Source organism: Sceloporus occidentalis, unplaced genomic scaffold (assembly GCF_023333645.1).
Source record: "Sceloporus occidentalis isolate IW3139 unplaced genomic scaffold, rSceOcc1.0.p SCAF_5, whole genome shotgun sequence".
Taxonomy (NCBI): Eukaryota; Metazoa; Chordata; class Lepidosauria; order Squamata; family Phrynosomatidae; genus Sceloporus; species Sceloporus occidentalis.
This window is the reverse complement of record NW_028316985.1, coordinates 92,744,710-93,033,067: the sequence shown is the minus strand read 5'-3', so window position 1 is coordinate 93,033,067 and position 288,358 is coordinate 92,744,710. Positions and strand designations below refer to the sequence as shown.

The window sequence follows — 288,358 nt, the reverse complement described above, 5'->3', positions numbered from 1 at the left end:
CTGCATGCAGCCTTATTTCTGTAAGAACTTTGTGAAATATAAGACGCAGAACATTGGTGTCATTATTGCTATGTACGCTCAAGTTGTTTCCAACTTATGGCAACTTCAAGGCAAACCTATCATGGGGTTTTGTTGGCAAAAAAAGTTTATGTGTGCATGTACATTTGGTTGTACAATATTTCAGTTCATAAGCAAGCAACCTGTACAACGGTCATATAGTGTTACACTCCCTCTCTTCTGCAGTTACCTTACTTGTACCTTTAGTGTGTACTTTTTAAATTGCTGCCCGTCTTATTTTCTTTACAGTAGGCATAAATATAAATAGTCCACAGCAGAAGGGATGAAAACTTTTTGGTTCACGTTTGTGCTTCACTGAACCTAATATCCAGTGATTACATAAAAGTCCCATTGGAGTATAGTGTGTCCTGAATGGTCAGATATACATGTCTGTCTGTTAAGCAGAAAATGAATGATAAAGATAATTATTGCTCTTCTTTTCTCAATTTCTCAGGGCCACCACTTACTATCTACCGGATCACCATTACGATATGCTGCCTGCCATCTTGGGTGCCAATTTGTGCTCTCTTCTCGGAAGTGTTGACAGGTGAGCGCATACGTTTGATCTGTGTCTAAGGCTCATATGGTCTTGTGCTTTCCTCCAGCACTTAAGTCTTTAGGAAGCAGATTTGTACATAACCTTTTGTGGTATTCAAAGAAAATGGAGCTCTGCACCTTTGAACTGGCTATAAGTAAAATTCACCAACTATAATCTGGTTAGTGCAATATTCCAGAGAGGTGCATTACTAAGAATACAAGTAGGTTTTGTCTGGCTGATATCTATAGCCCTGTATGTATCACAGAAGCAGTATTAAGCGAATGAAACAGTCTGACTGTGTGGGTTTCTCTTATGTTCAAAATACTCTAGCAGTTGCACCCAGTGAAAAGTTTATTTGCTTACTAAACAGTGATGATGTGTGTTCTCAAGGTATGCCATGAGTGTCATGTGGGAGCTCGACAAAACTTCCTACGAAATTAAACAAGTCTGGTACAACAGGACCATCATTCGCTCTTCCTACAAACTCTTCTACGAGGCTGCACAGGCTTTGCTAGAAGGAGACTTGACTGCTGCAGATGAAATTCCAGAGCTCAAAGACACAGATGATGAGACAAGAAAACCGAAGTTGGAGGAGCTGGTCTGGGCCATAGGAAAGCTGACCGATGTTGCCTGGCACATCAGAGCTAAACGGGACAATTGTGGGGCACTGGAATTGGAAGGGGTTGAGGTCAGAATTCAACTGGATGACAAAAAGAACATAGATGACCTTGTCCCCCAGCAGCCCCTGGAAGTTCATGAGACTATCGCTGAGTGTATGATCCCTGCAAATCACTGGGTGGCAAAGAAGATCTGGGAGAGTTTCCTGCATCAAGCTCTCCCGCACCAACACCCGCTGCCACGGCAGGAATTTTTTTCTGAGCTCTGAGAATGTGCAAGTGCCAAAGATTTCACCATAGACACCCGCTAAGTTGAATGGGAAATGCTTCAAAGGCCTTGACTGCACAATATTTTTGTTTGCATTTCTAGACCACAAGTACAGCCAATCTAAAGAAAGAATAATAATCTCTAAAAGATTATTAAGGAACTGAAGACCTTTTTTATGGTAACATTTATCCAAAACACATTTATCCTCTCAGCTCATACATTTTTTCCACAGCAAATGAATAAATATTCAACCTATAGAGGGAGAAAGAGAGAGACAAACACACCCATATACATAGGATATATATATAAACATATTCATACATACAAACATATACATTGAAGCCTTCAGGATAACAAATGCATGAAGCAGGCCTGACTCTCCTCTTCTGCCCCATTAACTAGGGCCGAGTTGGGACATCGGAAGTTTATGTTAAAGGGGCCAAACCCAGTGCTGTAACTGGAGCCGCCTGGTGCTACTGTGTGACTGTGTTTAGAAATAAAGTGTTAGTTCTTCTTTTGGCAAAGTTACAGCAGTTCTAGTGTTTGTTTGTAACAATCCCGCACTACACATGGAGCAAGTCCCAGGTGCGACACCCCGGAGAACACCGGCCCCGCCCACACCGTGTTTTTCTTTAGTTCTAGTAGATGTATGGTTATTTTGTATATAGTGTTTTCATGTACTGTTTTAATAATAAAATAATAAAATATTTAAAAAGAAAAAAAGAAACTGGAGGCCCCACTTCCAGTCGGAAAGGCCAAGAAAAGCTGAGGCGGCGGAAGGAGTTAAAAAGGCACCAAGGGGAAAACCCCAGAACGCACATGCGCAGAGCCCCGGCGGGGCCTCGGAGACTTCGTCTGAGGCCTCAAAGCGGAAGTGCCTGGCTGTTATAGCCGCTGCGCATGCGCGTTGGAAAGCTTTCGGCGGCCTCTCTCTCACACGCGAGTTTGGCGCCTCAGTTGTTGAGGTTTTGAAAGCCGGAACCATGTAATCTCGCAACAATACAGAAAGGGCAGAATGCTGGAGCCGTGTAATCTTGCAAGAACGACATCTCCTAGACTACATAAAATATAGCCGTGGCATATGATTGGAAAGCAGAAGTGGTGTAATCTCGTGAGAACACATAGAGGAAAAACATAGTGTTTTTGTTATTTGCAGTTTTTCCACATTCATGGGTGTCTTGTGTCCCTAACCACAGCGAATGTGGAGGGACAAGTGTACTCAGATTAGCCACTGCTGACCATGTATAAAAATAACACAGTAGTCTGACTACACATCTGATTCCTGTTCAGTCAGAGTTGGGTTCCAAACTGCAGCAATCAAATTTAAAGCCTTTAATATTCATTTACACTCATATCCACCATAAACAATAGATCTGAAAATATGCACAAAAAACCCCAAACCACCATACTTTGCACTTGCACTTCTAATACCTCCTCAAATTATACTTACTCCACCTAGTCTGAATTGGATATGAACCCCTGCTGCAGCATCTAAGTATTCTGCCTGTAATTAAGGGGAAAGTAGGATGCCTTTTGACATTAGGTTCTAGGAAAACAGACATGCCAAAACCCTCTTTGGAGTCTAGACTACCGTTTTTTTATTTATCCCTTTTAAATCTTGATTACTGCTTTGACATGTATTGTTCTAGTCCCAAGAATGGCTAGTTTTAAACTTGTATAAAATAATTTCTTCACAGACATCTCAATACTGTGGCTAGCAATAAAGGGCAGAAGAATGGAGGATAGACGGGCAAGCAAGCAAGCATCATAGTGCAATGCTTGAACCACTATATCACAATGGCTCTCCTACAGCACATTAAAATGTATTAAATGGCTTCCCTGGGTTAAAGCTTGGAGTTTTGTGAAACAGGTTTAGTTAATACTAGCATGATCTCTAATAAATTGTGGTGAAACAAAACAAAAATCTCATCATCATTTTGAATCTTTACCTCTCTGGGATCAATGTATTTCATCAGGCAAGCAGGTTCTCCAAATTGCTTAAATCCTATTAGTTCTTTATAGTAGTCAAACACTCCCATATCCTGGCCAAAACAGGTAAACAAAGTTGCTGTATATATAATCATGTTTAAGTCTATACATTTTGGTCAAAAAATTGACCCATAAAACCTAAGTTGACTTATCCATGGGTCCATATAAGTACTGTACTTTTAATCATAAAAATGAACCACCCCTGGTGAAAGCTATGGAATGACCTACCAGAGGAGATCCACCACATTTCTACTCTTACAGCCTTTAAGAAGGCTCTTAAGACAGATCTCTTCCGGCAGGCCTTCCCTACCTAGTTCCTCTCCCCTTTTACTGTGACTTAAGTCGCTCTGTCCACCAATTTTTCTCTTAAATTTAATGAGAAGAATTGAATTAAAATTAATTAAAATAAAATTCTTCCCTCAAGAAGAAGAACCCTCCCTCCGTACCTATTTTCATAATCAGACTTGGGAGGGAGTGAAAAAGACAGGCCCAATTCCATCATGTCTAACGGTGAATTGTGTAACTCGTGCCGCTCTCTTTTATTTTATTGTATTTTATTTATTTTTTGTATTTTATTTTATTGTATTATCTGTATTTTTATTGCTGTAGCCCGCCTGGATTCTTTGTGATTGGACAAGCTATAAATATATTATTGTTGTTATTGTTGTTGTTAAAGACAAAAGTATAATCTGTTTCGAACCACTGACCTCTCCTCTACTCTCTTATCCATCCAGCCTTTATGGTGGGCATAAACAGTTATGCCTGATGGAATTTTGTGCTTTGGCATTGTTTTCTTTTACTTCATCCTTTACATTCTAGCAGGATGGTTTTATGGAGCAGGTGGGTTTTTAGTCTGTTTTTAAACAGGAGTATATTTTATGTGATTTTATATACAGATATTTTAATTGTTTGAATTTTATAATAATTTTATAGTTTTTATCTGTGCGCCACCTTGAGTCGCTATGGAGAGAAAGGCGGGATATAAATGATTTTTTTAAAAAAAATCTTTGTTACATGTTCCTAAATTTTACCCTGGACTTATCCACGGGTCATATCAAAATCCTTGCCCTCGACTTATACATAAGGTAGACATATATTCGAGTATATACAGTAGGATATTGCAATTACGTTTCTTCTGTCATATATCAGGTTGAAGAAATATCATAAAGTCCGTGTTTCTATCAGGACAAAGGGTAATGCAGGTGAAAGAAGCTTATTCAGTATAAAGAGAAAAGAATGGGCACTGAAGATTTAGATCAGGGGCCAGCAACCTCCGGCCCGCGGGCACCTTTCCGCCGGCCCTCGGTCCCTCCCGCCGCCGAAATCGCCGCCGATTTTGGCGGCTTCAGCCGCCATTTTGCCATTCAAAATGGCGGCGCCCATTAAGAGGCCCGCTGCGGCCTCCGGAGCCCCGAAACGGGGCTCCAGCAGCCACAATGGGCCTCTGGGAAGCCCGTTGCCGTCGCTGGGGCCCTCCAGGAGGGCTCCTGTGACGGCAGCGGGCCCCTGGGAGGCCAGTTGCCGTCGCTGGGGCCCTTCAGGAGGGCTCCTGTGATGGCAGCGGGCCCCTGGGAGGCCAGTTGCCGCCGCTGGGGCCCTCCAGGAGGGCTCCTGTGACGGCAGCGGGCCCCTGGGAGGCCAGTTGCCGTCGCTGGGGCCCTTCAGGAGGGCTCCTGTGACGGCAGCGGGCCCCTGGGAGGCCAGTTGCCGCCGCTGGGGCCCTCCAGGAGGGCTCCTGTGATGGCAGCGGGCCCCTGGGAGGCCAGTTGCCGTCGCTGGGGCCCTCCAGGAGGGCTCCGCCGGTGGCAGTGGGCCCCTGGGAGGCCAGTTGCTATCCCTTGGGCCCTCCAGGAGGGCTCCTGCGATGGCAGTGGGCCTCCCAGAGGCCCGTTGCCTTCACCGGGGTCCTCCAGGAGGGCTCCAACGGCAGCAGCGGGCCCTTGGGAGACCCGTTGCCGTAGCAGAGTCCCTCCAGGAGGGTTCCAGCGGCAGCAGCGGGCCCCTGGGAGGCCAGTTGCTGTCCCTTGGGCCCTCCTGGAGGACCCCAGCGAAGGCAACGGGCCTCTGGGAGGCCCGCTGCCGTCACAGGAGCCCTCCTGGATGGCCCAAGGGACAGCAACTGGCCTCCCAGGGGCCCGCTGGGAGGCCAGTTGCCGTCACAGGGGCCCTCCAGGAGGGCTCCGATGGCGGCAGCGGGGCCCTGGTGTCAGGGGCCAGCAAAGACGGGGAGGCCTCCAGCGCTGGCAGTCCCCGCCGGCTCTTTCCTGGCCTCTGACAGGGCCTGGGGCCCCGTCAGGGGCCGGCAAAGAGGAGGTGGCATGGCCCTTGGGGGTGGAAGCTCCACCCCGGCATGCGCCCCCGCCCCCGGGGGTGGAAGCTCCACCCCCGGCTTCGGCCCCCCAGTTGTCTGAGGGACACCAACCCGGCCCCCGGCTCAAAAATGTTGCCTACCCCTGGTTTAGGCCCTCTGTTCACTTTTATGAACAGGTGATATGATAGCTTTTAAATATTTGAAAGGATGGCAAATTGAGGCTAGAAAAAAGCTTGTTTCCTGCTGCTCCAGAGAATAGGACCTGGAGCAATGGATTCACACTACAGAAACGAGATTCTACTTCAACATTGGGAAGAACTTCCTGACAGTAAGAGCAGTTCAACAGTGGAACACACTCCCTCAGATTGTGATGGAGTCTCCTTATTTGGAGATTTTTAAACAGAGGCTGGATGATAATTTGTCAAGCATACTCAAAGATGTTCAGCACATAATTGGTAGCAACAGCAGCAGTAGGTCCTACCAAGACCTTTGGAGGTTTTTAAGCAGAGGCTGGTTGGGCATCTGTTGGTGGTACTTTGATCCTGTGTTTCTGCATAACAATGGGTTGACTTGACGGCCCTTGTAATCTCTTCCAAATCTATGATTCTATAATTCTATGAGTATACCAATGAGGTCAGGATGGATGTATGGTGAAGTGGAGCTGTCCACAACCTTAAAATGTTGTCCTTCCCTGAATTACCTGGGTGTTTTGTGTGATCCACCAAGACGTTTTTCATGTTTTTCTGCTTTATAGTCCTGTCTGTAATACATTTATTAAGTAACATAGGCAGAACTCCCAAGGTATGGTTCACTCATAAGCATTATGAACTTTCGGTCTTACCTGTACCACCTATAGCAGAAAATGTTTCACATATGTTTGGTTTATGCATAGGTTAAACTAGAATTACAGCATGTTAAATTCTGTCTCTGAAGATAACTGTATTTATCATGCAGTGTTGTGGACCCTCTTACAGTTGTCCATTAATGAATCTGAAAAGAGAAAAATCATACGAAATTGTGAGATAACTTTTTAAAGCAGCGCCATGTGTAGTGCATTTAAATGCTTGAGGGAAAGAAGTTGTTGATAAAAGTGGCAGAATGAATGGACTCATTTAAATAAAAATAACTCTACTGGTGTTTCTATTTGTAGATGTTCATATTTGCACCCATGCATATAAATCAGTATATTTAGCTTTTATGCAAAATGGCAGTCTTTCATCCTCTCTTCTGCTAATGCATTTATTTTTTCCCTTTTTCTTTTCTTCTAAAGTGTAAGTAATGTGTAATTTTCTCTCAGCCATTGAATCCCACTGGGTGACCTTGGGCAAGTCACACTCTCTCAGCCTCAGAGGAAAGAAATGACAAACACTCTCCTGAATAAATTTTGCTAAGAAAAAACCCATGATAGGTTTGACCTGAAGACACACAAAAACATGTTGGTAGCCAGCCTACCATAGATCACTAGTAGAGTCTGTGTTAAGTCTCTGGAATCTCTCGTATAAAAGGAATCAGATAATGGAGAGGAAGAATCCTGATCTAAGACTCTGGATAACAGTATCCAGCTATTCTAAACAGTGCTGGGATAAAAAGACTAATTGTCTGATCTTGTATAAGGCAGCTTCCTTATTTTGTAAAACCAAATGTGGGTAATGATTATTGATGAAGTGAAAAGAACACTAAAAAAGAAAAGGAAATGACATCTCAAATTGGACACTTTCCTTGCAGTTGAAAAGAGATTGCATCCAGGCACACTTTGAATGGGGGAAGCCCTTGGATTAGCAGCAAGGATTTGAAAAGTGATCTCTGGTGCTGGCATCATTCCCTTCACAACAGGAGGCTGGGTTTTGCTGGCCTCAATCCCCTCTGGATTTTAGACTTTAATTTGCTTTTAGTAATACTTTCTGGGCTGCTAACGGTTAAGGGGTTAAAATAAATCTGATAAATGCAGTAACTCACAATGCTTACAGTGATGACTTTAGCAGAGGTGCCAAAATTTCGATAAACACATTCTCCCTCTCTTTCTCTCATATACACCCCAGTACCGTCTCCCACAGTATATATATATGCAGTTTCCTATTTCTTCCCCTGACATCTCTGTGTAAGAAGCAGTAAGGATGCCTCTGACCAGAAATATTTTGTGCACCGCAATGTAAAGCTCGAGAACGTTACCTTTTTGGACAACAGTTTCTGCTGGCCAACTTGGCTGGGGGATTCTGGGTGCTGTACTCCACTCCACCCAACTTTTCTAACTACTGGTTCAATGTATGCTGTTTCAGGATCTCTGTTTCTTCCACACGTGTGCATGTTCTCCTGAGCATGGTTTCACAAAAACATTATGATTATATAATAATATATAATGTATTGTTAACCATGCTATGTCCTTGCATGCCTGCATGCCTGCAGACTATTGTATTAATTGATTTGTTCCCCCCCCCTTTTTTTTCTAGCCTTACAAAATTGACTAACAAAACATCTTGCTTTTTCTGCTTAAAATAGTTATTTTATGTCTTGTTCCTCATCAGTACCATTTGCCCTCTTGTTGCCTGGCCACATCCCTTTGGACCACACTCCGATGCTCTTCAGTTGCAAGTGTCCAAGTGTATGATGAAAATTATCCTGGTAGAATGTGAGTAGAATTTGATCAGTTCATATACTATCTGAATGCATTAATGTTTTTTGGGAGCCCCCTCAAAAGCAGGTCCTCAAAAGTTTTCATCAGTAAAAGTTTGGTCTGCTTTACTACTTTAAATTCTTTGCTTTAACTGATTGTTTCAATTAATTTTATTAATTGATATACATAGATTTTATTTGTGTTCAATTTTATAAGGTTTATACTGTATAAGTAGGGGGCTTTTTATTGGGGACGTTTTATTTATTTTTTAAACTTTTGGTTGTATTGGAAATGATTTTAATGTATTTTGTAAGGTGATTTTAATTGTTTTAAAATCTTATTGTAAACGTTTTTAATTTACTATTTCTGGATGCCACCTTGGGTCCCACTGTGTGAGAAAGGTAACATATAAATGTAATAAATAATAATAAGAAATATTATTAGTTATAGATCTTTAGGCTTCAGTTTAGGAAACTAACCCCTATATGGTTAGACAGATAGACAGATAGGCAAATAAACAATGAGAACCTGGAAATGAGAAGGGGAACAAGGTAAAATAGACAGCCTTTCCATTTATTCTCCTGATGGTTTCCTCATCATAGGTCTTTCTCTAATTTAAAATTGTTAATTATTTTATCCTTTAGCCTCCAGAGTATCCACTATCAAAAAAGAGGAGAAGTTATAAATAGCCAATTACACTAATAGTACAATCGTCTAATATCTACGATATCTAAGCAGGTTCAGAAAAAAAAATCTGCCTGCCAATTAACTTCAACTTTCATATTTCCTGCAGTCTCAGTTGATGGGTATAATAAATCCTTTGGATCACAATTGCCAAATGATTTAATTGGTTTTCATTTAAGAAGGGTCAGAGAAAGTGCAAGGATTCCAGAAGTCTAGCTTAATGAAGAGTGGACTACATTAAAGGAATGTCCATTTTGCCCATCAGCATTAATGGTAAGTAAGAAGGTCAGCTTCACCTTGCTGCTGTACATATGACAACAAACACTGATATTTGCAGGCAGTGCAAATATGGGACATCACAATCACCCCTTTTTTAAAAAAATGATAAAAGTTATTGGTATATAAACAAAAAATATGCAAAACATTTTGAAAAGCAGCAGTCTCCTTTAATTTTTCACAGTCTATACCACCACCTTCTTATTTATGTTTCCAGATTCCCCAAGGCTTGTGGAGACAACAACAATGGAGCCCGAGAGATTAAGGATGGCACATGATAGAGCCTGATGAGAGAGCTCACTGGTGCTCCGGTGGCATCACTAGATTAAGTGTCAGCCCAATGTCACTCATGGTGTTACCTCCATGGCTGCACCCCTCATCAGCCAGTGGTCAGGGGCAGCTGTCATGGATATTGGAAAGCCCACAATGTGCAATGCCATACAACCCACCCTACTACCAATACTCAGCTTCACCTGCAAAAGTGTGTCTCAGCCTCAGAGTAGTCCCCCTGAAAAGAAAATCATCCTCCACATTCTTGGCTTGCTGGGGTGCTGCTATTCACTGGGAGGTTCACAGCTGGCCTAGTCCTTTTTCTCTTCTTCCTCCTCCTCTTCTTCCTTTCCCTGAGCAAGAACAGTTGTATTGGGAGCTGACAGGACAAAAGCAGTGAAGGGTAGTGCAGAGGCACTTTGGCCCTTATTGCTGGCCCACACTGCTGGCCCAACGGGGAGTGATCAGGGTTGGAATGGGAGCTGGAGGATGAGAGTGCATTTGTGATGGTGCAAGGGAGAACTTTTTCATTTCTGACACTGAACCCGGGACGGGAAACTTTCTGTCTTGATATCCAGAATAAGTCTCTAGTTTCTATACTACGGTGCTGTCTTGGTTATTGAGGACAGGGTCTCCGATCCTGACCTCCCCTCTGATGGGTATCAGCTGGCATGGTGCATACCCACTGCATTCTGCTAGTGATGCCACTGTGGTGCTATGTTGGAATACACTGTCTGAAAGGTAGACTAGGAGATAAGACTGGCTTTTTGTGTGATATCTCCAAGTTGAATGTAATGGATGTGGTGGTGGACAGGCAAAGGCAACACAGTAGAAAACCTTACTGAAATTAAGCACAAAAGAAAATACTCTGCCCTTCGGAATCTGGTTTGTTGCCTTGAGATTGTGTTTCTTCACTGGAGATCTGATAAGGAGATCAGGTCAAGGTTTGAGCTGGGATATGTCTATTGTGGGAGAATATGGGAGACAGTAGTGTTTCTCACCAATAGAGTAATTAGTATTTGCAAGAAGATGTTCAGCAACAACTAGTCCTACCCCACCCAGGGTCTACCATAAAAAAAATAAAGCCGGCTTAGTCCCATCCACTTTATGTATACCCTACTTTTTCCCCTGTCTGAGACTCAAAGTGGCTTACAAATGTGTCTTACAAATACAGCTTTAAAACAGATACTGTACAAAAATTAAAAGTATAATTACACTAACAATACAATTAAAAGCAGTTACTTTCTCCCAGATTGGCAATCAAGGCAGCTTCCAAAAAGGAAGAACATATAATTGAACACATACAGTTAAAAACATAGAAAAATAAGATTAAAATAGTATTAAATAACAACAGAATTAAAACCAATCAACATCTTGCTTTAAAACAGAGATTAAAAACAATACAACACCATTAAAGCCCTTTCTTTTTTCTAAAGGCTTGCTAGAAAAGAAAGGTATTAACCTGTTGCTGAAAGGGAAACAAAGAAGGAGCCATCCTAACTTCTTAAGGGAGGATGTTCCAAAGTGTGGGAGCAGCCAGGAAGTAGGCTTTCTCCTGTATTGCCATCAACCATGCATGTGAAGACCATGTGAAGTTAACGTTTGGGCAGGGAAGATATGGTCCTTCAGATAGCCTGGGCCTGAGCTGTATAGGGCTTTATAGGCCATAACAAGCACTTTGATTTGTATCTGGAACAGTGGCATCACTAGTGGGTGCAGGGTGTGTGGATTGCACCAGGTGACACCCTAAGGGTGGGTGTCACCATTGCAACTCAAACTTTTGTTTTGGAGCAGAAATGGGCTGTGGCATTCATCTGTGTCCCTTTAAATGGCTGAAGAGATGGTGTGAATGGGATGAGGCTCAGGAAGAGAAAGGAGAGGACCAAGGTTTCTTTAAAATTTTAAAATTTTATTTTTTAGAACTGAGACTCCTTGGAAAAATATATGAAGCAGCTTTACTTAGAACAACTAAAGTTTTCATAACATCTGATGGTGAGAGGTTCTGCAACATGTGCTCTTCAAACATGGAGAAGAGAAAAAACTGCAGACTATAAAATGGAAGTACAAATTCAGACTAACTGAAGACTGAGAGGATGTGGCTAACATCAACCAACAGGAAATTTGCAGTTTGCAAAGTGATATAAGAAAAAAGTGTATAAGAATCTACTGAGTATAGCCAAACTCTTGGGTGTATTTACATACTTTCTCTGGATTGTGGTTGATACATGAGACTGGGATTGCAGGGCCCATGTAGGGAAAGCTCAGCAGTACAGCCATAGTTGCAGCAGTGCCAGGAATCAAAAGATCATAGCAGTACATGGAAGCCATTTATTGTTTACATAATTAGCATTAATACTGGATTTAATCCATCTTTGGATCAACCTTTATTTTGGAAAAATATTATTAAAAGTTAAGATTGCATATGAAGAACATGTAACTGTTTCAAATATAATTTACACCCATGTTGATTGACAGGGATTAGGTTTATTAATTCAAGATTTGGGAATGGGAGGGTGGAAGAGAGAGACAACTATGGTAGATATCTAAGTTGAAAGGAAATTATTTTATATATTATGATCATCATTGTTATTGTCATTACTACATATTAAAAATAGGAGAAAAACAATCACAGCAACATCATGACTACCAGATATGTAGTACATAATCATAATTATAACTGAATTAAGGAGTAAGCAATCATTACCATCAGCTATGTTAACTGGTCAGTCACATAGTTCACTGTTGTTCACCACCCTCAAGTTGATCCCTACTCATGGTGACCCTATGAATGAGATATCTCCAAGACTCCCTCTCCGCCACTACTCTGCTTAGGTCCTGTAAATTCATACTTGTGACCTCCTTAATGGAGTCCATCCATCTAGCATGTGGCCTTCCTCTTCTACATCCCTCCACCTTTTCAAGCATTATTGTGTTTTTTTCCCCAGTGAATCATGCCTTCTTATGATGTGGCCAAAGTATGACAGCCTCAACTTAATCATCTTGGCTTCCAGGGAGATTTCAGCTTGATCTCTTCAAAGACTCATTTTTTGTCTTTTTGGCTGTACACGATATTCTCAGCACTCTTCTCCAGTACCATATCTTAAATGAATTGATTTTCTTCTTATCTGCTTTCCTCACTGTCTAGCTCTTGCATCCATACATGGTAATGGAGAATAAAATAGCTTGTACGATTCTAATCTTTGTGCCCACTTGTATATCTTGACTTTTTAGGATCATTTCTAGTTCTTTCATAGCTGCCTTCCCAGTCTTGTTCTGATTTCTTGACTGCAGTCCCCAATTTGATCTATGTTTGATCCAGGGCACAGGAACTGTTATACTATTTCTATTTCCTAGGTTGAATTTGTGTAGGTTCTCTGTGGTCATTATTTATATTTCCTTTATTTTCAGTAGTAAAATAATAATAATAATAATAATAATAATAGTAATAATTTTAATTTATATTTTCCCACCTCTCCCAGATGGATCAAGGCGGGATTACAAACCAATAAACATACATACAAAACACATCAATAAAATATAATAACTATAATAATTCCATTAAAAATTAACTCATCATCAAATAACAATAGCAGTAAAATTTTACACTGGTCAGAGAAGTGGAGATATTGTCTACACAAAGTCAGGTGGGTAAACTTGCCGGAAGAGATCCATCTTAAGTGCCCTCTTAAATGCCTCCAAGGAGGTAATAAGGCGGATCTCTTCTGGAAGACTTTTGCATAAATTCGGAGCAGCTACAGTAAAAGCTCTTTGGGAAGTCAATACAAGTCTAGTTAACTGATATTCTAGCAGATTCTTCCCAGTTGTTCTGAGAGTGCGGGGCAGATGATGTAGGGAGAGGCATTCCCGCAAGTAACTCGGGCTTTAAAGGTACTAACCAACACATTGTACTGGAAGCTAATCGGCAGCCAAGGGAGAGACTTCAAAACAGATGTTATTTGGTCAGACCTGGAAGAACCAATGACTGATCTGGCTGCCGCATTTTGAATCAACTGGAGCTTCTGAACTTGATAGAAGGGTAGCCCCATGGAGAGCGCATTACAGAAATCAAGACAAGAGATTATTAGTGCATGTACCACTGCCTCAAGGTCCCTCTGGTCCAGATAGGGGCACAGCTGGCATATCAACCAGAGTTGGTACCAAGCACTCCTGGTCGTCGCATCCACTTGAGATGATAACTGTAGTGACGAATCCAGGAGTACTCCCAAACTGTGAACTTCGTCCTTTAGGGGAAGTGGGACCCCATCCAGGACTGGTTGACAAATCTCCTTCCCGGGACCAGGGGTACCTATTGCAAGTACCTCCGTTTTCTCTGGATTCAGTTTGAGTTTCTTTTCCCTCATCTAGCCCATTACCAACCTGACGCAGGCATCCAGAGGAGAGATGCCATCCTTAGTCACTGCAGCAGTCAGAGACATAGAGAACCACCTTTGGTTGTCATCAGCATACTGTGTAATTTGCACTTTCTTCCTTGATCTTCCTTAATAGTTGTTCCAGATCTGTGATGTTTTCTGCTGGTAGTATGAAGATTCACTAGTATACTTTAAAAAAAATACTTCTCCTAAACTATGTTTCTAGGATCCCTAAGGTGATGGTCAATAGGATTTTCTGATTGGGCCATCTTTTCACAGCATTTATTCATTGGCATTGATCTTTCCTTGAAACAAATAGCCATACTGCAGAAAAAACTGGCACATTTTGGGATATATTCTTGTTTTGAATGAGAAAATAATGAGATTGAAAGTGAACCTCAGAACAAAAGCAACCAGCCTCTATAACAGAAAGTGTTTTCTTGACAATAAAATCAGTATGAAAAGGATTCCATAAGAACAGAAGTTTGAAAACCACAGGATTAATGGTTGCTAAAAGGCTGATGTCTTATTATATACAATTTTAAAAAATCCTCTCACAACTCTATGTATGGACTCTCCTGGATATGAATTAAGCTACGTGGTGGGAGACTCGACATTCTCTTCAATATAAAGCAGTGTCTTCTTTTTACTGGTAACACAAATGCAATATGACAGCAGATGCTGGAGATGTTCCTTCCTATTACCTTTAAAAAAAAATAATTGTGTCAGTTCATTAATTCACCAAACCCCTCTAAGAAATGTCTCTATGCATGAGAATATAAGGTAATCCTCTCTGTGCTAGATAGGCGAGACCAAGTTAGTCCAGCAGCATGTGCTTTGCCACTGCCTTCTCTTTCTTCAGCATTATTTTAAATTGCATTTTGCAGGTTCTAAGATAGTTGCTACCTGCCACAAATCAGAATCAAGTATAGTATCTCTGTCCTACATTAAGTGATGCTGGTGGCAGAAAACTGAAGTATTAGATGGAGACCCTGACAGGCCAAGCATCAGGGGACACAGAGTATAGGAGGAATAGTTAATACTCCAGAGGACAGGACCAACATTCAAAATGATCTGAATAGACTAAAAAGCTGGGCCAAAGCTAACAAAATGAAATTCAACACAGAGAAATGTAAGGTACTGCACTTAGGGCAGAAAAATGAAATGCACAGATATAGGATAGGAGACACATTGCTGAATGAAAGTACATGTGAAAGAGATCTAGGAGTCCAAGTAGACCATAAGTTGAACATGAGTCAACAGTGTGATGCGGCAGCTAAAAAGGCCAATGCAATTCTAGGCTGCATCAATAAAAGTATAGTGTCTAGATCAAGAGAAGTAATAGTGTCACTGTATTCTGCTCTGGTCAGGCCCCACCTGGAATATTATGTCCAGTTCTGGGCACCACAATTCAAAAAGGACATTGAGAAACTGGAGCGTGTCCAGAGGAGAGCGACTAAAATGGTGAAAGGTCTGGAAACCTTGCCCTATGAGGAACGACTTAAGGAGCTGGGGATGTTTAGCCTTGAGAAGAGAAGGTTAAGAGGTGATATGATAGCCCTGTTTAAATATTTGAAAGGATGTCACATTGAGGAGGGAGCAAGCTTGTTTTCTGCTGCTCCAGAGAACAGGACCCGGAACAATGGATGCAAGCTACAGGAAAAGAGATTCCACCTCAACATTAGGAAGAACTTCCTGACAGTAAGGGCTGTTCGACAGTGGAACAAACTCCCCCGGAGTGTAGTGGAGTCTCCTTCCTTGGAGGTCTTTAAGCAGAGGCTAGATGGCCATCTGTTGGGGATGCTTTGATTTGGATTTCCTGCATGGCAGGGGGTTGGACTGGATGGCCCTTGTGGTCTCTTCCAACTCTATGATTCTATGATTCTATGGGTGAACAGGTATGTATCAGATGATGCTCATGAACAGCAACATGCCAACTAAAATCTGGTCAACTAAAATCTGGGCCTTTTCATCAACAGTTGCTTCCATTCTAGAGGACTTTTATAATGCTAAGACACTGCCACTCCGCTGTTTATTGAAATTATAGCTGTGGTTTTTCCACACAGCATTTAATATAGACTGTATTTCCCTAAAATGCATTGGGATAGAAAGGCTTGCCTTGTTCATATTGTGGGATATTTGTTCAACCCCAATGAGAATCCCAGTGTATTATGGAATATAAAAATGCCCCTGACTAAAGAAATGTTTATGTGTGCAGATGTGGAATCAAATGTATTTCAACCAACACACAGAGCTAGAAAAAACAAGATGGAATAAAAGTGAGATAAAACAAAATTAAATAAAATTTACACTTCTTGTCTAGAGCATTTTAAAACCTCAATGTATTCCTATGTGTCCCCTGTGGAACCCATATTATAGGGTTCCACTGTGGCTCTAGATGGTTTTCTGTTTACAGAAAGAAAAGTAGTTACTATTTTATTTTCTTATAACTATGACAACGATGGTACATATCTAGGCTGAAAGGAAATGATTTTATATATTATATCCCTTTCTCCCAACATAAAGAATCAAAGTGGCTAACAGCAAATTTAAAAAACAATACAATTTGAAAACAGCACATTAAAATGTATAAATATAAAACATTAAAAAACAATGAAACAATTTTAAAAGTTAAAACAGTTATGAATTAAAATGTAACATGTTAAAAATGCAATCCTTAAAATTTAAAACACACAACATTTGAACCCCAGCCCTTAGCAGCTTGAAAAGGCCTGACAGCATAAGAATGTCTATGTGCTGCTGAAAGGATAGCAGGGATGGAGCTATCTTGTCCCTCCTAGGGAGAGAGTTCCAAAGCTTGGGAGCAGCCACCAAGAAGGCCCTCTCTCTTGTTCCTGCCAAACGATCCTGAGAGGGTGGTGGGACAGAGAGAAGGGCCTCTCCAGATGATCTCAACATCCTAGTGGGCTTGTAAAGGAGGATACAGTCCTTCAAATAGCCTGGATCCAAGGTATATAGGGTTTTATAGGTCAAAACCAGCACATTGAATTGTGTCTGGAAATGGACTGGCAGCCAACAGAGCTATTGCAACAAGGGACACATAAATGACATGTGGCTGAAATTTGGGGACATTGTTTGCTATCATGCAGGTGTCACAGTGTCCTGGAGGTCCACATTTTAGGTTTACATCTGCGTACATTCTGCAAGACAAGTGTATGTTTTGGGATATTAAAAACAAACCAGTGTATGGCATGATGTAAAATCTGTGGTCTGGTTCCTATGGCAAAGCAAAAATAAGCAAAAAATCAATTGCTTCTCAAGTAATGTAGAAGGGATCAGACATGTAATGTACAGTATCTAATTGTGTGCTTCTTGTAATCAGCCCTAGTTGTGCTGCAGTACTTTTGGTCAGTGGAAAGTTCAGAACACATGACCCAATAAGCTCTTTGGTTGATCCTGACTTCCTTTGCCTTCTCTAGATTAAGCTACAGTTTAGTGACCCTCATCCAACCCATTACTGAAGCTAGGCACTGGTTTGGAAACAAAACAGCTTCCTTAGTCTTAAATTGAAAGGAGAAGAACTTGGTTGTCATCAGTGTACTGATGACATCTGATCCCCAAACTGTGGGTAGTCATGTATATGTTGTGTTGTTATGTTCCTTCAAGCCATTTACAACTTGTGCTACCCTAAGGCAAATCTGACATAATAAATAATAATAAATTGTTTATTTGTTAACCGCTTTTCCTACGATCAAAGCAGTGTACAATATCGTTAAAAACAAACATTAAGAACAATTAAATATCCACATCTAAATACATATTAAAAGAAGTAAATTGAAACAAGATTAAAAACATATTATAACACTTTGTACTGGGACCGGAAACGAATTGGCAGCCAATGTAGAGATTTTAAAATAGGTGTTATATGTTCGGATCTTGATGTCCCCGTAATTAGCTGGGCTGCTGCGTTTTGAATCAGTTGAAGTTTCCGAACCTGATACAAAGGTAGCCCCATGTAGAGCACATTGCAGAAATCCAAACGAGAGGTTACCAGTGCATGTACTACTTTTTCTAGGTCCCCCCGGTCCAGACAGGGATGTAGTTGGCATATCAGCCGAAGCTGATACCAGGCACTCCTGGCCATCGCATCTACTTGAGATGATAACTGTAGAGATGGATCCAGGAGTACTCCCAAACTACGCACTTTGTCCTTCATGAGGTTATCTTGGCAAGAATTATTCAAAGGGGACTTGGTCCAAGGTCACACTGTAGGTTTCCATGGCTGAGTGGGGATTTAGACCTGGTGTCCAGACTCGTGCAATGTGAGACCACTAAACCAGACTGGTTCTAAACCACACTGGTTCTCATGTATGCTGAAACCACTAAACCACACTGGATAAACCACAGGATAAAGGCTAAGACATCAAGTAAGAATCTTTCAGCACCATACTTTAAGATCACCTCCCCAGGAAGGAATAAGGCTTTTAAGGTAAATTCTCCCGGCAAGGCTACCCAGAAGGATACTGTGATTGACAGTGCTGAAATCCATTAAGAAGTGCAGCACAATGAACAAGGACATCTATACATCTCTAGCACAGCTCATCTATCGAGGAAACCAAGGTTATCTTCATCATATAACCAGGCCTGGACATTTGGTGTGATAGTGTTGTATAAGCACAAAATAGATACTTGCACCATTGTGCTGAGCCCTTGAACCCTGGTATATACTGAGCACAGGAGGAGAAATAAATCCCACCTAGACATAAGATAGGTTCAAATAATGAAAACCTGCAAAGCCAGACACTGTTTAGAGCTGCTGAATTACCAGGCTAAAGCAAAGGAAGATTTAAGCCTCTGTGTGTGTAGTGATATATTTCTACTACTCGTCACTCTGTCTTTACCTTAACTTCTGCTGACAACTGGCAGTAAGACAATTAGGGAGATGTTGCTTCTTCTGACATAAACTATAAATACTCTACTACATGAAGAAAAACACACACTACCCCTCCAAGGTGAGCTGTTCAACTGTAATGTTGCATTAAGTTTTTAAAAGTCAGAAAATGTCATAATTAAGGCTGAGATGCCTTAGTCTTTATGGCTTTATCATCATTTGCATGCATTTAAACAAATGATTGATAAAAGTGTCTTACAGACAGCCAAAATAAAGCTGCTTCGAGTCACAGTGGAGGTATGGTGTTTCAATGATACATGTGTCCTAAGAGTCCAGAAGTTGCACCAAAGCCACGCTCCAGCCCTAAGGACTGGAGCATAGCTTTGGTGTGGCTTCTGGACTCTTAGGACTCATGCATCATTGAAACACCATACCTCCACTGTGACTCAAAGCAGCTTTATTTTGGCTGTCTGTAACAGGATTATTTCAGTCCCTCAACCCTACAACACATTTTTCTATAACAATAGTTATACTTTGGAGATGCCTGGTGATATTTCTTCATTCTCATAAACATATATAATCAAGATAGCACCTTCCATTGTTGTTTTTAAATAATAATGATGGGAAAGTAATTTTCAGGTAAATTCTTGGGTCTTCAGTGTAATAAAATATAACAAAATGTAAGCCTAAATCCAAAATTATTCATCCCAATTAAACTAAAATCAATGGAGACTTGGTAAATCAACATTCAAGTAAGTTCTTTTGATTCAATGGGTCTCTTCTAACTGGAATGAGGCTTTTGTTTTATATTGTGCTTCAAACTAATCTGTTCACACCATCTACACCCCATCTACACAGACACACTGTATGAGAGGTAAGTATTAAAAGGTAAAGCTGTCTCCTTTGACAAAATTGTCGAGTTGTGTCTGACTGTAGAGGATGGTACTCATCTCCGTTACTAAGCTGAAGAGCCAGCATTGTCAAAGACAACTCTGTGATCATATGGCTAGCATAACTGCACTGAACACTGTTACCTTCCCACCAAAGTGGTACCTATTTATCTGCTTGCATTTTTACCTGGTTTCAAACTGCTAGGTTGCCAGAAGCTGGGACTAGTGATGGAAGCTCACTCTGTCATGTGGTGCCTGGGTTTCAAACTGCTGACCTGCAGATCTTGCAGTTATCAAAGTCAACATATTAGCCAGTGAGCCACCGGTTCCTTTGAAGTAAGTTTTATATTCCTTATATTGCCCCAAATGCTACCAGAACAGCTGATTCAGCACAACAATAGTAAATGCTACTGCTGCTGCTACTACTGATAGAGGGATATTACTGTTATCATGAAACCAATGAATAATAGTAATTTGTGATAATAATAATATCCCACCTTTACTGTAAAGCTGTGACTTTGAAGGCAGCTTACAAATTAAAATACAATTCAGGTCGCGAACAGACTGGCATAAAAAGCCAGCTTCCAGCTGGCTTGGGGTGTGTGACATGCACATGACGTGCACATGACACACACCCCAAGATACCCAGAAGCCAGCTTCACGCTGCCTGGCTGCCCACATGTGGGCCAGCTTCCAGGCACTCTGGCAGTCCAGCGTTTCACCCCATATTTACAACAGAAAAATATCAACCTTTAAATGGAATGAAACTATCAACAACATTTAAATTTCACTTCCAGACTGTAGAAATACTATTTGATGTAATACCTCTGTTGTATTCTGGAGGATGTTTCATTGATAATAGATGGGAACAATAATTTGCCCTCTCCTTTTAAGGACTTGAAAGGAGGCCAAATTAATAACAACCTGTCAACCAATGCTGAACCCCTCCCTGTTAAATTATAGAATTTGCTTTCACAAGATAGGAACAACCACCAACTTAGACATACTTTTGAAAATCATGAGAAAAAAGCTATCAGTGACCAGCAGTCATAATAGCAATATAGCACCTTACCCGTTAGGCAGTTGTTGATAAAACATAATCAGGTGGATGATACTGCACTTTGGATCTCACCCAGCATGGCTCTCTTTATGTTCAACAGAAAGACAAGTTTATGAAACTTATATCAAGGTTCAGGTCTTCGTAGTAGCATAAATTGATGCATGCATGTATGAATTCCTTTTGAAGTAGAATAACTGGATACAAATGAGAGCTGTTGTGTGCTTCATGTTGTTTTCAACTTATGGCAAAAATAAGGCAAACTTATCATGAAGTTTTCTTGGCAAGACGTATTCAAAGGCAGTTTCTCTTTGCCTTCCTCTGTGGCTGAGAGCATATGACTTCCCCAAGGTCACCCAATGGGTTTCCATGACCAAGCAGGGATTTGAACTCTGGTCTTCAGAGTAATAGTCCAACGAGCAAACCTCTTTACAATACCGACTCCCCAATGAGAATAGAGCATGCATAATTTTAATATTATTTAGCATTAGAAGTAAAACAATGCTTAGCACTGAAGTGTCAAGAAGGCTCAAAATGGCCAGTAGTAATAGGATTAGAACGTTTGAGTGACACAAAGTGTCCTCCCTCCTTTTCTACCTATCCTGATCCTTCTATGATGTACTTTTAGGGATGCCTCTGCTCCTCTTCTCTTCCTGCCTGTCCTCTCCCAGCTCTTCCCTAGATTGAAGCTGGATTAGATTACCACCTGGAGTAACTTTCCCATTTTAGACTGGAGTTCCTATCATAAAACCTTTACTTGTTTTTCCAAGCCATTGGTGTCTTTGTCCCCATACAGACAGGCCAAAATAAAGCTGCTTTGGGTCACTTTGGAAGAATGCTGTTTAAATGATGCATGCGTCCTAAGAGTCTGGAAACCGCGCCAAAGCCACGATCCAGTCCTAAGGATCTAAATATCATGTCAATGATGTAAGCGCGGCGCCCAGACATGCAGATGCTGTGCTGTGCTTGTGTCATGGATGCGTGCCCTGAGTGGGTGGAGCCATGCAGTCATGGCACCACTGGCATGAACTAGGGTTCTGGAGCGTGCAGGTGCTGCGCCCTCCAGAACCCTAGAATTGGTGACGGCACGCCGCTTTGTACTGGGCCAAAGGCTGGATGTCTTTCCCCAGGAATCAACAATGGGTTGATGGCTTTAATTTGATGGACAGAGAAGTTTGGGTGGGAACACATTAGGTGGTAGACTTACTGCTTTGGGTGCAAGGACTTTTTTTCTCTCAAAATGTGAAAGGATAAGCAGATGACTTGGAGGAAGGAAGGAACACTTAATTAAAATATTTAGGTTTGATTGTCTTGTTACTTGGATGTGCACTTGCATCAGGACATGCTCCTTTTCTCCTGGAAATCTGACTTTGTGTTCCTCAAGGTTATTGATCTCTCAAAACCATGCTATCTCTAGATATGAAATATGGGGACCCCAAAATACGGTGCAGGGGGTGCTAACACCACCCACTTTCTCCATCTGTAACTTTGGCTAACACTTCAGGCATTAAATGAGATGAACAATTGTCCATGGGCCTTATAGCACAGTAAGATTTTTAGTCTAGTCTAGCTGATACAAAACTTTTTGTTATTTGAATTTTACACAATCCCCTTTCCTTTTAATGATATCCTAAAGATGGTCATTTTGCTGCACCATTTTCCTGATCTCCTTGAAAACAGCTGTCCCAGCAAACTGACCAGTTATCATTATCTTCCCTTACCCTTGAGAACAAACAGTATCTGTGGCAAACCTAAAATGAAAGAATGCCTTCACATTTTGTTTTCACCTCTGATTTCTATTAAGAAATTAACAAATATTGACATTAACAAATGTCTATAGTTTTAGAGAAGATTCTTGATTCTTAAAACATTTTCTCAGGAAAACCAATTAGAAAGGATGTCTCAGGAGTGGTGGGGTGGAGCAGAGATGCAGAGGAGTCCAGCTATGGGAACCTTTCCACATCACTAAATATGATGTGACATTTGCAAGCCTATATGGGGGGAAGGGGACATGCTGTATTCATTCATTTACCCAGCAAGATTCTTGAATGCTCTGCTTCGGAAGATACAAAATTGTCTGTTCTTTACGTTTATGTTAGAAAGTCTATGATTGTTACATAGTCTAATACAAAGAGTTCAAAATGAGCCCCATCAACACATCATATGCGATTAGGGCTAACAAATCTATCGAGTTTTTTGTTTTGTTTTGTTTCGTTTCTTATTTCCCAAAGTTTGAGTTTAGTTTCTCCATGGTGTTGAGAATCCATTTTTAAATTCGCTTTATCCTGACATGCAAATTTGTATAGATAGTGTTATGTATAATGCTATATAATTTACACTTTTTGGGCAAGCAATTCTAATATAATGCATTTTAATGTTATTTTCATGAATACAAGCATTTGGTGTGCTCTTCCTCCATTTTTTTGCATTTTTGAATTGCAAAATTCAGAGAAGTGTGAATTCCCAGGAATAATAGCATTTTAGTTGATTTATTGTTTGAAAGTGTGAAGTTACAAGGAAACAATTTCCCTTCTCCCGAGAAATAGTGTATGTCAGCTGTGCATGAAATTATCTTTTATGTATTCACATTTGTATCCCAACTTTTCTTTGCTAAGTTTAGGATGAAATACAGAGGAATAACACACACATGTGAGATTGTAGGAGTTTACTGCATGCTTCAAAAACCCGACTTATCTGGGCCTTTAGCACAGGAGTTCATTTAAAAGTATCTCTGTCTCTGCCCTATTGGTTACATCCGATTGTAAAGCAATATAGAGACTTCAGTTGGTCTTTGGCAGCACATTGAAAATAATGGCTGTTAATTGGCTGCAACAGACAGCTAAATCTCTGTGAATATGTGTGCATACATTTCTGCATCTATAGTTATGTGTGTGGATCTAGAATCATAGAATCATAGAGTTGGAAGAGACCACAAGGGCCATCCAATCCAACCCCCTACCATGCAGGAACTCTCAATCAAAGCATCCCCGACAGATGGCCATCCAGCCTCTGCTTAAAGACCTTCAAGGAGGGAGACTCCACCACTCTCCGAGGGAATGTGTTCCACTGTCGAACAGCCCTTACTGCCAGGAAGTTCCTCCTAATGTCTGTTCACATGTAGGCACACACAGGTTAGCAAAAAGCAATACCTTTCTATAATATCCATGTATATGAGTGAGGCAGGAAAGGAAAGAGGATTGTAATAGGAAGGAGAGAAGGAAGAGAAGAGCAGGAAAACCCATACTAATGATGGATGGAAGTGGTTTGATCAACTTCACCTGCATGTTTTCTACATCAAAATATGGAAGGTTTCAAAAGCACAATGACATTTTGTGACAGACACATATGTTAGTAGTAAAAGGAGGCCCCTTCTACCAAACTCCTAAGCCCTGGACCTTGACAGATGCCCCATGCTAAAAGTCTTGTCCTTACTGGCCTTCCTACCCAGCCTTCCTACCCTTATCATGCAACCACTTTAGGAACATGTGATACCCTTGTGGACAGTAAGAAGAAGTTTCAAAGCTCCACAACCTATGTGGACATTGATTAATATGTAGTCCATTGGAATTCTTTTATTTATTTTAAATGGTTTACATTGATTTTACTTGTGTGCTGCCCTGAGACATTGGGATTTAGGATGGGAAGTCCATGCTTTAACTAAATAGGTAAATTCCATGTTGCAAAAAACACCCTTTCCCATGACATTCTTGTGGGTTGCCATAAGCTCTCCTTGTCAGGAGCCAGTTTTCAAACCTCCTGCATCATAGAGTGACCGGTAAGTAGAGCAAGTAGGGCCAGGGTCTCCCAGCACTCTCTTTGTGTTCTCCTTGCCTGGTTTCCAAATTAGCTTGCCATTCACATCTCTAGAGACAGAAGCCCCACATTCTGCACTTATGCAGACTTTGTATCAGACTACTGTGCAGTGGTATCTGTACTCCCAATGCATTACAAATATTGTTTCAGAGTTTGGCCTCTAAAAATGGCCACAGGCAAACTCAGAGAAACATGTCCTTTCTCTCACATTCTAAGGAATGGTAGTAGGCTTTTTTCTCACTAAGGGCTGGAACACACCGCTCTAAAAGCTGGATTCCCAGAGGTTTGGGGGAGTGTTATTTAGATGCCACATGCCCCCCAAGACATCTTGAAACTGCCCAGACATGGATGGCTTCATGATGGTCCAGCAGCATAGCGTTTACACACTGCATGCCACCAGAGCGTCATGAAGCCACCATGGGGCAATGGCAGGGTGGGAAAAGCCAGCTTTTTGCTGGCCAAAAAAGGAGCGGATCTTTGCTGCTCTTTTGTTGGCTGACTTCAAGGTGGATTGGGGATGTGTATTTGCTGCAGCACTGATCAGTATTTGGAAGGGACAGCTTCAAGCCGCCCCTTCCACCCATCTATTTCACCTCTCAGACTGTTTTTCAAACCTGTTGGGAATAACAAGAGGCTTCTAGGTTGCATTTCAGGACCTTTCCTCCTTTCTGAGTTGATTATTCAAGGGTAAAAGGGTCATGGAAAACCTATAAAACTTGTATTTGTCAGGAGAGAGAAAAAAGACTTTTAGGTATCAGCTGGGTGCTTTCCTTGGTCTTTCTCTCCCACCTCAACCAGAACATTCTATAAAATTAATGCGGTCACCATAAGTCAGCAGGTAGCTTAATGGCACCTACTTTACTTTTAACTAGTATTTTAAATGTTCTTGCATTCTGTGGACAGTCCTTGAATACTAGCTATTTCTTATTGGTTAGTATTTCTGGTCATGCTAATTTGAAACAGTGGGAGACTTAGCATCCTAGTACTGATGCTGTTTAAGAAGATTTTCAACACTCTGAACAGATGGCAGAGATGGGAGCATTAACTCTCCTTGGACTGCATCTATGAACTCCTTAGGCAAAATAAGAATGATCCAGTTTCAACTGTGAGGCATAATGTCTTTCATTGACATTGCCATTTAACATCAAGACACTGTTAACCAATAAAGTAAAGAATAATTTCAACTGCTGTTATAATTTTAACTTGGAAGAAGCAAAAGGTTTCCAACAGTACCACATACTGCTGTAATTCGTTTTGCAGGTCCACCATCTCATTCTGATTCATCATTTCTCAGTAGAAGCTCACCTCTGATGCTCCTTTCAGACCCCTTCCTTTCAAATTTCTTGTTGGAACAGCCATTCAACTATGGAATATTGAAAGGCAGCCTGACCATGCTGACTTCCAACATGAACTTGGGCTGCAGGTAAGGTACTGCTTTAAAGACAGAGGCCTAAATCCAATTAGTAGAACAGATCCAGTGAATCAGCTGTTGAAATGGAAGTCAATACTTTGTGAACTCCATTATTCAATATGTCTCATCTAGTTTGGACTATAATTGAGTTTAGACTACGGTTGCCAGGTTGAATACAGCATGGGACTCCTGAAACTAATTATGAACAGATCATAGAGCAGGATGATGAACTATGAAGTTCTATCAAGCCAGATGAAGGTACCCATCTTCTCCCACCTTCCAAACCCAACTTTCAGCCATAGCCATCCCTCCAAAAACAACATTAGTTGCCTCACCAGTAGAGAGTGGAGGGAGAGGGCATGGAGGTACAATCAGCTGTGTTTTTGTTGCTGGACAAAAGTGAGCAATAGCCATGTTGGGAGCGGTTTTGAAGGTAAACGAAAACAGGTACCTTCATCTGGCTTCATGGGGTTTTATGGTAACTAGTCCTGCTCCATATCTTTTCAGGACTAAAGTTATTGGAGCACTATCCCATTTCTGGCCTGGCTACTGTAGTTTAGCCATAATACTGTTTGGATATTTTCAGGCTCCTTTCTGATCAATGTATTTCTTTGTAAACTGACAACTATTAAAAATCACACAAACTTTCTTTTTGGGAATAAATCCATCTGTTAGTCCCAACTAGAGAAGACTCACTGACTCAATTGAACTTACATAGACGGGTTACAGACTGCCCATTTGGGGCAGGCTGCACCCGCCCCTTTCCCCGGTGTATCAGGGCCTCAGTGGCCAGAATGGCAGCCGCTGAGGCCCTGATCCGCCGCTTTTCAGGCTGCGAGGAAGCGGCAAAATGCTGCTTCCCGGCAGCCTGAAAAGGGGTGTCCCTGGGGCTTCAAGCCCCAAGGACACCCCGCGGCGGCAGGGAGGAGGAGAAAGGGGCTGCTTGGCCCCTTTCTCCTTTGGTCCGCTGGGCGCAGCTGTCTGAAGGCTGCGCCCAGCGGACCAAACCAGGAAGGTTCCTGCTCCGTGCTAAGGGTGCACTAAGCGCCCTGGTGTGGAGTGAGGACGTCACGTCCGCACCGCCCCGTATAGAGGCGGCGCGGTCGTGACGTCCTCATGGCAGCAGCCATGTGGAACGGCTGCCGCCATTTTGTGCATGCGGAGCGCACACTAGGGTTAGGGGGTGCGGAAGCACCGCCCCTTTCTAACCCTAGTGCGCGCTCCGCATGTACAAAACGGCCCGTGTGTAACGGGCCATAAGCATTCATTTAATCAAGCTTCCACTATTTCAGTGGGTTTACTATAATATGCTAGCAAAAGACCTTTGCAGCCATTTGGAGTTAAGACACTTGCAGCTGTTTTCTCTTCATTAAGAAAACTGTATTCCTGGGTCTTCAATGAGAGTCCTGCCATATTCACAGAATTCTTAATTCTCACTTCTCATTCACTTTCCTTCTCTCATGCCCTCCTACTGGAAAAATGTTTCAGAACTTAAATTCATGGTTAACAGGGTGTGAGATACCCCAAGTCTATTATATATTCAGAAGGAAGTGTGCCACTTATTGGCTGACACTGGAACTTTCTGTGGATTGCGAAGTTTGGGAACAATGCATGCAAGAGGATATTTTCAGATAGCTAGTTAGTGTCAATCCATTTTTGTTCCTTTAAGTAGAAGGTTGGATCTTAAAAATATGCACAGCAATCTTTGGCTGAATGCTTTGTAACAGTAACAATACAAATAAGCTTTTCAAATTGCTCTGCTTGACTTTTAGCTTGCTTGACTCTTCAGGATGCCAATTATTTTAATTGAAGGCTTGCTTCCATATGTTAACCGCCGAATGCATAAAAATGTCATTCATCTGTCCCTGCTGAGGCACGAATTTTGAAATTTAAAAAGTGGCATTTATAGTCATCGTAATTTTGTCTAAAGAAAACATTGCCACCTGAGCTCAAAATATAATAGGAGAAACTGAAATAAGAGTGCAACCAACAAGAAAACTGAAGTAAAAATGCACGAAATCCCTATTAGAATACCTCAGTTTTGTGAAATGCCCCAAAGTTGTACCAGCTGAGAATATGAAGGCAGACAATTCCACTGACTTTTCAAAATGGCTCTATGTAGAGGAAGCTGCCAACTCAAGTCTCTGTTTTGGCCAGTCTAATTTTCTGAATGAGACCCATTCATACACTAAACAATTATTTAGATATTCCACATTCAGCAGGTCTTCCATTTAAGAGAGGAACTAGACAATTATAAATTCACTCATACACCTAAATTCTATGTTAAAGCCTTTGTCATTCAAAATGACTTACTAAATTCTACAAAATGCATCAAAATATAAAATTAGCATTGGAAATGGAACAAAATTTGAAATCCAATGAAGCCATCAAATTGTGACCTTAAAACATTAGGCATAGACAGCAGTACAATTTTTTTTTTTTTTACAAGAGGAATTGAAAATGTTTCTGGGAAAAATATCTCCAACTGATCCAGTAAGGTGTGGTTACTATCACAATAGCTCCCAGTCTTTTTTTTTTTTCTTAGCATGTAGAGAGATCTTTCAGTTAGGCTGAGGCTAATTTAAAAAAAATAAGATGGCAGCATGAGCTTTTGTAGACTTAAGGCCCCATACAGACAGGCCAAAATAAAGCTGCTTCGGGTCAAGTTGGAGGGATGCTGTTTAAATGAGTCTGAGTCCTAAGAGTCCAGAAGCATTTAGTCCTAAGAACTGGAGCGCAGCTTTGGCGCAGCTTCCGGACTCTTAGGACACATGCCTCATTTAAACAGCATACCTCCAAAGTGAGCCGAAGTAGCTTTATTTTGGCCTGCCTGTATGAGGCCTTAAGTTTATTTTCTCACATGCATCTAAGGAAGTAGACTTAAATCTATGAAAGCTCATGCTCTACAAAAGCTCAAAGGTGCTACAAGATCTCTTTGCATATTGATTCTACAGACTAACATGGCTATATCTTTGAATTCTACCTTTTTTCATAGTTACTAAACTTTTTCACCGCAAACAGAAAAGAACCTTCTGTAATAAGGATTACCCAGCTGGTTGTTATCTCTGTTTCATTATTTCTGGACAGTAACTTTTTTTTTTTTTTTAAATCTTCTTGTTTACTTTTACATAAACACTTCATACCTCCTTTGCTTTCTGAGCTACAGGAGAACAGAAGACCCAGTGGGAGGGAGTCAAGGTTCTTCCGAGGTGCTTGTCATTGAAATTGCTAGTTTGACAGGTAAAATAATTAATTTTGTATTCAAGGACATGTTGTGCTTTGCAAGACTAACAAAGTGCATCTCACTTATATGGTTATTTCAAACAATGCTGCAGATACGCATGATGTGGAAATAGAAATTGCCAGAACAAAATCATGTGGTAAGATTTTAAAATCCTGTATTTTCTAAAAGAAAGTTGGGGGGGGGGGTAATTAAAACTTAAGGTTTCAATCAGGTGTATGTATGTTATTACACATGAGAAGATGTCTGATTTTTTGTTAACAGCACCATTGTGGGAATCACTGCAGCATGATAAGAGGAAGAACCCTGGACAAAATGAGAGAAGGGAATTGTTGGCTTGTCACTTTGCCAATGGCTGCATCTGCACTGCAGAAATAATCCAGACTGATACCAGTTTAACTGCCATTGCTCAATGCTATGGAATCCCTGGAACTAATTCTGTGAGACATTTAGCCTTTCCTGTCAGAGAGTTCTGGTGCTACAACAAACTATTGCCTGTTACAGACTGCCAAAATAAAGCTGCTTCGGGTCTCTTTGGAAGTATGCTATTTAAATGATGCATGGGCCCTAAGAGTCCGGAGGTTGCGCCAAAGCCACACTCCATTCCTAAGCACTGGAGTGCAGCTTTGGTGCAGCTTCCGGATTCTTAGGGTGCATGCATCATTTAAACAGCATACCTCCAAAGAGACCCAAAGCAGCTTTATTCTGGCAGTCTGTAACAGGCCTATAATTCCCAGAACTCTATAGCACTGAGCCGTGGGAGTTATAGTGGTGCAAAACTGGATTATTTCTGCAGTGTGGATGCAGCCAATATCATTACTAGAGCTTTACAGCATGTAGAGTGGGGCTTCTGCACCTCGTCCTAGCAGAGTAAATGTATGCTACATATAACCTAAGAGGAATTAAAGTTAAGAAAGATCATTAGGAATTGGATTATCAATGGTGTTACTAGTGGATAGCAGTGTGAATATGAATATTAAGGAAGGCTTTTGTCCGTCACTTCCTTGGGATTTTTGTGAAATTGAACCATTGTACTTGGCTCTACACAATAATGGGTGCAACAACATAGCAATTTGTAGTTCCAGCTACTACACCTAATTTTGTTGAACTAAGGAACAACTGCACACAAAAATTGTCTACCTTCCCTTGCTCATATGAGAGATAACATTCTCATATCTCTCGTAGTTGGAGCAATTTTCTTTTACTTTCTGAATTCAAATTGGAGGCACTCTTCCCCTTGAAAAAAGGTTAATGGAAAGTACTTGTCACTTGCTTTAAGTGTTTACATGAGCTATTCATCTTGTTTTGCTGGTTCATCAATAGCTGGCTCAATCTTTTCCTCTTATGACCGGAACTTGTTTTCATCTTCAGGTTAATCTTTTGCCTTCCTGGCCTACTAGTTCACTTTGTAATAGCAACTCCCTCCCCCCCACCCCCATGCGACTTCATATTCATGACACATACATACATTTTCCTTCTGGAATAAGGCACTGGAAGCTTATGGTACTTTGTGAGATACATTCTATGTCACATATAACAACAGATTAAGTGTGGATACACAGTATTCTTTATATATTACAGTACAACATTGCTTTTCCTCTATTCAGGTTGTAAGACACTTCTGCAGAAACATAGGCCGGTTACAAACCGGCACTTTAGTGCGTGACGAGCACGCACTAGGGTTACAAAAGGGCGGTGCTTCCGCACCGCCCTAACCCTAGTGCGTGCTCGTCATGCACTAAACGGCGGCGGCCCTTCCGTATGGCCGCCGCCATGAGGACGTCACGGCCGCGCCACCTCTAGATGGGGCGGCGCGGACGTGACGTTCTTGCTCCGCGCCAGGGCGCTTAGTGTGCCCTGAACACGGAGCAGGAAGGAGCTCCGTTTCGGAACTCCTTCCTGGTTTAGTCCGCTGGGCGCAGCCTTCAGACGGCTGTGCCCAGCGGACTAAAAGAGAAAGGGGCCAAGCGGCCCCTTTTTCTTCTCCCCGCCGCCGCGGGGTGTCCTTGGGGCTTGAAGCCCCAGGGACACCCCTTTTCAGGCTGTGGGGAAGCGGCGTTTTGCTGCTTCCCCGCAGCCTGAAAAGCGGCAGATAGGGGCCTCAGCGGCTGCCGTTCTGGCCGCTGAGGCCCTGATACTCCGGGGAAAGGGGCGGGTGCAGACCGCCCCAAATGGGCGGTCTATAACACGCCATAGGTTCAGACTGTATGTTACATTAAAGATGCATACCTCAAGTTCACACCTAAAGTGTAACAACTTTAAAACTAGTGCTCCAGGGGACAGGGTTAAACCTTCTTCCATCTGTATCTCAAAATCCTGTCCAAAGTTGGTTGTAACACACACAGCCCTCAACTGGCACCAATGGATCAGGACTACATATACTAATTTTAGTGTAGCACAGTGACCTTCAGTTGCCTGCTACATTTTCAATTTGGCATTTTGTTTGACTTGCAGAATGAAGAATCAGTGTGCTGGAAGGAACCATGTGAACCATGGAACCATATGAGGATAGCCATACCAGCACCATGAAATGTACCTTACCCATCCACCGAGTTTTTCACTCTGAGTATCAGTAGGCTCTTGCCCACTAAATCTTGTGTATTAATACAACTGGAATTTATATCCCCCCTCATGGAACAGCAGCCCATGATCCAAGGATCCAAATAATTCTCAGTGGCACCATCTGCAGAGCCAGTTGTTCACATCAGATGTTTTCCTCTCCCTTCCCTTTCTCTCCCTTCCTGGACCACATATTTTGTGGGTTTTTCAGGCTATGTGGCCATGTTCTGGAAGAGTTTATTCTCTTCTCAACAGTATCTATACCCCATTCACTTCCATGCATTCTCTGAAGATGACAGCCATAGATGCTGGTGAAACGTCAGGAATAAACTCTTCCAGAACATGGCCGCATAGCCTGAACCCCCCTCCCCCCAAAAATGTACAGGCTTCATTGCACTTTGATAATAATAAGTCCTTTGAATTCTAACTGCTTTGCCTCACTGATAAAGGACATGGCTGCACAGGCAACCCTATGTTGAGAATGTACACCAAAACAGTCATTAGTAAATTGGCTTAATTCATATGAAGATAAAATAATCATATTAACAATTTTGATAAATTAAATTACAATATTATTGAACAATAGCAAACATCACTCCCAGTATGCATGATTTAAAGAATTACAAGGACATTTAATAATTGTCCCTTAATCATGTATGGCATATGATTTACTATGACTTGAGTCATGGAATCCATTTAGGAATTGCTTCAGGCTTTTAATAAGAGCTGGGAGAGATTAAATTAAAAACAAGCTACAAAGATCTGCAGCAATTCTTTTTAGCCTGTGTAATTTGATGTATCTGAAATTCAGCAAGGCTCTCTAATCAAAGCTGTATTTGTAGATTTATTCATTTACATCATGGCTTTTGATGTGATTATATTTATTGGCTTTCTAGTAAATTGTTATTTTAGCAACCCTGAAAAGAGATGCTAGCTGATTATGTTAGTCATGGAAGGAGGGGGAAAGCCCACCCTGCCTACATGAGTTGAATACTGGTTAAACAATTTTAACATGAATTCATCCCACATCACTTGGTGGAGCATGGTAAGCTACAGTGGAGCTACAGTGCTTCATAAACTAGTTGATGTGCCAGAACAGAAATTTGATGCCAATGTTTCAGTATTATCCATATTATTATATTCACTTTCTTGGAAACCTGTTGCAAACTGGCAGCTGATGGCTTGTCAACCAGCACTGGTCTGCTGACCTCCACTTTGAATAGTGCTACTATATAAGCATCAATGAATAGACATACAGTAACAAAAAGGATGGTAAGTGTCATAAGGTTTCCGTTCATTGCTTAAGCAACCCTTCAAAACTGCTGAAGAGGTTAGGGAATTATAGTTGAAATATGTGACACACTGTATATTGCAATTGCTCAATTTTGTACATCCCATCAAATAAACCTCTATACACCTTTAGTCCTAGAAAGCAAGATATAAATTCAAAAATCAAACAATAACCAGCACATTAACTCTTCATGCTGTGTTTGGATAGTGTAAAGAACTTCGAATTTTACATTCATAATACAGGGGCATCATTAGGGAGGTGCAGGGAGTGTGGACTGCACAAGATGCCAATTCAGAGCAGGGTGCCAGCCAGTGCCCTGGTGGGAAATAATGCCTTGTGAGTCTGGCAATTCTTCTGTTTGGGTGGGAAAAGAGTCTTTTTCCTTTCTTGCCTGGAAAAGACTGATGAAAAGAGGAGGGCGGGTTTTAAAAAATGATGTGCCCTGGGTATCAAATATATTGATCAGTATCATTTAGAGGCATATAGTAACTGACTTCAGTTGAAAACGAGGGACCAAATCATAATTGTTCTGCTTTGGTATAGTGAGGAAATCTAAAAGCAGAGTTGCCATGGAGATTAGTTCTCTGGCCTCTGATCCAGCATGTTTCAGCTATTTAGTTCAACAATTTGCAATTGACAGTAGATGCAGTGTACCTGTCAAGTACTTTGCTTCTGCTAATGGGAAAATAACTTTAAATTAACAGCATGCTTAACTTTAAATCAAAGACAGGGAAAGCAGCACTTTGAAAGAATTCAAATAGATGGTGACCTATAGGGTTAGCGCTTTTACTGAAATACTGTAAACTAGAGTGGTATAAAACAATCATATTGGGTTGAGAAGGCTGGTAGTAAACCCCTTTGCCCAGGAAAGTTAAACAGATCTTTTTGAAATGTTATGTTGTGGCATCTAATTCAAGGAATATTTGCAGACGTGACCAAACTGGGCTTGGGTCTGTTCACCATTAGCATACTCAACTCACCATAACCTGGAAAGCATTACCTTTTAGGCTACAACAACCAAGAATCTCCAGTCTGCTTGGCTGGCCATATTGACAGAGGAATTGTGGGAGCTGTAGTCCAAAAAGTATCATCTTCAGGGCACCAACTTCATCATGTAAATACGGGTAATGAGAATAGTTTTACTGATTGCATGACAATTCCCCCCCCCCCCCCGAATCCTATCTGACCTGCTACATTATGTAACTTTATGCATATCGAGCTACAGTATGTAGCAGAGAACTGCTAAGAAATTCCTTTACTGAACTGCAAAGATGCACAGTGGGATTTCAGCAAGAGTGCCTGATGTGCCTTGGTACCTAAAGCACATCAGGAACAATGTGATGTGCATCAAGACTGATGTGCATAGGTCAAATTGTGAACTGGTCTTGTTATGCATTGGGCACCAATGCATATAATGCATAGTATCATAACAGCACCTCTCTGCTGGATATAGGTGTTATGCAACTGAACAGTTCTAATCCCTGCACACTTGAGCCCATTTATGAAAATGTAAGTCCGCAGGATTTTGGTCTTTATCCATGGATCAGAAGTTGGAATGGGTTCCATATAGCAATTGGTGGCCCAATTCTCTTCATGTCAAACAATACATTTCCCCAGATCTGGAAGCATATGTCAGTCCCCCCGGGACTACCCCCTGAATGTTAACCCATGCAGCCTATCCCCCGCTTCCCCGTAGTGACACCACTATTGTAACTGGTACTGGATTGGATTGCACTGTTCCCAAACAACAAAATTTGCCTCTCATGGAATATCCTGGACTTGCCACTCAGTTCAGTATTAATTTCCAAGTGGAGACTATGGTGTAGGTATGGTAGTAGTCTTCTACTTATGTTTTTAATCTCTTTCCCTTGTGCTATATTTCTGATGCAAATCATCCCTAGGAAAACTACTTTAGAATACTGCAATTGTTTTAATTCACTGATAAAAGTTTCTTTGTACTGAATTCCCGCCCCTAATCCAGTGGTTAGCCCCATCTAGAATAGATCCATTGTTGAATAGATTTAAATTGCTGAATGGTAAATCAGCACTGTGCCTAAATACCCTAAAGGCACTAGATCCTGACCAAGGAGCTTGTCACTTGGCTATTAAAACCGACTTACCTCTATTCGGTTTAAAGCTTAATTCGGGCAGCATCCTGATCTTATCAGAAGGTTTTTGCCACCGAATTTGCCGCTCAAATACAGCCCAGGTCCATACCTGCATCCAGGAGCACTCTGTATGGCTCTTTTCAGATATGGAAGTTTTCTGACTTAAGAAAATGGCAGGCAGGGCACTCCTGGAAGCAGGGATGGACCCAGACTGTATTCGGGTGACAAATTTGGCAGCAAAAACCTTCTGATAAGATGAGGATGCTGCCCAAATTAAGCTATAAGCCTGATAGAAGTAAGCCAGTTTTAAGGGTCAAGCAAAAAGCTCCTGATATTGGTAGCTAAGCAGGATCAGTTCTGGTTAGTACTTGAATGGGAGATTACCAACGAAACCCAGGTGCTGTAGGCTATATTTCAGAGGAAGAAGTTGACAAAATCACCTCAGAGTATTCCTTGCTTAAGAAAACCATATAAGGAATTCATGTAATTGGCATAACCTGACAGGCAATTTGAAGATACATACACATGCATACATGGCAGCAGTTATTTAGTGGGTCTACAAGCAATTGGATTTAGATCAAACAAGCAACCAACTAATCAATTCTATACCACTCCAACACTAACTGCAAGTTTGTTTCTAGTACACCTTCTATACTGACCTTTCAAGCCCACGAAGTTCTGGAATCTGGTTACCAACTGGTAATGTGAGACCACTTTCTAGCCCTGGATTTCAGAAAAACATAATCATCAATAGCCCATCTGAAGTTTCTTCTGCCTGCCTGGTTGAAAAGGCAAATAGTTTTGTAACTTAGCTGAATTCCATTGTCTTTAGACCATGTTTTGGAGATTTGGATGGGATGTTTAGGTCTTTGGCATTTTATTTTAACTTAAGACTGTAAAAACCAAGATTCATCCAAAAGGGATCCCTGAGTTCTGAATAAAAATTATAGAATATACAGCTACAATGAAAAAAGATGCCAAGAAATAATTCAACCAGCAAATAAACAAATGAGTCAAAGAAAAACAAAAATTAAAATCTCTGAGGAAACAGGGGCCTGAATCTCATTGCTAGCCCCAACAAGCTACTAAATCAATGGCTAAATAGTAAGCCAACAAATCTTTAAAAAGCACTGCTTCATTGAATTTATTCTCATTGGGATTAACAATCACATTTAATAATAATAATAATAATTTGTTTTATTTATATACCGCTATTCCAAAGATCATAGCGGTGAACATTTAAGACTTGAACATTTTGATTTGGTACGAAAAGAAAGCAAAGACAGAGACAATTATATCTTCCTTGAGACAGCATTCCAAAATCAGGGGAACCACCACAGAGACCCCCTCTTTTCTAAATGAATTGAGAATTTCTCTTACTGATGGGAATTGGAGGAGGGTTTCCTAAATATCATACTGCATGAGTGTTCTTCTGGCCTCAAAGAACTTGCCCCAAATTACAAACAAGGAACATATGTTGCACCCTGGATCAATATTTAAAACTTAAAGGTTTGCTTTGGTTTGTTTGTTTGAACTTATAGCAGAGATTCCCATCCTTTTTGGCCTGTGGAGCCCTTTTCAATTTGGCAAATTCAATTTGGCAAATTTCCGTTAAGAATGTAATTTCTAGTTTTCTTATTTCAATTCTACTTTTTCTTTTTTTATTCTTTAATTTCATTCAATTTTTATTTTTCTGCAGCAGGTGCAGAGCACCGAAGGGCTCCTTGGAGCACAGGTTGGGAACTGCTGACTTATAGACTTTAATTATCTGGGAAGCCTTGAGATTTCTTAGGTAATGAGTTACTGACATTTCTTATGGTCAGGTGCTTAAATAAGGAGATCTAGAAAGCAAGGAATATGATGATGATGATGATGATGATGATGATGATGATGATGATGAGATGAAGAACTATTCCCCATATTTTAAATGATTTAAATGACAATTCTTGAACTTTTGTATTTTACATACATTGTCTTTGATAAGTTACTTTATAATTTCACAGTGACAGTTAAATTGAAGAACAGTGTTACCTTAGTTACACAGTTTACTTCAACAATAACAGCTTAAATAGCAGCATGATTATATGACAGCAGGCAAAGAACCATAAAGTGACCTTCTGGATGTACATACAAATGAGAGAGTGGTGGGTGGAATCAAGTACACAGAAAAGCATCAACAGCATACGATGGATGGCACAAATAGATTTTTCCTTTGTTCATAAAAACAAATATAATATAATCCAGAACATTAAAAATGGAATTGATTTGAAGAAAACAGAAAGTTCACCACTGCTGTTGTCCAAATGTACAAGAGCTTGGACAAGAATTCACACGTCGGTTGAACCCTGGATTCTACAGTATATGAAAAATAGTCTAAGCTATTGTGTAGAAGGAAGAGCATCTTGAGTGTAATTTCATTTTTCTCATACAGTAAACTGCTTGTACATGTTTACTGTAAACCGGGGGTGAGCACAACAGCTCCCTCCACATGATTTGAACTACAGCACTCATAACCACTGACCAGTAGCCCCTGCTGTCCTTCTGAGCAGAAGATCGATTTTGGCTCCAGTCCAGTATATCCCATTTACTGTTTTGGCTCCTGATTTCTTGTTTCTGATGTAGCTTGTGCTAAACACAAAGCTGGCAAATGGTAGAACAGTCATCAACAGTGATTTAATCTTGGAGAGAAAGTGGTTGTTATCAAAACCTGTTTGAATGAATGGGAACATTATGGTACAGCTAATTCCTGTCAGGTGCTCGGTTCAGCGTGACTCTCAGAGTGGAGATGGTGTTGTTGTTGCAATGACCTCTCCACCCTTGTACAGGTACTCTGTGTAATGTAAAGATCCATGAATAGATTAGCAGTTATTCTGGCCACTTACTTGTCCCATGGTCTCTCTACATACACTGCCACAGCAGTCTGCTAATGGAGACTTTCACCTTAAGAAATCAACATGAATGCAGAGGCTTCTTCCACTAGCATACTGTGAAATGTTATTACCCAGCAGCAATTGTAAGTCACTACTGCATACTAGCTGTGTTGACTTACCTCTTTGCAAAGGGTAGGATTCTGGGAATCCAGTAACTGTCATATTGATATTAGACCACTTGTCATATACAGTTGGCCATCTATTTGCATGGGGGGGGGGGTCTGTTCCGGACCCTCCACAAAAATGGGGGCTTGCGCGTATTCAAGCCTCAAGCCCCTGTGCACACGTGAGCCATTAGAAATGATGGAGGTCTCCCCTCCACACATAATCGAGGTAACAGATCTCAGATCTGCAAGTTAGGAGGGGCAACTGTAGTCATGTTAGTCTGTAGAATCAGTATGTAGAGAGATCTTGTAGCACCTTTGGGACTAAGGGACTGTACAGATGGGCGGCATGCAGCTGCCCCTGTACTGGCTGGATCAGGGCCACAGCCACCATATGCCACAGCCCTGATCTGACCTCCAGAGATGCAGCTCCTTTTTGCGCCCTCTAAAGGGTGTCATAGCTGTGGCGGCACAGCTTCATGATGCCCCTTCAGAGCTGCATCATGTCGAGGTATCATCATGGTGCCCTAGGGGCAGGGTTAGAGCTGCTCCATAATTCCACCCACAAGCCGGCCTTTCGGGCCAGTTTGTACAGGCCCTAACTGAAAGAAAGAGGTTGGCAGCACAAGCTTTTGTAGACTTAAGTCTACCTCCTCCAAATGCATATGAGGAAGTAGACTTAAGTCTATGAAAGCTCACGCTGCCAACTGCTTTCTTTCGATTGGTCTCAAAGGTGCTACAAAATCTCTCTACATACTTGTCATAATTGAGTCACTCCTGCTCCTGATGCAGCATTTCAAGAGACCAGTTAGAATTAAAAATTCTCATTTAGGAGGATTTTTTTAAACAGAAATATGTACCATAATTAGGTTCCAGTCTGGTACACTGTCAGCCTGCCTATTGCTTGTTTTCTACTTGAAGTTGCGTTTATATTCTTCTTAATAATATATGTACCTTCATAATAGGGCAATGGGGAAAGGTACTGTAGCACAGTGCGTGATTTCGGGCAGAACAACAAAAAGACACATTACTTTCCCTTGCCCTGAGAGCTTATAACCTTCTGAGGAAGAATGTTGACAACATACACGAAGCGAGTCCTGTACAAATCAGCACCTTTTATTTATTCAAATGATATTGTTGATTGCAGCATGTGCAACTTTAGATTTCAGTCTCATTTCCCACTGGCACTTACATTAGTAGATAATTATTTTGAATCTCTTCCAAGGAGAATTTACTTCCCCCACAGATTTGTTTTTGTACTATTTATTGCTTCAGCAAATATGTTGTTCAGAGATGTTCAACGAAAATGTAGTAGTGACACTCCAACATGAAAATCCACTCACTTTCTACTTTTGCATCCCCCCCACTTTATTTCACATTAAATAAAAGTTTCAAGCAGGGAGGTGCTTTCTGTAAATCCTACTCTAATGCCTTTCCAGAAAATGTTTTTGTTGCTTCCTAAATTATTGATTGAGCTATTAAAGGTCTGAAATAAAATTTTAATTAGTCAATAGAGGATTTGCAAAGTATGACCTGCTAGAATCATGCGAATTCAGAGGAGCGTTACCCATCTGATTACAGTGCTTACTCTCTTCCTGAGAACAGGAAAATGAACATCTGTTGCATATTTGTATTGCTTTGGGAAATACGCTTTTTATGAAGTGCAACAAAAGATTATCTAGCCCATTTGCTTTGATGCACACCTACTTGGGTTTTACATTTTGTGCTTATGATTGGAGTATATTTTCCTGGCATTTCAGTCCACAGCTGATGCATTCATTCCATTTATAAAATGTGCAGATTGAATACTTTCAAAATTTTGCCTTTATGTACATTTCCTGGATTTATTTATTCATCTTATTTTTTCCCCTGAGGTTTTTTTTTTACCTAATCTTGAAAAAAAAGAGGCTTGTTTTCTTCCAAAGCATTTCCAAATATTGTAGGTAACTGAAGAGAAAAGAGGCTGAAGGCAAATTGAGAGGGCGAGGTCTTGAAGAACTAGAAAGAAAATTAGTGCCAGTCTTGTTACATATGCCATGAGATGGCCTCAGTGATCTTCCATTTTCTCTAATGTGATCCCTTTAACTGATCTGTGCTTGGGGCATGAAGGCAACAAAACAATGAGGAAATATTATGGCAACTTTCACCTTGTTTCCCTAGAGCCAGAAGTAAGCATATTCACTGGCCGAGTTATAAATCCTTTAGTTGTGGAAACTGAAGAACAAAACAATACTAATAGATGAGTGTTTAATCTCCAACCTGATACCTGAAGGTGGAATAAAAGCACTCATTACCACTTCATCACTGCCACTCTTATCACCACTATAGCCCCCAGCCCCATGTCATCTGCAAAGGACAGACAGGGTCTGTGAAGGGCAACACTAGTTCTACAAACAACTAATGCTGTTTTCCAAGGAGCTAGTCAGTCCCTTAAGCCTAACTTTGAGAGGCTCTCAGATGATAGTCTCCCAGGGCATCTCCGCCTCAGAGGTGATCATTTGGAGCCTGGTCCACTCCAAAGAATGCAGCTTTCTGGAAAGTGAAAGTAATACATTTATGTGTGTATGTGTACATGTACACACACATGCAGCTCACCACTCCTGTCACTCCATGGCTGGAGGTAGGCACACCACGTTGCATAATGGGAGAGCTACCCCTGTTTATCCCTTTCCGTTATATAATCTTTCTTTCTGTATTACCACTGCTATTGCTCTTACGATCTACCATATCTTATTCTTTCCAGCTGAGCTTTTAGCTGGTTTCTACTTCCTGGCAATTTATGCAAGACCTAAAATCCATCCAGACTCTCCTAGGTCCCAGATCTTCAGTAGTGATCTCTTCAAAAATGCTGAACCCTAACCCGCAAATAGGTTCAGCACCACGGAGAACTCTTTTGAACTCTGAAATAAATTCATCACACCTCTGACATGGAAATCTCTGGATGCCCCTGCCTCCCAGGATCTGCTCCCTGAGGTGGCCATGTATAAGAGCTGTGTGGCACCACACAGATGGCTGGATGCATTTGCAGATGGCATCTACTGTCCCTTAAATTTTGGTCACTATCTGATATGCACTGGTGATTTGAATGCACCTGAACCCATGGCCTAAAAACAATCACTATTTATCAAATGAATACTTTTTGTCTAGATGTTTCTCCTTGTTGCCATAGCAGCTGCTACTTCAGTTCTCCTTGACTCCCTTAAACACCTGTTAATCCTCTGACCTTTTCTACAGACTGGATCACATGCAGCGAGGGCAGACAGTTTGCAGAAGGATGGTATCTTTCACTCTTTGGGGAATGGCAATTCCTGCTGGGCTCTTGCCCCGGTTTCTAATTATTTCTCTGGCATCACATCTTGAGAGGATTGCCAATTAATCTTCCAGAAAGATGCTAGCATTAGATGTCACAAATTGACTCAAATGTTTCTTTTCTTAAGGGAAGCCTTCCCTTCCCTGGATTCTTCAACCATGCATTCAGTGCCATGTCCTTGGGCAGGAAAACATTGTTGGGTAGAAATGTTCAGGACAAATTAAATACTGGACTGGTGAACTATTGCTATAGAATTCTAGTTCATATCTGTGTGCTTTTGGATATTGTTGGACTTCAGCTCCCATCATCCCATTCAAAGGCTATGAACTTTGCAGTTCAACAACATTGGGGGAGGGCACAGTTATTCACTCTTGCTCAAATTTTTATATATAGAGATATTTCTCTGAAATCAATTGCAAATTCTGTTACTATAACTAGATTTCCATCTCCCAACTTTACTATACAGTTTTTCTTTTTCCTTATTTGACGTTAGGATTTATCTGCTCATTTTTATAATACTGTAAATACGTATTGAAAAATTTCTGTCCTATTCTGTAGTCACCATAGTGCCAAGAGACTGAGCCATCAATCCCAACCATCCTGGTGTTAGAGCTTATTTCTGCCAGGAGGTCAGTGCACTGAATCCAGACTGGTGTGGAATGGAACTCTGCAGAAAGTACACTGTATACTGTATTCTCTCCCAATAACCTTTCTCTTTCCCGTTGTTTTCTCTATCCCCTCTTTTTCATTGATAGTCATTCCCTTCACCCACCTGGTGCTCCCCGATGAAGACAATGTCACAAATTATTATTCCACTTTAACTGCTATGGCTGCCACCTCTGGAATCCTGGGATTTGCAGTTTAAAGGATCATTTAGAATTCTCAGCCCAGAAGCTCTTAGGCCTTACTAAACTACAAACCCCTGAATTCCACAGCAGGTAACCATAGCAGTTAAAGTGGAATAACAGCATTGTAACAGTATAGTGTGATACTGAGTCTTCCCTTTGAACTCTCTTCACCATCCTTATTACAGAATCTTTTTCTTTCTCTCTTTCTGGCTTGTCATAATCAAGTTCCTCAAATTCAAGGCAGCAATATTTGTATATTATACAAATTATTGTTCATTATGCAAACCATGTTCTGGGTTATGGAAAGATTGACACGCACTAATTTCATATTCCTTTCCAGTCTGTATTGAAAGGAGATGTACGGTTGGGATCTATCTATCTATCTATCTGAAATGTAACCTGCGTCCAAAGATGTTTTGTGCATCTCTTATGACTCACCCCCCCCCTTACTACATTTTAATCACCTCCTTGCTCCCCCCTTACAAGGCTCCTTTGCCTTTAACAGATACAGGTGATGCAGATATTTAGCTTCTACAAAGAGATACCACAAAGTTTGGAATCCTGCATCCAAAATTACCCAACTGTGCCATGACCACATACCATCTGTCCCAGTTAGGGGACAAGTATCTGAGCCAACACAGTGCAGAGACCCCCAGAAAAGGAGTCAAAGCCAGTCTGGGGTCAAGCACCAGGAGTCATGAGGTGTCAGCAGGCAGAGAGATTTGTCAAGTGGCAAGTATGAAGTCAAGCACAAAGAGTATTCTTCTGCATTTAAAAGATAATCAAGGAACAAACCATAGACAGAAAGAATGATGTCCCCAGCAAGTCCATTTTATACGCAGATGTTAGGCTTCCTGATCATGGCACTCATTTGCAACTTCTGTCTTTCCAGCTATCATTTGGGTGACTGTTCCTCATGAGGGTGGGTTGGCTCAGTGTCCTGCTCCTGTGAAACAGTGGTGTCACTAGGGTTGGCGTCACCTTGTGCCATGGTGTCACCCCATTGACCTCCTCCCATACCATGCCATACAGAATCCTTCATAATAATTTTTGTACTAATGTTACTCATAAATTGTAATCCCTATATTTCACTGAATGCAATACTTGTGACATAAACAACTAGCAAAATAAACAAAACCCTATTCCTTTAAATTTCAAAATCAAACACACAGTCTAAATGTGTTTAATATGGTTAAAGTTAAAATTTGGTAAGAGGTAATGTTTTTAAAGAAAGTGTTTATCTCACACTAACTCCATCTTTTTAAAGGGATGCAGGTTAATGCCAGAGCCCATTTCTGCCAAAAGGCAAATGTTAGGGAGCAGTGGTATCACTCTCCTCCTTAGAGAGAGAGAGAGAGAGTGTGTGTGTGTATGTATGTATGTATGTATGTATGTATGTATGTATGTATATGTCCATTCAAGTTGCCTGTTGACATATGACAACAACCCCATGAATTTCATCAAGTTTCTCTCACAAATATGTTGGGGATTGCAATTTAGTTTCTTACCTGTAGTTGTAGCTCTGTATTAACATTTTGACCACACTATTATTCTAGAGTCGCTGAAGGCCTTCAGTATTTCAACGTCTGCCCTATTGCATTTCCTAACCTGCCAGGTAACCTGTTTGGCCAGAAAATTACTTAAACAATACGTTTTTCATCCACTTAATTGTCTTTCCATATTCAACATCAGATAAGTTGAACTGCCGTGAAAACAAAGCATTTTAAGTAGGAAATTTTACACAGTGTGATGAGGAAGGAAACCCTCTAGCAGTTTATTTAATGGAGTTTCAAATTCCTAATTTTGCTAAATTCCCACCGGCACACAGCTTAAAAGACTCTACTGTGAACCGCCATGTAATTATGCCTAATAACAAGTCTTCCATGTGGGGGGGAAGGGATGTAGAGAATGGTAAATCCAGCTGGTCCTCTTACACCTGCAAGATTTCTTTCTTTGTAAGATAACAGAGTAATGACAGTACGATATTAAAAGAAAACATTCATTAATTTCATGTGGGGAAAAAACACAAGGAAAAAAACCAATCAATTGATACATGCTATTTTGCATAATCTACACTATTACAGATGAATGGAATAGAAACTTAAAATTTGTTACTCATGGCATTGTTCTTGCAGCTATTTATTACACTTTGTTGATGCATTTACAAGGCTGTGGTGTTAAAGTTCCTAATAAACCTTCTGTTCCCACTTAGAGATATATGTAGAGGGACATATCTTGCTTTTGAAAACAAAAGCAAAATGAAATCTTTCTTACAGGTGATGCACTATTTCTCCACTGAGAGTGAAGCAAGTAGTTTATTAAAACAATTCATCATTCCTAACTCGTTCCTTTCCCCAACAGCTAATGCCAAAAGTTTTAACAGCTAATACCAATGATTTTAATGATTTCAGTAAAAGGTAACATTTCACATTAATTTAACTTGTTACTTTTGGGAGTAATTTTCAGAATTGGGACCATATTTAGTTATTTTAAAGACTCTTCCCCTTAATTTAGGTGGGTTACAGACCGCCATTTGGGACGTCCTTAGGACATCCCAGTTTAAAAAAGGGGCGTCTCTTCTAGACACCCCTACTCCTGTTACGGACTCTGTCCGTAACAAATGGCGGCGGCCATTCCACACAGCCGCCATTTTGATGTCTTGGATGCCTTGCGCTTTGCAGCGCCACTTCCGGGGCCCAGGAAGGAGCGCTATTTCCACGCTCCTTCCTCACAGCGTCCGGGAGTCCCACGGTTTAGAAGCTGCGGCTCCCAGACGCTGCAAGCGGCGGCGGAGCCAGACCGCTGCTTTTCGGCGGTCTATAACCCGCCTCTGACTTGGAAAACAATATCATTCTTCACTGATACAGATCCTTGATGTTTGGTGCATTGTTTCCCCCCTTTTATTTCAAAAGATGCTTTGTATTCCTGCATATCTGATCATAATGATACCTCCCTCTGGCTTCTCAGCCCCCTTTTGGTTACACTCCTGCTTGCACTCAGCTCAGGATAATCAGATGTCATAACCACAAAAGAGGACAAGACACCACAAAATGTCAGGCATTGGGAAAAAAATGTAAATCAGAAAACAAAAGCTAAAAACATAAATCATTTCATAAGGCTTATTTACAGCTATATAATGTATTTTATCATGTACTCAACAGTATTGTTCTGATGAACCTATCTTTGTTAAAATGCTTTATGGCTTGCAATATACTTATAAAACTCTGAGCAAGATAAATGCTTTAACTTGTACTTGACTAGCAACAAATCCTTGATTTAATCTAAATTTGAATTATTCTTTCCTTTTGGCCATTGTGCTGAAATTAAGGGGGGAAAACGCTTTCAGTGTTTGCATTGTGTCCGTAAGCAGCCCGCTGCCTAACATGTTTGCTGTTCTGTACAGACAGGACTGAGCTCTGGGGGTCTTGTCTGCTTCTCCTTCTGGGAAAAAAGAACTTTAGAAGGATCTATCCTATCTCCCTATTTGCAGCGAGGACAAACTGCCAAGTAGATATATTTCTCAAAAGGGAACAGAAAATGTGGTGCTAGTCAATGGGCATCTCAATCATTCTCAAAATGGAGGACATTTTGGAATTCTTCCTGAACAGAAGATTAAAATCTAGGACATGTCCTAGAAAAGGAGGATATATGGTTACACTGAATCAACTCTGCCATGAACAACTGGGTGGATATGGGTAATAATGGTTTCTTAAATATCACTAATAGGACACAAATATGGTAAAGATACATCTGTAGACTTTGGTCTTGTCAGTCTTTCCAAAACTGGTGTCACTGACATTGGTGTCACCTGGTATAGGGAGGGGGATGGACTGGCTTCAAGGCAGATTGGGGCTGCAATGTGTGGTTGCTGTGGCCCTAATCCCTCTTTGGAAGGGGTTTCGTGAAGCTAGTCTGTTCTGGCTCTTTCTCTCTGTTTTGTATGCTCAATGAAGTATTCTCTGGACACAGCTGCTGTAGGCAGACACACAGGGCTACATTAGGATCAGCTAGAACAGAATCACATTCTTTTCCACATCCAGCTTTTATTGCATTATTTATTGCAGACACCTTGCTGAAACATGACACCAAAAGTCTGTTTTTCTCCCATTCTCTTTTACCATCCTCCCAGCAGTGATGTTGCTAAAAAGGACCTTACAGTTAGACAGAGAAAAAGAGTGAAGAAGTGTAAACAATATGCTTCCAAGGCTGAAGGAAGAGGCCTGTCTCCCTCTTCTCACCTTAAATGAGAATGGGTGGCACAGGTTACTCACAGACAATTCAAATGAGGCAGAGACCTTGTGGCCCTGGTGTAATTCTTCTGCTGAATAACGGAGGTTATTGAGGTGCTTAGGTTGTGACTAGATTGTGTTCATAGTGCTTTATTACAGTTGGCCCTCCATATCCATGGATTCCTTAACCATGAATTCACCCATCCACAGGTTGAAAATATTTTAAATATATATATACATTCCAAAAAGCAATTCTTGATTTTACCATTTTATATAAGGGACACAATTTTATTGTGCCATTGTATATAATGAGACTTGAGCATCTACGGATTTTGATATTCCATGGGGGTCCTGGAGCCAAACTCTTGCAGATTCCAAGGGCCCACTGTATTATAAAATAACATTTTAAAGACACAGAATACTCAGAGACGGAAGAGGAAGAAACACAAAGGGGTTACTCAGTGGCTGCTTCCTACTCATGGAAGTCAGGCTTCCCTCATCTTGTCCCTTCTACTCGCAGGTAAAGGCTTTGTATTGGCCATTAAAGCTGGGTTTCTGTAAAAGGGGCTTTTTCTCTAGGCAGATATTAAAACACATAAAAGGCAACTGAGATCATATGTATTTCAATTGATCTTTATGTGTTTTAATGTATATATTTTGCATTTTAAACTGTATTTGTTTTATTTGATTTTATTGCTAGCTGCTCTACATCTCATTTTAGGGTGCAAATCCAATAAATAAACACAAACAAATAAAAATGAATAATGGCTACTCTGGTTTCTGTACCTGGATATTCCATGTAGGTTCCCACAGTTTGCAAACCAGTTTGCAAATTGTAGAGTTTTTTTTTTTTTTTTTTTTTTGGGGGGGGGGGTCCAACCGTTCTTTAGAAAACACTGCAATCTTGTGGTAACAGTGAGAACAGCAGGTTAAGAATGATGCAAGGAGCAGGTGCTTCTTTGACCACTGAAGTTTAAAGCAATCTTTTAAGAAAAAGGAAGAGTGGAGGGAGAGAAAGATGCAATTAACAAGAGACAGGTTGCAATGACTGATCTACTTTGTATTTGAAAACATTCTAAAGATTATATAATATTTCAGATAGCTCTGTACATATGTAAGACAAAAGCCGCCAACAGTTGTTACTACAACCAGCTTCCTATATACAAGCCGGAAAATGAAAGCAGTTGTGAAACAATTAAAAATCAATAGAATGTTTCTTCATTGGGTTTGCTAATATTTCTAGGGGAATATAAAAGCACAACATAATAAACAAAAAGGAGCATTAAAATGATGCTGTACATTTGTGTTTACTTCAAATATGACATTAAATTTTAGTTGTGTTTACTTTAAATATGAATGGAAATTAATTTTTATTTAAATATGCAATTTCTTATTTATAAAAGATATTTACGTGTGTCTTCCAGTCTGCATAGTTTTGGTTGACAGCTGGATCAATAGAGTCTATCATGCAAGTGATGAAAGTTTTGCATTGGACTTGCTTATCACAAGGCATTTAAAGTTGCATTGCTTCCTCAAAAGTAAATTTGTTGGGTGTGAATTAGTCAGCAGTGCAGAGAAAAGTTTCAGCACAGTTGAGGCATCTCTGAGAATGGGGAGCAAGAGAGAGAGAGAGAGAGAGAGAGAGAGGAAGAGGAGGAGGAAGAGGAGGAGGAGGAGGAAGCTCCTCTTGACATGAGGGGCTTGATACATAATAATAATAATAATAATAATAATAATAATGTTTTATTTATATTTCCCACCTCTCCCTGTGGATCGAGGCAGGATTACAACAATAAAAACAACAGTTACAAGATTAAAACTACAATGTCATATAAAATACACTCAATAAAACAATATACCATTGTCAATACAATGTATTGACTAAATCGCCATTTAAAATACATATTGTTACAAATAGAGGTGGAGTATTTCTAACTCTCTTATAACAGATTGGGTGGATAGGCCTGCCGGAAGAGATCCGTCTTAAGTGCCTTCTTAAAGGCATCTAAGGTGGTAATAAGATGGATCTCCTCTGGCAAGTCGTTCCTGAGTTTGGGAGCTACAGCAGTAAACGCTGTGTGGGAAGTTGTTATTAACCTGGTCTTAGCATATGCCAATAGTTGCTTCCTGGATGTTCTGAGAGTGCGGGGCGGATTGTGTAGGGAGAGGCGTTCCCTCAAGTAACTCGGGCCCAAGCCACATAAGGCTTTAAAGGTAATGACCAACACTTTGTACTGCGCCTGGAAGGTAATTGGCAGCCAATGAAGAGATTTTAGTACTGATATTATATGGTCAGACCTAGGTGTTCTGGTGACCAATCTGGCTGATGCATTTTGAACCAATTGAAGCTTCCAAACTTGGTACAGAGCTTGCCCCATGCCTTACAGAAATCTAAACAAGAGATTACCAGTGTGTGTACCACTACTTCAAGGTCCTTTTTGTCCAGGTAGGGATGCAGTTGGCGTATCAACCGAAGTTGGTACCAAACACTCCTGGCCGTCACATCCACTTGATATGACAATTGTAGTGACGAGTCCAGGAGTACTCTCAAACTGTGAACTTCATCCTTTAGGGGAAGTGTGACCCTGTCCCGGACTGGTTGACAAATCTCCATCTCCGGACATGAGGTATCTATCACAAGTACCTCAGTTTTCTCTGGATTCAGCTTGAGTTTGTTTCCCTCATCCAGCCCATTACCAACTCAAGGCAGGCATCCAGAGGAGAGATGCCATCCTTAGTCACTGCAGCAGTTGGAGACACAGAGAAATAAACTATTTATTGTAGTTGGGTTTTTAAAATGCCATTTTCAATGAAAAAGTAAGTAGGGTCTATTCCAGGACTTGATATTTCAGAGCCCAAACATGAAGCCAAGGGCCGATCCATTGTGGTGTCATAGGCCCCAAATAGACTGCTAAAATAAAGCTACTTTGTTCACTTTGGAGTTATACTTTGAGTTGCTTACTCTGAGGTCAGAACAAACTGCTTGGCACCTTATTCTGACCTCAGAAAACATTACACATGGCAGCAGTGGTGCTGCTCGGCCATCACAGCAGGACACATTGTAAGCTGTCTGGTATCACAACGGAGGGAAGATCAGGAGCAAAAGATGAGTAATTTTTTTACTTTTTAAAGTGTGTATGTGTGGGGTGTACAATGGGTTTCATCTGATGTCATCCAGACAGTTTTCTAGAAGTCATCTGGACAGTTTACACCAGAACCAGGGATTGAGGTTTGTGTCATCAGGACTACTCACTGTGGGAACATGGGGCAGGATGTTTTATTTGACTCATGCAGACAGGGCCCCAAAGCCACTATTTCTGATGTCTCACATGTCAAAATTTTCTGTTCATGAACAGTTGTGTGCCTCAGATATATTTTTTAAAATATTTTTTATTACTAAAATGAAACAAATATACAAATCTAAGGCGGGTTACAGACCGCCTGTTTGGGGCGGGCTGCACCCGCCCCTTTCCCTGGGGTATCGGGGCCTCGGTGTCCAGAGCGGCAGGCTCTGAGGCCCCGATCCGCCGCTTTTCAGGCTGCGGGGAAGCAGCAAAAGGCCCCTTCCCCGCAGCCTGGAAAGGACACCCCGCGGCGGTGGGGAGGAGAAAGGGGCCACTCGGCCCCTTTCTCCTTTGGTCTGCTGGGCGCAGCCGTGTGAAGGCTGCGCCCAGCAGACCAAACCGCGCCCTGGCGCGGAGCGAGGACGTCACGTCCACGCCGCCCCGTATAGAGGCGGCGCGGTCTTGATGTCATCATGGCAGTGGCCGTGTGGAATGGCCGCTGCCATTTTGTGCGTGCGGAGTGCTCACTAGGATTAGGGGGTGCGGAAGCACCACCCCTTTCTAACGCTAGTACGCGCTCCGCATGTACTTTCTGGCCCGTTTGTATATAAAGACATACAAAAACAAACACAAACACAAAACAAGCAAACAAAAACATATTATCCCATTAACGTACATCATAGTAAGTATTTATCTTTTATCACTCTTTATAACTTTTCTGTTTTTTCATACTTTGCAAGCATTTGTTCAAAACACATAAAAGAGATATTAGATGTCTGAGAAATGCTGAGTTTCAGCCCTGTTCTGGGGATGTCTATCCATACATCTCTCAGAAGTCAAGGTGACTGCAATATATGGGCTTAGGTTTCTTTCAAAGAATTGAAAGGATAAATATGACAGCACTCAGATTAACTTGCACTTGCACATAGTAAACTTTTGACGTATCCTTTTAAGTTGCTAGTATTTCTGGTAGTGAATACTATGTATGGATTACATTTTAAATGTTTATTTTCCTTCTCCAACTTCCATATGTTTATTAAGAGGATGTAAGAATCAGAGCTAAGCAGGCTATATACTACTCTACTCATTGGACTGGGTTCTGCAGAAAGCCCTTTAGTCACAAAACAGCATTTTGATCTAACTCTGTCAGTACCTCTCATCTCTTAAAATGTTTGAAATTTAATTTGTGCATACAGCTGTGTGTATGCAATAGGTGCCCAACACACTCATTTGTTTCAAATAGCCCAGGGGCGAGAGGAGGAAGCAATCAAAGTTTTCAGCTTTATTGGCCTGTTGTTCCAATTAAAGTTGTTTTGTTTCCCAAAAGAAAGCCTGTGGTCCATGTTTATGAGGATGGCATCCTGTGTGAGCATTTAGGGTAGTTTTGAAAGATCTCTGGGTACCCATTTCTCTATGAAGATTGTTTTCACAGTTGGCACATTTCCCCTGCTTTTGAAGTGAGTTATGTATAAACCAGATGGCACATAGCTTGACATTTTTGTTTGATTTGCACCAAATTTAAAAAGACAACATTATGTCTAACCATACAGATCCTTAATCAGGACAGGAAACCCAGTTGGGCAACATTTTTTTTTATTTTGTGCATTGCAGCAAATCTCTGCTGAAATCTATTAACAACCAGCAAGCTACAGAGGCTTAATTACTGCATGTTGCCAAAGACCTAAATGAGGGGAAATCCATGCTACCATTTTGAGATGAAAATCATATTCCAGAACTGTCTTATATGCTATGATGTTTTGCAATGGAGCAGAATCAATGCATGGAATATGGACTGTTGTTATATTTGTAGTACTAAAGCCTTAAATATACCCCCATTGGGACCCTTCTACTGTCACCAATTTCATCATGACCACTCTTTCCCTGCTAGCAAAACACTATTGTGTTTTAATTTAAGCGCCAGCCCTTTTTCGGTTGTATTAGCGAATTTGACGTTCTTTTGTCTAACCTTCTTTTTCTATTTGTCTTGTTAACTCTACTCTTAATTGTTTTTGCAGAAATCACTGTTGATTTTATTAGTTTTTTTGAAATTGGGTTTTGCGTTATCTCATCTTCTATTAATTGTATCTCTTCATCTAGTTTTTTTAATGTATTGTCACTCTTTCTTTTTCATCTTTGTATAGGAAGATGCCATACTGGCATACCAGATTATGTTCCTTTTTGTTTCAGAATTGATGTTATCTTGGAAAAATTGTTTAAGTTGAAGTTTCATCGTTCCCAGGAGATCCTCGTCTGTTAGTAAATTTTCATTTAGCCTCCAGTCTACTTTTCTCTGTGCTTGAGGTTGACAAGTTTGAAGATTTCTAACATCAGCTTACATCATAAAATGACATGTGTGCCTAGGCTCTAAACATGTTACCTTGGCCCCTGCCTTTTCCCTTCTGTTACTTGCCGATTTGAGAAATGAAGGGAGAAGATAAATTCCAGAGTCCATATTGTGGTAATATTTTCATTCAGACAACACAAAAGCCACAATATTCTTTGTGGGAACTTTCAAAAACACACATATTTCTTCATCAGGGAGAGATGGCTACTAAGAAATCATGCAGGGAAATTGGGGTGGGGAGTAATGATAATGTTACTGTCATGTCACCTGCTTGTTGTTTTGAGATACTGTGAAGGAAGTAGACTTTTCAGGCCAACCCTCCAATGGCCCAACTGGCAATAGCAAAGGTCATGAAAGAATCAGAAAATGTGGTTCTCCGTTTCAAAATACAAAACAAATATTAAAGAACTGAAAACTATTTTTATTTTGAATCTCATAGGTCTCTTTGTAGAACAGAACAGCTAATTACTGAGGAAGTCTCTGTATTATCAGGGCTGGAAATACTTTTAGGCATTGGATCAAGCAAAGCATGCCAACAGGAGCCCAAAATGGGTATCTTTATAATTGGTTAGAGGAAAGAAACCTTCAGAAAATCGAGTCTCAGTGTAAGATGGGTAACCTGTTGACCATAGGATTTTATAGCTCTTGAAAGTAAATGAGACAATGGGTGATGTCTATGAGCCTATACAGACAGGCCAAAATAAAGCTTCTTTGGGTCACTTTGGAGGTATGCTGTTTAAATTATGCCTGTGTCCTAAGAGGCTAGAAGCCGTGCCAAAGCCACACTCTAGTCCTAAGGACTGGAGTGCAGCTTTGGCACAGCTTCTGGCCTCTTAAGATGCGTGTGTCATTTGAACAGCATACCCCTAAAGTGACTTGAAGCAGCTTTATTTTGGCTGTCTGTACGGGCCCTACATGTTTCCTGCCTAAATGGTATACTTCACAATGACTTCAGCAAGTAGGTTCTTTCTCAGTCAGTCCGAAACCTAAGCTAGACTTTTCATTCTTTAGCTTATGTCATGTGGTGCTTAAAAGTTTCCATGAACACAGAGGGAATATACTCCGATTGCTTTGCTTCAGCCTCCCATTGGTACCATGGGGTATTAAATGATCTAGCTTACAGGACTGTAAGTACTGCAACTTTATAATACATGTGAAACACTTGGGATATGCTGAAAGCTACATCTCCACCAAGCTCTTTGTGCTGCAATCTAGAAACTAGCTACAGTAACAGAATAGAATGAAGAATTATGTTCACACTCAAGTTCTTGACAGAATATCTAACAAACCAACAACTAACCGATGTCCTGTTTTGTACATTATCTATATGACAAAATCATTTGTGAAATTATCCAAGTTTTAGAGGTGTACAGGGAAAAAAGAGTAGGAGTGTAAAAGGAAAGACAGAAAAACGAGATGGCTGTTTTTGCTCAGATGTCAGCTAGAATGAGCTAAAGAAAATGAAGGAAAATAAAAGAGGAATATATTAATGATCTAATTTTTCTTAAAGGTTCTATAAAATTGGTGCGATCTGTGCTTTATTTCTTGACATTATTTCCCTTGACTCTGCAATACTGTTGCCTTTATTTCATTTCCCCTCTTTTGGGACTAATTTGTACTGGTTTATTGTTAGTGAGGTATTACTGCAAATGCCAACATTAATTCAAGAGTGTTTCCATCTTACACAGATTTAACACTCTTTTATGCAGGGCAATACAGTTGCTTCTACATTGAATATACTATTGGACATCAGTAATGAGACTCAAATGGAAAACAGAACAGTTTTTAAAAAATCCAGTGAATAAAATAAAAAAGAAATGTTCAAAATGTTTCAAAATTACATAGCTTTTTACATTCAGAATCGAAAAAAGTCATGTCACCATTGCAATATAAATTATCAGAATAAATCTGATTGCAACAGAAAAGCTTTTGAGTTATAACAGGATTCTTTGCTGGATTTACATGATATATATGAAAAATAGATATGAAATGCAGTTCCTTAAATACATAGGCTGAGAGGTTTCATTAACAGACATAGCTATATGACAATGGAGCTCTACTGTTGCAGTTACATTTCCTGATTTGACCACCCAGAGCCCAGCTTAGAACCCAGGCAGCCAGAAATCAATGGAGGCACTGGAGAATGGGGTGCTGAACAATGGTGCATCTAGCTCCCTCCTGCTAAAGAGGCATGATGTGAAAAGCAGATCCCTTCTCATCCAATTTTTCTACTGTGTTTTGCTGCTGGAAGGAAGTTGGATGCATCATTATTCAGTGCCCCACTGTTCAGTACCTTGAAATTGCTTCGGTAGGTGCAGTTGCCTGGCTTGTGAGATTTTTGGGGAAGGAGAACATTTGCAGCCTTTCCAGTGTTGCCATGACTATAAATATGAATTGCAATATTTACTTTGTTGTAAAGCTGGCTTCTGGCATTGTAAATACTGAACAGGATACCAGGCAAAATATATTCTTTGACAACTTTGATGATAGCTGATCTTGACTCTTTGGTTGTCTTTTGACAGTGTGCTTTTCAAATGGTGGACTGGTATACTTGTGGAGTATTTTGCAGTAAAGTGTGTGTGTGTGTGTGTGTGTGTGTGTTTAAGACAGTCTCAGACTATTGACTTCTGAGGGTTTGTTGTTATTGTTGTTAACTGTCTTTGAGACAGCCTTAACTCATGGTGATCCTGTAAATGACACATATCTATTATTCCCTATTCTCAACTACTGGGCAGACTGAGGGTACCTCAAGAAAAATCACTAACTCAGTTTTGGATCAAATCAGACGATGATCTGGAGCCGAAGGTAAAGCTTTAGTTGCTTTGCTGCTACTCAGATCAACCTACATGTATGAGGAAAAAGTCTTTGCTTTGGGAACTATGCCCTGGGAGTGTCCTTTTCCGACACTCCCTAACCCTAGTATGTACTCAGTACGTGAAAATGGGGGCACCCTGCCGCCATTTTGACACGATGGACGTGTAGCGTCCGCATGTCTCATCGCGCTTGCGATGTCACGAGCGCACCATTTGCGCACTTGTGCATCGCAAGTGCAATGCAAAAAGGATCCGCTTTTTGAGGGTTCTTTTTCCGCCGCTGGGAAGCCTAGCTGTTTGGCAGCTGAGGCTTCCTGCCGGCGGAAATGGAGGCAGCGGCAGACCGCCCTTTTTGGGTGGTCTGTATCCCACCTCTAAAACATAAATGTAAAAATAACCAGTGCTCAGAAATGAACACAGTAATTTCAGGTGGTACTGAGATTCCCAAATTTGATAAGATAATATCTGGAAAAAGGCGCAAAGGTCTCTCTTAAAACACAAGAATTTTAAGCAAACATTTGTGTGAGACGTTGAGGTACATCTTGTTCGTGCCCATGAGGGATGTGGCCTGACTTTTCTATCTCCATTGACTCTCCTCCTATAAGCACTGTTTTGAATGAGCAGCCCAGGCAGGATGCAGACCTGTGACTCTAACACTATCACTTTCCTCACTGTACATGCTTTTTTTACCATCTTTGCCTGATTAAGAAGCCACGGGATTTCAAAAGCTAGTGCGATCTATCTTGCATGTTGTGGTTGGCTTAATAAAGTTACCACTACAATGTGAAATTTTGTAGTTATTATTATTACTTATTTGACAAATTGTTATTATTGTATTTTCACAGACAGGCAAGTGAAGAGGTGGTTTTTGTTGTTTTCTGCTGCAGTTGCCAAAAGAACTTTGGTCTTGACTTTGAGAAGGAAGCACCATTTGCTGCTTCAGCTCATTCAGCAAAAAATCTTGAGTCAGACTGGCAGGTAAGAGAGATGGAATAATAATAATAATAATAATAATAATAATAATAATAATAATAGGTTTTATTTATATGCCGCCCAATCACTGGGAATACAGATTTGTTTACTGAAAACTAGGAGATCTGATGGTTTTGCCCCAAATATTCTGTTCCAGTTGCCACTTCAGCAATGGTACCCATGGCCTAAAGAGCAAAGATTGCCTGGAGATATTTGCTGGCAATACCTATATGCAAGAGTTACTGGGGTTCTGAAATCCTGCGTCAAGATAAGACCAATATAAGAAACTCTCTTCTTTTGTTTGGCCCTAGTGCTCAGTAGCAAAATGCAAAGAAAATGATTCTGACAACACTAGAACTCAGACTCATCTAACTAGGTGCAGCTCAGACAAAAGAAAGTCCTGTTTTGCACAGCACCTAAACATGATATATATATATATATATATATATATATATATATATATATATATATATATATTGGTGCCTAAAGTGGTCAAAGTGCTCACCAGACCAGTTGGCTTCAAAACACAAATGTGGAAAAAGGATCTCACTATTAGCTGTGATGATTTTAAATGAACATTTAATTTCTTTGTTAAAAGATAATCAAAATTCTGAGCACTGGCAACAAGAAATAGCCTGGATAGAGCCTGTTTGATTGAAGCAGATTGTCATTACATTCTTATACAGTTGGCCCTCCATATTCATGGATTCTTTATCCATGGATTAAAATATCCATGGCTTGAAAATATTCAAAAAATATAAATTCCAACAAGCAAACCTTGCTTTTGCCATTTTATATAAGGGACACCATTTTACTATCCATTGTATTTAATGGGACTTGAACATCCATGAATTTTGGCATCCACAGTGGATACCAAAGGCCCACTTGGATTGTTGTTTCTGCCTACCTGTTGCCCCTTCTGCAACAATGACTTGTCATGTCATGTTTCTTTTTCTCAGTCTCTTTCTATCTCTCTGATTAGGAGGAGGGGGGAGGAAAGGACGGAGGAAGGGAAAGAGATTACCAGTACTTGGACAGGTGTTTGACATGGAAAAGGAAAAAGGGAAATATACTATGAAATATACATATCATTTAATAGGAAAGAAATAAAATCTTTATCTTACTTCAGTAATAACACACCGAAGAGAAGTGAATAGGATGAAGGACGTGTCCCTTGGTTTTTAAGGAAAGAAATGGTCACAAATGTTGGTTTAAATATCCGTGTTTCCCCAATAGGCACATTAAAGCACATAGCCTCTGATTTTCCTTTTCCTCCATAACTCAGCCAATCGGAGAAGTGCCACATGAAATTAGGAAAACAGAAGCCACAGAGGAAGCAATATGAAAACTCAGAGGTGCCCTGGGACTTGTTAGCATTAGATGGCCATATGGTTCAAGTGAATTGGAGAGTGGGGAGAAGCACTGCTAATTATAGCCTTAGCAATGAAAATGAGCATAACTGCTCTCCTCATCAAAACAGCAAATATAAGGAGAGGGACGACGATATAATTATACTTTGTACTAGGGCAGATGCACTTTTTTGGATGGGCTGAACTAGTTTATTTGTTAAAGCTGTCATGTGGGAGTTTGGAGAATGCTGCCACTCTTGTTGAAATGTTATTTGCTTCTTTCAAAATTCCTTGGATGGGAATCTGTCTCAGTTTCAGCCCCCATTGGAAATGTGGGGACTCAACCACTTTGAGTTCTGGGTTTGGGAAAATGACAACAACCACAATGGTAGCTCACTATGCAGGATATAAAGCATGGTTGGGAATATAAAGCCTCATTTTCCATCATTCCTTAGCATTGGGTGAAGGTTGTTGAGAGTTATAGTCTAATCATAACTGGAGAGCTTTGTGATTTCCACTCTTGTGATAAGCATTACTAAGAAAATACAGTATCTGGGAAATGCTACCTAGATGTTGGAAATAGGGTAATGGTGGTCATGATTGCTAGTGGTATCATGTTTTCCTAAACAGAATAAGGGAGAGAATGGGATAGAGTTAAGGGCACATCATAGAAAGCAAATGACATCAATGAAGTAGAAGCAATTTAAGAATAACATAACTTAACACTTACATAGCACTTGAGGAAGGAGATTTAAAAAGACTTCTAAACATTATCAAGATGTTTCAAGAGAGTATATGACAATATAGGCAGGGCTGTTTGTATGCTGAAGCTATAGGGAATTTTAAAAGTGCAGATTGGAATTAATTGCCCTGGAAATATCATTACTTTACTTTTTAAAGACTGCAGTCCTTAGGATTGATAAAATATGCTTGGACATAGGTTCGATGTGCCTGTGAAAATGTCCAAACTAGAGGAATAGAGAAAATGTCCAAAGTAGAGGAGGCCCAGAGTTTGGGAAGCATTGGACTACACTCTTGCCTTTAACAAGGGGATGGTTCCTTTTTTAAAAATAAGTGTTAAAGTACAGTACTTACATTGATCCATGGATAGGTTGACACAAATTTTTGGGATCATTTTTTTGATTAAAATATTTAGATTTATACATGAGTATATACAGTATATCTTTACAGGGCTGAGCAGATTGGCCAGGAAAACATGGGTTGAGCCTGTGATTTCCTGGCCCCAGTGTTCACCTGGGTCAGTCCCTGGGTTGTTACAGGTACAGGCAGGTGTCACTGCACTGACCCAGGACCTGCAACTGGAATATGCTCTTTAACTTGCTGTACCATTGCTTTCACTCAAAAACACCCTTCCCCATCGTCACATCGGATATGGAAATGGGGTGCCGGCCATGTGAGTGCAGCCAGGCACTCCATTACCACATCAGATGTGGTGACAGGGGGTTTCTTAGTGAAAGTAATGGCCAGCAAGGTAAAGAGCACGTGTGTGTGTGTGTGTGTGTGTGTGTGTGTGTGTGTCTACAGCCTGGTTTTGCCATGGAATTTCCTAGAAACTCCATGGAAAACCAGGGGTAAATTTCCTTGGAGTAAAGGCTGTTTACCCTGGGCTCAGGTCAGATCCTCTGGATCTGCATCTGCACAAGCAGATCCCTGCCCTTGGGACTCTGGCCTGTGTCATCTGAACTAAACAATGCAAGGACGGGGGGAACCTGGGCTGTTTGGCCTGTGTATACAACCCAGGAAAAGGAAACTAAGGTAGCACTAACTATTTTTGGGACAATTCACTTTATCATGTAACACATTTTAATACTTAAACTCTCTTAATTTACATCTTAAACGAAGACCATTCAGTAATCTAGTATGTCCAGTTCTATGCTCACAAGAGAAACTATTTCTGCACTGTTCTTTATTTCATGGCATACACATCTTCATCAGCTTTACATGATCGCATTTCATTCTCCTTTTAATGTTATGAAACACATCATTATGCTCATGGTGAAAATCATAACTGTGTTCAATCAAATCTCACTTGTGCGTGAAAACTGTTTTCAAGTAAAATGAAAAGACAGCCCCCTTTGTATTGTGTATTGGGCCACACATGCATATAGTAGATAGGTTTATTATGCTCTGCTAATTTATTCATATATTCATGTTGAGGGTTTCCACATTTAATTTTCCCTGGGGTATATACTTTGAGAAGATCCATTCTTCTGATGCAGTACTACCTGTTCCAAGGAATCTCCTAGGTGCCTATGCTTGGCATCAGCATGAGCACTTTAGACTGTAACTGCTTAGTTTTTCACTCAGCTGATGGGATTTGGAAGAGGGGCATCTATGGAAGATCATGATCTGCACTGGGATTTTCTATGAAGTGCAACACTATTCAGACCTTCATGCCACTGCCCTGTGCCAGTACTTAATGGCGCTGTGCTCACTAGTCTGAACACAGATAAGATCAGTTTTATGAGGGGAAGCAAAACACACAAAAATCCATGTTAAGTTGAAGGCTTTCATGGCCGGCATCCATAGTTTTTTGTGGTTTTTTTTGGGCTATGTGGCCATGTTCTAGCAGAGTTTCTTTCTGACGTTTCCATGTTGTTCTAAAAATGTTGCAGAGGGAAAGTTGACAGTTCAGAAAGGTTTCTGCACAGAAAATAAAATTTCTGCATAGACTGGAGGTTCACTGGTTAAATAAGAACATTGTTATTTTTATATGCCTTAAAAAGTCAACTTTGACGTCTGGTGATGCCATCCTAGGGTTTTCTTGGCAAGGTTATACAGGAGGTTTGCTCTTGATTTCTTCTAAGGTTGAGGGTGTGTAATTAGCCCAAGGTGACCCACTGGAGTTTTGTAGGAGAGTGGGTTTTGAGCTCTCATCTCTCAACACTCAAAGCACCATAAAGGCATTTTTTACATCTAAAACTGCCTAAAACTCGATGGGAGAGGGAAGAGGCAGCACAGAAAATTGTAGTGGAGGCATTTTTAGCAAATTTTAATCCCTCCACCCAAATTTCTTTTAGGAGGCCCTAGGGAGTGTTCGTGGCTCTTGAGTTAAATGTTTCCTACTCGTGATTTAGTGAAATCTGACATGGCTTGTTTGGGAAAGGCCTCTGCCAGAGACTCAGTGCCAGAGGGAATAATGGTATTGGCAGTGCTCAAAATATGATGTGTGTTTGTGGAATGAGATTCTGTCACAATTTGTCAGGTAGAAATAACTGGGTATGACCTAACCATTTCCACATCCTCTACCTTTGAAATTGTTACACTTTGTTTCTCCCGCTGGGTAGGATAGACTGACTAATTAAAAGAAACGTCTGTGTCTAATCATCTTTCCATTGATTCAATCTAGCCTAGAAATTTAAATGCCAGCTTTCTACAACAGAGTAGCTTACAAATACAGTTAAAATGATATCCAACATCTCTAAATAGGGGTAGGTTAAACATAAAAAAAATTGTGAAATATAGATTATACAGAGGCTGGATGGCTATCTGTCAGGGATGCTTGGATTTAGATTTCCTGCATGGCAGGGGATTAGACTAGATGGCTCTTGCATTCTCTTCCAACTCTATGGTTCTATGATTCCCTCTCTTCCTACCAAAAAAGACACACAAATCATAACATTTCAGGATTTTAAAGTCCAGCAAGAAGAAGGCAATAGGAAAGGGAAGAAGGGATGAACATATTTGTCAACACTAGTTTCTTTTAGCTTCTCGTTTTTCTAATCTTAAATTAGGCTTGTCCCAAAATTTGCTATTTTTTTAAAAAAAGCTTAAGTTATGTATGAAGCTTTGTATGCATTTTATCAACATTTATCCAAATGGATGCATATTTGCATGCAATGTTGCCCTGTATACCCATTTTGAAAGTTGCTTTCTTAATATATTGCATCTTAAAATTTATTTTAAATATAATAGGTGGTATGCTATTCAGGATTTACAATATAGTAACCCCAGCATACAACATCATAAATATCACAATACACATTTATGGGCATGGAACTTTTGCAATGAATGCAAATCCCCTACTCCCATCCCACAGCTATACACTTAGGAAGCCAGGCAGTCACACCAACCAATAGAGGTCTGAGGTACTGGAGAGCAGGATACTGAATCATGGTGTGTCTATCTCCTCTTGCCAGTGAGGAGCAACGAGAAAAGCAGTTTTGAACAACAGGGGGCCCTGCTGCTGCTTTTCAAACTGTGCTTTGTTGCCAGGAGGGGGTTAGATGTGCCATTCTTCAGTGCTCTGTCTCCAGTGCCTCAGGACTATTTCATTTAGTGTACTTACTTGGCTTCTAAGGTGGGTTTTGGGAGGCCCAGTCATCAGATAGAGCTGTGATGATGATGGAGCTCCATCAATGTAGCTATGTCTTATAATTCACGATCTCGAGCTCTATTTTTGTGTGTATTTACTTTTAATAAATGCATTTTCTAAAGATGTTTAAACTGGAGAACTCTGCCACAAAATTCATAGAAAGGCAGATTTGAAAAGATAACAAATTTTACTTTGTGTTTTGGTTCAAAAGTGAAAAATTGATCAAATTAATTTTCTTCATCCCTGGCGGAACAACGTTGTGAGCATGAGGAACTCTATGGTACGTTCCTATCAAAAGCCACTCTTATAATCTGTTCTTTGTGTAGGGGAAGGGCTGGATTGTTCCTGAAGTTCTGCCTTCCTCAACTTGTGCTGCAGATGTGTTGCACTACAACTATCATTGTCATTCAACAAGGTTAATGCTGGCTTGGGTGATAAGAGTTTGCAGTGCAATGCATCTAGAGGGCACCATGTTGGGAAAGTTTGGAATAATTCTTCCGAGGGCCTGAACAGACAGGCCAAAATAAAGCAGCTTCATGCCACTTTGAATGTGTACTGTTTAAATGATGCAGGTGTCCTAAGAGGCGGGAAGATGCATTAAAGCTGTGCTTCAGTCCTAAGGACCAGAACACAGTTTCAGCATGGCTTCTGGCCTCTTGGGATGCATGCATTATTTAAACAGTACGCCTCCAAAGTAGCATGAAACTGCTTTATTTTGGCCTGTCTGTTTGGGCCCGGAGACACCTTCCAAACAGTTCAGCACAAACTTCTAAATCTAGCAGTAGAATAATTCCTGTTATATTTGCCATAGGGCCCTTTCACATCACACAATTATGAGCACTGTGACTCCACTTTAACTGCCATGGTGATATTCTGTGGACTCATATACACAGTACTATAACTGTTTAATGAGAAATTGCCTTTGATTTCAACCAGCTGATCCCAAAGGACTTTCTGGTATGCTAAATAGACAACAAGCCAATATTGCATACTTAATTTTCTACCCTTTTTGTATAAATTGGCTGTTGTGTTGATTCTCTCCTTTTGCTTTCTGTTATTGTACTGAAAAAGAAAGGAGGATATAAATTCACATCCCTCCTAGTACCATTGCCTGCTGTTTATTCATATGTCCTTAATACTAAGACTTCTGAAAGTGAAAGTCTATTTGATTGTGAAATTGTTTTGTATCTATTTTTCTTAATGAGTAATAAGAATTGGTCCAAATGATACTGAGCTATGATTTGCATTACAACAGAGTTTTCAGATGTGCAGTGTGCTATATATTTCATGAGACATTCTATTAAAAGATTGATTCTCTGGCATCAGCTTGAAAGAGATGTAATACTTCTCCATATGCCAGTTCCCTTTCTCATTCAAGTGTTCTTTATGAATTTTCATGCCTCTGGAAATAAAACTACGTAGAGGAGAACCTTGGCATTTCATTTAACTCCGCTAAAAGTAAGCAAATAATTTCAGGGACAGATTGAAATGACCCGTCTATACCATTGCACTGAGCTTCTGAACAAACAGTTGAAAACAAAACGTAGATCAGATGAGAATTATGTAAGCCCTGCATGCTTCTTGATCATTCATTTTTCCAAAAGGAGAAGGTGTGGGTGGGGAGAAAAACATGCCTTTTACAAATGCAAAAATACTCATGCTGTCCTAGCAAAGCCATCAGAAAGCAATTTTCTCATTCTATTAGAAGTTGCAAGAAGTAAAAAAAAAAAGAGAATTCTGTTTTATATGCTTTTTGACTGTTCAAAGAATTTAAGATTTCTGTTATACAGTGGTCCCTTGGCATCTACTAGGGTTTGGTCCCTGGACCTCTGTGGATACCAAAATCTGTGGTTCTGCAAATCTAATTAGATACAATGATGTAGTAAAATGGTGTCTAAAATGGGAAAATCAAGCTTTGCATTTTGGATTTTTTTGTGGAATATTTTCAAGCCATGGATGGTAGAATCCATGGATGCAGAATTTGGGGATATGTAGAGCCGACTATATTAGAATTGACTTAAATGTTACAGTAATGATTAGGATAGAACTTTCCATACGGTTATCTATCTCTCAGTAAATTGTTTTCTTATTTTCTTATTTTATCTATCCTTGTTTTATTATTGCACCCCAGAATGAAAACTGTAAAAAAAAAAAAAAAATCTCCCCAGTAGATGAGATTAAGGAAGTTTTTGCCTTCTTTAAGGAATTTTGTTATCACATTTCAGTACTTCTTTGGGACAAACTTCATCCTTTTTTAACTTTGCAAAACAAACAAATAAACAAAAAATACAGTAACAAGGTGTTGATCTTCTTGTTTTCACACAGAGGTGAATAATGTTGTGGTAACTTGTTAACTGATATATATGCATGTTTAGGCTATTCATACGTATATATATTATATTGTGGTTTATTGCACTTAGTGCACTATATTAACATTTTACATATATGTGTGACATTCCTTGTATTACTATGTTTGGAGTATTTTGAAACGGCCCTTGGGCTATTCAATAAACTTTTTTAATGACTTAATATCAAACAATGTGCCAAACCTGCTGAGATACCCTTTCTAAAGATGACAGGACAATGTGTGAATATTTTACATCCCAGTTATGTAGGTCAATTTACTCCATGAACTAGGGTGATATGAAAGGATTTCTCACAGTTGAGAACAGTGTTTGCTGGTAGAGGCATGAATACTCAGAGCACAAGAATCCTTCATCACCTGGTAACTTATGCACCAGAAGATGTGGAAAGGCACTTACAGGGAAATCAATCTATTTGGCAAGTGTCATGCGGGATAGGAAAGTACAGTGGAGCCCGCCACGTAAGGCAAATTCTGCCTATCCTCGAGCCCCATTCAGTATAATGAGGCTTCTGTGTGCGGCGGCATTGCGCACATGCGCCACGGGTGTATGCACCATTCATTAGATTGCTGTGCAGCTTCTGTGTAAACAAGAATCTGCATATGTGTGCCTGCGTATGGAGCGGGCGCATTGTATTCAGGATCAAGCCAATAGACTAAATGATGTTATGACTGGCAGATTGGTAAGGTGTACAGTGCGCCCCTGTCATATGTGGGTGCATTATATGCGGCTTTCAGCATATGCTGAAAGCTGCGATGGAAAAGGCACCATAAGGAGTAATGGCCTGTGTGCCTGTGGTGCATGCATGCTGCTGCGCCACTGCGCTGCCGCAAGCACGAGCCCCATTATTTCTAATGCGGCTCAAGCATACACAGAATTTCTTTTACACTGGGGGGGGGAGGTCTGAAACGGATCCCTCACATTAGAGAATGGACCATGTACCACCACTTTTTGAAGTACTACAGCCCCACTCCTCCATGATGTCATCCAAACCCCCCTTTTCTGCAGAAAGAGACATAGAAAATGCCAGGAGATAACAAGAAAATTCCTCACTCAGACCACTTACATTTGCAATGTGGAACATAAGTGGGGCAGAAATGGAGCAGAATTTCTTCTATCTTACCCATGTTCCTAACTAGGAAAGTAAGATGGAGTGGCATTTGGGGAATAACCCTGTTATCTCCTGTTTGGATTGGACTGTTTTAAAAATTTAGCCTCCTGCAACACAAGGGCTTATGATCAGAAAAGGGAACAGCAGGTATTTTAGGTCAGGAGGATGCTATTGTAACTACCCAGGATCCTTCTGGACCTGGTAATCTGGTGGCCCAAGAGTCAATCCCATGCTACCGTGTCTTATAAAACTCCTACATCTACAACTCAGTACAAACATTTTATTACAAGGAGGCCAACAGGTTATCTCTCTAAATAGATGTTCGGTTTGTGGTATCTACCAGCCTTTGAAGGTGAGTGCCTGAGAAGGTTCAAAAATCCAGCAGCAGAGCTACAGCTATTAACAAACATGAATTTTATTGTGAGCTTTAGCAAAACTTTTCTTGGAATCAAATTAATGCTTAGCAGGAAGAATGAAATGAAAAAAGTTCACCTCAATGAAATAGGTTTTGTTTATTCATTGGGCAGTCAAAGGCTGTAAAAATAATTAAGATACATGACCAGTTCTGAGATTTATGAAAATGCAGTCTCAAACATGGCCTCTAAATAATTATTTAGATGCCTATATAAGTTTCAGGACTGTCAAAAATGCTGAATATTTCTTTGTTTATAGGGATGTTACAGCTTGCACAGCACTTCTAAAAATTAGGCGGCTGGCTCCTGTTCCTCACCCGCCCTTGCTCAATGAATACTGAAGCTGCCAATAACCTAAATCACAAGAATCACATTTATCTGTGAATAGACACTTTTTTTTTTTACTCAAGAAAGAGATTACATATGGGTGGCCCAGTCCCATAATGTATCAGTACAATGTGCATATAGGAGCCACGTGGGATAGACAGATTATGTGGTGTCTTCTCATATACAGCCATGGCCAGCCTTCATATCATATCTATCACGTCACATCCTAACCAAATCTAACTAGTTATCCAGCTTGGTGTGAATCATTCACATTAAAAGCATTAGCTATGCCTCTTCTTAATTCTAGTTCAAGAAATGGCAAGGTGCAGCCCATGGGTTGCATGTACCTCCATCCCACCCCTAACTGATTTTTTGTGTACCTCCCCAGAACATCCAGATATGGACTTGCAACTACTTCCTGTTTATTTGTTGTTGGGGTTTTTTGGGGTGATTTTTGCATATTTAAGGCTAACATGGCCCATGGTCAGTCTTATAAACATTAGCACTCTGGTCATTTGGTGGACCAAATCAGAATTCACATCATCATATAATAGTGGATAAATAAAAAATTTGGAGATGAAATGTAATACTAAGTGCCAATAAAGCCTGGAACCAAGGTGCAAAAGATGTGCTGGATGAAGAAAAACAAAATGAAGCTAAATCCAGACAAGAAAGAGTTACTTACTGTCAAGGGTCTTAACTTGAATTTGGAGGTATGTCAACCAGCCCTGGATGGGGTTACACTCCCTCTGAAAGACTGTGTTCACAGCTTCTGGATCTGTCACTCTAAATGATAGCTAGATGTGAAGGCCAGGAGTGCAAACTATCAGTTTTGGCTGTTATGCTAGCTGTGCCCCTTCCTAGAGGAGCTAGAAATGGTAGTGCACACACTAGTATCCGCAAAGCTGGACTTTGCAATGCACTGTACATTGGGCTACCTCTGTTCAAAGTTTGGAAACTTCAGTTAGTTCAAAAATGGCAGCTAGATAGGTTACTGGTACATCCAAGAATGATCATATCAAACTAGTAAAACAATTCCACTGGCTGCCAATTAGTTTCTGGTCAAGGTACAAAATATTGGTCATTACCTTTAAATCCTTACATGGTTTTGAGCCCATGTTACTTTTAGAATAACCTCCTCCCATATAATCCACCTCATACACTCAGGTCCTTTGGGAGATGCCTAGTCCATTCAGCCAAGACTAATCTGGCAGCTGTCAGCCAGTGGACTTTTTTTTCAGCCACTCCTAGACTGTGGAATGACCTGCTGGAAGAGATTTGACAGCTAAATACACTCTCTGAATTTAAAACAGCATTAAAGACCCATCTCCTCTGGCATGTATATCCGGTTGAATTTTAAATAGTGAATTTTAAATTATGCGTTTTAAACATGGATTGATTTTTTAAAATATCTATTTGTCTTATTTGTTCTTTTAAATTAATGTTGTGCGGTTTTAATTCATATTATGATTTTCACTGATGTGTATTTTTAACTGATGTTGTATGTTGTAAATTAATCTGTTGTTGTTCCGTGCCATTATTCACGGGGAGCAGTGGGTAAGAAACAACAACAACAACAACAACAACAACAACAACAACATTAGCAATTGAAAGAGGACCAGTCCAGTCTCCCATGAAAGGGTGTTACAAAGCCTGCAAAGATCCTTTCCTGTTTTCTCACCAACCAGGACTGAAATATTGGTGTGACCAAGACAAGCCTTCTCCCAAAGGTCTTAAGACTTGACTTGGTTCGTGTAGGGAGATCGTGTTTCAGATGGTCTGGATCTAAATTGTATAGGGCTTCATCTTATCACTTTGAATTATGCTCCCCCACAATATAATATAATCACTCAGTTACATTCCAAGCATGCAGTTACATTTCATATCTGTAAATCTGCATGAAAACTTCTTAATATGTAGTCATACCATTATCCATTTGTTAGTTTAAATCAGGGTTTATCAACCAGGGAATCCTTAAATTCTACAAGAGGTCACGTTCTACAAGAGATTGTGACTGAAAAACACACACACCCTTTAAAGTGGTAGATTCAGTAATTTTTTATGCAGGGGTTCTCAGAGACTTGAATATTAATTCAAGGGTTATTCCAGGGTAAAAAAGCCGAGAAAGGCTGCTGCAAATGTGCATCCCTCTTTTCTAACAAATGGTGCTGGAGGCAGCTAACAAATAAAAACAATATTCAGAAAATGAATCAAAACCAAATGGAAAATAAATAGATAAAACACCTTAATTAAGTCAGTGAAAACAGTGTTTTTTCTTACACGAAGTAAATCTCTCTCTCAGCTGTTTGAAAACCTTTTGTGTGAAGACAAAGTATGTGTCATGCCAGTGAGCTATACTCCTTCTCTTATGGTCCTTTTTAAATTGCAACAGTATTGGGGATCAGAGGTTGTTTCTCTATCCAAACATACATGTATTCCACATCCTGGCTACTTTGTTAGTCATAGTTAGGACTATATTCCATCCATTGCTCAACTGTGGCTTGAGACTGCTCTTAGGATCCACTAATTTGTTCATGTAGAGAAAGGATGGGTAGTTGCATGTCTTGCAGTCTTTCTCCTCATTGGTCACGTATGAAATGGGGGTTCAGTGACATCTGTAGGGTTGGACAGTTCCCACCTTTGAGATACAAAATGGAAAAAAACCCCTAAGATTTTTAAAAATCAAATGTATAAGAGATGAAAACTGACAAATCAATCCATCCAGAAGGAGGGCACTGAGTGCTTATTTCTTATATTTCTGAGTTTGAATCCCTGTGTGTTCAACCATGTTCATGCTGAACTAGAGGAGCCATTTCTTCTCAGAGGCTCATTTTAAAAGTGCACATATTAATTAATATCTCATCTTTCTCCCAGCATGGGATCCAAGGTGGTGTGCAACCTTTTACAAAACAATACAACTGAAAAACCCTAAGTACAATAAAAACCACAATTAAACCAAACTTCTGTTTAAAAACACAAGTTAAAAATGCAAGTGAAAAGCAGTTTAAAAAACATGTTTAAAACATATTGAGAAACACATTAAAAGCTCCATATTAAAAGCCCTTTTAAATTAAAAGGTTTTTACCTACCAGGGAAAGACAGTAAGGAGTGGGCCAACTGGACTTCCAGGGAAGGGAGTTCCACAACTTGGAGCAGCCCCTGAGAAGGCTCTTTCCCATTTCCTTGCCAGACATGTCTGGGATGGTTGTGGGACTGAGAGAAAGCCTTCCTCTGCAGATATTAAAGTTTGTGTGGGTTGATATAGGGAGATACAGTTTTTCAAATAATCTGAATCCAAGCTATGTAGGATTTTAAAGGTCATAACCATAACTTTGAATTCTGTCTGAAACGGATCAGCAGTTAGTGGAGGTGTTTCATCACGGGGATTACATGATACTTATAACCTGACTCAGTCAGCATCCTGGCTGCAGCATTTTGGACCTGCTGGACTTTCTAGGTGGGAACATGAGGACAGAGTGTGCATGGGGAGAAATGTGGGGACAGAGTGGGGGACAGCAAACGGGGGAAAGCCTGACTGGGTGTCACCCCCTCTAGGCTGTCATCTCTATAGTCCACACCAACACACCCCCTAGTGATGCCATTGAGTATGCTTACCACATCACCATTATCAAAGAAAAAAACTCATGGCAATATTATTTATGATAATCTCAACGAGTCTATTTCACAACATAACATTTCAATAAAGTTGTGGCCTGTTTAAAAACTAGTGAAGATGTTTTCATCTTTTATCTATCTTCTCAAACCCTGGTGAAAAAGTTTGGCCAGGTATATGTTTAAGAAGGTTATGGTTCTTAAAATGCCAACATCCATAAGTCTAGAAAATTGTAAGTCAGTTTTGTGAAATATTCTTCCAAAGGCTGAAATCCACTTTTTAATCCCAACTAGGCAAATTTATTAAATCAATGAGTCTTACCTGTGGGATAATCTACCAAATTTCCATTGAGTCAGTGGATTCACTCCAGCTAGGACTCACAATTCTATTTAGGTCAAAATGTTTTGAATAGACTATGTTGTCCCATAATGACAGTAGAGTTTCATACTGTTTTGGGGACCAGGGCTATCATAAGGATGCTTTAAAAACACTGGAAGAAAATAGCAAGAGATATAGAGATGATCTCAAATAGCAATTCAGGGCTCTGTGTGCCTTTCTATTTTCTCACATGTGCTTTTGTTACAAGATGCATTGGGAAATGTATAAGGAATGGAAATGGACTATTTTATAATTGGGAATTTCCATTAATTTCAGTAGGATATGCACAGAAGATTCTGCATTGCACCCATTTTAAAATACCCAGAGGAATGTTTGGATTCTTTCAAACTTCATCACCAGTATCCTACCTTCAATTGATGTAGGACCTCATTAATTACCATGATGATCTTTGCAATTCCCTCCCACAGAAAGTGATGAATGCAGTCATTCCTGAAAGCAATCAATTTGAAATCTAATTTGTTGGCGAAATGAACCATATAAACAAAATGCCACTTGCAGTTTGACTCAAATGAGATGTGCTTAACGAGCCTATCATTGTCTGAAGTCCTCATCACTCTGGAGTCACAGCTACATAAAATGTTATAAATCTGAACCAATGCACACAAAGTATTATGTCCTGAATGAGGTAAAACGTGAAACAGACACCCACCTCTGTGGAAACATCTTTAAATCTCACAATTTTTCATTCATTGTTTTTTGGGCAGTAGCATGTAGAAAAGTAACACGGCCAAATGTGAGTAAATGAAAACCATGACTATGTCCATATTACAATAAATATTACATTACAATCTGAGTTGAAACCTCAGGTCATGAAAACATGAATTTATGTCTGTTGTTCTCTTTAGAGCACTGTGAGAATTATAGTTTTATGAGGTGGTTGAACATTCTGAGTTGTGATTCTTAGGCTAAAGAGTTTACCAGGAAGGAAAAAAACACCCCAAATAAGCCACTGGGAATATGTCTACATGTGCTTATGGTTTGGAAACAAAGCAAACACAGACACAGAAATTTACTCAAATGGTGGCTGAGATCCTGAATCATGCATGCACAGTGTTCATCTGTACTTACATATGTAGTTAAATGGTTTCTGCTATACGCTTCTACTGAATACCAGCATTGTGTATTGAACTATCTGTGTATGACTCTGTTTGCTGTTTGTGCAACTCCAGTGAATTAAGTGCTGCATGATGGCACTGGCAAATAGCCATGCATTATCCAAGAATGTGAAACCTCATATTACACTTACAGAACTCCAGTTACATATCTGTGAACGGGATACAGACATTAAGGAATGGTAATATAGTACAACCTGCTAGCTGATGTGCGCGTGTCTCTCTCTCTCTGCGTTTCTTCAAGTCACCTGTCAGCTTATGATAATGCCATGAATTTTATAGAGTTTTCTTAGGCACATAGTACCACTGCCTTCTTCTGAAACATAGCCTTTAGCACCTGGTATGCCTTGGCGGTCTTCTGTCCAATCAAGGGTGATCCTACTTAGGCCCAGAACAGACGGGCCTTTGCAGTGCCCTCGTTACATGCAAGGGTTGCCTGGTGGGCAGAGTGCCCACATGCCCGGCAACCCTCGCATGTGACGAGGGCGGCACAGCTGTGGCGCGCCCACCAGACAGGATGCATAGTGGTGATGTCACAGCTGCACCACTTCCAGATGTGGCGGCGCAGCTGCGATGTCACTGCAACAGCTCTGGCGCTTTGCGGCGTCGCAGCAGTGCCGCAAAAAGGAGCTACTTCCTGGCGCTCCTTTTTTGCTCCACAGCAGCACTGTGCAATTTGATTGCTGTGGCGCTCCTGTGGAGCAAAGAGAGGTGCTGGGGAGGTGCCTCTTTCTGACAGTCTGTACCCCGCCTTAGTTTCTAAGATTAGATGGGATCAGTATATTTACAGAGGCATAAAACTTCAACCTATAAGTTACTCAGCCCATACATTACTCAGATGGAAAAGCCATGCCAGAGCCTGATTCCTTATGAGGTCAACAGAATCCTGTATGATTAACTGAGCCAACTGATAAATGCTGAACTGGAAGCTCTATTACTTCCTCTTGGCCAGGTTACTGGTGACAGTACCTTCATCAGTTTGAGGCAGACAGTTAGATCTTTAGATCCCCACCAATAGTATGCGTTCATAAATTGTCATGCTCCAATTCAAAGTATGGTTATTAAATTATCAATAATTACATTTATTAAATTATATTTAATAAAAGTATAGCTATTAAATTATACTCTTGTTTTAAATGATATTTTTGTAGCTGCAAGAGTTTGGGGTTAGGGCAAAGGTGGGAATCACGTGTTGATTCCAGTATTCCTCACTATTGGCCTTACTGGCTAGGGCTGATGGGAGTTGCAGTCCAACAGTATCTGGAGAGCTATTTGATTCCCACCCCTCGGTTATTTGCTGGTCAGCATGTGACAATAACTACTGTATTAAACACAAAACAAAAAGCCAATGTGCTATGTTGTCCTGTGCACATCATTTTGGTGATGAACCTTTGGGAATAAGCCCAGGAAATGTCAGCTTATCAGTACTGTCACAAACCAGTGGCCACCCAGGAATCTTTAACACAGCGGCACATCTGATATCTCTCATAGAGTCTATAGAAAAAGAAGCATTTGTATTTGGGGTTAATGTGCGGGGAGCCCAGGGACTTGTGCAAATGGTTCCATATGATTAGTTGGAAGTGATGAGTAAGAGTGATAGGAAGGTGTTAGTAAGAATGATGACAGTAGTGAGCACAGTAAAAGACACTTAAGGGGCCAGGGGAATGCCGTGACTGATAGCGGGAAGCCCAGCTTCACTCTCTCACATCTCCCATACTTAGATCACGAGACAGCATGTCTCCAAGCTTCTGACTCGTGATGACCTTGTCTTTTTCCTTTCCAGCAGGCTTAAAGAAAACATTTCCACTTTGCGGCTTTCGCAGTACATTGGAAAACACCTCTCAATATTTCTCACCAAAGCCCTTAACTGAAAACAGTTGATGTATCTGAAGAATTCCTTGTCATTCTTAAGTCTCTCAGTTTTTTATTTATACTGAGATTCCCCACAATGAACACAAAACCTGATTTTGTGATTTATATATAAATAGTCATTACTGACATTAAACATATCAAATAAAGGTAATCTACCCAATTCCTCCCTCCTATGAGACAAAATGTTGTTTGTCGTTGTTGTTGTAATGGCTTCTCTTTGTGTGCAGGCAACAGAGTTTGAGCAAAGGTCTATGGCAGTGATGATGAACCTTTTACACACCGAGTGCCCAAACTGCAACCCAGACCCCATTATTTATTGCAAAGTGCCACATCCCTCTGGCTTTCTAGTAAGAAACTCTGGAAAACTCTGTGCTAGGGCGACAACATGTGTACCACAACTTACAGTTGTAAGGAAGAGGAACCTACTCCAACCCCTTGCTATGTAGGAATATCCAACTAAAGCTCTCTTGAAAGATGCCAATCTAACCTTTTGCACCATGGGTGACCACAGCATCTGTAGCATCTGTTGCAGAGGTTTTGATTAGTCCCTAGCTAGACTGATGGCCAAGTTGGTCCTCTCATCATGTTGACCACAATAGATTTGTGATGTGTGAATGGAGCAGTAGGTTGTGAACAATTTACCTATTTACTTCACTGCTAAAGATGGGGAGAGATGTATGTAGAACCTTCTGCTTTAAATCCCAAAATTGCATGAGTGGCTTGGAGTACTATGCCCATTAATTTGAGTGAATTGTTCGAGGTGCCATTTATTGTTACACCACAAGCAGCAAAATGTACTGGTCTGGTCTTGTTTGATGGAAGATGCTGGAATATTGCAGGATAAAGCTGGCTGGGTTGCACTTGTGCTAGCATTAGAGCTAGGCTACAATTCCATATTCACAGGTAAGAATAAACATTTGCAATAACAAAGGAAAATTAATGATATAGTAGGAAGATTTTACATTAAAAATAAAGTGGACATATTATTTCCCCCCATTTAATTAAGAAAACTCTAGCTGTAGGAAAGTAATTAGAATCACTAACTTACTCTCCATCTTCCACAAAGAAGATACTGACTCTTGTCTTAATTTGAAGTGTTGCAATGGTAACCTGAATGGAATGTGTCAGAACTGTGACAGCTCCATGAATAAATAGCTCTCTTTTAACTTTGCTATATGAAAGGACGTCAAAGGCTGACAGGCATAGATCACAGTTATTACCACTATTGCAATAAAAACTATTAATGCCTTTTCTAAAATACACGGATCAAGTTACGTGTGTAAATACAACTTTTCTTAATATAAACTTTATGACATTTGTAAATAGGGAAACAGATATGTAAAATTTAATTGCTTACCTTGGGTCAAGCTTCACAATAGCCAATGAAATATGACAATCAATTGTCATAAATAAAACTCAATGAACAGAACCTGAACAAAATTGTCCAAGCTGATTTGCAACTCTGCCCTTAGATCACACTTGCCTCTGCATAGCCTTGCACATTTACTCTTGAAGAAGCAAAATACTGCTTAGGTCCAATATCAGCAAAGCCAGAGTAGTGCAGTGGTTTGAGTGTTGGACTAGGACACTGGGAATTCAGGGTTCAAATCCCTGCTTGGCCTCATACAGAAAGTGTCCTGTTCTATGACAGGACCCCAATGGTGCCAAAAGGCTGCATTGTGCATTTGTGCTCTGCAAACATAGGCTTTCCTACACATCTATCACTATGGGCATTTCACAGATATGTACAAAATAGCAGACATACAATTGCCAGACCATGTAAAAGGAAATTATTAAGACCCAGATCAAGAATTAGAATGCCTAATATTAACTGCTTCCAGGAGCAGGAAGAAAAGAGATGGAAGGAAAGTGAGGAATGGATGGATCTGCTTGTTTAAATCTGTTAACTAATATATATTGTTAAGGGATGCAAGATACAAAATTTTGGTTTCTGTGGGAGGCATTGCTGAGTTTGATCCAAGTACTGACCTGCTGCAGATTGTCACAAATCAAGGCAATAACATGCATGATATTCGCTAATCTCTCCTAAACTTTTTTGAAGAGGAAGAATGAGACAGATCAATTTCTGTTTGGAACACTTATCCCATGATCACATCTGCATGATAAGTTGAACGTGGAGTTACATGACTGCTTTCTCCTTCATGCAAAGTCTCTAATGTGGGCCAGTGCCTGAACTGGTATTAGATGTAAATAGATGAGAACCAGGACATGTGAAATTATTTTATGTGCCCGAGAAGGCAGCACTAGCGGCCATTCTAGCACTTGTTAGACCAGGAGTGGGGAAAGTGTGGTCTAGTTTGCATGTGGCCCCTAGGGCCATTTTTATTGCTCCCAAGGACTACCAGGGGTCAAAAATCTAGGCAGCCTGACACCATTTTGTCCACATTTTGGACCCTTGGGAAGTGAATAGGAAACCACGTCTGATAGAAACATTGGCGCTGTACAGACCAGTGCTATGCGCCATCCTGCACACGTACTAGGGTTGCCTTAGGGTGTCCTTTCCAGACGCCCTGCAACCCTAGTATGTTGTAATGGCGGCACCCTTTCTACATGGACGCCACCATTACGACGTCACGGCTGCGCTGCCTCCAAATGGGGCGGCGCAGACGTCTTGGCACCCTTTCAGCATCGCCAGAAGGAGCTCCGAAACGGAGCTCCTTCCTTTGTTTGTGTTGCTGGCGCAGCCTTTACATGGCTGCACCAGCAACACAAAGGAGAAAGGGGCCGAGAGGCCCTTTTCTCCCTTTCCCCACCACTGTCGGGGGGTCCTTGAGACATGAAGCCCCAAGGACACCCCTTTCCAGGCCATGGGGAAGCAGCCTGGAAAAGCAGTGGATCAGGGCCTCAGGGCTGCCACTGTGGCAGCTGAGGCCCCGATCTGTAGGGGAAAGGGGCGGGTTCAGGCAACCCCAAAGGGGTGGTCTGTACACCGCCATTGTTCTGATTGAAAAAGGGGCCCCTGGTGGCGCAGTGGTTGAATGCCAATACTGTAGCCATAATATTGTGAGTTCGATCCCAGAGGGCTCCAGGTTGACTCAGCCTTCCATCCTTTCATTGGTCAGTAGAACGAATACCCACCTTGTTGGGGGCAACTGGCTTAAAGATTGTAAACTGCTCAGGGAGTGCTTAGTTCACTATGAAGTGGTATAGAAATGTAAAATTGCTATTGCTCTTCAGGGTATAAAACAGTGCACTCTGAAACATACCAAACATGCCGCTCACATCACATTAAGGGCATCTAGGGCAAAACATTTTTAGGCAGTAGTCTTATAGAGTGGTAATGCAGCCCCTGGCCTCTTGACAGCTGCCCACCTCATGTCTGACCACAGGCTGCCTAGTAATGGACTGGATATCTGAACCCCCTTGTACTATTTTTAGAATGGAAATTGTTTTATATTTTGTCCAAAAATATGCCATGGGCTTTTATTTGCATGTTAATAATATGTAACATATAAGAGGAAATACTTTTCTCCAGTATACCCTTTCACCCTACATTATTCCTCCTTGTACCTTGTTTATGGTGACAAGCATTTTAAAGCTGGTGACACTATGGAGATGTTTGAAATAGGTATATGCAGGAAAATCAACCATGAGAGAGCTTTCTTCAGACATATAGGGATCTGGTGGGATTGATATTCCAGCTCCATCCATAGAACTGCAGTCTTTTTGCCCTCAGATCCACTCCCTACACCTGAGCACAGCTGCCAAAGAACAGCCATTCATCTGTTGTATTTATAAAGGAAGGCAAAACCAAAAAACGTTCTGTCTAAAAATGGAATTTTCTTTCTAATGCAGATATGATGGATTTCTCTAAGGTAGACTAAAGCTTAGCCACAAAAGGACAGACCATTTTTTTATCTTAATAGAAAACATAGTTTGTTACATGTGAAATATATTCACAAAGAGTATTAATACTGGGTGCAGCCCATTTCTAGTTAAGCACTTTCAATTGTCTTTGAATCAGTAGGACCATCCCCAGTGGTACTAGATTGTACAATCTGTATCTACTTTTGAGAACTAATTTATTATAACAGTAAGGCTTAGGGACAGTTTGCATGCAGCAGCCTCCATCTGGAGGTCATTTTAAATTGCTTCAGTGGCAGCTGTTAGCACATAGTGAGCTGTTAATGTGTAGTAATTGATCACATCCATTGGATGATTTTTTAAAACCACACTACATTTTCCTCTTTTTTCTTTAAAAAAAATCCTTTATCAGGAAATCTGGGGAAAAAAATACCATGAAGTCTAAACTGCTTAAAGCTAGACCTATGTGGAATATTGGTGGAATATTGTAATTCCAGACATCTTTCTCCCATTGTCTATTCTCCTCATTAATATCAATTTCACATTTGCATAAAGATGGCAGAAAAAGCTCAAAGGCAATTTAAGAAGGAAAGGACAAGCAGTGACATGGGTTCCACATGCTTAAATACAGAACTGCTCTACTCAGGAGAGAGATTTGTGGCTCTGATTTTAACAGCAGTGGTATGTCGTTCAGATGATGATAGTGATGATGATGATGATGATGATGATGATGATGATGAGTATGCCTATCACCCCCCCCCTCCCGATTGAGACTCAAAGTGGCTTATAACAATTAAAAACAGTGCTCAACATCCACAAAATATAAAGATTAAAACACAGTTAAACAATTCATCAAAATAAAATCAGGTTAAAAAAAATATTAAAACACACACACACACACTTGCACAACAATTAGCAATATCCAACTCATTGTGTAAAATGGGCCTTATATCATCACTCACCAAATGCCTGTATATCAGTCTTTGATATAAAGGATATAAAAGCGAGAAGGGCCTTCCTAGCAAATCTCAGAGCATGGCTGGTTTGTAAAGGAGAATATGCTCCTTCAGATAATCTGGATTTGAGCTGTGTAGGCTTTAAATATCATAACCAGCATTTTGCTTTATGCTGGTTGTGCTGGAGGGAGATTATGTTCTATGTTCCTACTTTTCAGTATCTTTCCTGCTTTCCACTAATCTTATTTTCATGCAGATTGTTCCTTGAGCCTATATCTCCTCAGATGAGCTCCAGTTTTGGATTTGACCTAGTTGGAGGAGACTGGATTTTAGAGTTAAGATGTGACCACAGACAGGGTTGAATGCTTCTCATAAATGCACTCCTTGGGTTGTTATACGTAGATTCTCAAGTCTCTCTGTTTACAACTCTAGAATCTCTATCATGGCGGCAGTATTGCATTTCAGTGCACAGAAATGCTACTATCCTGTCTAGTTTACTCCTATGCTTCCATTAAACCAGGAATGGTAATTATACAGTCTTCCAGATTGTGGCTGGCATCCTGTTAGTGAATTATGAAGACACACTGATGTATTTAAGTCTTTTGTTCCAAGTCTCAAGTCCTTGCAAGGTGCTTTCTAGTCAAGTCTCAAGTCTGGGAGCCAACTTTTAACAGACGAAAAGAGAGGTGGGGAGCCATTCTCAGGGGAACAGCAAGCATGTTATCAATGGGCTTGAGGCAGGGCTTGAGGTCTGCTTGCGACCTGCCCCTATAACATATCAGAGAAGTCTTCTAAAGCTTTCCAAAAACAGTAGAAAGATTCCTCCACCTCATGCCCATTGACTAATGCATTAGCTGTTCCACTCTGAGAAACCTGCCCCATGCTCTGTGGGTGGGTCTTGCCTACTGCTTGCCTAACCGTAAAATCGGTGCCACAGTTACACCTGTGACATCTTAGTTACATTCCCTCATGCATGTTCTCAGTGCCATTGCAGTTTCCAGCATACCCCGCCATTGACTATGATGATGGCTTGGACCTGCAGTCCAATAACAATTGGAGGCCACATGGTTCCTACATCTGCATTAAACTGTGGAAGAATAAGACTGTAATTGAATTATTTACTTTGGACTAGATTATTTTCTAGTCCAGCTTCAGATGTTTCAAGTGATGGTGATGTCATTGTATCTGTGGACAATAATACAACCCAAATGTATTCTTAGACAATGGTGGGATTTTTTAAATGGAGGGATATTAAATAACAATAACAACAATAACATTTTTTCATTTATTTTATATAAACTACCTTGAAACAGTTGAAAGCAAATATGTAGGAAGGCACCTAATCTGTCAGTATTTCTTTTTCATAAACAGCTGTCTGCTGGAAATACAAGAAGCAGAATTGATATTCAAAGGTATGGCCACTTAAAACCTTTCCAGTGAAATCCTCACAGAAAAGAAATGGAATTTTGGGAGAGCACTATTGCTGCAATACAGTTTTTGTATGACAATGACTGATAGGCCTTGTCCTAGTTAACATGATTTTTACAAGGTACACTATAATAAACCACATTATGTCTTTCAGAACCGAAAACATATTGGGCCTGATTTAGTCAGGTTAAGGACTCATGAGAGGATTGTGCATGGATGCCTCCCCCAAATAATAATAATAATAATAATAATAATAATAATAATAATAATAATAATTTTCTTATATCCTGCCTTTCTCCCAATATAGAGATTCAAGAAGTATGGATAGTTTGTGGCTCCCATGGCAGTGGGACAATGGATCCACTCTAGATTTAGTCTATGAACTATCCAAGATAACAAACCTGTTTTGGGGGTGGAGTTCACCAACTTGGATAACACCTTTAAACCCGTAACAGATTCACCACCCTGCTGACATAGAAATCACCAGCCACCACCTCCGCTAAGTCCTGAGAAATGCGACTGGGGTCCCATGGTGAGAGAAGATGGCAAAGAGATGGAAGTAAATCAGAAAGGGGCAAATAGCCCTACATGAAGTTGCTGGGCAGCCTTATAATCGAGATAGCTATTTTGAGAAAAAGATAGTATAAGACTATTAGCATTGCAGCTTCAAATGTTTCCCCAAGCTAGCAATGGAGGCCCAATGGATCAGGAATGGGTCTTCTTGTGCATATGAATGATGATTTCCCAGAATTCCATCTGAGTGGCTTACTCTTCAGGGGGAACATTGATTGGGTGGATAAGAAAATTTGATTTCCTTTGTTCAGAGAAGTCAAAGAAAAGCAATATATATATATATACATGGAATATTTTGCTGTTTTTATTTTTTAATTCATACATTTAATGCTATAGATTAATTACAATAGTTTGTAGCATTGTAGTATACATGGCTGGCATACTTTTGGTGTCATATGCATGTGTAAACTCCCTTTAACACATGGTTGTACTTTATGAGCAAATGCATAATGTCCGTATTCAGCTGAAAGTTATGAAAGCTCGGTTATGCAGGTGTTGCCACTGCACATCATGATGCATTGCATATTTCACATTGTGTATTGTACATCACTGAACATTGTCCATGGTTGCACACTGTACATACATGTGCAGAGTGCATTAATTTTGTAGTGTTGTAATTCCGTAATGAAATGGCATAGCTCAACTGAGGCCCTGAACATAAGTTACACTACAACATTTCAGTGCAGCATTTTAGCTCATGTTTTTATCTGTATCTGATTTACTGTTCAAAATGTTGCTTCAGCTTCATTTCTGGGAAACAGGTAGGATGGATGGATGGGTGAATGAATGAGCGAGGAGAGTTGCTTATTTTATGCCATGGAATTCTGAAGCTCAACAACATCTATAGAACTGGCACCACCCATTAATTTCACTTAGAGAGAAATAACCCTGTGATCAATTCTTTCTTTTAAATCAATGTGATTTAAAAGTCCCTAATTCTGCCAGACCCAGACAATGCATAGCAGTGTTCATATTAGTTAACAAGATAGCCACTGTTATTCTGGGCTATTCTAGCTCAAGAGTCACTTTTATTCTGAAAATCATTATCCTCTTTATTACTGAATTTTGGTTCTGAACTCTTTCTGTACAATTGTCTTTAACATTCTGTTCAGGCTTGTATTATTCTAATGGAACAATTCCTCTTTCCTCTTGACACCACTTCTCCATGTTTCCATCTCCCTTTCATTCCTTCTAGCTCTAATCTTAAATCTCAAGATCATGTACATGATCACTCATTCTTGACACCCAAGATCTGTAGTTCTTGTTTCTGGTATCTTCATGCTTCAAAGTTAACATGGGGCAGGGACTGTAATCTCAGGAACTGCATTCAAGTGAAATGCAGCATAGTTGTAATGGTAAAGGAACAAAATTATACATTTTAGCAGGAGTTTATTTGCTGAGGATATATTGTTGTTGAGTGAAGCTTTGGAAAATTTTGAAGAGAAATACATTAGTGGCATGGAGGCAGGACAGAAACTCAGAACCCTGGACTGATTTAACTCCTGCCCCAAATCATTACTCCACAGCACAAAATAAACTTCTCAGTCCCATCAGCTTTTTATGCCTGTTTGATGGGAACACAGGAGACAGTCTTATTCATAGGTATTTCCATACTTTGGCACTCCCTCTCTCAGGTGGCTAACAAGGCTTCCTTCTTGTGGTCCTTTGGTTGGCAAATCAAAACTTCTATGTTCAGACAGGCTTTTAGGAACTGGCTGCAGAGCTTTTAATAGTGTACTGTTTTGCTGACTGTTAGCTTTTGTCTTTTAGATGCAGTTCACATTGTCTAGTTCCGATAAGGCAAGGCAAAATCCTGGGAGTTGGATTTGGCCTGATCCTGCCAGACCATATTAGGATCTGATGGATCTGACCCAATCCCAGGGTAAACAGCTGTTATCCTGGGATACTTTGACCCCTGGTTTGCTGTGGAGGTTGCTAGAAACTCTGTGTCAAACCCTGGATGTTTAGATGGTCTCGTGTGGTCCTTACCTTGTGCTTGTCTATGACTGTAATAAAGTTCAACTTGAACTACCTTGTTCTGCCATCTGAAGCATCAGATGCGGCAACAGGGGACTTATGAGTATGAGCAGTGGTGTGGTAAGGTAGGGAGCGCAAGCTGGTAGCATGTCCTAGGTCAGTGTTGGGTTGGCACAGGGATGGCTGAGCCTATGTTATCCTGGTCTGTCTGCTCAGCCCCTTGGTGAAGCTTTTAAAAATTGTTTTAATTCTTGTTGCTAGCTGCCCTTGAGTTGACTTCAGCTCATGGTAACTCTGTGGATTCTGTCTAGAGTTTAATTGCATTTGAAAAAACAACCTTTTATATTTTCTTACTTGTGTTTTTCTAAGTGCTTGTAAAAGTTTTAATTTTTGTAAGTCACTTTAAGTCCCAGTACTGGGAGATAAGGCAGGATATAAACAATAAATAAATAAATAAAATAGTAATGATAATAGCTATTGTTAAAGTTTGCAGTTGTTCTGAGAGCCTTGGTAGGATCCAGGAAAACTCATGGAACTCAGACAGAAAGGATTATTTAAAAAGAAGCAGTTGAACTCAGATCTGGTTATTTAATCCAGATTTTTAAACCCAATTTTCATATTGTTTCAATGAAAGGATGCATGACATAATGGTGGATGATCCACCCCAAGCCACTGGGGATATTTTGGTGGGACTGCTAGAAGGCCAAGTGAACCACTGCCTGCCTAATGCAGGGATCAATACAACATGGTGCTTTTCACTTCGGCCTTATATATATATTCTTTTAAAAAGGCTCACATAGATATTAATCAATTTATCTGTTCATTTGTCACTTTATTAATAAAAAGTTGACGGAGGAGGAGGAGGAATGCAACCCTGGAGAGGATCATGGTAATGTTTCAATTCAATTCTCAGCCATCTTTAATTGCTAATATACTCTTCAAGGTCAATGCTGCAGAAGAAATATGTCTGAACACTAGATGGCAGAATTCTCATTGCAAATGGGGCTTTGTCTTACTCAAAAAATACACACGACTCTTTCTGTGCTGAACGATAAATAAATGCAGGCTACTAGGAGACCATTCAAAACATCTTCCCTTTGCTTTAGTAAACCACCATGACACCTACTTTATATTAATATTTTATTTTAGCATCACAAACCAACTTACTTTCCCCAAATGTCCAAAGTACAGCTCCTTCAAAATAGTCACAACGGTTTCTGTTCAAGATAGACAGAATAAGAGCTTGAAAAAGTTACTCTTTTGGAACACAGATCCTGAAATTGTTTGCCATTGATTCAGTGCTACTGATTAATTTCTCTATGGACTTACTCAAGCTCCTCTATATGTTATTATTGCTTGTCTCTGACATTCTGTTTATAGAGTTGACTAGAACAGGCATTATAAGTTTAGACACTATGCCATCATAATCTCACAAGTTAATAAATTAGGAGCGGGGAAATCCATTATTATACCAGACTTCTATTTGTACGTTTTTGTTTTTGTAAGAATACAAACACATAACTTTGATGGCCCTTAAACTCATAGGAAGCACCTTTATTTTAATGTCAGATTATGGATCTCTTCAGTCAAATGTTATGTCCTTTGACTCGCAGTAGCACCCAGAGGTCATAGGAAGGGGGTTTTCTCATTGAACTTGGCACAGTATGAATCCTAGCAGTAGGCTGCAGCCTTTCCCCTAGTAAAAGCTAAAGCTTGTCCATCAGGGTCTATATATACACCATCCATGTTATTATTTCCACTAACATCATGTTTAGCCGGCAGCTCAATAAACTTTCTTTTTTGGATGACAACTCCCAGGGTCCATCCAACCAGAACAGCCAGTTTTAAAAAATGTTTCTTAGCTTGGATTTTCCTACTATATCTATCACACTCACATTTAAAGTCCTCTCTGAATCAAAGAAATATATTTGTTTTGTATTATGGAATGTCTTTTGTCAGCTTTTGTACTTTACCTAGAATATATTGTTACTCCTTCCTGCAGGAAACTGTCTTCCAGACCAAAGATATCCAAGGTAGTCTTACTGTAAGGAATAGGATAGGATTTTGGTAATTATAGTGAGTTATAAATGATTCATGAATAGATCAAAACAAGTCTTGCCTATGTAGTAGATTCTTGCTGGAGTGTGCCTTGATCCAGTGTTTGAATTATGGTTTTTGAAGACCCACTATCTGGTTTCTCTTAATTTTAACCAAATCTTTACCAGTCCTTCCCCTATAGCCTTTCTTTGTTGTCCTTCTGGTTATTAGCTATCAAATTGGTGTTGACCTATGGCAATGCTATCTCCAGGAGAAGACCTCCAAGAGGTCTGTCTTTCATAGCATCCTATAACCTTCTAGCCTTCTAAAAGTAGTAGCTAAAGGGACTACTCCCTCATCAATTAATTTTAGCATTGGTTGTACATCCTTCTTTATACTGCCTTTGATGCATCCTATTATTCACTGTCATAACCCATGAATTCTACAACCTTGCAGTTTGTTTCCACCATTGCCAACTGTGCAACAGCAAGACTTTGAGTAATTACCAAAAATGGTTATGGACCTTTAAAAATATTGCTGCTGAAATGTTAGCTTCTCACTATTCAGACTGCTCCTGTGCTTCAAAGATGTGAGTGGAGAGGGCCACCTCAAGTCATTTTTCTGCCTGAGGGTAAGAAAAAAGTGGTGCCTCTGTATCTAACTGTGTGCCAAGAAAATTGGCAACTGATTCTCACTTCAACACTGGCAGTGTAGTAGTTGCCAGTTGTCATTTATCTCCCTCCTTCATTACCAGGAATGGCTGCAACAGGTAGCTAAGAAATCACATTTTAGACTTGAGGTTGGGGATTTCTAGCAAATACCTGACTTGTACCACTTCAACTTTGGATTTACCCTCACCTGCTTCCAGAAATCCATTTAGTGTATTCTACAAATAGAATACAGTTGCATACACCTGTCATAGTAATTTACTACCATGCTGGTGCATGAACAGATAGTGTTAAACTTGCATTATTGCTATAAGAAATGTGTCTCTTTATTCGCAATTTCTGTGTCTCCAGAAATCTTTGCAAGCAGAAAATTAAAATCTGAAGTGCACTGATTAGAGGAATCAGTGACACAGTGACATGTTTATAACAATCTGAGATGGTAGAAAACAAGCTGCTATTATTTATAGGAAAAGTGGTTGTACCTAATAGTTGTTAGAAAAATGCTAAAGGAAAAGCCATCACATGAGGATTCAGGTTAAATCACCCTCTTGTGCTTATTATTGTGGCAAAACAAAGCTGTTTTTCATTCAAAATTTATGTGGTTTGCTTTGGTTCAGCAAATATTTGCTGTTTCTTAGACCCAGTTTACGCATTTAAGAGAATGAAGCAGTAAAACTTTTCTTGGACTGGACATACCACTACAAGTTGCAGGTGGGTAACCACATGTTTGAATGATCCCCTGCAAATAATAAAATAGCATGCCAGAAAGAAACTAGTCTGAATCCTTGTACAGGCCTGAAGTTTTGTTCCTCCATGGGGGAGCATTCAAACATGCAGCTACCCAGCTGCAGCCCGAAAGGGTAAGGGTTAGGGTACGTTTTTTTAACCACTTGATTCTACCTTCATTCTACCAGCCTGTCTCCTCATTTTATTGGAATGATAACTATGAATGTGGGAAAGCAATAAACCTCAATGGGAGAGCTCAGAAATGAAATGCTGAAGAGGGAAATTATGAATACTAGCCTATTAAAGCAGTGCAATACGAAAAGCATCATTTATGTCTGTTAGTTATATGTGTAGCCCACTGACAAGTTGTTCTGCATAAGCCTCAAAGAGAGCTGTGCAAATGCAGTGCTCAATAATGGTCCCACAGAGTCCTTATTCATGCGACTATGGGACTCGTGTCTGAGTGGATTTCCCCCGATGTGTTAGCAAATACAATAATAAGGATAGAAGTAACAATTGGACTGGATGGCCCTCGTGGTCTCTTCCAACTCAATGATTCTATGAGTAGATAATTTGATAGTGATGGGGTTGTTGGTGGTGGTGATTCTATTGATTGTCCAAATTGCTTTCCAGGTTTTAGTAATCCTTGAACCAAATCCTGGAAGATGGTTAGCATTAGATATCAGACACACGTTGCAGATGTGGGGATTCTTTCTTTTGTTCTTTCTTTGTAACATCTGTTTGCCACCACACAACATACTATTTTCTAATAGCTTTTAAATAACTCCACCTCCAATTTATATACAAAACACATAACTATACAGTCCCCCAATATAAACTAAAAAATACATAACTATACAATAAGAAACAAGATAATACAGTAACACAAAACTGCAAGCAACCTGCCAAGTTAAAAGTCACCCTTTCGGAGGAAGCTGAGAGATTGTGGCTTGTCTAAAATGACCTTGTGAGTCTGGGTCAGAGTAGATATTTCAACCAGGAATGTGGCAGCTGACACCTTCTTTGTAAATAGATTGTCTTTGATAAAATCAGCATTAATTTCCCTCAAAACCACCTTCCTCCTTTCAGTGCATGTCCATATGATGTATGCAAGCAAATCTCCCCCACTTATGTTAGGGTCATTCATCTTAGGGAAAGAAACACCTGAAACAATACAAGACCCAAGATTCACTAATTCATCAAGTGATATCTGGTAAAGTCTAATGATGAGGACTTTGCTTCTGTCACAGTGATGGATCCTTTTGAAATGTTCTGCTTCATTTTCTTTTCATTATGCAAATAAAATCATGTTTGCATGAAAAGAGGTGTTATTCTTCTGTCACTCAACAGCTCTCCCTGCCTCCTGGGCACACCTTGGGGAATTGTATCCACCATTATCCTACAATAGTTATTAAAAGAAATTCCATTTCCACTACAGACCCAGGTACCAGAGAAGTACAAGCTTAGAGGGTTCAGTCCACAACCACAGTTGTGAAAAATTTGCCAGATGCTTTGAGAAAAAAATTGCTCGCATTCAGCCAGAATTTGACACCACACTTGTTACAGTTTAAGGGGGCGTCCACTGCACTGTCTGGTCAGTTTCAGTTACTGAGGAATGATGATGTGGACACTTGAAGCAATTTGGCACCACATGTAAGCAGTGGCATCAGTGGGGGGTGCAGTGGTGTCACCTGCCCCTTAGGGTCACCTAGTGTGGTCCGCACCCCACTAGGTGACCCTGAGGGGCAGGTGACACCACTGCTCCTCACCTACCTACCTTTTGGCAAAAACAGGCTGTGGCATTCATCTGCTTCCCTGGGAGTGAGATGAAGCTCAGTGAAAAGAAACGAGAGGCTCCAGACCATTGTGTTTAGCATCAACGCTAGATCAGTGGCGAGTTAGGTCTGACAATATCCAGGGGCTATTGAATGTGGAAGAGGTAAGCCAGCTTATTTCTTCGTCTGATAAACTCCTAGGGTAGGGTACTGAAACAGACTTAGGCACTTTACAGACCGTCCAAAAGGGTGGTCTGCCACCGCCCGTGTTTGCTGCGCGAAGGAGCCGCAGCGGACAAACCACGCAGCTCCTCTGCGCAGCAAAAAGAACCTGCAAAAAGTGGGTTCTTCTTGCGGAGCCATTGTAATGGCGCCCTTGCGGTGTCACAAGGGTGCCGAGATGTGTGGATGCTAGGCGTCTGTCACGTCAAAATGGCAACACACATCTGTATAGGGAGCCGCTATTTTGACGCCCTCATTACGTGTGAGGGGCAAGGCGTGTCAGGAAGTCCCGCCCCTCATGCATAACGACGGCGCCCTATAGGGCCCATCTGGAATACACCTTAGTTGCTCTAATTGATGACTTATTACAGGCAAAAGACATGGGGAGTGCTACCCTGTTGATCTTCCTGGATCTTTCAGTGGCTTTTCATACCATCAGTCATGGCATTTTCCTGGACCAACTTTGTGAGATGGAAGTAGGAGGCACTGTTCTCCTGTGATTGCATTTCTATTTAGTAGATTGGTTCCAGAGAATAGGACTGGGGGACTCCTTTTCAACCCCACGGCTTTTAAACTGTGGGTGCCACAGGATCCCATCTTATCCTCCATGCTGTTTCATAGCAACATAAGAGCTTCCCAACCTTTTCTACCCCTAGAAAAATGCTTAATTTATGTTCTCTCCTCTGCAAAAGTAATATCACATTTCAATATATAGAAGCCTAATTTCTAATTTTTCAGTCACAAATAAAATGGGTAAACAAACTGAACTAATGTAAAATTAAGCAATTAGATTTTCCGATTTATGAAGAAAAAGATTTAAGTGGTAACTCATGACTTGTCAAGGATGACATGTTGGGAACCCCTGATCTACATGAAGCTTGAGTGGGCTTTATTTTTTCTTGTCATCGGAGTCAGCTGGTGCAATGGAGATGCTGAATCAGTGCCTGCATGCTGTAATGGACTGGATGAGGACCAATATACTGAAACCTTACAAGACAGAGCCTCTGTAGACTGGTGGTCCTCAGGTCTGGAAATCGGGTAAAGAGCCTGTTTTGGATGGTTCTGCACTCCTCATGAAGGAGCAGGTGAATAGCTTGGGAGTACTCCTAGATCCATCCTTGTTACTGGAGGCCCAGGTGTATTGTATGGCATGGAGTGCTTGAGGATAGCTTTGACTGGTGTGCCAGTTATGGCCTTTCCTGGACAGAGATAACCTGCTACAGTAGTCTATGAAATGATAACCTCCCAGCTGGAATACTGTAATCTGTTCTCCATGGAGCTGTCCCTGAAGAGGACCCGGAAGCTGTAGCTAATGAAAAATGCAGTAGCTCAACTGCTGACTGGAGTTCCATATAGACAGTATATCATGCCTGTCTTAAAAGAATTTCACTGGCTGCCAATACAGTATGTTTCTGGACTGAATTCAAGGTGCTTGCGATGACATTGAAAGCCCTAAAATGCCTCTCCCCATATGTGCCTAACCAAGGGTTAAGATCTGCTGTGAGGGCCCTCCTCTGTGTCCCACCAGTGAGATCAATACACAGGTTTTCTCAGCTGTGACACCCAAACTTGGTGTATATAGTTTACATTTTTTAAAAAATAAAATAAAATAAATTATGTTTTTAACTTATTACTGCAGTTTAATATACTTTTAGTTTATTTAATCTTTTTAATAATTTAATTAATAATTTGTTTTATTTATATACCGCTATTCCAAATATGTTAAAATATTTTAAATTTTAAATATTTGCAACCTATTTTAATGTGTTTTGTCTGCTGCCCTGAGATCTTTGATTCCCTATTTTTAACTTGCTGAAGGATTTTTCTGTCACAGGCTGAGAAAACAGAGTAATCTCTGATTCACCAAAGGAGATCTGCAGACCAGGCAGATTTCAACAATTGATTCCACTGCTGACTCAGGAGCTATACAATCAAATGGGGATGCCTGTGGTAAGGTATCTGTGACTGCACTGTTGCTTCCAGATGTATTTTGATTATAAAAACATATCCATTGCCTAACATTTAAGGTGATGTTCCTACTACTCACACACATGGCACATTAATTATGGTAACAGACAGGGATACATAACTACCAATTTGTTGTATCACGCTTACTCCTCAAGTGGATTTTGTATAACATTTACCTTCACTTTAACATTTCCATTTACACATCTTTGTTTCTAATAATACAAAAATATCATATCAATAGCGTAAGTAAATGTTATAGTCAGGATCAGGCATTTGTGCCTTCTGCAGATGATTTGCTGTTTTTCTGCACTCATAGGCCAAGGATGTGCGATATAGGGGCTATACAAACAGCCCCTAAGGGGTGGCATGTAGCTGCCCCTTTCCTGGCCATATCATGGCAACCTCACATGGTGGACTCGATCCGGCCTCTGGAGCACACAAAAGGTGCTGTAAAAAGCAGCTCCTTTTTGCACCTTCCAAAGGGTGCCATAGTCGCAGCAGTGCAGCTATATGGCGTCCCTTTGGCACTGCATCATCTGGATGTAGCACCAGAGTCATGCCATGATGCTGAGTGCCATCTGGAACTGAGTGCGGCATCATGATTCCAGGGGGGTGGTGGAGTCAGCACATCCAGCATCCAGCATCAGGATGCTGCTCTCTGACTCTGCCCACAGGCCGGCACATACAGTGCTCTTGTTAAGGCACAAACAACTAGAGATTGACCAATTACAGTAAATTACATGATCCACATTGGGAAGCATTTGTGGCCATAAAGCTTCTCATGCTGGCTGAGTAAGAAGATTATTACACAGGGTCTTACCATGAGTCAATCGCCAAGGAAACATACATTGAGGAAGCACGCATGTATGAACGCCAGGCACACTTCCCCAACGTCATGGAATCATGCTCCCTCTAGCATCCTGGAATCATTCAGGGAGAGTGGCTTTCCTATTAACGCAAAATTTCCTGAATGATTCCAGGATGCTAGAGGGAGCTCACGATTCCATGATGCTGGGGAAGCGTGCCTGGCGTTCATACACACGTGCTTACCAAATGTTTATTTGGCGCTTGACTCACGGTAAGACCCTGTGTGGTAATCTTCTAAGTGTGATGGTATAGTGTTCACAAATACTCCAAATGTTCAGAGAACAAAACTATCAGAGATTTGTAATTACAGAGGTTACCAAACTCCAATAGAAGAGGGAAACTGTTTGTATACATGGGTGGGAAAAGAAAAAGCCTGAGGAACTGGAATACCTCTGTAACATGGCTTGAAGACTGAGAAAGTGTGCCAGCAGATAGGAAAGCTAAAGGAACTCAAAGGCAAGGGGGATTAAACCAATGGGCTGAGAAAGAGACACTTATGAAAGATGAAGGAAAAGAAGATTAGAAGAAAAAGACAAAGGAGATGACGCAAGAAGGGTCTAATGTTATACAGGACTCTGAGGAAAATTTACAGCACTTAAGGGCACTATCAGCTAGGCAAAATGAAAGGAAAGACAAGGAAGCCAAGGAAGCTGTCAAGAGACAGGGTGACCAAAGTTACAATCATGGATACAATATGTTTTGTATATAGTTGCTTACTTATTTTTTTAAATGTTTTTTAAAAATTAAATTAATACATACAGATCCAAACACAGAAAAAATAACCAAAAGAAATCCTCTGTCAACATTCAGGGGGCAACATGCTGCTTCCATTTCCTTATCAATTTTATAGAATTTGCTTGTTTGCTTTCCCAGTACTGGCAAGTAAGAAATAAATCAGTACCATATATCCAACAAGGAGGAAGTTTGATTACTTGATGATCCACCATCTTAAAACAAAATCTGTTTATATGTGGAAAAAAGGACCAGGTTTCAGTTGAGCAGTTCCGCTCAGAGATGTCTGAATAAGTTTATAGTGCTATTCTCCAGAGTCTGGTTTTCAAACCAATTCTGTCCTTGAAGGCCCGTTCTCAGATAGACTATGCCACTATGACTTTGACCAAATAGAGACAACAGCGCTGTACTACTGTTGTGCTTATACTACAGGGACATCTGCCTCAGCCTTATCTCATGTTTTGCATACTGTAAATACTAAGTACACACCAGTCAATTTTATACTTCTCTGTTGCTTTTAGCTATCCACCCTGATACAACATATAATGTTGTCAGATTTTGTGCAGCTGCAGTTAAAAGTTGCCAGGCAATGACCTCCACAGCAAACTAGTACCAATTTTGTCTTGCTATACTGGAATCTGAAAAGATACTTTAAACACTGAGAGAAAGGGGGGGGGGGGAGAGAGAGAGAGAGAGAGAGAGAGAGAGAGAGAGAGATGGTGAGCATCAATGTTGATAATAACCATTTAATTTCCTTCTGATCTCATTGTATACAATCCCCTATACAATCATCCAATTCTGAATGATACTTCATGCAACTTATCTGTGCAGAAACATTCATGTCATAATAAATTAAATGCTCCAGGATTTTTTTCCTGTTTTATATACAGTAGGCGTACTTTTCAAAATTCCCACTGTTAAAAGTGGGACACACAAAACCAGACTTAAGATGCTCTGGTTATGGGAAAGTAGTGTATGTTCTATGCATAGAGACACACTGCATCATTCTGCAAGATTATCCTCAGGAAAAGCCAAATCACTCATACTTTCCAGATTAGAAGATAGGCATCCACAAGGTAGTGCTTGACTTTGGAAGCAAATGACAATTACTTATAAGGGAGACAAGATGTACAATCAAGAAATCACTGAAGTGTGAGGATCCATCCTGCTCCCAGGATGTCGGAGTTAGACAGAATAGGGGGAGTATATCATAGGATGCTTAAAAGTGACTTCTGCATAGACAGAAAATTGCATGCATTAAAAAAAGACGAAGAATTCTAGAAGCCTACATTGTTATGCAATATTGCAAGTGCAATAGTAGGACACAAACACATAAATGTTTGAGATAGTTTAGGAAGGGTTTTAGGTCTTTACCTGCACCAAAAATTTATGATTCCATTCTAGGAGATTATGTGGCTGGCATTCATGGCAGCTGACAAGCATTTATTCATTTTGGCAGGATCAGCAAAGTCAGGATTAGTCCCGGATGGCACACAGAATAAGTCATTAGGCACTCCAGTGCACTTTGCTATCTTGCTGCCATATGGCATGGTTAGCCACCTTCTCCATCTCTTTTAAATATCCCCGTGTTTTGTCAAACCTATAATAATAACACAACTGAAGCCACAGAACCTAATGCTGGGATTGTGGATGCATAGAGAGCAGGGTGCAGCATGAGTTGCATTAAAATCTGGTTCACTCTTCTCTTTCTGTGTTCTCTACCATATCCCTAAATTTCTTTTACAGGGTACACCTGTACATGTCTATTCAGAAGTAAGTCTGGAATTAATTTAATTCCCCTCACCTTGGTCTGAGTGTTGTATTTCTTTCACATAATATGAAGATAGTCTACAGTAATTGTGGGTCAAAACTGAGGGTTAGGGCTCTCTCAATGGACCTTGGAGGGCTGCACCACAAACACAATGCTTATCACTTGGCATTTTAAATTGGCTGAAGCCAGGACACAGGGTGGAGGTGGGAATTATCACACACTAAATCACTGCTGAATTGCCGGCTGCCATCAGCCCGGGTCCCGCCCAGGTCTGAGCCATGCTCCGCCAGCACCTTTTAAAAGTCAGAAAGCTTTCCGACTTCTAAAAAGTGACGGTGGAGTGATGTTTGGACCCGGGCTAATGTTGGCTGGTTATTCAACAGAGATTTAGTGTGTAATAATCCCTGCCTCCACCCCCCATCTCAGCTGCAGCTAGGAAGGCTGGAGCTGATTTAAAACACCAAGTGATAAGCTCCACACAGTATTCCAAAGCATAACAAACTGCCAACACTGCCCCAGGGGGCTCTGGAAGGCATTTAGGGACTGAAAAATGTTTTTTTTTAAAAATTAAAATAGCCACCCCTGAGGAGGCATGTGTAGTCTGTGGGTCACACTTTTCCCACCCCCAGTCAACAGAATTTCTACAGGATTACAGAGTAGGATTAGGATTAGGACTAGACAAAATACAGGCGCGGTACAGACTGCCCCCAAGAAGCGGCCTGCCAGCAGCCTATTTCCCTCCAGAGTAAAAAGAACCTGGAAAAACTGGGTTCTTTTTGTGCCACCATTGTTAAGTCGCAAGTGTGCCAATGGCGCACTCATGACATAACGGACATGCTGCTATGACCAGACGCTATGTGTCTGTTATGTCAATATGGTGGCGCCCAGGGTAGGCAATAAATGGTCAGACTGCCAGAATAGTCATTGGTGGTAATGTAATGATCACTATCAGGATTTTTTTTTACATTTAGTGATTAAGGCAATAACATCAAATGACATGACATAATCAGAGCTGGGGAAGTTACTTTTTTGGATTACCTCTCTCAGAATCTCTAGACTGCTTGGTCACTGGGAGAGCAAGAGCAAGAGAGAGCACAACATTTCCAAGATCTGAATACTGAAATCTATCAACAAATATGGCAAACAAAACAATTACTCGTAGACTGGAAACATTCATAGACTGGAAACATTTAGTATGCATTTAGTCCCCATGAAAGGAGACACCAAGAATTGTAGCAACCCATCAGACCATTGCATTAATATCTTGTGCAAGTAAAGTGATGGTCAAAATTTCACAGCAACAACTTTAACCATATATGGAATGCCTTCAAACCTGAGCATCTCCCAGCAATTTCTCTTGTATTATTTTAATTGGCTCATTATACGGTTTTCAAGGTAAAAGCCACTCCAAAATTGTTTAACATTCCCTCATTTTGTGCCATACTAACAAGGCCTAACTAATGTGTCACTGATGTTCTCTCTGAGACATCCTTCACCAGTATCAAATTGCTGTCCACTAACTTCTGCTTCCTTTCTGGAGTTTCACTGCAGCCTTCACGTTGGAACTCTTAGGGGCTGAACAGACCACCTCTAAGGCACCCCTGCATCCTTCTCTGTCTTGTCGGATCAGGGTCATAGCAACTACACGCTGTGGCCCTGATGTGGCCTTTCTGTGGCACACAAAGGAGCTGCAAGAAAGTGGCTCCTTTTTGTGCTGTGAAAATGGTGCTATAGCTACTGGCACCATAGCTTTTTGGCACTCCTTTGGCGTTGTGTCATCTGGATGCAGCACCAGAGGAGCGCCGTGATGTCACTCACTGTGTGGAGAAGCATGCGGTGTAATGCCAACATCGGAACGGAGTTGGGGTGTGCGTCGTGCAGATGCCAGGCACCCACTCCACCCTGATGCCGGCCTTTGATGCCTGTCTGTCAAGGATCTCAGTTCTCTTTTCTATTCCTCCTTCCTAAAGAAGTGTATCTATAATGATGATGGGACCAAAAGAAAGCCCTCCCTGGAAGATCTTAAAACTCATGTAGATTCATATTGGAGATACAGGATTTCAATCAGCTTGGACGTATGCTGATTCATTTTTATGAGTAAAATAACTGTCATAGACATATTCTACATGAATATTTTCCACGATTCTTTGATCCCCTCTGAAGTGCAAATTAAACCCATCACTACAGGTGTAGCTGTAGTAATAATGACTGAAGCGGTAGTAGCTGAAAAGCTAGTCATACCAATCCATTGCAAGCTAAAGTGGGTGGTGGAAAGATCGGAAATCGCTACAAGGGAAGATAGTAAGAGACACATCTCAGCTTTAACTAATGTGAGACTTACATAACCTGACAGCAAGACTACTGAATCAACCAGGTTGTAAATGAAGGCAATGGTCCTCTGGTCATGTTCTCGTACATCCCCCCCCCCCCCAAAGTATTACCTTTCACATAACTATAGATTAGGTATATTTCCTAATGAAAACAGCACTCCCACAGTGGAAGAATATTGGAACTCCATTTCTTTTCTTAAAGGTATAAAAGCATCTGAAAGGATCCATGTTGATTAGAAAAATGGGCTATGGGGAAAAGGATTAAATACACCCTGCATCAACCCCATTGCAGACAGAGAGACTAATCGTGGCTCTCCCACATCACATTCAGTTTGACCCTGCAGGTGTAAAATGATTCAGTTGAAGAGCATTTGATGGTTGAGGAGTATTTGATGGTGTTTGACACCTTCCCCCTCCTTCCCACATCACCATCAGAGGGAGCCCGGCCTTAAAAGGTTGTCCTCTTAAATATCATCTGATGGGGGTTGTTTTCTTTGCTGCTTTGTAGATTCCTCCCCCACCCCTTCAGAGCCTCCATTTGTTTTCTTTTTTTGACCTTCTCTTTAATTACTTTTTCAGATTAAAAGAAAGAAAGAAAAGGCCTGAAAAGAAAAGTGGCTAAGAGGTTGGCTGATATTCAGTGTGAAGTGAAAGTGTGTGGAGTAAGCAAAAACCAGAGGGACTCAAATGTTGACCTTGCTTCATCTTTGCTTTCATTCCTTTAAGCTTAGTTAATGTGGGCTCTTTATTGAACTAGCCACACAGAAAACCACTGATGAAAATGTCAGCATGAGTTTGATATTGCTGCATATATGTTATCTGCATATATGGTATCTGTTCTGTCTTGCACACTCATAATAATAATAATAATAATAATAATAATAATAATAATAAATCCCAGATCAAAACAGGCAGCACAGTCCTTTGCCTGCCTACTCTGTGACCTTTTTTTTCAAGATAATGACCTAGGCTGGAGAGAAGGGGAGGGGGTAAGAAAAGAAAAGAGAGGATTTTCCCAGGAAAAACAACTATTGGATGGGGTGGTATTTTAAACCAAGAAGTAAACTAAAAGTCAACTCCCAGTCCATCTCTTCATTTATGAAAAACCTATGTGTAAAACAGCTGGGGGATGCATAAGGAAACTGCCCATGCACAGCCCCTAGGAAGACACATATAAATAAAGTGGGACACATATCTGGTTAAAAATGAATTTTTAATTAAATTAACATATCATCATCATCATCATCATCATCATCATCATCATCATCATCATCAATTGAATAAGGCTTAGGAGCCATTGAGGGCCTCAAAAACAGCCTTGGCACTGCATGCTATAAGTTGTCCACCTGTTCTAAAGCTTCATTTCATCCCATAGTAGCAGATTCTGCAAGGTAATTGTAGTGTGTGAAGAAGAACCTCCTTCTGTCCTGAATCTTCTACCATTCATCTTCATTGGATGATCCTTGCTTTTAGTACAAAAGTGCAAGGGTAAACCATGCCATGCACAATGGTGTAAACCTTTCTGTTACCTATTCACCAGACACCTTTTTCTACATTACAAAATGATGGTTGCTATCACAACCCGAAACTATGGCTTTGCAGAATCACAGCCACATCTGAGCTCAGTGAGCTAGCCAGCCTCCCCCTGCAGATGTCTGTTCTTTGTTTGTGGGCAAAGGAGTTCCTAATGCTTTTTGCAGAACTACAATTTCCATGTCCCTTCCTGGAGAAGCTGTATTGAGAAGCACTGAGAACTGCAGTTTAAGATGGGAGTTTACAGAGAAGTGCAGAAAGTGCATGAAACTGAAAGGCAACTGTTATACAAGCCATACACCAGTCCAACCAGGTTGGAAACTGCATGTTAAAAGCAACATCACTGGCAGTGGCTGCACCACCACCACACCACTTTTTCTCCCCCTTTCCCTCCTCGGCTCCTCTGGCAACATGGTTAATTTTAAGCATTTTATTGAGAATGAAATAAATCTTACTTTTTGCTTAATATTTTCAATTTACTTCAACATACTGCTGAGGATTTTAGCCCTTTTTATATAGCCAAAAGTGGTTTTAAAGTCATTTAATGGTAATGGGTAATTAACCTGTTATTAATGATTGATATTATTATTTGCAAGGTCAGTACTATTTCCAAGCTCTGATGTATATCACCTAGATGTAACATCCACACCATTGCTGCTGATCCTTGCATCTGGCATGTCCCTGCATGTGTCTTTTGATATAGATGAAAGTTATTTGTGAGGGAAAGGTCACATCACTCCTCCATCACACTATCCTGCACTGACTTTAGCTGAATGTATGACCTAAACAAGAGAGAGATCCAAACTGACTTGTTTTTGTGTAGTCATCCCTTCATTTGTACACCTCTACCTTGTACTTAGTTTGTACATTGCATTAGAGAGCAACACAACATGTGATAAAGATACAGAAGCCAGGAATATTTGTATCTACTTCAGCTAATCAACAATCAGAATATATTTGGTGAGAAAAGTGAGATAAAGAAATATGCAAGTAGAAGGCCTGTTTTGCTTTTGCTCTTTAGCCCTTCATTTCTCCTTAGAACCCAGAATATGTGTGCTTTGCAGTCATGAAAATGGGATGCCTTGTGTTCATTAACAGGAGGCAGTTTTGCAAGCAATCCATTATTTGATAAATGTCATTTAATGTGCATTGATCTAAGGTACTCTCATAACCATCAGCATGTAATTTATGGCAGGTTCCATCCTGGTTTATTGTCCAATAATCTGCATCACTGATTTTGATCTGATAAAGTTGCAGCCTGCACTTCCTCAGAATTCCTTACCAGGATTTCCAGCCCTCACCATCTGACCATTCACCGTGTCACTACTGATGTTCATCATTATGAAGCATGGATTCCTTGCCTTTGAAGTTATGTCGGCAAGCAGAATATCGATTCTTCAGACTGGTATCTTCTAATTCACTTAGACAGTCTCTTATTTTGTTGTTCTTGCCATCTGTGGTTGTTTGTAAAAACAAAATCATCTCCATTAAAAAAAATATATATATATATATATACTGCATTACAGTTCCTTTTGAACAGAAATATCTCAGAATATAAGGAATGTTACAGTCCTTGTATATTCAAGCCTGTGATGGAATTTTATAAACATGTAATTCACGTTCAGCACCAAGACGAGCTGAATTTTGTGACCTCTGTATATATGTCCATATTTTTCTACTGGGAAAGACACTTAGAGATCACTGAAAGGGACAAAGTGTTATAGAAGACAATACAACCCCCACTCCAGTTTCTACACATGACTGGACATTTCTACACATGACTGGGTGGGGGGGGGGGCAACTGCAGCAGTGTCTGTCCAGGCAGAGGAAGGAAGGCATGGCAGTTAACTCCCTGCAATAGGTGACACCAACTCTAGTGACGCCACTGCTCACAGCTAGAGCTAATAAGCTGAGAATAAGAGAAGTCCAAAACAAAAGAAAACCTTTGAGTAGTCTGAATATTCAAAAACATTCCAAATACCCCATCATAAATTTACATGCTCTTTGTAGTAAATTGGATTGTTGTTGTTGATAACTGTCCTTGAGTTGACCATGACCCTCTGAATGAAACATTGCTAGATCCTTCATCCTCTACTGCTCTTCTCAGGTCCTGCAGGTTCATACCTGTGGTTTCTCTGACTGAATCTAACTATCTATTACTTGAAGTAGGCATTTTTTTTTGTCAAAAGAAATCTAGGCACTCCTCTATATCACATAATTGTATGCACCACACTTCAAACATGTTGCTAAACTGTATTCTCTGTCAATAAGCACTTAATTTTTTTCTTCCGGAATGTTGGATGCTTCTATATGTAATTCATCCACTAGATGTCACTACCTCTGGAGTTTAGAATCAATCTAGTGAAGAATGGAGTTTTCTTATCAAGTTGTGGTACTGAGTTTAGAATCCTGATTTGCCGAAAATCTCTGTACTCTAAAAGAGACATTGATTTCGATTGATTACACTACAGAGGAATTTGGTAAACCAACCGTGAGAGTGAGAAACCTATAATTAGGTGGAATAAATCTCAGCTGGAAAAATGAGATTGCTTAATTTGGAAAGATATAAAAAAAGATAATGGATGGAAGGAATATAGTGCATGTGAAACAGTCTATGCTTTTACTAACATTGATTAAACAATTTGTTTTCTTCTTAATTTTTTAAAAAATGGCTTGAATAAGAATGTGGAATGGGTGGAATTGGTTTGGATGCTCCAAGGATTGACAATATGACTAAAGTGATTTATCAGTTTTCATCTGAAACCAGATGACATCAGAATAATAATGAGTTTTATGAAGGAATTCTCAGAAGATGTTTCATTTGAAATATAGAAATGATGTAAAATGCAGGACAAGTAAAATGGAGGAATAGCATGGATCCAAACTGGAGCATGTCCAAAGGAGAGCGACCAAAATGGTGAAGGGTCTGGAAGCCATGCCCTATGAGGAACGACTAAGGGAGCTGGGGGTGTTCAGCCTGGAGAAGAGAAAGTTAAGAGGTGATATGATAGCACTGTTTAAATATTTGAAGGGATGTCATATTGAGGAGGGAGCAAGCTTGTTTTCTGCTGCTCCAGAACTAGGACCTGGAACAATGGATGCAAGCTACAGCAAAAGAGATTCCATCTCAACATTAGGAAGAACTTCCTGACAGTAAGGGCTGTCCGACAGTGGAACACACTCTCTCGGAGTGTAGTGGAGTCTCCTTCTTTGGAGGTCTTTAAGCAGAGGCTGGATGGCCATCTATCAGGGATGCTTTGATCTGGATTTCTTGCATGGCAGGGGGTTGTACTGGATGGCCCTTGTGGCCTCTTCCAACTCTATGATTCTATGATTCAGTTCAGTGCAGGAGGTATTTTCTGGATGTTTTAAAGCCACCTTAAAGTCTCTTACTCTTCTAAAGGATTCTGCACCTCATAATTAGAACTCCCTCCCAAAAGCTGCCTTCTCCTCTCTCTTCATTTCTACCACTTACGTGCTTAATCCCATAACACTTGTCCCCAACCAAAACAAAGCTGAAGGATGTATAATGTTCATTTGCTTGCATTCATCTCTCATTACCCTTGACTCCCTTCGCTTTCTTTTGTTGTCTTCCCCAATGTTAAAATTTCATTGTAAGCATCTCAAGATAGAGGGCCAGCCCAAGACATTTTGTTGCCTAAAGTGATGGACAAGATCATTTTCCACCACAAGCAGAAAAATGGGAACCAATTTAGCTTCTCTCTTGCTCTCTGTCACTCTCATAGATCATGTATATAATCATACATCAGTGCTGGTAGTGGGAGAACCCTTCACCGTATGTGATGGCAGTAAGTTAACTAAAGTAGTTCTTACCTTTGCCCTTCAACATCTTATGATTGGAAGAAAAGCAGAAATTAACCAACCAACCAACCAACCAACCAACCAACCAACCAACCAACCAACCAACCAACCGACCAACCAAATAAATGTATAAACATCTTACGTCATCCCTAGCTCTCAGGCTTTAGTGCTGAATTCTTAGGGCCTGGGATACTCTTACCTGACAACCCCAATTTATCCATGACTATCATGTTTATAGTGGTGATGGCTTCCCATCTTCAGCCCATCCAGGAGGTTTCTGGTTAGAGAGAGCTCTAGGGAAAAAAAATTAGTTGGCTCTGAAGAACTGCACAGAGCAGCAAAGGAAGTCCTGAATGTTAGGATCCCTTGGGGAAAATGCAAAAATAATAAATTTACTTTTAACCATGCTCTGACACCTACATGATGACTTAATTCTGCTTAATGATATAGCTGGCTCTGAAATAGTTAGCTGTCATTATTTGTTTGTACTTCTTTGGAAGATATTGTTAGGGGGACAATGAAATGCAAAGACCAAAATGAATGTGACTCCACACAGGTTTATGTCATATAAAATGTGTTAATCTTTAAGGTGCCACAAGATTCACCAATATTGATTTTACGACAACAGATTAAAACAGCAACCCGCTGGACACTGAGACCTAGGAGACTGAGATAGAATAAAGGAATGTCCAAGTTACAATCCTAGGAAGATGCAAAATTAAATTGTTATGTGATATTTGTCTTGAAGATTAAAAAATTGGCATGCATACTCAGTACATAATTTTAAATTTCAAGTTAAAATATGAAATTGATCTCCACACTTGTTTCTCTCTCTCTAAAAGTTAGGAAAAATATAAAACCTATTGCAATTAAATACCTCACTTGAACAGAAGGCTGCCACAATGAATTTTTTTTATTTATATGCATGATGTTCAGAAACACCCTCAACTGTTTTAAAGGGAGAGAAGGAAAGGTGCAAAATGCATAGGAAGGTGCTATCAGAAATGTGAGTTTGAATTGTTGCATCAGATGTAGATTCCTGAGATGTTAATTCCTGTTCTAAGAAGATTCAATTAAGACTGAGCCTTGTTTATCAGTGTTCACAAGTAGAAGCGCTGAATCTCTCAGGTCTCTCAGAAACTGGTTTTAGCAAAGATAGGCGCAGTACAGACTGCCCCAAAGGGGGCAGCCTGCCGGCAGCCTAATTCCCTCCGGAGGGAAGCTGCAACTGCCAAACCACACGGCTTCCCTCCAGAGTAAAAAGAACGCGGAAAAACTGGGTTCTTTTTGTGCTGCAGGACAGACGTCAGAAGTAAGCGATGTAAGCAATGTGCGGATGCCGCACAGCACTTATGTTACAATGGTGGCACCCATGTACACGGGATGCTGCCATTGTTACACCACCACTCTATACTAGGGTTAGGGACTGTGCAGTTGTCGTGCAGTCCCTAACCCTAGTATCGCTGCTGCCACGTCACAAAGGGCCCATCTGTATTAGGCCTAAGACAAACAAGCAGTATGCAACTTTCATAGCTAAAAAACCCTTTACTAATTACATTTAAAGATACATTCAAACATATATACATGCAGCACCAAGGCTTTGGCTAAATACAGGCAGGTTTCAAGAAGAACACCTCAGCCGAGCCTGCACTGACCATCCTGAGAGAGGAGGAAGAGAGGGAGGTGTCTTTTATATGCTTGCAAGCACACCTGGGAGCTCCTCTGGTAACATGGTGTGTTTGTGCAGCTACATCTCCACAATGGGTGACTGAGATAAGGGGAAAGGTTTTAGAGACAGCATGTATAGAGTAGAGGCATGCAGAAAACCCTTACTGTCTAAAGCCCCATTGCTCTAATTGGCAATGGGTGAAGGGGGTTAAAGCAAATGCTTGGTTGGGAAGCATTTTGCAACATGAGTATTGTGGCATCATAACAAATGAGAAGAAAGCAAAGAAACAAAGACTGGTAGGACCCCCACACATACACACAAAAGGAAAAAGGTATTTAGAAAATACCCCAGGGAGAGAAATCATCTTGTATCAGCGATGAAGGAGATTTTCATTTCCTTAATAAAGTAGACAGAAATCTAGGAGAACCAGAATGTTTCAATGTGTCACTACTAGTGTATGACCAAGGACCTTTGAATGGTGAGGCATTCATGTGTGAAGAGGGAAAAGCAATTAACGGCCAGACAGGACATTAGGTGTAGCTTATTCGGTGGAAAAAGAAGCAGGTCTTCATCGTAAACCGCAGCACAGAACAAAGATGGCTGTAATACTTCAAGGACAATCCTAATTGCTCTTTAATTTCTTTACACATTATCTCCATTGACATATTTCTTCCTCTCAGTATCTGCCCATTTAATTTAATCTTTACTAATGTTGCTGTTTTCTGTCTCATCGTGTCATTGTTCTCTTTCCTTTCCAATCCATTTTTTTGTTCTAATTATAATTGATAAGTCAAGTTCATCGGTAACATAAAGGCACTTTGAAATAAAGAACTCCATTTGGAATTCACTTAACGTTGTAGAGGTGGCAGTGGTGATGGCAGCAAGCCTTAAGATCCTTGCTGTTTCAAAGAGAGGGGAAGCAGTGGCATTTTCCGACATCTTGCAAATGAATGGCAAAGTGGTGTCTGGGGGAACTGGGGCTTGGTCCAGACACAATAGAAGTAGTTTAATAAAAAGTGTCTTCGAAAAGTATTGTGAAGCAGACCTGGTTTGCCTGTCCATAAAGGATTTAGTCTAGGGGAATTCAAGAGGAGTGCTGGGGAGTAAATGGTTGAAGGAGTTCACTGTCTTGGATTCCTGCACGCCCCTTGCCTTTTGTTTTACTGCCTGTCCAGACATCAAACTTGGAAGCATTTCCTCCAATTCTGAAGGGACGTCCCCTCCCTTCCTGAACTCAAGTGCCTCATTAGGCAAAAGTTTCCCTGCCTTTCACCCCTCGGCTCAAGTGGCGGGTGCTCTCCAGAGCACCATCTACAATGCAAGCATTTATAACCTTAAGAGTGGAGCAGCAGGAAGCTGGATTCCGTTATTGTGTGCTAAATGAAAACAAGAGACAGAAAATAGCCTCATTCAAGTAGTACACCTGCTTCGTGCCTCTTCTGATCATAGCTGAATTTTACAGCTTCCTTTTGGGTGTGTTTTTTTTAAAGCATAAGCTGGAGAGGGAATTGGGGACGTTGTCGTTACTGAAGTCTCCAAACTGGCCACTTCAGGGTGGTTGCATAGCGTTTTTTTTAGGTTATCCTTTCCCAAGGGCCATAGGCTTAACTTCTCATTGTTTCTTTTTTAAAGAGAAACTGTCTTTGCTTCAAAGAGTTTTCCACAGCTCTTACCACAAAGTATTTCTTCTGGTGTTCAAAACAGGCCTGTTGTGTTCTTACTGATTTGATGGAAAGGAAGATAGCTTCCTGCTGCCCCGGCTACCTTGCTCTATGCATTCAATAGTTACGTAGAGGTGGGAATTTCTTGGGACAAGTTAATTTCTCCCCTTTTCTATTCATTTCCTGTCTTATGGCTTCACTCTTCCCTACATTCTACTCCTCCTGAATGGAAGCTTCAATAGTAGAATTTCTCAAATTAAGTCCATTCACTGCTTCTGTTTGTCTTCCAGTTTCCCCTGTTTCTTCTGCATCTTCCATCCCTGACAGCTGCAACATGGTTATCATAGAACTGGCCTATTGTTTGTCACATGAGGCAAATGGCAAAATGTATCCCTTTTTGCATGCCAAAGTACCAATTGTAACCAAAGTAGTTGGCCACCTGAAGCAGAAAATCTTACGAGATGTTCCCTGTCTGTATCTGTGTCTATGTGTGCATATAAAATAAGAAACAACCAACAATTTGAGACGCTTTCATGACACCCTGTGGGAAGAAAATATACCAACATTTCCCTTAAACAAGACATGCCCAGAAACACATCTCCTTTGTTAAATGAGATGTCTGTACCTTCATGTCATCTGTTAACTTACAACGGCCTCAAGAATTTTCTAGAGTTTTTTAAGACAAGGAAGTGGTTTTGCCAATTCTTTCCTCTGAAATATAGCCCACAGAACCTGATATTTGTTGGTGGTCACCTATCCAACTATTAACCAGGATTGACCCTGGTATACTTGTAAAACGATACTACATGAGTACCATTTGTTTTCAATACATGACATTCAAACTCTACTATTTGAGACAATGGCCACAACTTATACCTAAATGCAGAGCCCATACTTACATTTACTTTTAAGCACGTACATGAGTTTAACTCATGTTAAGCTTGTTAAACCCTTTTCAACCTGTTTGTTATATTTTAGCATGCCTTTATCTTGTTTAAATTTATTGATTTAATATTGGAATTGTTTTAATTCTTTGCATTGTTTCATCTGTTTGCCATCCTGAAAGCTCATGAGATATTTAAATAAATAAATAACAAAGAAATTAGAACAGCAAAATAAATTCTGATGATATCATATCCCATTTTGAGTAACAAAAAAGGAGAATGAACGTACATATATGCACACACACACACACACACACACACACAGACACCAAACCTCAAAGGTTTTGTTTCTTCAGAAACAAAAGGGAAAATTGTTGCATGGTGGTGCACAGCATGAGTTAAAAATATTGAATAGCTGTCCAATTTTTAATCCTCTTTGGGACAAATATGGCCTGCAAACACTGGAGGGTTAAACTGTGGCCTGTTTCTTTGATCATTTCTTTTGATCATAGCGGAATCATTTTTATGATTCCTTGCCGCTCCAGTCCTTGTGGCAGCTGATGTCTAAGCAGATTTTAAATACATGCATTTTATCCTCATTTTAATGGTTGCTAGGATGGGCTAATAGTAAGATTCTCTTTTTGACATTCTGATCTAGTCACGTAAGGAGTGGGTGCATGTTTGTGGGTTATATTCAACTTATTGGCCTTAATATGAATATAGTAATCAACTATTTTGTTGCAATGTCTAAGTTATCAACATCTCTTTACAGTTGTAGTAAGTTTGATGGACATTAGGCTGGTTCACTGTCCACTTCTGATGACAGTTTTGGCATGACTGGATCCAATGTGGAGGCAAATGGGGATTCTATGCCTATGAGTGTTTCCCATTTTGGAGATTCCGTTAAGGCAGAAGTGAGCAACATTTGGCCTATGGGCCACATGAGAAATATCTAGTGCAATCTATGGGACACCCCCGAAGCCCATCAAAGTTCCCAGATTCACCCATTTAAATAATAAAATAAATTCAGGCTTATTTTAGGGCAACGTTTGCCTCCCCAACTCAAGTCTCCCAAAACCACTTTTAAAAAAGGCAAGTTTGTTCCCCTGATCCCTTGCCACACCAAATCTTCCCAAAACAGACCAAAAAAGAAGGGGAAAAAATCAGCTGAAAATCAGCCAAAATGATAACTAGAAGTGACAAAATGGCACCCAGAAATCAGCATGGGCACACTGAAACATATTCTTGTGGCTCACCAGCCAGGTACAGGAATGAAAAATGGCCCCTGTCTTGTTTGTAGTTGTCCACATCTTCCTTAATGGGTTTTACCTCAGAAGTATCACATTCATCTTGGAAGCAACTAATACAGTAGTGGCTTTTGCCATGGTGTATTCCCATTTTATCTCATTCCATGTATGTTGTTGTTTGCCCAACATCTCGATCCATCACCCAAAGCTACAAAGCCATAACCTATAATAATTTGTGGTCATTTGTTCTCCAGCAATGTGGTTTTGTGTGTGTCTTTTTCCTGTGGTAGGTGGTACTCTCTACTGGAGCTAGATTATCAATGGTTTAGTTGGAGTAATCACTCCATTTTTTTCACAGGCAAGGAGAAAAGGAAAAAGTGTAGTTCATATACTCTTCTTCTGCAGTCGCTTCTTGCCTGTCCCAATGTTTTCGATATCATCAATATTTTTAGTGTTATTTAAGTAAAACTGCAGGGGGATCAGGTTGCAAATCTCACTGAAGCTCCAGGGCTGAGAATAGATTCACACATGAAGACTTTGCTGCTGCTGTCTATTGCACACTGTTTTTCATTTCATTTCATTTCACTATTCCCAGAATAGGTTACGTGTGCAGAAAAAAGGTCCTAGTTATGGGATGTTCCAGAACTCCAGTTCAGCATTGCTATCCACCTTTCCATTCATCATTCAGGATGCAAAACTGAAACATATGTTATCAACATGTAGTTCAAATTTCCCGGATTGTGACACTTTTGGCTACAGAGGATGGTTACATGTTTCAGTAATTCTTCATGAAGTGTACCTCCTACCTTCCAACATTTCCCTGATGAAAACCAGGACACATGTGTGGCCACATCAGAGTGTTATAACAGTTTTTCTAGCTGAAGTGACGTGGTCCAAGAGAACCTTTATGACTTGATTCTTGTGCTCATATAAATTTGCCAAAAGGGTGCAAAGACAACTGGACAACATAATGTTTGCTAGTAGGCCCTTGGAAAGAAGTAATACTGAGAGTATAACTTCTGATTAGCTTAGAATAAACTATCTGAAGTCTGAGTTCCTCAGAAGTTGGGGCTCAACCTTTGAATGTTCACCCTTCACTAATTTAAACAGGTCTGCAGTTGTATTAGCCACATACCCTTCCTCTCTGTCCAGTCAGACAACATCACAGAGCATTTGTGCCTGTTGGATGGAATTGCTTATGGCATATCATAACATGATATAAACTGACATGTTGTGTTAAAATGTTGGTCAAAAACTCAGTATGGTAAAATGTTCATGACACATGAAGATGTCTGGAAGCAAATAATTCATTCACTGCATGCATTATCCTTGGCCTATGTATCATATAAACATAGCCTCATTTTTCCAGAGTTTTTGGGGCATATAATATTTTCTTTTCCCTAGAACAATAAATAGATTTTATCTGATTGTAGGTGTCAACAGAACGGGTCAGTGGGCAGATGATGTTTGAAGCTCCCTGGTGGGAGAGCTAAAATTGCTGCTGCAGCAAAATCATTTCATAGGAGCAGGAAATTAACTTGAGTCTCCCTACATTTTGCATCTTTGGCACAATTTTTCCAGCACTGGGTTTCAGTAGAAGCCATTTTCTGTAGGAGTTGTTACTCATTTAAATATATTGTGAGAACTGTTGTTAGCTAGTCTGTTGAATGTACATCAGAGTAGAGCTGAACTGAAACTTGGTTGTTAGCTGCCATCAAGTCAGTTTTGACTTATGGTGACCCTATGAATGAGAGACCTCCAAGTCACCCTATCAACAGCCCTGTTCAGGACTTGCATGCTCAAACCAAAGCTTCCTTGATGGAGTCTATCCATAAGCAATGCCATTTTCCTCTTCTCCTACTACCTTCTACATTACCAAGCATTATTGTCTTTTAAAGCAAGTTTTTAGGGTTTCTGTTTCTCATAGAAAACCAGGAAAATCTTAGGTTGGTAAAAATATCCCAGTTGGCTGGGCCAGTTGAAGTAGCAGATCCAAGTTTCCTCTTTGTCGCAGGTTGCAGGGATGGGTAAAAGGCAGCAGTGAACATGGCAGTGGCAGTGATGCAGGAAGCCATGGCAGACCACTGCCGCTGGTGAGAGTCTCATCCCATGCTGGAGGCTCTCTCTGGGTGCTATTGTGCAAACATGCCAGAGTTAGAGCCTATAGAAAAGGAATGTCAAGTGCATGAGTCCAGAAGGTGGGAAAGCAAAGGCGGCAAGTGGAGACAATAAGCCCAGGAGGTCTTGTGTTGTGTGGATGTATGTGTTGTCTGCTTGAGCTTAGAGATAGACAGCATGGTGGAACTTAGCTTCCAAGCTACACCCAAATGGAAGGGAACCCCTTACTCTTGGGGCTGCTTGGAAGTAAAGAGCTTCCCCCTCCTTCTCTTCTCTTTTCTTTTCTTAATCCTAGCTGGTGTGGGAGTGGGAGGAAGGCTGGTTGCAAGAAGAGACAGCAGAAGGCAGGCTGCAGGCTGAATTTTTTTTTAAATGATCCCAAAATTGGGGGGGGGGGGGCAAAAAGTGAATAGAAGTCTATTTCTGGATTTGAAAAAAATGGTGTGTTTTAAAAAATGATAGTCAGTTTGAGTGTGTATCCTGCACCCTCCTGAAAAAGACTTAGGATTCAAAAGTAAACATGTGAACAGGAGCCAGTAAAATGTTACTGCTTTTCATAAAATACTTGGGGTCCTTTCTCACTACATGACTATAGTTCTGTGCTTCCATTTTAATTGTTTAGCAACATCCCACGGAATCCTGGAATTTGCAGTTTAGGGATGGTTATCTAGCTCCATGAGAGCCAGTATGAAGTAGGAGTTTGAGCACTGGACTCTGGAGACCAGGGTTTGAATTCCTGCTTGAGCATGGAAACTTACTGGGTGACCTTGGCCAAGTCATACTCTCTTATCCTCAGAGGAAGGCAAAGGCAAAACACCTCTGAACAAATCTTGCCAAGAAAATCCTGGGAAAGATTCACCTTGGGATTGTCGTAAGCAGAAAACAACTTAACAGCACACAACAACAACTCTAGTTCTGTGCAGGAACTAGATAAGACCTTCATGTACAAAGGTATCTCATTAAGTATCAAAGGCAAAATCATCCAGGCAATAGTATTTTCAGTTTCTATGTATGGATGTGAAGATTGGACAGTGAAGAAAGCTGATAAGAAGGGAATCAAACACATTTGAAATGTGGTCCTTGAAGAGAATTCTACAGATAGCCAAAAAGATGGCTGTGGATGGCCAAAAAAGATACATAGAATCTTAGAGCTGGAAGGGACTGCAAGAGCCATCTAGATCAACTCGCTTCCATGCAGGAATACATAAATAAAGCACTCCCCAAAAATGGTTGCATAGCTTCTGTTTAAAACCTCTAGAGATGGAGAGGCCACCACCCTCAAAATGTTCTTGCTAATGCTTGGTGGAATCTCTTTTCTTGTAATTTGAAGCCTTTTAAAAATAAATGGCTTCAAAAGCAAATCAAGCCTGAACTCTCACTTGAAACCAAGATGACTCAGTGGAGGCTGTCATACTTTGGAAATATCATGAGGTGGCATGACTCATTGGAAAATGTGATAATGCTTCGTAAAGTAGAAGGCAATAGGAAAAGTGGAAGCCTGCATTACTGACAGATAAATTCAATCAAGGAAGCCACAGTTGCCCTGAATTTACAAGATCTGAGCGGGGCAGCTGAGGACTCTTAGGCATCTATCATTCATAGGTCAATGATGAGTTGACAGCAAATAATAACAACAATTTAGAATTCTGAGCCAGAGTGCTCCTCTATTACCTCCCAGTCAACAAACTGTAGGATCACTGGCCATGGCAGTTAAAGGAGGATCAATGGTGTTATTAACAGTGTAGCTTGAAAAGGCCCCTAGTGTTTTTACTTTGGAAGAGGATAATCTTCATTTGTGCGTGTGTGCACACATACACACATACGTGCACACTCAGAAGGAGTTTTCCGTTCCAGCTTGTTTATCATCCGAGCCAAAATGACCCAGAAAAGCATGTGATGGGACCCGCAAGTTAGATAGGAGTCTTGTCTCAGACCATGGTGTGTGTGTGTGTGTGTGTGTGAGAGAGAGAGAGAGAGAGAGAACGCACTGCTAAAACTTTACATATTCTTTTTGTAGTTATTGCATCATTATTTTGCTTTACAAAACTGTATTTCTGCTTTGGAAGCTAAGAATAATACTCAGTGCATTTGCTTATTGTGTTTGTATGAGTTATGGGTCAGGGTTACTGTCAACATCAGACAATCCCTCATCCCCTCCCTTGCCTAATATTTAGACAAGACCTAAATGTTACAGCCAACATGTGGCTGCCACTGAAAATCGGATATGTCACCACCATCTTTTCTATGTAATATGGAATTATGCAAATGAACTCCACTCCTCTTCATCAGCTGCTTGAGGGATATGAAAGGAACATGGCCTTGCTCTTTTAACATTTGGGCTGGATGTCTCCACTCCTTCTCTTCCTTGACATACTAGGCCATTTATGTAATCCTCTCCTTCTCCTTTGTGCTTGTGTTGGAACTTTATAGGAGGGACTCTACTTCATTCTACAGGATACTGAACCAAGTAGAGGAGATGGAAATATGTGTCTAAATACGAACTACATAAATTCAACCTAGGCAACAGGAAATCAAATTAGTTCAAAATTTCCAGTACCTTGGATCAAACATTGATCAGAAAGGAGAGTGCAGTCAAGAAATAAGAAAAAGACTAGAAATGCGAAGAGCAGTGATGAAAGTACTAGACAAGATCCTAAAGTGTAAAGATATACAACTGAGCACTAAAGTTAGAATCATCCAATCCGTTGTATTCCTCATCACCATGTATGGATTTGAGAGCTGGACAGCAAAGATAGCAGATAAAAAGAAAACCAACTCATTTGAGATGTTGTACTAGAAAAGAGTGGTGAGCCAGCTAAAAAGACAAACAAATGGGTCCTTGAACAGATCAAGCCTGAACTCTCCCTGAGAACCATACTTTCAGGGAGGCTGTCATACTTTGTCCACATCATGAGAAGGTGTGACTCATTAGAAAAGACAATAATGCTGGGAAAGGGAGAAGGCAGCAGAAAGAGAGGAAGACCACACTTCAATGGATAGATTCAATTAGGGAGGCCATGAGCCTGAATCTACAAGATCTAAAAAGAGCAGTGGAGGATAGGTTTTCTTGGAGATGTCTCATCCGCAGGGTCAGCATGAGCCGAGACCAACTCAAGGGCAGCTAACAACAACAACAAATATGAACTGAAAAATTTCCTTTTTGAATTATCTCAGTGACTTGTTGGTTTCACCTTGTCAAATTCCTATAATAAGCACAATTTTAGCAATTATTGCAGTGTACACATATAGAATGAATATACAGTAGCCTCTGGAGGTAGCTGAGAGACATAAATTGAGAAAGGGAAGCAAAAGCCATGCAGCATTATATGCTCTGGTCCTCTCCCAATCAGTGAAATTATATAATGCCAGGCCATTAATCAGAACTGGGAAGTGTACAGGTTCTAATTTAGTACCCTGGAGAGACATCTCCATACATTGCTTACCAAGTGGAAGAGACACAGTTGGTTCTACCTTATTGCCTGCAGTCCATAGGAAAAGCCGTGACCCATTAAACCAGGCTTGAATGTGTTCCGTAACCTTTCAAGCTGTATCACAAAATGTCAAGTTATGTCAACGACTTTATTTAGTCAACCATGATGGGAAATCTCTCCATTTCATATCACCAAGATATTGTTTTATGTCCACTTCCCCCCCCCCCCCCCCGAAGACTCCAAACTTTGTTCTGTTCTCAAGGATCTTGATTTAGCATGGGATGACCAACTCTGGGCAAGCTTATCTAGTCTCTGCCAGCCCCATTAAATTTTAATCAAGGCATAAACTCTAAAAAGGTTGCCCCAGTTTCACTTAAAAGAAAGAAAAAATGTTTCCACATGTTAAGAAACAGACATGCTTCATGTCTTTGTACTGTATTTCTTCTTTGTCTTTCCTGTGTAAATACATATGTAGTGGCTACAGTGTTAGGCAAGATTCAACCCTTTGAAACCAACATACCAAAGTATCAAGTAAAGTACTAGAAAATAATTTTTAAATAAAACTAAATGCTGGGGACTAGTAGTGGACGTTAGCCCAAGGTGGAAACTATGTAGCCATTTTGGGACTGCCCTGGAAAGTACATCACCGGTACTTCTCTGTATCCTTATAGGCTATTGGAGAAGCCACACATATGCTAAAGGACTTGGATTTTAGTTTAAGAGGAAGGAAGAGAGAAGGAATTTACTCACAAGACAGAGGAAGAAAAAGAAGAAGGGAACAGACTGATGTGTTGTGTGTGCTTGTGCGTGTGCACATATGTGTGATCTGCAACATGTAATATGAAACCTCTCATTCTTGTTGCATGGGAAAAGAACATTTGCTTCAAACAAAGAATGGAATACAGTGGTTCTAAGTGTCTCATAGGTAACAAAATGCGCCTAAAATAATTCTCTATAGGTAACAACGTCTGCACCTACACTGCAGAATTAATGCAATTTGACACTGCTTTAACTGACATGGCTCCATGTCATGGAATTTTGGGACTGGTAGTTTTGTGAGATATTTAGCTTTGACTGATGGTGACTGCTTGTGCCACTGCAAACTACAAATCCCAGCATTCCATAGCATTGAGCCATGGCAGTTAAAGCAGTGTCAAACTGCATTAGTTCTGCAGTGTGAGAGCAGCCCACTTTACTTGTAGCCCATTATTTCCAAGCTCAGAAAGCAGCAATAAGATCCCCCCCTGCCCCCCACCCCTCACTCCAAAGCTGAGTGTCCCAAGTTGAACAGTGAACACTGAAAACATTAAGCTCAGCTGGAATCATTTATGAACAATCTGAATTATGATCTGAGCCATATTTGGCTCAGCTAAGTGTTGGGTTACATTGTGCTTGCAGCACGTGTTTCTTTCTCTTCTACACATGCCAAACCTGCTCTTCAAACATGCCACAATTTAGGCTGGCTTGGGTTGAGATGATACCTTATGGGTCTTTCTCTAATAGGTACTTAAAAACACTGTACTTATGGCACAGCACATCTTATTGGGGACTATTAAATTTATTTCCTAAAATTAAGCATGAGAGGCTTGGCATTTATTTTGGTAATGGTGTTTCTAAATGGTGCCAGTATCCCCAGTGGAGTTGTACTAGAAGTGACTAATAACATTAAAGGGAAAAAAAAAGCCAACCCAAACCTATTGGAGCTAATGAGTGTGTAGAATATTTTATTATGGCTGGTGGGAAGTCTGACAAGCGTGAATGATTGACTGACGATCAAAATTATCATCGTTTATAATCATTACAATGTGAAAAAGTAATTATGAATAGGGCATATCTGTTACATTAATTAACTGTAATAGATGCTCATAGCCAGTGAAATGAACAGGAACAATTTAAGGTAATAAGATACAATTAGCATTCTGGACTTTTTCAAATCATCTTCTCATTAGAAAAGCTGTTATAGATACCCCTTATTAAGCCGACTACAAGTATTCCAAGGTTTCATTCACAATTCTAGGTTTGCCTATTGTGCTTTTTTAAACATTTTTTTTGCTGTCATTTGATGAATTGTCAGTTGTTATCAATTTAAATCTGCTGCCAATGATGAATATTTCAGTTCTCTGCCTCTCATTACTAAGGAATTTGGCATGATGTGGTTGTTTTTCTGGCACCACCCCTATGCTGAGGTCAGTTCAGCCCAGGTCTGCACATTTTATGACCAACCAAGTTAAACAGTGTAAGTCAACCCTCAGTATACAATGTTTTATACTATAATATTTTTTCTAAATGCTTTGGACATTGTAAGAATAAGAGAAAGGCTGTTCTGGATTAAAACTAAGGGTGCATATGATCCATACTAGAGTTGACACTAGAGTTAATCCATGTTAAAGGTCAGGACTGAGAACAAGAGGCCACTGTTAGAACAGAATATGGAGAAACAGGATGGTTCCCAATTGGCAATAAGGTCAGGAAAGGCTTCAAATTATCACCCTACTTGTTCAACTTGTATGCAGAAAATATCATACAAAGAGTAGGTTTAGACTCAGATGAAGGAGGAGTAGAGATAGGAGATAGGAGCATCAACAATCTAAGATAAGCAGATAATATCATACTACTAGTGCAAAAGGTCATGGACTTAGAACAATTACCAAGGAAGGTCAAATAAGAAAGTGCAAAGACAGGCTTGTGGTTGAACATAAAGAAAACAAATATAATGACCACAGAGGAACTACATAAATTCAACCTAGACAGTGAGAAAATTGAAATAGTTAAAGAGTTCCCATACCTTGGATCAAACAGTGATCAGAATGGAGACTGCAGTCAAGAAATAAGGAGACTAGGAATGGGAAAGGAGGCTATGAAAGAACTAGACAAGATCCTAAAGAGTAAAGATATCCAACTGAGCACTAAAGTTAGATTTATCCAATCCATTGTATTCCCCATCACCATGTACAGATGCAATAGCTGGACAATGAAGACGATAGATAAAAAGAAAATCAACTCATTTGAGATATGGTGCTGAAGAAGCATGCTGAGGATACCACAGACAGCTAAATACACAAACAAATGCATCATTAAACACATCAAACCTGAACTCTCCCTGGAAGCTAAGATGATTAAATTGAGGCTGTCGTACTTTGGCCACATAATGAGAAGGCATAACTCATCAGAAAAGACAGTAATGATAGGAAAGGTAGAGGAAATAGAAGGACAGGAAGACTGCATGACTGATGATTAGTCTCAATTAGGGAACTCATGGACCCGAATCTACAAGATCTAACAGAACAGTAGAGAATAGGGGGTCTTGGAGATGTCTTATCCACAGAATAAGTGAGGTAGTTATCCAACTAGTGATGTAGTTGCCCAGCCAACACATAATTGGTGGCAAAGGTAGCACAGTGTAAAGCGATTTAAGCGATTTGACAGTGACAAGTTGTCACCCCATCACAGCTCGTGACATCAAAAATCATAGCAAGGGGGATCCCATAGACAAACAGACACAGTCACATAAAGAACCCAAACATAGGGGGGAAATCCTCAGCAAGGGCAGGAGAAGACAGGAGAAGAAGAGTAGTGGGCACTGTTGTGTAGCTTGATTTTGACGAAGAATCTTTCAAAATTCCAGTAATCCAAAGAAACTTTTTTATCCCCTCAGCTCTTTTGATGTCTGCATATTGGTAATTTGTTGGTTTTGACCAGATTGTTCGGGTCGTTGATCATGAGTCCCAGGTCCTTACATGGATTCAAAGTTGCTGTTCTGCACAGCCTCTCGCAGAGTGCTTGAGACACCAGTTTCAGAGCTGAGGCAAAGTTTGCATCAAAGTCTCCTTTGTTGTTTTCTGTCTCTTGAAGTGTTTACATTTCTTCTCCTTCAAATCAGATTGCTGTCTCTCTCCCTTTGGCCAGCCCATCTGGAAGTCCACTCATTCTTTATCATATAAACAGACATTCTGTGATGTCATACATACCTTCAGAGATCCTAGTAAGCACTTCCAGGATGGCATCAATATATTTTTAGTGGTCCAGGATGATTACCTCTTGGTAGAATATGCATTCTTAGGTTGTTTTGAGCCTAACCTTTACCGTACATAGAACAGCATTTAATAGTCTGGCTAACATCACATATATCCCATAGTAACATAATTTACAAAATATATTTTTCTTGGTGTTGCACTTATTATGTTAATTTACATAAACAGTGATGTTACTGTATGTGTCTAATATAAGTGATAAAACCAAAGAACATAAATATGGAAATATAATAGGACATTTGCCTCTTTGGGGAACATCACCCTCTCTCAACCTCAGAAAAAGGCAATGACAGTAGCATCACTAGGGAGTGCAGGGGGTACGGACTGCATCAGGTGACACCGCAGAGCTCTGGGCACCCTGCCTCCCTGCTGCACAGCACTTCAGTCATGGAAGGGAGGAAAGGGGCGTGCCCTTTGGCTCCACTTCTGCAAGCGTATTGGGTGACATCCGGTGGAGGAACGCCACTGGGCAATGGCAAACCTTTCCAAATAAATCTTGCCAAGAAAATCTTAGGATAGCTTTGCCATAAATGAGAGTCAACTTGAAAGCACATAATAACAACATTAACCATAGAAATGTTTCTTCATATGCCTTTGTCTAATATCCTTTAAGGCATCCAAGTTAGTAGCTGTCACTGTAATGTGTGGTAGAGTCTCCATAAGTAACTTTTGTGGAGTGCAAAACAGTACTTCCTTTTGATTGTCCTTTTGACTATTTCTCATTGTCTAGTTTCATTAGATAATCCCAGGTTCTAGTTCTAGTTCTAGAACTATAGGTTCTAGTATAATTGGGGCAGGGGGCTCTATAGCCACTTTCTACTTTGCATTATTTTAAACACTGAAATAATGTCCCCATGTAATTCAACATGCTGCAATGTTTTGCTTTTTTATTGCACCCCAGACACTAGGGCAGATTAACCGCCTTTGATCTGATCGTCTATGGATTTGTTTACATAGAATCATAGAATCATAGAATCATAGAGTTGGAAGAGACCGCAAGGGCCATCCAGTCCAACCCCCTGCCATGCAGGAAATCCAGATCAAAGCATCGCCGACAGATGGCCATCCAGCCTCCGTTTGAAGACCTCCAAGGAGGGAGCCTCCACTACACTTTGAGGGAGTTTGTTCCACTGTCGAACAGCCCTTACTGTCAGGAAATTCCTCCTAATGTTGAGGTGGAATCTCTTTTCCTGCAGCTTGCATCCATTGCTCCGGGTCCTAGTCTCTGGAGCAGCAGAAAACAAGCTTGCTCCCTCCTCAATATGACATCCCTTCAAGTATTTAAATAGGGCTATCATATCACCTCTTAACCTTCTCTTCTCCAGGCTAAACATCCCCAGCTCCCTGAGTCATTCCTCATAGGGCAAGGTTTCCAGACCTTTCACCATTTTAGTCGCCCTCCTTTGGACATGCTCCAGTTTCTCAATGTCCTTTTTGAATTGTGGTGCCCAGAACTGGACACAATATTCCAGGTGGGGCCTGAGCAGAGCAGAATATAGTGGCACTATTACTTCCCTGGATCTATCCATCATTCCTTCTCATTCTTTCCCAAAGGAAATCAAATTATTTTTAAAAACAACCTTCCCAAAATCTTATTGTTTTCAAGAGAATTATTGTGTAGAATCTGTATCTTTAGTTTATTCCAACATCATTTATGTATGCATATCTGATGAACTGACAATATTCCATTTCCTTCTTCCTCTTGATCTTTTAAAGCATCACGGGGTTTTTCTTTTGGTATGAGAAGTGCAAGTCATTCTGTTCTGCATTCACTTATGAATGTGCCAGCAGCACCATGCTCTGTACTGCTCACCATGGCAGTAACTCCACTATCCATACAGTGATTCTTTTTATACCTAACCTGTGCATAGTACACCTTTTATTCCATCCTTGCAAACCAATTAATTTTTTATTTTAAGTCCCTACACATGCCAATTCTTTGTTCTTTTTCTGAAGCCATGTGAATCTTAAATCTTCTGCCACCCACTACCTACAGTGAATTGTGTTCACAAAAGATTTGGAAAGAGTTTAATAACTGAGGTTCTCATCTGTCCATACACACTTCTTATAAGTAAATGAAATATACTATAAGTAAAACTACCTTGCTTTAAGGCTCACATTTAATGGTTTCTTAGCTTCATTATACTGTTCTTGATTTTTCTGTACTTTTAAAGTTTTGCCTTAAATAAATTATCAACAGTGATGCAGTACACGTGAGATAAGGTGCTGCTAAGATTCTCTGAGGGGCTCTGCAGACTGCCTCAAGGGGTGGCGGGATGCTGCCCATTTTCTGGCCTTGGAGGGCTCAATAGCTGCAGCGGTGTGGCCCTTTGGTGCTGCATCATCTGGACATAGCACTGGAGGCACGCCATGATGCTGCATGCCATCTAGAGCGGCATCATGGCATACTGGGGTTGGAGTCAGGGCATGCATCATCAGGATGCTGGGCCCCAACTCCATCCACAGGCTGGCCGTTTCAAGCCGGTCTGTATAGGGCCTCAGTCTCAGGAAGAAAGGATGATCATCTTAGTGGCTTCTAGAAGACTTGTCCTGTTAAGCTATACTGGTATTACCCTCATCTCAGAGTGATTTCCTTTGTCTTAGTATTAGCAAAGGGAAGTGCTAGTGCCTTGCCCAAGAACTTGAAGGCTCCTCTGGAGCTTGAAAGACCATGTAATGTCCAGCAGTGCAGACATGGGGACCATCTTCACATGAGGCAATGGCTGGCATCCAGTTAGGGGTATGCACATACGTAGATCATGTTATGCTTTCAGGGTAGAAAGTCACCATTGCATAATGGCTGTAATTTGCTGATAGTGGTGAAAGCAGAGTTGTGTAGTCAGCATGTTCCTCTGTGTCTTGTCTTTACACGTTGTGTTCTGCCATTGCTCAGTACGTGTTGCATTTATATGTTGTGCATTGCAGTTGTGCATTCTATACTGTGCATAGAACATTGTGGTATGGCACCAGTCCTTGCCATATGTTGTGCAAATGTTGCTGTTCTGCATGTGGTTGCATAGTGCTTGTTTAGTGTATCTCTGCATGCAGATGTTTTTGCTATGCTGAGGGAATATTGGATTGCTGCATGTTCAAGCATTTGGCCAAAGAGATGTGAGAACAGTTTTTTGCTTGTTTCTGTTTCTTCATGCTGTCCCCACCTATTAGTCATGAATGAAGTTGAAATTTGTACTCTCCATGGCTTAGTTTTACTTCAGGCTTTTGTAATTTGGCCACATTATGAGGAGGCATGAATCACTAGAAAAGACAACAATGCTTTGAAAGGTAGAAGGTATTGGTAGAGAGGAAGACCACATGCCATATGGTTAGACTCAATCAAGGAAGTCATGGGTCTGAATTTACAAAACCTAAGCAGAGTAGTTGAAAACAAGGGATCTTGGAGATGTCTCATACACAGATTTGCCAGAGTTGTCATTAACTCAAAGTCATATAATCATAGACCACAAAGGCCACCCAGTCCAAACCCCTCCCCTGCAGGAAGTCACAATCAAAGCATCCCCAACACATGGCCATCCAGCCTCTGTTTAAAGCTCTCCAAGGAAGGAGACTCCGCTACACTCCGAGAGAGTGTGTTCCACTGTTGATCAACTCTTACTGTCAGGAAGTTCCTCCTAATGTTGAAGTGGAATCTCTTTTCCTGTGGCTTGCATCCATTGTTCTGTGTTCTAGTGTCTGGAATAGCAGAAAACAAGCTTGCTCCATCCTCAATGTAACATCCCTTTAAATACTTAAAGAGGGCTATCATATCACCTCTTAACCCTCTCTTGTCCCGGCTAAACATACCCAGCTCTCTAAGTCTTTCCTCATAAGGTATGGTTTCCAGAACTTTCACCATTTTGGTCACCCTCCTCTGGACACACTCCAATATCCTTTTTGAACTGTGGTGTCCAGAACTGGACACAGTATTCCAAGTGAGGCCTGAGCAAAGCAGAAAGAGTGGCACTATTACTCCCCTTTATCTAGATGCTATACTTCCATTAATACAATCTAAAATCACATTGGCCTTTTTAGCTGCCACATAACACTGTTGACTCATGTTCAACTTGTGGTCTACCAGGACTCCTAGATTCTAGTTAAAAACAAAAGCCCCTTGAACTTAAACTGAGCAGCACCTGAATGAATCAGGCCCTCCAGATCACTATTTCACCCTCGGGCCTACTCTCAGGGACTGGTATCTTTGAACACTTGTTCATGGCTCAAGCACTTCAGAATTTCCTTGTGTATCTCTGTGACTTTATGTCACCTGTTGTTTTAGGATGGCCCCATGAATTCCATAGGTTTTTTTTTCCAGGCAAGGACTACTCAGAGATTGTTTACCATTGTCTTCCTCTGAAATCTAGCCTATACCACCTGCTCTTCATTGACTGTGCTAGGAATATGTGTCCCTACAGCAGGGGTAGAGTAGGGGAGCCAGTCCTGACACCAGCAGCCTTTCTCTTGCCATTTGAATCCCTTGTTCCCATCCCTGGAGCTCCAACAAAGTCTTGTTTTAATGATCTTTTGTTGGGATGGGCAGCAGTGACATTGTGGGGGAATTAAAATGGTGGACAGGAGGCTTTATGTCCTTCTATATCTTCCCCACTACCACTACTCAGTCATCTCCCCAACTTTGGCCTGGCGAAGGGCTGTTGAACTGTGCACCAAACTTAGTGCCAACCCTGTTCTCCACATTACAATTCTTTTTTCTTTTTTCATCTCCTGAGAGAAATGCTTCTTTGACATTGCAACTTAGGCAGTTTTCAGCTGTCCCAGCATTTGAATTGGCAAGCTTATTCCCTCCCTTGCTTGAATTGTTTTGGCCATCTAAAATGAGAAAAATAACTTGTTACTTTGTTACGTAGGTCCTTGTAGAGAACCACATTACTGCTTGCAGAGAATTGTAGAAGTCAGCAGGCAGTGACCTTTCAATCTGTGGGCCAAACTACAGATGGGTTTAATCATGTGGTTTACCCTTGAGTGCAAGGTTTTTCTTTTCCAATAGCCAGCATGGGGGGAGATGGGCCAAACGCCTTAATATTAAATGCAAATTAGATGCCTTTGCTTTGGCTTTAATAACAAAAGCATGGAATTTGCATTTAACACTGAGTCTTTGGGAAGGAACACTTTTGGCATCTCCATCGGGTAAAAAAGTCAGGAAAAAAGAGGTGAAATGGAGTGCTTATAGGCAGGCCATACAGCACAGCATATTCAGCAACAAGGCCCATGTTCAGTCTCGAATGGGGCCCATATGAGCATATGTGTACACAACACACAAACACAGACACACACATAATTCAGTGACATTTCAGTGTTCCTGCTCAAGATTGATAGGCTGGGGATGGTTGTTTCAGAGAAAGGGCTCCTGCCAAAGCTTCTTTTGCACCAGTTTACTTTACTGTTTCTGTATAAGCACTGTGAGAACAGAAGATGCAATCTTGGCTGCACCACTCTCTAAGAATTCTCAATTGGGATTGCAGCAGTTGGAAGGAATTCTATTCAACCAGTGATCCTGGTACTTGGAGGTCCTGGTGCAATGAACATGGCTGCTGAGGGGGAGGAATTCAGGAGTGGCACTGCTATGGAATGGAGGTGATATAACAGGCCTGTAGGGAAAGGTTGCATATGGTCTTTAAATGTTTTCTGGTGAAGGGAATCCTGAAAACAAATTACAACTCAACAGAACTACAGAAACATGACCTCACATATTATTTTTTAACATTCTTAGGAACTATGGCAAAATCCAGCAATGCTTCCAAGCTTTAAGCAACATTGAGTTGTGCAGTTCCAGGACTCTGCAGTCCATAAGCTTGTATGATCAAACCTGAGAAGCTCCTCACTCAAGAAACAAAACAAAATAAATCCTTAAATTAAAAGCAACAAAACACTCTCAGGTTTTGTTTGATTGATAATGGACATGGTTTTATACACATATGTTAAAGTCTGTTCAGCCTAAATGTGGGTGTTGTCTGCCTTCAAGTCTTTTCTGATTTATGGCACCCTAAGGAGAACCTCTGAAAGGGTTTTCTTGGCAAGTTTCCTTGGAGGGAGTTTGCCATTGTTATCCTTTGAGGCAGTGGGTTTCATGGCCAAGTGGGAATTTGAATAATGACTGCTATGTGGAGATGCTATTTTTACATTCCAAGCCATAGAAGAACTTGAAAAGGAAAAGGAATAACATTCAGTTTGAAAGCTTGCATAACGTATTTTGTGCATTTTGGCTGGATGAATAAATAAATGTAACTATTTTGTGGATTTTGGATGTTATTGTACTTTGGACTGTAGTCACTCAAAACATTATAAACCAGGCAAATTCATATTCTGAACCTGATCATTACAAACTTTAATTATGTCACAAATGAAAAGGTTTGTGCAGGAGAGGAGGTATTTGTAACCCATCAAAATCACTGTTTTCAGTTTGCACATACTGGGAAATGTTTGGTGCACTTTTCTAAAATATCCATGTAATTACAGAAGGTTTTAGTAAATTAATTTGTTCATATGAGCCAGCAGTCTTCAATGCCTTAATGTCCCAAATTATAGTTCTGTGTCATAGTAATGAAAGTTCATGAGAATCTGCTATGGAAGACTGCAAAGAGGGACTGCTTCCCAGTTTTAACTTGTGTGTCCTTCAACTTTTTTCCAGCAGGGATCTATGAATGCTTAGGATGATGAGGTTACAGAGAGAATGACTCTCACGGCTGGAATAAAATAGTCACTCCTGGGTAGACTGTCATCGCTATTGTTCAAGGTCACTTCTTTTTATTATTACAGACCTTTATAAAGAGCTACAATTCATCATTATTTAGACGTGTGATGCATCATTTTCTGTAGAATGCTTCTGAGTTATTTGAAAATGCTGGCCCCTTGATTTCTCTTGTACTACCAGTATATTAAAGGATGAGCACATCTATCTGATTTCTAGAGTATTTTTCTCTCTCGTCAGTGCTTTTGAACAGGAAACACTTGGTCCTTCAAGCTTACAGTACAGCTTTGATCTCACTTCTTTACAGATTCTGCAAAATATTGTTATATTTCTGCACCAGCCTACTTTCCCCAGCTTCATTTAACATATTTTTTCATCTATCTCAGTTTTTTTTCTGAGTGCAGTTTTATGGTGTATCTTTTTAATAGCAATAATGAACAAAATAGTTTAGTGAATTTTAAAACATTGTTATATTCAATGTTGGGACAACTTGTACAGTGGACCCTTGTTATACGCTGGGGTTTGGTTCCAAGATCCCCCGTGTATAACAAAATCCGTGTATGCTCAAGTCCCATTAAATATAATGGCATAGCAAAATGGTGTCCCTTATAAAAATGGAAAATCAAGGTAAATTTATACTGTTTTGGAACATTTTCAAACCGTGTATGCTTGAATACGTGTATAAAAAATCCGTGTATAAGAAGGGCCGACTGTATTCAAGATCAGCTTCAGCAACTTGCTTAAAGAAATCTAAATGATTTTATCTATGAAAGAGAATATACTGAGTTACCGTTAAGGTTTTTTTCCCTTCCACCTCTAAAAGCATTTGAAAGCTTGCATAATGTATTTTGTGCATTTTGGCTGGATGAATAAATAAATGTGACTATTTTGTGGATTTTGGATGTTATTGTACTTTGGACTGTAGTAACTCAAAACATTATAAGCCAGGCAAATTCATATTCTGAAGCTGAAATATGTGTTGTGCTTTTACCACACATTTTGTCATGTTTAGTCCAGTAGTCCAGTAGGACAAAATGCACATAAAGGTTCTGTGATGAAAGTGTGTATTAGTATGTATATGTGTGTGTGTGTATGTGTATGTGTGCATGCGTGTGGTTAACATTGTATATATTGTTATATATGTAATTATAGTGTGTGAGGGAACTATATATTCCACAGAATACTTATACCAGAGAAGATTACAGTTTTTCCAAGTCAGCCTGGCAGAGTAACAATTAGGATTTTTGTAGTTTATGTGATAAAGATGATTGTATGGGATAGGTTGTTGCTAGAAACTCTACATGAAGAAATCCTAACTGCTAAATTCTGATTTGTTTCAAGGTGATTATTCCATGATCATCTACTGGTACTTTGTTTAGAAGAGGGTTGGGCAGCTGTTGCCCTCCAGATATTTAACCTACAATTCCCATCAGTAGAAAGCATAACCAATGATGACGGATTATGGGACTTGCAGTCCAATAATAACAGTTGCCATCTCTGGTTTAGAGCATAGCAGACTGATAGAACTCTACCAACAAAGCTGAAGGTTTCTGGCTGAAGGATACAAGCCTCAAGATCAGTTTTAGTCAGTCAGTGGGAATAGTTGCTGAAGGCGGAAGACCAGAAGAAGCAAGCAGAAGATGTTTGGAAGGACCTGAAGGCTTCATTATAATAATATAATAATATGATTTATTTATATTCTGCCTTTTCCTTGCAGAATCAAGGTTGGAGAGGCCAGGGATGCTGGGGTTGGAAGGAGGCCAGGGATGCTAGGGTCAGAGAGGCTGGGGATGCTGGGAAGCCAGCAGATTCAAATTCACCTGGTGCCCACTTGGGCTGAATTGATTTATTTTCAAATAAATCGATTCAGCCCAAAAAGGAGTAAAAAAACCCAGTGTGTTTTTGATGCAGGTTAAACAGGTCTAGAGCATGCCCCCCCTTTCCAAATTGCTTCAGTGATTTTGATTAATTGGGAACCATGCACGTTTAAACCAGATCATATCGAATCACAATCTGGTATAAACAATAGTGAGAATAAGGCCCTGGATTGAAAAAGGAACCTGGAGGCAGCCTTAAAGAGAAAATGGTGGCCATAAGCATCAAGAAGGAGGTGGATATGAAGACAACACAGGTGCTAAACCAAAGGGAAGACTAGAGAAGTCATCTGGAACAAACTCTTAAAATGTGTCAGGATTTCAACTCTGTAAGTCCTATCTGCTTTCTACCACTGCTTCCCTCTCAGGTAAACAGGCACGCCACAAGTTTGTAAAAGAAATATGGACAAATGGCACTATAGCTCACCCCTGCACACACCTGACATAAGATGCTTGGGATTCCAGTACTACATAGGAGGCTTGAGTCTCAGTACATACTTAGACACTCAGTGACAGTAGACATGGCCAGATATCTTTTTAAAATTGAGCACCTATCAGAACAGTGTCAGCTTAGCATGATCAAATTCAGTCACTCTGAGAAAGGCACTCTTGAATCAAGACCAGATGACTTTGAGCTCTTTTTAAAACTGCCAGGAGAAATAATCTGACAGGTTGAAGGGACTTTCTCATTCTGCATTCTGAAGATTTAGTGAACAAACTGGATTAGTCACACAAGAAAGATGTCCTAGGATAGGGAAAAAAAAAAAGAGAGGAAAAGAGTTCCTAGGGACTAGAAAGGATGGTTATGATTTATAAAGTCCTGTATAGCTTGGTCCCAGATTATTTGAAAGATCATTACCTTCCAATATGAGCCTGCCCAAGTTGTAAGATCCTCAAGGAATGGTTGTCTATTGGTCCCACCACCATCACCAGCACATTGTATGAGGACACATGAAAGGCCTTTCTTGGTGACTACTCCAAAAGTGTGGAACTTCCTGATACCGTGCCCCCCCCCCCCGCCAGTCCTTTTGCACCAACAAGCAAATACCTTTCTGTTCACTCCGACTTTTGAGTGTACACTGTTTGATGAAGAAATCCTTTTAATTGGATGTATTGCATTTTTAAATTATTTGATAACCTTTTAAAACTGTTTAAAATGAATATTTTAAATATGATTGTTAGTTTAATTCTGTTTACCTTTTGTATTATCCATTGCTTTAATTGTATTTTGTTTTAACTCTCAATATGAACTACTTTGGGTCTCCTATTGGGAGAAAGGTTAAATAAATCAATCCATCAGTCTTGATCCTAGATGTAAGTGTTTGTTTATCTATACTCAGGCCCACACCTGCATCCTCTTGGATTTAAACTGCCTTTTGGGAGCATAGTTCTTACAGTCAGCCCATGTGACATCAGTGGTGCCATCTGGGTAGAACCTTGGGGCAAAACTGCAGGGCCCTCATGAGTAAAGTAGATAGTAGGACCTTCAAATGCCACTGAGCTTTTTGAAGTAAGTGAAGTAATATATGTTACCATCTTAAGAGACATGATCCTAAAATGGCCATGAAACCACAGCCCCAATATGGCCATAAAGATCAAAGTCTAACATTTCCTGACTGCATAACTTGCATATCGCAAGATATGACTTGAAGCAAGAAAAATCTAAACATTTATATGACTGCAGTGTAGTACAAACAAGGGGCAGTTAAAGTACATTTTAAAGGTAACATAAGTCCCAGTAAATGCATAATGATAAGTATAGGAAGTGCATTTGTTATATGCTCTGTTGCTTCCTAGGAAGACCATCAGGTCTTTGTTACAGTGAAAGATACCATCCCTTGAGGCTAGGATCTCAGGTATAAATATCAGTCCCAAACCTAGCCTCCTTGCGAACAGCTGGCACCTCTCTCTTAGACATAGTTGAGCCCCAATCTGTGCTCTATGTGTACAGAGAGATTCCTCCACCCACGGTGTCATCCTCAGGCCCTATTCTGAGCCACTTCCCACTTTCTGTAGTGTACTTTTCAGGACAGGTAAATATTGCCTTCTCTAAATCCTTCAGATTTCACTATTCAAATTTCCATACCTCCTTTTCGTTTATCTCTGTGTGGTGTGCCTGTCTGGATTGCTATCATGTGTTTGATTGCATTCTTATAGCTTTCTAAATAAAAAACCTTTTCAATTCACCCAGACTTGGAGTCCTCCTTGGTTAGTACTGGCATACACATGCGGAAACAATCCTCAAGTTACCCAGCCTCTCATAAGCTTCCTTGAGCTAAACAAATCCCCCATCTTTTAAAAACCAACACAATGGGTGTGGACCCTCCATCCCCCCACCTTTATTTGGATAGCAGTAACATGTTATAAAGCACCACAGAGCACCCCAAAGTTGAGTTTGAAAAAATAGTAGCATGTTATATTACTCTTTGTTACTTTTCTGTTCATTTTTTAAAATGTCAAAATAAGCATCTAAACAGTGTTACACTCCAGTACTCAAACCATTGCATTATGCTGGCTGTGTACTTTTTGTTATTTCTCCAAATGAGGTGCTATAGGCAACACCATTATTTGTAATGCATTACCCCTAACGTCTGACTTATTTTATTATATATATTTCATCTGGAAAGTGGTTCAGTTGATCACGTGGTCCTTCTTCACCTACAATCAAAAGTGACAAAAATCCAAACACAAGGTGGACCAAATAGTAGTTATCACTGGTCTTCTGCTGAGTCACGATGTTGTCATTGCCATTGTCCTCTCTGTCCACCTTGAAGCCGAGCCTGCAAGGGAAGGAAAGGCTAAACTGAAATGAGGAACTCCATGGATCAATGCAGGGAATGCAGAAGAACAATGAAATCTATGAAGAAAAGACAATATATTAATATGATACCAAGAGATGTAAATGTTTTCTACTATAATATTTAACACTACGAAAGAGCTTTCCAGTCATGAGAACGTTCCCCTGTACACTTCAAAGCATATCATATGCACAAATAAACATGCAGGAAATAACACTTTTGAACAAGCAACACAAATATATAAAGGATGGTGAGGTGTAGCATGGTGCCACAGATACAGAAGGAACAACAAGACATAATACAAAATGTGAATGTTAATGGCTGCAGTAATGACAGATGACAAGAATGACAAATGACAAGACCAAGAATGAGAGGATACCACACGCAGCAAGAGAATTAATGGCTGGTCTTGGAAGATATTATGAATAGCAACAAGAATGACAGTATGCTGCACATTGAACTTTATTTTATTCCCTCCTCCTCCTCCTCAACATTTTGTATCCATTTCATATAACCTTCTTTTTGATAGCATTGTGAGTTTGTTAATTAGAAAAATGCTATGGGGAGTAATGGAATCTGACTTCAGCAAGGCTGATGTTGTTGCAGACAAGTTGGTGGAGTACAGAAACATAGGAGCTTATTGCACAGGGCTTGGGGAATGCAAATGGAGCAGAACAGAAGGGAGCGGGAATGGAATGGAAGGGGAAATCACACATATTACCACACAGGAGAATGCCACCAATGCTGCCGGAAGTCCCCAATCCATTCCCCATCCGTCCCACAGCAGCCATTTTCAAGAACTGTTCAGAATCATTCTTGAAAATCAGCTGCTGTGGGACGGTTGGGGAATAGATTGGGGACTTCTGGCAGCATCAGCAGCATTCTCCCATGTGGTAATATGCGTGATTTTCCCATTCCGTTCCCTTCCCGCTCCCTTCCCTTCCACTTCATTTGCGTTTCCCAAGCCCCATGCAATAATCTCCATAGAATCATAGAATTGGAAGGGGCCCATAGGCCATTGAGTCCTGCAAGCTCACTTAATGCTGGAAATCCAGCTAAAGCATCCCCATTTTTGTCCAGACTCTTTTTGAAGTCATCCACAGAAAGAGACCCTAACAGTTATCTGTATTCCATTGTGGAATAGCTCTTACTGCCAAGAAATACTTTCTGCTGTTCAAATGAAATAAATTATCTTGTAACTTTAAACCATTATACCTGGTCCTATCCTCTGGGGCAGCAGAAGACAGGGCTGCCCCCTCCTCTCTGTTCATTCCCTTGAGGTATTTAAAGAGTGCAGTTATGTCACCCCTCAGTCTTCTGTTCACCAAGCTGAACATGCCCAGCTCCTTCAACCTTTCTTTGTATGCTTTGTTCTCCATACCTCTTTTCATTCTTGTTTCTCTTTTCTGAACCTGCTCCAACTTGTCTATATACTTCCTAAAATAAGATGCCCAAAACTGAATGTAGTACACCAGATGATGCCTGATTACTGTAGAATGTGGTGGGACTATTAATTGACTAGACTGACTACTGCAAAATATAGTGGGACTATAGAAACTACAGAGAGCCAATGTATGGCACAGTGGTTTGAGTGTTGGACTATGACTCTGAAGACCAGGCTTCAATTCCCAGCTTGGCCATGAAATCCCAGGACACCTTGGGCATGTCACACTCTCTCAGCCTCAGGGAAGGCAATGGCAAGCCCCCTCTGAACAAATCCTGCCAGGGAAACACCATAATAGGTTTGTTTTAGGGTCGCTATAAATCCAAAACAACTTGAAGGCACACAACAATAACAGCAATAGAAACTATGGTCCTGTTAATGGAGAATAAAATATTATTTTGCTTCTTTGCTGCAGCATTACCCTGCTAGATCATGTTCAGTAATAAGGCCAAGGTCATTTTCACATATACTGCTGGCAAGCCAAGTTCTTTAAGTGTATATTTGGGCTTTGTGATGTCAATGTAGAATTTTGCACTTGTCTCTGTTGAATTTTATTCTATTAGTTTCTGCCCAATTTTCTAGTTTTGAATCCTGTTCCTAACTTCCAATGTGTTAGTTACCCCTCCCAGTTTTGTATCATCTGAAAACTTCATAAATATTCCCTCTAACTCATCATCTGAGTTACTGATTAAAATACGGAAGAGTATTAGCCCCAGGACGGAGCCATGCAACACCCCACTTGAGACTTCCCTCCAGTCTGAAGGGCAACTGTTGATGATAACTCTTTGGCCTTGGTTTTCCATCTAATTATACATCCATCTGACAGTATTCCCATCTGTTCCATGTTTGATGTGGTTGAGCGATGCTGCTGTTAGGTGGATTTGTAGCTGATTGATGGATTACACCTAAAGAATGATCACCATTGTCATCCTGAAAGATGACAAGTGGGATACTGCAGGGTCCATTCCTAAAAACTGTGTTGTTCAAAATCTTTATAAATGACTTGGATCGAGGAATGGAGAGGATGCTCATCAAATTTTCAGATAGCACAAAACTGGCAGAGATGGCTAATTCTTCAGAAGACACAATCAGGATTCAAGATAACCTCAGCAGATTGGAGAACTGACCCTATACTAGCAAAATGAATTTCAACAGGAACAAATGTAAGGTATGGCATTTAGGAAGAAGAAATGAAACATACAAATACAGGAGGGGTGATGTCTGGCTTAACAACAGTACATGTGAAAACAAGCAAGTGCTCTTAGAGGAATACAAACTAAACACAAGGCAACAGTATGAAGGAGCTGCAAAATAAAGCTAATGCAATTCTAGGCTACATTAATAGAAATATAGTGTGCAGATCAAGGAAAGTAATGAAACCATTGTATTCTGTTTTGGTCAGAATTTATCTGAAATGCTTTTTACAGTTCTGGGCACAGTATTTTAAGAACGATATTAACTAGCTGGATGATCCACAAGAAGGTGGCTTATTGGTACAGGGTCTGGAAACCAACCTGTGGGAACTGGGCCGGTAGAACAGAATATATGAAAGCCATCTTCAGGTATCTGAAGTACCGTCATGTATATAATGCACACTTGTTTGTTGCTGCTTCAAAAAATAAGACCTGAACCAATGGTTCAAATGGCAAGAAAGGAGATTCTCAGGAAATATGATTTTTACTATAAGAGCTGTTAGACAGTGAAATGGACTACAGTGGACCCTTGTTATATGCTGGGGTTTGGTTCCAAGATCTCCCGTGGATAACAAAATCTGAGGATGCTCAAGTCCCATTAAATATAATGACATAGCAAAATGGTATCCCTTATAAAAATGGAAAATCAAGGTTTGATATTTGAAATTTATACTCTTTTTGAACATTTTCAAACCATGGATGCTTGAATCCGTGTATAAGAAATCCGTGTATAAGAAGGGCCGACAGTACTTCAGTAGATAATAGATTTTTCCTTCCCTGGAAATTTTGAACATGGTAAAATTGCCATCTGTAGATATTTGCCATGTTGCCACAAGTGTTTAACTAAGGGGCTAAACAGACTGCCCCTTTGGAGTGGTGTCCCACTGCCCCTTTCCTTGCCAGATCAGCGCTGTGGCAACTACACACTATGGCCCTGATCTGGCATTTTTCTGGCCCTAAAAAGAATGGAAAAATGCCACTCCTTTTGGAGCCAGAAAAGGGGTGCATTTGCTGCTGCGGTGACACTTTCCGGCGCTCCTTCTGAACGCCACACCAAAGGAGCGCTGTAACACAGTTTGCTGTGGAGTTGGGGCATGCATTGTGCAACTGCCACACTCTCACCCTGCCTTAAGGCCAGCAGAGTGTGTTCAGCCCCTAAATTATCCTTTGAGACCCTTACAACTCTATAGTTCTATGATTTTATGATTATATGTGATATTCCTATGGTCTCATAGGAATAAAGGAGGAAGTTGTTACATACAGGAGCCGTCTTGAGTCCCTACTGGGAGAAAGGTGGCATATAAATGAAATAAATAATAATACATTCTTTATCTGGCTTCAGGACTGCTCTCTGGGTGCAGAAGGGATACTGATGAAAATAATAATTAACTAGTTAAAACTAATTAAGTTGGACATGTTCTTTTAAAAAGAGGAAACTTAATTACATTTATTTTTTAATGAAAATGATTGTCTTGAGTTGCAGTTTAAACATTAATCTACTTCTAGAATTGTTATTAATTAATTAAATGATAGACAGTGCTAAAGAGCCAAGCAATGTTATGATAGTTAATTTAAAAGATTTTAAGCCAAAGAATACTAAGAGTAATTTGGAAAGGGAAACAATATTATTGTCATCCAAGTAGTCATTCATTGTCATGTTGAACAGTCCCAGTAAACTGAATATTGAAAATCATAATCCTAGAACATTTAGTGGGATCCAGTCATATAGTAATAAATTAGTAATAATCATTTATGTCATTTTCCAGTTTCATCTTGGTAAAGCTTTTAGTGCAGGCATTTAGCTTGAATTTAAATGGCAATTTAATATAAGCCTCATTGTTAGATTTTTCTCTTTCTAATGTAAATGCAATTAGATTTCCACTTGAATTAATTTTTTAAAGCTTATTACTGATTAGCTAAACACATTAACCTTTTCCTACTAACTTTCCTTTTTCCTGAGTTTGGCTTTTCCACATAAGGCTGCACTGTGTTAGGAGATAATGTGGTGTTGTGAGAGGGGGAATGTAATTGAGAGCAGGAATGTAGTGGAGGGTGGAGACCACCCCAGAAAGAAGTCTGTCCCTCTAAATAAAAATTTTCCTTCTTTCCCCATCTTTCTGGCATTGCAGTAACTTAAAATGTCCGCTGGACATTTAGAAATAGTTTAGATATCTAAAGAAAAGAAGCAGGCATGAGACGCAGAGTAGTAGATTGCTTTGAATATTGGACTATGACTCCAGAGAACAGGGTTTAAATCCCCGTTTGGCCATGGGAACCCAACTGGGTGACCTTGGGCAAGTTATACTCTCTCAGCATCAGACGACAGCAAAGGCAAACACAGGCGTGTTACAGACGCACTGAAGGGGGCGTACTAGAGTTAGGAAGGGCCGTGTTAGAGTTGAGAAGGGATGTGCCTTCCGGACGCCCCTCAACCCTAATACAGACTGAGTCCGTACAAAATGGCGGCACCTGTCCACACGGGGGCCGTCATTTTGACATCGTGAACGCGTAGCGTCCGGACGTCACGTGGTGGAAGTGACGCCGCGAGTGTGTGACTAGCGCCTCGCGGCGCCACTTCTGGGGCCCAGAAAGAAGCACCATTTCGGCGCTTCTTTCTTGTTGTGCCTGGGAACCATGCCGTTTGGCCACTGCGGTTCCCGGATGTAGCAACCGGCGGCGGCGGCAGAGTGCCTTTCTTGGGTTCTCTGTAACACGTCCCTCTCTAAATCAAATTTTGCTTGGAAACCCCAATGATAGGCTTGCTTTAGAGTCAGCATAAGTCAGAAACAACTTGAGGGCACACAACAAACAGTTGCCAAGGGAATGGAGGCAGAGCAAATAGATTTCCAGATTTGAACCATTTTCGATGGATCACTCTCTGTAATGCTAGAAATTTGGGGACAGATAGAAATTTAATGAGGGGGCAGAATTCTTATTTGGGAGAATTATTATCTTATTTCTGCCTGCATTTTGCCTCCCCACCTGTAGTTACACTGTTGGGGCTGGGATTGCTTAATTTCAATAGTCTGGATAACCCTAAAAATTGAATGCTCTTTGTGTGTGTGTGTGTGTGTGTGTGTGTGTGTGTGTGTGTGTGTATTATTTGGAGATGTTGGTTAAATTGGAATCACTTTGGAAAAGGAAAGCTGTCCCAGAACTCATTGTCTCTCAGGATACATATATTCAAAGTCTGAAGTGCTTTAGCAATATTACAATAGGATAATTATGTTTTAGTGCTAGCGTTCTTTTATTTGTGCTCACGTTCCTTTATTCTCTCTTGATTTCTGTTGAATCTGTGCCTTGGAAGCAATAGCTGTGTTTGCTGAGGATTGCCACCTTAGCTAGTTCCATAATGCAGACAGACAGCTAAGCAGAGATAACATTTCATTTTGGAAAATACAAGGTTAATTTAAACTTAGGAAGTAGGAATGAAAAGTCCTTGTTATTCCCAGGAAATACCTTGGGATGAATAAAACACAATGTGGATCTCCAAAATAAGTTTTGTTTGCACAGGGACAAAAGTTGGGTCTTTCAGAGGCTTTTTTTCTCATCTGGAGGAGCTCTCACTGAAGCATATATGTGTTGAAATGGAACTTCATTAAAGAGAGTTCCACTGATTCCATTGAACTTCTCCCAATATGTTTTTTCAATCACTTTGAGCAAAATGAATTGGGAAGGGCAGGGGAAGCAGAAAGGAAGCCGAAGTTAAAAACTTGTTTAGATTCATTTGATATTTAAGGCACATTTTAAATTACTGAGTAGGTGACATTTCTTTCATGCTTTTCTTAAAGCTCTTAGGATTCTTAACAGACTTGCAGTTTTAAAAGAATTTCTCATTATCATGTTCTTTAAAAATATGCATTGATGAACAGAGGGGAAAAAATTTAAAGGTTGTTAGGAGCTATTGCTGTCATTATGTTTCAGCCGCATTCATTTCATGCGACTTACCCTCCCAGTCAAATGAATGCATCTTGATGGTGTTAACTTTGCTCAGCCTTTGGCTCCATATTTGTACACAGTCTCTCCAGCACACAGAGCATCAAACTAATGTTGCTCATATTCTGTTTTGTGTTCTTGGCATACACAATACAAAGGCTCCTAAGCCTTTGTTTAGATGGCATGACTTGCAGTCACAGACATGTACTTGGTAGGATGACAAAAACATAGCCGAAAAGCTTTGCAATTGGTATCATTGTGCAAGTTTATAAATATTTATAAATATTTTCTTTTCCATCTGCACATGATCTGGAATTTTGCCCATAAGAGAACAGAAGGTTTGGAAAAGGAACTACTTTTGAACATAATTCTTTCTGAGCCCATTTTCTACCATCCCTCATTTTGAGTTCTAAAGCCCTTAGGGCTATGGGAGGTCACGGAATTGGCTCCAGCACCTGGCTGAGCTGTTGAGCGCCAACCTTGGCTGGACCTCAGATACATTGTTTCTCAGATCTGTCGGTACCTCCTACAAGGGGAGAGACAGCAAATGTTAGACCCCAGGAATTGATTTGGAACCAGGAGTTGATGCTTTGCAGCTGCGTTTTTCCTTGCAAGCCACTACGATTCAAGGAATTATTTTTTTCCTTCAAAATTTCACACAGAAATTTGAAGACCAGCCACTTTGAGGTCTAAAGAGGATTATCCCTCTCCCTCTTTTCCTTTCCACATTTCTGGAACAAGCAAAATTAATCCACTTAGTGCTAATGCTGGGCCTCTCAGCAGGCTTGTTTATCAGAACTCTTACTACTTATGCAGAGTGGGGATGGGACTTTGATTCTTGGATGACTTTATGATGCAAATGTCAGACAGGAACTGTATCCTTTTTGTTTCCAAGCCAACACCCATTATTTTTCCAATATGGGAATTACTTTGCAGACAAGTTTGAGAGAATATTAATATTGTCTTCATATAAAATTCAGCAGGCGAATAGGAAACTGATTATAAGTCACGAGAGCCATCCTGCAGCTCATGTGGTAAGAAGTCTGTTACTAAATCAATACACGTTTGTCACTGACTTCTTTTATAGAGAGCTTTCCTGGAGGAGATCACTTCTATCTATTAAAAACATATGGTGAATCCCCAACACTGTAAGATGGACAGTTTTATCTACTGGCAGCTTTACATGTAATGGGGGAAGAAAATGATCTTGAGCATCTGGGTTAAGTGAGAATCAGTTCCTTGGTAAATATGATAGCTTCAAGTAGCATCAGCTCTGCTATTCAGTAGGATGAAGAATCTGCTTCAGACAGGACCCTGAGATACATGATGACAGGAACTAATATCTGAAAGGTGCAGCCAAACTTTTTCATGGAAGATCACCCATTGTATTTATTCTGCTAAGGAACCAATAATTAACTTCCTGAGATTTATAGGAAGGGGTTTAAAAACCACGTGGGCAATTGTGGCCTTCTAAATCATTTTGGGTTGAAAGAATTGTAAGGAGAGGGCCTTCTTGGTGGTTGCCTCCAGGTTCTGGAATTCCTTTCCCAGAGAACTTAGGGGGGATACAGATGGGCGGCTCCATGCTCCCCGTTTTTGCCCCTTGTTGGTGGTGCACAGCCACACAGTACAGCACCAACACACTCCCGAGAAAGGAGCTGCTCTAGGTGGCTTCTTTTTAAGGATGTCATAATGGTGCTTGCGTGCCATGACAATGATGCTTCCGGCTAGTGCTGTTTGGGTGTTCGGACACGTTGCATACCCCGTGTGGACAGAGATGCAGCAAGAAGGCATATGGGCACCAAAAGTATGGAGCCCTAAAATTGGACTCAGGTCAGCGCTAAGTGCCAGTCTGCACTGGGCCTTAGTCTGGCACCTTCACTATTTTCTTTTTGCGGACAGATAAATACTTTTTTGTTTAGACAGGCATCTGATGACTGATGATATGCTGGATCTTGCTAATTGTTATGCTGATGTGTGCGTGCATGTGTGTGGACATGCATGTGTGTGTTCATATTTAATAGTAGCTGTTTTAATCTGCTTTTAATTTGTTTGACTGTTTAATCCCTTTTTAACTTTTGTACTTAGAAAATTTTTAACACGTCTTTTTTAAATCTGTTGTAAGCCACTTTGCTTTACACAAGATTTCAAACTAATAATTGGACACTTGAATACTGAAGTTGGCAACTATGGTGGGTTACAGACCGCCATTAGGGAAGTCCTGAGGATGTCCCAGTTTGAAAAAGGGGCGTCTCTTCTAGACGCCCCTACTCCTATTACGGACTTAGTCCGTACAAAATGGCGGCGGCCGTTCCACATGGTTGCCACCATTTTGACGTAGCGGATGCTCTGCGTCCGCATGTGGTGCCCCGGAAGTGACGCTGCGAGTGCGCGACTAGCCCCTTGGATGTCTTTTCCGGGGCCCAGGAAGGAGAGTGATTTCCGTGCTCCTTCCTTGGAGCGTCTGGGAGCCGCGCCGTTTAAAGGCTGCAGTTCCCGGACACTGCAAGCGGAGGCAGAGCCAGACCGCCGCTTCTCAGCGGTCTGTAACCCGCCAAAGAAGATTCAAAAACAGTAGGAAGATTTGGATTTGGAACAAGAAACAAAATAGGAAAGCTTTTTATAGAATTATGTGAGGCCAACAATCTATTCATTGCAAATACCTGCTTCATACAATGAGACAGAAAACTATACATCTGGACATCACCAGATGGTAAACACAGAAACCAGATAGACTACATAATTGGAAGTAGCAGATGGAGATGTTCTATCCTTGTGGTCAAAACCAGACCAGGAGCTGACTGTGGCACAGAGTTAAGCTTTCTTGAGAAGAAAGCTTTCTTAAGAAAAAGCAAAAACCATCATTATACCAAAATATGACCTGCATAACATTTCAGATGAACTCAAGGAGAATGTAAGAAACAGGTTTGAACTATTGAGTATAATCAACTGGGAACCTGAAAAACTGGACAGAAGTAAAAAACATAATTAAGGATGAATGCCACAAACACTAACGGTGGCCAAAAAGAAATATAAGAAACAATAGATGATAGATGAAACACTTCATGCAATAAAAGAAAGAAAAAAAGCAAAAGGAAAGGGAGATTGGAACAAAGCCAGAGGTATGAACCCAACTGCCCAACGTTTGACACTCAGGGATAAGGATAAATACTGTAATGATCAATGCAGAGAAATAGAAGAAAACAACAAAAAGGGAAGAACGAGAGACCTCTATCATTGCTATCCTACCCCTGGAATAAAGAGAACAGACACAAGATGTATGGGATAAAAACAGGGCCATTTATTGACCTATTTATTTATTCCTGGGCAATTTTCAAAAGGGAGCGAGGGCTAGGTTGGCCGGCCTAGTGGAGGGAAAGGGACTAAACAGATGCTTATCCCTTGTCTCTGGCATGTAGCAGGGAGAGAATATAAGAGTTTAGCATACATCTTGGCACCCTTTTGGTGAAGTGTAGGACTCTAGAATGGTCTCTTTTTGTCCTGGGAACTAGGAGGTGATGAAGGAGTCTGCCCTTCAGCATTCTATATTGCGCCAACAGGCCATGCTCTGTGCCAGAAGATAAATGGACATAAGTCAGATATTATGAATAGGAATAAACATGTTAAGGGAAGGGTGCACTGTATATCCACAAATGACAATGCATCAATAGTAGGTTGAACAGAGACAATAGCCTCCTGGCACACTGCACATATTATAACACTAGTTGACATCAAAGTCTCATAAGGACGGTCTTGGCCCGTTTATTGTATATTCCTTCTGGTTCTTAGCTTGCACACATGACATTCCAAAATTCCCTCCACCATTATATGGTTATCCACCAGCCCTGGCCTTAGGCAACATCTTTCCTTCTGCCTTTCACCCTCAATGGCCATAGTTAAATCTAGTCTCAATTTGAACTGAGTTCAGTTTAGAGATTGACCAAGTCAGGGTTTTACAAATGACATGCATTTTACTTCATCTTGAAATAAATTTCTTAAAAAACATTTCAAAAGTCACCAAAACTAATGACAATTACAGCCAGTGCAGAATGCAGAAATACAGATGGATGAACATGTAATTCTCCCATTTCCCTGATTTAGATTTTGCTTTCTGTGAAGAGAAGAATTTGCTGCTGTAATTTATCAACAGCTACACAAGAGACAAGTAAAGCAACTATAAATTCTTATCTAGAGCATGGCACTCACAGTCTCAGATTATCTTGTAAAGGTTTGCTTTCACCAGCGCTTTGTGTCATCTGAAATAGCATCTGGATGAGCAATATATCATCTCTTGAAGTAATAATGCTTTTGGTGAGCATTGCATTTAGAATACAGCAAGGAAATACAGAAGAAACATTGGAATGTGGTTCTGCTCAAGAATCAATATAAGAATTCTATGGTAGAAGACATTATGAAGTCCTTGGATTTGCAATAGATTGCTTGACATAGTGATCAGTCCCTTTCATACCAGGAGTCTGTCATCCAAAAGAGTTAATTCAGAGAGAGGTGTGATAGTTTAGTGGTATTAAGCGAGGTGTATAAAGGTGAAGTCCTGGTAATAATGTACTGATAGCAGCAATTATCTTATGCATTTTATGAAGGTGGCTCTTGTCTGTAAAAGTGTATGGCATAATAAAGCTGACCACCTTCATGTTGTCACCCGGCTACGTGTTGTTTTGGGGAGAGAGATAAATACAGGTACTCCTCTTGATAAAATGTAGAGTTGTCCTTAGACTAAAGAGGGAGAGAGGTGGGGGAGCAAATTCTTATAAGATAATATAAACCTTCATTTTCTAGGTCATTTGATTCCCTGCTGAGTCAGCAGTGATTAAGGCTGGGAATGGCAAGCAGTGGACATATTGTGTTTGCTGTTTATCATTTGTTGGGGCACAGACAGTAAGGTGTCAGACAGCCTTCTTGTTAGAATCCTTGCTTCACATCCCATTGTAAAATACAGATGAGCAATGTGTGAAACTTTTCTGTACAAAAACCCTTGAAGACTTTAAAAGTACAGGAATGAAAGCTGTAATATCTTTGAGCATCACTGTGTCCCCTTTTGTGTTCTGCAAATAATTGAAAAAATATATTTCTTTTTAGTTTGTTTTTCTCAAATAATTTTTCCTATGAGCTGAATCATTTTCAGTGTCCTTTTCTGAACCCCATTCCCACTCAGAAGTATATATAGCTTGTGATTTTGCTTAACACCTACAGATCTGAGGAGGGAGCAGGATTCATATCTGCAAAGGCTGTGAATAAAGGCATGACAGGAATTTGGTGGCTAGGATGATAAAAACAGCAGTGCATTTATATTCCCTTATTTTAGTATAAGGGTCAAAAATAGATTATGTTTTCCCTTTTGCCTATCCACGGTTTCCATATGCTAGCATATTATTTTTCGCTCAGATCTGGTCTGCTGCAATCTATAACTAAGAAAATGAAAGCTGATGTGAAAGATTTAAAATCTGATTTAAGATTTCAAGTTGCCTCTGGATCTGAGACAAAAGGTTCTCATAATCAAAGGATGAAAAATATTTTTAGATTCGGGTTTCATTGCACTAGGGAGATGCTGTTCTAGTATCATACTTGGACATTAGCTGCATCCGGATAATGCAGTCTTGCAGATTAGTATAGCAGCTGCACACGTGGAGCTGGTGAGAATGGCATGTAGCACACACACTATGCCTGCTAAGCTGAATCCTGCCGTCTCAGCAGACAGTCAAGTGACCCAGGGAGGCAATAGCACTTCACCGCATGTTGTGAAATTCCAGACCCTTTCTCTCCACAGTAGCACTGCCACTCAAATCCTTGCCATTCAAATTGCAAGATGCTACTGCTGGAAGAAATGGACTTGTCCACCCAGGAAGCATTTACCATTGCAGTTCTGAATGCTGTATCTAGGATGGTTGTAGAAACTTTATTTAATGGTTGGTTTTATAGCCTATCCTTTATAACCTATCCTCCCCAGCAAAAATGGGATAAAAATTAAATAATACTCTAATACTTTTAAAACTCTATGAAGTTGATGTATGTAAAATAATTAAAACACACCCTTTAAAGCACAATGAAAGAAAGAATAAAGAACCCATATAAGTCTCTCCCACAGTCATGGTTTTTTCCTCCCAAAAGCCTACCTGAATAAAAAGGAATTCACTTGCTAGCAAAAGGCCAACAAAGAGTGAGTCAATTGAGCCTATCTTGGTAGGGTTTTTTTTATTTATTGATATTTGTTTATTTCATTTATATGTCTCCAAATCTAAACTGCAATCCTTCACATGTTTAATATTGCTTGCATAGCACTGAGTATTTGAATAATTTAGTAGAAAGGTTTTTTCACCCCATTTCTCTTCTGAGAAGATATGGGTGGGGCACAGATTTTGGTACATGACTCTTTTGGCTTCAGAATAATAGGTTAAAACTCCCCCATACCGCTTGTATTTTCCTACTCTCTAGTCTTTTCCTTTGCTCCCCCTTCTGCATCCTCTTCTGCTTTTCATTCATCTCCTGCTTCAGTGGATCACATAATTTTATACATCTGGTAAGGTTGTAGTTTGGAGCCAAACGCTAGACATAGCTACATTCAAATTTTACCCAATTCTCTGTCTTTCTTTTTAAAAATGTGCTAAGAAGTAAAGTTAACATTGACTTAAATGAGCAAAACATGTGCTTTAGCACTGACCTTTGTAGATTGGGCTTCTTGAAATGATATGGAGAGGTAAAGAGCATTCAGAGATATTCAGTTGTGCAGATAAACATTCAAACACTTCTGATTTAAGACTTCACTAACTAATTTTTGTAGCCAGCCACGGATCAGTGTCTTCTACCTGAAATTAATACATCATCCCTTACTAATCTTTAACACAATTCTTTATTAACCTTTAATAAACAAGGCACCTGAATTGTGTACATGTTGGCATGAATGGGACGGATAGAAAAAAAGAAGAGAGCTACAGGTTAGTAATAAAACTGAACTGAATGGTTATGAGATCTCATAGTTCAGATCAATTTCCCCAATTTGACAGTTTCCAAATATGTTGGACTCCCACAATCCCCAGACAACAATTGTACTATGGACTTTGTGGTCCATCTGGGGAAAAAACTCAGACTGGGGGAAGACAGCTTAAACATAACAAGTGGAGTATTCTTTGCTAATATCATGGTCTGTCCTGGAGACTAATACTTTCAGTAATCAATTAATTAATGACAACATAGCTAACCAAATGATTTTGGTTATTAGTTCTAATGGCAATGAATTAATTTCCCAATTTGTAACCTTTAACACGATCAAATTAATTTTCAGACTGAACATTTCAAGCTCTAGGTATCAGCAATGGCACAGCATCTATAATAAACCTATCCTAGCTTTATGAAAGAGTTAACCTCTTGAGAAGGTTCATGTTTCTGGGTATGAAGCCAAGCTCACAAAGATCAAAATAGTCAAAAGGAGATCAACAACAACAAAGCTTGATCAAAAGTATGGACATAATTAGTTCATTGTTTAATCCAGCTTTGGTGCCTAGTCTTGGCACTTCCACGGGTTATTTAAACATCTTGAATGGGCAGCGACTAATCTGTGTTAATTACATTTTTGAGCACACAACTGTGGTTGCCACTCTGCCCCCGAGTAATAAGTTTTAAACCTATTAAAGTCTTGGATGCAGAATTTCTGCCTGTGGTTATAATCCCTCGCATGCATACTTTGGAGCAAGACACATTAAATTCAGTGAACCTTACTTTTGAGTAAACAAACAAAAGCTTGCTTTCTCTGACTTGCATTTTAAAAACTGTGGCTTATACATTTAAATTGTCCAGAACTAACATAACATCAACAAAGTCTAATTTATTCTCCTGATAAGGAAGATGTGGACCTGCTGAACTCAATAGGGTTTTTTTTATTGCTCATACTCTTAAAAAAACAAAGCTGCCATTCAGTATGACTAAGTTGGTCTGATTTCCAGTTTCTGTTGTTGCCTTCTTCCGTCTTCTTTCATCATATAAGACGGAGGAAAATTAAAACAAATTATGCCCTGTTGTATAAGCTAGAGATTCAAAAGTCTTCAGAACTGCTGTAAGGAGTGCCTAACATATCCTACCTGTTGGAAATGCTTTTTAACCACTTTAATTTCCCAAGGACTGGTTGCTCTGTGTGAGTCTTGCAATTTCCCTAGCGCTGATTGATAGGTGGGTCAAAAGTGACAATTATGACCAAAGCCTGATTCACAATTTCAAAGACTGTTTTTTCTAATAACTGAGAAAAGGAAGCAGCAGGATAAGGCTTCACTGTGACCAAAGAGCAAAGGTCCTTTAAAAAAAAAGAAAGAAAGAAAGGCAAACAGACTTTAAATAATATGAAAACTCTCAGGAAGCGTAGGAATCAAAATTCTGTGTGTAAAAGGAAAAAGTTAAGTTATTGACCCTGGAAACATTTGTTTATTTAGTAATCGAACACTGTTTTTACAGAGATGGACCATTAAAGTATACATTAAGGAAACACTGTATTATGGGCAAACGTTGCACAATAAACCTACCAAGGTCACCACGCTATAGCTAAGAAATTCTTGAATTGCTCGCTGAATTGAGTGACTTGTAAATATGAACTCCTGTTGAGAATGAGACATGACAGTCAAGCAAATGGAGCCAACACATTTATTTCCAGATGCTACCCTCTTCACAAGCTATCTAACTGTCACTGTGTTGTCACAGTTGAGGCACTTGGGTTGTTATAACTGTTATTTGTGACCACTTAAGCAGCTTCCAGTCCCAAGATATAATGGGATGAGGCCATCAATGACTAGGAGTCATGATGGCTATATTTTACTTCCAGTATCTGAAGCACTTTGCAGCTCAATACCAGTTGCCAGGGAACATGATCCAAAGGTTCTAGACCAGAAATTATTTCAAAAGCTATAATTATGCATTTTGAAATTAATATTTTGAAAGAAAAATAAAATATGTGTAGATATGTAATTAAAAACCATTGTTCACACAGATTTAAAAATAAATAAATTCCAGATTACTGTAAAAATAAGATGGAAGGGACATAAACTGGGTAGTGTGAATGTGCTCATGCACTGAAGGGAACAGAGCTATCCACTCTCCAACATGACCCACTCTTGCTTGATTACATTCTTGCAAACAAACTGGTAAAATGTGGGCTAGACAAAATAACTGTTACATGGATTTGTAATTAGTTGATTGGCCGAACGCAAAGGGTGCTCAACAATGGCTCCTTTTCATCCTGGAGAGAAGTGACCAGTGGGGTCCCACAGGGCTCTGTCCTGGGCCCAGTGCTATTCAACATCTTTATCTTTTTTTTTAATCTTTATTAAATTTTACAATAAAAAGTACAGAAATCAAGAAGATACTACTTCAAATTTTGACAAAATTTCAAATAAAGTTTCAAGTTCTTGTCTTGTCAATGATTCTTCTTGTCTTCTTGAACCCAGAAAATTTAACCTTCAGATGTTCTTGTGGAAATTAAGCACTCCATTCTTGTGTAGTCTCTTCCTCCCATGCACAGCGTTTTGCTATGATACATCACCATATTTCCTTACATCTCTAATAACTATTATTACATTTTAAATTCAAAGAAAAGAAATATAGCTACATTAAGGTTTACTACAATAGCATCTCCATAAACTAATCCAAATTAATAATACAATCAGAGTAAAAATGTTCATAGCACACATTTTGCTCCATACATCTCCAATTTTTACATCCTTATGACTGTAGTCTCATATTCTCCATCCATTGTAGACCTATTTATTAATCAGGATACAAAAGTGTTAATAAACATACTACTTAAAACCATTTCTTGATGTCTTTATATCCTTTAGATTTCAATCAAAGTTATGTCTAGACTCCATTCTTTCCCCCAGAATATTACTAGCTTCTCCCAGTCCTCTTTTCTTCTCTTCTTGTTGTAGTTTTTAATGTTACAGGAAATTCTATCAAGTTCTCTATAATCATTTATTTTTAACATCCAATTTTCACATGTCGGGATTTTATTCGTTTTCCATAATTTAGCTATTTCGATTCTGGCAGCTGTCACCATGTATAAAATAACTCTCCAAAATTGCTCTTGAGGAGGTGAGGCATGGCAGCATGGTGCATTGGCCAAAAGGGGGGAGGGAATGGGTAGCAACATAGCCCCCAGGGAAGAGGACTGATGGGTGGGACTTTGTTTTGTTGTGGTGGCGGTGTGCCTTCAAGTCCTTTCTGACTTATAACAACTGTATCATGAATTTCCTTGGCCAGTTTCTTTAGAGGGCGGGTTTCCTTTACCTTCCCTTGAGAGGCTGAGAGAGTGTGACTAGTACAAGGTCACCAAGTGGGTTTCCAAGGCCGAGCTGGGATTTGAACCCTGGTCTCCCATTGTCCTAGTTCAATACTTAGACCATTACAGCATGCTGGGCCCTCCATTGTACTTAAAAGTACAGTACTCAGTTGTTGGTATTCGTTGCTGTGTACCTTCAGATTGTTTTCTGACTTATGGAGATCGTAAAGCAAAACTATCCCGAGATTTTCTTGGCAAGATTTGTTCAGAGGACGTTTGCCATGACATTCTTCTGAGGAAGCTGAGAAAGCGTGACTTGCCTAAAGTCACCCAATAGATAGGGAATCAACCCTAGTCTTCAGAATCCCTAGTCCAACACACAAACCACACAAAGCTACAATACAACCTTCTGTCTGGGAAGAATGTCAAAATGTCCTCTATTTTGAGCATGGCTGAGAAGCATGAATTTATATTAATTTTTTTTTTAATTTTTAGAATGTTTTTGGCTTTTAGTTGGTTGTGTCCTCCATTTTCTTGAATGTCCTCCATTTAGCCTACATTTTGTCCCAGTTTTCTGGAAGAGAATTATGGCAACCCGACACAAGAGCCATCCAGTCCAATCTCCTGCTGTGTAAGGAATACACAATCAAAGCACTCCTGACAGATCACCAGCCAGCCTGTGTTTAAAAACCTTTAAAGAAAGAGATGCTACTGCACTTCAAGATAAATTCTTGCTCATGCTTAGGTGGAATCTCTTTTCCTGTAGTGTGGTAGTGTAGTGGTAGGTGGCTTCTATAAGACTTTGTCTAGGTTTAAGCCCAAGCCTTACAGGAGCTATCCAAGGTACTGAATCTCTAGGAGATGTAGAATGCAAGGCCTTTAACATCTTTTTAAAACTCTAGTCTAAAACCTGGATTCATCATCCCATTTATATTGGAACCTCTGGCCATTTTGTAAATCTGTTTTCCTTGCATAAATTACCCATGGTCTGCAACCCCCCCCCCCCCCAAATAATAATGTGAATTTCCAGCAGACAGAGCAGAAAGGGAAAAAGCAATGAACTAAGCCAATTCAAGAAGAAGATTGGTGATGGGAAGTAGAAAATTTCATTGAATTCCCATTTCTAAAAAGAAGTCCCATAATTAATTTATTGCTCCCACATTACCCCAACACCATAAAATAGTATACTTCAGGGATCCAGAAACTTGGACTCTCCGGGTGTTGGATTTTACCTCCCAATAGTCCTAACCAGTGTCACCAATGTTAAAGCATGATGGGAGTTTCAGTTCTGCATCTGGAAATCCACAGGTTGCTCATCCCTAGTGTAGAATTATAATCTATAAGGTTCACACAGATGGTGTGTGAAGTAAATACACACACATGCACCACTGACAGCCACACCACTCAGTGTAACAAAGTTCATTCTTGTAAGCCTTAAATTTTATGAAGGGAAGTGAGACTTGACTATATGGTATAGAGGTTTTCCAATGACTTACCTAAACATGACTATTAAATTAATTCCAAGGGCAAATGTAGAAGTAACCCTTTAAGCAGCAATCCTTCACAAACCTTTCACAAATAATCCCTACTGAATCCAGTAGGCTAGGATTTTCTTTTGAGCAACCATTCATAGGTTTGCATTGCAAGGAATTATGGTTGCACTCCTATGCAGGTTTACTTGGAGATACGGCCTTCTAAACTGTGCAGGAACTCAGAAAGTCAGTTGCTTGAGGCAGCTCCTAGAAATTCTGGCATTTTAGTTCATTTAATTTGAGCTGCCACTTGATTGGCTTATATCAACGTGACTCATTCTACTGGTGCCTTTGTGTCAAAAGAATATACGATATCAGTTATCCTTCAAGTCCACCATTTTCTTTTCCATTACTGAAATGTTGCCTGGGACTGCTGTTTAGACAGACCTGAGTGGGTATACTCAGAAGATTAGTCTAGCTACTTTTGGTCAATGAGAGGACAAAATTTGGTTGTTTCAGTGTTCCTCAGCAAATCCATGCCCTTTGGATAATTTTTCTGGCTGAAAATGGAGTTGAAGAGTTATGTTGGGGGAAAATTGGAGGGATCAGTGGTGGTGGCCCTAGGTCACACAATTCTCATCCCTGAGATTGATAGATGACAGCTAGCTAGCTAGATAGATAGATAGATGAGAGAGAGAGAGAGAGAGAGAGAGAGAGAGAGAAGGAGAAGAAAAAGCTAACTAGAGTATATGAATAGTGTTTTTACTACAGTTAACCTCAAGGATACAGCAATGGGATAGGCAAAGCTAGGTTTAACTTATTTGCCTGAAGAAATGGTTGCCTCCTTTATCTCCTTCTGGAGCTGACTTGGGGACACTGGGAACACTGACCAATGACCATGCTAGCTGAAGGATTCTGGGATCTTAGTCCAAAAAGAGTAATTCTTGAAGACTCCGAGAACTAACAGGGGGGACATTGCAATAAACAATGTTAAGGGCAATAAAAAGGGAGGATGTTTAAAAGATAATTATTTTCTGAACAGTGCTTTTCATCAAGCTACGTTTCTTTGCTATAAATATAGCCATTTACATCTGTTTACTTCTCTTAAATCTATCTTCCAGATAATGTTTAGACTCTGAACACAGTGAGACAATCAGTTTGTTGAACATTTGCATTGATTATTTGCTTGCTTTTATTCTGCAATTCAAAGTTGAAGGTTTATTGAATAAGTGAATTATTTTCAAGGACTCCATTATAGCTTTCTTGACAAAGGGCAGCTGGATTCTTATTTCAAAATAAGACCAAGTATTAGCACAGTGGAAGATTCTGGTAGGACTCATTCATGGTTCAAGGTTCCTGTTTAGAGAAAAAGGGAATAACAGCACCCAGCTTTCCATTTCCTTCCTCAGTTTCCAGGCACCTGTTCCAGACCTCCTTGGGATGACTTCCTTCCACCTAATCAGTTGGTATTCATGACTTATCACTTCTTTCCTTAGTTGACAGTGGAGCTGGCATGACTCTGACATTACCCTTTCAGTTTGGGGACATTTTATATAAATTTTCATGTCCAAATCAGCTAGAAATCACACATAACAAAGGAAATGCTTCCATTCATATCTGTGGGAGGGCTTAGTTCCTTTCTCTCTCCAGCTGTTTGTTAGCTCAAAATCCTAGGTTGCTTTTCTCTTCACATGTGCCAAAACAGCTTGAATCAAAATGGCTGAACCGAGGGAAGAGCAGCCCATAGTGACATCAAGGCTGCTGTGCCATTCAGAAAAAGTTATTGGCATATCGTTCCCATTTCTCCTAAAGTGTCAAACTGCACTATGTTGCTGTTGTTTGAAGATAGTTTTGGAAAACTATTATGACACTATTATGCTAACCAAAATCCGAGATAAGCATTTTATTTTTATTTACATTGGGCTCTCCTGTTTTTATTGTACCTTTGTCTGCAGAGTGAATGGTTCCCACCACCCCTTCAAAAAAAGGAGATCCAAATTTATTGCTTGAATAACTATAGTGCTACTGTAACATACAATATGTAATTTAATTGTTTGCATTTTATGGTAGTGGAAAAGCACCAGAGAATGTATAGTATGATTATTGAATCTAACCTTGAATTAAATTACTCTTACATAAAAATCAGAGAAGCATGCCATATGCTCTAAACATCTGACTTTTTTTCTGTTCTGTTATAACCACAAAAGCTGAAAGATGCCCTTGAAGACAGTATTTGACATTTCAGGGTAAAGATTCAGCACATAATACTACAAATTAGTCACCTAACTGCCAGCGGCATTTGTATCCTTGCATTCTTGTTGCATTCATTATCATTATGATTATCTTGTGTATTCCTCTCTATAATGGAACTAGTGTTCATATATTTTCTGTATATAAATGCAAACTCTGATCCCTTGAAGTCCTTCTTTGTGTAAGAAGCCCTTGTGGCACTGTATTTGGAGGACTGGATGCCAATGGATGGCAGAAAAGGTGGAACAGATCTTGTTCCTTTTCCATATGTCTGATGGTGCACACCTCTCATGAATATGTGCAGGGACTCACATAAGAAACTCTATTTACTTTAGCTAACATCCTAAACAAAAAGGCACAGCCAGAATTACTGGCCGAGATCTCCCCCTAACTAGACTTGGGCATGTAGACAGATCAAGGATCATTACTTTTCAACATTTTTATTGGTGACTTAGATGACAGGATAAAGGGAATTCTTATCAAGTATGCAGATGATACAAAACTGAGAGAGTTTCCCAAGACATTGGAAGATAGAGACAGAAATCAAAAGGATATGGATAAACTAGAATGAAATTTAATAGTGATAAATGCAAAATTCTATATTTAGGTCCCAGAAACCAAATGCACACTCACAGAATGGGGGATGCATGGCTCAGCAGTATTACATACAAAAAGGGCCTTGGGATTATTGTTGATTTTAAATTGAACCCAAGCCTGCAGTGTGATGCTGCAGCAAAGAAGGTGAATGCTATTTTAGCCTGCACTGATAGAAGCATTGGCCTGTTACAGACTGCCAAAATAAAGCTGCTTCGGGTCTCTTTGAAGGTATGCTATTTAAATGATGCATGGGTCCTAGGAGTCCGGAGGTTGCGCCAAAGCCACACTCCATTCCTAAGCACTGGAGTGCAGCTTTGGTGCAGCTTCCGGATTCTTCGGATGCATGCATCATTTAAACAGCATACCTCCAAAGAGACCCAAAGCAGCTTTATTTTGGCAGTCTGTAACAGGCCATAGTGTCCAGGTTTAGGGAAATTATAGTTCCACAATATTCTGCATTGGCCAAGCTTTATCTGAGGTACTGTGCTCAGTTCTGGATACCTTATTTTAAGGATATAGACAAATTGGAGCAGGTTCAGACAAAGGCAGGAAGGGTGATTAGAGCTGTGCAGAACAAGACACACGAAGAAAGGTTGAAGGAGCTGGGCATATTCATCTTGGTGAAGAGAAGACTGAGGGGTGTCATGACTGCATTCTTTAAAGACACCAAGGGCTGTCACATAGAGGAGAAGGCAAACCTATTCTCTCCTGCCTCAGAAGGTGGGAACAGTTCGAATGGTCTGAAGTTACAGGAGGGTAGATTTTGACTGAACATTAGGTGGAACTTCTTGACAGTAATAGCAATTTGGCAATGAGACCATTGCTGCCCAAACCAGGGACGTAGCTAGGATTGTAGGAAGGAGGGGGGGGTTTTTCCAGATCTGGACCCATTTCAAACTGGCTTCCGGGCGGGCTACGGGGTTGAGACGGCCATGGTCGCCTTGGTCGATGATCTCCGTCTGGGCATTGACGGGGGAAGCGTGTCCCTGCTGGTGCTCTTGGACATCTCAGCGGCTTTCGATACCATAGACCATGGTATCCTTCTGGGACGCCTGGCAGAGGTGGGAATCGGGGGCACTGCGCTCCAGTGGTTCCGGTCCTACCTCTCTGGGAGGTCCCAGATGGTGCAGCTGGGAGACGTGTGCTCCGATGAGAGGCCCCTTAAAACTGGGGTCCCTCAAGGAGCTATTCTGTCTCCCATGCTATTTAACATTTACATGAAACCGCTGGGAGAGATCATCCGGAGACATGGGGCGCGGGGTTATCAGTACGCTGATGACACCCAAATCATTTTCTCTATGTCTCCGACTGATGCAGTGACTGGGGATGGCGTCTCTCCTCTCGCGGCCTGTCTGGAGTCAGTAATGGGCTGGATGAGGGAAAACCGACTCAAGCTGAATCCAGAGAAAACGGAGGTACTAGTGATAGGTTCCCCTGGCCCAGGAATGGCGGTGGTTCCACCTGTCCTGAACGGGGTCACGCTCCCTGTGAAGGACTCTGTGCGCAGTCTGGGGGTGCTCCTTGATTCGTCGCTTCACCTGACTGCTCAGGTGAACGCGACGGTCAAGAGCACCTGTTATCAGCTCCGGCTGATTCGCCAGCTGCGCCCATACCTGGCCCAGAGGGATCTAGAAACTGTTGTACACGCTCTGGTAACTTCGAGATTGGACTTCTGCAACGCACTCTACATGGGGCAACCCTTATACCAAACTCGGAAACTGCAGATGGTGCAGAACATGGCAGCCCGGCTGGTCACTGGTGCTCCCAGGACCAGCCATATAACACCGGTCTTAAAGGACCTCCATTGGCTGCCCATCTGTTTCCGAGCTCAATATAAGGCGTTGGTAATTACCTATAAAGCCCTAAATGGCTTGGGCCCAGGATACCTAAAGGACCGCCTCTCCCCGTATATTCCGCCTCGCACCCTCAGATCGACTGGGCAGCAGCTATTGAAGGTGCCTGGGGCTAGGTTAGCCTCCACTTCGCAGAGGACGTTCTCCACAGCTGCCCCAGCCCTTTGGAATGCGCTGCCCATTGAGCTCCGCTCGTCTACCACCCTGGCCCAATTTAGGAAGGACTTAAAAACCTTCCTTTTTCAACAGGCATTCCCCAAATAGATATCCTGTGGGCCTCCCTCCTCTTTTCGTGGCCAAGAGGTTGGGTCATGGGGCTTTTTTAATCTTTTAATTTTTTTCCTCTACTGTAGGATTGTGTATTGGATGTTTTTATTGTATTCTTATTGTAATTTTTATTGAAATTGTTTGCTTTTACTGTTGTGAGCCGCCCTGATCGAAGGAAGGGCGGCATACAAATAAAATTTATTATTATTATTATTATTAAGTGCCACCATTATAATGGAGCTTGAGTGCGGCGGCGCAGCAGCACAAACCATTCATTTTTCTAATGGAAGGGGGGGGGGGGTCCGGACCCCCAGAACCCCCCCCTTGGCTACATCCCTGCCCAAACCCAGAAATAATGAGACAAGACAACAGATTGGCATAAACTGACCTATTTATTAATTTCTAACCAAATAATGCAACACCCCTGAATCTGGATAAGATGATAGCAACCACCGAAGAACCTCAAACTTGATTGGGATGGGGCCCTTTTGAAAATAGGGGAGTTCTACTGGACTTTCTATTATTTTGTCCTTCCTTGCTGAATGTACCCTGTCTGAGCTCAGCCCTTGGTACAATTCTGAAAGGAATGAGGGCCCTTACATACTGCACACTCTTGGCTGTATTCGCATGCCTTATGGTTGCAAACACCCTGAAAACGAAACTCCCAACAGAGAAGCTTTTTGCTGTTGACCCGAAGAATTCCGAATAGCCCACAAGGCACCTTCCAACTCTATGATTCTATGAATACATCTCGCTTCCTGCCCCCGAACTTTTGTATTTACGTTCCAAAAAACGCGGCAGCTTGTTGCTTGAATTTTGCATTCCAATTCCTAGTTGTAAATATATGACAGTGTGTCTTTTGAAGGATGGAGTACATTCCAAAGTCCTCTCCACGTATTTGGTTTATTGTAAAACAAAACATAAAACCTTTCACCATTTGGGGAACATTGACAGACACTAATGGCACTCAGGGAAATTTTATTTAAGGAAATAGTGGGGGGGGGGACCCACAAAAGGTAATGCAATTACTGGATAAATCTGAGAAGGGAAGTGAAAGTATGCGCTGCACTCCAATCTACCTATACTATTCTGAAAGCAGTTTAAGCTAATGTAATATATGTTTTTGACATTTAATACCACAAAAATTATATAAAATTTTTGAAGAAGATGCCCGCTGAAAAGATATAGCAAGTAGTGAAATTTTAAACAGCTGCCCTCTGAAAATCTTATTTTTAATATAACAGAATAGTTCCCTCCCCCCTTGACCCATTTGTATTTGTTGTAATGCAAAAAGATTTTTTTCTAATAGTGATAGAGAAGCTTCAGGCTGTGTGCAGTTGGTTAATCTTACCTTATGTCACAGATCACTAAGGGAAAGATTTCAGCATGCTAATGGGTGAGCTAGGGAGGGATAGTGAAAACAGCCTTGGAAAACAGGACCGGAAGAAGGAGTCCAGAGAACAGTGGGATTGGTCTTCCTCTTCACATCCTGCATGTAATATAAAGTTTCAGAGAGAGCTGACTGACTGCTGTTAGAAACATAATGCTAGATTATTAAGTCTGCTCCAGCTATACAAATCTTAGTTCATATGATTGAAGAAAAGGGTTATATAAAGGTCTTCTTCCCTTGAGGGATATCAGAAGCATGATAAACTTAATGAATGAGATGAGTCTCTCCTGTGTGGTTGACCTTTCTTCCAAATAAGTTGGTTTACCGTGGAGGAAAGCTCAGTGGCTTTCCATGGGTCATTAAAACTGAATAGAGCTTTTGATGATTGGCTAATTTATTCTTTCTCCATGTCTAATGATCTGTGAGGTGAAACACTGATAGTAGATATGAAAATACATAGCATGATTAGATTTCAAATTGAAAAATACTTCCATTAGACTGTAGAGGTCCTGTTAAACATTGCAGACAGTCAATGGACATTCAGTCTTAGCTGGTGGAAAGAAAATATGTTGTTTGACAATCATGTCAAAAGGGTGATATTTTCTCTCATGGAAAGTGATTTTAATCTGCCTAAAATCCAGAAGGTGACCATTATAATGGAATAAATAAACTGTATGCAGATGTGAATTTTAATATCACATTGGATGAATATGTACATCTCATGATTTATATGGCTCATCCTGGGTTCAAAGTGTCTCGAGGGATGCCATCTCACTTCTGAACTTTCTGGAACCTGAAGAAGACCAGAAGAGATCCTACTCTGACAGCCCTCTTCAAATGGTTGCGTTTAGCAGAATTGTGGTATCTCAACTACAGCATGTGTTTCCCAATTTCCAAGACTAAAATCTAGTTGGTGAAAATAAAAAAGAGGGCCTTTCTGTTCATGGTGTTTAAATATGTAGATTCATCTGCCCACACATTGACCCATTTTTAATCTGACTCTCAAGACTGTTCTATTCCTGCAGACACTAGTTTCGGCACAGCTCTTGGTGATGCTTTTAATCTTGTGCTAGTGATACTAACACAGAAATGGGACAAAACAAACCTATGTATTAACTAATGCAAAAATGAAACAGACTGGACAAAGACTGATTTGTCCTTCCCTAGTGTAGCTTGAAGATCAGGTACAAGAGGCTACTCATGTGCAGTAAGGAGGAAGTGCCTTACACTGACTAATAATCAATTTATCCTAGCATTTTATAAGATAGAACCTATTCCTCCATAGGTGTAAGAAGATATGGCTGTGTCTTAGGTCTAATCTGCACTGCAGAAGTAATCCAGGTTGTCACCATTTTAACTGCCATGCATCAATGCTATGGAATTCTGGGAACTGTAGTTTTGTGAGAACTCTGATGCCACAACAAACTACAAATTCCAGGATTCCATACCATTGAGCCACGGCAGTTAAAGCAGTGTTAAACAGCATTATTTCTGTGGTGCAAATCAGACTTCAGTAGTTCAGCATAAAACATGTTTAGCGTACTCTTGATCAACTGTGTTACATGATCCAGAGATGTCTTGTGATTTGTTTGTGCATTAGAAATCGAGAGCTATAATAAAAGTAGGCTTCAATGCTAGACATATTTTCCAGGGAGCAGTTGGGACTTGCTTCTAAGTAGACATGCATAGGACTAAATGCAAGCAGATTGTATATCTTACAAGTAAGAGACTGCATATTTTATTTAGTCTCTGCAAGGAGACACATTACAAACTCTATCAGTAAGATATACTTGGTAATGGAAACCATGTGTGAATTCTTTGAACAAGATATTAAAAAGTCAGATTTCCTGTCCTAAAGCTTTGTGATTTGTTAACCTGTCCTGTTAAAAGCATTTAATCATGGTACCAGGACCCACACATATCCCTGGCAGACTGGCCACTGATTAATTCATTCAGTAACACTGAGATTTATAATATTTCCAATGTAAATTATGTTATGGTTTGTTGAAGAACATGTAGCTAGAAAATGTTAAGTTCATGCCAGCAGAAACAATTAGCATGAAAGTGATGGATGCGTAGTTATTTCAGAAAACATTTAGTTATCTAGAGTGATATCAACAAGTAGGCTCGGAGGACACCTCTCCATGTAATTTAAGGGAACACATTTGTGGGGGCTTCTACCATTTTAAATCCTTGGGTGGAATTCATGATTGCAGTTACAAATGCATAACCCAGAACCCAACCCCCCTTGCCCTGACTAACCAGCAGCAACTGTTGTAAGTGATGCAGGTCTGTTCTCCCGCCAATCAGGATACATTAGATTGACATTTCCACACACACAACATGGGACGATCTCTGGTGGAAGAAGGAATTATGATAAGGACCCTGCTTCTGACTGTCATACTAAAGATTGCTTGCAGGAGGGGTGAGTAGGAATGTCAGTCTGTTGTGTCCCAACTGACAGTAGAACATTGCTCACAGCGGGTGATGCCCAATAAGTCAGGATAGGGGCTCGGTATGGTCAGGAGATATTTCTTAGATACAAATGAAGTGTTATTGTTAACTGCCTTAGAGTTCATCTTGACTCACGATGACCTTGTGAATGAGACTTCTCTAAGACAGCCTATCTGCCACCACTCCTACAGGTTTAGATCCATGGCCTCCCTGAGTGAGTCTAGCCATCTGGCATGCAATCTTCTTCTGTTTCTACCTTTCCTAGCATTGTTGTCTTTTCTAATAAGTGATGCCTTCTCATGATGTGGCCAAAGTATGACAGCCTCAATTTGATCAACTTGACTGCCAAGGAGCATTCAGGTTTGATCAGTTCTAGGACCATAGGAGTCCTGGGGGTGCAGTGGATAAATGCCGGTACTGCAGCCATTCACAGCTACAAGGTTGTGTGTTCAATCCCAGGGAATCCAAGGTCCACTCAGCCATAGGTCACTAAAATGAATACCCAGCTTGTTGAGGGCAGTTAGCTTATGCATTGTAAACCGCTTAGGGAGTATGTAAATACACTGATAAGTGATATAGAAATGCATTTGCTATTGCTGCTTGCTATTGCTAGGACCCTCTCTTTTTTTTGGCGATGCACAGTATCCTCAGCACTCTTTTCTAGCATCACAGATGAGTTGATTTTCTTCTTACCCACTTTTTTCACTGTCCAGCTCACATCCATACATAGTGATGGGGAATACAGTGGTTTGGAGAATTCTAACATTAGTGCTTTACCTTTTAGGAATCTGTCTAGTTCTATCATAGCTAGCCTTCCCATTTCTAATTTTCCTCTGATTTCCTGGCTGCAGTCTCCATTCTGATCAAATGTTTGACACAAATTAACACACATTCTTTATCTGTGCAAAATTTACCAACACTTTCTAATTAGAATCATAGAATCATAGAGTTGGAAGAGACTGCAAAGGCCATCCAGTCTAACCCCCTGCCATGCAGGAAATCCAAATCCCTGACAGATGGCCATCTAGCCTCTGCTTAAAGACCTGCAAGGAAGGAGACTCCATTACACTCCGAGGGAGTTTGTTCCACTGTCAAACAGCCCTTACTGTCACAAAGTTCTTCCTAATGTTGAGGTGGAATCTCTTGCTGTAGCTTGCATCCATTTTTCAGGGTCCTGGTCTCTGGAGCAGCAGAAAACAAGCTTGCTTCCTCTTCAATATGACATCCCTTCAAATATTTAAACAGGGCTATCATATCACCTCTTAATCTTCTTTTCTCCAGGTTAAACATCCCCAGCTCCCTAAGTCATTCCTCATAGGGCATAGTTTCCAGATCCTTCGCCATTTTTGTCGCCCTCCTTTGGACACGCTCCAGTTTCTCAACATCTTTTTTAACTTGTGGTGCCCAGAACTGGACACAATATTCCAGGTGGGGCCTGACCAAAGCAGAATACAGTGGCACTATTACTTCTCTTGATCTAGACACTTTACTTTACTAGACACTTTACTTTTATTGATGCAGCCTAAAATTGCATTGGCCTTTTTAGCTGCCGCATCACACTGCTGACTCATGTTCAACTTGTGGTCTACTTGGACTCCTAGATCCCTTTCACATGTAGTCTCATTCAGCCAGGTATCCCCCATCCTAGATCTGTGCATTTTATTTTCCTGTCCTAAGTGCAGTACCTTATATTTCTCCCTGTTGAATTTCGTTTTGTTAGCTTTGGCCCAGCTTTCTAGTCTATTCAGGTCATTTTGAATTTTGATCCTGTCCTCTGGGGTGTTAGCTATTCCTCCTAATTTGGTGTCATCTGAAAATTTGATAAGTATGCCCCCAATTCTAATTGTATCTAGCTGGAGTCCAGTAGAAATCTGTAATCATTAATGTAAGGAGATTATCTCATTAAGCTTTCCTCCTGATGCTGCTCCAGCTTTTTATACACCCCAAACAGCAACAATTCTTTTCACACTACCACTCAGTTGAGAATTGATAACAGGTTGATGACACATCTTACTGTATTAACGTTCTGTTTACTCATCAGCTATCTGAGATTCAGCAAGTAAAGTAATCTTAATTGGGAGTGGGGTGTATTCAGAGGGCCCTATTTAAACCCCCTTTTTCTTGCCCAAAATGAAATGACTGCTTCCTCAGGAGTAATAAGTCTTGCCTTCTTTGGGAATGGGGTGTGGATGTAGAGAAATCTCTTTAAATCCCCTTCTCTCTAAATTACCCCCGAATGACTTATGATACATACTTCAATAAGGGGTTGACTGCATGACTGACAACTATTCATGGAATTTTCCCATTCATTAAAAGCAACGGCAGAAGCACAGATTAACTACAGGATACCTACTGCTAGCCAGGGGTCATGTGGAAAGATCTGTTGATTACAATTACATTCCTGCTTCTTTCCCACTATTTAAGAACAGTGCAATAATCTCATAAAAGAAGATGTGCTGGAAGCAGCACCAAAACACAAGGGCCTGCACAGCTTTTACAAGGAGTGAACCAAAAACCTCTAAGTGCTGATAGTAAATTGTGATACATCACTTCCATTTCAGCATTTGACTTCTGAAATGTTTGGAGGAAGAGAATAAAAATGGATCCATATCTCCTCTTCCAGTCCATGTTTTTAAATTAAACATTTTTTGAAATTGGTATGGCAGCACAGGGGTTTTAGCAACACAGCAGGCATGGTACATGTGTGAGTGCCATCCTTGCACCCTCTCTGAGGCAAGTCGGAATTGTGGCTGTATTGAGCAGAGTTCTACTGCTGCCATTATACTGCAGCAAAACTGCTTCAGCTCTAATAACGTTTGTAGAAAAATAATATTTGCCCTTCTTTCTGTACCCCATGCTGGATGAGGGGTCTGCGTATTGTTACTCCAGAAGGGAAAACATGTATCCATCTGATTTGGCAAAGATCAGGGAAAAATAATACATGGAATAGCACCAAAGGAATGGAACCTGTAGCACCACTTCATTGGCAGCCTTTAAAATTGGGAAACGAGAAATAATCATCCCATTTCTTCTTCCCCTCTTTTGCCTGCTGGTGCTTAGATTGTTTCCTATACTGTCACCATCTGGCTTCAGAAGGAGAGAGGCAGGCAGTTCCATCAGGCCTAGCCCAGATAAGATAAAGAGCCCTCCCTCCAACCCATCCACCATCATCTGGCTTCAGAAGGAGAGAGGCAGACCAGCTCCATTGGACTTAGCCCAAGTATGTTGAAGAGTCCTCCCTCCAGCCCATCTGTCATGGCCATGGCTCCAGGGGAGAGATGAACCAATGAACTTGATCCTTTCCCCACCACCATTCCCTTATCCTTTTGTGTCATGTCTTTTTAGATTGTAAGCCTGAGGGCAGAGAACTGTCTAATTAAAAAAAAAAGTAAGCCTCTCTCAGAGCCTTTGTGGTTGATATAAATAAATATAATAATAAATACTCAAAATAAATAAATAAATAAGAAAATAAACATTACAATTTCTGTGGAGGAATTTGGGGAAGAAATCCATTGGTACTTCCTACAATATTTTGGAAAAGTGTCCTGTACACCAGATGTTGTTGAACTGCAACTTCCAGTGTCCCTAACCACTGGCTATTCTGCTGAGAGCTGCTGGGAGATGTGTTTCAGCAACATCTGGTGAGCCACACAGTTTCCACCCCTGATGTACATGGACGGTGTTGTATGTGTGTATAACATAATATTTTTAAAAAGCCCTGAAGTGATTTGTGTATTTTTTAATCATAACCAATAGAGTAATTCTGTGGTTCAGATAATAACTAGTTTGGTATTACTGTGTCAAAATGGTATTTAAAATATGGATGAGTGAAACCTCAAGTCCTGTCAGGCTTCAAAAACCGCTTGTGAGATTGTTAAACTAGATGCCATCTCTTTCTTTCTTTCTATAGCCAGCTGTTTGCTCTGAATACCTGATTCTAGAATTTATCAGCACATTTTTTCCTGCTTAAGTCTTCTAAAAATTTAATAGGAAGCACCTGTAAAATATTGGGAAGTATTAGGAATCGTCATAATCAAAATTGACAGCCGGGGTTGTTAACAACAGGTGAAATTATTCACAATCATTTCTTGAGAGCAACCTTGTGATCTAGACTTAGAGATCATAGATCAAATAAGCCAGTACAAATGTGAAAATATCCTGAACTTTACAAGTAGTAAAACCAAATATAATAAATGTTTCCTGCAGATGCGACAAAGCCCTTAACTGGAAAATGTAATAAAATCTATCAACAGCTGCAATGTATGCTGAACATGTTATATAGCTTTACAAAGAATTAACTCTGTCTCTCCTCCTTTCTGCAGTTTATGGACTCAAAGAATATCATGCTTTGTCTTCTTCCTGCAAATCAAATACTGTGGGACTAAATAATTTCCAATATATATTAAGCATGACAGCATAGTAATACAAAAAAATGTGCAGGGTGAAAATGAATTCGTAAATCCAGATGTGCTCCTTAGTCAGTCATTTCACCAGCAAAAGTTTAAGGATGTGGTATACCGCGAGGGCTTCAAGAGTTTCCTGAATAAGATGAGTTAGGAAGCAGTGGTGGCTGTTCTTGGTGACTAATCAGTTCCTGTCCTGCTTTACATATACCAACACAACATTTTATTTACATCTAACTATACATTTACATTCATAGCCTGGAGAGAGGAGGAAAGGTTGCAAGTTGAACCATTTAGATTTGGGGGCAGAACTACACATTTCACCATACATGGAGCTGTGGCTGAAAAGAGCAGCAATGTGTCAAATTCACATCTTTCTCTTTCATGTGCTGCATCACTTGCTCCATGTCATGACATCCATTGTGTATATTTCCACTTGTGTTTCATGTGTTAGACTGGCAGGGAGTTGGGAAACACATAACATAGTGTTGTCAGTAAACAGATCAATACCAAGATACTCTGCATGTTGACTCAGAACTACCTTCCAACAAGTTTAATGGAATCTTAGGCATCCTACATATTTCCAAAAAGAGAAGAGCGCCCCAGGGTTGTCATTTTCTGTCTGGCAGAAATGCACTTATGATCTGCATCAACCAAGAAATCCAGAGGGTAGCAGAAACAACAACAAGAAGAATTACTGTTTCTCTTAGGGATTCCTCAATCTGTTGTGGCCCATCAGTCTGTCCACTGATTTAAGGTTCTTTATTACTTCTGGACTATTATATTGGATGAAGCAGTTTATGGCTCAAAAATTTGAGAGCTACAACATTTTCAGGTGTTATGGAGACTGCAGATCAAAACTTCCAGAGTGCACCAAGTGGGTTAAGCTGCCAAGGCACTGCAATTGATGGCTTTTCATCGTCTTATACCTGAAAGATGCCCAAGTGAATCTGAAAATATATAGAAATGGGTGTCATTAGCATATTGTTATCAACCAAAGATGAAGAAAATTATGATCCTGCAAGTCTAAATGAGATCGAGGAATTCAGCAGCCAAAACACATCCTAACACAAGATAATAATATATAATAATGTACTGATATATAACATATAGAGATTTAACATTTAATGTTTTATAAGCCCTGTACAGACTGCCAGTTTGCAGCAGCCTGGGGCCAATTCTAGGGTTCTGGAGTGTGCAGAATCCGCATGCTCTGGAACACTAGCACATATGGACAGTGCCATCTTTATGTGGCACCGTCCATACGGGGCATGCATACATGACATAAGTGTGGCACTGCACCCACATCTCTGGGTGCCACGCTTCTGTTATGCACGTGTTGCAGTGTACCAATGGTGCATTGATGATGGTGTCCGCAAATACCAGGAAGAACCCGGGTTTTCCAGATTCTTTTTGGTCCAGAGGGACGCCATGCGGTTTGGCTGCTGTGGCGTCCCCTCGGAGAAAAATTGGGCACCTTCAGTCCACCCCTTTGGGGTGGTCTGGAGAGCCCCAAAGGGACATTTTTATTCAAACACACTTTATATTATTTTAGCTGCAAGTGATGTTCCACCCAAAGGGATCTGTAATTTGAAACATCACTCCACCTAATCTCTTGTACTTGCTGTTGATTTGTTTATGGAGGTTAGGAAATGATACTTAATTTACATCCTTATCAGACATAGATCCAGACATAAGTCAGTTCTAGGAGCAGTTTAGAAATTGATGTCATCATCTTCATGAGAATTAATGTATTTAACTCTTCAAACTGCCACATTTTTATTCCATTTGGAATCTCAAAGACTAAAACAACATTTTTTTTTACTATTGACATTGTTTAAAGACTCAAGGCACTGAGGTATGAAATGCATAAGCATAAACTATTTATCTTGTGAATTTCTAAAAATCTATATCTGAAATACATCATTATGGGATAACTCTAACGTTGCCCTGCTAGCCATGGATTAGTGCAATGAATTCCCTTCTGGTGCAATGAATGCACTTAAAGGTAACAAAGTGCACATTCCCCCATCAGGAGCAATGTTATCCAAGGCTAACCATTTTAATCTCCAAAGATGGAGATGGAAGACACCAGCCAGTACTCACCTACATCTCTGTTTAGTATTCCTCATTTGCGGAAGGTAAACTTTGTGTTCACCAAATGCATAGCGTACATGGCCAATATCGGCATGATCAAGGTGCTGATGAACATGTTGAAGCCGAGCCAGTTGATCGCCAGTTCCAAAGGCCCTTCGAGGCAACACAGGGGTTGATCACGAGGTTCTTCCAGAGAAGGCTCTTCTCTTCCTCTTTTGAACAGCAACCAGACAAAACCCAGGCCCCAAAAGATGACCTTAGCCATGTCTCAACCTTAGGCTTGCCAAAGGCCAACTGCAGGCATTCTAGAAGTTTAAGGTTCATGCTGCTCACCTAAGCCATTGTGACTTCATACAACCTCAGGGCTATGACCTCAGATTATATACATTCTCAAGCATTTGCAACTTTTATGCTGCTTGCAATCATGTTTAACTGAAAAGCAGCCTTAGACATTGTAATGGTACAGTTCAGGGGCTGATTTGCCCTTTTCTTTTCATCTCTTTCCCAGTAAACTTTCTCTTGCTCAGGAGGTTGTCTTTATGCAGCTGAATAGATACAATGGCTTTTCCCTAGCAGCTTGCATAGGATGATTTTGAGTGGATAAATGGCAGGAAGCAGAACAAAGTCAAGCATCCATAGCTACTTTTTTCTACTCTTGAGTCCAATCTCTTTGACTGCTTATCAGAAATCATCATGGGGAAGAAATATTGACCTCAAAGGGGCGGGATGTAAATAAATTATTATTATTATTATTATTATTATTATTATTATTATTATTATTATATGCAGATGTATGTAATGTGAACTTTGGCCCTAACTATTAAAGCTGTTAGTACCATGCCATGATAGCAGTCCTATGCACAGCAGTCAACAAATGTAAGGACCACTGAGGATATGTGGAGCTCAGTATATTTGCTCAGAAGTAATCCTGTTGAGTTCAGTGTGACTTAATCCCAAATAGATTTAAATAGAGCTGCAGGCTTACATAGTCTAACTGTGCACAGATAATTCAGTTCTTTACTCTGGAATAGTTCCCTGGATATCTGTGGACTGAGGATTGCAGTGTCAGGTTTTCATGTTCAGCTATGCAGAAAGTGTTGGGAAGGAGAAAGACACTTGCAGTCTTTATTTTTGATTTGACTGAGGGAGTCTTGCAAATGAACAGACCTTGGCTTTTTGCTAGAAAGAATGTTTTCACTAACTCTTTTGAAAAGCAACTGTTGGATGGAGGGGACATGATAGCAGTGATAATGAAAGTGTGTCAAGATGTGACACCCTTTCGTAATTCTATACTAACTGCACTTCCAAATCATGTAATAATTGCCAGGTGTGACATTCTTAGTTGTAACCAGCAATGCTGTAGCCTTATCTGATCACTGAATTTTTCCTTGTACACAGAACAGGTTCAAGTTTATGAAACAAATGAAAAAGGAGCAAATTTCAAATGTGCACCTCACTTTTCAAAAAAAAAAAAAAAAAAAAAAAAGGCCATGTTAACTTGTTTATCTTTGTGTTTAACATACTTGTAGTTCTGTCACATGCATGCCTCTGAGTCTTACTCTTAAGTCAGCATCTGTAGAATTGCAGCTTTTTGATGGTATTCAGAGGTCTATGCTGAAGAGAGTCAAGCAAGTAGCTGGACATTTCTGTATGTAACTAAATACTAGAAGGGTTCTCACATTTTAATGGAGAGTAATTTGAAGTATAATTTGATGATTCAGGGATAGGAAGGAGGCATTGTTTGACAAGCAGAACCAATGTATATGACCTCAGCTGGACATGATAGTTCCTGAAATAGCTTCAATCTTTGAATATGAACACCATTTTCTTTTTAAAATGAGCACAAAATAGTTGAAGCCTGCAGACTGTTCTCATCAAACAAATAGCTCTAGTGAAGTAGAGAGTTCTGAAGAGGGAAAGGGAGGTGTACTTTGTACCGAATAAAGGCGCGTAACAAACTGCCATAAGGGACATCCTCAGGACGTCCTAGGTTTAAAAAGGGGCATCACTTCTTGACGCCCCCAAGCCTAATACGTCCTGAGGACGTACAAGATGGTGGCGTCATGAACGCGCCGCCTCCAAATGAGGAGGTGCGGACGTGATGCCGCCGTGCTGCGCGAGGGCGCTTAGTGCGCCCTTTCGTCAGAGCAGGAAGGAGCTCCGAAACGGAACTCCTTCCTGGTCTTGCGTCGCTGGGCGCAGCCTTTAGATGGCTGCGCCCAGCGACACAAGGGAAAAAAGGGCCAAGCAGCTCCTTTCTCCTCCTCTTCGCCGCCGCGGGGTGTCCTTGGGGCTTGAAGCCCCAAGGACACCCCTTTCCAGGCCTCGGGGAAGGGGCCTTTTGCCGCTTCCCCACGGCCTGGAAAGCGGCATATCGGGGCCTCAGCGGCTGCTGCTCTAGCCACTGAGGCCCTGATCTGGCGGGGAAAGGGGTGGGTGCAGGCTGCTGCTTTTTGGCGGTCTGTAACACGCCAAAGAGATGCTGGTCCAGCACATCTGTCTGTCTTTGGCCCAATACAGATGGTGCAGAAGCGCCATCATAATGCCAAAACTAGGGCTGGGGAGCACGCAGCAACCGCACGCTCCCCAGCCCTAGTTCGTATGGACAGCACCATTTTGAAGGCGCTTCGTCCATATACAGCGTGTGATCATGGCATCATGTACATGCCGCCTCCACATGGACCAGCATGTGTGTGACATCACTGCGCCTCTGGAGGGTGCTTGTGGCACCCTATCTGTGGTGCAGAAAGGAGCTCTGAAATGGAGCTCCTTTCGGGCACGTGCTTCATTCCTATAGTTCACTGTGCCAGAGGATAAATGGACATAAGTCAGATATTAGGAATGGGAATACATAAAAATCGGGGGCAGAAGATTTCAGTCTCCCTGGGCATTCCATCCCAGACCTCAGAACAGTGGTCCTTGAACAAAAGAATTGGAATTCATCCGCAAACTACAGTTCTTCAGCAATGGATTGAGCAAAGACAATGGTTTCCTGATACACTTCATGCACTTCAACACTATCTGACCCCCATCCTCATGGTGTTGCCCAACATTCATCTATTCCCCTCACCATAGGCTAGTCCCATTGCAAAACTGGATCTGCCACTTCATCTCCATGCACAAAGACCAGGTTCCTATATCTTTGTGCACTAATGACCATCATTAAAATTGGACCTGCAACTTCATTTGCACACAGAAAAGATTTATAATTTGTATTGAAATTCTTACATATGAAATCTTATGCTGCCAATTTCTTTCTTTCAGTTAGTTTCAAAGGCGCTACAAGATCTCTCTATGTACTGTTTGTCGTCATGTTTTATTTGTATATAAAAAAACAGGAATAGAAAACATTTCCAAGCTCTAATAGCAGGGTCAGAATATATTTTTGACTAATTATAAATAGAATTAGAGACACTGTAATAAAAATTGAAGATATGACACTGTAATAAAAATTGAAGATATGATCTCTACCACTTTAATAAAACCTCACTCCCAGTATGAACCATCATGAACTTTCTGATTTCAGACCTAGCTCATATTAGGGATGTGGGGCGGAACAATCCTTTCTCATGGCAAACCTACTTAATTTTTGAATCAAGATGTGAACTGAAACAGGAAGTTTTGAATCAAGATGTGAATTGAAACAGATGTGAACTGCTGTGAAACTGTGGCAACCGCAAGCACCCAGACCCTGATCCAGGCTGCTATCATGGTCCTGACATGGCCACCAAAAAGGAGTGGTTTTTCCCTCACTCCTTTTGCAGCCAGGTTTGGGACTCCTTAGGCGACTATAGTGCAACTTTGGCCCAATCTGGGAGCGTGCATCATCTGGACATTAAGTCCCCAAATTGGGCCAAAACTGGCTTTTTTGGTCCTTATTAAGACTGGCAAAATAAGGAACAGAGAGAAACAGAAATAACAGATTCTCTCCCCACCCATTCCTATCAATAATAGGGTTTGTTCCATAGAGCCAGTATGGTGTAGTAGTTTGAGTGCTGGACTATGACTCTGGAGACCAGGGTTTGAATTCTAGCTCAGACATGAAACCCATTGGGTCACACACTCAGCCTCAACCGTGACATTTGTGAGGAAGCTGGCAAATGTAGCAGGAATATTAATGTTTGCATTACATTATACTCCGCGGTATATAGACTTATAGAATTGGAAGGGACTACAGTGGCTAATCCCTGCCATGCAGGAAAGCATGGGAGAGTTTTTGAATTTGGAACTGGATTTTAAAAATTAGCATTTTCCAACACGTTCAGAAAACAGTTTACTTCACCAAGACTAGTTTTGAATTGGGAAGAGTTTGCCACTCCCTGTTAGGAGAGAGCTACTAGTAGAATATTGCACAGCTAGTGGTGTTGCTGAAGTGTGTAAAATGTGTTCAGTATGCAGCTTTGTTGAACTCATAATACAAGACTACTATTAAAAACTGAATGGCAGCATCCCCAGAATATTTCCTCCTTCTTGGAATCTTAAACAAGATTAAGTGCGGGTGTTGTCAGTGTTCAGTAGACAACTCTGTAGGTAGAAGTGCAGATGTTCTTTATTCCCTTGCATTTTTAACCTTTTACTTTCAATGCAACTCTCTTGAATTTCTGAAAAATTGTATGAAGTTTTAAAGGAATATGCAAGAGTCTCTTTAAACTACTCAGCTGGTGAAATGTCCAAGGTAGACAAGTCAAAATGTAATTCCTAGGGAGTAATGCAAGAATGTAAATGTGCACAGTTCTGTCACTACAGATATACCAAGAATATGAACCAGGGAAAAATATTGGGAGAACAAATCAGTTTTTTTGCTGAGTGCTCACCAAGAAGACTGATACCAAACTGTGCTGAACAGGGTTGATTCATCACTAATACTACATTCCACAATTCAAGCAAACTGTATACAAAGCAGCTGTAAAATTCAACAAGCATTTCTTTTTGAATGTGTGATGTTCGGCATGCAGATCGACCTAACTGGTTTGTTGTCCCCAAGGAACATAGAGAGGAAACAATCTCTGTGTTCTGAAGGTCATTATATTGATAGGTACACTCTACAAAAGTGGATTTAAGTTTGTATTTTTTAACAAATGAAAATATTATCTGTAACCTCAAGGCCTCTTCGCCCATTATATATTGTCTGTTCAGAGAAAGGCATGTAGGCTATGCTGAAGTAAAATGTACAGAAAATATGTACGCTCTGGTGATCTTTGGAAGTAAATCTTCCCCTACCAACTTTTTCCTTAATTCAGAAGAAACATATGAGACACACGCAAGTATGCTAGAGATGCAGTTGATGATTTTATTCTCTAAGGAAGCAATGAATAATTTTAGCAATGTTCTTTCTTCTGAAAATTCTGTTTTGTGGAGGGAGGGGGAAAGCCACATGCACATTTTGGGCAAAATGAGTCTTGAACTCTGAAGTTACTTGTCAGTCCAGGATTCTTTTCATCGGGGTTACTTGACATGTGAGAAACATGTTTTGCAATGATTTCTTGCATTTCAAATATATAATGAAGTATTACATCTCATGTAAGCTTATAGATCCCATGTTTCAGTTGTTAGTTATTCTTTAGTTTTAGTATACACATGAAGATTTTTTTCCACTCTGGATTCATTTAACCCAATATTGCTCATCCCTAGCACATCCAGGTGAGGAACTTTAACAGAGATTTCTTTTAAAAGTAATAATAATAATAATAATAATAATAATAATAATAATAATAATAATAATTTTAAAATGGTTCAATTTTCTCCAGAAAGCAATTATGCAATGATAATTGGTAACTGTTAAGTCTCAATGTTTCTGTTTGTTTTTTACTGCTATTTGGGTTTCTCCTTGTACAAAGGAAGGGACTGGTGTGCCAGAGTACATTGCCAGAGCAAGAGCCAACAGGACTCTTTCAGGCAAATGATGAGAAAGAAAGAAAGAATTAGGGGCAGGATTATCTATCATATGAGAACAGAAACAGTACCTATAGATATTTTGCCTATACTTCACCTGCAGGACAGCAAGAATTTCAGCGGAGAGAAACTCTACCAACTGAATTTTGAGATAAAAAAAACCAGAAGCAAAATGAAGGAAGCCACTCACAGAATTAGTCATATTGCTACTGCAAACTGATGAGACTAGGAATAGGCCTAATCTAACATGGTTTATGACATTCATATATAATGGCTGCATTTGACTTTGTTTTCAGGAACTGTCTCTTCTCCCCTTGGTATGTGTCGGTGCATGTGTCTGTGTGTAGGGTTGGTAGAGAGAAAGCAAGCAAGCAGATTTACCTGCTCTGACAGAGGGTCTTCTCAGCAAGTGATTATGAATTAAACATAATATGCTGTCTGTGTTTTGGCAGGTCAGGTACTCCTGTCTGCTCTGTCATCCACAGAATGCTCTGTTTGGTTTTTTTCCCCACCCTCACAGATTTTGAGTGGAAAAATAATGCACAAAAGAATATGCATTTTTCTACAAGACACACTAACACAAAAACCCATACAATCATTTGTACCTACAAAATATGCTTCACCTCTCTTCTCTTCCTGCAGTCTCTGGTATCTCTGGTAGCTCTTTCTGCCATATTTTTCACAGGCCTATAAGTAAATATTGGTCCGGAGTAGCTCCAAATCAGCTCCAGCCAGAACTGGGTAGGGACCATACTGACTGCAAAGTGGGCCTCAAAGTGGCACCAAGAGCGGGATTATCCTGGCTCCTTTTTGCTCTGGCCCAAAGGACCAGAGTGCAGCATCAAAGCAGCTTTGGACTGCTTTGGAGGCATGTGTTGTTTCAACGCCATACCTACAGAGTCCTGGAAGCCACTTCATTTGTCCCTAGTCATAAATTTGGAAGTCAGCAGAACCTTCACATCCAGGCACAAATTCTTTTGAGATAAGGCAATTCAAGATCAGGACAATGGCGGGTTACAGACCGCCTGTTTGGGGCGGGCTGCACCCGCCCCTTTCCCTGGGGTATCAGGGCCTCAGTGGCCAGACTGGCAGCCGCTGAGGCCCCGATCCGCCGCTTTCCGGGCTGCGGGGAAGCGGCAAAAGGCCCCTTCCCCGCAGCCTGGAAAGGGGTGTCCTTGGGGCTTCAAGCCCCAAGGACACTCCACGGCAGCGGGGAGGAAGAGAAAGGGGCTGCTTGGCCCATTTCTCTTTTGGTCCGCTGGACACAGCCGTGTGAAGGCTGCACCCAGCGGACCAAACCAGGAAGGAGCTCCGAAACGGAGCTCCTTCCTGCTCCGCGCTAAGGGCGCACTAAGCGCCCTGGCGCGGAGTGAGGATGTCACGTCCACGCCGCCCCATATAGAGGCGGCGCGGTCGTGACGTCCTCATGGTGGTGGCCGTGTGGAACGGCCGCCGCCATTTTGTGCATGCAGAGCGCGCACTAGGGTTAGGGGGTGCGGAAGCACCGGCCCTTTCTAACCCTAGTACGCGCTCCCCGCGTACTTTCCTGCCCGTTTGTAATGGGCCAATGTCTCACATGTCTCCCATTCAGAACAGGAAAACTTTGGCATCACTGGATTCCATGGCGAACTTCACCTTCATTCCTATTCACAGCATAGGGGGCAGTGACCAACCCCTGTTCACTCTCCCTCTCAGTAATTCTGTCAAAAGGGAGGACACAAATAAAATTAGCATATTTCCCCCTTATACTGATATGTCATATGAGAAGATAATGTGTGTTTGTAGGTGAGTGAATGAGAAGGTGAGGGGGAGGGAGACAGATTTGAGTTATAAACACTTTTCTAATACTAGACATGTGGTTGTCACTTGCTGAAACAGGAATGGTTCCACAACCCTTTTTCTTCAGACTGCGAGACTGAGGGTTCTTTGCTGTCTGTCAAGTAATTTATGGAGCTTATCCCATGACATTTTAATTTGGTTTACCTCTATCCAATTTAAACTTTAATTTGGGTGGAATCTTGATATTATCAAATGGTTTTGTGCCACCTAATCTGCTGCCTGAATGCAGCCTGGGTCCATCCTTACTTCCAGGAGTGCTCCGCCAGCCAGTTTCTCAAGCTGGAAAACTCCCGTATCTGAAAAGAGCCAGGTGGAGTGGCTCTGGAAGCGGAATGGACTCAGGATGTATTCAGGGGCAAATTAGGTAGCAAACGGCACCTGTTAAGATCAAGATGCCACACAAATTAAGATTTAATCTGGATAGAGGTAAACTGAATTAAAAAGCCATGGGATATGCTCCTATATCTGTTAGATATCAGTCACACTCTGATTGCCTGTGCCCCCAACTCATGAACACCAGTATAGTCCAAACAAGCAGTGTAAGCATTTACATTCCACTTAAGCACTCTTAAGTATTGGAAGGTCATGGCATTTAGTATGGGAGAATGAGCAAGCTTTCTATTATTCTTCTATACTATTTTATTTACACAGCAGGCCTTCCACATGTTCTGAGGTTAGGGGTGCAGGATCCCCATGAAAGTGAAGAACTGCAAGTAAAAAAAACCACTGATTTTTTTTTTACCAGAGAGAACACCCTTTCTAGCAATCTCTAGGTCCTCCAGCACAACTTTTTGGTTAACATCTGCCAGAGGTGGACCACAGAAACATGCTAGAGGACCTACAAATGGCAAGAGAAGTGTTTTCTTTAGGAATCTTTAGGTTCTTCAGTGAAAATCTATGGTCAACCTCCAGAAGAGTTGTGCTGGATGACCTAGAGATTCCTAGAGAGAACTCAGATCTATAAAAGTCAAAACTGTAAATGTGGAGGGTGGACTGTATACTGTAATAGATATATAAATGTACACTCTCCTCATGAAGGAATATAGACATTCATTACATTTCATTGCATTCATTACATTACATTAAGGTAAAGCAACATACATCTTACACAATATTAGGTTATCCTAACTCATATACCATCTGTGGTGGGAACACACATACATCTGTGTAATATAATAATCTTTTTGGGGCATTGCAACCTGCTTAATGCAGCATCCATTACATCTTTGCTCAGCTATCCATCCCCTAACAACATATATCATTATTATGGCTCATATCTTACCAGCATTGTCTGGGTCTTTATCAGCTAGGAACAGCAAAGCTATCCTACGTGGCTATGTTGACCAGACTTCTGTCCCTCCAGAGCTAGATTTATAGTATCCCTAACCTCTATACATCCAGTTAGAAACTATTATTTACTAGTCTCTACTTATGTAAACAATATTAATTTGTTTGCATAAAAATAATTTCTGTCTGATCAGATCAATGATCTTACTGGTCTTTACTCTGCAGCATATCATTTGGAGACCAGTGGTTCTTGGCTGCCTTCCATTTGATTACACCAGCCATTGACACTTTTATATTACACTCGTCCCCCGGGTTACGAAATTAATTCGTTCCGGCGCCATTTTCGTAACCCGGGGGACTTTCGTTAGCCGAATCCCCATAGGCGCTAATGGGGAAAAGCCGCGGCTCCGCCGCGGCTCCATTTAAAACAGCGCCGGCTTTTTTTCGCAAGCCGGGGAAACCTTCGTAACCCGGAAATAATTAATTAATTTTTTTTTTTTCGTATCCCGGGATTTTCGTATCGCGGCGCGTTCGTATCCCGGGGTACCAGTGTATTGCAGTACCTTTCTTGGGTTCATTGGAACTCAATCATTTGTTTATGTTCTCTTTCAAGCCATTTCTCCATTTAACAGTTTGTTTACAGTTAGGTTGGTTTCCTGTCTGGAGTTGGCCAGTGCTTATGTTGTGAAGGGTTCACCATATGTTGGTAGGCAAACTGAAGGTACACACACACACACACACACACACACACACACACACACACGTTTTTGGTATTACACAAACATTCATGTTTTATACTTCACACACACTTCATTTCATCATTATTCAGGCTTCAGAGACTTACATTTTGAAAAATATAACCCAAATCAGTGTTCAGCCTGTAGCATTGTCTTATTGCCACTGCTATGCTTTCTTCATTGCCACTGAAGAATTTGAACAAGAATCTAGAGCTAATGTATTTCCTGAATTTCCTTTACTGTCATACCCTTTTCTGTCGTTTTAATGAATCAATGCAAAAGGAACAATTCTCAGTTGTAGCCAATTCTATTCACACAAAGTAGAGCACAGAACAGTTGATCTGAACACTACTGATGCTATAGTCACTGCACCCAACAGGAGAGGATGTTTTCACCATTAAGACAATGCCAAAGTGGTTTTAAGAACACCATATTTCACGTAGAACTAACAGTACAGTGCGCCCGTGCCATACGCGGCCTTGAGCATACGCGCTCAAGCCGCGGCGCGCACGTGGGGCGGAAGAGCGGCGCGTCCCATTCAATTGAATGGGCGCGCGTGCCCGTTGCACCCCGCGCATGCCTGCGCCTCCGCGCCACTATGCACGAGCCCCATTGTTTCCAATGGGGCTCGAGCATAGGCGGAATTCGCCTTACGCGGAGGGATCCGGAATGGATCCTCCGCGTAAGGCGAGGACGGACTGTATTGCAATCCTTACTTATGTTGAGCTGTGTAATGGAGTAATACAACTAAACATGCAATATGGAGTAATACAAATAAGGGTATCATATGAAATTTAGGAGAAAGCACTCTTAGAGATGGTGGGGAATTGAGCATGCGGCCTTCTGCATTTCATGAATGCGCTCTGTTGCTAAACTAAATTTCACCACAATATTGCCCCATGTGATACCTCATGTGGTAAATCCAGTTACTTAGCACAACTGATTTCAAATTAGTTGTATGAAAATCCAGAGGTGCACACAAATGGAACTTTGAAGTGTTGATGCTGGATTGTGGCTTATGCATCCCACCCTCACAGCTGTATCTTAAATTGAACTTTGGAAGGATCATGTCTAGCCTGCCTGCTTTTAAATAACACATGTGGAATTTTTTTTTCAGCCTGGGAATCTTGCCAACAGCAAGGAGAAAACAGATTTTCACTCCTTAATTTAAAAGGTAAAGTTCAATTCCACTGGAACTCTGGAGTCCTGACACTTGACACTGACTTAACATTGTTATCAATCCTGTACCTGTGGAAAGGCCAATCACAGTGAAGAAACCACTGAATTGTGGAGAGGGGAGAAGCAATATGCTAAATAAATCTGTTTCGTTGCCTTATTCTTTCTTTCTTTCTTTCTTAGTGGTTGAAGAATATTGGTTTTATATTACTCGTTTTTTTTTTAGTGAGGGAGAAAAATGATTTCCCATCCAGCATTTCAACCCATGAATGTAAATAACTAGATGAAAAAAATGCAGTCTTGTCCATGTTCTTGTGTCATACAGACTTGATGAACAAATATCTAGTGCTAAATTTGTGTGACTATTGCAGTTTCAGTAATGTGATTCTAAATTTTCAACTCTTTTTACTATCTTGCCATCAAGTTTTTATAAAAAAAAATTTAACCCTCTGAAGTAGACAAATGATAGTAATAATGAAAATGATCAGCATATATATATATATATATATATATATATACATATGCTGTAGTGCAGGATTGTGCTGAATACTCATGATGTCATTTTAGGCACTGAAGTGATATCTTCAAGTTCTATAAAGTTGGCATATGTTTTCTCACTCCTGTTTGCTGCCGTTTCCCCCTCTTTTGTTCCCATTGCTCTGGCATATTTCTTCCTGGATTATCTTTATACTACAAAGTGTCTCATGGGTGATAGTGAATTAGAAAGCACACATAAAATAAATGATGTAAAATTGATGTATAGATAGTAAAGTCTGGCTGTTGAAACAGTGGCTCCATAAGCAAATTATTTTAATGGTTTTTAAAGTGCTGTTTCTATACCTTCCTAGCTAGAAAGGAGTCTTACTAAATTCAGTGAAATGTACACCCAGGTAAATGTATTTTGAGAGCCAGCATGGTATATAGTGGTTGGAGCATCAGCTCTGGAGACCAGGATTCAATTTCCTGCTTGGCCATAAAACCCACTGGATGAACTTGGGCAAGGCATATGCTCTCAGCCTCAGGGGAAGGCAATGGCAAACCTCCTCTGAACAAATCTCACCAAGAAAACCCTTTTATAGGTTTGCATTAGCATCACCATAACATAAGTTGTAAATGATTTGAAGGCACACAACAAGTGTGATTAGATTGCTGTTAGATAATGATGTTAGATGCTGTTGAACACCTGTGCAAATTCAACTCACAGGCAAAAAGGGATAATGGGGCTTGTTGAGAATATTTTTAAGCATATGTAATGGCTATGTAAATCTGGGCAAAAAGAAGTGGATTAAGAAGATCAATAGCCACGATATTCTACAGTGCCTGATATAATTCTGCTCTGCATCACTTGCAACCACAAGTGTAAATGTATGTGTTCAGGAATGTTGTGTTCTTGAATGACCAACCATGAAGAAAATTATTTCAGAAAGAGCAGCAAGTCTCCCTGCTTTGGATTACTACATATATCAAGCTTGTTTTACCATGGTGGGATACAAACAGGTATCACCGTCTATGTGCAGTTTGCCATATGAGAGAATCCAGAAATTAACTGCTGAAATAATTCCCCCATCTTTATTGATCCGTCAATTAACATCTTTGGACAGCTTCAAAAAGGCTGTCAAGACGGATCTCTTCAGGTAGGCCTTCCTAGACTGAAATATCCCGGCCTCAGGATCTCAGGATCTCCCCCCTCCTCAGTAATGTCTCCAAAGCCCCCTTTTCTTTTCTTTAGAACTGAAGTTGCAGTGGTTTATTGGTTGGTATTATTCCATTTAATTGATTGTTGTTTTAACTAGTTATTGTGGTTTTAAATTAGATATGCAGTTTAATAACTTTTTAAGGGGGGAGGGAAATATATTGTTTTTATGCTGTATGTTATTTTAATGTTGTAAACTGCCCGGATTGGTTTGCCACAGGGCGGTATATAAATAAAAAATTATTATTATTTATTATTATTGTTGTTATTATTATTATTGAGAGATTTGTAAGTCGATCGCCATTTGTCAGCTGGAAGGTCCCTAGAGTCCACTGACTTGTTCCCATAAGTTTTCATGTTCATGGACAACAGAATTGTCCCAACAAGCAGGCATAACATCTCTGTGTTAACTGCCTTCAGGATGACCTTGACTTAAAGCAAGCCTATGAATGAGACATTTCCAAGCCCCACTATCCTCAACAGCCCTGTTTAGGTCCTGCTTACATGGTTTCCTGTATCACATGTAATGTGGTCTTCCTCTTTCCCTGCTGTCTTCTACTTTACCTAGCATTATTGTCTTTTCTAGTGAGTCATGTATTGACTTTTCTAGTGAGTCATGTAGCCTAGTCAACCTAGGCTACAGGAGAAATTCTGGCTTGATTTGTTCTAGGACCCATCGGAAGTCCATGATATCCTCAAAAGTCAAAACTCTTCTCTAGTACCACATCTCAAATGGGTTGTTTTTTCCTATCAGCTTGCATTACTATCCAGCTCTCACATCCATATGTAGTGATGGGAAATACTATGGCATGTATGACTCTAACTTTTGTGTTTAGTAAGATGTCTTTGCACTTGAAGATCTTGTCTAGTTCTTTCATAGTTGCTCTTCCAAGTCCTAGTCTTCTTCTGACTGCATTCTCCATTCTGGTTAATGACTCACCTAATGTATGGAAAAATCTTTAACTGTTTCAATTTTTTTAATTAGTGACACTAAAGTTATGTAAAGCTTTCATGGTTTGCTTTTGGAATTCCCTGGTGCACTCCATTAGCCATTGTGTGTTTGCAATGTGATCCCTAGTGCCTCTTCTATTTCTGAACCCAGTGTGCACCTGTGGAATTTCTCCATGTATGGTAGGAGTCTTTGCTGCAGAATTTTAAGCATGACTTTGCTTGCATTGGAGATAAATGTAACGGTCTTGCAGGTGCTGCAATCTTTTTTTGTGTGTGTGGACTGGGATTTATATTGATAGTTTCCAATCTGTGGACTCCTGTTTTATTTTCCATATTTGTTGGCAGACTTTAGTTAAAAATAAAGTTGATTTTGACTCTTTGGATTGTAGTTCTATAGACAGTGAGACATTTGTAACCCCTCCACTAATCTCCACCAGTCACAGAATAGTTGTACGGTGTGCAGTGTTGGTAGTGGGGCTTTGATAATTGCAGAGAGGTTACACATTTATTAACTGATTTTCACCAAACATGATATTTATACTTGCTGGTTTGGTTCATTATGCATGAAATGAGGTTTGAAACTAATTTTAAGAATTGTAAGTGCTACCACTCAGACATATGTTTCATTCAAAACTTACATGAAATAATCAACATCAGCCTAGCCAATGTTGGGTAAATTTTCTAGTGCTGTTATAACACAGTTGCCTTTGGGTATTTATGGTCTACTGAACACTTACTATGCTCATTTAACATCCTGAGCCTGAGAAGAATGTATGGTGAAAAATGGTGCTTGGTGCAGGAAAGTATCACAAACTGTCCAGATTGTACACTGAAGCATCAGTAATTGCTGGCTGGCACAGTTTGCTGGATAGGGGAACACAAAAGCTTCCTTGCTGAAGAGCAGAATCAGTCTAAGGAAGTGGTTGCTACTTCTAGTAACTCATTTCCTCATGCAGCTCACTTCACTGATGAAGCTCTGTAACAAATGAATGCTGATATTAGGGAATCCTTCTTTGGCCCAGAGTTTTCACTGAGACTCAATTATCCCAGGTTCAATCAATTCCCATAGAAGTCTTAGTTCTTCCTCAGGGCTTGGCAACTACAGTAGGCCTTTCTCTGCCCATGGGACCTTTTTCTTTTTTGGTATGTGTATGTCATGGATTGCCAAAAATGCCTCAAAATGTCAAAAAGTCCAGAAGTAATCATGAGTCCACTTCTGGCTTTGAAAAACAGGTTTTAAAAATGATCAACAATGTGGAGTAGTGGACTACAGTCAGTGAATTTCTTTTTCTTTTTCTTTTTGGTCAGGAAAGTGTTGTCTGGATAGTCTAGAGGGGTTGAGGACAAAACAACTTTGGTTACTCAGGTTACTGAAACAGCTGGGCCAAATAAAGTGGCTTCTGACCACTTTGAGGGCATGGTGTTTATATGATGCCTGAAATCTCACGGAGGCCATGCCAAGATGACAAGAACTGCTCCAAAAAAGACTGGATTAAATCTGCCCCTTCTGGTGGCCTGTTTGGGACTGCGGCAGTGACCCACTTTGGGAGCAGGCTGTGTGGTCATCATGGTCCCAGCACAATTGGCACTGGAGCAGAGTCCTCTCCTACTTGGCCATTTTCTTCAGCCCTCTTCCAATTTTGGAGACTCAGGGGTTGTACAGATGGGTCGCATCAGCCGCTCCTTTACTAGCCAGATGGGGGCCATGGTAACTGCACACTGTGGCCCCAATCCGGATTCCTGAGAGTGCGAAAAAGGAGCCACAAAAAGCGGCTCCTTTTTGTGCTCTCCAAGGGGTGCCATAGTCAAGGCAGTGCAGCTTTATGATGCCCCTTCAGCACTGCATCGTGTAGATGCAGCGCTGGAATTGTGCCATGATGGCATGTGCCATATAGACTGGTACATGCCAAAATCGCACCCTGGGGCAGGGCTAGAGCATCCAGCATGCAGAGGCTGCACCCTGGCTCTGCCCATGCCAGCACAAATGTTGGTATGTATAAGCCCTCAGTGCCACACTTTCCCCATCCCTTCCATAAACTCTCATTCCTGCTTCTCCAGGTGTCTTGACTGGGATCATTATTGTTGGGTGTACCTCATCCTTGTGACAACATGACTATGCATGGGAGATAGTTTGGGCTGCATTTTTCCAGGAGCTCCATGGATGCTCAGGGTTCACATTTGTTAGATCAGCATGACTGACTTTGCTAGGATTAGTGAGATCTGGCTGTTCAGTTAGATTTATTCAACTGGATTAATGGATTCTTCTTTTCTTTCCTCCCCAGCCTGTCTTCCCTCAGCTGTTGTGAAAACTTTATCTCCCTTTCCTGTCTTGTGCCTGACCTCCCAGCAGGCAGCTTGCTTATGCTCAGATGCCTGTTAGCTTGTCCCCATATCAATTTGTCCCTGTATCTCCTGCTTTCTCATTATCCTCACTTCCCTGTTTTCCTGGCCACTTAAATGGCCTAAAGTCCACTTGGCCATGACTGTTCCCAGGGATGTAGCTACATGGTGGAGGAGAGACGAATGAGGGCATTGACCTTTCAAATTCGAATCCTGCCTTCTCAATGAAATTTTCCAGATTTATCCAGATTTTTAGCATTGCAGGAAGTGAAACATTGAAAATCATTCACACCTGCACCTCTTCTAGTTGTTGTCTTCATATTCCTTTGGTAATTTTGCCTGCCCCTTTTATTTGGATGCCATATCTAAATTCCCAACTGAAGTCATTAGGGCAATGCTAGAAATGTGGGAACTGAAAGAAAATTTAATTTTAATGAGTCAGAATTCTTATCAGGAGGTATACCTTCATTGCCTTCCTCCTAGTACTACACCTCTGGTACTCCCCACAAACAGCCACTCAGAAGGTTCAAATGACTCTCAGGTCCAACCATGAACAACTCACACCTGTGTATGATATCAGTCATAGGTTACTCCCCCTGAACCGAGCCCTCAAACATGAAAGAGGACAGGGGATGGTACACAAAGCCTAGGCAACCCTACACACACACACACACACACACACACACACACACACACACACTTTACTTAGTTGTATGGATAACCAATCTACATCGTCCCTACATCCAACACATCAAATGGTGTATTAGAATCATCACACCATGTATGAGACCATCAAATATAAATGCAATGTTGATCCAGAGTGCGATATGCATGTTTGTTGTATCATCTGAAAACCTAGAAAGTTCCAGTGGTATCTAGGATATCCTGATGAAGCTGGAAGTTTCTAGTAACCCTCTTTTCTGTGGGGCAATTCAAGTCATATAGACCTCTAAGACTAACATGTCCAACCTCCCTATTGTCTTTGATTTTTTAAAAAATGTTAGACATGGAGATAACCCCCTTTTAAGGCTATCATAAAGGCTTTTGTTATAGAAATGACATTTTATCCTTCCACAGAAGAATGTAGAGATCGTCTGCATGGAGAATGACTGAGGTCAGTGTTTTTGTCTTTTAAATGTAATGATTTGGCTCTTGCAGCCATTGGTGTGATATTGTTTAAACACAAGCCTATTAAAAAAAAGCAAAGAGATCCAAAGAAAAAGATACTCATAGCAGAAAGCTTCATAGGAAGATAATTTGAAGCACAAATCAATAACAGTGGGGGAGATTTTGTCCCTGAAGACAGAAACATAGCATGGTACAAATCTTGAAAACAGAGTTTGTATATTATGAGGAAGTGCATCATGAAAAAAACAAACCTTTACTATAGAGACTGATAAATGTATGCAGTATCTTTCCTGCTGCATAATTTTAAACAACTGTGAAGATTCTGCTGTTCAATATATTACAAACAAACAGAAACATATTGGTAAACTCACTTTGCTGCAATCCAGATATTGTAAAACTACAGGAAACAGAAGTTACATACACTGCTAAATATATTTAAACATGTTATTAAAATGCTACTGATGGTATTCAGTACACGAAAAAGAAAATCTAGCTTGGCTTCCCATCTTTTTCAAACAATAAACTCTTATGAGTGTATTTTAAAGATTTGATAGTATTGTATTTTAACAGTGGGTTTATGTGTTTTTAATTGCATTTTGTATTTTAACACACTGTACCCCTCTTAGAGCTTGAGAAGAGGCAAGAAAGAAATAAGACTGCCCCCCTCCTCCTCCTCCTCCTCACATATAGATAACATATTTTATTATTTATTTCAAGAGTTCACCCCAGTTTGTGCAAAGCATCATTGGCTGCATCTGCATTGCAGAAATAATGCAGTCCGACACTGCTTTAACTGCCATGGATCCATCCTATGGAATCCTGTCATTTGTCATTTGTTGTGACACCAGAGCTCTCTGACAGAGAAGGCAAAAATATCCCACAAAACCACAAATCCCAGAATTTCACAGCAGTGGACCATGGCAGTTAAAGTGGTGTCAAACTTCATTATTTCTGCATTGCAGATGCAACCCCTATGTCAATTACTCCCTCCCCCAATATACACTTTTTATGTGTGCTTTAAAAAAATATTACAGCTTTTTTGTGTAAACTGCACTACAAATTTTTGAAAATGAACAAATTCTATTTGTGCATAAGTTTGCAGTACATTTGGTGAATTTGGTAAGTCTGCATGAGCATACAACCTAATCCTATTTTGCATGCATGTCTAACTGGGGCAGCACAAGAACATTCTCTCAGTACATTCTGAATAGGGGCATGTACTGGGGGAAGTACAATTGTTGTTGTTGTTGTTGTGTGCCTTCAAGTCATTTCTGACTTATGGTGACCAAGTCAAACCTATCATGTTTAGCTTGTTTGTTAGAGTGGTTTAGCAAGATATCTTCTTCTGAGGCTATAACTTTCCCAAGGTCACCTGGTAGGTTGCTGTGGCCAAGTAGGGATTCGAATGCTGGTCTCCACAGTTGTATAGTGATAAATTAAAATTATATTAATTCATAGAATATTCTCTTGTCCACTTGTACTAATTCTATGCATATCTGATCAGAAATAAATTGTACTGAATTTATTTGGAATCACTCCTTGGTAGAGTCAGTGTGGCATAGTGGTTTGAGTATAGGACTACACCTCTGGAGAGCAAGATTTGATTCCCAGCTTGGTCATAAAACCCATTGAGGACCTTGCGCAAGTCATACTCTTTGAGCTCCAGGGGAAGGCAATGGCAAACCTCCTCTGAAAAAAATTTGCCAAGAAAACCTCATGGTTTGCCTTAGGGTCACTGTAAGTTGGAAATGACTTGAAGGCACACAACAACAATAAATATGTATTTTCAAAGTGGATTATGGAAAACTATCTGTTCCGTCAGGAATTGGATGAGGTAGGCCACATTTAGCAATGGATGGCATGGGAGGGGAAGCTAACACATTTACAGATTTCACCAGTCACTGCCAATAATAGTAAGAGAAATGTAAGTGTATTTTATAATCTTAACTTTTTAATCTTGTTTAATTTTAATCATTTTGTACATTTTTAAATTGACACCCTCCCCCCCCCCCCAAAAAAAAAAAAAAACCCAGAGGGAGAGTTGATTTACTAGCAGAACCTAAAATGGGCCTAAAATTCAAAGGAGCTATATGCTTAGAAGAAGCCGTGGTTTGTGGCTTTCAGTGGGGTGTAGAATCTGCTCTGGGTTCTAGTCCAAACATTAAAGGAACTAGAAAAGTTTCTGAATTTTGTCACACACACCCCAAACACCCCACTAATATGGCATCCATCAGCTGCCAGTGCTTAGGAGCTCATCACTATAAACTCGAACTCATGAATTCTGGATACCTTATTAACTATATAGATTTAAAGTATGGGCCATGCTAGTAACTGTACAATTGGGAACGTACAGGACGAAGATTTGACTGACTTCATCAATGTCCAATAGGCAGCTTTTGGCTGCTGTGATCATAATTTCTCATTTAGCAAAGGCACAAAATGAATTGTGACGCCAGCTACAAATTAGCGCAATGCTTTCCGTGACTGGTCTTGTCTGTGTCACAGCTTCATTATTCATAAAGCAACATGGTTTTTACCCATTCACAAAGCTTAGCACTAAAATGAGAAAGGGAAACATAAATTTTGAAATGCAGACTGAACGTAAGTCAGAGGTTGTTTTGTTTTAAAAGTATGTCTTTCCAGTTATTGATGGTTGGTGGCAATAGCGTTCTCACTAATGATTGATGTCACAGGTGCAGCTAGGACTTGGGAGCCCTTCTACATCTTTTGTATGAGAACTCAGAGGATTTCACATCTCTGTATTTAATCACTTAACAATGACTAGGAAAGAGAAAATGCCAACAGTTAAGTCAAGTGCCTTAAGGAATGGATGGTTATATTTACTTAAAAGGATTGGTTGCCAGGAAATACTATGCATACTATGATCTACGTTGGCTGCCTACCTATTATTTACCCCCTTTTAAGTTATTGTATTTAATTGTTTTTAAATTGTGATTGTTTAATTGTAATTTTAGTATTGGGAGGGGGATTGGGAAGGGAAATAATTTGGATTTTATTGTATTTCATGTATTTTTACTGTTGTAACCCGCCCGAATTCTTCGTGACTGGGCAGGCTATAAATAAATAAGTTGTTGTTATTATTATTATTATTATTATTATTATTAAATATACTGGAAGAAAAGAGAGACTGAGCTTTCACAAAATGGTATTTTGCTCATTCAAAAATATCTAGTTTGTGGAAACAACAAAATACTAGATAGACTTCTCCATTGTATATTAAACAGGATGTTGTTCCATGCTCATAAACACAGCTATAAATATGCAAAATCTAGTCCAAGACAAGGTCCAAAGCAAATCTAAGGCAAGGTTATAGACTAGGCAATCCTACGGTCCTACCAAGCCAATGAGCAATGTTTACCAGCCCAGCATCTGGATAACGCAGGGTCCTACGGACATCCCACACTAAAAATGAAGGACAAAAACCCTTGAAAACAAACACAGAGAGAATGTAGCAACAATGAATGCCCCCTCACTGAGTCTCCTTGACAACACTGTCAGCACAAATCAATCATGCAGACTGGCAGGGAGAGACCATTTCCCCTCAGCAGCAAGGCACAGAAGAAGCCCATAGGTACACAATGGTGGGGAAAACACCCCTTGACAGAAACAGGGAACAGTGTGGGTACCAGCCCTGCACACAGGAATTTGAATTTTCAACACTGTGATGATGACCACTACTCCTACTGTGTGACTACCACTACTATGTTTCCATCCAACACCGAGGGAAGGAAATGTTAGGGTTCAGGGAGGAGAGATGGAGGAAGAAGGAGGAAGAGATGCAGCCGGGAGACATCAGAATCACTGTGAAAGGGACAATGGTTAAGCCTTTCTGGGGAACAGGAGGGCTCTCGAGAGGACATGCTAGGAAAGACAAAACAATCTATTGCATAGGCCAGCAAATACTGCAGTGGTTAAGGAGAAAAAAAGGAGAGGGAAAGGAGGAAAATGCCTCCTCAGAGAAAGATGTCTTATTGAGGAGGGAGCAAGCTTGTTTTCTGCTGCTCCAGAGAACAGGACCCGGAACAATGGATGCAAGCTACAGGAAAAGAGATTCCACCTGAACATTAGGAGGAACTTCCTGACAGTAAGGGCTGTTCGACAGTGGAATGCACTTCCTCGGAAGGTGATAGAGTCTCCTTCCTTAGTGGTCTTTAAACAGAGGCTGGATGGCCATCTGTCAGGGATGCTTTGATTTGGATTTCCTGCATGGCAGGGGGTTGGACTGGATGGCCCTAGTGGTCTCTTCCAACTCTACGATTCTATGATTCTATGATTCTATGAAGGATTTTTGGGATTTTAAGTGAAGTTGTTGTTGTTGTTGTTGTTGTTGTTGTGTGCCTTCAAATCATTTCTGACTTATGACAACCCTAAGGTGACCCTATCATGGGTTTTTCTTGGCTGATTTCTTCAGAGAGAGGTTGCCAATTGCCATCCTCTGAGGCTAAGAGACTGTTACCTCCCCAAGGTCATTCAGTGGGTTTCCATGCCTGAGCTGGGAACTGAATCTTGGCCTCCAACAGTCCTAGTCCAGCGCTCAAACCACTACCCCACATTGGCTCAAAATGTCTAAAGTGGTTTGAATGATGGTGAAATCATTTTTTCCCCTCCCAGCCAGAGTAACCAGGAATAAGGTTACCCTTGATGGGGTAAGTGAAAGTGAAATAGGCAGGCAGGGAAATGGTTTTATATATATATATATATGGGGTAGGCTGTAGACGTGGGTCCAGGCACCAGTTTTATTGGCTCTAAAACTCTCCATGGACAGACAAAAATAAATTTTAAACATTTCCCCAGAAGTGTCCAAAACCTCTGGCTTCGATAAACAGGTATTTTTGATGCTAAACAGTGCAACCTAGTTAAAAGGCTTCCAGGAGAGGCAATTGACTCTATTTTCCGCCAGTAAATGGGCATTCCCAGGAGTCTGGAGAGATTCAGTGTTTGGGAGGGTGGCCCCAGGCATCACTTTGTCCACCCCTGATGTCTCGTCTTGAAATAGTCTCAGCATTTGCAGAGACATAATGATGGAAAAAAAGACTCGAGCATCTTCCCCCCCCCCCCCCCCCACTTCCAGATGAATGACTGGCAGTCTCTAAGGGCGAAGAATGTATTTTAGTCCTCAGCTTGTAACTTCACTTCTCCTCATGTCATTCTGCATACTTGCCATCACCCAGGTAAAGCTAGGCTACTTCTTCCATGGCACATTCTCCCCCACCCCAGGCTGCCTGGCCTTTTGACCTCTGGGGGAAAGTAAGCAGCAGGGTTCTCCATCTCTTGGTTTAACTGTGGGAAAATAACTCCTCGAAGAGGAAGTGCTGTGAGAGCAGACCAAGTTAAAAAATGTTGTGTCATCACAAATGGGAGGGAGGTCGGAAAAATAAAATCTTGATCTGGGTGTATGCGGAAAGCTGGCAGTCTCGAGCAAGTGGTGTTAAGTGAGATGGGTGATGCAAATGTAATACATCTCATATGTGAGGAGAGGGAATTTGTGTACAGACAGAATAATTCAAAGTCCTTTGCGGAAAGATGATGAAGATGCCTTTCATTTTAAAAAAAAATCAGCCTGTATTGCCACATATTGATGTGAGTCACTTCTTTTCCAATGATGGCCTGACTCTTGACCATAGGCATGCAGCCTCTTTGGTGCATTCCTGGCTCAGTCTCTTGGCTCCATTCCCAATACATTCTTGACATTGGTTCACACATTGTGGTGACTGAGGCCTGTTACAGACTGCCAAAATAAAGCTGCTTCAGGTCTCTTTGGAGGTATGCTATTTAAATGATGCATGAGTCCTAAGAGTCCGGAGGTCACGCCAAAGCCACACTCCATTCCTAAGCACTGGAGTGCAGCTTTGGTGCAGCTTCTGGACTCTTAGGACCCATGCATCATTTAAACAGCATACCTCCAAAGAGACTCGAAGCAGCTTTATTTTGGCAGTCTGTAACAGGCCTTAGAAACTTCTAAGCCATTTGAAGGGGACAATGGAAAAAGCCACAATTTCATATTTTGGTGGGGTGGAGTGAAGAATGCAGGAAATGTCAGTGTTTAATGTCCTCTTTTTTACTGAATCAAAATTTAAATGGTAAAACAAGCAAACATTTCTTTGAAAACCATAGTCCTCCCTCCATTCCAGCTGCCACTGCCCTGGCCCCAGTGGGAGAGAAGAGGCAATATCTGCCATCCCCTTTTCCTTTTGTGTCATGTCTTATTTGGATTGTAAGCCTGAGGGCAGGGAACTGTCAAATTAACAACCTGTAAACCATTCTGATAGCCTTTAGGGCTGAAGAGCAGGGTATAAATACTCAAAATAAATCAATAAATCATACTACATTATTCTCCCCCCCCCCCCCCCCCAGTGATCTAGTGACTTATCGGGGAGTGAGGAACCAAATGTGAATGTCTTATTGTTTAAGAATTAGATAACGCATCAACCTACTTTTGATGCAATTATGGCAATCCTTGTAAATTTGCTATGCTGGATAAACAACATTGACAGCTTCATTGCACCAATGAGAAAAAGGTGACTACTTCTCCTGTGGGAAAGAAATATACATTGGTTGGAAACACAAAAATGCTCAAGATTTAAAATATTTTCGGAGAGAGGAACAGTGAGATATTTAAGTAGTTGGACATGAGCCAAAGTCTCATGATTTATCCACCTGCTCTAACCACTGCGAAATGCAAACCAATATTCTTAAGAATCTTTCCACCACTTCTCTCCCCATTATTTTATTGTCCCACTACTGCCAAAAGGAAACTAGTTTAGATCAATGTTAACTTATCACCCTTGGAGAGCGTGCCTATCTTTAATGGAGTTCTTACAATAAGGCCTTAGCATTTGATTTAAAGCCACTGGGGTCTTTAGTTCTTAATCCGAGTTTCCAGCTGTTACATGAAGGCAATCTCCATTAAGGTAAAGTTTTAGGGAACAGAAAGAAAGTTGACATTGAAAGTCTGCCTTGGTTATATCCAGGGAGGCTTTAGGCACAGTTGTGCATGTCACAGTTGTGTGACAAACAGGGTGACATTTTTCTCAAACTTGCATCTACATGGGGAAGAGGGTAAATTTCTACTTGTGTATGTGACAGTGGAGAGAATTGTGTGATAACTGCCCCCCCCCCAAATCTTTGAATTTGTTGTTGTGTGCCTTCAAGTAATTTCCAATTTATGGTGACTCTAAGGCAAACATATCATGTTTGTTTTTTGCAAGGTTTGTTCAGTGAGGCTTCAACTCAACTGATGTCATCAGCTGCCTTCCTGTTACCTTAATATCCAGCTTTATGATGTGACGAACCAATGCTTTTTTCTATGTCCTTTTCCTTTTATGCCATGTCTTTTACATTGTGAGCATCACCTATGCAGCCAGTTGTTCTTGTTGTGTGTCTTCAAGCCCTTTCTGACTTACAGTGACTCTAAGATGAACCTACCATGGGGTTTTCTTGCAAGATTTGTTCAAAGGGAGGATTGTCTAAGAACGTGAATGTGAGAATGTGACTTGTCCAAGGTTATCCAATGGTTTTCAAGTGAGAATTCGAACCCTGTTTTCCCAGAGTTGTACTCCAGTGTTTAAACTACTATGCCATGCTGGATTTCATCTATCTTTTAATATGAAAAGTCAAAGTCCCATGGTGATTTGTAAGAAGCTCCTGACTCACAAAAGGAAATGCTTTTTCACGCAATGAATCTAAAGGGTTTAACACACAAGATGTTCTGACAGCAGAGAGAAGAAAATTAGTAAAAAGATAAAAAGGTCAATGTGTTTAGTTATTGTTGATAAGCTAAAAAAAACCTAATTCAATTACATTTACATTATCAGATTAGAAAATAAAAGTTTATTAAGTTTATGAAAAATCTGAAAGTCTTATCAAAGTGCAGCTGAAAAAAGTCATCTGTGATTTTTCTCTCCTGTGCCTCCTTCTGCCTGCTTTGACAAACATATAGCTGCCCAATTTATACTCACTGTATCCCAACTTCAGTAGACACACTGAATTCATGGTGTTTGCATAGGCCTATTCAGTCTGCTTACACTACTTGGAACTAATAACTGGATTTAGGGCTAAAATAAATTTAAGGTTAAAGTGCAGAAATAATTAAGTTATGAAGTTATGATTAACTCTTTCTGTTACAACTGCAATATACAGCTTGAGTCTCCCTTATCAGGAATGCCAAAATCTGAAATATTCTAGATTACAAAATTGTCTACATGGCTGGCTGAGAAAGTGACATCTTTACTTTCTAATGGTTCAGTATACACAAACTTTGTTTCATGTACAAAATTATTAATATTATGTACCTTCAGGTTATGTCTATAACATAAGTGAATTTTCTTTTTAGACTTGGGTCCTGTCTCCAAGATATTAAGTATATGCAAATATTCCAAAATATTTTTTAAAAAATCTAACATACTTCTTGTCCCAAGCCTTTTGGATAAGGGAGACTCAATATGTTTCTTGATTCTGCATTAGTTATTTAAAAGATATAGCATTTATAAAGAATAATTAATTAGAGTAACTCCCTATTTGTTACCTTCAGGTTTTGCATCTCAGGTCCTTGACTATTGAACACTTCCTTAATTTCTTCATCAGGAGGAGTGGAAGAAGAAAGAGGAATTCAGTTGCAAAGATGGCTTTTCAATGTGGGAGAAGATGTGGAATAGCATTTTATTTTATATTTAATCCTTGCCTAGCTTCTTAGGCCCAGATCCCTGGTCACAGACTGAGGAAGGATTGCCTTCACATACTTCTGGTTGAATTTATCAGGAAAAGGACAGAGCTTTGAGATGTGCTGGAAGGGTCTGCACTGTAGAATAAAAGTTCACAGCCCCAACTTTAGGGGTTCATCTTCTGTATGAAAAAAGAGAAAGAGAGATGAAGCTTTGTGCTGTAATCTGGAAAGGGAAAAGACAGAGATAAGTCTTGGGATCAAAGGATCTGTTGTCAGTTTACACATGATCATGTTAGATTTCTTGCCTCACAGCTTCATCGTGAGCTGTTTAGGAAGATACAAGTTAACTCTAGAGGGGAAAACCAAGTAAAATTATCAGTGTACTGGCTTGTCTTTCAAAAGCAGAACAGCATAACTTGTCATTCCCATTTTAATATTTAGATTAAGACAAAATTAGATTTTTTAAAAATATATATATAAAAGCCTTTTTTTTTTTGGGGGGGGGGCACAAATACTTTTTGAATGCATTTTCCATCCAGCTAATGAGGACTGGTGGCTTTAGTAAGCAGGCCTGACAAGTACTGCTTAAGGACTATTTCATCCATTATGTGTCAAGCACATATTAGGAGTCAGCCTTAGGATTAAGGATGTAGTTAGCAGTTGTTGTTGGGGGGGGGGGATTCTTTTCACAATTCGTCAGAGAGGTCAGTTTTTATTGCTTCTTTCCCTTCTGTGTGGGGAAGGGAGTTTTAATACTCTTCAGATGGAATTTTATTAATAACAACATCCATATGATTCCAAAGTTAAAGCAGGGAGGAGGTGTCACTGGAATCAGTGGGATATCCCCCCCCCCCAGCCCAGTAGCAGTTTAGGGAAGGGTTCACTATTAGTAAAATTGTAGGTATGAAGGGATGTTTTAAAGCTCTAGTCCTTACACTGCACGTATCCAACTTTTAGCTATGTTTAACATAATGTATGGCTATCATCTGGGTGTACATCTCCAAAGGCACTATTAACCATAACTTTCTGATGGTAGTACATATTCATTTTATTTATTTATTTATGCATTTCGTACCACAGTTGAGTGTGGGGTTAGTGATTAAGCCCATTGAAGTTGGTGGGCTATAATGTTCCAGCTTGTACAATTTTCTTGTAGTCTATATGTTAAAATACACATTTAAAATATTTCATCTCGATCAAAAAGGTTAATGCATAAACTAGCCCTAGGTGTATGCACATATAGTCAAGTACTAAGGTAGCCGCATATAATAATAATAATAATAATAATAAATTTTATTTCTACCCCGCCCTTCCATAGATATGATCAGGGCGGCTTACAAAATTTAAAAACAGTACAATAGAAGAAGAAAAATTCAATATAAAAGTTAAAAACATTACTACAAAAACAGGAACAGGAGATCAATAAAAATGTGCGTGTCAAGGGCAGAGAAAAAGAAGAGTTAATTTACAGCATATATTCTCTTTTGTCTAGTTATTCTCTTTTGTCATAGTGAGTGCCTTTGTTTGTTGGTTTGTTTGTTGTTGTTAAAAACAGTGAAACCTGATTGCCCATGCTTCAGCTTATCATATGATGACCCATGTTTGTTTTAACCCTTAACTCACTTCTGATTGAGAAAAGAATATGTGCTGTATAAGAAATGGGTTTTTAGGTCTAGTAAGGAATTTTAAGTCTAGTAAGGAGTAGTGTGTGCCATATAAGGAACTCCTTGCAATAACTCAGGGCCCAAACAGACAGGCCAAAATAAAGCTGCTTCAAATCACTTTGGAGGTATGCTGTTTAAATGACACATGCATCCTAAGAGGCCAGAAGCTGTGCCAAAGCTACGCTGCAGTCCTTAGGAGTAGAGCGTGGCTTCTGACCTCTTAGGACGCATGCATCATTTAAACAGCATACCTCCAAAGTGACCCGGAGTAGCTTTATTTTGGCCTGTCTATTCGGGCCCTCAGTCTTTCAAAGGAGGCTTTAATTGAATGCCCTTCAGACAGAAGGTCCACAGTAATGAGCCCAGTCAGTTAACTACTTAAGTTTCATTGGTTTGACTAGGTGTGCTATATAAGACAGAAGGAGTTTTAAGTCTAGTAAAAGGGCAGTTTCTGCATCAAAAAGAAATAGGAAAAGAAACTAGCATAGTGGTCAGTTCACATTTCAAATACATAGGTTATTGTGCCAGATCTTCTTGAAAATTTTCATTGAATATAGAGTTTGGACCTTTGGCTTTTCTTGAAATTCTTTATATTTTTGCCTTTGGTATCCTTTACAGCCCAATTATTTGATTGCTTTCAATGAAAATCTAGGACAATTTCAGAATATGTTTCACATTCTGGGAAAAGAAATAATCCTTTTCATCTTAATAAACCCTTTGGTGGTGGGACCTTTCTAGATATTCGTCAGAAGTTTCACCTGATGAGCAACTCCTCCAAATTGCTTTGAACTTATCTTCAGGTATAATTTTGGCGAGGTTGTTGGGAAGAGCTCAATGAGGCCATGTGTAGTCACCTTCATTCAGGCACTGTTTATGGACTATTCAAAGCCATAGATCAAACAGGGCATTTGTTCAGTTCACTTCTCTGCTTTGTGAAGTATGATATAAATATGAGATGGAGTGTTTTCCTTTGATCTGTCTCACCTTTCAAGAGCTCTGCTCAGTGAAAGGAACCTAGTCAAACCAATGAAACCTGAGTGGTTAACTGACTAGGCTCATTACTGTGGACCTTCTGCCCGAAGGGTACTCTGTTAAAGCCTGCTTTGAAAGACTGAGTTATTGCAAGGAGTGTCAGTGTTGGAGGGGAACAATTAACTCAGGCTATCAGTTGGTTGTACCTTTTTTCATGGCTTAGATTTACAAGCTGCAAGGGTCAAATACTTCACACTCTTTTCTCAACAGACCTCTGGAAAAAAAAAAAAGCCCAGTGGTCTAACATTCAGAACACAAGCCTACAATGATTTATCTGTCACAGGCTTTCAGAGCTAACTCGGTGTTACAGCTCCCTGGAGTGAGAGTCTGTGCCTGTCCATCTGATTTTCCTGAGCAGGAGCCTGAAATATTCTCTGCAGGGAAAACACTTGCTGTGTTGCACAACAGTAAAGCAAAAAAGTGTGAAACCATTTGGAATTCTTCTTTCCTGTTGTCACCTATAATCACTGTATTCATAGACAAGCTTTATTGCTTGCCCCAGGGCTAATACAGTACACTGGCTGCTAACTTGTGCAGATGGTGGATTTGTTAAATATTGAGCTCAATGTCAGATGTGATGGGACAGTCACACTAAACTAAATATATAGTTGTAAGCTAGCTGAAGTCAGTAGATTTACACTGCCAGATTGCTTAAGTGAGATAATAAACTGTAGCTGAACAAAAGCAGGTACTTGGAGAGAACTGGCGACTGGGAATATTTTAAAGAGATATTGCTTTATCACTAACATCTGAGATTCAGACAGTCTGTCCTGGTTAGGAACCACAGCTCACCAGCAGAGCACATGATCAGCACACAAAGGCCACTATGGGTTCAATCCCTGGCATACTCATATGTGTGTGTGTGTGTTTAAAAGGATCAGATAGCATGTGACAGGGAAAACATCTGCTTGAGGGCATACATTGCTACTGGCAGTTATAGTAAACAGTAGTGGGCCAAGTGGTATGATCTGGGATAAGTAGTATGATCTGGAATAAGGCCACTTCCCATGTTTACTACCGGATGGGCAAAGTGTGGTCCTACAAATGTTGAATGGCAATTTCCCACTTTCCAAACCACTATGTTGATTAGGGTTGGTGGAAACTGCAGTTTAACAATATCAGAAGAGCTGCATCATTCCCACCCCTTGTTATAGTATTATTATTATTATTATTATTATTATTTATCATGCTACTCCAAAAAAGAACCTCTACTTGCAGAAGTTGGTGAATGCTTTCTAATATCAGGAATTTCCATCATGTGTTCTTCCATGCTTCTATAATAGGTTTGGGCCCATATATTTGTTTTATCTAATTCTGTGCTTGAGTTAATATAGAATTGGAGAACTACAAATTGGCTTTACTTTCTTCTGATTAGTCAATATTATCATTCATGGATACAGAATAATAGAATCATAGAGCTGTAAGAGACCTCAATAGCCATCCAGTTCAATCCAGCAAGAAGACAAAGGTAAAGCACTCCCAAGAAATGGCCAACATTTGTTTAAAAACCTCTATAAAAAGAGAGTCTAGGACCTGAGGCAGTCCATTCCATACTCAAACAGCTCTTACCATCAGAAAGTTCTTCCTGTTATTTAGGTGGACTTTCTTTTCTTGTCATTTGACTCCATTGGCTCATGCTCAACTCCTTGGAGCAGCAGAAAATAGGTTCACACAATCTTCTCTCTGATGTCAAGTCAAATATTTAAAGAGAGCTATCATATCTTCTCTTCTTTTCAAGCTTAATATATTGAGTCCTCTTAGTCATTCCTCATAGGGCATGATTTCCAGATTTTTTTTATTTAACTATTTTGGTTGTCCTTCTGTGGACACATTCTAGTTTGTCAATATCCATCTTGAACTATGGTGTCCAGAACTGTGCACAGTATTGATGTCTCACCAAAGCTGAGTAGAGTTACATTACTACTTCCTTCGATCTTTGTACTTCTCTTGATCGAGCCTAGAATTGCATTTGCTGTTTTGGCCATTGCATTACACTGTTGACTCATTTTATTAAAACCCCAGATCATTTTCACATATACTGTTGTCAAGCCAGGTGTCAACCATAACCTATTTGTGCATTGTATTTTCCTGCCTAAAAGAAGTACTTTACATTTATCTTTGTTAAATTTTATATTGTTAGTAATGGCCCAACTCTCCAATCTGTTAAAGGATTTTTGAATCCTATTATGTCCTTTGGGCTATTAGCAACTCCTCCTATTCTAGTATAATTTGAAAATTTGATGGATAAACCCTCTATTCCAGGGATGGCAAACCTTTCTCCTTCTCCTCCCCCCAACACCCTTCTGGACCTTCATCTGCCTCTCTGGAGACACCTGAAGGCCTGGGATGGCTAGTAAGGAATTTTACACATATACCGGAGTGACCAATGGAGATGGTTGAGGCTGCAGTAGTGTCTCATCATGTTATAATGATGGGACAAGTGGAGTGAAAAGAAGTGGGACCCACCAGAAGCCATGATCCAGGATGTTTCCCTGCCCTCCTCCTCCTCCCCACACCCCTCAGGCAGAAACAGCTGCTCGAAATGGCATCCTCACCTTTTTCTTCCTCTCCAGGACAGGAAAGTTTGGGAAGATGAACAGGGATTAGGAGGTGGGTCTCCATCTTGCACCTCCGCTTGAGCAACTTTTGCACTCATGAGGGGTCCTGTCCCTCCACTGGAGAACTACTACATTACTGCATCATTTGTTTTTTCACTAGACTGGGAACAATTTTCTTTATGGGGAGAAAAATAAGGCAAAATAGCTGTTGATCACTCCTGCTTTCTCTCTATTCCATCTTAGCGCTTCTTCATCTTCTTCATGCAGTGGTCCTACAGTGTTGCCAACAAGCCTTGAAGATATTCCCTGGAATGTTTTACCAAAATCCAAAATCCCTGGAATTCCCCGATATTTACTGTAATATTCAGTCAAAATCCCCGGAAAGAAATTGATTAAATTTCCCAGATTTCAGGGAATTCCCTGGAAATTGACAACACTCCCTACTGCACTTTTTCTTCTTGTTCTTCCTTTTAGTTCAAAGCTAGTCAACCATCCTTTAGCAAACCTGAGTTTATTGTGTTGTTTAGATTTTCTGACTTTCTTCCAACAAACATTAGTACATTTTTTTTTTACTAAGGATCCTGTATGGTGTGGCATGGGAGGAGGTCAATGGGAGGCGAGTGACACCATGAGTTACCACACCTGGTGACACCAACCCTAGTGAAACCACTGACTGTAGTGGCAGTAAGTTCAGTTTGAAAACTAGACACAGACTACACTTTATGTTTGGAAGAGAATGGGGGTAATATTCCCTTGAGAGGAAGTGGCTTTAATAAGAAACATATACAATGGCACCATGTTGATTTTAGCCTTCAGAGATACAGTGTTATGCATGAACATAAGTGCTTCTATCCAGAATGAGTAAAAGTATGTTGCCTTTCCAGTAAGAGCTTAGAAGTAACCTATTTAAACTACTGAATTCTTTTCTCCAACAATGAAGGTACAGTTGTAATGCACTGAGGATATCTCCTCACCTTTTAAGGTATTTTATAGTTAGTGATGTGTGCCCTCAGTAAATTATAGAGGACAGATATCTTATGTATCCAGTGCTGGTGCATCTGGATGAGTCATTTAAAGTAACTAAATAACTATGTTAATGACTATGGGAAGCATCCAAATAAAGCATTACTTTTTCAAATTGCAGATATAGTTTTGGAATCCTTGGATCTATAATTTTAGGCTAATTATTTTTTAAAGTATTTCCCAAACTTTGTCTAATACTACATAATACATTTCAGAGCAGAACTTTCCTAGCAAATATCAGAACTAAATAAATATTTTGCAAAAAACCAAAGCAAAAACACCCCATTTTGTTGAGCATGAAAAGGTAGATTCAGTCAATGTTTTGTAAGTCAGGTTTCCAGATAAGCTGTTTGCCCAACTGACGCTCCTGCCATTTTGTACAGGGCTATAGATGGGGAGAAGAAGAGAAGACTCTTTTAAAACTTTCTTTTAAAAAAACACACTTGTTTTGTTTGTTTTAGGCAGACAGCCACAGGCTTTCCCAACATGACTGCCAACATGGGGTCTCTATTATTCATTAGTCTTTGAATGGTAATGGGAGGATGGGAGGCGTGGAAGGGTGATCAATGCCAGTAGCTCCCCAATTGAGCCAAACAGTTCTCCGAGTACTTGCGAGACGAAGGTGACATTCTTGCTGTCAATAAATCAGCAGCTTAATCCTTAGCAACATGCTTTAATGAATTTGATCGGATTTTCACCAGGAGAGGAGAAAAAAAACGCCACTACATTGATGAAAAAGTCGCTTAATAACATTACTTCTTAAATCAACGTTAATTAAATTGAAAGTTGGGCAATAATGTCTCTTATGTAAACATTCCATCCTTTTCGGGTTGGAAATGAAACAGTAAGATCATCAATTGGCGGGTTAAGGGTGGCACTAATATGAATTGCTGTCCAAAAAGAGGACATAATTTGGGGCAACTGTTCTCAGGGATATCAAATTAGTGGAGAATTGTTATTCATAACCGTGTGTGTGTGTGTGTGTGTGTGTGTGTGTATCTAACCAAACCAGCAGGAGCAAAACCTGATTGTTAGCAGTCTAACATAGCACTGATAATTGTGATGTTAGAATCTTCTTCTTGTGGTTAGTAATATTTATTCATACTAATTCTGTTCACCAATGAAAAATGGAGATGGGTTATTAGGACAAAAAACAGAGTAGTTCTGCTCTCAGTCTCCTAGGCTGTCATTCAATCATATTAAGGATTTTAAAAAAGAAGTTTTCCCTGATATCACAAGATCTGGTGGTGGTCATTAGGTTATATTTCTTTTTAAAAACTAGACAATTTCCTGGATGCTAAATGGAACCTCCATTTATATAGGCAGTATACCTCTTCATACTAGGTGCTGGTGAGAAACAATGGACATCAAGACCTTGCTTTATGCTTTGCTTTGTGCCTTGCTTGTGAGGATGCAGAAGCTTTTGGCTGGCTCTGTTGGAAAGGAGAATATTGGTTCAGATGTAACTTGATATGATTCAGTATTGTTGCCGTACACAAACCCCATGGATTTGTTTTCTAGTTGCAGGAGATGAATGTGAAGAGATGTTCAGCTCAGCTGCTCAGTGGCTCCAAAGACCTGGTTTGAGGAATAGACATTCCTGCAGCTATTCCTACATGACCCAAAGTCAATGAGTTATTTATTTAGAACCTATATCTGCCATCTTCTCAAGAAAATATTCCTCACAGTGGCTAACAATTATGTTTGCCAGATCTCTGGGCACCTTCCAATGCATGGACTGCAGATGAAGTTAGGAAAGTCCATCTGGGGGAGCTGTGTCCTCCTTAAGGCTCCCCAAAACAAAACAACCCCCACAACCTTTTAACTGGATATGCTTTAGCAAGCTATGCTACTGCAAAGTCTGGCTGGTTGCTGTCAGAGACTGCCCAGGATTTCTCAGCAGGAAAGGCTGAGAGGGAGTGATCAGGGCACTTTGATGGTGTCACTTAGTTTGGCAGTGTCATGCAGCATGCAGAGAGCAAACAACTCTCAGGGCTGGACTGTTGGTGTGCTGAATTAACAAGTCAGGGAGGACTGTGAAAGCTACAGGGTTTATGCATTTCCCCACTCCAGTTTAAAACAGAGGAAAGGAGGGGGAGGGAAAACTGTAACAGCACCTTTAAGACTGACCCATTTTTATTTTAGCATGAGCTTGCCTTGATATAAACCCACTTCTTCAGATGCAGTACCAAGTGGTATTATGGCTTGGGTACAAAATATACTTATACAATTGTGGGAGCGAAATAAAATGCCATAGGATCCAGAAAGATTCAAATCATGACCCTTTCCCTAAATTTTCACAGGGCTGGGTGAGGTGATATAGATGTTTCAGATCTACAGTGGCCAGTTAGTGTTCATGCATGAAAGAAGTTCCTGTTTGGGAGGTACTCCTGGATTCAGCCCTGAGTATGGAGGCCCAAGTTTCATCAGAGACCAGAAGTGTATTTTGCACAGTTAAAGTTGGTGTGCCAGCTGTGCCATTTCCAGGAGAAGATGAATAAAACCAAGGTAGCATACGCTGTGGTTGAGGTTTGAGATGACCATGTTCTGGCAATAGTAACAATAAAAATGAAATGCACCAAGCAGAAAAATGTTGATCAGATACAAAAGAGGCTGCTGTTGTTGTTAACTGCCTTTGAATCTGCCGTGACTCATGGCGAGGCTGTGGATGAGACATGTCCTCCACTGATCTACTTAGGTCTTGTAGATGAAGTTACATCTACTGTGGCTTCCTTGATTCAGTCTATCCATCTGGTGTGTGGACTTCCTCTCTTTCAACTGTCTTCTACCTTTCCTAGCATTATCATCTTTTCTAGTAAGTCATGCCTTCTTGTGATGCAGCCAAAGTATGACAGCCTCAGTTTCTCCTGGAAAAGGAACAGTTGGCACACTAACTTTAACTGTGCAAAAACACTTCTGGTGTTTGTTGAAACCTGGGCCTTTAGACTTATTCATCTTGGTTTCCAGGAAGAGTTTAGGTTTAATCTGTTCAAGGATTCACTTGTCTTTTTGGCTGTTCATGGTATCCTCAGTACTCTTCTTCAGCACCACATCTCAAATGAGTTGATTTTCTTTGTATCTTTTTTTCCTCACTGTCAACTCATATCCATACATAGTGATAGAGAATACAAACGTTTGGACAATTCTAACTTTAGTGTTCTGTTCTCAAAATTAAGATTGTTTTTGGAATTGATTTTTCTTGTATTTTGAAGTGTAGGACATGATTTTGTTTGAATTGTATGAAAAAAAATGTTGTAAAATATATATTTTATTTTGTTCTGTTTGGGATGGAACTGTGATTTTCACACATGTGCAGTAATGGTGAAAAGGTACATGTGCAAAATGTTCGATAAGAATATATTAACGATACAAGAATGGATGTATGTGCAAGGCAATTGTGTTTCTCTTCTGTTTTTGTATCATGAATATAGTATAAATGAGTGACATGTGAAAATATCTATCATTGTAGCGCTAATGTTCTGTTATCTTCCAATAGCGCAATTGTAATGGAATTGGCCCTCATGTGATAATCTCCTATGACAGTGCTGGGGGCTTCCTGTTTAATTCTTTGGCCATTGGCCTGCAGAGTCCTTCAGGGTTCAGTCCTTCTGTCAGCAAGTCAAAACATTTATATGTCATCAAGTTTTTAGAAATGTACTGCGGTGGCATTTTAAGAAGGTTTGTATATGGGTGATCTTTGAATAAAGTTTAATGAGGTAATGCTTCATGTTTTAACTTTATAAATTGTTTAATTACTTTTTTAAAAAAACATATACTTTTATTGATGACATTATATAGCTTTAATCTATATTGTTTCTAAACATGTTGTTAGCTGCTTTGAGTCCCATTATTTGGAGGAAGGTGAGATATAAATATAGAATGAATAAATAAATAAATCAAATCTAGATTCTGGGGATAAACTGTAGGAAAGGCCATTGTCTTCTTGCCCTGCCTATATGCTCCCCAGAAGCATTTTTAAAAAAGAAACAAAATATTGTGCTAGATGAACAGGTAGTTGGATGATCATGCTTTTTAAAAATAAATAAATCTACATTCCAAGTGGAGGAAAAATATGCTCTCTGCTTCCCCTCCTCTTTCCTCCCTTTTCTGAAGACCTATAGGGAGACGGCGAAACAAGTTGCCAGTAAATTGCTAAAGATTCTAGGCTTTAAAATTGAAAGTTAATGCTTGCTGGGAAAATCTCTGTGTTGAACTAATGGCTCAGCTGGCCTGATGATAAGGCATAGCTGATTCTTACAGGGTAATGGGTAGGTATTGGTTGAGGCTTAGAGGGAGATTAGGACACCTGGGGAAGTGAAGTCAGCTTAAATATGCATGCTTTGGAAATGTACCTGTTTCTCTGCACTCTGATGCAATGCTAAGAACATAAAAGGACCTAGGTAGATTAGACCAAATTCCTATCTAGTTGAACATTCTGTTTCCACAGTGCCCAGCTAGATGCCACTTGAAAGCCCATAGGCAGATCATGAGAACAGTACCATACTAGTGGTATAGCTATGTGGGAGCAAAATGGGAGCATTGCTTTTCTTCCCACCCAAATTTCCTTCTGTCCCCAAATTTCTAACATTGCAGTGATTTAAAAGCTCACCTGAGCATTTAGAGAAACAGTGTATGCATCCAAAGTAAAGTTTTCAAAGGAACGAGACCACATCAAATACAAGAATTCTATGTGTGAATAACACCCATTGTCACATTCTATGCAGTGCTAGAAATGTGAGGACAGAAGGAAAATATCACAGAGAGATTTTTATTTGGAAGGGCAGTGCCCTCATTTTGACTCCACTTGCTGCTTCCATATGTGACCTATAGGGTGGGCAACATTGGAGGCATGTGCAAGAGGGGAAATCTATGGTCCCATTAACCATTGCAACCTGCAGCATGCCTGCAACTTCTAACAAAGGGAAATACTGACCTGCATGCCCATTGGAGGTGTAAGGTGGGCAACTTTGGAGGCATGTGCAAGAGGGGAAATCTATGGCCCCATTACCCACTGCAACCTGCAGCATGCCTGCAACTTCTAACAAAGGGAAATACTGACCTGCATGCCCATTGGAGGTGTAGGGTGGGCAACTTTGGAGGCATGTGCAAGAGGGGAAATCTATGGCCCCATTACTCACTGCAACCTGCAGCATGCCTGCAACTTCTAACAAAGGGAAATACTGACCTGCATGCCCATTGGAGGTGTAAGGTGGGCAACTTTGGAGGCATGTGCAAGAGGGGAAATCTATGGCCCCATTACCCACTGCAACCTGCAGCATGCCTGCAACCTCTAACAAAGGGAAATACTGACCTGCATGCCCATTGGAGGTGTAGGGTGGGCAACTTTGGAGGCATGTGCAAGAGGGGAAATCTATGGCCCCATTACTCACTGCAACCTGCAGCATGCCTGCAACCTCTAACAAAGGGAAATACTGACCTGCATGCCCACTTCTGGTTTGATTTTTGGTGTTTTAGAAGATAGGAGGAAGCAACATTAACAACCTAAGATATGCAGACGACACCATAATATTAGCAGAAGACATTCAGGAATTGGAACAGTTAATAAAGAAGGTCAAAGATGAAAGTGCAAAGCCAAGTCAGATGCTGAACATAAAGAAAACAAAATAATGACCACAGAAGAAATACACAAATTCAATCTAGACAATGAGGCAATTGAAATAGTTAAAGAATTTCCATATCTAGGATCAAACATTGACTAGAATGGAGACTGCAGTCAAGAAATAAGAAGAAGATGAGGAATGGGAAGGGCATCTATGAAACAACTGGAAAAGATACTGGAAATACAAAATGTTGCCTTCATTACTATTAATAGGGCTTAACAGAATTATTAAGAGAATTAATAACTAGTTTTGAAAATATATGAAGAGATGAAGTTTCCTTTGCACATCCTTTAACATTTTACAAATACAAACAGGAAGAGCATTTGTGTATGTGTGTCCACAAACACACGTCACCTTATTATCTTCAGTATACGATGATGGTGGTGGTGATGGTGACATTCACTTATATTTACTAGTATTCTGCTCTTGTTACAAAAACTGGGACTTGGGATTCAAGGTGGCGTACATGAATTAAAACAAATGCACACAAAAGCATATCCAAAGACATAAATAATAAACAAATAAAATGTTTTTGTTAAAATGTAAATAAATGATCTACAGAATTAAAACCACTGAACTCCATTCAAAATCAAAAGACAAGAGACAAATATCTTCAGAGAAGAACACTATTTTTGAAAAAGCACTTGCAGTCAGTTCTTAAAGTGTGAAGTCAAAGGCTTTCATGGCCGGCATCCACAGTTTTTTGTGGGTTTTTCGGGCTATGTGGCCATGTTCGAGAAGAGTTTCTTCTTGACGTTTCACCAGCATCTGTGGCTGGCATCTTCAGAGAAGATCTGAAGATCTCTGAAGATGCCAGCCACAGATGCTGGTGAAATGTCAGGAAGAAACTCTTCTAGAACATGGCCACATAGCCCGAAAAACCCACAAAAAACTAAGTTCTTAAAGTCTTTTGGAACAGTGACATTTTCACTTGCCAACAGAAGGAAAGCAAAGAGGGACCCATCATAAGCTTCCTAGGGAATGAGTTTCAAAGATGGGGAGCAGCCACTAGGAATGCCCTCTCTGATGTTTTGGAAGGTGCCCCTGTGAAGATGGTGGAGTTGAGAAAGAAGTGCCTCCCTGAAGATTTTAGGTCATACGGGAAAAGACAGTCCTTCAGACAGCTTGGATCCAAGACAAGTATGTGTATCAATTAAACACATTTAAAACCAATATAACAATTTAAACATTTTTAAAAACCTTGTCCAATAAAAATAAAATGCAAACAGTAGCATCAGAAGGCATTGTAGCATCCCTGTTCATGAAGTGATCACCATTGCACAAAGATTTTTTGTTTCCTGAAGAGAAGAGCAAACTGGCACTCCTCCTTAGTTAGATAGAACAAAACTTGACTGGAATGGTAAAGTGAGAAAACTAGTTTAGAAACCTGAGGAAGGTTTTGTGGCTTTCCAAACTGTGTCATCCAAACAGATAAAGGCTGGCAGACTATTTCCTCCTTCCATCAGCTCCACTCAAGGCAATTTTCCCACTCTGCTTAATGTTGAAACCATCCCTTCAGCTCAAGCATCTATTCCTGATTCTGTTCTCTCTCTGTTACACAAGGCTGGAGGCTGTTCCCTGCCCGCAGGAGGTCATCTGCTTTGCAGTTTCTTACCATGCAGTAGTTCTACAGCCTTCTTCAACAGGTTTTAGCAAAGTGCTGACATTTCCCACTCGTGATACAGGGCATAGTGAACTAGAGCAAGTTAAAGAATTTTTGGTCCTCCAGAAGCTCTGGACTACCGTTCCCATAATCCTTTGGCTTTGGCCATTCTGGCTGGAGTTTCTGGGAGGTGAAGTTTAAAATCATGAGCTGACATTTCATCGTCCTTGAGCTGGAGACTAATTTGCAAAGGAAACAGAGATATCTCTTATACCTTTATAATACATACAGTAAGGCCTTTGAACAATTTTGAAGGCTAGTCTTGAAGTGGGTGAAAGGAGTCAGCTGGCAAAAAATATTAGTCTTTTTGAAAAGTAATGTGGGTTGACATGCGGAGAGGATATACCCCCTTTCTGTTCTAAATAGTGGCATTCAGGGGGTATCTTTCTTGTAAATTTCTGCAGATACTTGGGAAAAGCTGCCATTATGGGAAAACAAGGAAAACATTCATACCATTCAGATTTTTAACAGAAGGAAGGAATGCTAACTTTTGCAGGGAAGGACCTCGTACATGTCAGAAAAAAAAATGAAAATAAATGGGTAGGTCAGCACTTTCAATCTTCCTCCTGCTTCCTGCTCTGAGTGAAATCTGAATTTGGAGCTAATTAGCTGGTGGTCAGAATTAGACCCAGAATGCAAGAACTCTTTAGCATCCACTCTAACCAGTGTGCTAAGAGGGGAAATGAGTCATAACATTAGGAAAAAGGAAAAGATGTTTTTAAAAGATAACTGATAATTAAGTTGCACAATTTACTGGTGCAAAAATGGTGACAGCAGCTGGTTATGATTGCTTTAATGGGTGATTATTAGACATTCTCTTGAAGGAACAGTCTACTGATAGCTCTTCATTACGGTAGATGGAATATTAAAATTCAGATGCAGTTAAGCTCTTTTTTAGAATCAAACAATTGGGAAAGGCATTTGCCATCATACCCCCTTCATAAACTTCCTGGTAACATCCTGAGTGGGTACTGTTGGCAAAAAGAGGCTGGAGTGAACTATCTCTTCTTTGGCTCTTGACCAATAGAAAATTGTTCTTCCTTACTAGAGTAAGAACCAGTGTGTTGTAGTGGTTTGAGCATTGGACAGCAACCCTGGAGACCAGAGTTCAGTTCCCTGCTCAGCCTGGAAACCTACTGGGTGAACTTGGGTGAGTAGTACTCTTAACCCTAGAAAAACCTGTGATAGGTTCACCTTAGGGTCATCATAAATCAAAAATAACTCAGAGGCACAGAACAACAGCAAATTAGAGTAAATCAGGCGATTCAATGGAATTTATTTATCAAGTTTCCATTGATTTAGTGAGTCTACTGTAATTGGGATCAACAACTGGATTTAGCCCCCAAAAACAGAGATATGTCAACTCCACAAAAATATCATAGCCTAATTACAACTTTGTGAGTTTTCCTCTAAATTCCTCCTGCATTTTGCCTTAGGAAGACCTCCACCTATCCCCATGCCATTTTCCCTTTGAATTTCAAGTCCAGAAGACTTTGGTGGCAATGCTAAATTTTAGATATTTCTTGAATGAAATGCACAGTAGGTCCCATGCTCAGATGACATGATGATTAAATGCCAGTTTGCTCAAAACAAAACTAAGGATATATTTTCTGTAAGCCACTGCAGTGGCAACTGCATTAAATACACCAACTGTTGGAAAGCATTGTTTGGGCCATAGATCAGGGTATTCTGCTAGTCCAATAATAATTTCAAAATGGTATCATTTTATTTTCTGCTTGAATACATCCAAAGGTGCTGAACCCATTTGGAGAATAAATTCAGCATGTTACTTAAAGTCTGAATCAAAACCTGGAATTGATTCACTTGTTGGATATCATACCACGTCTCCCCAAGCTTTCCAACAGGTGTATTTGTTCTGGACTTATTTGTTCTGAAGGCTGACATACCAATCTAGAAAAGAAATAATAACTGTTGTTGTTGTGTGCCTTCAAATCGTGTCCAGCTAATGGAGACTTTTAGGTGAACCCATTACAGACATTTCTTGGCAAGATTTTTTCAGAAGGGGTTTGCCATTGCCTTCCTCTAGTAAGGAAGAGTGAGTGACTTGCCAAGATCAGCCAGTGAGTTGCCATGATCAAGTGGGGATTTGAATCCTGGTCTCAGCACTACAACACACTGGCTCCTAAAACAAATAATAAGGAGCTGGTTTCTCAAGGTAGTAACTATATTAGAAATGGAACTAATATTAAAAAGCCAGTGAATTTTAATAGAGAAAGTTTTGATTACTCATTTAAGATTAATAATGGACACTTTTGAGGCATTGCTTTTTTAAAAAAACTTTCTTTTCAAAATATATATCTTATAGCTTTATCTTAATCTTTATATAGCATCTTTTTCTCTGAGGGAACAAAGTACAGTGAGATATTGCTATTTCTGGCTGGCACCACAAGCAATAGAAAGGCAGGGAGATGAAGAGGATTTAGAATTCACTTATATAGAATTTACTTATTTACTCACTATGTCAACTCTGCAGTCTGCCTTAAATTTCAGCATGAAAAAGTGAGGGGTGGTTGAAAGACTGATGCTTTTTTCATTCTGCCTGGATTTTCTAAAGATATCCAGCATACTGCTTGAGAAAATGGAAACCAAATATGGCCAAAGAAAACTAGAGGCTGTTTCATACTTCAAAGATTGCACTGCTTCAGTGTATGTGACCGAGAGTTCATTTCTTTCCTTATACATTTTGAAATCCCATTCAAAGTATTCATGCTAAAGAATACACCTTTATAATAATTTGCATGAATATGTCCCAAAGGACCCTTGAAATCACTGCCTATTGCTGTAAATTATAAAATGAGTTAGTGAAGGCTCTCTTGGTACCTTTATAAATTTCTGTTATACATGCAGAAATACAGGTTAACAAAGCGCTCTCCCTCCTGTCATAAAGTACCAACCCAATTAGCTCTTTAAGGGACAATTTACCTTATGACAGTGCTATTCAAAGTCTGTGAGAGGGGTATCAGACCTCTAAGTAGATCTCACATTAGAACTATTTTATATTTTCCTCCTAATTGTGAAAATGGATGCTGGGAAAATTTCAAGCTGGTGTTCAAAGGGAAAAGTTGTACTGTGTTCCACTCTCACACTTCGGTGTTCCTTGGGTAGAGCTGTATAATAAAAAGAGATTGTCACATCTCTAAGTCAAACCAGAGCTTTTACTTTGTTGACCATTTTCCCTCCAGTTAAGTCCTTGGGAGCTTTGATTTGGTACCTTATGGCATTTTTTCCAGGTGAGATTAAAACTGTTTCAGAGGAAGGCAATGGCAAACCTCTTCTGAACAAATCTTGCCAAGAAATGTCTGTATTGGGTTCACCTAAATGTTTCCATTAGCTGGAGATGATTTGAAGGCACACAACAACAACAGTTATTATTTCTTTTCTAGATTGCCCTCCCGTGGTGATGAGTGTGATCATGATACTCAGCCACCCAACTTATTTTCTCTGATGGCAGCCCAATGGGTCTTTTTGGTCCCACCACTGCCACCAATTATGTGAAGATGATGTCCACTATCCCACCAATTTGTCACAATGCTACTTGAGCCTGGGACTCTCTTAAGTGACTCCTGCACTATAACTCTCTTTAGATGCCAGCACTCTGGGTTTCAGTTTTCCCCCCAGCTGGCACCAAGTATTCGTTGACAGCCATGCAACCACAATCTAACGTGTCTCAAACCTAAAAAACTTTTCTCAATGTTGGTAGTGTGTTTAATGTGTTTCTGAAATCACTTCAGATAGCTGCTTGTTGAAACAAAGTAATACATTTATTTACAAGTCTTAGTTTCTCTTTCAGTGCATGGCGTTCACAATAGATATGGTGTATAAAAACTTTATTACTTACACAATTTAACAGTTTCTTTAGCTTGTCTTTGTCACTGTTTATTTATAGCTTTACATATATGTTCCCTTACAGACTCAGGGGCTCTACAGACCACCCCTAATGGTGGTCTGCAGCCGCTATTTTTTGCGCTGGATCGCAGCCCCAATCTAGCCTTTGTAGGGCACAAAAAGGAGCTGCAAAAGGCACAATGGCTGCATTATTGTGGCTTGGCGGCACTCCTTCAGCACTGTATTGTACAGATGCAGCACTAGAGAAGTGCCATGATGGTACAAGCCGTGTGGTGTGGCGCATGGCATCATAGTACCATGGGGGAAGAGCCAGGGCATGCATTGTGAGGATGCTATGCCCTGACTCCACCCCCATGCTGACTTTAATGGCCATTGTGTACAGGGCCTAAGTTATCATTGAACCTTTATTAAGCTTTTGTATCTTATCTGGTTACCTGTGATGCCACTAGTCACCAAACACAATGTCTCCCACAGGACACTACAACAATTTAATTAAGGACACTCTTTCTACCTTTACTTGGATACCTAAACCCCTTTCTAAGTACCCTCACCGGAGCTTAACCTAGTCTCTCTTCACCCCTCAGGGCACACTAAACATCAACCACTTTCAAACCCTGCTCCTCCCTCTTATATACTCACTCCTGGGAGCAGCCCACACATTTTCCTGGCTTTGCTCATATTGACTAGTGCCAAGGTTCTAATCTGCCTGGTTTCTCCACAATGAGGAACAGCTGATGAGAGACAAGATAATTTTTTTAAAGTTAACTTCTTGAACTATAACTCCCTGAATCCCCCAGCCAATTTTAATTCAAAAAAGTAATGTTTTTAAGTTGATTAGAACCATATTGAGGTGAATATAGTTACACTCCTCTGCAAACAGAGAAATTCTGCAATTGAGAAGTTTGGTGATATTGAATTCCTGAACACATGGAACACTGTATAATGTGTGCAACCAGATATGAAGGCAGCTTCTCTGTACGTCTTCCAGTTCAGTCTGGAAGGTCAATGAAGAGGAGGGGGCATGTCCCTTCCCCACTTACACATTTGCAATCACATTCTTCCCATCAATCTTCACCATATTGGCTGGGGATTATGGAAGTTGCAGTTTTAAAACATCTGGAGGTCTGCATTTTGACTATTCCCTTCCTGTGTCTCAAGACTGAATGATATTTCTATTGAAATTTTTTCAGCTATGTTGGTAAAAATATGTTCTTGTTGCTCAGAGGTCCAGCTTTTATATCTTTTTCAATAACTGCTGACCCATAATGACTCCTGACTTAAGAGCAGCATGAATAGATGCTGAAGCATGCCTGGCGTAGTTAAAATCACCAATTTACAGTTAATTAAGAGGCTGGCAGCTGCTTTTTCCTCTGGGGTTTCTCTGCTCTTAACTTCTGGTTAAATATTCATTTGGCTTTGGCTTGACAGGTCATGTTCTACCATAGATTTTATAGCCTTGTTATTAAATGGCAACCCAGCTATCAAAAGCTTCTGCATTGCACCCTACAGTGTTTAGAGCAGCAGGTAATAAATTGTTAATAAATGTGGCCCATTGTATAGGTTTATGATGCTGTCAGGCTTACTGGGGAGCCTGAAGGGAATCTCTTATCAGTAAAATATTTCAAGTGTAGGATAAAATGTGAAACAAGGCAAAACTTAGTCCCCTTCCCCTGCAATAGATCATCACACAGACACCAGCGAGGCATATAAAATCTTTTTACAATGCTGCTAAAAGTGTGACACTTCCCCTGTAAAACATGAACATTATTATAGATTGCTCTTTAATAATATATCTTTCGTTTAGGTTTCTAAAAGAATACTATCAGCCTCTTTCCCCCTGCTGTGTTCCTGCTGAGGTCAATACTAAATAAACAGTTGATTTTTTTCTGTTCCAGAGATAAGCAGATGCTGACAATCCCAAGATTCAAGCACTTATCTTTAAATGAATAAAAAGATTCAGAAACAATAATGACTTCTTTGGATTTATCTCAAAATATGTCCCCTTTTGAGCTGGTCTTTCTTAATAGAAATGCTCAGCCCTAAAATACTGTGAATTCTCATCTGAGAATTTTAGATTGTAAGCCTGAGGGCAGGGAACTGTCTTATTAAAAGAACAATTGTAAGCCACTCTGAGAGCCTTTAGGGCTAAGGGCAGGGTATAAATACTGTAAATAATAATATTAATAATAAACATTCTCTCCTTTATCTTCAGTGCTTCCCCTTTATACTTGGGAGTCTTCACAGTCAAATGCCCAAGCAAGTATCCTCAGAAGGCCTGCAGGAAGAAATAAAACTGGAATGAGCTTTACCAATAAATTAACAGTCTATCATTCCCAATAAATTAACTGTCTATCATTGTCTCCTCCTCCTCTTCCATACACAGCAGAATAACAACAAATAGATTTGTGACCAATGATCCAAGAACATTCTGAAAATTGTTCAGGGAGGGCAGTAGAGGGAAAGGTCTTTAGACTGTGATTATTCTGATGTTTCCCTACTTTATTTTTGAACAGAGCCAATGCTCAGCATTTTTGCTATCTAGATGAAGGCTTACATCATACCCCATCTGTGGAAACTGCCTGCACTGGCAGTGAACTCTTACTTCAATGCCAGTAAAGGGTCAGTGTTCTGCATAATGCCTTGCTGCTAGTATAAGGGATGGAGTGCAAATCATACGACAGACATAGGGGTCAACAGACAGGTGGCTCCGTGCTGCCCATCTTTCCCCCTTGTCAGTGTCGCAGCAGCTGCACCATGTGGCAGTGATGTGCTGCCAAAAAGAAGCTGCCTAGAGCAGCTTCTTTTTTGCAGCGCCACAAACAGGAAAGGGTGCCACCATGTTGCCACTTCTGTCTGTGATGTGTGGATGCTGTGACATCATGGCGGCCCCCGTGTGGACCGGAGGCCGCTATGCTGGTGCCACTGCTGCACACTAGGGTTCAGTAGCATGCAGTTGCTGCACGCTCCCAAACCCTAGTTTCAGCCCGGTTTCAGCGCTTCCTGCCCGTCTGTACTGCGCTGCCAAATTTCTGTTTTCAGACATGTCACTGCCACATGCTCACAACTCTGTTTGGGACCTATTTGCTCCCTGATCCAACAAATGCAGTGGTACTGGGGCCAGACACACAAAGCAACACATGCACACAAATCCAGTGCTTGTTAAGAATATATGCCCTGCATTGTCTATCTCTCTGCCTGCTCATTTAATCAGGGGGTCTATTCCAGTGGTGTTATCTGAGTCACAGTTGCAGAAAGTGATTAGGCAAGAGAGACAACTAAGTCCAATAACAAACAACTATTGTTGCCATGTTGGTGTAAGTTGAAGAAGAAAGACATGCCCAGCTCCATCAGGCCAAGCCTAAAGTAAGAAGATGAGCCCATGATATATGCAAGATGCATAGGTGAGGAAAGGCAGGTGCAATGACAGATAGATGCTTCTTACAACTCTAAATACAAACTAAACATGTCATCTAACTGGGCCATGATACTCAGTACTTTTTATCTATTCATAGACTACTGGTAAGTTCCAAATGGCAGCATTACTTTGTGGAGGATAGAGCTAAGTGAGGCCCATTTAGAAATAAACGATTAATTACAATATTTACATTTGAAAATTACTTACGTTTTTTTTTAATTTTAATTTTATTTTAAAAAGCACTAACAAAGACAAGAGTACATAGTACATGAATGGTTTGATTTTAAAATTTGTCCCCTGCCCTCACCCTCCCACATCTACCTTAACTTACTCACCGTGTCCCACCACCAGTGTCTGAAAAGTGTTATCAAAATCAATTATTATATTAATATAATTCAATCCTTCCTATAGTCAGTCTGTTCACTGTGATTTATTCTTTTATTCTTAACACTTCATTTGGTTGTAATGTCTATGTTACTTCAATATTCTTTTGCTTATTGTTTCTATGCATTCTCACCTAAAAAGCTAGAAATTAAGTTTAATCATGTTTCAAGGACTATATTCTTCTTAACAATTCTACTTTTATTTGCAATATTTTAGAAGAAATTCCCAGTCTTTTCCATCATATATTGCTAATGATAGCCTGTCAGTTTCTTTGGCTTCTAGCAACTTAATCTGCCATTCTCCAATAGTAGGTGCTTCAATAGTTTCCCATTTTTTCAGGATTCTCACGAACAAAGTTGTGTAAAGAATAAGTTTCCAATGTTTATGACTAACGTTTGTTGGGATTTTGTTAACTGAAGGTTTTTTTCTAGACAAGCAGTTCCTGACTAATCAATGCCAGTCAATTTTTTATTAATGTGTTTAATCTGTAACTTTTCTAAGATATTGTTTATGATTCTAAAATTTTTGATGTACAGATAAATAAACAAAACTAAAATAAAAATTCACAGTACATCATATTCACATTTTGCCACCTTAAACTATCCTAACTATTGCAATAGAATTCTATGATTTTGAAGGAAATCTGATTTGATTATAAATTATCTTCTGTTGAATAATTTTAAAATGATCGGAAGTGAGATCCATGCATCTGCTTTTTGACAAAGTTGTCATTAGCATTCAAGGTTGTAGTACCCTTTCTTGGTGAAAAACAATCACAGAACAAACGTGACAGCTGTTTTTCTCATTTAAAGACAGAACCAATTGATTTTGCTTCCCCAGTGATTACTGATGTCAAACTAACTAATTAGGTGCCAACACCAACAGGATTCATATGTACTAGCTACTTTACTTAGAATCTGCTTTGAACAAATAAAGTTCCACGTCATTTACTAAAAACATAAAGGAAAAGGGCACACGAGTAGATGTCATTTACTCATAGTGTTCTTTGTTCCTGAGCATTTGAAACAAATCAACCACTTGCTCACTGAGCATAAGACAGAGTCGTGTACTGAGAAATGTATCTAGGGTGTGACGGTTGCAGTTTCTCAGCTGGTTTATCTTTCTGTCTTTCAAGAGCCAATGGGGTAAAGGCTATGCTTAGAAGCAAAGAAACTCTCTTACACTGTCCAATGTGAACTGGATTTATAGTTTTTGTGGGGTTTTCAGGCTACGTAGCCGTGTTCTAGAAGAGTTTCTTCCTGACGTTTCACCAGCATCTATGGCTGGCATCTTCAGAGAATGCTCACCTGGAAAGGAGTTGGGTATATATATATTACTTTAAACTGCAGACTGTGTCAGTCAGAAAAATCAGCAGTATCAGAACATGTTATAAACCATCCTGGCCATAAAATACTGTTTGAAAACACTGAAATTCTGGACCATGCCAACAACTACCATGTCAGGATGCACAAGGAAGCCATTGAAATCCACAAACACCTGGGCAATTTCATCAGGCAAGAGGAAACCCTTAAAGTGAAAAAGGTTTGGCTTCCAGTCCTGAAAAATAGCAAGATTAAGACTCAACAAATGCAAAAGAGAAACCTCCCAGGGTCAGGGGTTTCCCAGCGGACAATGAGCATTAATTAAGCAGACACTATCCTCTTTTGCAGACCCTCCCACCCTGAAGTCTGTCATTAGATACAGAACAATACACATGCAAATCACTCCTGCCTTCCCAGGGACACACACACACACACACACACACACACACACACACACACACACACACATATACACCCAACTCCTTTCCAGGTAAGCATTATCTGAAGATGCCAGCCACAGATGCTGACGTCACTAATAATCCTAGCCAGATATTATTACATCATTAGATTTCTTTGCTCAAAAAATCCACATACAGTTTCCAATTTCTTAAAGTCTTAAACTGGCTTGTCCTTTAGAACCCATGTTAATTTGGTCACTTGGTCTAATTCCCCAACCTGAACAATCCATTCTTCCATCCTCAGTGCTTCAGTCCTTTTCCAAGTTTGAGCAAATAATATTCTTAGTCCTGTTGTCATGTATCGAAGAGCGATCCATATTTAAACGCCAGCTCTTTATCCATCAGGCCTGACAGAAACATTTCTGGCAACATTACAAAATCTATTTTTAAGAATTAACATATAAATCTTAGATCAGTAACTTTTCACCTTCTTACAAGTCCACCAGCTATGAGAAAAGGAGCCCTCCTTATCTTGACATCGCCAATGGGGGGAAGAAGATTATTTTAATATGGTACATAGAAGCTCAGGTATAACTTGGCTGGCAAATATCAAGGAAACAAACTGAGACAAGAAGTGAATATGTCAGAAGCAAAAGCCACAGAATACAGTTGGGAATATATTCCTTTCACTAGCCATTCCTCCTACCCCCAGGAGCCTTCACATTTCTGGCATAGCCTGTCTTGTGTTGGCTATAGATATGAATAACATTGGTTCATGTATTTGGTTTAAATTTATATTCCCACTATCTGGGTTCCTAGAGCTGGTTGCAGCTGTAAACTGTGGTAAGCTCAGTAACATCAAAATGCCACATTAAACAAAAAAGCCATCAATTTAAGCTATAAGGAAGTCCTCTTTGGAAATATTATCTCACTGTTTTTGGAAATAAATCCAATTTACTTGAATTTTTCCAAATCTTTTACAAGGAAAAAAAGCAGAATGTATGGTAATATATACTCCAGGGAAAATAGAGACTTTTACTTCAGTTTGTGAAATTTGATAGAAAAAAGCCCGGTAGTAAAATCTCACTTGTCTGAGCAGAAGTTGTAATCTTATTTCCTTCTGTGGGCTGAGTTCTGAGCATTGTGGTTTTGGCTAGCCAGCTCTGAGACATAAGAGTGAACTGTCTAGTTGCTTACATGTTGCTTTGTAAAGAACAATGGAAGGAGAACAAAGGTGAGGAATCCTATGGGTTTCTCTATTATTGAAACAATAGACCATTGGCTGTCAATATTGCCCTAGTGACTTCTCTTGTTCAGTCATGGATGAACAATGCTTCCCAAAGTTTACAAAGGAAAATAAATATGAAGAGCTTAGTCTGTGAACAGATTCAATGGGTTAAAATAGTGTGTAGAGAATGTCTCACAGACTGTCAGCTCTCAAGAGAAAACAACTAAATGTAGGAGGAGTTAATGCACAAGTCACAGCAGAGTTGGGACTTGCCCCACATGGAATGCTGCAGCATGTCCATGAGAGGGTCAGTCTGGAAAGAGAATCTATGGAAGTTCAGGGATCAGAGTTGAAAAGCACATCAAAATGATGTGGCTAAAGCATGGTGGTAGATAATGAAATGAGCAAGAGGGAAAATGACAGGGCAGGGGAAAAATGCTGGCCAGGAGATAACAGTATAAGGAGGCTGTGAAAGTAGCCAAGGTCTCCTGTCCCAGCCCAGGATTTCCACTGCCCCGTTCCGGATTCGTTCCTTCTTGCTTGCCGCCCCTCACTCCTGGAGCCTCCTCCCCTTACAAGCATGACTCAACACATCTCTAACCAGCTTCAAAGCAGAGTTAAAGACCATATTGTTTAGGGAAGCATTCCCAGGGAGTCTGTGATTATGTCCTGGTTGTTCAGATGCTTGCCTCAATAGTGGATATTGCTGTTTTAACTTGTTTCATATTATGTTTTTAATTTGTTGTTTTAACTTTTAGATTGTACGCCATAGGCAGGCTTTTATATTCTTGATATTAACTTGGTTTTGTACAGCGCCGTGTAGATTTACGGCGCTTTATAAATAATAATAATAATAATAATAATAATAACAACAACGTGTTGAACACTGTCCAGGCAGAGTCAAGACTGAAAGTATTCCAAGCCACATCAGAAGAAACTGTAGGTTGGCTGGCATAAGCAATGCCCTCATCATGCTATGACATGGGAAAACAATACTACTTCTTTCTCAGCCTTCTCAAAAGGGATGCCAATGTACAGAAAGTAAACTCCAGGATATAATTCTGGCTGATCCATATAGATTCATGCTACAAATAAAGATCTGCAAGTAACACAAAGATTTGTTGATATGTTTGTTTCCTTTCAAGAGTTGACTAAGAATCATCAGGCAAGGGAGAAGCCAGACCAGTTTCAAGGATTCCCTCCTGCAACTGCTGAAAAGGGACCTTCATGGAAAGTACCAATGCTCTGTTTTCCTTGAACAGCTCAGTGAACTAAGCTAGTTCTGCTGATCTTATTTTTAAGGGAATGTAAAGGACACTCTGAAAGGAGGTTTCTATCCTTTAACATATATAAAACCCATCTAGATGTTATTATATAATAATTTAATAAATCAGTTATTAACCACAGGGTTGGTGGCAGAGATACATCTCAAATATGGACACAATGGAACCTTATAATAATAATAAATAATAATAAAATTTATTTGTATCCCGCTTCTCCAAAAAGATTGAAGCGGCTAGCCTGTACTGCCACATAGATTTGGGGTGTAATAATAATAATTTGTTTTATTTATATACCGCTATTCCAAAGATCATAGCGGTGAACAGCAAGTAAGCTCATTAGCAAGTAAGCGAATTTGCCCCCAACAGTCTGGGTACTCATTTTAGCGACCTCGGAAGGATGCAAGCCTGAGTCGAGCTTGGGCCCTTTTGCTGGTCTTGAACTCGCAACCTTGTGGTTTCGAGTGAATGGCTGCAGTACAGGCATTTAACCACTGCGCCACCAGGGTGTAGGCTAACTTCTGCATATACTGCAGATATCAAAGCCAAACATACTTATTTTTCTTTACCCCCCCCCCTCTCTCTCTGTCTCTCTCTCACACACTCATAGCAAAGTACAGATACAGGAGATTATTGCATACCTCTTTTTGCCCTATCCAGGTACGGGCTGGGCACGGCCTTAAACTGATCTTATCACATGCCTCTGTGCCCAACTCAGTCTCATCCTGTACCCAGACTGGACTCCTGGCGTACTTTTAGAATAATGGGAAAGTATCAACTCTAGCCTTGATAATGTGCATGCGAATGCAGTATTTTCATTCTTTCAGATAGACAGGAGAGCGGAGAGGAGAGTGCAAGAATCTAACTTTAATATTCACAACTCTGTCAAAATTTTAAACCTCACAGGTTCTACTATTATGCAGCAGTGGTGGCCACTGGCACCCATGTCAGTGTTGCTATGAATCCTGTCCAAGTTTTAGTACCTTCAAAGGTCCTGTCCAAGATGCTCAACTTGTTTTTGAGGAAAGGATTCAATTCCTTTAAAGCCTAGGTTAAAACCCACAGCTCATTTATTTATAGTAGGGGCATCCAACCCTACTATACTGCTACGAAAGACAGTGCTGCAGCTGCCTTTGGTGAAGTTTCCCCACCACCACTCCCTTCTCCTTTTGTGTCGTGTCTTTTTAGATTGTAAGCCTGAGGGCAGGGAAACGTCTAACTAAAAGATTGTATGTACAGTGCTGTGTAAATTTACAGCACTATATAAATAATGGTTAATAATAATAATAATAAATTTGTAGGCAACAAAACAGTAATGATAGCACTGCCAGCCATTCCTTCTATAATCCTGCCTAGTCCTTTCTATTGGAGGACTGGATAGTTCCCAAAGAGGCTTTGTTGTTCTCATTTACAGCGGAAGAAGCCATCTGGTCATCAGTACTGAGGTAAGATTCATCTTTGAGTCTGGTCATCTTCTGTATGTGGACTAGTGGAGGTGGCATCCATTATCATGTCCTGCTCAAACAGAAAAATAACTGGAGTTGGCCCTGGAATCTCTTAGCCTGAGTGAACTGCTGCAGATGACTCCCCATGGGCAGTAATGTCTCCCTCTCTTGTTTTAGAGAAGTAAGACTTATTTTTTATGATAAAAATTTAGAACCTTTTTGAAGGATACCTGGATGAGTTTTATTGCTGTTCTTTTCCCCCTTTGTACATTTTGCTGCATGCTATGCTGTTTTTATGATACAGAACCTTGTAGATTATAAACAGAATAAAATGATTTTATCTTTTCAAGTAATCTTGCCATTTTGAAGAGAGCTGCCTCTAGGTTCTAGCCTTTAGGGCCCCATTGAGACTAAGAAGTTTGCGATTAGAAATAAATATAAGCATTTCTATTTCCACCTTCTCTAAAGCCTGAAACTCTACAAGGAGGGACTAGTGGTGCCAGAATAAAAAAAAAAAGAGGCAACCGGAGAAGCAGATATACACAAGAGAATAACAATGTGGAGGGAGCTCTGGAAAGAAGTACTGAAGAGATATAAGAAACGGCAACAAGCCAAGAGACACAGTTGGCAGACAGCTTGGGGAAAAGGCTTGTTGAGCGCTTTGAGCTGAAAGAAAACAGGGAATAATAGGATGATGCAAAAGGTAAAAGTGGTATTTAGCTTGAAAGGTTGAAGTATAAGATACAAGCCGTTACTACGGAAGAAAGCTGTGGGAAATGAAAGAGAATGGGAAATAGAATGTTATGAAAGTCTTGAAGGAAAGCAGAAAATCTAGGTTTATCATCAGAGCAGGGACTTGGGTAGCCTTCTGACATACTAATAATTAATAATCATTATTTTATTTATATTTCCTGCCTCTCCCAAGGATCAAAGTGGGATTACATCATTAAAATAATACAATACAATCCAGAAAAGCAATCTATAAAATACTAATACATGAATACATGATGTAATCAGAGGTAGTTAGAAATCAGAAGGGAAAGTAAAGTGGTGGGAGGTTTCCCCCCCAGGGCAGTAATACAAAAAGAAAATATTTCAGACCCCTGTAAAGTTGCAAATGAATGCCTGATCTTGCAGTGCTGTTGGGGGATGTCCTAGTTACAGTCCCTTTACTAAACAGTGACCCCCCCTCTCCAAAATTTCCCACTATGCTATAAGCTGAACAAGACAATTTTTTTTTTAAAGTGGAGCTTTTACATAGTTAGAATTCGTGCTGTGTTTTATTGGTTTAAAGGGGGCATCACTCAGCTGATGTGCCAAAGTGAAATGTGCACAAAAAACCGGTAAGAATTCTTTTATTTTTCATCTGTGGATTTTTAAAAATAAATTAAGCTCTTCACTCTCCTGGGATGGCTGATGTTTCTCTCGTTCCTTTTTTTGTTTTTGTTTTTTTTAAAACAATTTTCTCTTATTTTGTTTAAACATATCACTTTTTCATCACTTTTGATGAAAATTATCATAATATTGAATGTCATTCTTGTGGTGGCTAGTAGAATATAGACAGGACACACAGCTGCAAAGTTTGAGCAAGGGCACCATTCAGGCAGTGCACAAAGAGCTGTGATTATTGATAACAAACATCTATAGGTCTGTTTATTGGTTACTGTGAAAGACAAAAAGTAACCACAAATATTCATTAAAAATAAGCTGCCACTCCTTTTAAAACTTTTTAAAACAATATTGCAATACACACAAATACATACATACAGTGGGTCCTTGGTATCCACTGGGGTTTGATTTGGACTGCCTGTGGATAATGAAAGCTGTAGATGCTGACCTCCCATTAAAAACCACGGCATAGTATTCAGCCTGATCTATCACAGAGCTCTGGTGTCTCACCAAATTATAAATCCCAGGATTCAGTAGGACAGAGTCATGGCAATTAAAGTGGTGTTAAACTGCTTTAATTCTGCACTGTGGATATTCCCCCAGTGCCTGATGAGAAAAGATTTCAGAATGCCCCCTGGTGCCTCAGTCATCCTCTGACCCCAGAGAAATGTATTTACCTTGAAATGGTAGAAACCACACCCACATCAACCAAATATCATGTCCATGTGCTAATTGTTATGTACAGATGCAAATGTGACATTCTTACACCTCAGTTAATAAAGCCTGCAACAGGTCCCTTTTATATAGAGGCTTTTTAAACCCATCCTGTTCCCCCTCTTTTCCTCCTCAAGTAGTTGGAGGGTGTGCTCTTTTTCTTTTTTCTAGCATCATTGGTATTGTAAGATAGATGAAAGAGGGCTACAGAAACACATACTTTTCATGTTGGGTTGCAGCTGCATGTCTACAGTAATCAATGCAATAATCAAAGGTTTTGCTGGGAAAGGAAAAGCCGGTTTCTGTTCAATCTGATTCTGCTGTAGTTGTGTGCCTGCAACAGGCAAGGTGTCTCCAGAATCCCTTACAAGTGTATGTGAAGAGCATAACAGAGAGGAAAGCCTGCCTCATCAGCTATTCCCAGCATGTTAAAAAAGCAAGCAAACATGTATCTGTAAGTTTGGCTACCAATGGATAATGCTAGACAATGCCACACTATTAATGTTAGAAGGTTTTAATAACTGAATCAGTTGGCATGAGTACCTTTGGTATGGAAGAGTGAAAGTCCATAAGGAATTTGAGGATCACTGCCCTGGTGGCATAGTGGTTAAATGCCTGTACTACAGCCACTCACTCAAAACCATATGGTTGCGAGTTCAAGACCAGCAAAAGGGCTCAAGCTTGACTCAGGCTTGCATCCTTCCGAGGTCGCTAAAATGAGTACCCAGATTGTTGGGGTCAATTAGCTTACAGTTGTAAACAGCTTAGACACTGTTAGTTCGTTATGAAGTGGTATATAAATGAAGCTGTTTGTTTGTTTGTTTTTTATTAGGAAATCCCTGCCAACAAATAGAATAGCTCAAATAAAGAAATTTTATAGGAAGATACCACAATGGATTTCACCTCAAGAGGCATTCCATGGAACATGAAAATTATTTTACATTTGGTTTAGGATATTTTAACTAAGGACCAACGAAACTGTTACAAAATGAATCACTAGAAGAACTGGGGAAGCTGGAGCCCAAAATACAGTGGTTACCATATATACAATTGGAATAGACTTAAATCTAGAAGGTTTTGAAGATGAGAGAAATGAGCTAGAGAAAATTCTTGTTAGCAAAGAGGTTTGACCATCAAAATAGAAATCTTAGAAAAGTAGAGGCTGGTGAAAGAAACAGCCATCCTTTGCTACATTTAGGAAGAAGCTTCCTAGGGGTTTCTTGAAGCTGCAAAATGTTGTTTACTTCTGCAAGCCTACTTGATCTGATGGTTTCATTTTACATGAATATATTGTAATTTTTTGGTGGGTTTTTCAGGCTATGTGGACATGTTCTAGAAGAGTTTATTTTTGACATTTCGCCAGCATCTGTGACTGGCATCTACTTTCTTCCAGGTTAGCATTCTCTGAAGATGCCAGCCACAGATCAGGGATGTAGCCAAGGGGGGGGGGGTTCTTGGGGTCCGGACCCCCCTTTCCATTAGTAAAATGAATGGTGTGTGCTGCTGCACCGCCGCACCCAAGCCTCATTATAATGGTGGCAATTAGTCTGGACCCCCCCCCCCCTTCCTAAAATCCTAGCTACTTCCCTGCACAGATGCTGGTGAAACCTCAGGAATAAACTCTTATAGAACATGGCCACATAGCCCGAAAAACCCATAAAAAACTATGGATGCCGGCCATGAAAGCCTTCGACTTCACAATATATTTTAAGGAGTTTATCACATTCAGGTTAGAACGGCCCTTGTAAAACGAGAGGTGGTGGAGAATGCTGTATATCGCACAGCGAGAACACCGCCGCCGCCAAGCGTTCTTCTTCCATTCTGGGAGCGTTCCATAGGGCCGATTTTCGGGAACACTTTCTCAAGCGTTCTCAAAAATCGGCCCTCTAGAACACTTCCCGAACGGAAGGGGAACGTTCTGTAACATTGGAAACATGAACTTTCTAAATGGGGAGGCAGTTTTGCAAGATCTGTGTAACTGTAGCCTAGTTTGTAGCAGGCTCAAAGCTTCCCTGTGCTTACATTGATTTTGCCTTGCTTTTCACTGACCTTATGCAAGATTCTAACCCAAAATATTTCTCATAACAGCTTGGAAGTAGTCTTGTGACAAACCAATTTTTTTCCTTCTTGTCCATTGAGAACTAGATGCTATTTTTTTTTAAAAAAATATTCGTTTCAAAAGTCCCACTTTCAAAAGGTTATTTTGTCTCTCCCTGTCGAGAAGTATTTTTCACAGATTTCATGAATGACAATAAAAGACAAGAGAGGCGAACATTTACACTAATTACGTGGAATTTCAGACTTATTTACCATGTCAACAGGAAGTTTGGCAGAGGTTTAAAGAACATGCCTCTGCTTGTAAAAATTTGAAGACACACAAAAAGAAAAACAACAACAACGAATTCAACAAATAAACTTTGGTTGCAGCCCCAACAAGAAATGGTAGAGTTAGGGGGATCGTGAAGGACCATCCAGTCCAACCCTCTTCTGCTCTGAAGGAATACATAGGAATACATAGGATCCTAGATGACATGTAGTCTGACCCCCTGATCAACTTCAGGATGGCATTGCAGGATGTGATCCTAAGGAAAATCTATCACAGGGTTTTCTTGGCAAAAAGAGGAGTTTTGCTATGGGCTGTCCCTGAAGCTGAGAGAGTGTGACCCTCACAGAATAGAAGGTGGAAGGGCAGGGTGGCAAATGGCAATGCTCTTCTGCCAAGCAGGAATTCTGCCGTGGAGAAATCCTAACTTTGGAAGGGAACCCAGAGGTCATCTGGGTACTCCTCCCAGAGTACCCTCAGATCCTCTGGGAGGAATTTGTTGCAGTCCACAAAGACCAGATTGACGGCAACCTCCCAGAGGACTTTTTCTGCGATCGCTCCCACTTTATGGAATAGCCTGCCAGACGAGATCCGTCAAATTGCCAACCATGAGAGCTTACAGAAAGCTGTCAAGATGGATCTCTTCCGGCAGGCCTTCCCGGAATAGATCCCGGCCATGTAACACTCCCCCCACAGACATATACAAGCGAAGACTCTGCCCACCATTATTTTATTATTGCAGTATTGTTTTTAGATTTTTATCGTCTGTAATTTTAATGGATGGAATTGTTTAATCCTTTTTTAAGGGGGGGAATTGATTGTGGAAACAAAAAGCGGGATACAAATTAAAGTTTTATTTTATTATATTTATTAGTTCAACCCTCTTCTACCATGAAGAAATACCTAGGATTCCAGGGTTGAACTTGGAGGCTGAGAGCATGTGACTTGCCCAAGGCCACCCAGTGAGTTTTTATGGTGAAGTGGGAGGCTAGAGTTCTAATCTCAGCTCAGCCATGAAAATCCACAAGATGACCTTGGACAAGTCACACTCTCTCAGACTCGGGGACATTCTGAACTCTCTCCTTTTGTTCTCCTTTGTTTTTAAAAGCAAAGTTGTGGGCAAAGATGGAGAGGACATCACTCTAACAAAGGAAATAGCCTCTGGTAAAACCCAGTATGAATGGTAGCTTTGCTTAGGCAAAATACTCAAATCCTGGCCATCGAATTTTCAACTGATCTTACTCCTTGATCGAGAAGTGCTAATAATTTCTTCTCTTTAAAAAGCTTTCAAAATCTTCGATTAACAGACATTTCTTTTGTTTATCGAATTTTGACGAGAATTCTTTACATCACTTATTGGAAGAATGTGAAGTGGTCCATACAGTCTTTTATTTCTAGTAATGATTGTCAAGGGTTACAGGAAGGAATAGGTCTTTCACTCTGCTTGACAACACTCAGTGCTCCAAACTTAGAGGGGAGATTTGATACTGGATCGCCTATTGTGCCTCCTATTGATCGCTGTGGAAGTTACACAGATGGCATTTTTACCCTACATCTCATCTCTGGCCTCAGAGAGGTGACAAAACAGAGATACTGGAAAGTGAGTACAATGGACAGGAAAGGAAAAGGACCTACATCTTCTTGATCCACAAACTTTTCAGGCAGATAGTGAAACATTTATTTTAAAGTAATACGTTTGCTAACCTAAATACCTTAAAGGTACCTGATCCCATCTGATCTTTGAAGGTAAGCCAGCTCAACCCTGGTTAGAACTAGAATGGGAGACTACCAATAAATAAATAAATAAATAAATAAATAAATAAATAAATAAAACCAGGTGCTGTTGGTATATTCCACAAGAAGGAATTAGTGAACCACCTCTGAATATTCCTAGACTAAGCAAACCCTATGAAAACTTAATGGGATTGTAATAAGTAATAGATAACTTGAAGGCACATGCGTGCATGTGTGTGCATACATGTGCGCGCGCGCACACACACACACTATGCTTGCATTAGTAATTAGTTTTTCTTTTAAAACATTTTCCTTATTACAGTCATACTTCCTTATCCACAGATTTTTTATCCACAGATTCAAGCAACCATAGATTGGAAATATTCAAAAATATATAAATTCCAATAAGCAAACCTTGATTTTACCATTTTATATAAGAGACATCACTTTACTGTGCCATTGTATTTAATGGGATTTGAGCATCCATGGGGGGTCCTGGAACCAAACCCCAGTTGATTCCAAGGGCCCACTGTACTCAAATTATTTTTAAAGTTTTATTTGTCTCATAGAAAATACTTTTAAAATATGAATTTGGTTGAAAAAAAAGGTGTAAAAATCCTCCTGAATGTCCTTGAAACCCAGTATTTCAAATGTAGTAAGTAAGCATTACTTGTTACATTTAAAAATTAACAGTTACGAAGCTCATTACATTACCTGGCAAAATTACATCTTTATGCCCTTATCACCTCCAGAACAAGACATTACACAAGCTCTGCTCTTAGCCATGCTCTCCTTCCAACATGAGAAGAATTTTTGGTATGCTTCTACATGTGTCTAACCTTACCCCCTTTCACATATTGCAAGAGCAGAGGTTTTTTTTCATGAAATGAAACCCAAACTGGCTAAGCTGACACTTCTCCCTGTTGGCAAAACTTTAGCAGGATGTTAGACATTTTGGAGGCTCTGATGTTGGGACACATCTTATCTCTCCCTGCTCCCCTCCTCCCCACCACCACCAGTTTTGGGCTGCAGCCCTGTCCACTGTAAAACTGTTACGGCAGGAATCAATAATTAGTAAACTTACAATGACGGAGACAACAGCCAGAAGTTCATTAGCTCAGATATGCTGTTTATTTGCTATAGCAAAGAGACTGACCCTTTGAATCACTTCAAGAAGAGCCAGCCTCGAAGGTAGGCTGGTGGCTCTCCTTTATGCACAGAAACCACAGAAACCACAAGCTGTCACAAGTGTTCAGTTTGACCAGACAATTACACCATGTCTCATTCTTAGTTTCTGCAACTTAAGCTAGCCTAAGCAAGTCTATATTTGCAATCCTTAGTGTAGCATCAGCAAGCTAGCAAGTTAACATGTGGCCCCCTTGTCCCCCATGTCTCCCCCTCCCCTATATATTTCCCGTTAGTCTAACCGCAGGACAGAAATTTCCCGTACAGCGAATGTCAAGTATACTACCTATGCAATTTTGGTTATCCCTTGTCACACATCTCTTACAGTTAGGTTTGGCCATTTCTTGTCACATAGCAACTTTGAATTGTCAATGGCTTCTAGTTATCATTTATTACCTTTAGCCCTTAATTTAGTCTCCTTTTTACCCTATCAAAACTTTAAAGCAGTTTGCATGCACAGATACCATTTCTCAATGCAACGCTTACTCTCAAAGCCCCTACAAAGCCCTCAGTGAATTTAAAATGTATTAAGTTAAAATGATCTCACTGAAGAAGCTCTGTTATGTTATCATCATAAAATTTTTTCAAATGTTACAACAAATCTTGCAAATGTTAATGCCTTAGAGCCAATCTACTGTGAGAAAGCCTGTTGTTCTCAAAGACACATTCTGTGATATCACTACTAACGTTCATAAACTGCCCATATGTGACTATTGCTATCAACACCATATGAAAGTCTCCATCCCTCAAGAACTTGGTGTTTTTATATGTTCTGATTCAATTTCACATTAGGAGAAAATGTTGGCACGCCTCAGTGTACACCTTGATAATCTCTTAAAGACAAATGCTTCCATATACTTATTGGCTTGCAGCTCCAAAAAGCCAAGGAAATTGATAGAGGCTTTGGAATATTTTCAACAGTGGTTACTGGCTGCTGTTAACCTTTTTACAGTATGCATAATATATCAGGGTGAAAAACCTGGATTCTCCCCTCTTTGAATTTCTTCTAGAGCATTTGTGACATTCCAAGATACATCAGGAAAACATACTGTTGAGAGACACTTCTAAAGTATTAAAACATAGTTCAGAAACCGGATATGCAATATAGCATGGAAAGGCAGCAAAACAGATGAAGTGAAATCTTATTGGTAGACTAAAATAGATTTAGGTTGATGGTACATATCAAGATGTTGATTGTCTAGGAGTGTCTTACCATTTGTATGCCAACTATCTTAGCTGTCTTAAACTAGAGTAATGTCAGAAACAACAGTTCACAGAGGACACAATCACCATTTGGCTCTTACTTGTACCCATACTGCTCTAAATTAAATTCCAGGAGAAGAGCTAGCATACTGTAGACTCCTACTGGCTGCTCTGTATTACAGATATTATCAGGCATTGTTTTTATAGCATAAGGAAGAATCACACTACAGAGTCTTTGCAGAAAAACATAAAATCCTGGTGATCAAAACACATTTTGTCTCAAGGCAACCTTTACAATTCAGAACAGGTCACAGACATCGATGGGAAAATGTGTGGGCAGCATAGAATATGGATAATAATATGTGTGTGTCTGTGTTGGTATGTTGTCAGTCTTATAGTTCAGGGCATTTCATTATGATCACTGGGAATAATCAAATAAATTGAATTAATAAAAGAGTGGTTCATTGCTTAATTGAGATCACATATCAATGCCAAAAAGCAAGGACCTTAAATGCCCTTTATGAAGGAAGCAAGCTAAGTGAAATGTTTATGAAATTATACAGGAACCTCTATAATCTGCATATCTGATGTTCCACTCCCCAATTTGAAATGGCTATGAAAGCCATAGTCATTAGGATAACCCCTTGAAGTCACTTGACCCTCTCCACAAAACCTTTGTGCATGCCACCAAATTTTTATCTGTCACCTCATTATTATCCTATTCATTTCAGCCCTAACCATTTTCTAATTACTTGGAACCTGGTTGGCATAGTCATACTCTAAAACTAGAAAGAATAGATTTCATTGGGAAGTTAACAACATTTAGTCTTCTGCCAGCATCTTTAATCTATGTAGCTTCTGTAATCATGGACCCTGAAGAAAAGTGGGCAGGGGGGATTCAAACTTGTCCAGAAAACAAGGCTAGCAAAGTCTGAGCCTTCCTCAAACCACCTGGCAAAATTGGACCACCAAGAGTCTTATGTTGTTAAACCTTGTCAGGCATTATCAATCAGAAGTCTACTAAGGAAAAAGAAATATTAAAACAGTGGTTCTTGCTGAGCTTTCCCAGGAATAATAATGGCTTCCTGAAAGCTACCCTTGTGCATCCTCGGCCTCATTCCCACTACCTTTTAAATCAGATTGCAAATCGGTTTGAACTGGTTCAAATGACCCTGGTTCCCACTTAATCCAAATCACCGAAGCAATTCCGAGAGGGGGGGGGGGCATGCTCCAGATCCATTTAACCCACGCTTTTTTGACACTGATTTTTCCATTTCTTTTTTGATAAATCAATTCTGCGCAAGTGTGAACCATGAGTGGATTGGAATCGATTCAAATTTCCCCTTCGGCCACCTGGAACCGAATAACTTTGAATCGATTAATTCATGAATGGGAACCACAAGTGGGTTATTTTGATGGCAGAAAGTAACAGAAAATGTGATCGGGGCAAGCATAGTTAGTGTAAACCATGATCGGATGTCGAATCGATCCATTGATTTGGATCATACACTGATTTATCTGTAGGTGGGAAGGAGTCCTTTACTTGAGAGTAGGCTACACTAGACACATGGGGGTACATCCTAGTGCCCATAAAAATCTTCATATTTAAGTCTGTTGCACTGATAATGGATAATGGAAGTTTCTGCAACAGAAAAGTAATCTACTCTCCCCAAGCAAACAGCTTCAAGTAGGCAATAATAATAACAACTTCCTGGCAATGTTGAGCTCCCCCCATCTTAACAATAGTTTTTGGATCCCTGGCTGGAACATACATTGACACCAGGATTATGTTTTTATGCCTTCCAGTTTCTAGTCTTTTGTTTCGTTTCTTTGACAATCTGTAGAACACCTAGCAGATGGCAGGAGCAGAAAACTGGCCCCTGAACCTGTTGTAATTGGCCACTTCAGCTTAAACCAGCACTGTTAATTGTGCAAACCACTTCAGAAGAAGCAATCTAGCCATCTATATTGTCTTTGCCTTTGGGGCAGAATGCCTCAACTAGGAATTTTATGTTTTCTGTGATAAGCAACTACTCATAGAGCTCCTAGTTTTTTAAAAAAAGAAGGAAGGAAAGAAGGAAGAAAGAAAAAGGAAAAGACTGGAGAATGTTGATCTGTATTTCTCTTCTTCTAACTAGTTAAATAAAGAGATATACCATATGCAGAAGAACTAGAGGTGCTCTAGTTTTATCAAAGTGTCTGGTTTTATTTGCCTTAAGAATTTCCCTGCATTCCTCAGAGGGGGAATAAATCAGTTCAAGTGAAATGTGTTAGCAGCAACTCTATTTTTTGTTCTTATTAGTTCTATCCATTAAATTGAGAGTTTTCCCTTTGGCACCCAATGAAACATCAATGTTAGTGAAAGAGAACAGCATGGATTACAAACCTTATCAACATCGTGAAGTCGAAGGCTTTCATGGCCGTCATCCATTGTTTTTTGTGGGTTTTTCGGGCTATGTGGCCATGTTCTAGAAGAATTTGTTTCTGATGTTTTGCCAGCATCTGTGGATGGTATCTTCATCTTCTCTGAAGATGCCAGCCACAGATGCTGGCAAAACGTCAGAATCAGTCATGGCCACTTATCAACATTCACTATGGGACCCATATAGGTTTATGCAGCGCACTTCCCTCCCAGATTTTTCTATCTTATTCAAACCTCCCTCAATTTCTTCAGGATTTTGAGTGGGATACTTGACATGTTTCACGCTTCGCATTAGTGACAATTCTACTTAAATGTGAGGATGATATTTCCACTGTGTAATGGACACCATTTGAAATATTTGAAGTATTGGTGATGAAAATAAGTCGGACACAACAATGCTGATGAACAACTGAGGAGAGTCTCATCATGACTGGTCCAGCTTGGCAGCTGCACTGAATTGTTCATATGGTTTCACTTTTCTCTGAAGTTCTACCTCAAGCTTTTGATATTGTTGTGTCTTGCAAGTGTTGTCAGCATGGCTTGCATTATTTTTGGATTTGTAATGCTCATAAAACCTTTCATAGCTAGTCTTCCTAAGAGCTAGAGTAAGGCATCTTTCAGCAGTCTGGAATTTCTCTTTCCCTGGCTCTTTATAGAAGTGGACTACTCCTAGCTTTTAGAATGATTTTGATAATTTAATAACTTTTAGACATTTGTATTTTGTGAATGTTTAACTAGATTTTTTAAGCTGTTGTAAGCTGTACGGAATTCCAAACTAAGACAAAGATGAAATGATGGTGATGATAGTGGTGATGATGGCAATGATATGTTGTGAGAAAGAAAACATTCATATTTCTAAGAACTTATTTCACATATTCACCGTAAATTAATATGGTAGGATTATGCACTACACTGTATCAGACTGCAAGGGAGGCTAAATGCTCCCTTTGTGTATAAAACTCCCTGCATATAGTAAGCTAGCAACAAGGGAGAGAAAGGGAGAGAGATGCACTGTAATTATTTTGTGTTGTTTAGATTGTTATATACAGGGGGCTTTTTATTCATAACACAATCCCTCTCTATCTGTAGTGCTGAAATGCTATACTCCAGAATGTGACTGCTTCAAACCAGTATCTCATAGTGTATAATATGTAGAACACCTCCAAAGCACTTTTAATGTGTAGTCTAAAAGGCTCCCAAGTAATTCAGTGTTATTCTGGATGTGTCTGTGTAATATGCCGGCACAAGGAAGGCTTAAGTCATATAAGGAGACAAGCACAAGTGCAACAAGTGCCACATAGACCATGCTACCTTTTTATCCAGGTTTACATAAAATCATCTCAAAAATGATTTTTAGATTTAAACAACAATGGTGGTTTACAGGTCTTTGGAGTCACTGACATGGACTATATCTCCCATGCCTCCTGGCTCACTGTCACATGGTTTGGGGGCACATCAGAAATGACATGGTTCTGGAGCACATCACAAATAAATTTCTGGGAGGAGGAAAATAAAAGATAATAATAATGCATTTCATTTTCTTTAAGACTGAGTTAACTTTTTTGGCATTTAAAAGGGTGTTCCTTTAAATGTTAAAACATAACTGCTACAGATAAAGCTGAAATCTCAATTCTAATGCTTTTCTAACTGTCTCAACATTTTAATAACCCTGCTAGATGGATTGACGTGATATGATGGAACACTTGGTGCTCTCAAGTAGTTAATAGGTGCTTATAAATTGCCTAAATGTTCCTGTAATAGTTCCTCCCTCTAGAAATCCCTCAATGGGAATTGAATCAACCAAGCTATATGGAAAGTAAAAGGCAAGTTCTGCTTTGCAGAAGAAGAAGGAGAGAGATATTATTGGTCTGTCTCTTGTATATGGACTTATTTTAGAAGCAAAGCAGCTAGAGGGGGAATCTTGAAGCTATGCAGCAGATACCTTTCTGGGAATTGGTTCAAAATTAACAAAATCATTTATATTTGCATTGCTGTTGGATATTTATCTGACACTTTTTGATATCATTATCTAGCAGGCTAATAAGGATAAATGACTTGGGTTTTGAAATTTTAAATAATCTATATTTGAAATTCTGCTTATTTTTGTAGGCTTCTGGATATGACTTCTGGTCTGATATTTGCAACCGAAAAATATTGTGATTTTGGAGGTACAATTTTGGTGTCAAATGTTCCCAATTTAAGGTATCTCATGATACCATGATGTAATGTCATGATTTAATTGGGGGGGGGGAGGGTTTTTCCCTTCCGAAGCAACTAGAAAGATCTTCCGAAGCATCCAGCAGTATCATCAGATTTCATAGTAAACTTACTTGGAAATACAAATGTGGTACTCCTATAAAGCATACTCTCTCTCTGAACTCCCCCCCCCCCCCAGGGCTTAGTTTCTTCCCAGTTCAAATTGTAAGCTGAGTCATAGGATATCACTCACTCTCAGTCAGTCTCTTACCACTCTTTCTCAAATGCTTCAAATTCTTCTATAGCATCATCACAGATACAGAAATTTGGGGTGTCTACACCAGAAATAAAGGCTATGCTATACTGGATAGGGAGAGAGGGAAAACCATCTTTTGCAGGAAATAGCCACAGTTTAAATTGCTGGCCTGTAACCCCTAAACTATAAATTTTAAAAAAGCTGTACCATGCAAAGGCACGCTCCACAGGCTTTTATCTATCTTCATTAGCTTACAGAGAGGTTTTGCTACAGTGCCTATAATGGCTTTTGGAAAGTTCATCAGCGGGATATATTTAGATGGAACCATGTCATGCAGTGGAAAGCTGTAATAATTATTCACACGGACTATAATAGTTATTCCCCCCTCTGCCATACTGGTAGCTATGATTCTGCTAATAGAACTGGTCACATACACATTTCAACCAATTAATTTGTATTCAATACTCTTTTAAAATTTTTAGAGAAAGAAATGGTGAATGAGAGGAATCTTGATAAAAGTTAAAAGTGCAGTTAAGTGAAGGGTTCTTCTCTGGTATGAAAACTCTCTTCCTGGCCTTAAAAGCCAAGATCCTGGTTGAGTACTGGTGAAGTGTAAATCTTCTCTGGTGTACTTCTACTTGTCTTCTGATGCACTGGCCCATGGTGGCCATGGGGGGAAGGCATATATGGGTGTATGCATGTACTACTGACACCATCTGCCTGTAGCACAAAATATGACATGATGTCATATTTGGCAATATTATGATGTAGAACAAAGTCAGTGGATTTTTGGAATATTTAAAGTGACAGAATGGGAAACAGACCTTACCAATGGGAAAAGTTCCTCTGAAGGGTCACTGAATTTTCTATAGTGCTGAAAGCATTTTTCTAGGGCAAAGATTACCACGATAAGGTTTCATAAGCCATCTTCTTATGGGGTGTGCTCCATCGGCAATTATCAAGGGTGGCATTACCACATTATTTACAGTTATACATGGATTTCTGGGGACGAAACGGCCCTCATCCATAACCTGGCAGATGCCAGAATGCAAAAAAATATGAATGTCATGCAATGTTCTAGAATTTCCCAACTCAACATCTATAAAGCAGCCAGTATGATCTGTTGTACCTTGCAGTACAATGGAAAACCCCTCTTTGCAATTGATATATTCTTCTCTCCTTCCCAGAGGTGGACATATTGGGATGCTGCTCCACATGGCTTGTGGCATCATGACACTCCTCTGGTGCTGCGTCCACACGCACAGTGCCAAAGGAGCACCTTAAGGTCGTGGTGCCATGGCTTTTTGTGCCTCCTTTTTGCACCTTGGAAAGGCCAGATCTGGGTCATGAAGTGCAGCTGCTATGGCCCCAAACTGGCGCAGCTGAAGGCGCCGCAGGTTGCCCCTTATGGATAGTCTGCAGAGCCCTTTCATGTTTTTCTGATTTCTTGACTGCATTCCTAATTTTGATTAATGACTGAACCAACATTTAGAAAACCTTTAACCAGTTGTTTCCAAACTTTGGTCCTCCAGAGGTTTTAAACTTCAGCTCCCAGAAGCCTCAACCAACAATCAGGAATTCTGGGAACTGAAGTCCAATACAGCTGGAGAATTAAAGTTTGGGAACCACTGCTTCAATTATTTAAATATATTCTTTGTCTACTTTAAAGTTATATAAATAATTTGTGGTCATTACTTTTGTTTTCTTAATGTTCTTAATGTTCATCTGTAAAACCTAATGTCATCTGTATAACAAGTGTGTTTGCACTTTCTTTCTTGATTTGTTTCAGTAATCATTTCAACTCCTTGTTAGTTTCTATTAGTAGTATAGTGACATCTTCATATCTTAAATTTTTGATGTTTCTTGCTCTTATTTCCGTTCCTCCTCCCTCTGAATGTAATCAGTGTATATGTTGAACAGATAGAGTGATAAAATATAGGGTTGCCTGTTTCCCTTGCCAATTGGAAACCATCCCATATACATTACCTTAATCAATGTGAAAAGAGCCTATTTCTTAGCCCTGGCAACTCCAGCTCCTCTCCAGATCCAGCAGTCTCTCTCTTTCTGAATTCTTTCTGAAAGCCTTTTCCTTTGGGTTTCCCCACCCACTAGGCCAAACCAATAACTCATGGGGTTAAGCTATCACCTCCTTTATTTGGTTGAAATGGTACCCATTTCCCCATGTGAACTGGTAAATCTACTACCTGTGCCACTATGGGAAAGCTTATATAACTAGCTGCAGAATTTATTTATTGTCATGCTAGCACTATATTCTAGGTGATATAGAAATCTACCTTTTCAGTATTATTTTAAGTCACTGAAACATTTTTTTCCTCTGGGGGAATTGCTAAGAAAAAAAGTGTTATTTGCTCTTTTACCCGGCTGTTTAGCAGTGACAAATTAAAGTGTCTTTTTTCGTTACCCTAGAAAGCTTCTATTAAAGGATATCATTTCCCGGAACACCTTCTGGAAACAGATGAATCCATATTATTGATCAAAGCATGTTGCCATTTATTTTCTGTGAACACTGTTTTTGGCAATATGGTATTTATCTCATCCAGCCTGACACCACAATATGATTTTCCAAATTTTCCTCATGTAAATATGGGCACTAATATAAGATGCGAACATTTCTTCTTACCACCTGTCCTCTGCACACACACCCCATCTATTCTTTCATTTCCCAGCCCACCAAATCCAACTGTCATAGCAGTAACATTTAGCAGACAAGGGTAGGATGTCAAAGATGAGTCTGGCTGAGAAGAGGGCTGTAGATATTTACTTTCTTGTCAGTTGGGCTGCTGTCTCAGACTAAGTACGATCAGGTCTGTGTTTTGCTTTATATTTCTTTAAAATACAGCATAGCTTAAGGAAGAATGTAGGGGGGCAGAGGGTTTGTGTAAGAAGTGATCAAAGGAGAGTGAAACTCAGGGAAGCTGAACTCTCAGGACACTGAAGTATGTGTTCCTTCTAACAAAATGTCAGTGCAGTCTGATTAAACAAACTGTGGCTGCTGAAGGGAAGCTGATCAGTCTTACAGTACATAACAAAAGTCAACATTGAATCTTGCAGTGGTTCTTAAATATTATAAGGAGGGAAAGAAATTTGCACGGCTGTGATTAGATAAAATTTGGCAGAAAGCTGTCATGTTTGCTAAACCTCAGTATGTAAGGCTGTTAGGTTTATGTCTAATTTGCAATTCAGTTGACAAAATTTTAGAAGCCTCTGGACATGGCATGATGCCCAGACACAATGTGAATATCCTAGCTATCTTATAAAAGCAGGAGAAATTAGTTTTGCCATGCATACAATTCCATTCATAAATCTTCACTGGTTAAATTCCCAAATCCTTTCTTATAACTAATTAAGGTTTTTTAAAAAATAAACCAGTTCAATATGCAGTTACTGAGATGAAACCAATATTTTAACAAAGTCTCCCCTTTTAAAAGTCTCCCCAAAGCTGATGCTTTCCAGACATGTCTCTGTGACTGTGCCTTCAAGTTGACTTATGGAGACCCCATGAATGCTGTAAGATTTTCTTTGGCAAGGAATATTCAGAGGTGATTTTGCCAGTCCCTTTCTCTGAAATATAGCCAACAGCACTTGGTATTTGTTAGTGGTCTCCCATCCAAGTACTAACCAGGGCTGATCTTGCTTAACTTCAAAGATCGGATTGGATCTGGTGCCTTTAGGGTATTTAGGTCCTATTAGAATGCAATGCTTATCATTCTCAGGAAGAATGACCACTGGGCATCCTGGAGAAGCATGGGAATGCAGTCTTGCATGCCCAGAGGACACCAGGTTACTGTCCTTAGCATGTTCTTTGGTTATTATAAGTATTCATAGGCTACAAAACATGTCCATGTTTATCCCAGTTATGATCTGTATTATCGATATTCAGATAATAATCTAAACATTACCTCAAATATTATCTCAAAGAGCTGCAACCAAATTGATAACTGGACCTGGCTATAGGGAACATACAATTTCCTTGTTATAGCAGCAATGCTGTTGAGGACTATAAAGCCCTATAAGACTCCGATCCATGTTATTTGAAGGATGTTATCTCCTTTTATGAGTCCATTAGAGCTCTAAGGTTTTCTGAGGAGGTCCTTCTCTCCCATTTTATTACGGTAAATATCTATATGAAGCTACTAGGTGAGTTTTGAGGTTGAGGGCCATCAATGGGCTGACGACACTCAACTCAACTTCTCCTTGTTGTTGGAGTCAGATGGGATGTGCTTTCTCTTTATATAAAACATTTTAGACTATTCTAACTTTTTACTACAGTAAATTATTGAACTTTTGCATTGTTAATTTCTTTTAGAATATTTAAATTATTTTAGAACATTAAAAATGTAAATTATTTAATTGTTTTGCTTTTTAAATTGCTTGAACTGGTTTTATTGTAAGCTACCTAGAGATACTATGACAATGGATGCTAGATACATATTTTAACAAACAAACAAACAAGCAAACAAACAAAAACAAATCCAGGTCACTGAGGTTACAGGAGGAAGTGAGAAATAGCCTTTGGAAGTCATGGATATGCTCACTTTTGGAGTGGTTTTTTTTAACGTTTTGAAATATTTCTTAACACTTCTTTCAATAACAGAACACCAAATAATCGAGGTGGTGGTAGGGAGATCACTGTATTGGAAAAGCTAGCTGGAAACAGGAGAAGGGAAATCATTTTTAAAGGAGTTCCTTCTAAATTGAGACAGATTCCTTCTCCATAATGAATGAAAAGATAAAATTCCTTTCAATGCCAGAAAGGGAAATTATGGCCTAGGAAAGACATCCTTACAGCACGGAAGGCTCATTCCCTCTGCTATCATTAACTGCCTTTGAGTCAACCTCAACTCATGGCAACCCTGTAGAGGAGACATTTCCAAGACCCCCCCCCCATGCTCCACCAATCTGCTTAGGTTTTGAGATTCAGGCCCGTGACCTCACTGGTTAAGTCTGGCCATCTGAAGTGTGGTTTTCCTCTTTTTCTACATCTCTCCACCTTTCCTAGCACTATTATCTTTTCTTATGAGCCATGTCTTCTCATGATGTGGATAAAGTACAATAGCCTTAGTTTAATTATCTTGGCTTCCGGAGAGAGTTCAGGCTTAATCTGTTCAAGGACCATTTGTTCGGGATTTTTTTTTCCCTGTTCATAGTATCTTCAGCACTCTTTTCCAACACCACATCTAAAATGAGTTGATTTTCTTTTTGTCCAGCGCTCACATCTGTGCATGTTGATGGGTAATACAGTGGATTAGATGATTTAGTGCTCAGTAGTATATCTTTATACTTTAGGATCTTGCCTAGTTATTTCATCATGTGATCTTCAGCACCTTCAAGAGGCTGGACAATGTGTAAGCCATTGGATTTCTCCTGCCTCTCTTTCACTTGTTGCACAATGTCCAGCACATTTCATAATGAAAGAAATCTCCCCCCTCCCCATTCTTCTGAGTACTGTGTTGCAATCGATGCTGGGTTTAGATGGAAGGAAAGATGAATCAAATGACTTCAAGCTGAGCGAGGACTGGAATGGATAAGAGTGCAGTGCAGAAATACTTCCCACACAGTTAGTGATGTGTGTAGGGCTGCCTGAGGAATTTGATGCTTGAGTATGTCAACTAAAATTAATGTGATTAGTATTTCCCACAATACGTCTTATTACAAATGGGATTTATGAAATCCAAATCAGCTTTGAGGCAGTGTATATGGGACACTGAAATACAAAATCATTATTATCTAGTCGGAAACATTTCTATGCTGGATAATTTAAGGTTATCATTTGACCGTCTCATATAATCCTTAAATTTAGACGTGATTTTACTATGGCATGCTTTAATGTGCTGCCATCAACTGTGTTGGAAGATAAATATATATAAAAAATCAATTTGACAAGTGTACCTACCCATGTTTAAATCTAGAAATAGAATAAATGAATATGTTTTATTGTACTGTCCATTTTACCAAGATATTCATATTAGACTAATCAATCCAATTTTACACAATTTTTCAGGGAGAACAGAAAGATTTTACCTCTCCCTCTTGCTTGGGGACTCCGATGCTCAAATTACAGAGAAGGTTGCGAGGTTCTGTGTCTGTGCCATTACTACTCGTAAACAAATTTTAGGGGGGAAATTTGAATAAAGAAACCTTAGTCTTAGCCAGGAAATTTTAACATTTTACCTTTCTCAGACGTTAAATTAGGGTTTTAGGCAGAAAGAGTGGTTTGTAAAGTTTAGCTGTATTTAGTAGTATTTGTGTATTTTTGTGTATTTTATGAATTTTATGCACTTTGGTCTATGACCATAAATAAATGATTGATTGATTGATTGATACTTCCAGAAAATTTGTGCAGATTGGAACATAGGGTCAGTACAGATGTCACCCCTTTGATCACTGATCGGGGCTGTAGCAACAACATGCTGTGGCCCCACTCTGGTGTTTTTCTGACCCAAAAAGAAGTGGCAAACTGCTGCTCCTTTTTTTTTTTGGGGGGGGGGGGAGAAAGCCACCCTTTCTGCCATGGCATGGCTTTTTGGGGCTCCTGTAGCGTGCGGCCTATAAATGATGTGCTGCCGGAGTGCCGCAATGCTGCCTGCCATCTTGTTGAATGGGCAGTGTGATACCAGCTTGTGGGCGGCATTGGGGCATGCGTCGTCCAAATGCCATGCCCCCATGCTGCCCCCAAGCTGGCTGAAGCTGCAGGTCTGTTTTGCCCCATAATTATTCACTTTCTGAACATTCTGATGCACCCCTTCACTCAAAACACAAACTTAAAATAAGGACTGGGAAGTGACACCTTACACATAACATTAATATGTTAATTTATTGGGAGGTGGTGGTGGTAAAGAATTGCTCAACAGTATTTCTTTTGTATGTTAATGTATGTTAATGACTGGCCACATCTATTTTCCCTTATGGAACAAGTAATATTTAATATTTACAAATGTCTACTCATTTGATAGTGGGGAAAAAGATTTGTTTTATGTAGTACTGATATAATGGCTTGTTCTTAATTTTTCAAACTTTTTTACTGTTTATATAAGTCCCTCCCTTTTTAAAAAATGTAAGATTTTAAAAGCAACAAATACAATAATACAAAAATAATTTTAATAAGATATACATTTATTATCCATAATAGTAGTTAGTTAAAAAAAATACAGTGAATAAAATTAACTATTGCTCAAGGCTACTTCCAGAAACTAGAGCTTTCTAGCAGACAGTTTTAAGTATTTCATCAAGCTACAAATCCAAGGATTTCATAGGATTATTCCACAGCAGTTGAAATGGGATCAAACTTCTATAACTGTGTAGTGTAGCTATACTCTGAGGCTCTGTGTCATATCTGAAGCAAAGCCATCTGAGTCAAAACAACCTGCCATTCAAAGGGCGAATATTATGATGTTGTTTGTTTGTTATTGTTTGCTTTCAAGTAATTTCTAACTTATGGTGAAACTAAGGCAAACCTATTACAGGGTTTTCTGAGGTTGAGAGTGTGTGATGTGCGCAAGGTCCCCTAGTGGCTTTCTCTGACTGAATGGGGATTTCAGCTCTGGTTTCCAGAGTCGTAGTGTAATGATCAAACCACTACACCACACTGTCCATTATGCATACATTGATATAACAGAACAGCACAAATAAATGAACATAGATAACCACCCTAAGAATGCAACACTAAACATGTTTACATATATGGAAAGTCCAAGCTAATTTGGTAAGATTTACTACCAGGTAACTGTAAAGAGAGCTGCAGTCTAAGAATATTTTTAGTTGTTTAAAATCTTTTCCCCTCAAAATTTCTTAGACACACCTGGGCCCGATCTATCCGGCCAAAAACTACTAGCACATTTATTTACTTGTGCTATATAATAGCAAACAGAAGAGTTAAAAAGAGATTCCACCTCAACATTAGGAGGAACGTCCTGACAGTAAGGGCTGTTCGACAGTGGAACACACTCCCTCGGAGTGCAGTGGAGTCTCCTTCCTTGGAGGTCTTTAAGCAGAGGCTGGATGGTCATATGTCGGGGATGCTTTGATTGAGATTTCCTGCATGGCAGGAGGTTGGACTGGATGGCCCGTGCGGTCTCTTCCAATTCTATGATTCTATGTTTCTGGAATCCTTCAGTTTGCAGAACCCAAAATACAATGCCATCTGGTAATTCATGAAATGAATTTGTTTCCTGCTGCCTTCACAATGCTGTACTGTTACACCTGTTCTCAAAGAGTGAAATTCTTCCAAGCATACATCAAGTCCTAGTACTGGAAGATGCCACACTTATTTGCTCATAGAAATGTATGAAAGCTTGACACCTTCACAAGAGATGATCCTGCAGTTTAAACATCTACCCTTAGTGTGTAAGGGTGGTGACATTGCCACAACTCAGGCCTAGAGGGAATTTGTATCAATCACTGCCTTATCTCCATTTTTCATTTGGCAAGAGCTTGTGCACTGGTGACCATAAATTTATATTGCTGCATTTAAAATTGCAAGTTGTATTGTGAACAGAGGAAAAATAAATTGAACGTAAGCTCTTCCTTCTCAAAGGTCTATGGTAGATTACCCGGAAAACAAACAATGTAAATGCATCATGGTTTTCTTTTAGGCTGTGGGGAAGAAGAGAAGGAGGAAGAGAAATAGTGGTTGAGTGGGAGGAGGAAGAACACCCCACCCCCATTAAATGCTGTTACAAAACCTTCTTATTTTAGGTTGTTCGAATAGCATGGAAAAGTCACTTACTATAATATATTAAATCAGTGGATGCCATTAAGGACTGTCACTAGACTTGACAAGTTAATGAGGCCAAGATTATGAGAATATTATTATTTTAGCAGAGCACTATATTCCAGTCAAATCCTCCTCGTGAGTTTATAGAGAAAATCTGCCTGATGTCTCTGCCTGTTGTCATTATATTACTTTTATGGGACCCTGACTAATACAAAGAAGATACTGAAATCTCTCTGGCTCACAAAGATGTTTATGTATGAGAAGGAGACACAAAGCTAAATTCTAAAAGATTATGGCTAAAATTTAAAAATAATAAAAAAGATTTTTTTTTAAAAATGATGACTTTTGCTTGATTGGGACATGATGATGAACCTCATTTATTCATTTGTGCACTGGTTCAATGTATTTTCCCTATCACAATGTTAAAAGATTTTGTGGTGATCCCATAATAGATCCTGATCATGAATGATTGAGCTGCCACAATGTCAGAGAAGAATAAGGCACACAGAAGAATATCTTACTTGTGTTGGTTGCATGGATGCCTGAACCAAAATAAACTTGGGAGAGTGAATAAAGGAAAAATGCACATAACCTGAAAATCACTCAGGAGGGAATTGATGAAATTCACATGCTGATTTCAACAAATATTTGTTTTTTTCATGGCTCTAGGGCTTATTTTATTTCCTTTTTTGACACACATACAACTGAGTAAGTGGTTAATGTGTGAGAGAAGACTTCACAAGGGATGGAAAGAATATTCCAAAAGAATACTGATTATTCAAATATATGAGTGTTCAGAAAATCTGATAAGGAGATTCCGTAACTGACAAGAATCTTCACAATTTTGGGCTTGCTAGAGAGGTTTAAAACAACTTGTTCGAAGTAGGCACATTTTGTTAATCTCCAGTATGACTGGAGATTGACAAAATGTTATCTGAACAAAGCAGGAATATGGGATTGGGGACATTTTTGGACCCTCCAATCCATGAATGTTCTGGGAAAAACCAGGAAATGGCAACCCTACCTGCACACGTCACATTTGCCATTACTTGTGGTAGGCAGTAACCACCTCCTGATCTCTCTCTTGCTTGATTTCACCACATCTACATATGGGGTGAAATTATGAGTATTGTAATTCATTTTGCTATCATAAAATATATGAAACATTGGACTTCTCTCCATAGCTAACAGAACTTTTTACCTAAAGAATCAGCTAGCAGATGTTTACATACCTTATGTAGTTACTGTAAATCAGGAAATATCCCACATTCTGAAGTTTGTTCTTTTTTCTGATATTTATTATTTCTATCTTTCACAGGAATTTTCTAATATATTTCACCAAGATTGCTTACTATGCAGATGCCACTAGAAATATGGCCAGAAATGATAAGGGGGTGGTTTAGCGACTATATCTCTGGCAACTCAGCAGTTTTATCACACATATCCATCAGCTTGTCTTCCATGCTAAAAGGAAACTTGCATATTATTTTACATTTTTAATATCCATTTGCCTCACTGAAAGTCATACATATCATACTATAAATCTGATGCAGATACAGTGAAGTCAGAAGAACAGCATTTTAAAATATATATCCACAATATAAGGCAGACACACAATTATTCACAAAAACAGGATCTCAGGAGAGACCTCACATGGTCCGGCCATTCTTGTTCTTTTCTGGAAACAGGTTTCAAGAAGGATATTTGTCCATGCTCTCATTTTGCATAACAACAAGAGAACCCCCCCCCCCCCGTGCCCTTTGATAATCACAGCTTTTCAACTGAAAAGGTAAGTTTCTAGCTAATATGGCTGCTTTAAACTGTGTGGGGACAATGCATGGTGATATTTTATATCTCAAATGCTAGAGCTATCTGCCCTGGAGTTGTTAGATATATTTCCTTCACAATAGCAGAAAGAGAGCAAATTGTCAAAAATTGTCAAAATGGCAAAACAAAATATATGCAAGGGGAAAAAAATGGACCACTGACTAGGCTTTGGAGGCAGTAGGAGTAACAGCTTCCTGTGTCTTAAGCAATTCCATTTTCTTTGCATTAATTATACTGGTAGAAGCTTTCCCAGTGCAAGCTCTTCCATTAGGCGCAGAGTGGGGTTGTCGCTTCAGGGAACTGATTTAGGAAGTCAAATATTACTTCATTACTTAGTTATTACTCCTCCTCCTCCTCCTCACTTTATTTATATCCTATTTTTCCCCAGCAGCTAAGATATTAAAAAACGTACAATATAGGCGGGATACAGACCGCCCAAAAGGGCGGTCTCCCGCCGCCCTCGTTTGTTACGTGATGGAGCCGCAGTGGAAAACCGCGTGGCTCCCTCATGCAACAAAAAGAAGCTGCAAAAGGCGGCTTCTTTCTGTGGCACCATTATGACACCACAAGGCACCAATGGCGCACTTGTGGTGTCATCAAGGTGCCGAGACATGCGGATGCTAGGTGTCTGTCACGTCAAAATGGCATGTGTATAGGGCACCGCCATTTTTACGCCCTTGTTACGTGCGAGGGGCAAGGCGCGTCAGGAAGCACCGCCCCTCGCGCTTAATGATGGCGCCTGATAGGGCCTGTCTATACAGTGTCATAGTTAAAGAAATACAACAACATAACAACATAAAAATGGAATTAAACTATTGCCAACACAAAAAACTGACTAAAACATGCAATTAAAAATGTTTAAAAGCATTTTTAAAAACCACCAGTGCAATTAAAACAGTACATCATGCTCTTTGACACCCCTCTTTTTAAAAAACCCTTCTGTTCTGTCATTTTTGCTGGCTGATGAAAGGATAGCAAGGATCAGTCTTTTATAGTAATCCCCCTCTCCCCAAAAGGAAAGCTTCTGAGCTTTGGAGTAGCCCCTGTGATACATCCCCACTGACCATTCTTGTGAAACATGGTGAGCTTGAAATAAGGCCCTCTCTCATGGATCTCAGGGCCGGAGTAGGTTCATCTAAGGAGCTATCCTGAACCAAAGCTATACAGGTATAGGTTATAAAAAAATTCACTGTCAGAAAAAAAAAATTCACTGTCAGGGAAAAAAAAATCACTGTCAGAAAAAAAAAGCTGGATGGCACATTCTCATTTGCAGCATTTACCAAAGCACGGGAAGTTTGAATCCACCACATTTATAGAGCTGGTTTCTTCACCCCCGCAATGAAGTGCCAAGAGGAAAAAACAGTGGCACTTTGCTGGTAGGGCAAGACCAGTGGGATGTATATGTTCTACCCCTCTGCACATACCCTCTCCCTTCCTGACTGCTTTAAATGGAATGGACAGCATGTTCCCATTTGCAGCTCTTTAAAAAAGATTGGTTCTTTCTAAAAGAAGTAGTAAAAGCCCCGGATTCAATGTTAAGGAAAAAGCAACATGGGATATACAGTGTAAGAAATAAAACATGTATGTGAGAGTCAGGATGGCTCAGCAAAAGCAATTAGGAGCCACACAGGTGTAAAAGGTAATGTAATTAGCAGTTCTAAATGCCAAGGACAGAAATGCAGAGTGAATAATTGAAAACACCTGAGAATTGTTAAGTGGATAAGGTGAAATGATGAAATCATTAATTATGGGTAGAACCTTGAGAACCAATCAAAATGGATGTACACGCCCACTGGGTGGAAACTGGCTAAGTGGGTGGTGTTTTACTATGACTATAATAATTGCTTTGATTCCCAATGTATTTTGTGGGTAGTTGTTGGGTAGTTGTGGAGTTTTGTGAGTAGTTTGGGGATTGTAGAGATTGTGATTTGTAGGGCATTAATAGTTGTGTATAGTAGAATAAAGTAGATCTTTTATATAAGACTACTGAGTTGTCTGGTGTCTTGAGTGAAGATACAAGAGCCAGCTGGATCCTGAAGAAGTGTGAAGACTTCTGTGGAAGCAAGAGTGAGAAGGCTTGGAGAGTTTGTCAGGGTCTTCAGCCTATTCTCTGAAACTCTGCTGCTTTTGAGCAAAGCTTTAACCACTGGCCAAAACTGGTCAGCGCCGGTGCATAACAAGGTGGTGAGTTAGAGCCAGAGGTGAAGAGCTACAACTCCCATCATCCCTGACATTCAACAGTACCGGTTTAAGTTGGTTTTTTTTGCCAGCCCACCAAAAAACTACACTAAATGTACTTGGTGAGACTATAAACAATCTAGAAATAACCGATTTCCACACCGGGTGTGAATGAGCCCTTGGCCTAATCACCCAACCCCCTTAAATTCTTTTGGATTTTCCTCTACATCTTGTCTTCCATGAGAAATAGTAATCCAAACACATCTGTGCATTCCTAAATCAATTATCTTCACTGTGAACCATCAGCAAGATTTTGTCCAACACAACACCTTCCATCATTCCCCATGTTCCTGATGCACACCTGTTATACAGCTCTAAAATATTTCCCCATATTACTAAATGAATATCCAAGTAACACAACATATACACCCAATGTATTGGTCAGATGCTGACATCACATAGTGGATTCATGTCCTGTTTATTCATCCCAACTTCAAAATCATATTGCTGAAATAACTCTGAACAGGATATCTGAGGACATGCCTTCTCCCCTATCATTCAGCCCTGCTCCTGAGGTCCTCTAAGGTTTTAGGTGTTCCTGGTGGTTCCAGATGGGTCTGAGATCTGCTTGGCATTCACTGGGAGTTGACTTTTTAGTGTATCCCTTCCCTCGTTGGGAATATCATTCCAGTTGACACTAGACACCTACTGTTCTCCAAATCGTCTGTTCAGACAAGCATGATATTCATTGTCTTTCTGTATTGAAGTATTTTGTTTTTATTGTAACCTTTATTTTTTTTTTAATTTTATTATATTGTGCCTTGCTTAAAAATCTATTGTATATTGTTTTGGTACGGAGTGGTTCATAAATTCAAAGTACATAATACTATATTATGTACTAGGTAAAGCAATAAGAACTGGGTCAAAGAGTCACACCACTTTTTAATTTCTGCTAAATTACTAATGCAATGAAACCCTTCCAGATCAGAAGGTGGGCAGCTGTGGTCCTTCAGATGTCCCTGGACTGCAGATTCATTCAGCCCAAGTGAGATTAGTCAATAGGTACTATAGGAGTTGAAGTCCCACAGCATCTGCTAGGCTAGTGTTGTCCCCTCCTGGTCTAAATGAAGAAGCCTCTCAGAGCACAGAAGGTACAACAGAATTACATCATTATACAGCACATACTATAATGGATAATGAAATGTTGAGGGCCGTAGCCAGAGTTATTGAATTTTCACTGCTGAAAATCTAGTGTATTCTGTTTTGTTACTGGCATTGCACTAGAACTCCTTCCTATTGGCTGCATTAGTCTTTCCTTTTCATCAGACTCCAGAGAACATTTCCTTTCCTTTCATTTCCTCTATGAAATAGAAATAAAAAAAAAGAGTATGCCAATCGTAATGACCTTTTTGGAATATCACACAGGTGCGAGTTGCAGCTGTTATGAGTAAACTGCATTTTGCTTGACAAATTCAATTCCCACCTGAAAAAATGCAAGAATTGGGGCATTCTGCTAAAAGAAATGCCTTTATTGTGGAAAACAAACTCTTCCCATGGCTGGTATATCTACCCAAAAAAGTCTTTAAAAGGCATGAATTCATGCTGATTTATAAAAGTCCAAGAATATAATCACTCCCTGAAAACAACTAAAACAAAGGGCAGTCCATCATTTCTCTTTGAAGAACTCAATGTCATCTACAAACATGAGAAGAGAATCCACTGGGACATAGACAAAGTACTAATAATTAAGTGTTAGAATTCACTGTCAAAAATGTGGTGACTGATAGCCCTGAGTTTAAATAACTTTAAAATCAACATCAAGTCCCCCGAATACCAGTTGCAGGGCTGTGGGGGAGGGAAAGCCGGAGAAAGCAATTGCCTACATTTCTGCTATTGCTTCCCCAAAATATCTGGTTGACCACTGATGGTAACTAGATGCTGGGCTAGGTGGGCAGTTGTTTTGATTTCCACTAGGCAGTTCTTGTTCTTTTTCACATAGAGTACCCTTAGTCTTCCCTGTTGCTGCATGTTGCAGGAGAAGATCAGCAGCAATGGCTAATTTCTAATGGCTAATGTCCATTAACTCTTGCCTACTATTGCTACTTCTCATTAAGCAGTGCCTGGTAATATTCTGAGGAATTCCTGAGGTCACAGAACTCAGCCTGGGAATCATTGCATGAAATGTTCTGTGCAAATCACTTGTTTTTGCTTAGTTTTCATGTATTTACATAGTGAATTGCACACTTCAGTCAGCTATGGGCAACTTCAAGTGACTGGAAGTCCACATCTAGTTTCAACTCCCTACCTTTTAAAATTAAAGTAACACATACCAGAGTTATGCTTCCTGTTGGCTTTCAGATGTGTTCTTCTCCTTGTTGTAAGGAATTGGGGTTTTTCAAAAGGAAGAGCTGGGATGCTGCCACCCAATATTTGTCACCTGTGAGATCACCTGAGCCTGCCTAATATTAGGGTGAGCTTGGCCATCAGGTATCAAGTTTGTGCCATGCATGAAACCCTGCCAGTTTATCCTGTATACTGATGTAACACTGCTCCCAATGGGACAAAAGCATAGCAATAAACACAAAACTTTGTGACAGCAAGTGACTGGTCAAGCTACCTACTTTGACAAAGGGTGGAACAAGACAAATGATTACAATTTTTAGTAGCGGCTGCCTGCTTGTTGTAATGTCTTGATGACTTATGCTCTTCCCAGCAGATTTCTCTTTCCCTCCTCCCTGAAGTTAATCTATAGGGTGCTGTGCACAAGTATATATAAATATAGTACATATAATTTGAATCTCCCTGTTCATTATAAAAGTGGAGAGGCCTCTGTCTGAATACCTTGTTTCCATAAAGTGAGAACTTTTGTGGATCAGGAGAGGATTGTTTTCAATGATAGCATGCCAAGATGGGATCAAAATCCCCAGGGAAATGTGCCAGACCAACTGCAGCGTGAAAACCATTTTTACTCCCACATTCATAAGGATGGGAGTTGCTACTGTTTTAGCTATGACATTTGTATTGTGTTATTGGTTGCTATGGATGCTATAAATGGTTGTTTTAGTGGCTTTATGGTATTTTATAAAAGCTGTACATCACCTTGAGTGCCTGTCATGTAGAAAGGCAAGTACTCTATTTTGTAAAAGAAATATTAATGAGTCTTTAAGTGGAGAGGCTGGAATCTGGGCACCATTGTGAAGGATATGATAGATGTGTGTCTACTCTTGGGGGGAAAATTAATTAGTTAATCTATGCTGGTTATGTGCCATAATAAATCAAATCAAATCAATCAATTAATCCTTCACATTTCATATTCTCACATGGATCTCATACAGAACCACAGTAAGATAGGACCAGCCAGTTTGGGTTACTGTCTCAATTGCTAACAGCATGGGAACCACTCCTGGATTAATTGTGATGGCCACAGTTCACTTGACTTCTTTCCAAATAGCTAGAGATATAACATGGATTGGCTGATCCCCAAATGAACTTGTTGGCCCCAAACTATTAGAAGCAATATTATGCCGTATTACCAGAGCTATTGTTTGAATGGTTAGGAGTAAGCAAGAGATGATCTGTGCCAACCAAAGGCCTACAAAAATACATAACATCATTTGGAGGGCATATAGAATCATAGAATTGTAGAATTGGAAGAGACCACAAGGGCCATCCAGTCCAACTCCCTGCCATGCAGGAAATCTAAATCAAAGCATAACTGACAGATGGTCATCCAGCCTCTGTTTAAAGACGTCCAAGGAAGGAGACTCCACTACACTCTGAGGGAGTATGTTCCACTGTCGAACAGCCCTTGCTGTCAGGAAGTTCCTCCTAATGTTGAGGTGGAATCTCTTTTCCTGTACCTTGCATTCATTGTTCCAGCTCCTGTTCTCTGGAGCAGCAGAAAACAAGCTTGCTCCATCCTCAATATGGCATCCCTTCAAATATTTAAAGAGGGCTATCATATCACTTCTTAACCTTCTCTTCTCCAGGCTAAACATCCCCAGCTCCCTAAGGCGTTCCTCATAGGGCATGGTTTCCAGACCCTTCACCATTTTAGTTGCCTTCCTTTGGACACACTCCAGTTTCTCAACATCCATTTTGAATTGTGGTGCCCAGAACTGGACACAGTATTCCAGGTGGGGCCTGACCAGACACTATACTTCTATTAATGCAGCCTAAAATTGCATTGGCCTCTTTAGCTGCCGCATGCCACTGTTGACTCTTGTTCAACTTGTGGTCTACTTGGACTCCTAGATCCCTTTTACATGTAGTTTCATTCAGCTAGGTGTCCCCCATCCTGTATCTGTGCATTTCATTTTTGTGCCCTATGTAAAGTACCTTACATTTCTCCATGTTGAATTTCTTTTTGTTAGCTTTAGCCCGGTTTTCTAGTTTATTCAGATTTTGAATGTTGATCCTGTCCTCTGGGGTATTAGCTACTCCTCCTAATTTGGTGTCATCTGCAAATCTGATAATTATGCCCCCAATACTGTCATCCAAGTAATTAATAAAGATGTTGAGTAGCACTGGGCCCAGGACAGAACCCTGTGGGACCCCACTGGTCACTTCTCTCCAGGATGAAAAGGGCCATTGTTGAGCACCCTTTGGGTTCAGCTGGTCAACCTATTACAAATATATGTAAAAGATACCTTGTCTCGCCCACATTTTACAAGCTTGTTTGCAAGAATGTCATGGGAAACCTTGTCAAAGGCCTTACTGAAATCAAGATATACTATATCCATAGAATTCCCTTCATCTACCAAGCTGGTAATTTTATCAAAAAAAGAGATCAGATTTGTCTGGCATGACTTGTTTCTCTGAAACCCGTGTAGACTTTTTGTGATTATGGCATTTCCTTCTAAATGTTCATAGATTCTCAGTTTAATGATCTGCTCTAGAATCTTTCTTGGTATTGATGTCAGACTAACTGGACGATAATTGTTGGGATCCTCTTTTTTCCCCTTTCTGAAGATGGGGACAATATTTGCCCTCCTCCAGTCTGCTGGGATTTCTCCAGTTCTCCAAGAGTTTTCAAAGATTATTGCCCATGGGGCTGATATTACATTTGCCAATTCTTTTAATACCCTTGGATGTAGTTCATCTGGTCCTTATATTCATTTAGATTAACCAGGTATTCCTGTACTATCTCTTTACTTATTCTGTGCTGAAATTCCCCTATTCTGTCCTCTGCTCCATTTTCCTCAGGTTGAGCACCCTTTGCCTTTTCTGAGAAGATGAAGCAAAGAAAGTGTTGAGTAATTCTGTCTTTTCTCTGTCCCCTGTTAACATTTTGCCATTCTCTCCACACAGTGGCCCTACCATTTCCTTATACTTCCTTTTGCTGTGGACATACCCCCAAAAGCCGTTTTTATTGTTCTTAACCTCTCTAGCAAGCCTGAGTTCATTCTGCCCTTTAGCTTTTCTGACTTTATCCCTACACATGCCTGCTATTTCTTTGAATTCCCCTTTGGTGATTTCCCCATTTTTCCATTTCTTATACATGTTCCGTTTAAAACTTAGCTCAGTTGAAAGTTCCTTAGTCATCCATCCTGGTTTCTTGAGACATCTCCCATTTTTCTTCCTCATTGAAACTGTTCAAATTGTGCCTTCAGTATCTCCCTTTTGAGAAACTCCCATCCATCCTGAACTCCCTTCTCTTTTAGTATTCCTGACCATGGGATCACCCTCAATACTTCTCTAAGTTTACTGAAATCAGCTTTCCTAAAGTCTAGAATGTGTGTCTGACTATGCCTGGCTTCTCCTTTCCATTGTATAATAAACTCCAGGAGAACATGGTCACTTCCACCTAAGGATCCCTCCAGTTGCACCCCATTAACCAGGTCATCCCTGTTGGTTAGGATCAGATCTAAAATAGCTGACCCCCTTGTTGCCTCTTATTTCTGACCCCCTTGGTGCAGTACAGACTGCTGAAAAACGGCAGCCTGCTGGTGCCTGTTTTTCCTCTGGAGGGAAGCTGTAGCCATCAAACCGCATGGCTTCCCTGTGGAAGAAAAAGAACCCAAGAAAAATGGGTTCTTTTTAAGCCACAAGGGTGGCGTAACAAGTGCGCCAATGTGCAAACACTATGCGGCGCTTACATAGCAATGGTGGTGCCAGTGTACAGAGGGCACCACCATTGTTACGCCATCTGTCTGACTAGGATTAGGGACCATGCAGTTGCCACCTGGTCCCTAACCTAAGTATCGGTCCTGGTACGCTACTTATTGGTGGTATGTACCGGGCCCTTGTTGCCTTACTTATTTCTTTCTTGTGGTGGAAACAGGATATTTTGGGTTCTTGATTTAATAGTCTTCCAGGGACCCTGGCTTCAGATCTTATCATATATTGCTTTATTTATTTCAAAATGTGATGCACCACTTGTGCTATGTTGGGAAGCCCTCTTGCTTCTTATGCTGAATGGGGACTCTATGTCTGTTCCAAAGTCCTGCCTCTGCCACTAGTATGAATTTATTCTAACAGAGCAAAGCAAACAAGAGAGTTTGCTGCTTCAGCAAGAAAGCCAGATGGGAAGCCCTACCCTATCTCTTAATGTTACACAGAGAAACCAGCCACACCAGCAGCTGACTCTCCTTCAAGACTAGCAAAAAAGAATAATGTCACCTTTTTAAAATATTTATTTATTATTTTATTTATTTCCTATTTCAGAATAGGAAGTTTGATCAAACATGCATCTCCTCACTTAAGATATCATCCGCCACAGATGATTATGCAGTTTACTGTTAATGATTTGTTGTCACTGCTGTTATTTGCCATCAAATCTAATGTTAGTTCCTTCTGTATAATTCATTCCTGTCCAGATTTACAAAGTAGTGCTCAAAGATTCAATTCAGGGGTAAAAAAAAAACAGAAGTGAAAACTGCAGTCCTTTTCTTTACCCATCATGTCACAAGTGATGCCAGGTGCTTGAACACTATCATACTCTTTAGTCGTCTTAGATCCTTTTATAATGTTGTTGTTGTTTTATTATATGGACAGACTGAGGAATTATCATTATAATTGAGACCAGTCAAACCTTCAAGCATTCTTGTCCTTGAAACATGTGGCATAATTTGTTGACAAGTCCTCCAGCTGCTGAAAGTGTTGTGCTGCTTCTTCACAGAAACTGGATTTGCCCACTCAAACTGAGGTGAAAAAATAATAATTAAAATGCAGCTTTCTTCATTTAACTCATCATCAGTTTTTCCATCCATTTATATTAACTCATATGGGTAAAATGGATATAGCATACAACTAAGACTGATTAAGCCTTTTCTTCTGACTAAAAAAGACTCAGCCTTAACCGCTCCACATTACTTACTAATATAACTCAGAATTCAGTTACTTACATTGGATTAAATACCAGTGGCGTTTTAACAATTATTATTATTATTAACCTTTATTTATAAAGCGCTGTAAATTTACACAGTGCTGTACATACAATCTTTTTAATTGGACGGTTCCCTGCCCTAAGGCTTACAATCTAAAAAGACACGACACAAAAGGAGAAGGGGAAGGGGATGAGGGCCAACAGTTCTTCTCTACCTCCAAGGACTGGATCAGGGGAGAGGGACTGGAGGGAGGACATAGCAATACAGGAAATGATTCAATAAAACAGGCAACAAAGGAACATCAAATAGCAAGTGACAATTATGCAATGCCTGGGAACGCTTCTCTGAACAGGATGGTCTTCAACTCCGTTTTGAAGCTGGTTAAAGAAGTGATGTAACCATGTAAATTTTAGTTTTGACTTTGTAGGTCTCCAAAGTGACTATGAAGTCACTTGAAAAGTTATGTTTACAAGACATCCTTTCCATTTCTCTTCATGGTAGAAGATTTTTTTTAAAATGTTGCTAATCATTTTAATATAAGAACTTGCAAAAAAAAAAAAGGCTAGTACCATTTGAAACAAGTCGCTCTCCTCCATGTGGGGACACTTTTTCTAAAACATGCTTCTTTAGATGCATCATCTGAAAAATTAATATGCTAGGCTCAGTTCTTCAGTAATATTGCTTTCCCTGTAGGAAGATATCTGCCGATATGGTAAGAGAACTGAGTAAAACGTAGACACTTTATTTATAAGATTTCTTTAAATGAGTGACATGACTATAAATATTGGTTCCAAAATATCCATTGTGTCTTGTGCAGATTTTGTTCCATTTATAGATTTTTTTTGAGGGGTAGAGCAGGAGAGAGAAATAAATCTTTCATTCATCTGAAAACCTTATTGTGAAAAAAAGTCTCATAAGAAATGTTGATTGGTCTGTAAAATTGTTCTATGATCCTTGGTATAAGTGTTTCCAGAAAATATGAAACGTTTGGTTTTGTTTTCTTTTAAAGGAAAGGAGAAGAAGAAAAAATGCAAAGTAAGCAATTTTTCATAAACTGGTTCCATATTCAACTGTTTAAAAGGCTAATTTATTTAAACCCAAGACTAGGGGAAAATCCCCACTTATTCAAAGGAAATTGCTTTTGTAAAAATGAAATATTACATTAAACAATTCCATATAAACTATGTCTGGAAAACTGATGATTTAAGTTACTATGCTCAGTATTTTTCTAGAATATGTCCACTGAATTATGTACAGAAAGCGGGCAATCTGAGGACAATCAGACATTGTTGGACTTCAGCTCTCATAGGCCTTGGCCAGTATAGCTAATGATAAGACTGATGGTAAATATAGTCAACAACATATGAAGGTTACAAATTGTAGTACCCAACAACCTCTTGTTCAGATATAGACTTGCTAGGATTCAGGGCCCAAACAGAGAGGCCAAAATAAAGCTGCTTCAGGTCACTTTGGAGGTATGCTGTTTAAATGATGCATGCGTTCTAAGAGGCTGAAAGCCACGCCAAAGCCATGCTCCAGTCAAAAGGACTGGAGCACAGGTTTGGTGCAGCTTCTGGCCTCTTAAGATGTGTGTGTCATTTAAACAGCATACCTCCAAAGTGACCTGAAGCAGCTTTATTTTGGCCTCTCTGTTCAGGCCCTTAGAGACTCTGCAAGAATGAGGATGTGATCCATACCAGAAAGCTTATGGATCTGGATAGATTTCAAATGACTCTGAAGGAGTTTACTGCTGCCTTGGCAAGTGACCCTGTGAAAGCCCTGGTTGATCCTGGAATGTGAAAATGACAAGGCTGGTGGACATGATTGCTCCTAAGCATCCCTTCACATGGAGTGCAGCTAAACCATATTAGATTGGCAATGGCAGAAAACTCAGAGTGGGTCTCACTGAAAACAGGCTAAAATATATCTGAAAGCCTATGGTGGGGCAATAAAGATGGCAAAGAGAATGTGGACAGGATCCTTGGAAATAAGAGAGCCAACATATATGTAGGCTCTTGCTCCTTTTATTTAAATAAATAGTCCAGAAAGGTCCAATTGGAGGGGTAAGGGGAGTGATCCATGCCTCTTTAGAATAAAGCAGGATCCCAACACACCTGAAGAAGGCTGTGGTAAGTCCTCTTCTGAAAACAAAACAAAACAAAAAAACAACCCAAACCCAACCTTTCCTGGATTTTACTATTCTGGATCAGTCTCCAAGCTTTCATTTTTGGGCAAGGTAGTAAAGCCTGTGGTAGCTTCTCAGTTCCAGGATTTACTAGATGAGTCTAGATTATCTAGACCCACTTCAGTAATGGGACAGTAATTTTGGTCACTTTGGGGGGTGACCTGCACAGGGAACTGGATGGGGGAAAATGTCCCTGTTGTTTCTGCTGGATTTCTTAGTGGGTTTTGATACAAACAACCATGGTATCCTTCTGAGTCATCTTTCTGGGATGGGGCTTAGAGATGCTGTTTTACAAAAAATAAATGACCACGAATGGGGGAAAATTTGGAATCAACGCCATTTAAAATTTTATTCTATACGAATAAAAGAGAACTATTACAAAATAATTTGGAAATGGTATTTAACGCCTGTAAGGTTAAGTCATATAAATAAGAATTATTCAAGGTTATGTTGGAGAGGGTGTCAAGAGATAGGCACTTATATGCATATGTGGTGGGGTTGTAGAACCGTAAGGAAATTTTGGCAAAATGTATTTGAGGAGATAAAAGAAATAACAAAAATTGATTTAGAATTTAGTCCAAAGATAGCGTTATTATCTTTATATGATAAAATTAACTGCACCCAAGTTATAAAGGATCTAATTACAAATTTATTAAAAGCGGCGAGATTAATGATAGCAAAAAAGTGGAAAGACCAGGGAGATTTACAAATACAAGATTGGTATAGAGAGATTTGGCAAATAGCAATTAATGATAAGTTAACTAGTGAAATTAAGTTTAGAAGAGGAATAATCAAGAGAAATGATTTCGAAGCAATATGGAAAACATTTGTACAAAAAGTTTTAGGAAAAGAAGGAGGTGTTTTACCACCAGAGGAAGAGTTACAATTCTGGAGATAGAGTAATAAGAAGACAGGCTCGGGTGATGGGGAGCACTTGGGGGAAGGGGGGAATTATGAAAAATATATGATGAAAAGAAATATGAATTAAAGTTAGATAAAGTAGTAAAGAATGGAATATAAAGGGATATATTATATGTATGGGGAATATAATGTAAAAGTCTTTTTTATATATTATTGTAAGGTGAATTTAATCAATATTTTATCAATTTATTATAATAACATGTATCAATTTCATTCTACCAATAAAAAATCTAGTGATTCAAAAAAAAAAAAAAAAAAGATGCTGTTTTACTGTGGCACCATTCTTTCCTGAAGGGGCACTTGTTGTGGTGGGTGATTTGTACTCAACTGCTTGGCCACTGGCTTGCAGAATCATTCAGGGTTCAGTCTTGTCCCCTATGCAGGTTCACAATTTTGGAGTATTCTTGGATCAGCTCTGAGCATAGTTGCCTAGGTTTTGGTAGGGATCAGGAGTGCTTTTGCACAGGTAAACCTAGAGCACCAACTGTGCCTGTCGCTGGAGAAATCAGACCTCACTTACAGTGTACAAGCTTTGGTTGCATCTTGCTCTACATGAGGCTATCTTTGAAAAGTGCTCAGAAACATCATTTGGCTCAAAGAGCTGCAGCCAGTCTTGGAACAATTTCTGCAGCCAGGTTGTTAACTGGGGCTGGCTACAGGGAGCACATGATTTTCTTTTTGTAACGGCTCCACAAGTTGCCAGCACACCATTTAAAGTGCTGATTTTGTCCTATAAAGCTCTATACGACTTGGGTCCAAGTTATTTGAAAGACCTTATTTTCCTTTATCCATTATTTCTCAAAAATCCTCTAGAGAGGCCCTTTTCTGTGTCCCACCACCTTCTCAGGCTCATTTGGTGCAAAGAAGGGAGGCTTCTTGGCGGTTGTTCCCAAACTTTGGAACTCCCTTCCTAGAGAGGCCAGAGTGACCACATTCTTGTTCTCCTTCCATTGGCAGGTGAAAACATTTTTGTGCCATAAGGCTTTTACAAAGTGAGTAGAATTGGACTTTTAATGCTGTGCAGTGCTATTTATAAAGTTTCATATTTTTATATTTGAATGAACCTTGATATGTTAAATGTTTAATGCATTACATTTATAAATTGTTTAATTTTTTTAAAAAATCGTATATTTATATTTGTATTCATGCTTTTGTATTGTTTTTAATTCGCATTGTTTTAAATATGTTGTGAGCCACCTTTATTGAGAAAGGCAGAAGATAAATTAATAAGGAGGAGGAAGAAGAGGACGAGGAAGAGGAGAGGAGAACTTGACCACCTCTGTTGTACAGAAATGGATAGAAGTGGTTTTGGTCATGGTGGGACATAGCATAGGCAGATCTGGCAGATACTGGGAATGGGGATGTGCAAAATTCATTGACATTTTTGGATGATGACATTCAGAATCAACATCTGTTGCAAATTTCCAGTTTAGGAATCTCCAGTTGAGCCATGTTACACACAAATAGCAAATGTAACAAACTGACAAATTGGGGACTTATATATGAAGAGTGCTTGGAAAAGTATGCATCATATTCAGACACATCCTGAATACCAAACCTGTTCTTTTATTTCCTAAAGGCCAGTTCTGTGGTTTCCTGAGATGAAGTAATCAGAATCAGACCTGGACCTGCACAAAGCTTTGGGAGTAATTTGAACGTTGGCAGTATTATCTGCATATATAGTATCTTTTTATGTTTTATTTCCCTAGTAGAAGAGTGGGGGGCAACTGTGGGTTAGTGACATGTTCACCTAATCACTGTACACATTTTACCTGGAGCTTTTTAGGAAGGATTTTACATCTCATACAATCTTCTGAATCTTCCAGTGGTCTTGTAGTTGGTCTCTCCGTGTCTTAAGCTTGCAGTCTGGTGGTGGTGCCTTGTTTTTAACTTTACTGCTTTAATCTTTAACCTCTATCCTTTCCAAACTAGTCTTTTCCCATGGTTTAAATCCTTTGAATTGTTTGCTGTTGCCTCTTATTTTCATCATAAGCTTCTTCTTGCTGTTCTTACAAATGTGTTCCTTAATATTAGCAAATTTGTTCTCCCTTCTTTTACTTAGGATTAGGAATAAACTTTTTGCGCAGTTCGTATTCAGTTTTTTTGTGCATATGTTTCATTTATATTTTCTGGATGTAGCAACAATATTTTCTGGAAATCCTTCCAATGCATTTCCATGCCAATTTTAATTAGATTTACAATTGCCCCCCCCCCCCCCCACATCTGCAGCTTTGACTTTTGTGGATTTGATTATTCATGGACTGAATTGATATGCTCTCTCTAGGAATCTCTAGGTTCTCCAGTTTGACAGTCATGCTGAAGGACCTAGAGATTTCTAGAGATGTATTTTCTTACGTTAAAAAAAGTGTTTTTTTAATCTGTGGTTTATCCATATTCATGAGGTTCCTGTGCCCCTAACCCCATCAAATGTGGAGGGCACACTGTAATCAATTCCTGCTTCTTGTTTGTACTGGCTTGTTGTGTGCATGCTTCCCCTACAAATTGTCATTATATTTTGCATCATGTGGAAATTGGGGGGGGGGGGGGCGAAGGGATTGTGCAAAAATGTTGTGAGGGTTTTTTTTGTGCAAACATGTTTTATGAAAACAATTGTTAGTTTAAAAACCATACTTCCTGCATAAACCCCATCAATTTTGCACACAAAAGAGAATCTCACATATCGCTGCATGAATGTTTTTCCAATGGGACCAAATTACGGTACAATTCCACCACTTTTTAAACCACCCTCCAATGGCATGGCTGCATTTCCAACACTTGTTACTACTTGTTTCATAGATTTTTGCTAATTTTATTGGAGTTAAGTGCCAATGATGTTCCATTTTGAAATAATTTTCTTTTAAATCCTGGCATCTGGTAAATCTTTGCGTTATTCTTGTTGGTCATTCCCAACTTTCTAGATCAATATAATGTCCATTGCCCATTTAATCATTGTCTCTTTGACAATATTGGAAACAGTATTTTTGTGTGTTTGCAGAAAACCCCTGCAGCTTCCAGGAACACATGTTTTGTGGAGCAATATTGATGATCTTTGTGCAAAACAACCAAACTCCCCCCCCCCCCCCAGTGCTTTTGGAAATTGACTTTTTTAACCTTGTGAAACATAGCATGATTTTTTAATACAGTTATTTATGTGGAGAAAAATTTCCTGAAACACATTGGGTGAATATCAAGTGAAAAAAAAAAAACACATTGATTTTTCCACACTCAGGGGAGAAACTTGTGGAAATTTTCATTCTTACAAGTGATGACAATATCTTCTCTATGATTTACATCCTTGATATACAGCAAGAGAGTAAGAGCTGGGAAACACTCTGTTGAGAAATAGCTGAAGCCACCCAAGAACAACTTTTCTGAAAGGAAATTCGATGTGGTGCATGCATCCTTCACATCTCTGAAAGTATTGTTCATGTCTCTGAATGATGCAGCCCTGTAAGCCAGGCTGGCTATGAGGATCATTCCGCTTACCATTGGCACCAAAGGCATCATTTAGACATTGCTTGGGATCACTTCACAGAAAAGTGGCTTTTATCTGGGTTTCTGTCTGCTGAAGGGGCATTTGGCTACTGCACATTTGTGCATAGGTAGCTCTCTTAGAATAAATGCCTTCAGTTTTGAATCTACTATTTAGACATGGCAGGGTCAGAAAAGTGATTAAACTCTAACTGGCATTGCTGTGAATTTTTAATTGCTATAATCCTTTTTACTGACATACAGATATTTAACTTACATTAACCTTTCATTTGAGGCTACAAACTCGGGCATTTTTGGCTTGTTTGGTCTAATTTTTCCACATCATCGCCTTGCAGGGCTTACAGACTGAAATTTGTATGATGTGACACAATTAAAACCATTGTTTTGATTTACTTGTGAATGAAACTAAATTAGAAGAGCTATATTCTTTTTGCCAGGAGGGCCTGACAAAACATATCTCGAAGAAGGCTCCAGTGAAGAGAGATGGAAGATTGATGGAGTTTAATTGTGAACCGGAATTTAAAGAAGAACACAGTCCATGTTAACATCACGTAATATAGCAAATACTTCTGAATTATGCTGCATAGATCATGTATGTTTATGAGATGGCAAATGAAAAGTAGGAAAATTTAGGTAACAAAGCAGAACTTCAGGGCAAAAATTCCACAAATTAAATTTTTCTTTGAAACATTAGTATTACATGAGAGTTTCCCAAAGGAAATTACACAAGTGGACATGCATCTTTAAACATTAGTGTTACATACAACTTGAAAATGGGTTTTTAAGATTTCTCAAATGTGTGTATGTAAATATTCATATCCAGTTGTGTGTGACAGCCACTTGTTTTGTATTTGCTTCTGGAAATCCCAGGGTTGTGGTTTGACTGGGGAGGGGATCATAGAATCATAGAGTTGGAAGAGACCGCAAGGGCCATCCAGTCCAGCCCCTTGCCATGCAGGAAATCTCAATCAAAGCATACCTGACAGATGGCCATCCAGGCTCTGCTTAAAGGCCTGCAAAGAAGGAGACTCCACTACATTCCAAGGGAGTTTGTTCCACTGTCGAACAGCCCTTACTGTTGTCTTACATCATCTTGCAGTGGTGGTGAGTTAAACACCTTCCCTAGATACTATCACAAGGTAATTTGGGTATGAAGAGTTGCCCAAAGTATCTATCTATCTATCTATCTATCTATCTATCTATCTATCTATCTATCTATTTCAGAATTTCATACAAGTTCCATGTCAAGGGTTCAGGGTGTCAAAGAGAATACCTTCCAAACAGAAAAGTATTTGGTGTTGTGTAGCACTTCTGGAGTTATTACTACAGCATCCCTTCCAACATTTCCAATGTGAAAATTGGAAAACTCTTTCATATTTCTAATATTTACTTATTTTACCTTCAACCACTGACCAGGTCTTGTGCCTATTCTGTTATGAACACCTCTCCTTCAGAAATTACCACTATAATGCTGGGTAGATTAAAGCCTTGGGAACAAGTCAGGTAAACCAGTCAAAGTCAGTTGAAATCAATGGAATATAGGCTCAATCTTTTTTGCGTGTGTGAAAAAATTGCATTTTTGTCCAACAAAGCTTATAAGGAAAAGTATATAATGTGTTTTCCCTTCCTCTCCAGCATCCCATTGTCAGAATGTCAAAATTTGGAAGAAAAACAAGACACAATCCCATGCTTGGAAAATCTTTAAGCAAAGACAGAAGGAAATAGCAGATTGCTATGTCTTTCTCTAATAGGTTTTGCTCTTGTGCAAGAGAAATAAATAAGGAAACTCAGGCATGAATAAAATGGTCAATTAAAAAGGCAGTTCCCTGATTTTTGGGTTAGTGGCTCAAGAGTAAAAAGTTTGAGTACAGCTGTTTTAGACAAATTAGCTATCTTGAGCTGGAGGACCAGAGTATGGCAACTTTAAGTAGGGAATGGAGTCTAATGAACTTTGAAGAGATAGATGGTGGTGGTATGAGCAAGGTTTCAATACTCATTTCTACCATATATACTCGTGTATAAGTCGAGGGCAGTTTTTGGGGCAAAAATCATGAACTTTGAGGGTCAAACACTGGGGCAATTTACAAAAGATCTCAAAAGGGAAACAAAGCGTCACTTCTCTCCTTCCTTCTCCCTCTATGGACCTGTCCCAAGAGTCACAGTCTCAGCATGGAAAATGGGGAGACAAACTCTCTCTCTCTCTCTCTCCTACCTTTACCCTCAGGATTTCCAAGGCTCATCATTTGCAAAACGAGGTCCAGACTCTCTTTCTCTCTCTCTTCCTTTCACCCCCATGATTTCAAAGGCTCATGGATTGCAAAATGAGTTACAGACCTGTCTCTCTTCCCTTTACCCTCAGGATTTCCAAGGCTCATGGTTTGCAAAACGGGGTACAAGCCTCATCATACTCTATCTCTCTCCCTTGCCTCAGCAGCTGTTGGTTAGCACTAGCTATGAAGGAAGACTGAGAGATAAGACACACACACAGAGGAGAGAGCATGGGGGACTTAGATGGAGGGAATCAAAGCCAGATCCCTGGCTATGAAGGAAGGGTGAGCAGTTCTTTTAGGAACTTTATAAGCAGTATTACTTTATTGCTACATATACAAGTTGACCCATGATTTTGGAGTCCATTTGGGGGCATAAATTTCTCAATTTACAGTCATGTATATATGGCATATTGTATGCAAAGCAGTCTTGCAGCACCTTTAAGACTGTATGAAAGAAGTTGTAGCACGAGCATTTGTAAACTCATCTGAAGAAGTAGACTGAAGTCTTCAAAGGGTTATGCTACCACTTGTTTCACCCAGTTAGTCTCAAAGGTGCTACAAGGCTCCTTTGTATATTGATATTCCAGACTAACGCAGCTGTGTTCTGTATGTCAGTCAGAACTTTTAATGTTACTTTTAAAAAATGAATTAGTGTTGTAGCTAGTTTTAACAACTAGTCTGCTTCCTTGTTGTCTAAAATGTATATATTTAATACTGAAATACAGTACATCAGAAAGGTGTTACTCTTAGTTTGGGTTACAGAGCATACCTAAGCAGTAAAGGCACATAGATATTGTAACCAAAAAATCCTGAAAACACTTACAGTCACATCATAAAGGAGTGAAGTGACCATAGATGTTTTTACATTAACAATTGTTGTTTAATTTAATTTTGCCTTAGACATCCACATAAGGAATTAAGTAAAAATAGTCTTGTAACCAGCTGCTTCCAACCTCTGTTAAGTCTGCTATTTTCTTAAAACACTTAAGCTTTTTTTAATACTTGTCTCTATCCCAGTTACCCTTTGCCACTGAAGCAGAGAGTGAAATAAATTGAGATGAGGGGGAAAAAAGGTTGGGAAAGCAGAGTGAGATAAAGTGCATAATGTAGGATACAATTGGAGACAAGCCCCAGAAGAAATTACTTCACCTCCTGGTTTCTGGTTAGAAAATTAGAATTACCCTAGCGTTAACTTCACCTTCTGAAGGAGGAGTTTTAAAGCTCGACATTTGGGGTGAAACACTGAGATCTATATATACCATATCTTAAGAGGTGTGCATTTGCAACTTGTGATCCGGTAAAAACAAATGTTTATCTGGGAAGACAGGGATGTAGCCAAGGGGGGGGGGGTTCTTGGGGTCCGGACCCCCCCTTCCGTTAGATAAAATGAATGGTGTGTGCTGCTGCACCGCCGCACCCAAGCCCCGTTATAATGGTGGCACTTAGTCTGGACCCCCCCCCCCCCTTCCCAAAATCCTGGCTACGTCCCTGGGGAAGACATATATAATTGAACTGTGGAGAACAGAGTGTAAGAATATATGTAATTATATAATTACACATACAGATACACACATTCCAGTGAAAACTAGAAATATTAAAAGATTATCTGACTAGTGCAAAATGATAAATGAACAAATCATTCCAGGAAAATGCGTTAATAATGAGGATTCTGACAAATTAGAAACCTTTATTATTTATGCAATTAACTGGCAGAACTAGAAAGGCAGAACTTCTCAGTAATAGTAATTAACAATGTCTGGCTCTCAGAGAGTTTGCCAGAATTTCAAGAGGTCTATGAAAATGCATTCAAAGAATTGTAAATTAAAGTTTAACCCCTTTCTTGCTCTGGCTCTTTGTTTCTGTAGAGAGAACTGGGCAAAACTTAAAAAAAAACAAAACACTAGGAAGAAAGGCCAAATTTGGCAGATCCTAGATGATTTAAATCTCATGTATAGGAAACCAACATGAATATTAGCATAGATGTGTTTGTTAAAATACAGGGAAAGGAAGCAGGAAGAGAAAAAGGACAAGAATATTGTTCATTCATCAATGAAGCTGAATATAAACTTCCCACTGAAATCAAGGGGATGCAAGACTCAGCCAACCCACTGATTTCTGCAGGAATGAAAAGCAGTTGACTTGGTCTGGATCCAATGTATAATTCTTTTAAAGCAGTAATTATTGTACTGCTAATTGCATAAATACTTCAAAGGATTTTCCTCTGTGGCAGTGAGATGACTGAAGGCATAGTGGCTGAATCCATAATTTCTGCACTTTTCTTTCAACAAATTTTTTACATGGTTTTCATCCAGTATTTTCATATCCTAACGCATGTGGAGAGACTATTCTGTGCAGAAATACACATTTTTTTGTGTGCCGAAATTGGGAGGGGGGGGGGGTGCAGAGGTTCAAATACAAGACCTGTTGTGCAAAAGCCTCACTGCTCCAGAAACATACTGTATGTTTCTGGAACCAGAAAACTCCATGATTTTTACACACACACACACACACACACACACACACACTGCTGTGCAGAATAATTTCCCAAAACACACCAGGACGTGCAAACCCAGTGAAAATGGTGCAAATTCTTTCCAAACAAGTTTCCTGTGTGGCAGGAAGCCCATTTTCCAGCCAAGACTTTTTAACAGGTGAATATGTAGTTTTCAGGCTTTTGGTGAATTATTTACCTGATTTTTTAAAAAAATGAAAGAACGAGACAGGATTAGTCTGAGATTCTGTTCTGGGCGCCTTGCTGAGATAAAGGGAATTTGGAAAATGTTGGAATCTAATAGGAAATGCATTTAGCATCACTACAGTCTCAAACCAAAGGATAAATATTATGTCTCTTGATGGCCACTTTTTTCTGTTCACACAAAAGTTCATGCAGATCCTAGGAGATAAAAGATATAAGCTTACTTGGAAATGAGATATAAAACAAAAAGGGAAAATTCATAGTTTAAGCTCATGCAAGAAACTAGCAAACCAATGATTTAGTTTGTTGCAGGGATGGAATTCTAACTCAGGAAGACAAACCCAATATATGAGTTCATCTTAAACTATCTGATGTCAGGGACTGGCAATTTAAAAACAACAACCCAAAAACCAGTACTATATTTGTGTACATTCATTTCCTTCCTTCCTTCCTTCCTTCCTTCCTTCCTTCCTTCCTTCCTTCCTTCCTTCCTTCCTCAGATGCTTTTCACAGACTGAAGACCAGCACTGCTACCACTTTAAGTAGCATTGCCATAGATAAGGCCACCATTTGCAATTTATCACAATCCACATTAATATGATGTGCAAACACAAAGCTAGGTCTCTCTCTATACACACACACACACACACACACACACACACACACACACACTCAGAGCAACTAACTCTGGCAGGATTTTATCTTTATCTCAAAGTGTGATTTAAAGCACTGGTACTTAAACATTTTACCCTTGGGCCCTCCCTTAATAGCTACATGCACATGTCATGCTCTCCCTCATACTAGTATATGAATAAAGATATTTTGTTTTTTATTGTATTTTCATTTGCATATTCATGTGTATTCATACATTTTATGATTTCTAAGGAAATAACATTGTTCAAATTAGTACTGTTTTATCTAAATAAATTCAATATTTAACTCAATACATTTTAGACATTAAAAAATTTGGAAAGATGATGATGAGGAAAGATCAGGGCCTCCAAGTCTCACACCCACCTTAATCAACTCTTGTGGGAAATCCCACAACACCATTTGAAAACCATTGTTTTAAGGTTTGCCTTAATGAGAAGCAGCACTTCATGCCTCTGACAGAAGATTGGGAGATGATAAATAAATAAATAAAACTTTTATTTTTATCCTGCTTTTCTGTGATAAGACAATCAAAGCGGCTTACAACACATTAAAATATCCACATTCAACATTATGTCCCAAATTCCCCCCTTAAAACAGGATTAACCATGATACAATTAAAATTGGAGATTAAAATATCTGTTAATAACACAATAAAAATATAACGAGTACAGAATGGTGGGCTAATACAAGATGTGAGGGGCTGTCTAAGCTGACAATTTGACGGATCTTGTCCGGCAGGCTGTTCCATGGTCTGGGAGCAATTTCAGAAAAGGCCCTCTGGGAGGTAGCAGTTAGTCTGGTTTTTAAAGGCTGCAATAGATTCCTCCCAGATGACCTGAGTGTGCGAGATGGATTATATGGGAGTAGGTGATCCCTCAAATAGGCTGGACCCAAGCCATGTAGGGCTTTAAAGGTTATAACCAACAACTTGTACTGTGCCCAGAAACTAATAGGCAGCCAGTGAAGAGATTTTAGGACAGGTGTTATTCGGTCACTCCCAGTTTTTCCAGTGACCAGCCTGGCTGCCATATTTTGCACTAGTTGAAGTTTGTGGACTAGGCACAAGGGTAGCCCCATGTAGAGCGCATTGCAGAAATCAAGTCATGAAGTTACCAGGGAGAGGCAGCAAAATGGGAACGCAGACTGCTGTCTGAATTCCTGCCACCATTGCTATTATTATCAGTATATAACTTCTTACTTTGGACCTGAGAGCAGTGTTATGTATAAAAGCAAAGAAGATAAGATAGACAAACTTTAAACAAGAAACCCTGTATACCCTTTCTGATATTGCTCCTTCCCAAAAGCATAAACATAAAAGTCCTTCAGATTAGAAGTTGCACTCTCTGTGTGCCTGTACATGCTGAGAACTGGGAATGGGCCTTTCTCTGTCACCATTTAGCATATCAGGTGCTTTGATAAAAATTGGAGAATCAAGTTGTAATCATGGCCTTTCTTGCAGAAATCCAATATTTTAACCCCAAATTCAGACTGAACTAGCTCTGACTAGTTCTGTTTTGTCATTTCAGACTACCTACCCACCTTTTGCTGAACCACATTAAATGATGCATCTTTCAGAACAGACAGCTAAACTCCCATTGGAGAAAGCCAACATTTATTATCCCACTATTTCAAGTGGCTCTGTTTGCTCTAATGCAAACGTGCCTGAAGGCAGAATAGAAACAAATTCATCCTTTGTCAAAGGACCTAATCATTATTCTGCAGGGTTCAGATGTCCCCAGTCACACTGTTAGCTGGGAAATAAATGACAGAAATCTTTCTGTGTGCTTTGGGGCAGAGTAAGCTTTTGAAAAAGAATATTTCCCCATGCTTTGAAATTGTTAAGATGTGAAAGATTTTATGCGTAGAACAGCATTCTTGTCAGGAGATAGGAATGAACCCAAAACTAACATTTGCCCTCTGTTTTCCCCCTAGGTTTTTGTAGGTAAACTGGGAATGGTTGGCAGACTTTTAAAATGATTCATCACCATAAGTGCCACCATGAACAGTCGCAGGGGAAGATCACAATCGCATACTATCTGCCTTTTAATTTCTTACTTCTGTAGCTTGGTAACCATGGTGGGTTATCAGAAATTAATGAAATGATTAAGCCCCCCCTCCATCCATCCACAATGGAAGCCGTCCACTATGACCCTAATGGATTAGAGGCAGGAGATGGAATGGAACATCATATCATCTTATTACAAGGGAGGTAAGGAGAATTGATTTACTCAGGTTCAACTTAAAAGCTTTAGTGCAGGTGCATTACAGATAACAAAAACAACATCGTCCCACCACTACACATTCTTTCTTCACTTACCTGCCAAGCAGTTGCTGTGGGAATAGCAGAAGGTACATGAGAAAAGTAAAAGAAAGGTAGTATATGATTTCTTCCCCCCTCTATCCCTTTCTAGTGTGACAGGAACAAAGACAAGAAAAAGGGGAAGGGGGACTCCCTCTCCTGCTTTTCGACATGTAATTCTTGCTGCTCCCATCACTGTTACTTGGAAGGAAAGGAAAAGGAAAGGTGTTATTCTGACTGCTGAGGTGAAACAGGTAGAAAGATACAAGAGCGGAAGTGACAGTTCTGCTCTGGTTAGAATTTAATGTCAGGTGCAAAAGCTGCAAAAGTATTACGGGATAGGAAAGTTCAACTTGTCTTTGAGACTGGATTATATAAATCCATAGATTTCTTTTCTGATCCTGAGTTTGTATAATTTTGTTCACCTCTCTGTTCATTCAGAATCACAGGGATAAGTTCCTCTGAAAATGGGTATATATAAAAGCTGACCTTTTCCTCTTTTTTGAGGGGGGAGTTATCAGGTTTGCATTCATTCATATTTGTGTGTGTGTGTGTATATATATATATATATATATATATATATGACGCCTCCCTTATCAGATGTTTGGGAAACATTGTGCTATCTAATTAAAAAAGAGAGAGAGAGAGCTTGAAATGCTCTTCCTTCGTTGACTTAAGTGTGGAAAAAGAAACCTGCCTGTAAAATTCACAGCAGGATGACAGCTAATCCTGATATTTAAATACCATTAGCATCCACTGGTTAATATGACTCTAATAATAAATGGGGAAAGCAGAGGAAAACTGCAGTAAGGGAGAAAGCCATTTTATATGCAAGACTTTACTGCTTGGCTTGATTTAACCTGAACTCAATTATGGGCAGCATAATGTTCTTCTATTAATTATTTATCATCAGTGCTACATGGGTATGACAGTGATTCAGCATCCATAGAAAATAAATGCAGAAAACCAGGTACTACGGGCTTTTTCAGCCTGCACAATAATAGTGCTATGATTCTATTTGAACTGCCATGGCTGCATCTATGGAATCCTGGTGTTTGTAATTTGATGAGCTACCAGAAGAGATCAGAGAATTCTAAATGCCTTTCACTAAACTGTAACTGGAATTGTGGTGGTTAATGTGGAATAATTCTTTCATTGTGCAATCTGAAAGGGTCTTGGGTGGTAATTTATCATGATGGTCTTGTTCAGTAAGCTTGCCATTCGGTAAGCCTGTCATTTGGACCAGGAGAACAACTAATGGAACCAAAGCATGGCATTTGAATGCAATAACATTCTCTGTGCTTCTTAGTAGGATGATACAGCCAAGTTACAGTCAAGCTACTTTGGGATGGGAAATCACACTCTGCAACACTTCTGTCACCCATACATACTCCCTGAAATGTTTCACCATTGGGGTGAACTTCTTTATTGTTTCTGTGGAGGTTCTACTCAGGTACATGCATATGTGATAGTCTTTACATGGTAGGGTGTAACCAAACTGGTTTTCCCAGGATAAATTGCACATTGTGAGACGTCATCACTAATATATTGTTTATATTTATCCAATGCTATAAGAACTCAGCATATATATATATATATATATATATATATATATATAGAGAGAGAGAGAGAGAGAGAGAGTCATATGATGTAGCATTTGATTCCAAGCTGCAGGCATAGGGGAACATAGGAAGCTGTTTCTTATACTATATCATACCATAACGATAATAATGATTTAAAATGGTAGGGTTGATAGCAAAATAACTGCAGGTGCTTTACTCAGACCACCCTCAAGCAATACTAGCAGGGTTCGAAGTCCCCAAATAAGAAAGGGACCTAGTCCTCATAGAAAGCCCACTCCTGTTTCTGGGCAGCAAATTGCCAAGAGAAACAAGACAGAAAAAAGTCTCTTCCTCAGTGGGCAGATGTGCTCAGTATAGTGTAAAGTTCACAAATAAACACCTAAGCTGCAGCACATTTTTGAGTGCAGTTTTTATTAGCATCTATGTACTGGTGGCCAATGCTTTTCTCTCATAGATGCATTAAATCACCCATTAATCATTAGAAAGAACTGGAGGATTTGATGAACAGACTTATTTCAAATTTTCCTGATGTTGACATTTTGCCTTGTTGTAATTTCACTGCACATGCAGAGGCAATTTTATGGATAATTTAAAAGGAGATGGGTCTTGATGAAATGCAAGAGCTAGTTGAGTGCTCTAGTCTGGATTAAACTATTAATAACTGCTAACCGTCATTTTCTTTAATTTATCAACTTTACTTGATTTGTCCAAATCATAGTTTCCTAGATAATTCACAGGACTCATGAACCTATTCAATGGAGAAGGAAGTTGGTATTGTTGATTATATTCCTATTTGTCAAGCTTTATACCCTAAAATTATTTGCTTTCATAGTGAAGAAACTAATAATGATCATGCAGTTCTAGTGCATTCAACTGTGACAGGAAATAGTGGAATAGTTTTATCAGCTGAATTACTGAAAGATAGAAAATTAATATCTACACTACTATTTGTGTTCCTAACCCTTATAATAATAATAATAATATGTTTTATTTATATACCGCTATTCCAAAGATCATAGCGGTGAACAGCAAGTAAGCTAATTAGCAAGTAAGCTAATTTGCCCCCAACAGTCTGGGTACTCATTTTAGCGACCTCGGAAGGATGCAAGCCTGAGTCGAGCTTGGGCCCTTTTGCTGGTCTTGAACTCGCAACCTTGTGGTTTCGAGTGAATGGCTGCAGTACAGGCATTTAACCACTGCGCCACCAGGGCTCCTATAGTGTTAGTCCTTATAGTGTTAGTCCACAGTGGTGTGGAGTGGTGGAGAGAAAAAAAAAATCACGACGATATTATAACACAAGGTAGTAAAAATTACAAAGGAAGTAGTAAAAATTACAAAGGAGAGAAGGATTATAAGAAGCAGTTATGATATCAGTTAGACCTGTTTTTGGAGTAATGCAGTGGCAGGTGGTGGTTTCTATATTAGGATGGTTAATCCACTCTGGGTTTTAGTCAGAACATTGGTGCTATCCAGTGTGTGAACCCCTAATATTCAGTAGCTTATATAGCACCTTTAAGGTTCAGTCTAATATTCAGAGTCCATTCACCACTCTGGAAACCACCAGTCATGGCTAGGGTAATTTGTAATTCAAGTCATTCAGCTGCATTTCTGCATTTAGTTTGTATTAACTGCAAGTGTCTGATCATTTATTTACATGCAGAACCCATGTTTGGCAATTAGTACTTTATTTTGGAATGCCCCCTAACAGCATAAACAGCAATTGTGGTGTTTAAGGTAGGTGATGGACTTGGACACGGACTCAAATCCTCACACAAATTCAGCTGCATTTCTGGATCCATACTAGCGGTTTTGGATCTGGAAAACTAGTACATATGTGCTGGAGAAAAGATGTACTGCTTGATTTTTATTTCCTAATTTACTAGGCATGAATTCCTAACATCTTAAAATGAAGGAAATGGTGCTTTAATCAAGTGATTGGCTAGAGAAAAAGTGAGAAATACATAGAATGTAATATTGATTCATTCTCCCTTATCTGGAAAATCTGAAATATTCCAAAAACCAAAACTGTTTTTCATGATTCCAAGCTGGAAGAATAGGGTTGATAACCCTGAGATAGTGATGGTTCATTTTACACAAACTTTGCCTTATGCACAAAATTTTAATTTTTTAAATGTAAACATTTTAAATTTTAAAATATTACATAAAATTACCTGCATGTATATAAGGTGCATATTAAATATAAATGAATTTTGTGTTTAGACTTGGGTCCCATCTGTCTCATTATGAACATATGTGCACATACAGATATTCCAAAATCTGCAAACATTCAAAATCCCAAACACCTTTGGTCCCAAGCATTTAGGATAAGGCAAGCTCAACCTATACTGAGTGCTTCTGGTGACAGTGGCTCAGCTACAAATACTCTGAGAGGAAACTGATTATCTTGATCCATTTCAATCTGGATTCACACCCAGGTTTGGAACAGAATTGGCTCAGTGGATGGACCTTCTTCAGGATAGGAATGTGGGAACATAACTGTTTTTCTTACTTGAAATCTCAGTGAATTTTGATTCTACTGAACAAAGTTTCCTCCTGGAATATTTCAGTACAGGGGAGCTGGTGGCATAGTATTACAGTGCTTCCACTGTTACTTATGCATGCTTGTTCCAGAAATTAGCACTAGATTACTATAAGTCACTGCTCTCACGATTACACTGTGGGTGCCTCAGGATGCCATTCTGTTCAACTTCTTTATGAAACAGGCTGGAGTAGACTTCATGGGTGCAGTTATACAAAGGCCAATAATTTGAGATTTGAGGGGCTAACCTTTACAGAACAAGGTTGCACTTCCTCTGAAAGAACAGGTAGCTAGCTTGGAGAAACTTCTTGATTCATCTTTCTCATATATGTAATCTTTGGGCATCAGTAACTTTGGTGGTGAGGAGCACTGTTGTTGTTATGTGCTTTCAAGTGATTTTCAACATATGGGGAATGACCCTATCATAGGTTTTTCTTGGTAAGATTTATCCAGAGGAGGTTTGTCATTGCCTTCTTCTAAAGCTGAGTGTGACTTGTCCAGGGTCACCCAGTGGGTTTTTGTGGCTGAGCCAAGATTCAAATTCTTGTCTCCTGGAGACCTTGTCCAACACACAAACCAAGACACTGTGATGTCTGTTTGGTGAGGAGTGGTTATTGCCAAATTCAGCAACATGATGCCACCAAGATGAAGTATCACCAAAATGAGTAAATACAGTGGGCCCTCTCCTTAGGTGGGGGATCCGTTCCGGATCCCCCCGCATAAGGGAAAATCCGCCTATGCTCAAGCCCCGTAGGAAATAATGGGGCTCATGCAAGTGGCGGTGCAGCGTGCACATGTGCCATGGGTGCACACACCAATGTTTCCCTCCTCAAGTGGTTTTAAGGATTTCTTGATAAATCTGATCTATTGAGCATTCTTAAACAAAACTGTTCTAATCCACACAATGTGCAGATTGTACATGTCTGTCTGCATCATTTTGTACTTTTCACAATGTTCCTAGTACAATTCTTGGTTTTCTCTCTGTGTGTCTTTATTAAAATACATTCAAAAGGCATATTTTGGTGCATATTTTCATGTGAACTAAAAAGAAAAATATAGATTAATAGGAAAATAGGATGGGAAGGACAAGTGAGAAACTTACACAAACCTATCACAGGTTGATTGCACCAACCCTGGAATTTACAAGAGAACACTAGTCAAGGAGTCTAGTGTTTCTATAATGCTTAAATTGCAATTTTCTATTGTTTAAAGAGGTAAAGGTTTATGCTTGAAAAGGATGTCTCTGAATCAAAAACTCTTTGTTAACAGTTTCATTTCTGCTTATCAACTTTTGGTTTGCCATGGAAAGAAAGAGTATACTGCAGTCATTTGTCTTGAGCTGATGCCACTGGAGAAATAAAGCAGTTTGACACCCCTTTAACTTCTCTGGCTCAACAGTATGGAATTCTGGGATTTGTTTAGTGGAGCACCAGAGCTCAATGAGAAGGAAGGCTAGATATCTCCCAAAACTAGAAATCCTATAATTCCATTGCATTGAGTTATGGTACTTAAAGTGGTGTCAACCTGCTTTATTTCTACAGTGTGGATGTACCTTCACTGTATGTGGCAGTTTTTGAGTGTTTCCATGTACATTATGTACATAAAACTTTGGATTTGCACCCCCTTTCCTCACAAAACACCACCCAAGGCAGTAAAGAATAATATTAAAAAACAAACAAAGTAAATACAATTAAATACAATTAAAATACAATCTTTATTATGGTTTATGACCAGCAGTGTAAAAGAAAGAGCATACAACAACATTAATTATAACAAATGGACAAGTCAAAAAAAAAAAAAAACAAACAAACAAACAAACAAAAGATAAAACAGATTACACTTCCAAGTGGTGGAGGTGATTGCTTGCACACAAGCTTGTCAAATAGCGCATGCTTAGTACAAAATTTAGTAATTGAGACTAAAATGCAATTAAACACCCATCATTTAAACAAAACCCAAACCTACCTGGTTAAAAATCTCTTCTGCAATAATATAGTTTAAATACCAAAACTCTACCTGAATTAAAAAAAATGTTTTTGCTTATGAGAAGAGGAACAATTGTGTGGAGTCAAGCCAAGCCGCCTTTGGTAGGGAGCTCAACACACTCAGAAAGCCCACATTCCTACCCACAGCAGGATCTGAGAGTGGCAAAATAAGGAGGAGGGTCACCCCCCAAGTCGTCAGCATGAAAGTAGACTCATGAAAGTAGACTTATCAAAGTAGACGCCTTCCATGTGTCCTGATTTGCCAGAGACAGTTCTGTTAGCTATCTCTCATCTCACGTTTCCAGCTGCTTTTAAACTGTCCCTCCCATTTCCCCCCTTTGTTCTCAGCTTACAGTTACTGCAAAAGTAGTTCAGTGTGAAAAAGTAGTTTGGATTCAGTTAAACCAGTAGTAGGGAAAAGGAGACAAGGAGGTGGAAGGTGCCCTTCCCAATAAGCTCAGGCAAAAGACAGTGGCTGCAGCCACTCCTAGCTTGTTTGTTCTTCCTCTTTAACACCTTTGCCATCTTGATCGCTCATTACTGTTGCTTGGCCATGTGTGTCCCTGTTTTCTTTCTCGAAATATTGGAGGATATGATATGGGCAAATATGATCCTTCAGGTGGTTCACTATAACATTAAATATAACATTAAAATCTGGTGTTAAGAATGCATTGTTAGTTGTAAATACTTCCCTGCACTAAAGTGACTTTGCTAAAATCCTGTTTTACCAAGCATATCCTAATACAAACAGGGATAATGAGACGAAGGCCAATTTCATACTATGCAGATGTGATTAAATCAGGTGGAACAGCAACTAATGGGGAATAATAAAGGCCTTTGGTTTCTGAAATGCTGTTCATCAACTAATTTAAGTTAAATGCATCTTGACAAATTGAACACATTTCATAGCAGAAGTTGCCAATTCAGTGCCTGCAGAGGAAACATCTATCTAGGAGTGAGGTTGGCTTCTGAATGAGGGCTGCATATTTGCTGGCAGACCCTATTTTGGTTGGACATTTTAAGACAATGCAGTTGCACTGCTTGGTTGATGGAAGGAGAGAATAGATACGGCAGCTTCTCTCATGTGACTGAAGGGTACAAATATTTGGTAAGAAATAAGAAAAGCAGAACATTCCTAGAGGTCCTCTGAACTTAACACATTGCTGCTGATTCTAGGGGTAACATGAAAGCCAGTGTGGTGTAGTGGCTTGGGTGTTGGATTAGGACTCTGGAGACCAGGGTTTGAATCCCCACTCAGCCATGAAAACTCACTGGGTGACCTGGGCAACTCATACGCTTTCCACCTTGGAGGAAAGCAATGGCAGACCTCCTCTGAACTAATCTTGCCAAGAAAACCCCACGATAGGGTTGCCTTTGGGTCGCCATAGTCTGAAGTAACTTAAAGACATACAACAAGAAGGGGCAACATATTGGCTGCTGGATCTGAATTTAATTCAGATAAACAATTAAATCTTTGGTTTCAGATTCTGAATCTGGGTTTGGCAAACACTGCAATTATCCAAATTTTGTACATGTCTATCAGATACTACAGAGAGAGAGCTTTGAAATCTATTCATGCCAAGACTGAGATAAATTAGTACATTGATTTTAATCTATAACATCTCATATCTCCATTTACAGTTCCCCAAAATTTAGTTTCATCTTTCTGACATTGCAAATGAAGTTAACATATCAATCTTTTCTGGATTTTTTTCCATTTTAAAATGAGAAACATCCTCCCTAATGAACTATTGTTTCCTTCCTAGGCTTACACTCCTATCCAAACCAATCATTTATCCTCCTTTATGAAGTATCAGAGGTTTTTATATTAGTCCAAGTTACTCACAAATGATTTAAAGCAGTGGTTCTCTAACCTTTTACTCAAATGACCCCCTTTACATCTACATATAGACATCATGCCCCCTGCCCGCTTGATGTAGTATATGAATAAAACTATTTTGTTTTGTGTTGTATTTTTGTTCAGATATTCATGTATATTCATATTTTAATATTGTATAAGGAAATAGTTCTTATCCTCCTCTAGGGAGAGGGTCCAAGTGCCCACTTTGCCATTCTCTTCCCTCCAGGACAGAAAACATTTGGGAAAACGAGGAGGAGGAGGGATCAGGGCCTCCACGTCTCATACCCCCCTTGAGCAACTTTCATGCCCCCAGGGGGCCTGCCCCACAGGTTGAAAACTACTGATTTAAGGAAATCATAGATGTCTGGTTTGTGAAATTCACTCATTTCACTTGGACTTAAGTTGGAATTAAATCCTTGAAATGTGTTGACTTGGACTTATACCAATAGTAATAGCACTAGCAAGTACATTTCTATACCACTTATCAGTGAACTAGCATCCTCTAAGCAGCTTACAATGTGTAAACCAATTGCCCCCAACAAGCTGGGTACTCATTTTACCAACCTATGAAAGGATGGAAGGCTGAGTGGGCCTTGGAGCCCTCCAGGATTGAACTTATGCCATTGTGGCTGCAGGACCGGCATTTAACCACTGTGCCACCAGGGTTCCCTTGGACTTGACTCTGCCATAAATGAAACACTGACTTGACTGAAGGTTTGAAAATTTTTAGCTACTGATTTGCTGAATGTAGAAGAGGCAGAATCTTCTAAAACATTTCATAGCAACAAGCAAGACTCACCCCTGAGAGTGCGGGAAGCTTTTCCTAAAGAGGAACACAGCAAATGAATTTGGCAATAGGCTTGATCCTCTCTAAAGCTTTTCCTAAGCAGTAGACAAGACTCACCCCCAGAACACAGGAAGCATTTCTCACATGTTGCCAAACAGACATCAGTCCCCACCTCAAGCCTCTATTTATTTTTCCCACTTGCTCTCATATCCCTTCTGCCCCTTCCTCAACTCTTATGAAATAATCACACACTTTTGCACACCACCAGTTTCCTCAGTGCCACTGTTCTACTTCAGCAACCTGAATCCCTCCTTTCTTTCTGCCACTTCCATCAGAAATATCCACACACAGCCACATACAACAACCACATGGTCCGTGACAGTCTTCACATCTTCTCTTCTGATACACTTGGATTGTCACACTCAAATTAGCATCTCTGTAGCCAGTCTGCAACCTTGTAGACTCCTCTTCACCCTCTCTTTTGCCTTACTGACTCCTCTCCCTAGATTTCCAAGTCCCCTCACAATAATCAGCCAGGATGTTCAGTTCTTTGCCTACCTTTTCTGTTAAAGATGACTCCCATACCTAAGACTCAGTTTGAGAATTGACTTGAAAGTAATCTTGTAAGGACATGAGAATGAAGGTAAGGACTTGACACTTGGAGTAAAAGACTTGAATACATCACTGGTGAAACTTGTCAAAATATCCGGATGCCCATTTAGCAGTTGAATTCCTATTTACTGCAGAACAGGCATAAAGCCATGGCTATTTAAATTTTGTGTAATTTAAATCTCACTTCAGAGACATGTTTATGTTACAGAATGTTACAGTAGAGGTAGAGAAAAAAGAGATACACAGACAGCATTTTTACAACTGCTGGAAAAAAAGTCTGCCAAGAAATATGGTGTTCTAACAAGTAAGATATGCAATTTTAAAATATGAAATAAATGGTGATGATATTCACAAAGCATTTACGTGTGTGACTTCAACACTTGGGGAATAATAACATGTGTGCCAACAAGTCATGAAAATTTTATGCACTTTTATTTCTTATGTAGGACCACTCACCCCTTAACTATGGTGTTTTAATACATAATACAGAATGCAGGATCCTTTTGAAAACACTTCTCCCACATGGCATGCACACTATTTTGTGTATTTTTCCTGCAAAGCTCACAGAATACAGGCAATTGTTAGGTAATGTGCTATTTACTAACACATTTTTGCCAGATGTATTTTCAGGAGAGGGCTTAATGTAAATAGCTGTTTCCTCCTTCCCCTCCAGCTACTGAAGAATGAGTGGGTAAAAATCCTCACTGCATGCGTATGAAAAGAAATGCAGTTTAGCATGATTACCCTTGGCAAGGTCCTTTTTTTCTGCCGCAACATCATGATGGCTCTGGGAGGACTACCAAACCTCAAAGCACTTTGATTTCCAATTCAAACTGGAATTGTAACTTATCTTTCAGGGCAAAATAGATATTCCCATATGGACCCTGCACAATTATTTTAATTCACCATGAAAATAAATAACGATTCTGACCACAGATGGTATTAAAAACAACAACAACTGGCTATCATCTGAATGCAGTCATATCCACCACATTTGTATTAGACCATTCTGGGTGAAAATGTGGTGAAGATAAATAGCAGTGTCATTTTCATCCTGACATTTATAGAACTTGGAAATCATCTCAGCTGAAGATCAGGACAGTTTGGAAGTATCCAGGATATAGCATCATAAAAAAAACCCTGAAGAATGGCTGGACTGTCATGATTTATGGAAGATCCCATGAGGAATTAAATGAAGAGAATAAAATGATTATCTCAACCAAACTAACTGCGTGAGACCCATGAACAGTTTCATGCATGTGCACACACACATGCACGCACACATATTATGAGTCTGGAGATTACTGACTTAAAGACAGAATCCAGTGCTGGAAATTTCAGAGCGGTAGCCATAGTCTCAGTGGAGTCTTTCCTCATCCTTCCTCTTACTTGAGCAAATGTACAGGCCATTATGTGGAAAGATCAGGGTTTGGGACAGGAATTTACTGCAAGTTTGAAGGTTGCATAAATGTCTAGCTAGAACTACATCAGAGTTAAAGAGCTATATGGAAATAGAGGGAAAATGTTGTCTCTTCTTGAGGGGAATGGCTGCTATGCTGTACAGCATACCCACTTGAGGAAACATTTGGAGGGATAAAGAAAGGGAAGATGGCTTGTCTGATATCTATGGTAATGTCTTCATGCTTCAGTGTGGATTTCATTCTGTAGAAGCTGTAAAAGCCTCTTTATCACTGTGCTTTCAGGGAGAATGGCTGGCTGGTTTTTAATGGCAGCCAGGAAGAACCTTAGTGGGGCTCTTCCAGACTGGTACAAACAAGCAAGAGCTGCTGCAACAGAACTGTAGGCACTTGGTGATGAAAATTGCCAGGTTGTACTACTCACAACCACTGGATGTTGAGAGACCTGGTATAAGTAATCTTCTTTCTAAAGAAACTAAAAATCCTTTGCACAAAGTGTAAGGGAACATCCATGCTCTACCTGTCCCTACAGGCTTCGAACCACAAATATTCAACCATAGAAGTCCTTTGGGATTTTTGTAATTGTTGTTTCAATGTATCCTGCTTTTTAAAATTAAAAAAAAAATACTACCTTTGGGACGGGAATTAATTATTGCTGCTGGGGAAGGAATTGCCACTGAATAGTCCAGGAGAACAGAAACATTGTTGGTCAACAGACTGCCCCGAAAGGGCGGTCTAGAGCTGCCCATTTTTGCTCCTGACGGAGCTCGCAGCAACCAAATCGTGCGAGCTCCCTCCCTCGCATCAAAAAGAACCTGCTAAAAGGTTGTTCTTGGTGTGTGCGGCGCCACCATGAGTGCGTCATTGGCGCACTATTGTATGTTGATGCAAGCAGATGCTGCACTGTGCTTGCATCATCATGGCGGCCCCCATGTGGATGGGAGGCCGCCCTGATGGTGCCATGCACTAGGGCTTGGGAGCATGCAGATACTCCACGTTCCCGAGCCCTAATTTTGGCCCCAAGCTGTCTGTACCGGGACATTATTTGCTTATTTCAAAAATGCCCCAGACTACAGCAACAAATGTAGCAGTCACAGGGAACACCCACTCTATCCAGAAGGGTTTTGCCATGAATATGGTCCACTCCAGCTTAATGATGCTTCCTTTCACCTTTCTTGTTCAGCCTTGTGTGCTATTTGTGTGCTTGCCCTGCACTGGAATGATGGCTATTGAAGTGGTCTGACTGCCCTTTGAACAGTCCATTCCCTCCTTTTTCTTGGGGCCTTGCCAAGGGTACAACTATTAATCCCCATAGTGACAGAAAGGGGACTTCAGATGCTCAGTCAGGGCCAGGAGCAAAGTCAACTGGAAGATTATGAAAGCAATCACAAAGATTTGGGGGTATTTTTGGTATCCTCAACAATATTTAAAATTGTATTGGGTTATTCTGGAGTAACGGAGCCCATTTGTCAGTGAAGTGGAATTCTACATTGTAGCGTGGCCTGTGACCTCTTTTAGAGGAACCAGTGGTGAGAAGGAACTAAGCAATGGTTATTGTTATATCAAGGAAGTGTGAAATTTGGAAGATTTTACAAATTTGTTGAACATTCATTTTTGATGAAAAGGGGAGTTTCACAGAAATGAAAGATGATCTCGGACTCACATGCTGAACAAGGAATGATCTTAGGGGTCTTTTTGGTGCACATTCCTCTTAAAATCCTCATGGCTTGAGGGCCTACAGTTCAAGGAAGTGTGAGTGATCTAGTAAGCTCTATATGGTGCAGGTCCAGGCTATTTGGCAGACCATATCTCTGTATACGAGCTGGCCTGGACTCTGAGATCCTCAGGGAAGGCCCTTCTTTCCATCCCACCACCATCACAAGCACGGTTGGTGGGGACATGAGAGAGGGGCTTTTCCGTGGCTGCCCCTAGACTTTGGAACTCCCTGCCCAGTGAGACCCAAATGGCCCCTTCCTTGATGGCCTTCCTCCAACAGGTGAGGATCTTCCTCTTCAGCCAGGCATTCAAAACAGAAAGCTTTTAAAGAATGGCCTGAGGTGCTATATTGTTTTAATGTATTTTAAACATTTTTATCTTTTTTAAAATATTTGATATTTTAATGTGTCATTTGTTTTAATTCTTGTAGTAATTTAATTCTGTTTTAATGTACTATTTTTGTATGTTTTTAATTGTATTGTTTTTTAATGTTTTAAGTCCTGAGTCCCAGTCTTGGGAGAAGGGTGGAATATAAATAAATATAAGGAGGAGGAGGAAGTTTTCCCCAAAAAAGATAGATGTCTGATGACATGCGGTAAATATATTACCAGGAACTGGGGCCATGTGCTAAAAGTGAGGTTGGGAGGACGCCTGCCTCATTTGAGTTATGCACTAGGTAAAGTCCTGATACAGGTTTAAAATGGTTAATGTTAACCAAGTTTATCCCTAGTCAAATTCATCACTACATCTCATACCTTTGCTTCCTGGTGAGGGCACAACCATGATCTGCATTGCCCTATGCAAACAAATAGCATGTGTAACATTGCCCCTTCCCCCAAAACATACCTTTTGAGGTATGTTTCAGCATTCTTAAAATGTGACATTCCACAGTCAGGCTCACTAACCAGCAGAAATTGATACACAACATTTCCATATAAAAAAGTCAAACCTTTGTTTGTAGGCAGTATGGAAGGCAAGGATGCTCCCCAATTTTCAGTTGACTTACAATGCAATTCTAAGCACTTCCTTGTATGGTAATAAGTGAGAAAGTGCCTCTGTGAGATTTGGAGACTTGCTTTCTTGAAAGTCTTTCAGTCAGATTTCTAAATTGTTTCCCTTGTAGAAAAGCAGACAAATATTTTCTAGGCAAAATATATTGGGCTAGTTTAAGAATAATGTCCATTTTTTTTCCATCCAGGTACTTTGTATCTTTTATTTATTGTATTTGGCAGGAGGCCTAGATTTTAATTCATAACATCCATGTCTCCAACTGTGGAACACAATACAGTTTTAAAGCAATTTTATATTTGAATTTGTTTCACTGTATTTTGTTGATTTTATTGTGTTTTAGTTTGTATTCCTGTATGTTGCCATGAGAGCTCCAGCTCCAGCCAAACTGAACTGATAAATAATGAATAACATGTTACACAGTTCATGTTATACTGCTGAGAATGATGTCTTCCATGGAGAAAACATTATCTTGCATTAAGTCCATTTTCAGATCTAGATATGTATCATCTCAGAGCAGCAAATATACGATGAGTGTATCACGCTTCCATTGCATATCATGCATATCATGCTTTCTTGTACTTTCCTTGCTATTATTAATATTCCCCCCCCCCATTAAAAACGTCATTTTTGAGCACTACTTCTAAGGGAAAAAATTGTTTGTTAAATCAGAAAATTGCCAGCTTTCTCAAATAGTAAGGACAAACACAGGCACAGAAATTCTTCCTTCAGTTATATTCAGTTGACTGTTCTTACCACATTGTAATAAAAATAACCTAGTCTCCTTGTCATCTGGTTTTCAGAAAGTTATAATCTCTGAACATGACAATTACATTAAGTGATCAGGGATAACAGCTAAATGGAACTTCCAGATTCAAAAAGGTTTGTCCCTTAATCCAAATGCTATAGGCCATCTATCTACAAGGCAAACCTGTGACTTCTTTGTGTAGGTTTCATAGAGCATTTGGTTGGTCATTAATGGACCTGTATTACTAGGCTACATGGCACCTTAAAATGACCCACCAGCAGGACTTTTCATAGTATCAAACGAAATGTTAAGGGAGCTATGCGTTTTATCTTATTGGCCTGTTTTTCCTTCTAAAATTGGACTTTCTCAGAGAGGTGTATAGCAACAAGTCTTAAAAATCAAGTTCATGTTTGACCAATCAAAAGGTGAAGCATAGCAAAAGTAAGAGACGTTATTTAGGAAAATCACATACTATCGCAAACAGATGTTTTCCACCACTTGAGATAGGATCTCTTCTAAAAACACACTAAGTATATGATTTAGGTTCAGCTTACTTTTTAAATGTTTAAATTCAGTTGCTGTTCTCAACTAGAGTAGATCCACTGAATCAATAGATGTACATTTTAACTATTCAGCAAGTGGTCCAGTAGCTCTACTTTAGTTGGGAATAGCAACTGAATTTATGCCATTTTATGATATACACCTTAGTTGGCTGATATGCTTTAGTTTTCAAGGAATTTAATCTTCTTAATATGCCATTTCTTTGGAAGTGATGGGATTTACTTATAATTTATAAAATTAACTGAACCAGACGTTGGAAGGACAATTTGTTAAATTTCCTTCCTGATTAATAATAAATGCCACATAAGAATTAGATAGTAGAAGGTAGTTGTACATACCGTCTGCTTCATCCAAGAACATTAAAAAAGATATTAGACTTCAAATTGGAGAATGCCCATGGAATGTAAAAGATGAAAAGAAACCAGACTGATCACTTGGACAATATTAGCTTCCACCACCACTCTCTTTGGAAAAAGTAGAAGATGCCTGCTGAGGCACAACTGAAATTGTCTGCATAAGATGTACATAACATGTAACTAATGCAGAGACATTCTAGATTCTACATTCTCTTACTCCTTCCTTTACCTCTTCTCACATCCTTATAATAAGCCCTCCCTTGCTTTTTGCATTCCACCACTATCATGCTTGAAGTTCACAGACAGGTCTGTTTCTTGTAGACCTATTTGACAGAAGAGCACTTACACAGTGTTTTCCATATTTAACCTCCTCAAGAGCTAGAAACTTACATTTTTATAAAATGAAAATTTGGAACCTACATGAGGTGATGGTCTAAATGGGTACTGGGTGGAATGCCTACAGGTTGTAATGCTAAACAGACAGTATGGCAACCCTACTTCAGAAGCCATGATCGGATGAAAGCTCTAGAACTCCCACAAAACAACAATTTCCATAGACCCTTCCTCCTTGCATCTTGACCTTTTTGCCTATGAGGGGTGCATACAGAAGTTATCTCTTACAGAGGGAATCACAGATTTGCCCTCACTCCTCAAACATGCCTGACCCATTGTTTCTTCATACTCAAAGTGACACATGTAGAGACAAATGCTTTTTCATTACACTCCCTCTCCAACCAGCATTACTATAGATAATAGCTGTCAAAGAAGTAGCCATGTTAGTCTCTTGCAGCATAAAAAGAATGAAGGAAGAAGGAGGGGAAAATAATGTGGAACACCTTTAAGACCAACTGGTTTTTATTTTAGCATTCTGTTCACTTTGCACTGCATCTGAAGAAGCTCATGCTAACATAAAACCAGTTAGTTTTAATGATGCTCTCACATCCCTTCTTTTTCTCCTCTCCTCTTCCCTTTCTGTTTCTTTTTATAGCTAAAAGCTGCATGAATGTGAGGCTGCCTACATAACCCTAGCATTCAAATGTCCCTTTCCATCCAAGCACTGAACTTAGGGCGAGCTATCTACAGTCAATGGATTCTGGTTATTTCCTGTAGGAAGTAAACTTTCAGGGAAGGAAAGGGAGCATCTACATCAAAAGCTCCCTGCCCAGCCATCTTAAGCAAACATCTCATGCAAGATGTAGGTCTGTGATTTTAATACTGTCATTTTCCTTCCCTTTCTTGATTTTTACCATATATTTTTTTTCTTGATGAGGAAGACATTGGGCTTTGAAAGTTGCCACACTGTATTTTGCATCTTTGAGGTGCAGCACAAACTGCCCCAAAAGGTTGGCCTGTAGCCACTCCTTTTTGTGCTGGATTGGGGCTAGGGCAACCTCACCAGCAGCCCTGCAGCCCCAATCCAGCATTTTTCCAGGCCAAAGAAAAACGGCAAAATACCGCTTATCTTTGGCCTGGAAAAGGGATGCCTTTGCGCCTTAGGTGCCCACTGCACCCCAGCACTAAAGAGGAGAAAAGGGCGGCCCCTTTCTCCTCTGGATCATCGGTGCAGCTGTGTAGTTGCCATGCCAATGATTTGCTGGCAGGAAGAACCTGCCTAGAGACATCATCTGCTGGCAGGAAGAAGCTGCCTAGACACTCCATCAGTCCCTCATTTGGTAGAGGAGGAGAGGAGGAATCTGTGTCGGCTCCTGGGGTGTTGGCCTGGCAGAGGCCTCAAAACCTCCACTTGTGCCTCCCCCGCATCCACTCCATCAGTCCCTCACTCATTAGAGGAGGAGAGGAGGTACCCGTGTCAACTCCTGGGGTGTTGGCCTGGCAGAGGCCTTAAAACCTCCGCTTGTGTCTTCCCCCTGCACTCCATCGGTCCATCGGTCAGCAAAGGAGAAGAGGATGCACCTGTGTTGGCTCCTGGGGCGTTGGCCTGGCAGATGCCTCAAGACCTCCGCTTGTGCCTTCTCTTCCACCCAATCCATCAGTCCTTTGCTCAGCAGAGGAGGAGAGGAGGCACCTGTGTTGGCTCCTGGGATGTTGGCCTGGCAGAGGCCTCAAAACCTCTGTTTGTGCCTTCCCCCCACCCACTCCATCAGCCCCTCGCTCGGTAGAGGAGGAGAGAAGGCACCTGTGTCAACTCCTGGGGTGTTGGCCTGGCAGGCGGTTATGGAAACTGTTTTTGCCTCCTTTGAACTTTGATCTATTATAATTGTTTTATATTGATTGTGATAAATTGCAGTTTTTGATGTTTATTATGTTATATGGAATATGGTTTTTTACATATTGTAATTACTATTTTTATGGTTTTTCTATCAGGTATCATGTTATGTTTATATTTAATTTGCTTAATATTGTTTCGATGTGGACTTGTGCTGAGGGGTTGGGGAAAGGATTTTCTATGAACCTTGTTTGACTTGTAACGTTCTTATATCCTATTGATTGCCAATGTATTGATATTGCTTATTGTTATTGTCTGTTTTATATGGCTGGGGAGCTGGGAAGGGATTAGTTTGTTTTTTATTGTATTTTTATTGTACTTCCACTGTTGTTAGCCGCCCAGATTCCTTGTTGATTGGGCAGGATACTAATAAATTATTTATTTATTTATTATTTTTTATTATTGGTGAGGACGTGTAGATGGCATCCCCTGCACGTTCTAGGGTTCCTGTGCGATCCAGAACCCTAGAATCGGCAGTGACATGCCTCTTTGTGCCCGCGTGTATCGGGCCTTAGCTAGCTTAATAAAACTATCACTTTGCAGAGTTATATAGGTGTTGATTTACTATTCAGCAATTGAGCCTATGGGTCTACTCTAGCCAGGGTTAGCAAGTGGATTTAGACTCCCAAAGTCTAATATCTTGAGGCTTATTTTAAAACAATATTCTACTCTAAAATGGCTTCAGAGAAATTAACAAAATGTTGCAGTGCTGAGGCATTCTGGCTTAATTCAGCAGATAAGATAGTCCCTTTCTTTCTTTCTTTCTTTCTTTCTTTCTTTCTTTCTTTCTTTCTTTAAAAACCTAGCAGATTTGTTTAAAACACGTAATTTGGATATTTACCAATTGACAGTTTTGAACTGTCAAAATAAGCTTTTAAAAATTGAACAAGGTCCAAGGGAAAGAAGGTTTCATCCCTAATAAATGTTGGCATCAGCTTATCTATACATTCTTAAGCATATGAAGAGCACTAAACCACTTTTAACAAATGTGGGTGTTCAAGCTTTCACGTCTAGCTCAAGGATATTTCCAGATGTACTCAATCTTACACTGTGGCCTCAGACAGAAATGTGTTTCAAATGGGCTTTAACTTTATTTGTTAGAACATTGCCCTTAAGAAAACTAACACTGTCATTAGAGGGTATCATGCATGGTAACACTGATGGATTGATACATGATGTCAGGGGTTAGAAAACATTTTGGAAGGTATAGTGTAGTGAGCCCAGACTGTGAGCCCTGGTACAGTTTGTGTTACATTTGAAAGGTGAAAGAGAAATTCTGGAAGGAGAATGAGCTACAGGGATATTAACTGTGCTCTTCTGCAGTTAGAAGGTGCTTGCATGTCCATTGTTCTGGGTGATAAGAAAGCATGTAGGCATCTTTTGGAATAAAGAAAACATTCCTGCAGTTTGCAAACACTCAGTGGCAGAACATGAGTTTTGCATGCAGAAGGTGTAAGACTCAATTCCTGTTATTTCTCACTGGGGCTGTGAAAACCACTGTTTGAATCCCTGAATAGCTGCACCAGTAAGCATTAACAACAATGTGCTGCATGGACAAGTGGTCTGACTCACAGCTTCATGTGTTGTTAATTCAGAGAAAGAAAGAAAAAGCATTCCCTAGATTTAAACAGACTGAATGAATAATGCAGAATGTTGCCAGGAACCATATACATGCTGCAGCTTTCTTGTCAACAGTATTATTTAATACCTTTAGTTAAATGCATTAGGTGCTTTTCAACAGAAGCCAGTATTCAACGTGACTTAAAACAACAACACAATAGAATAGTAACAGTAGTTGTGTTTAAAATGGTAGACATGGCAATAAACACACCCAACCAGAAAGTTGTTTGTTTCTCCCTGAATATGCTTTGAAGCAATTTTGAGAGGGTTTTTTTTTATATACTGATGTCTTTGCGTGTTCTAGAATGAGTGCCAAATTTTTCTTGAAGCGAAGTTTGGAGAGAATATGGTGATTCCTCTTTAGACAAAACATATGAGCTCTGCTGGCACTAAAGTCAGTGATCAAAGAGATATCTGTACTATTATGTTTCTGCATAAGAAGGGAGGGCAGTGAGAGGAAGAATCTAGCAGCACTTTGGAGGCTGATATATTTCAATATACAAGTTCATGGACAGCTATACGGAGTGAAGCCTCTGTAGACAGACATATATACATATGTGGTAGTGGAGAGTGTGAAATATAAGTATTGTCTTAACAGCAGTTGTAAAGAGTAGCTAAAAAGAAAAAGGTAGGAGACAGATTTTGAAAGATAATTGCCACAGATGATATACATAACTTTAAAGCAGACGGTGAAGCCATTGAAATAATTAAAGATTTTCCATATCTTGGCCCAGTCATTCTTCAGAATGCAGACTGCAGTCAAGAAATCAGAAGACTAGGCCTTGGAAGGGCAGCTATGAAGGAACTAGACAAGATCCTGAAATGTCAAGATACATAATTGAATAATAAAGTACCGTGCCATCATATTTCCAATTTTTATATATGCTTGTGAAAGCTGGACTGTAAAGAAAGCTGAATGGAAGAAAAGCAACACATTTGAAATGTGGTGCTGGAGAAGAGTTCAAGATGGTTAAACTGAGACTGTTGCACTTTGGCCACTTCATGAGAAGATATTGCTCACTAGAAAAGACAGTAGTACTTGGTAAATCGAATGCAGTAGGAAAAGAGGAAGGCCTCTCAGATGCATTTGGAGGAAGTAGACTGAAGTCTATGAAAGCTCATACTGCCAACATCTTTCTTTCTGTTAGTCTCAAAGGTACTAAAAGATCTCTCTACATATTGATTCCACACACTAACACAGCTATATCTTTGAAGACTTTATTATGTTTAGATTAATCGTCAGTTTGTGTAAACAAAGGAAATGGGAAGAAGAATGTGTATGCTACCACAGGCCAAGGAAATGGAAAAGCAAAACAAGACCTTTAAGAACTGAAACTATAATAGTAGCTAATTGTTTTGAGCCTTGGGAGTCTATTTGTAACTAAATACTTTTTTCAAAGTAACTTTCCAAATTCTGATCTAATAATAATAATAATAATAATAATAATAATAATAATAATAAACCTTTATTTATAAAGCGCTGATCTCAGAATAAAGCAAATGCATTTCCTGATGAGTCTACTTAAGCAAGTCCAGACGTAAAAAGAGTGCCACTACAGTGTGTTTGGGGGAAACCTGTTAAAGCAAACACATTGAAGGAAAGGCTATAAATAACATATGAGTAAAAGATCAGAATGAGTAAGGAAGCAAGCAAGCCAACAAACAACTGGTCTTCTATTAGTGAATGTTAAATAAGTCCTTGTTACTCAAATTACATATTATTTTAACAAGTATTATATCAAATATTTCATTGTTTCAAATGATGTTGCAATATCCTTTATCATTAGTAAATATTTGATTTCTTATAAAAATGAATTAATGATGTCAGGTGTTTAACTGGCATGCATTTTTTTTTTTGCTTCATTCCAGTACAGGGATTTTCATTTCTTTCTTGTGTTTTGCGCCTGAGTCCTTAAAAAAAAAAAAGTTGCTTTGGCAAACCATATCATCTTTAATTATCTGTAATAATACTTCCCCAAGTCATGTGCTATAATTTCTTATAGTAATAAGGACTTCGTCAGTATGTAGAATCACCAAGATATTCGGAAATGTAGAAATATTTCCTCCGAAATATTCCCCCAGGAATAATGCAAATATGGACATATAATGCCCCTACCTGCTCAAAGATGCCCATGAATTATGAATTATAAAATGTGGGCTTTGTTGACAACATATATGGGTAACTATTTTCTAGCAGTAAAAAGAAAACACATTTATAGCTGGCTCTGATCACTAGCAGTTTAATACCAATCTGCTAAGCCAGTAAGCAGTGAACTAAGTTTGCCTAGTGGGCAGTAATGGCTCCTTAACAGATGCTGTAGCAAATGGTGCCAAAATATTAACCTTCATCCTCAGCAAACATACCCCATGATAGTTCAAATGAAAGGAAGCTATTATCCTGAACATATGGCCTCTTATCCCATTTTTTTCTGCATCATCCCTTATCAACCATTATATCTACTGTTTATTTCAAACTACTTCTTTAAAAAAAAAAATCTAAACACTGTTTCCCCCCACTATTTATTTTCTTATTAGTTGCCACCACTTGGCTCCTAATACTCATTTTCTGTCTTCATTGTAGTCTTTCCCATCTGTTCCAAAATCTCTTATTTTATTATTTTTAATATTTTCCTAGAATTATTTAGCTAATCTGAATTTTACAGGACAGCAAAATCCCCAGCATACCCCACATCCTTTCTTTTATTTCTTCTCCTGTCTACTTTATTCAGAAAGCTATACTTAGTTGGTTTCAAGGTATACTTATAGCTAGGATTTTATTCTTTTGTTGCTTCTGTTTTTAAATCTGTTGTACATTACTAGTCTGAGACTAGAGAAGAGGAGTCTAATCCACTGTTTTCAGAAACAATTCTTTAGTAACTTATAATGCGATTCCCCACATTCAAAATAGCCACCTTCCCATTACACTTTACAATTTCAGCACCTACAAATTGCATAGCTACTGTGATAGAAAATATCATATCAAATGTCATATAAATCATCTCCCTGCCAGTTTGGTGTGTTAGCCAGAGAAAAATAAAGGAACTTTCTTATGTCACTTGGCTATAATAACTAAGCTGAATGTTCTCCAGGTCCACATCTCACTTCAAAGTAAAATCTGGGAGGGTCGTATCCTTTTTAGTGAAAAATCCATTAAATCTACTTTCTGTATTTGTTCCTAATGTTGATCATGTCCCAGTTCCTTGCTATTATTTTGGCCATATTTTTCTTCCTTAGTTCCTTTCAGGTAATCCCTTCCAGTTACTGAATATGGCGGAGTCCCCAAAAGTAGCAGAGACTTCGGGCAGTGGCGAAAAGAGTGAAGCCCTTTGCAAATAGAGCATTCATGGTGAATGCTATTGCAAGTCCCTTGAAATCCGAATTCAAATTGCAAATACAAAGAAAGCCGGAGAAGGGCAGACAAGGAGCTTAAATAGCCTAGATCTGCCCCCTTCACATGCCCAGGCTTGGCCTATGAGGCCATGCCATGTTTACAGACCCTGGCCTCAATTTCTGGGGGACCTCAAAGACACACCCTCCCTTAAAGTGGCAAGCCACCTTGTTAAGGTGTGGAAATGTTTTACTTACTAATTTTTTTCTGTGAGTATTATACTACGTCTTTAACTCGGGGTTGTGTGGTATAATTGGATTAGTAGTTCATGAACATCTGGGGTTCCCCTTCCCACTTTAAATTAAGAGTGTAGGTAGTGGCTAGCTCCAGGGATAAAGGCAGCTAACTATAAATAATGATAAGCTAGTGAGTTGATCAATAATGAACCCAAGACAGAGGGTCTGTTAAGGGGAACCAGGTGATGCAATCAGATAGCTGATAGAATCTGATGGAAGGCAGCCCAAAACACGGTACCACTAACATCTCTTCTCCTGATTAGATGAGAGCAATGAGGGTCAACATGTTCTAGTGGTTTAAGTGTTAGACTAGAAGACAAAGATTTGAATGCCTATTCAGTCACGGAAACCCACTGGATGAATGAACAAGTCACACTCTCTCAGGCTCAAAGTAAGGCAAAGGCAATCCCCCTCCAATCAAAGCTTGCCCTTATCCATGGCGTTTAGGCAGGTTGGGGAAGATTCGGTGTATACCTAGGCACCCCCTTGTGGTGAAAGATCTGGCTCAGGGACCTGGGGGTTGCTCTAGAAACAGTTTTTGAGGGAGATATGGGGGTTTTACCCTCTGTTACAAACTCAAGGGAGTTTGGGAGAGTGTGCTTCATGCCTACCTCCCTATGACTGGCTGAGGATACAATCTGAGTCATTGGATTGCCCTCAGAGTCTGGTGTTTTCACCCTATGGGAAAGTTAAAGAGGTAGTCTCAGAATTAGACCTGGCTTTAGCTGAACCCGCATTAGAATTCTACCCTCAGTTGATGTGTCTCCAGAGTTAAAGTTAAGAGTTCTCTTTAAATAAATAGCCCATTTTGTGTATCCAATTTATGTGTCTGGTCTCTTTATTTCATGGCAGGGTCTCAAAATCAAATTAAGCAATTTTAAGTTGATTTATCATTTGCTTTTGATTAATTAAATGAGAATATATTTGTATATTTCCAAAACACAGTAAGGTGCCTTTATGACATGTTGCAAGATGCGCAGATGAAAATCTAACATGCTATATCAGTTCTCCCTTCAATAAAGGCAGATTTTATTCACACGCAATGAAAAGAACACATTAACTCCATCTTAATGAATGGGATAGCCTTTACAGATAACGAAACTGTAGTAGATGGAATTTCTGAGAAAAACAAATTTCAAGATCAGTTTGGCTTTCCCTGTTGTTCTTTGTGTAACTTAACACAGTTTCCACATATTTTTTCAATGTCCAATGCTTTTTTGATATATTTCTGTGCATGCCAATTATTTTATGCCCTGTGGTTATGCCTGAGTGTCCTGTAGTGTACAACCTTGAAAACCGAGAGCAACTTCAATAAAATCAATGGGACACCAACTTCAGTAAAATAAAGGACCGGACCCATAATTTTCTAGCTAGACATTCATTTTATGCCTGTCATTAAATAAGACAAGCAAAAAACCCAAACAAAAACAAAAACAAAACAGCAGCACAGAGCAGTAGTATAGTTTCAGTTTTAATATTTTCATTTTACCTCGAATGCAAAAAGGTTGAACATTCAAGAGACCTTATCAGTGTTGGTAATTCCCCTGGAATGAAGAAAGTTCAGAAGGTTCTTCTGTTAACCAATGGTACTAGAATGGATGTTATATTTATATAGACTTAAGGAATACTATGCATATAGCTATAGTTGTACACCTTGTGGAATGCAGTGGGACTCACTTCTGCATAACTTGTGCAGGATTATATGGTTAGTGCTTTAAAAGCATGTCAGAATTACTCTCCCTATAGTACTCTACCCATTCTGGGAGAATATAATTTGCTTCAGATGTTGTAAGGGATTGTGATGGATTGTAGTTTTAGCCATTCCATTGGGCTGCAGATGAGGATTATGTGGCCCTCCAGATCCCAGTGAACTGCCACTCCCATCAGCTGCACCCAGTGGTGAAGGATGATGCATTATGGTGTTTATCCTTCTTCACCACATATAAAAACCTCCCAGAACTTGTCTGTGTCTACCTAATCTGCACCTTAAGGACATGACCTGCCTCTGTTCTTTGTCTCTACAACTAGAGTCCATCCATTTGGTAGAATGACTTTTGAAGCACCCCTTTCTTCAGTTGCTGGGGAGAGAATTTAACTATGAGAATAAACACTGAAAATATGCCAAGCTCCATTACCACTGCACTACTTTACTGAAAGAATGTAAAACAGAAATCCAAACACCTTTTCCTTGTTGCTACACTACTACCAATCAGAGCAGAGCCAAGAAGGCTAAGAAAATGAATAATGTACAAAAGAATTTTGAGGAAAATACCTTTAGGGTAGAAAACAGAGACTAATCAGCGTATTGTTTTTCATGAAAGTAAGGCTTTCCTCTAAGTACTTAAGCTACTTCCTTATGATTCCCTTGACTGTGTTTTATCCAGCTAAATATGATTATTCTTGTACTTATCTACTCTTTCGACCCCCTCTCTCACTGAGCCATACCCTCCACTTGTGCTTTTTATTCCTGCAGTTTTCTCAAGTTGATTTATCTCTTTAGAAAAAAATTCTCAGTTTTATGCAGTGAACAATAATCCATTTCTCATGGTATGTCTCTTGGTGTGGGGAAATGTGTTTCATATGGAGATTTTTCTTATTTTTGAACAACATTTTCCATTCATGCAACACCAAGACTGGTTTTTAAATGCTTTCTAACTGGGTTCAATTGTCCCATAATGCTAAATCTTATCAAACAAATATTTAACTATATGGGAAATCTGGTAGTGGTGGGAAATTTTTTATGGTCGATGATGTCAGGTAATTCCAGAGGTTCCTCTGGATTTCCCTATATTTCTGGGGGAAAAAAGGGGGGGAGGAGAAGATAATACTTAAGGTGTTTTTCTTTTTAAGCAATTTAAATATGTATTCAGATTTTTCCTGCTCTTCTGATGACAGAAGCACAGGGCACTTTAGGAGATCACAGATGATCAACTCAAGGGAGCTTTTCAGTCCCCCCAAATCTTTAAAAATTACTCCTTCTTCCTTGTGAGTCTTCACTACAAGCTTTCTTTCTCCCAAAGCATGTTTCCTCCCTTACCATACAGATGGTGACACATGTAATAGGAAGTAAGAATTTTCTCCTTCCTTCTCTTTTACTCTGAAACGTTGGAGAACAGTCCATTAGGGCACAAACCAGGTGAAACATGAGAGAAGAAGTCCATAGAGTCAGACTGTGTCATTATGGTTCTTCATTTACAAGTTCTGTTTCGTGATGATTTATGACCATAAAGTATATTGTATTGTCATTTACTCACTATCAAAACAACTAGGGAATCAATTACATTGGAGAGGTTTACTTGCATAGTATCCAGATCTTGCTGTTCAACATAGCAAAGTCAACAGTCAGTAGACCAGGGCTTGGACCAGACCATGGCTGAATGTAGGAATGGGTTGGTTGCAATCATAACCCTGTGCGCTAGTCAAGCATTTAACTTGACCTGTTCAGGCCTGATGCCAGCTGACTGAACAGGGCTTTAGTTGAAGACCAGTCTCATGTCCACACAATCATGACCAGGTGGCCTTAAAGCAATCTGAATTCAAGGCAGTGTTCATATTAGTGGGAACGTTTTAGCAAGGCAATGATAAAGAGCTATATGTTGTTATAGGATTTGGCAACAGCTTTGGTGGCAGTGGCTGAACATCAAACCACAGTCTCTCACATATCACATGCTGCACCATACTAGGGGCTCTATGGGAATTATTCCAAGTTAGATATTCTATAGAGGGAGGGGGGAACCCTAAAAGTCAACATCTAACAGGGAATTGTACTGTCAACACTACTTGTGGTGGCAGCAATCATGTTATAAAAATAAGTATTGTGGGTGGGAGCAGGAGAGAGAAAAAGCTACTGTCGTTGTTTCCAAACTTATGAGAGATCTTCCATGAAATTTGCAAGGATATTGCAAACATGCATTTTCAGGTCCAGCTTGGAAATTTCCAGTCTAGAGACTGGCTCTGACAGAAATTAATGTGTTGGAGGAGTTGTTATTTCCCCCCCCTACACTCATCCATATTCAACCAACCAACCAACCAACCAACCAACCAACCAACCAACCAACCAACCCACCAACCCACCAACCCACCCACCACCCACCACCCACTTTTCTTTTATGTAGCAAATAAATATTTTGGTGAAAATTGCAAACATGTGTTCTGTAATCTCAATTTTGGTATGGATGGGATGCAAATTTCCCAATTTCCCAAATGGGATTGAAATATGAATTCTTGACTCACTCAGGAATTAGTGTGGAAAATTAACAAAGATAAAAACCAACTAACCACTCATGAACTTACCTCAGCTTTGCTGGGACCCCCCCCCCCTGCCACCGCCACTTTCCAGCCCAAAGTTGCATTGTTCATTGAAAACTGGTCAGCTCTGACCGCTGAAAGGTCTTTTTTCATAGCCTCTTGTAAGGATTGGGGCTTGGAGGGGGGGATGTTGCAGGAAAAAACAGAAACAAGATTGTCAGATACTAACCATGCACAACTTCATTCTACCTTTGTCTTTCAAAGAAATCCTCATGAAAGACTGTGAACAAAACTTTTCAGTTTCTTCCTCCTCCAGTTTCTTTGACAGATGAAATATCTTTTTCACAGCCTCTTGTCAGGATTGTGTCTTGTAAAAAGCCTGAAAAATGCCCAAAATCTACAGATGCTGGCTGTGAATGCCTTCGACTTCACACAGAAGCTAAATCGTCAGCCGCCAAACATCCACTACTTTCCCTTCATATTCTGCAACTTCCCTCCGCAACACCCCTGAATATTTCATATAAAATCTTGTTTAATGGCTGCAGCTCTCAAATGAGAGCTGTCAACTTTCTGGCAATTTCTCTCCTCCCCTTCAGCCCCATCTGTTTTGACATCTGTAATCTCTTTTTACAGATGGCTA

The 288,358-nt window shown here is 40.0% G+C and overlaps 1 protein-coding gene across 1 annotated transcript in view; it reads left to right on the top strand.

Moving 5' to 3' along the window:
- LOC149312494 (DIS3-like exonuclease 1) overlaps positions 1-1,481 on the top strand; it is an 18,286-nt gene extending 16,805 nt beyond the window's left edge. Inside the window, exons 3-4 of the mRNA XM_089527206.1 lie at positions 512-604; positions 986-1,481. Of these exons, the coding sequence (XP_089383332.1) occupies positions 512-604; positions 986-1,481 (589 nt within the window). The remainder of the gene's footprint in view (positions 1-511; positions 605-985) is intronic.
- Positions 1,482-288,358: the final 286,877 nt, after the last annotated feature.